This window comes from Trachypithecus francoisi, unplaced genomic scaffold (assembly GCF_009764315.1).
Source record: "Trachypithecus francoisi isolate TF-2019V2 unplaced genomic scaffold, Tfra_2.0 Lachesis_group6, whole genome shotgun sequence".
Taxonomy (NCBI): domain Eukaryota; kingdom Metazoa; phylum Chordata; class Mammalia; order Primates; family Cercopithecidae; genus Trachypithecus; species Trachypithecus francoisi.
In genome coordinates this window covers 116,073,229-116,326,679 of record NW_022681471.1, presented here as the reverse complement: position 1 = coordinate 116,326,679, position 253,451 = coordinate 116,073,229, and the positions used below count along the sequence as shown (strand labels likewise).

The window sequence follows — 253,451 nt, the reverse complement described above, 5'->3', positions numbered from 1 at the left end:
GTGGTGCGCTGCTGTTGCTGGTGTGCCATGATCACATAAGGTTGTGAGCATTCAGCGCTGAAGGCCAAGGTGCCTTGTGCTCAGAGAATAAGATCCGCTGGGGGCAGAGGGACCTGGCCCGGGGTACATTGCGGGGAACAGACAAGGGATTTGTCGCCTCCTGGGAAGCGGGAAATGGTGTAGGGTGGGTGACTGGGAGAGGATGGCCAAAAGCTTCAGGCCTGGCGTCCTGCAGAACCTGACACCTAGCAGATGGGAAGATGCAGCTCAGCTACCTCCTCCAGAGTCAGTTGAGAGGCCACGTGGGCCAGGAGGCTCAACCTCAGTTGGGCTGTGCTTGGGGAATCATCAGGACTCAATGAAGAAAACTGATGTAAATTAGGGGGCTCGCCTGGGTGCCACGCGAACCTCTCCCCGTTTCTCCACCTTGCACGCATGCTTTTGGGTGCTGACACACGTTCCTCCAGGAGGAGTGGTGGAAAGGAGGAATCCTTTGGCCTCCAACCCTGGAAGAAAGCGTACAGTTTTAAAGGGCAAGGCTTGGCTTTGAATTGCAGCTCTGCCACTGTTTCTTTCCTTTCTCTTTCTTTTCTTTTTCTTTCTTTCTTTCCTTCTTCCCTCCCTCCTCCCTTCCTTCCTTCCTCCCTTGCTCCCTTCCTTCCTTCCTTCCTTCTTTTTTTAGACGTCTTGCTCTGTCGCCAGGCTGGAGTGCAGTGATGCAGACTCTGCTCACTGCAACCTCCACCTCCCCAAGTTCAAGAGATTCTCCTGCCTCAGCCTCCTGAGTAGCTGGGACTACAGGCACGTGCCATCATGCCCAGCTAATTTTTGTGTTTTTAGTAGAGATGGGATTTTACCATGTTGGCCAGGCTGGTCTCGAACTCCTGACCTTAAGTGATCCACCTGCTTCGGCCTCCCAAAGTGTTGGGATTACAGGCATGAGCTACTGCACCAGGCCCCATCTCTGCCACTTCCATATAGGCGCTGGAATCCAGACCAGATTCTGAACATCGCTAAGCCTCAGTTTCCCTGTCCACAGAAGGGGTGATAATGCCTTCTCTCAGAGGTGGCGTGAGGAATAAATGGCATGTGAGGGATGAGCCTGCCTAGGATATGGGGAATGGATGTTCTGCTTGTTTTCTTTGCCCTAAAAGTCACTGTATTTCAACCTGAATTTCCAAAGAACATTGTCAGACACCTAAAGAGAACATCACTTGAATGAAGTTGGGTTTTGATATTTGAAGTTTAACTCTTTTGCCACTCACATACAGTTGTTTACTTTCTTTTTTTTTTTTCTCTCCAGACGGGGTCTTGCCATGTTGTCCAGGCTGGTCTCAAACTCCTGGGTTCACACCATCCTCTTGCCTCAGCCTCCTGAGCAGCTGGGACTACGGGTGCATGCCACCACACCCAGCTAATTCTTACATTTTTGGTAGAGATGGGATCTCACTATGTTGCTCAAGCTGGTCTTGAACTCCCGGGCTCATGTGATCGTCCTGCCTCAGCTTCCCAAAGTGCTGGGATTACAGGTATGAGCCACGGTGCCAGGTCAATTGCTTACATTTTTTTTTTTTGAGACAGAGTCTTGCTTTGTTGCCCAGGCTGGAGTGCAGTGGCCGGATCTCAGCTCACTGCAGCTCCCCTCCCGGGTTTATGCCATTCTCCTGCCTCAGCCTCCCGTAGCTGGGACTACAGGCGCCCGCCACCTCGCCCGGCTAGTTTTTTGTTTTTTAGTAGAGACAAGGTTTCACCGTGTTCACCAGGATGGTCTCGATCTCCTGACCTTGTGATCCGCCCGTCTCGGCCTCCCAAAGTGCTGGGATTACAGGCTTGAGCCACCGCGCTGGGCCCAATTGCTTACATTTTAATGGCCAAAGGGAAGAAGTTGTTCTCTAACTTCTGAAAGTGTTTGGAAAAACTGCTGAGAGATTTGGGATTCTGAACAGACACTGAGGAGCCAGGGTTTGGGGGTGACATAGCTGCCACCACTTTCTGATGGAGAGAGGGTCCTTTGAGTGGAATGAGTGGTGGAGGTCATAGAGCCCAGCCCCACTAGGAGCATGGGAGGTCCCTGAGGAGGGAGAGGCAGGCAGGGTCCCACTTGGAAGTACCGCAATGGCTGTGTCTTCCTTGGTCCTTCCAGGGCATTGCTGCTTGTGATTCTTTGCTTTCCCAGGGTCCGTGTGGGAGGAAACAGCTCACAGGTCATCAGTGAGACATCGGAGAGAGCCGCTAGGTATTGTGGCAGATGGGCCAGTGCCTCCACACGTGCTGATGGGCACTCCCCGTCATGCAGACTGAGCCACTTTGGCAAGCTCTGGACCTTGGTGCCTTTGACATCCCGACCCAGAGCCTATTCAGGATCCTAGTGTCTCCTTGGATTTGGAACAGGTGGCCTGGCATTCCCAGCAATGAACACCCAGCTTTTTTCATTCCTTTGGCTTGTACAGTACAGACCCCTCAGCAGCTGCGCTCCATGCACGCGGCACTGTGCGGACAGCGCTTGAGTGGTGATGGCTGTCGCACTGCGCTCCCTCCCCAGCTGTTCCTCAGCTCATAGCTGAAGTCTGCACCGACTGACCAACATCTCCCCAGTTCCCCTGGTAACTACCTTCTACTCCCTATAACTGTGAGCTGGCTTCAGATTCCACATATAAGGGGATCACATGATATTTGTCTGTGTCTGGCTTATTCACGTTAGCATAATGTCTTCCAGGTGCCAGGTGCACCCATGTGGTGGCAGGACTTCCTCCTCTTTCTTTTCTTTTTTTTTTTTAGACAGAGTCTCGCTCTGTCACCCAGGCTGGAGTGCAGTGGTGCGATTTTGGCTCACTACAACCTCCGTCTCCGGGGTTCAAGGGCTTCTCCTGCCCCAGTCTTCTGAGTAGCTGTGACTACAGATGCCCGCCACCACACCCAGCTAATTTTTTGTATTTTTAGTAGAGACCAGGGTTTCACCATGTTGGCCAGGCTGGTCTTGAACTCCTGACCTCAGGTGATCTACCTGCCTTGGCCTCCCAAAGTACTGGGATTACAGGTGTGAGCCACTTTTTTAAAGACACAGGACATCCAAGTCCAAGGAGACACTTGGATCCTGGGGAGGCTCTGGGTCAGGAAGCCAAAGTTCACCAAGGTCCAGGGCCCTGATAGGGTGGGGCGTCTTGGAGACCAGGAGTGCCCGTTAGTTCTCATTGGAGGCACTGTCCCATCTGTCGCCTGGGCTGGAGTGCAGTGACTCATCCCAGCTCACTGCAGCTTCCACCTCCTGGGCTCAAGTGATCCTCCCTCCTCAGCCTCTTGAGTAGTTGGGACCACAGGTGTGTGCTACCACATCTGGGCCCGCTCTGCCTCTGCTGAGTGCTCTCCCGCAATGGCCATGCGGCCCTTTCTCTCAGCCCTTTCCAGTCTTTGCTCAGATCTTTTCTTGTCAAGCCCTAGCCTCAGCAGCCCATTTAATACTGCTGCCTGATTCCCCCTCTCCAATCTTTCTGTGAGGCCTGAGCCAGCCTCACCGTGGAATCGGCTGCATAACGTCCTGATGTGTTAAGGTCATTGCTTATCATCTGTCTCTGCCCGAACTTAGGCTCTGAGATGGGAGGAATCACTGTTTTGCTCATGGATTCTCCCATGTGTCTAAATCAGTGCCTGGCATGTAGCAGGTGCTCATTAAATATGTGTCCAGTGGACTGACTGAGGAAACTGGGGCCCAAAATGGTTACATGACCTGGCCAAGGCCACCCAGCACACTGGGGAAGGAGCAGGGATGGAAGCCTAGACTCTACTACCAGGATCGGAGCTCTTAACCACCGAATGCTACTGCTTACCCAGTGACACCTGTGGCCTTGGGTGACCTCTACCCCTCTTGTCTAGTCTCTAGGTTGGGCCAGCACCCTGTGTGCCCTTCAGTTTCCACCCAGACTGGTGTCTGGGCTCTTGGGGGTTCCTGCTCCCACCTCTAGATCCCTCCCAGGAAGTGGACTAGACTGTGTAGTCCCCACCAACTGTCCCCTCACTGCCTGTCACCCCCTCACTCTCGACCCTGTCAGAGGAGCAAGAGGCAGCCAACTCCTCGTGACCTCAGCCTGGCCTAGGGGGTGGCTGGTAGCTATTAAGAGTGGGCCTTGACTTTGAGAGACTCTGAATGACATTTCACCAGCTCTCTGTGGCTGTGCCCCCAGTCCTCTGGCCTTCAGGTGAATCCTGCCACCTGTGAATTCCTCTTCTGTCAGTTTTGTCTCCGGGAGGGTCGAGGCATAATCCTGAGGTACTGCGGGGTCCGGTGAGAACGAAATGCTGACCCTGGCAGCCTCTAAGCCTCATGCCCACAGCAGCAGCGGCGCCCCCACTCCGTGTGTCTTCCCCATGCAGGAGAGGCATCAACCGCGGGGATGTCCTCGGGGGAAGCCAAGGAACAGACCCGCAGAAATAGCTCAGCAGGGGCCCCAGGACAAAGGTGTCCACTCTGTAGTTCTTCTAGATTTGGGGGGAGAAGTGATAATGATCATTGCAAACTCATATGCCTCTGTGCCTGTTTTTTCTTCCGATCAACCTCTTATTTATTGACTTATTTTTGAGTCAGTGTCTCACTCTGGCACCCAAGCTGGAATGCAGTGATGCAAATCGCAGCTCATTGCAGCCTCAACCTCCCAGGCTCAAGCTATCCTCCCACCTCAGTCTCCAGTAGCTGGGACTACAGGTGTGCACTACCACACCTGGCTAATTTTTATTTGTTAACTTTTTTGTAGAGACGGGGTCTCATTATGTTGCCCAGGCTGGTCTCAAACTCCTGAGCTCAGGTGATCCACCTGCTTCAGCCTCCCAAAGTGCTGGGGTTACAGGTGTGAGCCACTTCGCCCAGCCCTGCATCTTTCTTTTAAGGCTTAGTAAATAACTGAAATTTAATACTCCAAGTGTGTGTGAAGAATTCAAATATGTATTCTCTTTTTTTTTTTTTTTTTTTTGAGACGGAGTCTCCCTCTGTCGCCCAGGCTGGAGTGCAGTGGCTGGATCTCAGTTCACTGCAAGCTCCGCCTCCCGGGTTTACGCCATTCTCCTGCCTCAGCCTCCCGAGTAGCTGTGACTACAAGCGCCCGCCACCTCGCCCAGCTAGTTTTTTATATTTTTTAGTAGAGACGGGGTTTCACCGGGTTAGCCAGGATGGTCTCGATCTCCTGACCTTGTGATCCGCCCGTCTCGGCCTCCCAAAGCTCAAGCTGGGATTACAGGCTTGAGCCACCACGCCCGGCCAAATATGTATTCTCAAATTGTCGAGCAGACCTGTCCTCATGTCTATTAGCTCAAGGTTGTTATCTGTATCACTGAGATCTTCTATGTCCTTGATATTTTGGTCAGCTTAACCTACCGGTAGCAAAAAAAAAAAAAAAAAAAAAAAAAAAAAAAAAAAAAAAATATGTCTTGAAGCCTCCCACCACGACGATGAAGTCATCTTGTCCTCCTTGTACTTCTGTTAATGTTTCCTGCATTTATTTTGAAGTTGTTTATTGGATACAGAAATGTTTAAAATGGGAATGTCTTCTTGGCAAATTTCATCTTTTATCGTCATGTTGTGCTGTTTTTCATCCTTAATACCACTTTTGGTCCTGAAGTCTATTTTACCCAACAGTGACACAGGGGGACCAGCCCTCTTTCTGATAGCATTTGCCTGAAATGTCTCTTTTTGTCCTTTTCTTTGCAACCTCCTGTATCCATATGCCTACAAAGAGCATATATCTTAATATATGAACCATGTAAACCCGATCTGTCAACATTTGTCATTTAACAGGGGTCTGGTCTCTTGACATTATTGTCACCATCAATCTAGGTAGCTGGTTTTGAATGTGTTCATGTGTACGGTGGCTTCTCCTACCTGGTCCTACCCATTGCAGAGCATATGATATACATTGCTTTGCATTACAGACTTAGTTTAGTTTGTCACATATTGTCTGGGTGACAAACACACACGCATGCCGTCCTGGCTTCAGGATGGAAATTCTGTGTTTCTATGTTTCTTGTCTTTTTTTGAGACAGAGTCTTGCTTTGTCGCTCAGGTTGGAGTACAGTGGTGCGATCTTGGCTCACTGCAACCTTCTCCTCTCAGGTTTGAGTGATTCTCTTGCCTCAGCCTCCCAAGTAGCTGGGATTACGGGTGCCCTCCACCACACCCAGCTAATTTTTGTACTTTTAGTAGAGATGAGTTTCACCATGTTGGCCAGGCTGGTCTCAAACTCCTGACTTGAGGTGATCCACCCGCCTTGGCCTCCCAAAGTGCCGGGATTACGGGCGTGAGCCACTGTGCCTGGCCTCTCGTCTTGTTTTTGAATTGATCTCTTTCTCACCCCTTATATTCAAAAAGAATATTTGCATTTTTTTTTTTTTTTTTTTTTTTTTTGAGACGGAGTCTTGCTCTGTCGCCGGGGCTGGAGTGCAGTGGCTGGATCTCAGCTCACTGCAAGCTCCGCCTCCCGGGTTCACGCCATTCTCCTGCCTCAGCCTCCCGAGTAGCTGGGACTACAGGCGCCCGCCACCTCGCCCGGCTAGTTTTTTTTTGTATTTTTTAGTAGAGACGGGTTTCACAGTGTTCGCCAGGATGGTCTCGATCTCCTGACCTCGTGATCCGCCCGTCTCGGCCTCCCAAAGTGCTGGGATTACAGGCTTGAGCCACCGCGCCCGGCCATATTTGCATATTTCACATCCCAGAGTGTCTACTCCCTCACCTCAAATTCTATCATGGTGATTTTATCTAGACTTTTCATTCTGGTAATTATTAATATATTTGCAGCCGGGGGTGGTGGCTCATGTCTGTAATATATATATATATAATAAATATATATTATATTTGCTTTTTTGCTTTGGTTTTGATTACTCTTTGAAGACAATCAAAAATCTTACCAGGGGCCGGACTCGGTGGCTTAAGCCTGTAATTGTAGCAGTTTGGGAGGCCGAGGCGGGAGGATCGCATAAGCCCCATCCTTCAGAGTGCAACCTCCGGCTTCTTTGTGGGGATATTTTTGCTGGACCTCAGACCTGCCTGTGCTGCCAAGTCCCCCAGCCTGCCTTCTCCCAGCCCAGGAAGCATAGAAAGACCATGACCATGGCCCAGGAGGCTGAGTGCTCCTGGCAGACTCAAGGTTGCCCAGCAGTCATCTTAGCTAATAGGGCCCCGAGTTTGTGCAGGTATTTGACAAGTGAGGTCTCTAAGGTGCCCCCACCAACCTTGCAAGGCCCATGATGGTTCCAGACTTAGAAATCCATTCTGTTAATACTCGTTGCACTTGCCAGTGATTAGTGTTAAACAGGCATATGACTCAGTCCTGGGCATTTAGAATTAAGGAAAAGTCTGCCACAGGGCTTCTACGAAAGACTTCCCTACCTGGAATGGGTGATGGGGAAAGATGGGGGGAGAGGGAGCGAGGAGGAGAGAGACTGGAGTGAGAGAGAGAGAGAAGCCAAAAGCTAAAGAAGAAAGCCCTGACCCTCCCTTCTTGGTTAGGATGTTGTCCTTTAAGGATGTGATGCTTGGAGCTGTGGCAGCCATTTTGTAACTACTAGAAAAGAAAGCACCACTCTGAAGTTGATGGAGAAGGAAGACAGGAAGAGCATGGGGCCTTTGTGGCATTATCGAGCCACTGAACCAACCCTGCAGCCTCCCAGGGCAGTCATGGTCTTACATGTGGTGAGAAATGTCTCTGAGCCACTGACAGCCTGGGTAGTTCTCATGGAGGCACTGTCCCATCTGTCGCCTGGGCTGGAGTGCAGTGGCTTCATCCCAGCTCACTGCAGCCTCCACCTCCTGGGCTCAAGTGATCCTCCCTCCTCAGCCTCTTGAGTAGTTGGGACCACAGGTGTGTGCCACCACATCTGGGCCCGCTCTGCCTCTGCTATGAGTGCTCTCCCTACTATTTTACATTTTTTGAGATGGAGTCTTGCTGTGTTGCCCAGGCTGCAGTGCAGTGGCATGATCATGGCTCACTGCAGCCTCCACCTCTGGGCTCAAGTGATCCTCCCAGCTCAGCCTCCTGAGTAACTGGGATTGCAGGTGTCTGCCACCACACCCAGCTAGGATTTTTTTTGTTTTTGTTTTTTTCCATTTTTTGTTGAGATAGGGTCTCCTTATGCTGCCAAGACTAGTCTGGAACTCCCGGGCTTAGGTGATCCTCTCACCTCATCTTGGCCTCCCAAAGTGCTGGGATTACAGTAATGAGCCACCGCACCCAGCCATTCCTGCCTTTTAGAGTCCTGGGAGGAGACAGGTATCAGAACGCAGATCCCAGGCAGTGCAGCCTGCACGTAGGCAGAAAAGACGACAGTTGGGAGTTAAGGACCCTTTCCCCATCACACTGGCCAGCTCAGCTGAGACTTCCACAAGTCTGAACTTCACCGAAAACTGCTTGTGACTTGTGAAATGCAAACATTCCAGGGAGGACTGCGAGTGACCCGCACCCTGTGGCTTCTTTCCTGGAACACTTCAGCACCTGAGTGTCTCCCAGGTAGCGGGAGGCTGGCTGTTGAGAGGACAGCATGGGAGAGAAGGGATTTGGAGGCTGTTCTCAGAGGAATTCATTGAATATTTGCTCTGTTCCGGCAGCTTTATCCCCATTGTCTTTTTTTTTAAACACATTTATTTAGCACTATGTGCCAAGTGGTATCCAAGCACTTTAAAAATATTTCACACTCAATCTTGTGACAGCCATGCGAGGTACAGGTGCTCTCACTAAGCCCAAGTACAGAGGTGGTGGCCCTGGATGTGGCCTGGGCAGACCAGTGCCAGCCCCAGCGCCATGCTCTGAACCACCCAGCATGCCAGGCAGCTCTTGCAGTCTCAGGCTGCTGTGTGGCAGTGACACCTCCAGCGAAGTGGCACCACCTATTGAGAGCTCCCTGGCCCCAAGCCCTCCCTGGCTGCCCGCCCTGGTGGGTCCCGAGTGGGTCAGACAAAAGGGAAGCCCTGCTCCTCAGCCTCCCCCAGGGGGCATCCCCCATCCCAGGCTCTCCCTTCTTCTAAGGGCAGACAGGCTCCTCCCAAGTGAGGCAGGAGGTTCCGCATCCCTTTGCAACCCCAGGCCCTTGGATGAAGAGAGGGCTTTTATGCTCTTCGCTTCTCTTCCTCAAAGTGCCACCTCCTGCCTCTGTCAGCTCTGCTCTGTCCTGGTCCATATACCAGAGCCCTGCTCGGGGCAGCGCTGATATCAACACCCTTGACCTTGAATTGGGCTCCTCCCAGGTGTGCCAGGCTGCAGTCCTCACAGACCTCTCTCTTGCTCTGTTTAAAATGGACGTATCCCCCTAGCTCGTTCTTAATGGTCCTCTAGAATCTTCTACCATGAGCATCGTCATCCCCATTTGACCAATGAGGAAATGAGGCTCAGAGAGTGACTTGCTATCCATGGCCACGCAGCTCAAATGTCACCTGTCTGAGCCAAAGCTCACCTTCAGACACACCCTGGGCCCTCCAGGGTGATCTGGAGACTGCAGACCCGGGGCAGTGCCACTGTGGGGTGGGGGAGTGGCAGCAGCCTCTGTCTGCTGAGCCTCTGCCAGTGTCAGGGGTGTACAAACGTGATCATGACCTCATTACATACACGGTATTGTTGCTTTTACGTCCATTAGCTTGTTAATCTCTAGAACCACCACATGAAGATGGTTTCTGTAATCACCATCCCATTTCACAGAGGAAGAAACAGGCAGCAAGAGATTGTGTCTAATCAAACGGTGTCCAGCTCTAAGCAGCAGCATGGGGGTCAAAATTCTGGCCCATCTGACCCCTGAGCTCCTGGTGGTGACGGGCCAAGGAGGTGGCCAAAGCAAGGTGTGAGACCTTAAACCCAATGCTGCCTGTGTCACAATTTTGCCAAAGGCTACCATCTGGGAACAGTCCCTAGGGTGGCTATACCCACATTACAGCAGAGGCCAGTTAAAGGCTTTGTGGACTCCAAAGCATGAGCCACATTTCTCCTGACCTTGAAATGGACTCTGAGAGAGGCAGGGCGGGACCTGGTGTCCCCGCTTCCTAGCTGGGGCAGCGGACTCGGAGGGGCTGAGACTTGGCCACTGTCCGCAGTGCTACATCCCCAGCCTTGCTGCGCTGCCCAGTTGCATGCATGACTTCTATCACCCTGGTTGAATTTAGCTTCCTAACCCCTGTATGCTAAGCTGAGAATTCCCTTCCCCTTCAGTATTTCTCTTCATATCTACTATCCAAACCTTGAATAAACTGAACAAATGAGTCTCTCTTCTGAGGTAAATTGGTTAGAGACTAAGGCAAGGTTCTATGCCTAGATCTAGGTAAACACGGAGGCCCAAGATGGGCTTCTTCCTGATCTGCCACTGATGTGTGAATTTCTGAAACTCACAGGCCCTCTTGAGTCTCAGTCCTCTCATCTGTAAAATCCAGGTGCTAACAGCAGTCCTAACTAAGCAGGCACAGATGATGATCACGTGCTCTTCAGCCCCTGTGGAATGTGCCCCTCAGTTGGAGCCACAGCTCAAGTCTTCACCCTCCTCTAGTTTCCAAGACCCCTCAGGTTTACAGGCAGAAGACCCCCAGACCACAAAGCTGCTGATTCCAGGGATTCCTTGGAGCCAATCCTCTTGACCTCAACTATCCCGTCCTATATTCCTTCTCCCCACCGGCTGGGGTGCGTATTCCCTGGCCAGCCTCCTGGAATGTTCTGCTGGTCCCCACCTCCCAGCAGGGCGCCCCTCCCTCCCGCTAGTGGATGACTCACTACATTTCTTTCTTGCTTTTTTTCCGATTGTGCTTTTTTTAAGTTTAAAAAAGAAATGTGTCAAAGTCAGCACAGCACATCTATTTAAAGTGCAGAGGAAGCAGCCTCTGAACAACTTGCAGTGTGGAACCTTTAGAACCTTTCCAGGCCTCACCCAAAGTCTGTCACGGTTGCTTTCTAAATCCCAATATGAAGGACAGTGGACGCTTGGGGACATTAGGGGACAGGTCAGGTGAGAGCAGGAGAAGGCAGGGCGGAGGAGGGTGCCCTGGGGATGGAGTCCCAGCCATTGCTTCCTTTGCCCGCCCCATCCCCCGAGGGAGGTGGCGACAGCAGATACAGGTATGTGGCTTTGTATGTGCGTGTTGCCTTGAACGTGGTGTAGGGACCTTGTAGGGTTTTAGGCCTGAGACGGCGGAGGGAGCTGAGGAAGGGAACAGGCATCGCTTCTCTCTCCCTCTTCTGTCATTTCATCACCCCCATTTTCCAGTTACTAGATTATCTCCCCTAAATAGCAGCAAAGCAGGGGCTGCTCCTGAAGGCTGTCAGCTCCTCAAAATAGGTGGAAGGAAGTCACATGGCCTCGGCACTGGCTCCCTTCCTGGCTCTGCCTCTCACACATCCTTCGTCAGACCTATGGTGAAATCAACCGGTTCTCCCCTCTGCCTCTGCCGTGGCTCCACTGCCCCCTAACCTTTAAAGCAGATCTCTCTGGGCAGGGTTGGCAATGCTTGTGTCATTCTTCCCAGTGACTTGGGACAAAAGCCAAAGTCTGGACTCCTTGGTGGCTCCACTCCCGCCCCCTGCAGACGTATTGGGTGCAGTCCTGCCTCCTGCCATCGCATTGGTGGCTCCTGCTGCCCAGCGCTGTCTCCCCCAGGTAAAGTGAGGCTCAGGCCCTCACTTCCTTCAGATCACTGATCACATCCTGCCCGCTGAGATCTTCTCCAGCCATGCCAGGGGACAGGCCCTCCATGCTCCCAGGCCTCCCCATTCCTTCCTCTGCTTCGTTCTGCCCCCGATATGCTGCGAAAATCATCGTTCCTTGTTCATTTTCTGGGTTGGGGAGGAGGGGTCAGTTTCACTCCCTCGGCTGAACTGCAGGAGACTGGAAGATGGCCTTGGCCTCACCCAGCTATGCTGTCCCCACCCAGCCGGCTGCTTTGACATTTGAAGGACTAGTCCGATCCTGCTGGGCCTGATTGTTGAGTAGATCCTGCGCCGTGGCCCTGCACTTTCTGGAGGACTGAGTGTTTTACTCAGCCTTCACCTATGAGGAGCCCGTCAGACCCAGGTGAGGGTTGGGAGCGTCAAATCCCCACCCCTGGCCCCAACCCATCTGGAGCCTCCAGCCTCTTCCTCCAGCACAGCTGAGCAAATAGGACTGGGGCTGGTGGAGGGGTGGTGCCTGGCATTTAGGGACTGAGGACAGTGACTCTGCTAAGGTTCCTCCACCCCCAGCCAAGCCCAGGAAGCCCTCTGCATCCCCTCCACCGAGTGCCGGCAGTTCCTAGGCTGCCTGGCCTGTGCCTGCCTCTCCCCGCATTTTCTGCCGCTCCACACCCCCCAGTCCCAGTTCTGGTCATTCCCCGGAGCCTCTGCTGACCCCATGCTGGCAGTGAGCTCCCCTACCCGGGTTCCACCTTGACCCCTCTTACACTGCAGACTTGCTTATTTTTGATTCTTTGCCCTACTGGAGGTGGAGCCCTTTGGGCCTCAGCCAGCCAAGCCCAGATCCAGCCACGTGGACGTGTGCTGACAGCACCCAGTGGATGCACAGTCTCCACCAGGCTGGGACAAAGGTACACATCCTGCGGGGGTAGGGCATAGTCACCACCCTAGCACTAGGGAGCTCTCTGCTTTAGGGGATGGAAATCCCGGAATCCTTTCTGGTGAGATTCACGTGGGAGTGCAAGGGGCCACTCAGAACAGCTGCTTCATCTTCTGGCGTGAAGAGCCACGGTGTGTGCAGTGCTCTCAAAACCTTCTCCCAGCCTGCTGGGCCACTTTCGTTCCAGATCTCTTGTGGCTCATGAGGGAAAGGGGGGCAGGGAGCTGTTGCCTGCCTCTCCAGAAGGAGGGGAGGGAGGGGAGAGGCAGAGAGGGCCGCCTCGCCTAGATGGCAGTGCCTCCCTTGAGCCCGGGAGAGAGACTTCAGTACTTACAGGAACTCAGGGAAAGCGCCCTGGTGACAGCTGGAGGAAATTATTCACACTGTCAGGAGAGAGGCTTATACCACGAATGGTTCCAATTCATTATTTTTAAATCCCCCAGCTGGCTAAAGAGTTAGAAGAAAAGATGTGACAATCATTTGAGTCTTGTCCCAGATGGGCTGCCATGAAAATCTAATGGGACTGGGCTGGTGGTCACAAAAACTGCAGGGCATACTGGCAATTCTGCAGGGCTTCGCTGGGTGGCGGTCGCTGGGTGGCGGAAGGTGGTCTGGTGGGTCATACTGGGCAGCAGCAGTGATCCAGCCCCTATGGCTCAGTAGCATTTCTACCCAAAGAGAGAACATGTTATTAATTGTCCTACCTCCAGCCCAGAGGTGAGTGCCAGGATGGCTTCCATGCACCTGGGATGAGGAGGGGTCCCCTACACACCCCTCTTCACTCCTGACACACAGCCTTCCTCAGGGACAAACGTGTCTGTTGCATCAGCTCTCCAGGGCAGGCCCTGGCGAGGGCACAGGTCCTTTTCTGGGCAGAGGAAAGAAAAGCAAGCATTCTGGCTGGAGTGGACACTGAGTTTTGAATGTTTGGTATCTAAACCTCCTTCCTGTGTTCAGGGGATCCCCATTTTATCAAGTGGGGACTTCTACTTTGGAAGGCAGAATTCTCAGATGTGGTTTTCTTTGAGACAGGGTCTTGTTCTGTCACCCAGGCTGGAGTGCAGTGGTGTGATCACAGCTCACTGCAGCCTCGACTTCCAAGGCTTAAGTGATCCTCCCACCTCAGCCTCCCAAGTAGCTGGGAAAACGGTGTACACCACTGTGCCTTGCTGATTTTATTTTTTGTAGGGAGGGTCTCACATTGTTGCCCAAGCTGGTCTCTAGCTCCTGGGTTCGAGATCCTGCCTAGGCCTCCCAAAGCGCCAGGATTACAGGTACAAGCCACTACGCCTGGCTGGACGCTGTTTTTTCTAACCTCTCCCTCAGCAAAGGCGGCATGCTTGCCTGAGACCTTGAAGTGGCAGCTAGTGGCTGTTTAAAATCCCTTTTGGTGACAAATATAAGCCTCTACATTTAGTTTCCAAAAGAGCGGAGGCAGTGGCCCCAGTGACAGTGCCCAGCATTGGGGGTGTCTGTGGTATAAGCCCCAGGGTATGAACCTGGGAGTACTGGAGAGTGACATGGGATCTTGGTCCTGGCTGGGGAGCCGCTTAGCCTGGTGACCATGTGACCTATCCAGTATTGTTTAATAAACTTCCCACTTCACCCAGCCAGAGATGGTTTCTGTTATTTGCAAATGAGCTTCGAGACAATGGCAGCTGGTAGCACAGAGATTAGAGCCAGTAACTGGGATTTCTCTTCGGCAAGTCCGTCCTGGGTTTGTATCTGGGAAGGTCTTTCACAAAAGGAGACGTGGAAGGCGCAACCATCCCCTCGTGCTCAATTCAGATGCAGCTTGCCCTTTGCAGAGCCTGGCCCCTTGGCCACACCAGCTGCAGGGGAAAGGGGTGGTGGCCACCTGCAAGGGTTGGGCCAATGCTGCACAGGATTTGGGCTCAAGATGCCAACACCCTGTTAGGCCAGCGCAGGGAACACTCACCGCGGGACCCAGGGGCTTCCTCAGGGGCCCTCAAGCACGAAAGAGATACTTTTCCATCCCCCAACCAGGCTGTATGCCTGCCTGGCCCCAGTGGGCATGACAGAAATGCTAGGATTCGTGCTGGATTCATGCAATTTTCAGAACAGTTTAAGGACTGCACGAAGGCAGAGGGACGAATCACACGACTTCAGAGTTCACTGGTTCCAACTATTCCAGCCCTCCTGAGAAGGCATGTTTTGCCAGAAGTGCACATATGTTCCTCTAGAGAAAACCAGGGTAGTTTTTTGATGGAATTTTCCCCTCTCCCAGGCATTGTCAGATGCGCCCAGCACTCAACTGCAGAGCAGCCTCTCCAGTCTCATTTCTCGAAGAACTCTCTTGGTAACTCAAGGCCGTGGCTTTCCTAAGTGGCTTTTTGAGGGAGACGGCAGGGACTGGGCTTTAAGAGGGCCACAGCGCAGCTTTCTTTTCCCCTCACAGGCAGAGCCATCGGTGGCCACGTCGGGGAGAACAGAAGGCATTCTGGGAACATGGTGCTCACATCCTGCAAAGTACAGGCCCGCGGAGATGGCAGGGACTTCAAAAGTTTGTCACCTTGAAAGATAATGGCACAAAGGGTGATGGGGGGTGGAGTGGCTGGGAGGCTTCTGTACCCTTTGACAACAAGGAAGCAGAAAAGACAAAAGCTATTTGCCAGTCTGGTGCAGGAATCAATAGACTCAAGAGATGGTTCTGCTGCAGTTTCCATCAGGGGTGGGCAAGCCTCCTGTCTTCTTGTCCAGAAGTAAGTGGCATTAACCAGCCGCCAAATTGCATTTCCTGCCTCCCCATCTGGGGTCTTTTCCTTTTCTTTTTTCACATAGGGAGCATTTCCATCTTCTCTGTCCAGGCAGCTGAGCCCTGACAACCTCTCCTCCCCTTCACCTGGCCTGAAAGGCAGGGTCTCCCCTTCCTCCTCATCCTCCCCACCCCACTCCGGACAGGGTTGCCATAGGGCGTATCTTGTTCCCTCTAAGCATGAGGCCCTTGGCCAGAGGAGTGGGAGTTCACATCACGCCTCCATGCTTAGTCCTGGCCTTCTGCATTTTTTGTGGATGGGTAAACTGAGGTACACAGTGGTCAACTCATGCCCAGGATCGCAGAGGTGCTGGCAGGGTGGCAGGAATGCTGAATTCACCTCTGATGAGAGCCAGGGACAGTAGTGGATGGGGCGCCTGCTGCTTTTCAACTGAAGTTGTTAAAAGGAATGCTTATTTCTGGCCCCACCGGCTTGCCCTCCAAGACAGAACATGCTAATCCTGAGCCCCAGCAAAGGTTCAAATTGACTTCTTGGCTCTGAGGGGCAAGGTAGAAGTTCCTGGCCCGCCCCAGGTTTGAGGCTCCAGGGGCTGCCAGGCTCCTCTTGCCTGGCCTAGAAACAGTCCCCTCCCGCCACCCCCACGCAGGTGCTGTCAGGACAGGCCCTCTGCCCTCAAACATCTCCACTCCTCGGGGAGGGGGCCCTCAGCTGCCTGCTGAAGGGGCCAGCCCTCAGAAGCCTGTTCTCCTTTGAAGCTGACAGCTTGATGCCTGTGGAAATGCGGTCCTATTTCAGGATTTCATTTTAAAGAGGTTTCAAAGGAGTGGCTGGAAGGCTTGGTGGAATCGCTTATTATGGCTCCTCTCCCGGCCCGCGGCTCGGTGGCTGAGCACGTCATCATTATTGGCAGGCAGGTGACTGTTCTAAATTAGCACCTGGCTCATTCTGGAGGGTTCTAACTCTTCCTGAGCTGCTTCCAAGAACAACTTTCATGATTTACACCTTCTTACCTTTCCCACATTATCTGTTTGAAATGGTCCACGGGGCAGGTGAATTACGTGTCACCTCCACGACTTGTTTCTGTCGGGCATGTCTTAAAGACACACACATGCAAAGGCTAGGAAAAGGCGACCCCCAGACCTTGGAGGCTGCAGCCTGTGGAGCCTCAGGGGCAAAGGGAGCAAACCGGCTTGCGAGGGAAGAGCTGCTCTGGTCAGCGGCTGTTGTGGGCTGGGGAGGGAACAGGGTGGCCCAAGGGGTCAGGAGCCTGGCACCATGTCTGCTCATGTGCCGCCCTGTCTCTGGGATCTGCCCCCCAAATGCAAGAAATGCATAAGCCCACTGTAGCAGATATGGAGAGACTCCGGGGGATTTTCCTTTACCTAACTATTCTGCACCTCTGCAGGGAGAGCATTATGGTTTGGAAGACATGGAAACAAGGGCACGGGAATTGTCTTACCTTGGGGGACATGTGGACAGAGCCTGCACACAAAGATTGGAGTGCTGAGAGTCTTCTACACTGCAAAGGGTTTGGTTCAGCCCGAAGAAGACTGCCAGGAAGCTGAGGCCACCTGCCCCTCCTCTGCTTCAGGAATAAACATCAGTACTGCATCTTGGCTCTGAGGGGCACTGGGTATCATGATGCCCACTCAAAGCAGCCAGGGCATCGTGATCTCTGCATCTCCATACGGATGTACGAGGAAATGATCCCATAGCCTCATCTCCGTTTCAGAGGCAAAGTCCACCACAATCTAGCCCATTGCTCTCAACAGACAGAGAGCACCTCCTGGCTACTAGGTGAGCATTTGTCTTTCAGGGTTTATTATTTACAGAAACTGTTTTCCCCTTGGTTTGTTTCCTTCCCCCAAGGTAAGATAATGCCCAGAGAAACTCCATTGCTAAGACATTGGCGAAAGATTTGCCAGACCCTGACACCTGACTCGACCTTGCTCCTCTCCAATCGATGCCCCTGACTGCACCCACCTGAGAGACAGAGGACCAAAGTGCCTCTACCAAGAGGGTGCAGGTTCCTCGCCTGGCTCTATTTTTCAGAGGGAGGCATTGTTCCTGCGGAGACATGCCTGTTCATTTCCATGGCACTGCTGACTCGTGCTCACCCTTTGACACTTCGCCCAGAGCACAGGAGGAAAGTATCCACTGCCAGGCGTTCACCCCACACAAGCGGGGACCACAGGCCTAGCCCTAAAACAACTGCTTGCCTGGCTATAAGAGGAGCCCTGCCGCTTTTTTTTCCCCCCTAGATTCCAGAAGATGCAGGATTTTTCCTAAGGTAGGAGAAAACCCTAGTTCATGGACAGCCAGGATAAAAACCCTAGAAGCCCATGAGCCAAGGTGAACGAAGCAGAATTTTCTAAACCTTGGGGATAGAGAATTATGTTACATGAAGGCAGCCGTGCCAATAAAATGATGGAAGACTATGAAAGCAAGTGAGGCACAAGGAAACCCCAATTCCAGAGAGAGACACAAGCGTTCTATTTGGTGAACAGTTTGGTGCACAGACAGACTGCATCCTGTGAAGAGGTGGCCCTTGTCAAGGCTACTGCCGCCGGGAGGATCTTTGTATCTTTAGGATGTGTCACTAGCTCATCGAAACTATTTCTGTAACTCTCTGCAAGAGCCAATTTAAGCTGGCGCCTCGGTTCCCTCTGCACTCAAAAGAGACCAATTTCCAATTCCTCCTCAGAGTCCGTGAGACCAGATGCTACGACAAATGTTCCAGAGAAATGAACCTAGAAAATGATCCCGGGGCGATCCTTGGTGGGGCGCACAGGAATCCTCAGCTCTATCTCTGTGGCTTCAACAGACATCAGTTTCAGGGTGAGTGCTGCCATCGCCCCCGAGCATGTTTCTGATGGGACATGCTTTCCTGATAGCACAGGGGATCTTGGGAGACAAGCTTCCCAATAAGGCTAGGGGGCCCGTGACAGGTTTAGAGCGTGATCATGTTTCCAGGTGAGAGCCTATTGCATCTGGCAGCCCGAATTGGGCAACATTCCTGCAAATGAGAAGCCACTGCTCTTGTTAGGTAGGTCATTGTCCCGTAAGCCCCACTTGGAGCGCTGTCGTAAAAGAAGTGGCAGATTCCCGTGGCTTGGTCTTTCTCCAGGGTGTCTATGGCTCCAATCGACACCTGCAGTAGGAAAGGGCAGAGGGGACAATGAGCGGAGTCCCTGCTCCCCATCACGCTTCTGCGTGTTGGCGGCGGGTCAACATGGGCAGGGTGAGAGTTGCTCTAGAGGCCTGGGCCTCCTGAGGGCACGAAGCCAGCGCTGCCGGGGGAATGCTCTACTCTCTGGACACTGCACTCTGTCATCACGCACCCTAGTCTGCGGCTCCTGACTATGATGACGACCACTCTGTTGAACTTGACTTTGCGTAAAGGATAAAGGGGTTCACCCAGGGTCACATGTGTGCAAGTGGTGTTTGGACGAAAACTTGCACTGAGACAGGCCTATCCATCCCCAAAGGTCTTGAGATTTCCCAAGTGGCCACTGTACCATTTTCTAAGCAAGTGGTTGACATTTTTTCCCCATCTGTGATGACATTTTCTTGGTTCGAGTGTATTCTTTCCTATTGGACACAGAATCTCCAGCCTCAACAGAGATAAATGCCAGCCAACCCGGCTCCCCAGCACCCCCACCTGGTCCTGCAAGAACAGCTGACTGGCCATCTGCACAATCTGGTCCACGTGGATGATGCCCCCAATGCTGGTCATCTCCGTGTCTGAGAGCAGCGTCAGCACCATGATGGCTTCCACCAGCAGCTGCCGATACTCAGGCTGTGGCACGCGTTCAGCACCGATTCAACGTGGACAGCAAACTTGATCTCATGGGGGGTCATCTACCAAAGGGACAGGCAGGCAACCACCAGTGAGAGGACAGATGCAGCCCTCTCACCAAGTAACCAAGGGTGACCGTAGCAGTGCCCGGGCTTGGGGCTCAGCGCCACTGCTGCCCCTTTTCTGGCCACTCTCTGGATCCTGCCGGCAGTGGCCCTCAGCGCAGGAGGCTGGAGTGTGCCTCCAGGAGCCAGTCAGCCTGTCCTGGCCTGATTTATCTACCCTTCCCCCACCATCGACTACAGCTTCCAGGGAGCAGGGACCATTTCTGGTTTCTCTTTCCTCTTCATTATTCCTTCCAGCATAAAGCATGGTGCTTTGGGTGGGGTAAGAAAGACTAAAAAAATCCACGTTAAAAAGAATGACAAATCACCTAGGGACGATGACTGTTTTTAGTTGGGCCGAGAAGGCTGCCTGTGGTGCAGGCCAGGGTGGCATGGAGATAGATAGGCTCCTTTCAACAGGGTTCTAAGGGGTGTCTGGCAAATGAAAAGAGCTTGCTAGCCCAGAAATGCTGAGTCTCAGGTGAAGAAAAAGGCTGATGCCTATAAATGCAGGAAAGACATTTTGCCAAATGTAAGGGTGAAGTGGTTAGACAGCTCAGAGCTACAACTGGCCTGTCAGTTAGAATGAGCCCGAAAGGAGCAAAAAGGGGTCAGAGTCCATGCAATGAAGCCCTTACTGTGAACCCACAGAGGGGCCCGCGTCTGCGTTTTTCTCATCGTACCTCTCGGGTCGTCGAGGATGGGAGGACGTAACCATCGATGGAGAGACCGTGGCACTGGAGGCAGAACACAGCGTTTCAGTCAGATTCCAGAATGGGATAAGCACATGCATGTGCACACACAGCCCCCTCGGCCCTGGAAACCCATATGAGGGCTGGGACACGCCAGACTGTCAGAGTTATTTTTAGAGAGTGTGTTCTCGCTGCCCACAGGCTGTGTTTTCGATGGAACAATTCTAGGGAACCCAGCAGGCATCTTTCAGCTCTCCCCCGAACAAGGCCCTAGGGGGCTGCCGAGTCCTCCCGGGAGGCTCCACATTGTAGTTGGCAACCGGGCCCTGGCGGCTGCAAGTCCCCTTTGGTGCCATAATAAAGGGGGATTTTCATGGCTCCTGCTGGGGAAGGGATGCTTCTGTGCCTTTGCAGGCGTCTATTTTTGAGATTTCTATAATAAGCACCAATCACAAAAGCCTCCAGCACATGCACATGCACACCCATGTATATAAATACCCAGTGCCAGCTCAACACAAAATGCTTTTTCATAATAGAAGTGTCTTGGTATTGGGCCAGTAAGTCCAAGCGGAAGCATGTGATGCCCCAGGAAGAGCGGGGAAATTTTCTAGGAACAGCTTGTTCTAGTCTAACTGGCCACCTTCTAAATCCCAGTGCCCCGGTCAGCAGCGTCCCTGGTGCACTGAGGGCAGAACAGCAATGGACACTCGCACCCGCTTGAGAGAGGCGGGAAATGAAATAAGCACCATGAGCCCCTGCAGGCTCCTGCCTGGGTCCCGGGAGTCCAGCTGCTCAGAGTCCTCTGCGGTGCCGTGAGGAATACCTTGGGCCCCAGGAAGCACAGGGGCTTGTTACAGAAAGAACCTGGAGCAAGCAGTGCCATGGCTTTGGGAAGGGGGCTGTTGTATGCTGTCCCTGGGATCATGTTTTCTCCTCTCCCACTGTGAAATGAACTAAAACACAGTTCTGGGGGGAAAACGTCCTGGTTTGCACAGCTTTTCAGCGAGGCATACTGTCCCTCCATTCAAGGGAAAAGACGGGGAGGGCCTGGTGCAGCCCAGGGAGCTGCACAAACTCTGGGACCGATGCAGAAAGGAGACAATGTGTGGGTACAAAAAATGCTGCCCCCTCGAAAACAGGTGTTCAGGGAGGTGCTCCTACGCTCAGGTACAGGCACCACAGTTCCCAAGGACAACCGCTGGGGAGATGTGAGTGGCCCCAGGCAGATGGGAAGCGCCACAGCCGGCTGGCTGAGGGGAGCAGGGGCCCCAGGGTGTGAGAGATTGTGCCTTCAGGGCACACAGGACCTGGGGCCACACTGGAAGCTCTCCACCTCTGTACACTTTGGGACTGAACCTAGCAGGTACCCTGGGAGGGTGGGGCTCAGTCACATGGCTGAACAGCAGGGACACTACTGCCTGGACGTGCAGGAGGCTGGAGGGCTGGCCTACTCCAGGCCCCTCCTGAACTGTCATTCCAGGCCTGTGGGGGCTGCTCTGTGTTACGGGGTTTTCATCTGAAGCCTCCCAGCCTTTCCCTATTCTTCTGTGTTCCTAAAATACGTCCAGGTTGGTCCCACACAACCACAACCTAGACTGCCACCTTGTCTTACTTGCTGTGCTTCTCAACCAGGGTGAGCTGCCTCCCACGGGACATTTGATAATGCCTGGAGACACTTTTAGTTGTCCCATGGGGGTGGGGGAGACGCCAGGGACGCTGTAGACATCCTACCATGCACAGGCCCCTAGTATAGAATGCCTCGGCCCCAGGTGCCAACAGCACTGAGATAGAGAAGCCATCCTCAGGGCTGTGTGTGTGCTTGCCTGGAGGTGCCACTAGGCCTTGCCAGGGCGGTACGGGAGCCGTTCACTTCCCCAGGAGCTCACCTTCTGGAGGATCTTCCACACCTTCTGGTAGAATCCCACGGGGACCCTGTTGATGGCCCCGTCCAGCCTTCTCCTGCGCAGCCACTGGCCCTGCCGCTCCCCCCAGCCGATGTGATGTCCTCCCGAGTCTGAGGATGACGTGCCAGTGGGCGAGGATGGGGTGCTGGACCTCTGCAAGACAGACAGCTTGGGGCCTCAGAAGCCACACAGCAGGTGCCCCTGGGAGAGTGCGCCATCATGAAGGGTGGCCCTGCAACCTAGGGACAAATGCCAGACCACCACTCGCCAGAGAGGAACACGGTTCCTCCAGTCCACCTTGCTTGTTTCCTGATGGGAGATAACTCGCACGCTTTGGGTCCATCACTCCATTCCATGTTGCACTCTGCCCAGCCCCCCAAAGAGGCAGTCCTGCCCCCAAAGCTAGAACCCGTAGGGAGGAGGCTGAGCAGGGAAGGCACGGGCTCGGGGGTCAGACTGCCAGAGCGCTAATCCCCACTCAATGCCAGCAATGCCAAGGACACACCCGAGGCCGTCTGGGCCTCAGTCTCATCGGCACAGTGGGGACACAGTCGGGCGTCCTTTAGAGAGCTGCCTGGAAGCCTTCGCCACTTGGAGACACAGAAGCCCCTGAGGCATATCTGGCGCGTGCTAAGTGTCCATAAGGGGCAGCTGTCACCCGCATGTGGCGCCTGTGCCACTGCAGTGGGAGAGCTTTGAGCATGACAACGGGCCCTCGGAGCAGGCACCCGTGGCCCAGGGAGACAAACTCCATAGTGCCTACTTCATTGCTGCAGTGCCACAGAGAAGTGACAGTCACCTTTCCACAGGACAGGAACCACAGAGAAGGTAACACATGACACGAGGGAAGACAAACAGTGAAGCCCACAATTAATGGTGGGGACCTCGCAGATCAGGGTCCATCCACTCATCCTTTGCAGTCCCACTTCCTGCTTTCCCTGTTCTTGGCACTGGGCTTTATCTTAATTTGGGGCAATGGCTGCCTCTGAACTGGAGCTGACTTTGCTGAAGTGAGGGAAGAGGGCGCCATCTCCTTCTCACCTCAACATTGGCTGGACTGATTCAGGCTCCAGAGGGGAGCACTGTCTGAGAGGCTCCCCGCGGCCGGGGGAGCGGGCTCTGGGTGGGGGTCCATCCCCTCCCTGCAGCAAAGCTCCCAGCCTTCTGTCTTGCCCTGCGGGGCTTCTAGCTGCGAGACCTCCTGGTCGAGAAGGGATAACCTTCACGCTCACACATCTCTCTGCCTGGGACTATCTGGCACTTTGATTTCTCGATGCGCACAGTCAGATGTAAAGGGTTAAAGTGAAATCCTGAAGTGTGCTAGCAGGGCAGGAGGCGGAGCTCTCCTTTCTACAGCACTTGGATTTCAACAGATCTTATTTTGAAAAGGCAGTTCGGCTGGGTTATTCCACTGGGCTCATTACTGCCACTTAAGGCAACAATTAGACACAAATAAAAGTAATTACAGCTGCACTCCTCAATGACTCAGCTGATCTGGGCCCTCCAGTTGCAGGAGGAAGACTCAGCCTCTGCTCTGCGGTGAGCACAATCCGAGCCCTACACGGGATCTGGGGCATGGCAGGTGCAGAGTGCTAGTCGGCACGTGCGGGCAAGGGTTCACCATCCTGGCTCCATAAAGAGGCATGGAACTAATGACCCGAAGTTTCCAGAAGCTCTGGGAATTAGTGAGAAGGACACTCCTCACCCACACTGTGCCGAGGAGCACAGGCAGAGAACAAAGCTCAGTGCAAGCACTTTGGGGCCACCTTTCTACCCTCCTCAGAATTCCAGTTGGAGGAGCCTGTGAGCATCCTGCTGAAAACACTTCAGCCCTGCTCGAATCCTCAGAAGTTAGGCATGAGGTGGGAGCACAAGGAAGGACGCCAGGAGGAGCAGGGACGGACACAATGGTCCCGAGGCACTGTTACCGCAGACTTGGAGGAATGCACACTGCTGGACGTGGCCTGGCCCACAGAAAAGAACTACAAAACAAAAAGAATCCACTCAGTTGACAGCAATGACAGCAAGAGACACAGCAGAGAGGAGGGTCATGGAGCAGCATCCGAAACACCCACAGAAAGCAGCAGCAGAGAATACGGGCGCAGAGAAGGTCCAACAGCAACATACATAGGCAAGCTCAGGTGCAGGGGCACCTGCAAGTGCCACTCTGGGCTTCGACTCCACATGAAACTTGCTAACTGCTCTTTTTAAAAACATGAACAGTTGCCATTGAACGTAAATATTAAATGTTCCCGTCGTATGTGGAGGGTGCATCATCAAGTTAGGACACAATTTATTTTCCAAACTCATAGCCATGAAATGCTCATATTTTAAGAATTGTGAAAATCTACAGATGAACCAAATACCTACGCTGACACTAACATGCTGCACCTAACAGACATTCAGTAGATATTCATTAAATGAACGAATATGATCAGGCTGATACCTTTGGCCAAATAAGTATTTCCTCGTCTAAAAATCTAGAATGTACCCTTAATTTGCAAAGGTACAGTGTGCTATCTACACGGTATTCTTGCAAAAGAGACTAGAAATTGAAAATACCGTAACACCTATTACACATTTTTTGAACAAAGACTATGTTCCTTGACATAAGTGGTCAAACACAAGTTTGTACTAGCTAGGTGACTCTAAGCCCAGCAAACAACACAGGTGATCACTTCGTCTCCGTAACACGCAAGAACAGCATGAAATGGAGGCAGAAGGAACCACTCAGATTCGCCCACGGTCAGGCCATCGGGATGTGGGGACAGAGGGACGGTGCCACCGAGTGGCTGGCAAGGGAACATGTTTGGAAAGCCGGTTCCTTACTTGGAAACAGCATAAATTAGGAGAGAGAAAGCATGTTTTACCTCTGGACAACATGTGGAATCGGCCTTTACATGTCATTAAGACGTCTCCTCTAGGATCTTGTGGTAATACACATCAAAATATTAGAAATGCGACTCCAGTTGTCCAGAGGGGGGAGGAGAACATATGTCACCAGGGTGATATAAAAGAAGAGCATCCTTACATGTTTTTCCTTTCAGGGTTAAGTACCCCCAGGCGATCTGAGGAGAAGAATAGCAGCATTCTTTCTACTGATATAACCAATGACTGCATTTCCCCCTATTTAGTTCCCTCTTTTTGAATAGAAACTCCCACTGAGGCAGAGCCTGGATGATCTCTTTCACAAAGTACCCTACAAAGCCCAAGAATTTGAGAAACAGATTATTTGTAAAGGCATGGGGCAAGGTCGTCTCTCTGGCCCTGAGTCCTGCTCTCTGCCTCTGCCCCAGCCCATTTGCCGGGTAGAGCCGCCCTCCACACATCCACAAGCTGCGGAGTCACAGCCTTGCTTTCCACATTCAAGCCAGAAAGAACAGGAAGTAAAGGACGAACAAGGCAAAGGGGTGTCACCTGTTCATCAGCACTAAACCGCCTAGTCATCTGAAAGCAAAAATACATCAGGAAATCAAAACCAGCTTTGAGTCAAGAACACGTGCTTCTTCTATCGCCCTCTCTTAATCCAGGGCCGTGTTGATCGAACCGTAGGCGGTGACCCATGAGTGCATCATGGACTCGATTTAGTGGGTCACGACCAGCATTTAAAATAGAGTAGAAAATTCGAGTGCATTTCTCATGGTCCGAGGAAAACTCTTTCCCAGCATGGATCCCGGTAAGGCCTAGCACAGCACCTGGCACGTTAAGACGGCGATGTTGAGCTGCGGCCCTGTGCGGTCAGTTCAAAAGTATTTTTTTTTTTTTTTTTACCAGGAATTAAAGGTCAACTAAGAAAAGAGACCCCTGTGGCTGGTGGAGAATCCAAGTATCATGGGCATTCTGGTCTATTTCCGGAGCCCTCTTGCTAGTTCATTTGAAGGACATAGATGATTTGGTGACTTTTTGCATGACTCTACTTTTTCAATGGCTGTGGCCCACTCCAAAGAGTGGTTCTCAGGAACAGAGGCAACATGGACAAGGGTATTTTCTGGAACATTCATGAGAACATCACGTAAGGATGAGTGGGTGAGGGTGCGCATGAGCGGCTCTGGGATATCTATCTGGGGACAGGGGTGTGTTCAGATCCCAGGCAGAAGGGACCTCCCACTCTAGACAGTGGCCTACAGCCTCATGCCCTAGGTTTCTGTCGCTTTCTGGGGTGAGCCCAGGTAGGGAGACCACCACTCGCCCCTCGCTGCCACCAAGGTGTTCTTACCTGTTTCATTTCACTCCTCAGTCTGTTAATGCCACTCCTCTCAGTTTTGGTGACTCCAGTATGGCCCACCTCGTGGATGGAGATGGCAGGGCTGGATGTGGAGGAGTGGATAGGGCGCACTGGGTGGGAAACACACACATGTGGTTCTTAGGAACTCTACAGCATCCACCCCGAGGGAGGATCTGCCCCTGTCTTCCCTACTTGACAATGAAGGCCTTCTGTGCTTGGCCAGCGCTGTGTCTGCAGCACCGAGAGCAGCACAGGTGCAGTATTCAGCTCTTAAAGGAGTAAACGGAAATGTGCAGAGTACTTAAGCACCATTACAACACAGTGGCCAGGAAGCACCTTACACGGTGAAATATATATATTTTTTTCGAGACGGAGTCTCACTCTGTCACCCAGGCTGGAGTGCAGTGGCGCAATCTCAGCTCACTGCAACCTCCGCCTCCTGGGTTCAAGCAATTCTCCTACCTCAGCCTCCTGAGTAGCTGGGATTACAGGTGCCTGCCATCACACCCAGCTAATTTCTGTATTTAGTAGAGACGGGGTGTCACCATATTGGCCAGGCTGGTCTGAAACTCCTGACCTTGTTGTGATCCGCCCACATTGGCCTCCCAAACTGCTGGGAATAAAGGTGTGAGCCGCCGCACCCGGTCATGTTTTTTTATTTTTTTTGAGACAGAGTCTTGCTCTGTTCCCGAGGCTGGAGTGCGCCATCTTGGCTCCCTGCAACCTCTGCCTCCTGGGCTCAAGAGATCCTTCCGCTTCAGCCTCCCAAGTAGCTAGGACCACAGGCGTGTGCCACCACACCTGGCTAATTTTTGTATGTTTTGTGAAGACAGGGTTTTGCCATGTTGCCTAGGCTGGTCTTGAGCTCCTGGGCTCAAGTGATCTGCCTGCCTCAGCCTCCCAAAGTGCTGGGATTACAGGCATGAACCACCATGCCCAGCCTTGCTTTTGGATAAGTAAAAAATTATTCTAAAAAAAATACCCGGCTGGGTATGGTGGCTCACACCTGTAATTCCAGCATTTAGGGAGGGCGAGCCGGGCAGATCACCTGAGGTTGGGAGTTCCAGACCAGCCTGACCAACATGGAGAAACCCCATCTCCACTAAAAATACAAAATTAGCTGGGTGTGGTGGCACATGCCTCTAATCCCAGCTACTTGGGAGGTTGAGGCAGGAGAATCCCTTGAACCCGGGAGACGGAGGTTGCGGTTAGCTGAGATCATGCCATTGCATCCCAGCCTGGGCAACAAGAGCCAAACTCCATCTCAAAACAAAACAAAACAAAACAAAAAAAAACAGCTAGGTGTGGTGGCTCACGCCTGTAATCCCAGCATTTTGGGAAGCCGAGGCGGGCGGATCACAAGGTCAGGAGACCGAGACCATCCTAGCTAACACGGTGAAACCCCGTCTCTACTAAAAATACAAAAAAATTAGCCAGGCATGGTGGTGCGTGCCTGTAGTCCCAGCTACTCGGAGTCTGAGGCAGGAGAATGGCGTGAACCCAGGAGGCGGAGCTTGCAGTGAGCCGAGATGGTGCCACTGCACTCCAGCCTGGGTGACAAAGCAAGACTCCGTCTCAAAAAACAAAAACAAAAACAAAACAAAACAAAAAACCAAAAACATATCCAAGGCCAGGCACGGTGGCTCACACCTGTAATCCCAGCACTTTGGGAGGCCGAGGTGGGAAGACTGCTTGAGCCCAGGAGTTCGAGACCAGCCTGGGCAGCATGGTGAGACCTCATATCTATATTTAATTCGAAATAAATAAATAAATAAAAATTTTAAAAAACCCCAAAGCACACCTTCCTTGTAGGAAACTGAGACCACTGAACTACAGAAGCTAGAACTAACATCTCTTGATATTTTAGTCATGAGCCTTCCAGTTTTTTTCCCTATGACTGTGTATGGTGTTTTTTTTTTTTTTTTTTTTTTTTTTTTTTTTTTTTTTGAGACGGAGTCTTGCTCTGCCGCCCAGGCTGGAGTGCAGTGGCCGGGTCTCAGCTCACTGCAAGCTCCGCCTCCCGGGTTTACGCCATTCTCCTGCCTCAGCCTCCCGAGCAGCTGGGACTACAGGCGCCCGCCACGTCGCCCGGCTAGTTTTTTTTGTATTTTTTTTAGTAGAGACGGGGTTTCACCGTGTTAGCCAGGATGGTCTCGATCTCCTGACCTCGTGATCCGCCCGTCTCGGCCTCCCAAAGTGCTGGGATTACAGGCTTGAGCCACCGCGCCCGGCCGACTGTGTATGTTTTTAACAAAACAGAATCATCACATACATACGTATAGATATAGAAACATGAGATGGATACATACATTCTGTGGACATAAGTATGGTTCTGTGATCTGCCTTTTTGTAATTATATCGTGAATATCTCTCTCTGGCATTAAATATTCTATCATATCGTGTTTCATGACCGCATAGAGTTTGATCTGGTGAGTGTTGACTGGTCAGTGATATCCCCAATCCTATTTATATTAATATTTTTCTAAAGGGTTCGTCATGACTAATGTATAGGACCCACATGGACCTTGCTGGGCTCTGTCCCCAGTCCCGTGTGACTCTTGGAATGCCCCTGGGAAATGACAAAACTGCTGCGGGCCCCTGAAGGGCTGGCACCCCGGGCAGCTGTGGCCATGGGCTGGGTGATCCAGAGGGGCCTCCTGGTGCCAGGCTCTGGGCAGCAGGTGCAGGTGTGAATGCAGGAGAATTCAGTGCCGCAGCAGTGCCTGGAGGAGAGCCCATGCCCAGGCCTGAGGGCGAGGTGCCAAATGAAATGAAGGTGGCAGCTGGAGGAGGGCCTTGAGCTGGAGGGGGATGTGCTAGGAAAGTCAGGCTGCCAGGGGCTGGAGGTGGAGGCAACCAGAGGCCACCGATGCAATGCATCAGGCCACCACCTCTCACTCCCAACCTATGGCACCAGCCTTGGGACTCAAACCTGTTCCCAGCCCCACCTCCCACAAGCCTGGCCTCTGTGCTGTGGTCACAGCAATCATTCTAAAAGGCAAGTGTGATCGTATCACTGCCCACTCCAAAGCCTCCCAGGTCTAGCTGTCTTTAGGACAAAGGTCAAACAGCCCTCCCAGCATCACCTGAAACTCTACCAATTGGAGCCCCGCTTCCCCTCAACTCCCGGCCACCTGCACCGCACTGGGCATCTGCCTGTGCTGGCAAGCCAGGCCCAGCTCAAAGGTCACCTCCTCAGGCAGCATCCTCTGCAAGCCTCACCATCCCACCTGACCCCAATGGAGCCATGGGAATGGAGGGCACTGTCCAGGAGGAGTTGTGACAAATAAGGAACCTGGGGACAAGAACATTTAAAGGACAGCAGAGAGGCAGGAGCCCACAAGGGAGACTCAGTGATGAGCTGGAGAGGAAGGACAGACCCAGGAAAGTGGAAAACAGAAGGAGAAAGGGGAAAACAGAAGGAGAAAGTGGAAAACAGAGTGAGCGAGGCAGGACAAAGCAAAATAACTGAGCTCGAGCACGCTGTGAGGTCACAGAGGGGTCTCCTCCCCGCGCTGTGGAGGGTGATGTGAGGCCGGGTTGAGAATGTTTTTATCCAAACCAAAGGCCAGGAAGCTACAAGAGGGGCTGTCCGGGGTGGGTGTTCGCTGGAAACATTTATCTCAAACATCTCAGGATTTAATCAAAATTCTAAGCCTATTTGGGCTTCCTAAATTTACAAAAATTGAACAATTACAAACGACAGCTAACAAATGATGTTATATGTTAAAAAGACAGCATGTCTTCTGTTCTTGCTTGCAATCACACATATTTATGGCTTTCAGATGACACTACTCAGTTCCTAGTTTCATAATATCTATAGCTGTACATCTAATGACAAATTTTTAGTAATTATCTGTGTCAAGCCATGAATACTGTAATGATGAGCAGAACACATTAAATATTTATCTCATACATTACCATTTCAAGGACTCTGCCTTGGAAAGAACTGGAAATTACTTTTGCAAAAGCATTTTGAGTATCCCTCCTTCAGGAAAGGAGAAAAACCACCAAAACACATTTGATTGCACGATGCCGTCTTTGTTTGCGGCCGGCACATGCTCAGGAAACATACAAAGTACCCAATGTCCTTCTTATTAAATAAAAGGAATGATAGCCCACAGTGCATTTCTTTGGCTTGATGAAATAAATTCACCAACGTGCCTGCAAATCATTTAGCTTTTTTATGAGGAGGAGAAATGATAATTGCTTCAATTATAATTAGGGAACATTTGAGAACAAGAATCACGCCAGGACTTGGGTGATTATGTTTCCCAGCACTGCAAGCAGGGTTCCGGTTCAGATAAAAACAGAGTGAGCGAGGCAGGACAAAGCAAAATAAGTGAGCTCGAGCACGCTGTGAGGTCACAGAGGGGTCTCCTCCCTGCGCTGTGGAGGGTGACGTGAGGCCGGGTTGAGAATGTTTTTACCCAAAGGCCAGGATGCTCAGGTGGTGTGAAAGGACAGCCCTTTCATCCTGGCACTCGGGGTCGCCCACACTTCTAACACTTTTTTTTTTTTTTGAGACGGAGTCTTGCTCTGTCGCCCAGGCTGGAGTGCAGTGGCGCAATCTCAGCTCACTGCAACCTCCGCCTGACGGGTTGAAGTGATTCTCCTGCCTCAGCCTCCTGGGTACCTGGGCTTACAGGTGTGCGCCACCACACCTAATTTTTTTTGTATTTTTAGTAGAGATGGGGTTTCACCACGTTGGTCAGGCTGGTCTCGAACTCCTGACCTCATGATCTGCCCACCTCGGCCTCCCAAAATGCTGGGATTACAGGCGTGAGCCACCATGCCTGGCCAACACTTTTGCATAAGTGATGGTACCAGGCGCTTACGGCTACAGGAGGTGGTATACCACACCCACATGCTGTGCCAACCTGGGCAAGAAAAGCTCACCCAGCACACTGCGAGCGAGTCCCAAAGCCCCCAAAGCAGGAAGCTTGAGCCTAGGACTCTGTCCATCTTCTTCAGGTAGGAGCCTTCCCTTCCCACATTCGCTATGCCCCACAGTGCTGGTTCTAATGTCTGCTGCATGTAAAGGAGGCAGCTCCCTGAAGACACTAACAGGAGCATGGGACTTACCACTTCTTTCAACGCCAAACTCTTTCCCACTTAGAATATGGTGCAGGAGATTTTTCATATCAAAAGGGCTGAGGTTCATTAAACTTCAGAAGCCTCTTCTCCTAAAAACAAATATCTTGTAAGTGTCCCAGACACAGGGCTGGTGGCGGGTAAAGGTAGGGTCAGGTGGACCTGGGTGGGGAGGGAGGTGACAGCAGATGCCATGGCAGGTCCCCCTGTTCAGGAGAACCTCACTATTGCTTTGGGGCTGAAATGCACTGTTTCGTGGGGATTCTAAATGCTGCTGTTTAAATCACGAATCTGCTTAATTCTCAGACACATGATTTTTCACAATGTTTGATCCCCAACGTTGGATGTCTCATGATGGATTTTTATATCCAAATTGGTAGGGTTTCTCCCGTGAAGATGTTATAAAATAGGGGTGACATCTCATAGCAAGGGCATCCAGGAAGGAGCTTAGATGTCAGGTACGGGGTGGAAGATTCCACATCGCCTTTGAGGCTGTAATGGTAAACATCACCAGAGCCCCATTCTCCCTGACTTATGAACTTCAGCTCTGTGCCACATGGAAGGGAGTTCCATCTAAATGAGAGAAGCTGGTAAAGCCTGAGCTTGCCACAGGCTTGGATGCTGAGTTCGAGATAACCTAAGTAGGGCTTCCCCTGAGAGTGGAGGCCGTGGCCTGGTGGCTGGGGTGGGGTGCGGCGGGAGCTGCAGGTGCTGCGGGCATCTCACTGAGCAGTTCAGGCTCCGCGCCAGCTCCGTGGCCATCACCTGAATGATCAGTCCAATGCGGAGTCTCAGCATTTCCACAAGAGGCTGGGCTGCGCCCTGACATACATGGCCAGGTAAACCACAATCTCCTGAAGCAGACACACACGGAGATAGGGTTTCAGAGACAGGGTGAGTGGCTGAGGGATCCCCTCCACTCTGAGGAAGGCTGTGGCCCGGCCCCTCCCACACCAGCCCCAGACCTGCGTGAGGACGGCGATGCTGATATCCTGCCCGCTGGCCTCATAGATGAGTTTTGTGAGCTCCTCCGGGGAAGGGGCCTAGGAAGGAGCATTGTGTCACAAACATGATGAGGTATCTTGAGACAGTGCCTCCTCACCCTCCACGGAACACCCTTATTTTCTGTGCTAGATGCATCCATGTGACAGAGTGTCTTTAAAAAGCCCCTCTTCCGAACATTGGGAAGTGCTGATGTTTTCCCCATGGCTCCCCGGCAAACCTGAGGTCCTCAAGGCTGACGACTTACGCAGAGATGATCTTCTCCCGGGGCTCGGGCGGCAGGCCTACGGTGAGCTGCTTCTGGTGTGACAGCAGGTCCGTGCAGGCCTTCGCAGTTAGGAGGAAGGGTGAGAGGCAGAGCGCAAAAGAGATTGGCAAAGACGATGGGGGGTGGGGAGGAGACACTGCCAATCAGATCGTACATTTACCTTAACTTTATGACCCATGTTGCCCTTGATTTGAAAAATTCATACCTAGACCCCAGACTAAGCAACTCAGGCAGGGCTGGGTGTCTGTGGTCTCTGTCTCCAATGTGTGCCCCCAGGCCTGGCTCTGCAGGGCCTGTCAGTGGGCATTTAATGCCCATCCACTGTAGCAAACACATTGGACTCCCTGCTATCGAATGAGACAGGAATAAGTCCGAAGATACTGATGTTAAGAGTTAATAACCACATTCAATTCCTAAATTACCCGTTTCCCCATTATTCACATCTAATAAATGCCATCATCTTACCATCACGACACTGAACTCGAGTGTCTTAGAAAGCAGCTCTGGGCCGGGCGCGGTGGCTCAAGCCTGTAATCCCAGCACTTTGGGAGGCCGAGACGGGCGGATCACGAGGTCAGGAGATCAAGACGACCATCCTGGCTAACACAGTGAAACCCCGTCTCTACTAAAAAATACAAAAAAACTAGCCAGGCGAGGTGGCGGGCGCCTGTAGTCCCAGCTACTCAGGAGGCTGAGGCAGGAGAATGGTGTGAACCCGGGAGACGGAGCTTGCAGTGAGCTGAGATCCGGCCACTGCACTCCAGCCTGGGCGACAGAGCGAGACTCCCTCTCAGAAAAAAAAAAAAAAAAAAAAAAAAGAAAGCGGCTCTGGATTTTGCCCGGCCTTGGGGTTATAAATATTAATGATCACTGTACTGTGGATGTGTGAAAAAAAAGAGCTCTAAGAGGCTGCTAGGCCACAGAGCACTTTTTTTTTTTTTTTTTTTTGAGAGGGAGTCTCACTCTGTCGCCCAAACTGGAGTGCAGTGGCCGGATCTCAGCTCACTGCAAGCTCCGCCTTTCGGGTTCACGCAGTCTCCTGCCTCAGCCTCCGAGTAGCTGGGACTACAGGCGTCCGCCACCTCGCCCGGCTAGTTTTTTGTATTTTTTTTTTTTTTTTTTGAGACGGACTCTCGCTCTGTCGCCAGGGCTGGAGTGCAGTGGCCGGATCTCAGCTCACTGCAAGCTCCGCCTCCCGGGTTTACGCCATTCTCCTGCTTCAGCCTCCCGAGTAGCTGGACTACAAGCACCCGCCACCTCACCCGGCTAGTTTTTTGTATTTTTTAGTAGAGACGGGGGTTTCACCGTGTTAGCCAGGATGGTCTCGATCTCCTGACCTCGTGATCCGCCCGTCTCGGCCTCCCAAAGTGCTGGGATTACAGGCTTGAGCCACCGCGCCCAGCCAGTTTTTTGTATTTTTTAGTAGAGACGGGGGTTTCACCGGGTTAGCCAGGATGGTCTCGATCTCCTGACCTTGTGATCAGCCCGTCTCAGCCTCCCAAAGTGCTGGGATTACAGGCTGAGCCACCGCGCCCGGCCGCTACACAGAGCACTTTCATTTGATTTCCTGGCGAGCCTTTTTCTGTAGCTAAGAAAGAACAAAACCAATCCACTTGCATTTTCTTCCCTCTGCTCGCCTTCCCGGAGCAGCGGGCAGGTAGGAGAGAAGGGCCCACTCCACTTGTGGGTTAAAGAATGGGACTCCTTCGCAAGTAAGAGGTACAACTGGGAGACTGGAAGTGGAAGAAGGGGAGACAAGCTAGTGAGCACACATGTGCAGCCGGCACAGTCACACTGACCTCAGCCAGGACCTCCACTTTCTTCCTGAGCAGGCCTGAGATGTAGCGAATCAGACCCCACTCCTGGTTCAAGCCGGCTTTCCCATAGAGCTCGCTGAGAAGGTTTTGAACGGTGACCCTGTGCTGTCCAGAGAGATTTGTGTCCCAGCTGGGACCCCTGCCAAGAGGTAGAAAAAGCCAGAAATATGGTCCAGAATGTTTAAAGACTGGGAAAGGAATAGATCACTGTGCATTTTGCAAAGCGCTTGGGCTCTCCCACTGCCTGTGAGTCTCACTTGAGAGGGTTACGTCCCACCAAAGGTCCCCTATATCCTTTGAAACAGAAGCCTAACATCAGGACGTGGTGGCCTCCTGGCCTCACATAACCTTCTCATCCTGGGGGACCAGCATCAGTATGCAGAGAAGGGGATGGAAGTCTCATTCCTGGTGATCCTGGGTAACTGGGGTGAATATAATCATGACCTGGGCTGGCTAGAAGGCCAAGAATACTAGGGAAAAAATTAAGGAGAACTGAGAAAGCTTAGCTAGTAAAGACCATAAACTTACTGCTACGACTTGAATGTCTGTTTTCCCCCTATTCCTATGTTGAAATCTTAACCCCCACAATGATGACATTAGGAGGTGGGGACTTTGGGAGGTCCTCAGGTCATGGGGCAGAGCCCTCCTGAAGGAGGTGAGTGCCCTTATAAAAACGACGCCAGAGAGCTCACTCCCCGCTTCCACCATGTGAGGATGCAATGAGAAGACGCCATCTATGAAAAAGCAGGCCTTCTCAGACATCAAATCGGCCTTGAGTTTGAATTTCCCAGCCTCCGGAACTGTGAGAAATACATTTCTGCTGTTCCTAAGCTAACCTGTTCATGGTATTTTGTTATAACTGCCTGAAAGGACTAAGACACTTACTTTATGACATAAAGAATGTACAGAATGTCTGCTTGGTCCTGTAGGTTCGAACAATCTTTTAGCTGCTCAACCAGCTTCTCACAGTCCACATCACCATGGTCATCTCTGGGCCACTGGAAGTCACTTTCAGGAACCTGGTCATACAAGAGCCCAAAAGCAGGGAGATGGGCTAGGCATGGAACTTTCGGAAGATCAAGAAGTGAAACACCATCCTGGTCTTGGAACTCTATTGCTGTGCTGTGCTCCAGTTTTCAATGACCTTTTTATTTATAGGCTTTTACTATTTTTGATCAGTGAATCACTGTGCTGGTCAACATTTGCAAAAGACTGGACTGAATAGGTTAAAATATATGTGAGTTTTATTTATGGAAGGTTCACAGACAAGCAGAACTAACCTCTGGTGTTAGGAATCATGACAGCAGTTATCTCTGGACCAGAAAAGGAGAAGAGATGGGAGGGGGCCACAGAAGGTAGTCACTGATCCAGGTATACTGGCTCGGTGATCATTCATTGAGCTGAAGGTGTGAAGGATGTGCTATCTCCAAATATGCCAGATTGGTATATTGTCTGTTTTGAGTTGAAAACATTGGAAACATTGTAGTTTCAGAAAGGGGTAGCTGACTTGTCTCTTTCTGCAGGCAGCAAGCCATAAAGACGCCTCTGGGAGGGGTACACTCCTAGGGCGCGAAAAGAGCCCATATCATCAGAGCCCAGGAACTGGAGGCAGCAATGGACCTGTAGAAATACACTTACCCAAGGAACCCTTATCTTCCACTAGTTTTACACGCCCCCTATATATCTCCTAGTAACTGCCTCTAGCCAGATTTTCCTTGTCCTGTCCTAGCTTCTCAAATGTATCACTCTTTGTTTAAAAAGTAGGAAAGCATCTTGCTTTGACCACTTCTTCAGACCTCACTCTCTTGTGAAGATCCCCATGTACCCAGAAAGCTAATCACCTTTGTATGCTTTTTCTTTTTAATCTGCCTGGTGTCAAGCGGCTTCTAGACGGAGCCGAAAAGCCCTCACAAGAGCTAAGGAGGGGTTGGAGGTGACCTCTCGCTCCTCTATTCCTGCTTTCTGCACCATGCTGCATATATGGTATAGTTATTTGGAAGCAAAACAAACACAAAATGGATGTTTTAAACAACCTAAAATTGAAATCAGGGTAAAATCTTCTCCAACAGGGACTGAGTCTATTTGTGTGGGGCAGAATCAGGGAAGAGTCCTGGATAAAATAACAAATTGTGGGAATTAATGGAACAGCCTGAGATTTTATTCTCCTGAGGACTCTTATTTTTAAAATTTTTTATGCCATCTTTTCCCTACAGTATCCTAAGGAATCTTTCACTGTTTTTTCTTACATTAAGAGCATTAGGAGCCAGACACAGTGGCTTGCGCCTGTAATCCCAGCACTTTGGGAGGCTAAGGTGAGAGGATCGCTTGAGCCCAGGCATTCCAGACCAGTCTGGGCAACATGGTAAAACCCTGTCTCTACAAAAAATACAAAAATTAGCCGGGCATGGTGGCGCATGCTGGTAGTCCCAACTATTTGGGAGGCTGAGGTGGGAGGATCGCCTGAGCCTGGAGGTTGAGGCTGCAGTGAGCTGTGATCACACCACTGCACTCCAGCCTGGGTGACAGAGCAAGACCCTGTCTAAGAAAAATTTAAAAAGGCCATTAGGAACAGAGTCCTGCTCCCTGTTCCACAAGTAGTCCCACCTTGGCCGGCTAAACAGTTAGGTGGGGCTAGGTAGCGAGCTATTTCCTCTAGTGGCTACATAGACTCTGATGAGTAGGTAGCAAGGTAGTAGCCTTTTTTTCTACAGGCAAAATATAAAGGTTTGTATCACATTCAGTGTACATATTGATACAAGTCAGACTCCAGACAATGAAGTGATTGGGTTCGCATCCAAGCCCAGAGCTTCTAAACCAAAAGGTCCCAGATATCGAGAAATATGCTGTTTCTTTTGAGTTTAGCCATTTGAAAGAGTTTGGGGACTAATCCTGCATTGTAGAACACCATACTTTTAAAAAAAGCTGTTCCATATACCTTACCTTTTCTACGAGTGGCTGAGGAGAATCAACAAGATTCAGTGATTTACGGTGGGCACTTAGAACTTTAGTCGGCAAAGTCATGGGAACAACTGGAAAACAAAAGAATAAAGACAGTTATTCTGAGGAGGAAAAACAAAAAAAATACCTTTTTTTTTTTGAGACAGAGTCTCACTCTGTCACCCAGGCTGGAGTGCATTGGTGTGATCTCGACTCACTGCAACCTCTGCCTCCCGGGTTCAAGCGATTCTCTTGTCTCAGCCTCCCGAGTAGCTGGGATTAGAGGCATGTGCCACCACGCCCAGCTAATTTTGTATTTTTAGTAGAGACGGGGTTTCGTCATGTTGGTCAGGCTGATCTCGAACTCCTGACCTCAGGTGATCTGCCTGCCTCAGCCTCCCAGAGTGCTGGGAATACAGGCATGAGCCACTAGGGCCGGCCTAATTTTTGTATTTTAGTAGAGATGGGGTTTCGCTATGTTGGTCAGGCTGGTCTTGAGCTCCTGACCTCAGGTGATCCACCCGTCTTGGTCTCCCAAAGAGTTGGGATGACAGGCGTGAGCCACCGTTCCCGGCCAATACTTCGAGAAGTATGGCGGCTGCTCCTTCTCTAACACAGACCAACAGAAGGAAAGATGACGTATTTAGTTTAGCTTCAGCAGGAATTTACCAGGTAGCTACCTCATGTGCTAAATCTGGGAATAAGAAGTGAGCAGGGCATAGATCTTGCTTTGAGAACTGGATTTCGCTTTTCCCTCCTGGAATTCAGGGAAAATGATATGACATCCCAGGACTGGAAAGAAGCTCAGAAGTGATTTCGCCTGACCTCTTTTTCTTTCAGATGAGGAAACTGAGAGACCCAGAGAGGGTAGACCATTTGTCCAAGGTCGCTTCCCATAATCAAGGTGTCTGGGCTTCCGGTCCAGTATGCATTTCATTCTGCCACTGCCGGGCAGTAGGGCTTGTTTTTCAACCACCTCTGGATATTATCATTATCGATATTTATTCATTAAGCCATCTCTGTCTTCCAGGCTATAGCATGTCATCTCAGGAGAACAGGAAGTTTTCAAGGTAAAGACAATGCATATTTAAAAGGCATTTATAGACCTCCAGGTTATACTTGTGAATTGAATACACATTGTAATTTTAATTCCTTCCAACCCCCACTAACATTACAGAAAATATATACAGTCATGCATTGTTTAATGACACGGATACATTCTGAGAAATGTGTTGTTAGGCAATTTCCTCACTGAATGAACAGCATAGAGTGTACTTACAGAAACCTAGATGGTACAGGCTACTATACACCTAGTTTGGATGATAGAGGCTATTGCTCCTAGACTATAAAACTGTACGCATGTTCCTGTACTGAATACTGGAGGTAACTGTAACACAATGGTATCTGTGTGTCTAAACAGAAAAGGTATGGTAGAAATAGGGTACAGGCCAGGCATGGTGGCTCATGCCTGTAATCCCAGCACTTTGGGAGGCTGAGGTGAGAGGATTTCTTGAGCTCAGGAGTTCAAGACTGGCCTGGGCAACATAGTGAGACCTCATCCCTACTAAAATTAAAACAAACAAACAAACAAAATACAATGGTAGGCCATGCGTGGTGGTTCATGCCTGTAATCCCAGCACTTTGGGAGGCTGAGGCAGGCAGATCACCTGAGGTTGGGAATTTAAGATCAGCCTGACCAACACGGTGAAACCCCATCTCTACTAAAAATACAAAATTAGCCGGGTGTAATAGCACATGCCTGTAATCCCAGCTACTGGGGAGGCTAAGGCAGGAGAATCACTTGAACCCAGGAGGCAGAGGTTATGGTGAGCTGAGATCGTGCCATTGCACTCCAGCCTGGGCAACAAGAACGAAACTCCGTCTCAAAAAACAAAACAAAACAAAAACAATGAGCTGGGTGTGGTGGTGCATGCCCATAGTCTCAGCTACTGGGGGGCTGAGGCAGAAGGATCGCTTGAGCTCAGGAGATTGAGGCTGCAGGAAGCCCTGATCATGGCACTACACTTCAGCCTGGGTGACAGAGCAAGAAATATGGTATATAAGATGAAAAATGGTTCACCTCTATAGGGCTCTTGCCATGAACGGAGTTTGCAGGACTGGAAGTTGCTCTGGGTGACTGGGTAAGTGAGTGGTGAGTGAATGTGAAGGCCTAGAACATGACTGGACACTGCTGTAGACTTCATAAATACTCTACACTCACACTGCACTCAATTCATCACACAGTGTTCTTTAATACTAAATAAACTTAGCTTACTGTAACTTTACTTTATAAACCTACATTTTTAAAAATTTGACTTTTGTAATAACAGCTTAAAACAGATTGTATAGTTGTACAAAAATCTTTTTTTTCTTTTCTTTTTTGAGACGGAGTCTCACCCTGTCGCCCAGGCTGGAGTGCAGTGGGGCAATCTTGGCTCACCGCAACCTCTGCCTCCCGGATTCAAGCAATTTTCCTGCCTCAGCCTCCTGAGTAGCTGGGATTATAGGCGCGCGCCTCCACGCCCAGCTAATTTTTGTATTTTTAGTAGAGACGGGGTTTCACCATGTTGGCCAGGTTGGTCTGGAACTCCTGACCTCCTGATCCACTCGCCTCGGCCTCCCAAAGTGCTGGGATTACAGGCATGAGCCACCGTGGCCAGCCCACAAAAATATTTTCTTTATGTCCTTATTCTATAAGCTTTGATCTATTGTTTAATTTTACTTCTTAAACTTTTTTTTAAAAAATGAAAACACAAACACATACATTAGGACTCTACAGGGCCAGGATCATCCATCTCACTGTCTTCCACCTCCACAGCTTGCCCCACTGGAAGGTCTTTAGGGGCAGTAACGTACATGGAACTGTCATCTCCTAAGATAACAATGCTTTCTCCTGTAATCCCTCCTGAAGAACCTGTGTGTGGCTGTTTCACAGCTAACTTTTTTTAACAAGTAAAAGGAGTACACTCTAAAATAATGATAAAAGTATAGTATAGTAAACACGCAAACCAGCAACATACTTACTTATTATCAAGTATTATGTACCATACATAATTGTGTGTGCTAGACTTTTATGCGACGGGCAGTGCAGGAGGTTTGTTGATACCGCCATCGCCACAAACATGGGAGCAGTGCATGGTGCTACAATGTCACTACAGCTACGACGTCACTAGGTGACAGAAAGGTTTCAGCTCCATTATAATTTTAGGGGACCACTGCCATATATATGGTCTGCCACTGACCAAAAGTTATGTGGTGCACGACTGTATATATTTTTTTAAAAAGACAAATCCTTGAGAATGAAGAAAAACAAGAAAGACGACCACAGGAACAGAATTTCACAAGTAGGAAAGCTGATGGATGAAAGATAAGTGATTTAGCTGATACGAGGCAACCAATTCCCAAGTCTGCAGTGGAGAAATCCGAGAGCTGGTCAGTTACACCCAAGGCTCATCAGAAGTCCTTGGGGCCTGCTGCGCCATGTGCTTCTGGAACTGGGGCCTAGGAGTGTCCAAAACAAGGAAGGTTGGGGAGAAGCTATTTGAGAAGCAGTGAGCTCCCTGGACACCTGCTTCAACTACACCCAGCTTGATGAGCACCTCACTCACACTCACTCTGACAGAAGACTGGAGGGTCTCTCAGAAGGGGGTAAAAGAGGAAGGGGCTCGAAGAGAGGGGGTTGCTGATTAGCACATCTGAAGGCCTGGATACATTCCTCAAGGGAATTATAAGTAACTACATAGCTCCAGGCAACCAGATCCTAATCCTTGAAATAGGAAATCCACTAAGAGACTGTAGAGTATCTCTGGGAAATCAAATAACCCTGAGTCAACAAGCCCCACCCATGGGCTTGGAGATTCTCATTCATGACCAGATAAGTGAGGAGGAGCAGGGCAATGGAAGAAGGACTCTCATGTGGAAGACAGAAACCTAAGCAAACTGGAAAAAGTGACCTGGGTGCATGGAAACCATTCAAAGAGTAAAAAGGGTCTATACAAACCAAAACAAAAAGCCCTGCCATTAATATTCTTAGAATAATAAGAAATTGCCAGGCATGGTGGCTCATGCCTGTAATCCCAGCATTTTGGGAGGCAAGATGGGCAGATCGTTTGAGGCCAGGAGTATGAGACCAGCCTGGGCAACATGGCAAAACCCTGTCTCCACAAAAATAAAAATAAAAATTACCTGGGTGTGGTGGCATGCACCTGTGGCCCCAGCTACTTGGAGGTTAAGGTAGGGGGATCACTTGGGCCTGGGAGGTGAAGGCTGCAGTAAGCCGTAATTGCACCACTCACTTCAGCCTGGGTGACAGAACAGGACCTTTTCCTTCTCTCTCTCAAAAAAAAGAAATTATACTGTATTTTTATTATTTTTTTGAGACAGGGTCTCGCTCTGTCACCCAGGCTGGAGTGCAGTGGCATGACCATGGCTCACTGCAGCCTCAACCTTCTGGACTCATGCAATCCTCCCACCTCAGCCTCCCAAGTACCTGGGATCACAGGCATGCACCACCACGCCTGGCTAATTTTATTTTTTTGTAGAGACAGTGTCTTGCTATGTTGCCCAGGCTGGTCTGGAACTCTTGGGTACAAGTGATCCGCCTGTCTCGGCTTCTCAACGTACTGGGATTACAGGTGTTAGCCACTGCGCCCGGCCAAGAAATTATATTGTAAACGTGAAACAAAAACAGATGCAATTTGGGGAAAAAAGATTTACAATGTGATAGCAAAAGTGGCTCAATTGAGGGGATGGAAGAAAAAGTTGAGACAATGGCTCTCAGGACAGACAGAAAAATGGAAAACAGAGGGAAAAAAATGATAAAGTCTTCTTCAGGAAATCAACTTTGGAATCACAGAAACACCAGAAAGAACAGAGAAAATGTAGGGAAGGAAATGAGTCAAGAAGCTTTTCAGGAAAGCTTTACAGGACTGAAAAACAAATTTCCAGATTAGAAAGGCCCATTGTGTATCCAACACAATGGATGAAAACACATGAGATAGAGATTAAGGTGCAGCACTGAGATGTCAGAAGCTGGGAGCAGAGAAGATCCTAAACACTTTCTTTTTTTTTTTTTGAGACGGAGTCTGGCTGTGTCGCCCAGGCTGGAGTGTAGTGGCGCGATCTCGGCTCACTGCAAGCTCCGCCTCCCGGGTTCATGCCATTCTCCCCTCCTCAGCCTCCGAGTAGCTGGGACTACAGGCGCCCGCCACCACGCCCGGCTAATTTTTTGTATTTTTAGTAGAGACGAGGTTTCACCGTGTTAGCGAGGATGGTCTCGATCTCCTGACCTCGTGATCCGCCCGCCTCGGCCTCCCAAAGTGCTGGGATTACAGGCTTGAGCCACCGCGCCCGGCCCTAAACACTTTCAAAGAGAAAAATGGCTCATATTTGAAGTATCAAAAATCAGAATGAGCCGGGCACGGTGGCTCACACCTGTAATCCCAGCACTCTGGGAGGCCCAAGAGGGTGGATCACCTGAGGTCAGGAGTTCAAGACCAGCCAGGCCAACACGGTGAAACCCTGTCTCTACTAAAAATACAAAAATTAGCCGGGCATGGTGGTGTGCGCCTATGATCCCAGCTACTTGGGAGGCTAAGGCAGGAGAATCGCTTCAACCCAGGAGGTGGAGGATGCAGTGAGTTGAGATCGTGCCACTGCACTCTGGCCTGGGCGACAGAGTGACACTCTTGTCTCGAACAAACAAACCAAAAATCAGAATGGGTTTAGATTTCTGATATGGTTTGAATGCCTCACTCCAATCTCATGTTGAAATGTAATCCCCAGTGTTGGAGGTGGGGCCTGGTGGGAGGTGTTTGGATCATGGGGGTGGGTCCCTCATGAATGCCTTGGGCCATCCCCTTGGTGATAAGAGAGCTCTCCTCTGAGTCACAAGGCATCTGAGATCTGTTGTTTAAAAGTGTGTGACCACTCTCCCCTGCCACTCTCTTTTGTTCCTACGGTCACCATGAGAAGCGTCTGCTCCCGTTTTTTCTTCCGTCATGATTGGAAGCTTCCTAAGGCCTCCCTAGAAGCCAAGTAGATGCCAGCATCATGCTTCCTGTACAGCCTGCAGAACCCTGAGCCAATCAGACCTCTTTTCTTTATAAATTACCCAGTCTCAGGTATTTCTTTATGGCAATGCAAGAATGGGCTTTTTTTTTTTTTTTTTTTGGAGACAGGGTCTTGTTCTGCTACCCAGGCTGGAGTGCAGTGGTGTGATCACAGCTCACTGCAGCCTCAACCTCCCTGAGCTCATGTGATCCTCCTGCCTCAGACTCCCAAGTAGCTGGGACTACAGGCATGTGCCACCATGTCTGACTATTTTTTCTAAAGACGGGGGTCTCACCATGTTGCTCAGGCTGGTCTCAAATTCCTGGACTTAAGCGATCTTCCTGCCTTAGTTTCCCAGAGTGCTCAGATTATAGGCATAAGCCACTGTGCCCGGCCGGGTTTAGATTTCTCAACAGCAACACCAACACACTGATAGCAAGAAGACAATAAGTCATACTTTCAAAAATCTGCCAAAAAAAAAAAGTCTTTTTTTTTTTTTTTTGAGACGGAGTCTTGCTCTGTCGCCCAGGCTGAAGTGCAGTGGCACAATCTCAGCTCACTGCAACCTTTGCCTCCCAGGCTCAACTGCTTCTTCTGCCTCAGCCTCCCGAGTAGCTGGGATTACAGGCACAGGCCACCACACCTGTCTCATTTCTGTATTTTTAGTAGAGACAGTGTTTCACCATATTGACCAGGCTAGTCTCAAACTCCTGGTCTCAAGTGATCTGCCCGCCTCGGCCTCCCAGAGTGCTGGATTACAGGTGTAAGCCATCACGCCCAGCCAAAAAATGTATTTTCAATCTAGAATTCTATACCCAGCCAAACTCTCAAATGGGTCTGAAACATTTGTAGACATTTTAATAATGGCAAGGTTTCAACAATTTTACCCACTGTGCACTGTGTCTCAGGAAACTACTGCACGTCCTCTATCAAAGTAAGGGTGAACCAAGAAAGAAGAGTTGGGATACAGAACACAGGAGCGCCATCTCAGGAGACAAGTAAAGGAAGCCTCCAGGGAAGATCCCAGGGTAAAAAGCACCTCAGACATTGAGGGCAACCAAGCCAGAAGGGGGCAGAGGGCAGTGCAGTTCAAAAACAAGCAAGCTGAGAGCTGTCACTACCATGCCCTCTTCCACTTCACTGTTTTTTTTTTTTTTTTTGAAACCTACTGAAACTATTCTAGAATGTGCTCCACCAAAACAGAAGAATACATTGAGAAAGGGGAACACAACAGATTCAGGAACCAGGGAATCCAACTAAGGAGACAAGGCAGGGAACAGGCCTAGAGCGCAGTCAGCCCAGATAGAAGGAGACTCGTGGACTCTAAGAAAGGCAGTGGAATAGAGAGATTCACTGATACGACTGAGCTTGTGGAAATTTGTATTGCGAGGCCACTGGGAGATGTAGAAAGAAAGCGAAGCAAATGAAAAGCCAGGGCAACTTTACCTTTCGAAAAAACAAAGAGTCAAAACGGGAATATAATCAGAGTATACTATAATGCTCAGTTGGAAATAATATTTGCGTACATACAATGATATAAAGAGTGAATACTGATTTAACTAAACTTTAACTCCGTGGTGGGTTAGGGGCAGTGAAGCAGAAGAGTGGTGATTTAAGACAGCCAGATCCTTACCCACATAATCAAAAGTCAACAGGTACCGAATCAAGTCAATGCATATGAAGACAGCAGTATGCACACATTATTTGAAAAATATGGAGATATGTATATACCAGAAGAAAGAACTAACAGAGTTGAAAGTGGTTACCTCTAAGTAGAAGGATGTGGGGGGCATTTTGTTGTCTTCTAGGATTCTTTGGCTTTTAAATTATGTCCCTGCATTACTTTGATAAAAGAAGGTATTTTAACAGGCAGAGAAGAGTTAATAACATACATGGAACTTCCAAACCCTTTGCTTTTGCCATCACAGAAAGGATGTCCCTCGTGGAGTGGATAGCACTGAAGACGTGGCGGTCTTCTGTGTTCTTACAAAGAGGAGGCAGATAGGACCTCAACGATGTGCTTTGCAGAAGGTGGTTGATATACTGGTCAAGTTCGTCTTGGCTTTCTGTAATTGGACAAGCAAGAAAAAGAGCCAATGAAACCAAGCTGCAGAAATATGGCTGCACAATAGTGACCACAGGTAGCAAGTAGCACTGAGTAGGCTTAGCAGATGACAACATTGAGATATCGATATTTGCACTCCCACTCACTCCCGAAGAGTAAGAAGAGATTTACAGAGATAATGTATGTGTGTAGAAGTTTACTGTTTGGAAAAACTTCATTCAAGGAAAAAAAAAATACCGGTCAAGATAGTGTTTACATCTCGTCCTCCCAGATGAACTGAATCATATGTAAGACAGCCTGAAGGACAGCAGCCGAAGTCTGGGCTTTTTGTTTTAATTTGTCATGAGTGAGCTAAGCCTTATGGAACTCCCAGTCCTAATTCCAACTACTATCTAAAAGTGAAAAACAGATCACCTCAAAACCTTATTCAGAATGAGAAATGTTATACCCACAGGGTTTCATCACTCATATCCAACCAAACCTAGATCATTTTACCACTCCTTTGAAAATTCAAGCAGTATGTTTCTGTCTTCAGAATGTATGTATTCTGTGCAAAGTCCCCATTCCTGGCCAGCCACAGTGGCTCCTGCCTATAATCCCAGCACTTTGGGAGGCCGAGGCAGGCTGATCAGTACAGCCCAGGAGTTCAAGACCAGCCAGGGCAACACAAGGAGACCCCATCTCTATAAAATATAAAACAATTAGCTGGGTATGGTGATGCTTCCCTGCAGGCCTATAGTCTTAGCCACTTGGGAGGCTGAGGTGGGAGGATTGCTTGAGCCCAGGAGATCGAGGCTGCAGTGAGCCATGATCATGCCACTGCACTCCAGCCTGGGCAACAGCGAGACCCTGTCTCAAAAACAAACAACAACAACAACAATTACAAAAAAAAAAGAGAGAGAGAAGAAAAAAAAACAAAAAAAGTCCCCATTCCTGAAACTCTCTGTCCTTCTAGGTTTAAAAATGCCCCACTCTCAAGGACATCATTTGCAGTTTTGGTTTTTAAACTGGCATTTTATTCATTTTAATATATGCAAGTTTCAGAAGGCTCTTTTTTGTTTCATTTTTCCTTGTTTTTAATTATCAATCATTGTCTGTATTTGAGTCTTGGGGCAATTTTATCACTAAAGTTTAAATAAATTCAGCGAACTACCCACAAAAGCATTTCAAGCCGTACCTTGATTACAGGTGTCTTCCAGATATCCTACCAAATCTGAATCACTATCAGGACTGAAAGTCCCTTCGCTGGCATCATCAAACAACTTCTCATCACAATCTGGATCCAGGAAAGTCAGATACGTGTAGAACGATGTGGTGAGAAATTCCGAAAGGTTCCCTAATTTTACTCTGCCAAGAAGACACCGGGTTAGGGACACAGGTAGTGTGTGGATAACCTTCTACTATGAATCACTGAGAGACTTTTGCACAACCATGTGGTGCTTCTGCCGGAATCAATACATATATTACTCTGCAGATTGCCCCATATAAGCGGTCAGCCAAGACATTCAAACAAAAATTCAATAGCAAGTATGAAGCGAACGCGCACAGCATATTAAAAGCCAAATGAATCACACTGACTTCTTACTCCCAACACAAATAAGAATCTATTTTACTGAACCAACCAACAGTTTGACAAAACATATCGAGCAAACTGCTTTTAAACAGAACCAACCCAATGTTTTTGTTTTGTTTTTCTCCCCCAAAACGACTGGCTCAGAAGCAGTGATTCTCTGGGCACACTCGTTCTATTATTTATGAGTCCCTACCATGAAACCCCGTCACACAGGGCCAGGGGTGCTATGATGGAAGAGGTCAGGTTCCCTCTAGAAGGAATTCGATGGGGAAGCCATCCCCAGACTGGAGTAGGAGTCCTGAGTGGCCCTATCACTTTAGGCTGGGCACAGTTCCAATGAAACCTGGAAGCTGGGTTTGACAGCCTGGGCTCTGAGGTTCTGCAGGTCCACCCCCACATGCTGGGAGCGATTTCAAGGTGCTTAACCATAATTTTTAAAAAATGAGTGACTTTGCTGTGGTAGCAGTGTCCCTGGGGTGAGAGGCTATGAGAAGAAAGGGCAACTTCAACTCCAAAAGTTTTAGCAACTGGCATTCTATCAGGGACCAAACAGAAGCCTCCCTGAGTCCTGGAAAAGCTACACTGGGCTACACGTGAGATTCTCTCTTTTTTTTTTTTTTTGAGATGGAGTCTCATTCTGTCACCCAGGCTGGAGTGCAGTGGTATGATCTCGGCTCACTGCAGCCTCCACCTACTGGGTTCAAGCGATTCTCCTGCCTCAGCCTCCCGAGTGGCTGGGACTACAGGCGTGCACCATCATGCCTGGCTAATTTTTGTATTTTTAGTAGAGACAGGGTTTTGCTATGTTGGCCAGGCTGGTCTCAAACTTCTGACCTCAGGTGATCTGCCTGCCTCAGCCTCCCAAAGTGCTGGGATTATAGTGTGAGCCCCCGTGCCTGGTCCACAGTGTTCTCTTGGGGCCCTTCTGGTATATCCTAGGGGGTAGAGGAAGATGAGAGAATAGACACTACAGAGAAGCCCTCTGCCTTGTAACAGCAGAGGGCACAAAAATGGAAGCAGTATTCCTGGAGGGCAAGCCCTGTATCACTCAAGATGCTTAAGCATAATGCCTGGGTGCGTCTGCCCTACTTGGGGCCTGTAAACCAGAAGGGGGCTCATTCCACAGGGGTGAGCGGACAGTGACCTACGCAGACTCATTCAGGTGTTCTGCTCTAAGGGCTCTAAGGAATTTGCCAAGTCCTGCAAATGAATCTTAAGGTGATAGCATATTCAAGTCAGTGCAAGGAGCGTTTATTGGGCACCTGCCGGATCCCAGGCACTGAGTATTTCTTTCCACACCTTTTAACAGAAACATACACAGAATTCCATACATGCGTTCCAAGAACAGACGTTTCAGAGGGACTTGATGGTTCACCTCCCTATGTCTGAGGCCTCCTGGTGCAAGTAAAGCTTAAAAGATACCAGCCGCGTGCTGTTTCAGAGATGAGCCAAGTTTCACGTGGGAGACTGGATTAGAGAAGTGTTACCTTCCTGCTTACTCTAAAACTGCATGCTTTTAGGTTCAACAATCAATATGAAAAACGGGACAAGGGCAGCAAAGGACTTTAAGAAAGGTCAGTGCTACTCTTATTTTTTTTTTTAAATCACAAATTACCTGGCTCCTCCAAAATATCCATCCTCTAGTTTTCTAATTGTGGAAAGCACAGCAGAATGAATGTCTGAGCCATCATTTGCTAAGGAAAAAAAGTGATGAATTAGTTTAGTCTGGGAAGACTTTTTTTTCCCCTGTTATGCACTGAAACATTTTCATCAACACCATCTAATTAAAATATTTCTGGCATAGACGATTCCCGAGATAAGAAACCAAACTGCTAAGAAGCCCCTTCAGTGCTTAGTTCTGGCCATGGGAGCCATTTTAAACATTTGTAAGAGCCCAAACCACCCCTGGGGCAGGAGGGAGCCTGCTGAAATCCCTGGAGTTACTAAGCATGGTGCGGCTGATGGGGAAGGTGAGCGTGGGTCTGCCCGTCATCCTCCAGCAGGTGCACAGGTAGGCCAGCTCGATCCTTAGCATCTCCACGATCATCTCATTGTCGAGGGCCAGGTAGAAGTGGTGCTGGTCGGTGAACTGAAAGTCAGAAGAGGCTGGGTAAACGGCCACCCTTTGTTCACCTGGAAACACCAGCTGACAACTCAGCTCAGCACTAATCCTGGGGTTTTATTACCAGGCAAGAGGTTCAGTACTGGTTTCAATCCACCCAGCCATGGGGCTGCCCTGCTCAGGATCAGACAAATCAGTCTGCTGCCTGCCTGTGAGCTGTCGCTGTAGTGTAGAAGGGAGAGGTGCACTGCTAGATTTATTTTCGGCTCCTCAGATGGGGATTTAAGCATCTCGCCCAACACCGCTGTCTCTGAAAGCAAATCAATAACTCCTTAATTCCTGCTCCTTCCAGGGCTATGGGTTTGAAAATGCTTTCCAAGTGGGGGCACTATGAGCAGGTGAGAGGTGGACGCTCTGTTTACCTGATTGATGGCTTTGGTTAATGTCAACTAAAGACACTGCTGCCTGATGTTGAGAACAAATCAAATTGTTCTCTTGGCCTCTGGACTAGTGCATGCCTAGCTCTGGACTGAAATTTGTCACTAAGGGAAATAGCTCGCAAGATTTCAGTGAAAAACATTTTTTATGTACTTCCACAGGACTAGTTTTCTTTGGAAACCAAAGCTCTGCAGATAAGTTCCATAATCAGTACACTCAGTAGCCCAGTAAGTGGGGGTGTGCCCAGAAAATCAGCCTGGCTGTGTGTTACAGAGAAGGTCTGACAGCTTGCACAAGGGTCAGAGATGATTGTGATTAGGGGCACAAGGGCAGTGAGTCAAGTGACATGTCAACAGCAAACTTCTAAAGCAGTCTGAATTTCACTAATATTCATGACCGGAAGTGATGGCACACCTGTCTCAATCAGCATTTACTGAGCACCTACTACGGGCAGACTTGTACTAGGCACTGGGTGTCATTTCATATGTCTCTATTTGAACCTACGCATGCAGAATTCTGTCATATGCACAGGAAAAAAGCTTACCAGACAGCAAAGAGAACTTAATAAAAAAAGATGCTCGTTGGCCTGCTCTCCTCACCTGGGGTGTAAAAGTAAAGATTTGGTTCCTAATCACATATAGTTTAGAGGTTCCAAGGACACCAATATGTCGATACGGTCGCCCACTCAAATTCATATTCTTATTTCGTCCTGTTTGAAAAGTAAAAGAGAAATCGGAGTTAGAGGAAATATGGTAACAAGTAATGCAGGCAACTCAGGATAAGACTGAGCTTATTTCTAGATTAGACAACCCACTTTGGGGCTTGGTTCTTCTACTGCCATCATCCTCCTTTAAAATGGCACGAAGCGCATATTAAAACAAATCCCACCCCTCTTTTTTTCATGAATGTATATGAACAGTACCCGGTTGGAACTGCATGGAATAAAACTACTAAAAGGACTATAGAACGTTTACTTTTGATTTATTTAGTACTGAGCCATAATAGTAAACAAAGTCAGATTCTAGAAAAAGCGTAGAGAACCTCCTCCCATTTTAATGTGTAAATAAGCATTTTCTGATACTAAAGGTAAATATGAGAAACATTATCAAGACACAAATGACTTTTCCAATTGTAAATTCTCCAAGGTGGCTCCTTACTTTACAACAGATCCGGTGAATGCTTGGCCACCTGCGATGGTGCCCACTGAACGGGTGTGAGAACGTGCTGGCTCGCCCGTTCCTCTTCACATCGAAGCGGTGGAACCGCCTGCTTTAGTATTTTGTCCAAGTCTTTAGAACTTATGTATATCACAGTCTCTCTCAGACCCCAAATCTAGAACCGAGATGCCCCCATGCCAAAAAGGCCCAGGTAATTTCCCCAAACCTACCAAGCTTGGCATATATGTGACTAAGAATCCGGCCCGGCTGAACTTGAATTGGATGAATATCCGTGATACTCTGGACGTTCACTCCGTGTTTCCTCAACAAGTCCTTAATGTGATTGTTTTCTGCCAAAACAGTAACTGTGAACAAGAACACAGAATGCGTGTTAGCTTATGACTCTTATCTCTTCACATGGACGCGTGTTCCTTACTGCCCTCTTCTGCCTGCTGGCATACACATTAGCATGCTCTTCCATGCAATGACTAGCTCTGGAAATGACAGTGTTCGTCCTGCTGCTCCTCCCCATTCTGTCCTTGCCACCCCTCAACAACCTTGATGCCTATTTATCAAGTACCCTCAATGTGCGAGATAGTCTGATAGGAGACTTCTAGAAATTGTCCTCAATAAGTCCCAAGCCAAAATGCCCCATCTCAAGTAATGTCTTGCCTCTCTCCGGGTCTGCATCTATTCTAAACCTGCCTGGTGTCCCTTTTTGTGCAGGGTCAGGAGTGGAAACAGCTCCACTTACGGGATGCCAGAAGCCTGTGCCCCTGCTCCCAAAGGACGGGGGAAAAGAAGAGTAAGATGGGTGCGCCTACTGGCAGGGGATGCTCTGACTGAGGGGACATCCTTCCCTCTAGAGAAAGTAAAATGGTCTGTGAGTGGGGATACTAGCGATAGTGGAGCAGCCTGGCCCATTCAGAACTCCCACACAGGGCCCCATGGTGGGGAAAAAGCACCCCAGGGCTGGCCTGGGCCCCATCTCTAGTGGGAGAGCCTGGGCACCTAGCTCTGCATCAGGCAGGGAGCTGACTGTGCCTGAGACCCGGCGGCCCATGGAGGAGGGAGGCTGTCACTAGGGACCACCCAGGATCGGCTAGGCTGCACCTGCTGTACTAGTACTGCTGGCCTTCCGAGAAGGGACAGTGCTGTGGCAAAGGGAAGGAGTATAGGGACGGGACTGGAAAAGGGGAGCACGGCCACAGGGAGAAAGGTTGGTGCCATGTCCAGCTGTGGCGGAGTCCTCTGGGAGCTGGAGAGGCTCAGGGCAGTGCAGGATTGACTACTGTTACGTACAATCACTGTACTCACAGGCTGGTGGGGCCGGAATGTACAATACATACACATGCGGTTGAGAGCTGAGTGTCACCTCTTTATATTTACATAGCACTTGATGCCTTTTCAAGTATTTTAATATCCATTATCTCATCTGACCTTCACAACAAGCCCCCAGGGAAGCCTTGCATGCTCAACTGGCCAGTTACAGCTGCACGGGGACTGAAACCTAAACTCCCAGGCCCTCCGGAAATGGGAACATCAGCCATGCAGGGCTGGCTGGGTGGCTTCCCTTAACACCTGTCTCTTCTAAAGCTTCCAATGACAGGCATGACTTGAATCCACATTTATCGAAACGCCAGCAGCCACTCTCTGTAGGAGTAACTCCTTTAGTGCGGTGGTTTTGGGGGAGACCTGGGAGCCTCATGATCTGTGCAGCTGGATGTGGCAAAGTTTATGAAAGTGCACTTCCCCTACTCTGTGCCTGCCCTTCTGGGAATTTCTACACTATTCTATTAAACAAATGCTGGTCAACACCCATTAAAGTGTCCCAGACTGCAGCTGGAAAAACGGTCTTAATAGATTCAAGGGAAGAATTAGCAGGACATGCTCTGGCTTAGAGCAGGGACAACGGAGTCCAGCTGGATCAGTCCACCTGGAAGTCAGGAATGGGTTCACACCTGCAGCTGTCAGCTGTGGGTCCTTAAGGGAGCAGGTTAACTTCTAAGCTTCGTGTGTAACGTGGAGATGATGATCATCACAAACTTTACCTAATCAGAATGCTGTGACAGGTGTATCTCATGGCTCTATTGACTGGGTGATATCAGCTCATCTCACCACAGCATGAGTTCCCAAAGCAAAATGAGCCAGTGGCCACACAGAAATGCTTGTCATTTGTTCAATCACTGTTTTCAACATATGGGTGCGTATGTGCCAATCAACATAGAAACTGCAAGAATGATATGGACCTTGTCATTAAGAAATGTACAGCCTCGAGGGCAATACGGCGTACACACAACGTGCTATGGCATTAGCTGGTGCGCTCTACGGGGCACAGAATGTTCCTGGACTGCCAGGTCCTCCCTAAGAGGGAAGGTAGGAAGAGAACTGCTCCACCCGGGCGCACACCACAGGCCAGGCACTACAGCAAGCACTTTCCCCACTGCAGCCTCAGTACATCTTAGGAAGCCCCAGTGAGGGAGCTCAAGTCCTGGCACAGAAGCGTGAAATCACTTGGCTAGGCAGACGGCGGCAGCAGCAGCCTGGGCTGGTTTCCTCCCTCTCCAGAAGGGCTGGCTGGAGAGGAGGGAGAGGAAAGGTGGACATAGGTGAAAGGCAGAAAGACGTCAGGGCTCCAAGGAAGGAATGAATGACCCTCAGTTGGATTCTGAGTTTTCACCAGACTTAGGCTCTATTTTTCAAAGAATAACGATGATGAAAAATGATAAGCAATGAACCACTTGTGCCCCAGGTGCAATCAAGGTTTATATTCAAGAAAACAATTGCTTTGTAGAAAGTCATTTTGTGGTTGGGAAGAATTCTGTTGCCTTTGGGAGCCACTGAGTTATAAAACGCATCTCACAGAACTGCTACATGCTAAAGCATAGGCACATACACACTTCAAAAAAATTAAATAAGAAACTAGGCAACCATCTGAATTAAAATAACATTGGTTTTACAAAGTTAAATATGAATAGTAAACACGCTCACAAACCTTGTACTACAACATCAGGTTTGACTGAAGTGGAAAATCTTCTATTTAAGGGATCGATTTCACCAGTGGCAAGGAATCCCTATGGAAAAGAGGAGCATTATTAACACCATGAAATATTGATTAACTAAGATTTCATCTTAACTGAAGTGTGAAAATGAAATATTTGGGGGCTCAACATAGTCAAGACTTTTTTCTTTATATTTTTTCGAGTCATTGCTTATTTTCTGTGAAACAGAGTAACGTCATTCGAATTGCCACTGATAAATATATTGCATTTTTGCACCTAGCTCTCTACGGCTCGTCGAATATGCCACATCTTGTATGAGCAAAAAGAATGACAACCAATACTTTTGAGCTCTCAGTAACATGCCAGGCGTTGTGTTGAGCCACTGTATGTGCACTGTCACATTTATGCCTCCTGACAGGTAAGTACTATTTTTGGGGCTCAGAAAACAACATCCCCAAAACGAAGACCTCAGCAGCAGCCTCAGTAGCAAAAGTTTTCCTCTGACCTTCTCCTGCCTCCCTCTCTCAGTCCATTCTTCTGGAGGCACCACAGAAACTAGAATCCTTCTTCCCCAAGGCAGGTATAGAAACCAGAATCCTTTTTCCCCAAAGCCAGCCACAAAGCCTAAAAATATTCTCTGTAAAAACTGGCCATAAAAAATTCCCTGACATACCTTGTTTGGCTGTAGGTCATAAGGGCCCCAGTCCAGGGAGGGTCCTGCCACAACCCCAGAAGTAAGGAGCTCTGCACAGAAAGGCCTCGCTGGGTTTCCCTACTTGGTCCATCAGCGTTCGATCAGGCCCTTTTTGTCTAATCACATTTCTACACAGCTGTCCATATTTTGTTGAAACTATGCATAAAAATGGAAAATTTCCCCTAGATCTTGGGGTCTTCATTCTGAAGGCTCCTGTGTATACATGTTGAGTACATCTGCATGCCCTTTTTTCTTATTAATCAATCTGCCTCATGTCAGTGATTTTTCATCAAACCTTTAGGGGAACACCTTGGCCCCCACACTACCCCACCACTGTACAGGTGGGGAAACCAAGGTAATGACCCAAGGGAAGTGGCTGAGTGGGGACTTGGTCCCCCCACCCCCACTCCCTTGCAAAGTATTCTCTTTGAATATGTACCTCCTTGCACTTCTACAAATGATCCGAGCCCTGAGAGAGAAGATCAAGGTGTTCTGGGAGTTCTGAGGAGGAACTGGACCTAGTGCTGGGCCCAGAGAAAGCCTTTACATCAGAGAGGAGAAAGCAGGGAGGGGAGTTACTCGTTTCCCATCTCACTGATACAGAAATCAGAGCTGCAAGGTATCGCAGAGATGATCAAGTCCAACCTTTTCATTTTACACATGAGGAAACCGAAGCCCAGAGAGATTAGAGACCTGCATAGAGTCAGAGAACTAGTGAGAGACAGGGCTGGCTTTCAAAGGAGATATATGCATTTTCCCTACTGATAAAGACAGGAGTGGAAGACACAGCCCCTACTCCAAGGACATAACCATGACACTGGCGAGTCTTGAGGTACCTGTAAAACAACTGCTCCAGCTCGGCAGGCAGAGTTCCTGAGGGCTGCTTCCACAGTGGTACCTTTCATCCTGGGCTTTGACACTCTAGGAACGCGGGGCATGCTGACCCACCGCCCCTTCTGCCTTTACTAGAGCCTGGCAGCCCCTCAGCCCTTCCCTGGGCTCCTTCCCCTTCCTGCCTCCTCGGGGTCCAGCCCAAGCACTCAGCTGGGCAGGACCCTCTCAGGAACAACATCCCATCTGACAAGGTCACTCACACTGAGGACTGGGAGATTCATTTGAGATGGCTCCAAAGTATTTGCATATTGAAACAAAAGCCTGGGGACAAGTCAATGCTGAACAAAAAGAAAGGAGTCAAGGGGCAGTTGTCTGCAGAAGCAAGGGTGCTGCGGGTTGTCCGGGGGAACACCTGACACAAAATTCACCAGAGAAAATCCGGCCCACCGCCTCCCTCTGTAGAAATCTGTGGTCCTTGTGCTTCCTGCGCCTAGGACTGGGGCAGGGGCAGCTAGGGGCCAATCTAGTCGTTTCCCAAATCTTTTATCTTCTAGGATCAGATGTGCTAACAATCCTGGCCGAAAAGCTTCCAGCTCCTCTGACCATCAACTGGAACAGACTCTAGCCACAGAGGAGGAACGCTGGCAGGGGATGAAGGGGAGTGCTGGGCCCTCATGGACCTGAGCTGGTTTAATGGAAATATGGACACACAAGGCCGGGAGTCAAGGCCAGGAGTCAAGCCCCAGAGCCAACACGGTCCAGTTGACCTTAAACGCATGAAGATGCAAAAGACATCCACACGCACCCCTGGCAGAGAGTCCCTATGCCCTTCGGGGTCCCTGCACCTCCAATCACATGGTTTCCAGTCTGTGGGCCACTAAGCCCCCTACCTCTGCCAACAGCGAGCTGAGGATGTACAAGGATTGGCCCCACAGATGAGGGACCTTCCCCATAGGAACTCGTTCTACCGTGTGAGGATTCTTGTACTCTTCATCTACCTGGAAAGAGAGACAAATCCAAAGTCAGAAAGTCAGAGGATAAAATGGTCACGATACCTGACCCTGGGAAGTGCGCTGAGGATTTACGAAATGGTACTCATCCTCCAGGCAAATTCTGTGCAGGCGCCTGGAGGCTGGGGAGCAAGCCCCTTCCTCAGGGCTGCAAGGCTATAAAGCAGCGGAGGTGGAAGTCAAATTGCGGCCTGGTTCTGGACAAGCGCTCTTCCTATAGGCACACACAAGGCCACCAGCACTGGATGCTTGGCCTGCCTGCTTTGTGCACGGCTCTGGCCATGAGAGCTCTCATGGCTCATGCTTACATTTGGCTGCCTGATGGGTGAAATGATGGAAAACATCAGCCTCCAGCTGTGGTGGTGCATTGCTGGAGCCATCCCTAGGGGTTTATAAACTGTGCGCCTAATGCAAGAGAATTACCAGAAGGTGGCACTATTTACTGAGGAAAAACACTTGGACTACTAGCCTACAACCCTCCTTCAGGGCCTCAAAAAGCTGAACCCACTGGGGGGCTTCTGTCTCAGCAAAATAAACGTTGGTGTTCTTTCTGGAGGACAGAGCTGGCTGTGCATTGTAAGCTAGTCTGCAACTTTCTCTCTTCTAAACTCCATGCTGGACTTAGACATTTAAGTCATCACATCATTGGTTGGGGGTAATGTCAGTGACCACTTTTTTTCTTCCAGAAAACATAAGTTAACCAAAGGAAATAGGAAACATCCTTCTCCCAAGGGGAACATCACACCATGAGGGGACTCATCTTCTGCTTGCAGATTAATCAATGATGTTATTATTATTTTTTTTTTTTGAGAGGGAGTCTCGCTCTGTCGCCCAAACTGGAGTGCAGTGGCCGGATCTCGGCTCACTGCAAGCTCCACCTCCCGGGTTCACGCCATTCTCCTGCCTCAGCCTCCCGAGCAGCTGGGACTACAGGCGCCGCCACCTGCCCGGCTAGTTTTTTGTATTTTTTTTTTTTTGTAGAGACGGGGTTTCACCGTGTTAGCCAGGATGGTCTCGATCTCCTGACCTCGTGATCCACCGTCTCGGCCTCCCAAAGTGCTGGGATTACAGGCGTGAGCCACCGCGCCTGGCCAATCAATGATGTTATTAACATATTCAGTTAAATTTTAAATTTTTTCAATAGGGTAAACATTAAGAAAAACTTAAGTGCATGAACTGAATTAAATGTCATTAGGGATCAAATAATCCAATAGGATAATAGTGTGGAAGAGATTCTCCAAAATGTCATAATCTTTGGGTGGTAGAATTAGAGATAACATTGTCTTCTTTCTACAGAATCCTAGATGTTTTGTAGTGTACAGAATTACTTGTATGATAATCAGGTAGTATGCTAAAACTATCTGAAATGTAAGTCGTGTTAAGAAAGACTGAAAGGTCGGGCATGGTGGTGCATGCCTGTAATCCCAGCACTTTGGGAGGCTGAGGTGGGCAGATCACCTGAGGCCAGGAGTTCGAGACCAGCCTACCCAACATGGCGAAACCCCATCTCCACTAAAAATACAAAAATTAGTCAGGCATAGTGGCGAATGCCTGTAATCCCAGCTACTCAGGAGGCTGAAGCAGGAGAATCACTTGAACCTGGGAGGCAGAGGTTGCAGTGAGCCGAGATTGCGCCAGTGCACCCCAGCCTGGGCAACAGAGTAAGACTGTCTCAAAAAAAAAAAAAAAAAAAAAAAAGACTGCAGATATCTAGAATGAGAAATATTCAATAGAGAGCAGACAAGGTGTCCAGTCTACAAGACAGCCTGGTTTTGCACTCCTCCCACCCACGAGACACCTCCTGCCCTTCATGGAGGTGTCCCTCTCTGCCTCTCTGCACACTGGTCCTTCCGAACTGCCCACAGGTCCTCAAAGGTGCCATGCTTTTGCTGCCGCCTCTGCTGTGGCTGCCCTCCATCTCGTGGACCAGCTTTTCCGGCCCCCGCTAACCTGCAAGCTCACAGGGACAGAGCTGGCGCTGTAGCCACCCTTGTGCCCTAGTAGGTAGCCTGGTGCCTGGCATGGAGCGGCTGCTCAATCCATGTTTGCGGGGACACTTTCATTGGTCTCCAGTTGTCCACGGAGGGCCTTGTGGTGCCCTGCACAAGCACATGCGGCTGAAGAAATGAGTGGGGCTCACATCTAGCTGCATGCCACCCTGGCCCAGGGCTGCAGCTACCCTGAGGCCCTTTATCTAATTTGCACACAGGTGCCACATGGGCCTGTGGTGGCCCTGCGTCCAGAAATCCTTCCCCGTGGTCTCTACATGTTATTGATGTGACTGATGAACCTTCCCAGCTGACATCTGGAAGGAGCCAATACAAAATGCAATCAGTGTCAAAGAGTGTACAAAATTGGTGCCTAGCACACCAGCGTAAACATGCTGAGGACATTGTAATGACGAGCAGAAACCCAAAGGTCAGTGTGGAGTTTAGAAGAGAGAAAGTCGCAGAGTAATTTTTTCAATGTGTAGTCAGCACTGCTCATCAGCAAGAAAGAAAAGGGTAGCTCTTAATACCTGGCATTTACCAGAGTAAGTAACACGTCTATCTTGTATAACTGGACAGCTCTTCTCTACCACAGAATAAGTAAAATCACCCTGAAGGCATTTATTTTCCCTTGCTCTGCTTCCAGGTTCCAAACGACTTCTCATTACCAATTCTGTTTTCCCGAATACCTCAGTACTGGGAAAGGAGCGACCTGAAGCGGGATATGAACATGTAGCTGCTGGAAGGTACCAGTCCCCACTGCCAGCCCCACCCCAACCCACACAATGCAGTATGTGTACTAAAAGGAATGTATTTATTTGCAGGGGATCTAGGCTGAGGACGCTTAGAGGGAACACAGCCCTAGTAGGTTCCGTAGACTGATCTGCAGAGTGAGGGAAAACTAGTTCCTCTCCAAAGTCTGGCCCTTAACCCTGGAACAAAATCAGTCCTGAGAGTTTGGATGACGTGGTTCATGTTGGGATGAGGGGCCATCAACTTTCCGGAGCTCAGGGCTAAGGGTCCAGGCTGGTGGGGCTTGGTGAGCCCACCTGGAGCAAGCAGCCACCTCAAGCAACCCAGTGAACCAGATGGGCTGATATAAATGCAAAAAACGGAATGTTTCTGGCAACGACACATTCTACTTCTCATGGAAACTCCTTCCTTTGATTTTCTACTTGGTTTAACTGGTTCAGTGATCTAACACATAATAGTTCCTTTTAGATGGAAATACGGCCCAAAGTGATACACGGTGGTACCTTTTTTGCCATAAGGATCAAGTATCAGATTCCTTTAAAATTTATTTTCTATGGAAAAATAAAGAAGCCCACTATACTATTGCCTTCAGAAGCCTGGTGAGAGCATCCATTGTGTAGATACTTTCATTACACAGAAATGGACCACCTATTAGGAGGCAGTGTGGGGTGGCGGCAAGGCCCTGAACCTGGGGTCTTCTTGGCCCCAGGGTGGAGCCCAGTGCTGTGTGAGCTCTGACAGGTTCCACAGCCTCTCCGAGCTGAGGCAGACACTTTAAAAGTCCATGCCAGTCCTGTGGCCATGTTTGTGGGGGCCTGATTCAACCACAGAACACCTAAACCCAAGTCGCTGTATGCCAGGCCTCTGCTGGCTTGCAACTTCCTCCAGGCCCTGGCGATTTTGGGGAAGACACAGCCCTCTGAAGGGCTTTTCATCCCACAAACACAATAATCAAGCCCTGAGGCACCAAAAGCATTCAAGGGACAGCCTGGAACCAAGAATTCTTCTCTTCTAACCATGAGATACTGACAGACAAATCTTCCTGCCAAGATAATAGGTTTATCACGACCCAATTTAGGAAACTTGATAGAATAAAACTATGTTTGGGCATTTTCTTGGAACTAGACTGTTTTTCTCTCCCTGATGTAGAATGGCTTCTAACTGATTCTCAAACTCTAGCTTGCAAACTGCTTGAACCAAAGGAAGAGATTCTCAATACCCTTGCACATTGGGCTTCGTCTGTGGAAGTGTGTAAGAACACAGTGTACAACAGGGGTTTACGCTCTTTAGAGAGCCTGTGTCAGGGCTGAGGGAGGGACAGGTATCATTTGAAGGTCTTCAACTGCTGTCTCCCCGTGATACCCGTGATCAAGCATGTTCCACATATTTTTCCAAAGCCATGATTCCTTGGGATAGACAGGACACTATCTAAGGCTTTTTTTGTTGTTGTTGGTGTTGAGATGGAGTCTTGTTCTGTAGCCCAGGCTGGAGTGCAGTAGTGTGATCTCGGCTCACTGCAACCTCCACCTCTCGGGTTCAAGTGATTCTCCTGCCTCAGCCTCCTGAGTAGCTGGGACCACAGGCATGTGCCAACCATGCCTGGCTTTTTTTTTCTTTTAGTAGGGATGGGGTTTCGCCATGTCAGCCAGGCTGGTCTCAAACTCCTGACCACAAGTAATCCACCCACCTCAGCCTCCCAAAGTGCTGGGATTACAGGCGTGAGCCACCGTGCCCAGCCTACCTAAGGCTTCTGAAACCATGTTTGGAGAAAAAGTATTCATTAGATTGAAAAAGGGGATAAAGAATACCAACAGGCCAAGCAGTGAGTCACTTATTTCTAGATAAGCAGTGCAAAGGGCCCCCTGCCACTGGGTTACCTTGTTAGGCGGGACAGCGTAGAGTTCTGGCACCAGGCGGATCCCATTCTTGCCTCTAATCAGTATTCCCTCCAGGGCCTCTCGGTACTCTTGGACCTGGAAAACAGCCCCATCATCCATGACAGGAAGGAGGTCTGGTCATGAATGCTGTAACAGCAGTGCAACATGGAAAAAAAGCTCTCATGGCAACAGATTAGAGTTCAGACACAGGGCAAAGAAATGCACAAACACCCTCAGCTCCAGGAGTGCAGGAGGCCCACTTACAGTGTTAGGAGGAGCTAAACACGATCGGCTGTTCCTCTCAGGAGTGTGTCTAAGCTCAGCCCTGCCTGTCACGCTTCCAGAAAGAGAGACAGAGCACCCATCATGCAGTAGCCGTTTCTTCCCCCAAATTCCTCTAGTAGTCATATTTACACCGTGTATCAGATGTCTTTCGTGTTCTGTCTTTAATCCATCATGTAATTATTTCATTCTTAACCCCTCATATATTTAAATTTTGTCTCAGCAACTGGATTATAAACTTCTTGTTGGGGAAGCTGTATCTTAAGCAGTGTATCCCATTTCCACCTCTTGGTAAGTTTTCTACTTAAGAGGCATTCATGACTATTCAGCCATAAGAAAAGAATAACATTCTGTCATTTGCAGTAACATGGATGGAATTGGAGGTCATTGTGTTAAGTGAAATAAGCCAGGCACAGAAAGATGCTGCATGTTCTCACTCATGTGCGGGCGCTAAAAAAGTTGACCCCATATTAAAAATGTCATTGGGCAACAAGTGTGAGAGACAGCAAAGGTGTAGTAGGGCAGTAGATTTCATAAGGCTTAATCAACAAGATGCTGAACACAGTCATTTTCCTCTCCTGAGTTTTCTTCCCCCCATCGTTAAGCCTATTCACAATTGAAATTCTAAGTAAATTCTTTTGAGATCTTTCAATTCTGGGATAAAATGACAGAAAACCTAAGATAATCACTGAAGCCTAAGAGAAAGCATCAACAGTGGGGAAATATTAACATTTCCAGCTGACTCTTGGTTCTGAAGCCCCCAGCATTCCTGAGCAGGAGAGCTTTCAAGAGCTAAAATGGATCTCTGATTGCGCATCCATCCCCACCCCCACCAAACGTGATCAGAACCAGTTGAAAAAATGGCAAAGCATCTGTGATGTCAGTCATCCATGTAAGCTTCACAAGGCCAGATAAGTTCTGTTCAACGAAGTATGCTCAGGGCTCAGCACAGAGCATGGTACCAAGTAGAAGCTAAAGAGATAGGTCTTGAACAAATGAGCGCTGCATCAGCAAATGTTTACCGAGTCCCTGTGCCTATGTACTGTCATTTGCAGTAACACGGATGGAATTGGAGGTCATTGTGTTAGGTGAAATAAGCCAGGCACAGAAAGGTGCTGCATGTTCGCACTCATGTGTGGGCGCTAAAAAAGTTGACCCCATATTAAAAATGTCATTGGGCAACAAGTATGTTGTCCTATGTACTAAGTCCCTATGTACTAGGCACAGGGACTCGGTACTAGGCACAGGGACTATACCCGTGAACTGGAGAGAGATGGCCTCTACCAGGGTCCTTTGACAGGTAAGTGGGAGATACAACATAGTGTGACCCATGCTGTTATAGTTGTGGGGCGCAGGGGCACCTGCCCCAGCTTTTAGGGTCAGAGAAAGCTTTCTGAAACAAGACACACTTACATTGAACCAAGGGAAGGGGGGGCAATTGGGGAAGAAAAGAACGTCCTAGGCCTTTGAAAAGAGAGGAGGGCACATGGCCTGTTTGAAGGACTGAAAGGGCTTCAGTGTGCTTGGATCACAGAACTCAAGAAAGAAGCACTAAGAAATGAGGCTAAAGGGGTGAAAGCAGGGATCAGATCATATGGAACCCCACAAAACACATGAAGTGGTTTTCAAGCAAGCTTTCAAGCAAGGAAGTAGCATAACCTAATTTGCCTTTTAATAAGATCACTCTGGCATGGGTGAGAAGAATGGAAACAGCAGGGAGCCAGGCCGGAGGTTGAGATTCGAGTTAGGAGGCTGTTACATGAAGTAAGATGTTATCCAAGAGCACCCCAAACTAGGGTTAAAGACAGCAAACCACTGGCTGATCTGGAAAGAACAACAGCAACAGCAAAACCTGTCTGTGATGGACTGTTCTTGCTAGACCCCGGTGAACCATGCCTCCTAGTACTCATGCCCTTGTCTAGTCCCCTCCCGCTTGAATATGGGATGACCCTTTAACCAACAGAATGTGACGAAAGTGACATTTTGTCAGTTCCAGGCCTAACACTTAAGAAAGCTTGGCAGCTTCTGCTTTTGTGTTCTGGGGGGGAAAACCACCAACATGTAAAACTAATGGCCCAGAGGCTACAATATTGTGAGAAGCCCAAGCTAGCCATGTGGAGGAGAACCAAGGCCCCAGCCAACAGCACAGCTGAGCTCCCAGCGTCAGCTGCTAGCCAGCATCAATTGTCCATGTGAGTGAGGCCATCTTGGAAATAGATTCTCCACTTCCATGGAACCATCCCAGCTGACAGCAGGTAAAGCAGAGACAACCTGTCCCTGCTGGATTCTGCCCAAACTGCAGAATCATGAGCAAATAAATAAAATAGCTGTTGCTTTAATTCACTCAGTTTTGGGAAAGTTTGCTGAGTGGGAACAGATAACCGAAACAGTGACCTAAATTCTTGCATAACCCTATGTTCTAATAATAATCAGTATACCAGTGGAATGAAAATAATTTACAACATAACATCCAGCATTTTCTCACCTGAACAGCATCACCACTGAAGACTCCATCTATTATAAAATATGTCCAAAACACAGGCCACTCACATTCAATGTTTTCAAAGAGCTTGAGTTCAGCAGGATCATAATGCAGTCGATTAGGGTCCTAGAATCAAATAAGTCAAACTTTTAAAAGGTGATGTCAGAGTACATACATAATACCATTGTGCCTCACTGGGTTTCCCATGCTTGTCTGATTTTTACAGCTTTGAGGTTGGCATGAGTAGGATTTTACTATAATGAGATGCTGTTTTTGGCAGTTTGCCATGGTAACATTTCAGAAAGCAAGTCAGAAACATACACAAGACTCCTTGGTAGTTTATTATACTAAAGCTTCCTATATCTCTAACAAAGAAATAGCAATATGTCTACCACCAAGTTTGGCAGATGATCTGATTTATATCATTATATTAGTCACTGTGGCAAAGAAACCCAAGGAGGAGGCCACAGTTGGTCTTTAAGAAAAATGTGTGAGCCACAGAACCAGTTGTCCTTGTCTACAAGCTGGTTTTATTTATTTTTAAAATTTTAAAGAAATTTTTATTTTTTTGAGACAGGGTCTCACTCTGTCACCCAGGCTGTAGTACAATGGTGTAATCTCTGCTCACTGCAGCCTTGACCTCCTGGGCTCAAGTGATCCTACCACCTCAGCCTCCTGAGGTGCTGGGACCACAGGTACATGCCATCATGCCTATCTCACTAATTTTGTTTATTTTATTTTTTTATAGAGACAAGGTCTCACTCTGTTGCCCAGAATGGTCTCGAACTCCTGGGCTCAAGCAATCCTCCCTCCTCAGCCTCCCAAGTGTTGGGATTACAGGCCACTGTACCTGGCCTATAAGCTGGTTTTAAACGACCAGCTCACCGTCCCTACTGAAGATACTATTCTATTGCCTGGCTCCAGGCTTGCTGACTCCAAAATTAATACTTCCCTTTCCAATATTCCAACATATAATCAATAGAGGGAGAACACAGTGGCAATTTAGAGATGAAACAGTTGAGGAAGGATCAGAAACAATATTTAAATACAACCTCTCTTGGCGTTTTATAACCATCTCGAAGGAAGCGACAGCATCCATAACGCCCCTAATAAGAGAAAGTGCATTCGATGAGCTCAGAGGAATTTTTTTGTCATTTTAATTCAAGTCAGCCCTGTACCCTCTTTCCCATGAATCTTTTAGTAGTGAATTTTATACTAACTGTTCTTTGCTGTCAGTACAGTTATTAATATATTTAAGTAATAAGCAAAATCAATTCAGGTTTGATCGGTACTTGGAAGGGAACGCCAAAACATTTCACTGGAGTATCAGGGCTGCAAGAGTAATTACCACGAGTCCAGTGAACAACCATGCCTTCATTATGATTTACTGTATTACACAGAGACCTAAAAGGACCCTATTTAGAAAAGCCACCAAGGCAGATACTCGGATTGGTTTGCTCCTACCTGCAAGATTGGAAAGCTAAAAGGACATTCCCCAGGCTCCTGGAAGTTAGGCTTTGGCTGCAGAGGAGGCTCTAAGGTCAGATGCACCTCCACAAAGGTTAGCAGAAATGGAGGGGGGTGGCTTCCTATGCTTAGGACTGTCGCTGCTGGTTTTGGGCTGCAGGCTCCAGGGTTCTGCCCCAGCTTTCTGGATGCTAAGAAAGGAGGGCAGGTGCAGCAATCTCTTAATCTGACCCCCCTAATCCATAAATTGCAGCTTTAGGTGTCCATTCTCCAGTTCTATAAGTATGTGGAAGCTGCTACAGCAGATGTGGCTCTCGCAAGGGTAGTGGAAGCAACTATGTCCCTAGCCCTAGCGACCAGCACTGCACTGTCCTGGGAGTCATCTCAGGAGGCTCAGCCTAGAACCCGCTCTTCTTGTAAACACTTCATTCCCTGCATTCATCCCCTTCCTACTTCAACTACGTAAAGGGGTTCCCTTTTTCCCACTGAACCCTGACTGAGACAGCTGCTTTCTTTTGGGAATATGATTGGAGACATAGGGACTCCAAGGGACAAAAGCATTTTTCATGGAACCTAAATAGGACAATCAACCTGCAGATTTCAGCTTAGGGAAACTTACATTCTTTGATAATTTTACCGATAGTTTCAACTGGCTGGAGTATTTAATATTCTCAGTTTAGTGTATCATGGTTACTGCATTTTACCTCAAAACAGGGATTTTTTTTAACCTGAAGGTAACTTTGGGATTGGCAAGTCCACTGAAATTGTGTGTAAAGTTGAGGATATTGGGACATAGGCATTTTTTTCTGGCAGTGACTCTATACACTGTCTGTGACCTCTAAAGGGTTAAGCAGCTCTGCCTTAGAAGTATGGTACCGGTACAAACTGGGGTTCAACGGTGCCTGCTTGAGTGCCAGTTCTGCTACTCAAGGAGAGAACCAAGCCACTAAATCACTTGGAGACTTTGTTTTCTTGCCTGTAGATTCAGCTTTGAACACTTTATGCATCTGCTTAGCTAAATCAAGCAATTAACCTCATGGGGAACTGAGGCATGGGTGAGCTGCTCCATGCACATCACACAGGACAGAAGGGCACCAGCATGGCTAATGCTTACCTGGAGCTTAGAAATAATTTCATTTTTGGTCACATTTACGAGGTTTACATCTTCCACTGCAAAGGCCGGGAAGGAAATAATGGAAAGAAGTCCAGCATCAATTTCTTTAGATGTCGATGCTCTTGGCAGCATGGAGAACAGAATAGACTGAATGAAAAACAAAGAGGTGGTTTAACCCGGAGATGCACTAATAGGCGCAGTATCTAGGGACCATGAGCTCAGCCCCAAGGGAACATTCAAATACGGTTGCCAATTTTGAGTAAAGCTTTGTCCTACCAACATGGCCTCTGCTGGCCAACCCTGTATACCCAGCCAATGATTCCTATTCCTCAGGCGAGAAGTCAGGGCTTGGGGAGAGCATGGTACCTTCTGGAGCCCGTGCTGCCAACTGCTTGTCTCCCTTCCTTCCGTGCCCTGTTGACTTTGCCAGACCTTTAGGACACGTAGGGGAGGAACTATAGAGCCACCTGTGTCAGTAGGCTAAGGTGTCTTGGCTATGAAGACAGAGACCAGAAAAGAACGCATACACGGGGCCAGCTTGGAGAAATGTCTGGCTTCTGTGAAATGTGACCAGTTGGACTGGGTGACCCAGAAACCACTTAAAGGAGGAGTCAAATCCAGAAGATCTCATGAACACTCAGACAAAATGGTAAACCACAGAAGTAGTTTAGTCCTAGAATCTTTCTAGGGTTACTTAGAGGCACTATAATATGGCCTCAATTATAAGTAAGTGGCTGGATTAGGTGCCAGAAACTTGGAAAGTTGAAATTATCAGGAAAAATTTGGGAAAGGAAGGAGTTAACACTGAGATCTAACATGTACAGACATGGGGCTAGACCCCTGCAAACGTAAGCTCATTTAATCTTTCACATGAAGAAGTATCGGGGGAACCCCACCCCCGATATTTATCGTGGGTTCTTTTCTATTTCCTAGGCGTCTCGGCTGGTTTGAGAAATAAAGGGAAAGAGTACAAGAGAGAGAAATTTTAAAGCTGGGTGTCCGGGTGAGATATCACACGTCGGCAGGTTCCGTGATGCTCCCCAGCCGTAAACCCAGCAAGTTTTTATTAGTGATTTTCAAAAGGGGAGGGAGTGCACAAATAGGGTGTGGGTGAGAGATCACATACTTCACAAGGTAATAAAATATCACAAAGCAAGTGGAGGCAGGGCGAGATCACAGGACCACCGGATGGGGCGAAATTAAAATTGCTAATGAAGTTTCGGGTAGGCGTTGTCATTGATAACATCTTATCAGGAAACAGGGTTTGAGAGCAGACAACCTAGCTGACCACAATTTATTAGGTGGGAATTTCCTCATCCTAATAAGCCTGGGAGCGCTACAGGAGACCGGGGCTTATTTCATCCCTTCAGCTTCCACCATAAAAGACGGGCACCTCCAAGGGGGCTGTTCACAGACCTACCCTCAGGGCGCATTCTCTTTCTCAGCGATGTTCCTTGCTGAAGAAAAGAATTCAGCGAGATTTCTCCTATTTGCATTTGAAAGAAGAGAAATTTGGCTCTGTTCAAGGCCAGTTCAAGGTTACCTCCCTTGTTCCCTGAACATCGCTGTTATCCTGTTCTTTTTTCAAGATGCCCAGATTCCATATTGTTCAAACACACATGCTCTACAAACAATTTGTGCAGTTAACGCAATCATCACAGGGTCCTGAGGCGACACGTATCCCCTCCTCAGCTTACAAAGAAGATGACGGGATTAAGAGATTAAAGTAAAGACAGGCATAGGAAATCACAAGGTATTGACTGGGAAAGTGATAGGTGTCCATGAAATCTTCACAATTTATGTTTAGAGACTGCAGTAAAGACAGGCGTAAGAAATTATACAAGTATTAATTTTGGGAACTAGTAAATGTCCATGAAATCTTCACAATGTATGTTCTTCTGCCGCGGCTTCAGCCGGTCCCTCCGTTCGGGGTCCCTGACTTCCCGCAAGAAAGAAGGACTTAGGGTACCATGTCCAATTCACACCCGAGGACCCTGAGACTTCGAGCAGCTAGTAAGTGACAGAACTAGGAATCTAACTCAGGCCCAGCTGGCTGCAAAGCTCATACATTTCCACTGGATTACACATCTATTAAGATGCACACCACGTCCAGGCACAGTGGCTCATGCCTGCGACCCCAGAGCTTTGGGAGGCTGAGGTGGAAAGATCACTTGAGGCCAGGAGTTAGAGAACAGCCTGTCCTTACAAAAAAATAAAAAAAAAAAAAATTAGCTGGATGTGGGTGACACATGCCTGTAGTCCTAGCTACTTGGGAAGCTAAGGCAGGAGGACTGCTTGAGCCCAGTAGTTTGAGGTTACAGGGAGCTATGACTGCACCACTGCACTCCAGCCTAGGCGATAGAGCAACACCTCCTCTTAAAAACAAAAACAAAAAAAGATAGATTATACCCCAAGAAATACCAGGACTACCTAAAGGGGAAAAATTGAGTGAGCTGGAAGATAGGGTCAAGATGGGTGGAACCCTTCAGCTTCAGAATAAAGCTTTATTTTCTATAGCCAACTGAGCCCAGGGCCCTGTTCTGTAACTCACTCTTCCCTAGGGTTTCTCTGCCTGGAAACACAAACTTCTACCAAAAGCTCTCCATTCACAAGTCTTTATGTATCTGACCCTCTTTAGCCCCAGCAGCATACTTGGCACACAGTGGGCCCTAACTAAGTAAGAGTGTGCTGACGGCCTAGCAATTGATGACTTGCACTCTGCTCAATAGAATCCCCCAATCTGTATTAGATCACTCCTTTCTTTGACCTGTATTTCAGAGGTTGTACTAATTTCCCATCTCATTTCTTCTCCACTTCCTATTCCACCCATCCCCACCCCCCGCCCCCAAGTGAACTAGTGCGTGCTCATCATTCAATTTGGGGGCACTGTGAAATAAACCTGAAAGAAAACCACCTATGTGCTCAAAACACATAAAACAAACTTTGCCTCTTGCAAAACAAGGCTGCTTGGATTGCCAATTCCATCTCTACAGCATCATGGTGTCTTACACTTTTCTGGTTTACAAAGTGCTTAGACAGACTAAGTTGACTGATTCTTACAACTACCTTGTGAGGCCAGAGGAGAGGGTCCCAGGATGCCCATTTTATGGGTGAGAAAACTGAAGCTCAAAGGAGCAAAGTATCACCAAGCCAGCAAGGTGGGGAATCTGCACTGCATCCCAGGCCTTCCATGCCCGGACTATCCTTCCCTGCTCTCTGAAATGCAAGAGGCTATTACCTGGCAGTGCTCAACCTCATCCGGCAGAACATGAATCACTGACTTGCGTCCTCCATGGGCTCCAAAAAGGTCCAGTTCATCAATTGCCTCAAGAGCTGCCTACAAACACAGGTATGAGTTACTTTTTCTTTCTAATAAACATACACTCCAATATCTGGTGCTCCTTTTTCATTAAGCAATCTAGTATATGTTTTCCCAAAGGTAACGAAACACATTTTAAAAATCCAGCTAGACTCCTGTAGTCATGTTCTAGTCTTTTTTTTTTTTTTTTTTTTTTTTTTTAGAGACAGGGTCTTCCTATTTTGCCAGGGCTGGTCTTAAAGTCCTGGACTCAGGTGATCCTCCCATCTCGGCCTCCCAAAGTGCTGGGATCACAGGCGTGAGCCACTGTGCCTGGCCCTATTCTTATTTTCAGTGGATCAGAGCTCTCCTGTGCATTGCTGCTCATTATGGAAACAAGAAGGAGAAAACAGAAAAACATTTTCCAAAGTGAAGATAGTGTTCTACCAAAAAATGAATTAACAAGTTCATAACGTTGTGTGTGTGTGTGTGCTAAATTCATGGTCGTCTTTTCTCTCACATGTTTTAACAGTTAACTTCAAACATCTGGCACTTCAGAAAGTTAATTCTTTTAGTAATAAGTACATTTTCTGTTTACTTCAACAGAGCATAATTTTTATTGCTTTAAAAATTATAGCCCTGGAGGCTCTACTCTGTCCAAAAAATACACTTCATTCTGGAGGAGGGAGGGAGGCACACTATATGTCTATGGCAAGAGAAGCAAACTGGTGACCCACAGATTGAATCTGCCCCATAGGTGTATTTTGTTTGGCTTGAAGAGTATTTTAAATGAGTTTGAATTGGAGTACCTTCAGGGAAAGTTTCCTAGTGTCCCCAATACCTCCCCTGACCCCCATCTTGCTGTCTGGCTAGTTTCACTTCGTATTGTTATTTGACTGACCTTGCAGACTTTTGAACTTGTAAGTCCGACCTACAAAGTGGTGATATTCTCCAGTCCTCTCTGAGACCCAGAAAAGAAGACCGGACATCACACATGCAGCTTCTTAAACAACAGCAAGAGCTTAGACCCGTGGGTGATGGCAGCAGCTAACCAGGAAGGAGCACTCTTACTTTCTGCCACGGCAGATTTCAGCATCGGAAACCTACCTTCTTTACCTAGAATTTCAGGTGGCTGGGGTACCTGTGCCACTTGAATTTCAAATACTTGCTGTTGACTTTTGAAAAATATGCTAATCAGATTAAATCCAAATTCCTGATGAAGGGAACCAAATCAAAGCAGTAAAAACGTGCAGAAGGAAGAACAAACAGGACGACCGTCACCTTGGCCATTCCTACGGAGCTTGCATTCAATTCTGGGATGCCCTGATTAGTCTTATCTCCACGCTCCCACATTCCATAATCCTAGGGGAGAAAAAGGTGGGAATCAGAGGGGAGAAAGAGGTATATGAGAAGTGCTATGGGAAAAATGCTTCATGTTCCTTTTCAAACATTAAGTGGATCTTCTCAGAGGCTTTGTAGACTCATACTGTGTTCTTCCTCGATTTCAGTTCATGAGACCTCTGTGCAGAATTTTAGAAGAAAATACTCAAGTGGGACAAAAGTGCATGCCACAACACTCTCAAATTTCTTATTTCTAGAAGGTATTCATTTGTAAGAAACTCTGGATGTATGGAGAACAAAATATTTTATCTTCTTAAGATCAAATAAAATGCTGCCTCTCTATTTAGTCGATGCCTTTGAACTTATGTTGTAAGATGGAATACAGAAACTTTAGCACATGGGTCATAACTAGTCGAAGCCAGCAAAAGCATTTAAATTAATTTAGTACCTATTTTTAGCATTACCTCTTGGGGAAAAAATGCTCAGCAAGTAACTGGAGCCAAAGTCACAACTGAGACACAGAACACTGAACCTACGTGGTATTTACAAACCAATTACTAGGGATTGACTCAGAATGCTGGCACCCAGAGGACTTGATACATGTGTACCTAACGTATAATTCATATTTTCATTAAAAAATCCACATATAGGATGCTATTTAATTTTTTTATTTTTATTTTTTGAGACGGAGTCTCGGTCTGTCGCCCAGGCTGGAGTGCAGTGGCCGGATCTCAGCTCACGGCAAGCTCCGCCTCCCGGGTTTACGTCATTCTCCTGCCTCAGCCTCCCGAGTAGCTGGGACTACAGGCGCCCACCACCTCGCCCGGCTAGTTTTTTGTATTTTTTTAGTAGAGACGGGGTTTCACCGTGTTAGCCAGGATGGTCTTGATCTCCTGACCTCGTGATCCGCCCGTCTCGGCCTCCCAAAGTGCTGGGATTACAGGCTTGAGCCACCACGCCCGGCCATGGGATGCTATTTTAAACAATGCTGTGTGTACTACTGAAAGCTGACCACCCAACATACACAGGACTGATGCCAACATTTCAGTCTTTATTTTTTTATCTCCAAAAAATAATATTTTCTTTTTCTTCTTTTTTTTTTGAGACAGAGTCTGGTTCTGTTGCTCAGGCTGGAGTACAGTGGCGCGATCTCAGCTCGCTGCAACCTCCACCTCCCAGGTTCAAGCAATTCTCCTGCCTCAGCCTCCCGAGTAGCTGGGATTACAGGCGCACACCACCACACCTGGCTACTTTTTGTATTTTTAGTAGAGACGGAGTTTTGCCATACTGGTCAGGCTGGTCTCAAACTCCTGACCTCAGGTGATCCACTTGTCCCGGCCTCCCAAAGTGCTGGGATTACAGGCGTGAGCCACCACGCCTGGCCAGAACATTTTCAAAATGTGGGGATTGAGACTCAGGCATCCTAGAGCAACTTCCCCGCCGAGCGTGCCTGGTGACTGAGCCTGGGCTTCTTTCCTTGAGCACTCCTCTCATCTGCGCCTTCCTGTGGCCCAACCCACCTTTCCTCCAACCCTGGCACTGGGTGATTCATCCTCAAAAACTGCTCTGATTGCTGCTTTCCCTTGCTTCAGGGTCTAAAATGACAAATGGTGTATTTCCTAGTGGATCACATTCACCTCTCTCTGGATGGCCACATGCCCCATGATCTGGCCTCCTTAGACACACCCACAAGCTGAGAGTGGAACATAAGATCCACTTATGTTCTACTCTTTTCCAGTGTCAGCTTTCCCCCTAAGTCTACTCCTTTACTCTGTACCCTTTTCCTCAAGCACCCCCTAGCCCACCCAGCCGCACTCAGAGCCTGTTCCTGCCTCTGGGACTGCACAAGCTATTCCTGCACCCAAACTCCCTATCTCCTCCCTTCTGCTGATCTCGACTGTGCTCAGCTTCCAAGGTCCAACTCAATGCCCACCCTTTCCACAAAAACTTCTCAAGTTTCTTCAGACTAAGGTTTGTCAACTTCAGCACTACTCCATTTCGAGCCAGGTAATCTGAGCCGTGGGGGGCGGGCCTGTGCATTGTAGGATGTCTAGCAGCAGTCCTAGTCTTGGCTCACTAGATGCCAGGAACACCTACTGACCAGGTGCGACAACCAAAAACGTCTCCAGACGTCGCCAAATGTCTCCTGGGAGGGCAAGATTGCCTCTCGTTGGGAATCACTGCTTTAGACCTGAGGTCAGCGAACTCCATCCAGTCTTTGGACCAAATCGAGTTTCCCACCTATTTTTGCAAAGTCTATCTGGGACACAGCCATGCTCATTTGTTCACATGTCGTCTATGGCTGCTTTCATGCTACAAAGGCAGAGCCAAGTAGCTGTGACAGAGACCCCAGGGCCTGTAGAGCCAAACATATTTACTCTCTGGCCCTTCACAGAAAACCTTTGCTGACCTTCCTTTAGACCATAGTGACTTTTTAAAAGCCAACCTTTACCTTTTCCCTCCTTCCCTGATAGCTTTACACACTGGGGTTGTTGTGTAAAGGTGCCTCAGGCTTTGCCTTCCAAACCAGACAGAAGCTCGGAGGAAAGGGGGTTTATATACATTTATACTCAGCAAATCTGGCCCAGGTTGGGGCTCTGCCTGGCTTGAGCCCCTCTACCTGTGGCCCGGTTTGGGGTGATGCTCATGGCACCCCAGCTCCCACCAAGGTGCTAATGCTGCTACCTCTTTATCCCCAACTCAAGCCAGCACATATGCATCCTGCAGGACATTTTAGGATCTTATTTCAAACAAGCATAATGGGAACTACCATTTAATCCAGCAATTCCACTCCTGGGTAGCTACCCAGAGGAAAAGAAGTCATTATATGAAAAAGACACTTGTACATGCATGTTTATAACAGCAAAAACATGGAACCAACCAAAGGCCCGTCAGTCAACGAGTATTTAAAGAAGCTGTGGTATATATATGATGGAATACTACTCAGCCATAAAAAGGAATAAACTAATGGCATTCGCAGCGACCTGGATGAGACTGGAGACTATTATTCTAAGTGAATTAACTCAGGAACGGAAAACCAAATATCATATGTTCTTACTCCTAAGTGTGAGCTAAGCTATGAGGATGCAAAGGCATAAGAATGACACAATGGACTTTGGGGACTCAGAGGGAAAGGGTGGGAAGGGGGAGAGGAATGAAAGACTACAAATAGGGTGCACTGTATACTGCCCAGGTGATGGGTGCACCAAAATCTCACAAATCATCACTAAAGGACTTCAATGTAACCAAACACCACTTGTTCTCTAATAATCTATGGAAATAAAAAAAAATAAAATAAAATAAAACAAGCATAATGGGCTGGGAGTGGTAGCTCACGCCTATAATCCCAGTACTTTGGGAGGCCGAGGCAGGAGGATCACCTGAGATCAGGCGTTCGAGACCAGCCCGGCCAACATGGTGAAACCCCATTTCTACTAAAAATACAAAAATTAGCTGGGCGTGGTGGCAGGCACCTGTAATCCCAGCTAATCAGGAAGCTGAGACAGGAGAATCACTTGAACCTGGGAGGCGGAGGTTGCAGTGAGCTTAGATCATGCCACTGCACACCAGACAGGGTGACGGAACGAGACTCCAAATAAATAAATAAAATAAAATAATAAAACAAGCATAATGGATTCAGACAGAGCACAGAGTGCATTCCAAAAACATGAAACCCCCAACTCTATCCCAGGACAAAAATACGCACCTTGTGTGTGGAGATGACACAATCTCATAGCTCCAGTCTCACTAACTTTTTGGTGAGCCCCAAAAGCTTGGCCCTCAAAACACTGTATGATTTTTATTCTTTTTGATGACTGGCACATCGGAAAAGACTGCCAGGGTTGATACTTACAGCGACTTTATATGCAGCTTCTATGTAAAAGACAAGATTCTGTATGAAGGCCACCTCATCGAGGGTGAAAATGATACGTAAGCCTAGCAAAGAAAAACAATGAGGTTATGAAGCCATGTTGCAGAGAGCTGCCAGTCACAAATTACAAATATCACACTAGGAAATAAACCCTTTTACTCTCATTTTCATTTTTCTTCCAAAGGCATCAAAAACGAAGTCTGAAGTAAGGCATAACAGCGAGTGTCTAATCTCAGAAAAGAGGGAAGGAAGGAGGGAAGGAAGGAAAATAAGGAGAAGGAATGGCTCCATTTTCCTGTGTGTGCCTATGAGTAGAAAGGGTTGAGAGAGATTTGGACCTCTGGTACAGGTTGGATTGGTGCTGAGAAGGTTCCAACAAAGCAAGGATTTTAGTCCAGAAGAACCACAGATACTGTCCCTATCTTTGAGTGAGCCAAAGAGAAGGGTGAATACTTTTCCCAGTGGAGACAGGGAGTCCCCAACTCCAGGAGCTGGCCTTCCACCCTGCGGAAAATACAGTTATAACAAATACAGGTATTTTTAAAGTATGAATTCTGGAAGTTGCTATGGATATGATAGGAAATGGACTCTTACATCAATGACAGAAGCTTAACTAGTAAGCCAGATTAGAAGTTGAATCTGAACAAAGTTTAACTAGAAACTGAAAACAATTTGGCAATATATATGAGTTGCCTTTGAGTGATATCTAATTCTCAGAAGGAAGTAAATGAAGATGGGGTCAAAGTTGGTATTGCAACATTAGTTATAGAAGCAAAATAAAAGAAGGAAGGAATAGTTTAATTATGGTATATCCATTGATAAACTCACTAAAATAATGTTTATGAAGAGCTTGTTATATCATGGGAGAAATGCTTGTTATAACGCTATGTAATAAAAAGACTATGTTTATGTGTACAATGTGACCTTAAACATGTAAAAAAAAATGCACAGGAAAAGGAAAAAAAGACTTGGAGGAGACACAGCCAAATGAAAGTTGGCAATGGAATTTTTTTCTTTGTATTCTGTTATATTTTCCAAAATATCTACAGTGAGCTCATATTAACTTTCATAGCCAAAACGTTAACTTTATAAATGTGTGATTTATTCACACAGCCAAAACAATACTGCTGACTGATTTCTGGGATTTTGAGGGTTTCACACTTGTGGTCTGCAATGAATGGGAGGCCTCAGACACATCAGTTGACTGGACTGGTAGGTCATACGAACTCCGAGACACAGCTGCTAAGTGCCCTAACGTGGGGGAACAGTTGTGGCACATGCCATTGTGGGAGACAGACCTCCTGGTGTAAGACCCTAGTGGGAGAGAGAGAGGCCTGGTGTTCAGGCTGTCACAGAGGCCAGCGGCTCCGGCTTCAACGGGAACAAGGCACACCGCCAGCAAACTGTAAGCCTGCTCAGCCTGCTGAGTAGCGGGCTGCTCAACCTGCTCTGGGCACGCTGCTGAGTGGTGGAAATGGTGTTGTTCAAATATAATTTGGAAAAGTGAGGGTGTGTCTAGAAGAGGGTGACCAGGGTAGTGAGTGGGAGAGCTGAAAGGACAGGGCTGCTGATCCTGGAGGAGAAAAGTCTAAGAGCAGGGGTGAGATGGCCTGCAGATAGCTAAGTGTCAAAGTTAGACCGGACCTAGGGGCTCCAGGAACTAGGAGAGTGATGGTAAGGGGGCTGTGTGCTCAACAGAGGGAAACTAAGAGAGCCAGCTCAACAGCCTTCGCCCTGCTGCTGCCCAGGTGGAGGGTGACTGTCCTCTCTGCAGGTTAGACAGGGTCTCTGCACTCACTGCCCTATCACAGAAACAAATGCATGGAATACGGAGAAGCATGCTTGTCTTTTGTGTAAACTGCTAATTTATAATACTGACTGCTATGGTTTGAATGTGTCCCCTCCAAAATTGAGGTGTGGCCAATGTGACGGTATTAAGAGGTGGGGCTGTAAGAGGCGATTAGGCCCCATGGACTCCTCCCATCCTGCATGGGATGAAGGCTCTTAAGAAACACACTTCGTGCAGCCTCCGGCTCTCCTGCCCTCCGGCCTCCCCCATGAGAGGGCACAGCGGTCCTCCTCTTTGGAGACTGGAGCCCTTACCGGACAACTGAGCCTGGCAGTGCCTTGGTCATGCACTTCCCAGCCTCCAGAACTGTGAGAAAATGCATTTTGGTTCGGTATAAATGGCCTTGTCTGAGGAATTTTATTAAAGCAGTGAAGCAGCACATGGCCTGACACACTGGCCGCTGCCTGCCCTCCTCCCACCCCTTTTCTGGATTGTCACTCCTTATACAATGGGCTCCAGTGACCCCGGCTCACCTGAGGCAGTCATCTGGGCCAGGAACAGGAGGAAGAGAGAGGTGGCATCCACCTGGAGGTGGCCCCACTGGTCATCGTCCACCACCGTGCCGCAGGTGGCGGTGTTGTACTTGGCGTGCAGGCTGTCCTTGGTGCTCTGAGTGTGTTTGAACTTCTCCACTTTGGCCACCTGAGGGAGAAGGCAAGCACGCTCTGCATAGTTATAGGGGTCCATGGCTGGCAGAGATCACCGCCATGGCCAGCCACCTGGATCTAGAGCTCTTATCTGCTACTTCTGGGAGCCAGATGGACGGAAGGCAGGTGCTAGGTGGCACTGCACAGAGGGACTGTGCTGGGGATTCTTCTCGCCCACTAGCCTGAAATGTCCCAGCCTGGGGTGAATCTCATCTGCAGGAGTGACAGGTCATGCCAAAGGGTGTCCTTGTCTACATATCTCCAGCTGTGACACATGGCAGATACTCAAGGAGAGACGGACGGAGGGAAGAAGGGAGAGAAGGAGGGGAGGAAAGGAACCTGTTTAAATTTCAATTTCTTATTTCTTAATGTTGAAAGGAAAAGAGCAACTACGTCTTTGCTTGTGCTGACTGAGGGTGGGGACTGCTTCGTCTTCATCTTTGAATTTGTGCAGATCCTTAGTATAATGTTCTGTATGCGGTACATGCTCAATGAATTGTTTTATTTACCCCTCACTGAAAATACCACTAAACAATAACATCAAGTTTTAAAAACTCAAGCATTTCATCTCAATGAAAATATACCCTTTTATAAACATGATGGAGTAAACAATAATATATGGCTTTCTAGAAGCGGCTTTTAAAAAAAATGTTTTCTTCCCCCCCCCAAAAAAGCATGTTTCTCCTTTTATCCATGTAACTCTTTAAAAGAGATTCTCAGAAACTGTCCTTTGAGACTGTGGTTCAATAGTAAAGTTACTGAAAATAATTTTAAAAAGAGAAGGTAGCTGGGCATGGTAGCTCCTCACGCCTGCAATCCTAACACTTTCAGAGGCCAAGGTGGGAGGATCACTCGCGTCCAGGTGTTCAAGACCAGCCTGGGCAACATAATGAGATGCTGTATCTAAAAAAAAAAAAAAAAAAAATTAGCTAGGTGTGGTAGTACACACCCGAGGTGGGAGAACCACTTGAGCCCAGGAATTTGAGGTTGCAGTGAGCCATGATTGCACCACTGCACTTAGCCTGGGTGACAGTGTAAGACTCTGTCTCAAAAAAAAAAAAAAAAAAATGAAGAGAGAGAGAGAGAGAGAGAAAGTAAGCAAAATATTTTCAATTTATCTTCCTCTTGAGAAGTACAAAACATCTTAAGCATGTTAACTGTCACAATTACAATGACATGGAATGCCCACTTGGAAAACACATGTGTTGGTTCTGCCTACCTGTCTCATCATGCACTGGAGAAGACCTCGCATCAGCTTCACCACGTTCTGTGGAGATAAAGCAGAATCAGCAACACGGCCCAGGGTCCTTGCTGCGGGAAAATCACCTCCTGATCACTGTGGCTGGCAAGCCAGTGCTGCCCAGCAACTGCCCTGGAAAGGCCAGTCCCGAGCCTATGTGAGTGTTCTGATGGTTCATGTCCTCTCTGCTCCATCATAAAGAAAGAAAAATCTCGACAAAGTGACTTATCTCAAATAAAGGGGTTGGATCAGATGATATCCGCCAGCTCTGAAATTCAGTGACTCCTCGCTGACATCTTAGCAACACAATTCCTGTAAGTGTAGTACTCTGGAGCTTTATGTCATATTTCTTGGTAATTTATTTTTGTTCCACTAAGTCCACCATGCCTGCCCAAAAGTAATGTTCGCCAACATGGCCATTTGTGAAACCATCACTGAATTATTGAGTAAAGCTCTAACAAAATGCAAGTGACAGCCAAGGTTTCTGAATAATATGATTTATTGTAACCAATTACTACTCCTATTATCCTCATTATAAATAACAACAATAATGCTACATTAATACGTGAGACACCATGTCTCAGATGATCCACTGACCGTGAGGCCATTGAAGAATGTCTGAATCAAAGATAAATCCCAAGGGCTCTCATGCTAAGAGAATGATTTTTATATTTCAATGCTCTCTACTTCAATGCTACACTCAAAACACTTGGAAAATACTTCCTGTGTTCAAGGACAGGTTATTTTGCTACAAACTCAGTAATGGCAAATCTTGGTAGGTATCTTGGTTCTGGATTTGGGAAAACAATAAAAGGACTTCATTGTCCTGTATGGTGAATAACAGAGGCCCCCAAACTGGATAACACCAATTTGGTTCAAAATTAAAGGGTGACCATAAACTAATAAGATTGCTTTCCTGGAATGGCTCAAATTAGAAAGGTATTTTTAAGGGAAGTTTTCAAAAATATTTTAAGCAGTAGCAATAATGTTTGGATAAATATCCTTCCAGAGTGACTACTCTGAAGAGTACATGCTTTGGAATGTGAAGCTGTGGTGAGGTGACTTTTTTTTTTTTTTTTATACTTTAAGTTCTAGGGTACATGTGCATAACGTGCAGGTTTGTTACATATGTATACTTGTGCCATGTTGGTGTGCCGCACCCGTCAACTCATCAGCACCCATCAACTCGTCATTTACATCAGGTATAACTCCCAATGCCATCCCTCCCCCCTCCCCCCTCCCCGTGATAGGCCCCGGTGTGTGATGTTCCCCTTCCCGAGTCCAAGTGATCTCATTGTTCAGTTCCCACCTATGAGTGAGAACATGCGGTGTTTGGTTTTCTGTTCTTGTGATAGTTTGCTAAGAATGATGGTTTCCAGCTGTATCCATGTCCCTACAAAGGACACAAACTCATCCTTTTTTATGGCTGCATAGTATTCCATGGTGTATATGTGCCACATTTTCTTAATCCAGTCTGTCACTGATGGACATTTGGGTTGATTCCAAGTCTTTGCTATTGTGAATAGTGCCGCAATAAACATACGTGTGCATGTGTCTTTATAGCAGCATGATTTGTAATCCTTTGGGTATATACCCAGTAATGGGATGGCTGGGTCATATGGTACTTCTAGTTCTAGATCCTTGAAGAATCGCCATGCTGTTTTCCATAATGGTTGAACTAGTTTACAATCCCACCAACAGTGTAAAAGTGTTCCTATTTCTCCACATCAGTGAGGTGACTTTTAAAAAACATATCAGTTTATGATGATGTCTTGTGTATAAATATGTACAAAATGGATAAAGTACGTGTGAAAGAAATGTAACTAATTATACAAATTTACACTTTGGGGTTAGAAATGTGGATGCGGCCACGTGCGGTGGCTCATGCCTGCAATTCCAGCACTTTGGGAGGCTAAGGCGGGTGGATCACTTGACGCCAGGAGTTCGAAACCAGCCTGGCCAACATGGTAAAACCCTTTCTCTACTAAAAATACATAATAAGCTGAGCGTGGTGGCAGTCACCTGTAATCCCAGCTATTCGAGAGGCTGAGGCAGGAGAATCACTTGAAACTGGAGGTGGAAGTTGCTGTGAGCTGAGATCGCACCACTGCACTCAGCCTGGGTGACAGAGTGAGACTCCATCTCAAAAAAAAGAAAAAAAAAGAAATGTGGTTGCTTTCATTTTCTATTTGGTATGATTTTGGATGTTGTCATTGCCTTATGGGGGAATCTCCAATCTCAAACAGAAAGACCAATGTGAGACTGAGACCATTTAAGTGCTTCCCCAAAATATTCTATAGCAGAAATAGGGGAGAGGCCTGCACCGAAACAGTTCTGCACGCACAGCTACTTCTCTGTGGGTTTCTCAGCTCAAGGAGAAGGTGGCTGAGTAGCCAAGATACAGCCATCAGTCACTATTACCTGCTCCAGCTCGTAGGCCTTGGCCTTGTCCTCATCGCGGTCTGCATTCTTGCGGTAGGCCATGCCCAGGCCCCACACGGCCAGGATACTGTAGATGTTATCCCGCACCCAGGCATCCTTCTGCTCATGGCTGGCTGACAGTAGCCCGGTGACGGGATTCTATTAGAGAAGAGACACAAAATGGCTCAGTGCCACCCTTCATGCAGTCCTTGGGTAACAGATGCTTGCCCTAATAGGGCAGATGAGGACCGGGACCTGGAGCAGGGAGACCAAAGTTCCAGTCCTTGCTCTGCCACTAACAGTGTGATCTTGGGTGACACATCACATCTCTTCTCAGCACCTTAGTTTCCTCACTTGTATAATGAGGATATGCGACTAGAAAATCTCTCAGGAACATTCTAGCTCTTATGTTCTTTTGCTTTCAGACGAGACTACACTGTTGTAAGTGGTAAAACAGAAGAAACAGCAAACCGGAAAAGACTGCAAGGCTTTCACAAAGCTGCATATTGCAGACTTCAGGTCTTCTTCAGCCTTCATGTGTCCATACCAATAGGTAAAGCACTGAACCTGTAAGCAAGAAACCTGGAAGGCAGGGCCCCAAGCCACTTTCTAGCTCTGTGTGACCAGGGAAGCCACTTTCAATCTCTGGGTAATTCAGATACTTCATGTGCCTAAACAGAAAGTGTCAAGCAAGAGGACATCTAGGAGTCCTACTTAGCTATGATATCATGGGTATTTAAAAGGGCAACTGAGTCACTAAAAAGCCAGACTTTGCCACAAAATATTATACACAAATGTCCATAGCAGCATTATTCATAAAAGCCAAAAAGTGGAAATAAGCCAAATACTCATCAACTGATAAATGGATAAACGAAATGTGGTCTACACAAACAATGAAACATTATTTGGTGGAAAAAGAAGTATCGATGTATGCTACAACAGGATGGACCTTGAAGACATCACCCTAAGTGAAAGAAGCCAGATGCCAAAGGCTACATATTGTGTGATTCCATTTGTATGAAAAGTCTAGAAAAGACAAAGCTATAGAGACATAAAGTACATTAGTGGTTGACTGGGCTGGGAGTAGAGGTAGAATCTGGAAGTCAGTGGCTGCTAGTTTTTTTTTTTTTTTTTTGGTGATGAAAATGCTCAAAATTGATTGTGGTGATGAATGCACAAATCTGTGAATATACTAAAAACCATCCAGTTGTACAGCTTAAATAGGTGAATTGTATGGTACGTAAATAAAGCTATTAATTTTTTAAAAGCCAGTCCTAATAAACTCTGCCTAGAAATCAGATTAGAGTCACATAATGATAAAGCCTCTGTTGACATTTCCTGAAAATTTGTACATATCTAATAAAATGTATCGTAACAATCAGAATCTTGTAAACTTAAAAAATTACATTACTCGGCTGGGCGCGGTGGCTCAAGCCTGTAATCCCAGCACTTTGGGAGGCCGAAACGGCCGGATCACGAGGTCAGGAGATCGAGACCATCCTGGCGAACACGGTGAAACCCCGTCTCTACTAAAAAATACAAAAACCTAGCCGGACGAGGTGGCGGGCGCCTGTAGTCCCAGCTACTCGGGAGGCTGAGGCAGGAGAATGGCGTAGACCCAGGAGGCGGAGCTTGCAGTGAGCTGAGATCCGCCACTGCACTCCAGCCTGGGCGACAGAGCGAGACTCCGTCTCAAAAAAAAAAAAAAAAATTACATTACTCAAAAGGGTAGCATATTATATACGAGATGCTTCATGAAAAAACTCCACTGGGTACTTTCATAGTGATACTGCCAATATTAGGTAAAAAACACTGGCATGGTTTCACACGTTCCCACCTAAAGAATTAAATATTTGACTTTCTCCTCTAACAAATCTACGCCCTCTATCAAAAACTCTAAAACATCTAAAACTCAACTGATATTACCCACAGGAGCAATAGCATTCAATGTATTGACATGGTTCTACGGCCAACAACTATGAATCACTGATGTTACAGTCAACCAGAATTGACATCTAGGAATGACTGGAAGTACAAATCTTATTCCAATAGTGGACTACTGGCATTGTTTTAGAAAATCACTATTCACCAATAATGTACAACATAAGCATTTTGGCTGGGTGTGGTGGCTCACACCTGTAATTCCAGCACTTTGGGAGGCTGAGGCCTGTGGATTACTTGAGGACAAGAGTTCTAGACCAGCCTGGCCAACATGGTGAAACTTTGTCTCTACTAAAAATACAAAAATTAGCTGGGTGTGGTGGTGCGCGCCTGTAGTCCCAGCTACTCAGGAGGCTGAGACAGGAGAATCACTTGAACCCAGGATGCAGAGGCTGCAGTGAGTCGAGATTGTGCCACTGCACTCCAGCCTGGGTGACAAAAGTGAGACTCCGTCTCGAAAACAACAACGTAAGCATCTTTATCTGTTCTGAGGCCTGTTGGGTAAGCCGGAGACAGGGAAACTTCAGGAGACCCAGAGTAAGAACTCAACCCATTCCTCATGTGCCCACCAACCATGAGTCTACTGAAACAAACAACCTTGTGGTAACACAGCAGTGATCGCTTACACATAGTGCCAAGTGTGGTTAAATTACGAAATAACCCTGTCCTGTTAACTGAAAGTCATCTCTCTTACTCTTTAGACACCGCTTAACTGTTGGAGTAGATTAGTTCATCCTCACCCAAAGCTATATTGTCTGTCCCCCTCATTCAACTACAGAGAAGCAGTCTGAGTGTTTCAGGGGATCCCCATATTCAGAACCATACACATACACGCCAGGTAAAATTAGGGTGTTACTGCACTTAGCAATAGGAATATTTACTTTTTGACTTGCTTCTCTTGTTAAGTCTGTAAAAACCAATGCATTGTGTTGGAAGAAGACGGGGGTGGTTCCATTTTGACGTGATTCATAACACCTGAAATGACCACAGATTGGCAGATACTCTGCCACGTATGCTCTGCTGTCCCTTCTTTGAGATGGAGTCTCACTCTTGTCACCCAGGCTGGAGTACAATGGCGCAATCTCGGCTCAGTGCAACCTCTGCCTCCCGGGTTCAAGTGATTTTCCTGCCCCAGCCTCCCAAGTAGCTGGGATTACAGGTGCCTGCCACCATGCCTGGCTAATTTTTTGTATTTTTAGTAGAGACGGAGTTTCACCATGTCAGTCAGGCTGGTCTCGAGCTCCTGATCTCAGGTGATTTTCCTACCTCGGCCTCCCAAAGTGCTGGGATTACAGGTGTGAGCCACCACGCCTGGTCAGGGCCACTGTTTTTAACGAGCGGGATGGTGGGATATGATACACACTGCTGCACCCTGCATCTCTCTTTCAACAGGACCTATGAGGTCCCTCCAAGTCACCTGGCATAGTTCAAACTCATGAGTTTTAGAGGCTGCATCATATTCCATAGAAAATCCCTGTAATAACGGGTATTCACTTGTTTTCTGGGATTTTTTTTTTTTTTAATTTGGCAATACAAGGACTGTAAAAAATATCCTTATATATTCAACAGTGCTTTTATTTCCATGGAATAGAATCCTAAAAATGGGTCTGCTGGGTTGGCATGTTATATGCATATACACTTTAAATTTTCATAACTATTCCCCACCTCTGCCATAAGTTATCAATAGTTTTAATTTTTTGTCAGTCTGATGGGTGTAAAGTGGTATCTCATCACCATTTTTATTTTTAAAATTTTTATATCCCTGACTACCAGTGAATTTAACCATCCAGTCATTCTTGTCTGGGAGAGAGGGCCACTGGATTTGCTCTTCTGTGAGCTGATTTTTAGTTTCGTGTGTGTGTGTTTGATGGAGTCTCACTCTGTCACCCAGGCTGGAGTGCAGTGGTGCGATCTCGGCTGACACCTCCGTCTCGGGGATTCAAGCAATTCTCCTGCCTCAGACACCCGAGTAGCTGGCATTAAAGGCACCCGCCACCACACCCATCTAATTTTTGTACTTTTAGTAGAGACAGGGTTTTCTCATGTTGGTCAGGCTGATCTTGAACTCCTGACCTCAAGTGATCCACGTGCTTTGGCCTCCCAAAGTGCTGGGATTATAGGCGTGAGCCACCGCACCTGGCCTAGGTTCTTTTTAACCAGGTATCATTTCACCACTGCTACCTACAAAGAAAGACAACCTTCCATGTATTGTGTTTAAGAGCAGAGGCTAGAATCAAACTGCCCGTGTTCAAAGCTCTCCTACCATCCAGCTGTGATCTTGAGCAAATGACTTCGGTGTCCATCTGTCAAATGGGGATTACAACAATGTGTACACCTCATAGGGATTTGTGAAGATTAAATTAATTAATTCATATCAAGCTTTTTGGGCTCTGTCTGGCACACATAACTACTCAATAACGGCAATGTTTAATATTATTGACCTGTTTGAACAGCTTTCATTAACATTATTTCTTCTTCATATAATTACAATAATTTCAGGAAGTCAGATGATGTAGCTAGGGGAGGAATCTGCAAGTGAGGTCGATGTAACCATCATTTTTATCAGAAAAAAAGCACCACAGTTGGGGGTGCCCTCTTTTATCATTACTATAAACATTACTGGTGAAGATATTTTATCACATTGACATTTTTGAAACAAAAAACCTGGTCACTCTGTCCTCTCCACACCCGGGTCTTGCCTTTCCCCTTCAAGTTTAGCCCTGAATTTTGCTCATTCATATAAATTTTCTCTGTTTACTTTGCTAAACTCTGTGTACCTTGACTGAAAAAAATCATGACTGATATCAGCGGCAAATTCTGTAATAGTATCCACTCTCCCACCTATATCAGGTGACTGGATGTAGAGTCATGAAGGATGGGAAATGGGGCAGATCTCTAGAAATGGTAACTCAGAGGGTAGCTAAGAATCATAAGCAGTAGGTATCACAAGCCGGTCTTAGTGGAGATAGCCCGAACCTGCACTGACAGTTAGCATCCCTGCCGCAGGAGAACCTGCCAATGATATCCTTAAACTCTATGAGAAGGGGCCAGAGACAGAGGAGCCTAATATAAACTGACTTTCATCAAAAGCAAGGGGCCAAGAGCTGAACAGCTTGTCCTTTATCTCCAGCCATTTGTTCACCTCTCTTACCTTCTCCAAGTCTTCTGGGTTTCTAATCTAGGAAAAGTGCCCTTGTTGGCTGCTGCTGACGAAAAATAAAGGGCAGGCCCCTATGACCTAGAATGGATTGGGGCCCGGAGCTTGGCCCCTATGGTCTGGTAACAACATTAACATCTCAGTGGCTTATTACAACAAATGTTTACTTTTTGTCCATGCCTCGTGTCCATCCCTGGCCGGCTGTGGTTCTGCTCTGTGTTATCTTCCCTCTAGGAACCAGGCTACTCGAGCAACTTGTATCTAAAACACTGCCTGTATGAGGCCATTCTCACATTGCTATAAGGAAATAGCTGACACTGGGTAATTTATAAGAAAAGAGGTTTAACTGGCTCATGGTTCTGTGGGTTGTATAGGAAGCGTGGCGGCATCTGCTTCTGGGGAGGTCTCAGGGAGCTTTCATTCACAGTGGAAGGCAAAATGGGAGCAGGCAAAAACAGGAGCAGGCACTTCACATGGCAAGAGCAGAAGCAAGAGGGAGATGGGGGAGGCGCCACATACTTTTAAACTACCAGATCTCGGGAGAACTCACTCACAACTGCAATGACGGCACCAAGGGGTGCTAAACCGTTTCTCACAAATACTAAACCATTCATAAGAAATCCACCTGCATGGCTGGGCGCCGTGGCTCAAGCCTGTAATCCCAGCACTTTGGGAGGCCGAGACGGGCGGATCACGAGGTCAGGAGATCGAGACCATCCTGGCTAACACGGTGAAACCCCGTCTCTACTAAAAATACAAAAACTAGCGGGCGAGGTGGCGGGTGCCTGTAGTCCCAGCTACTCGGAGGCTGAGGCAGGAGAATGGCGTGAACCCGGGAGGCGGAGCTTGCAGTGAGCTGAGATCCAGCCACTGCACTCCAGTCTGGGCGACAGAGCGAGACTCCGCCTCAAAAAAAAAAAAAAAAAAAAAAAAGAAATCCACCTGCATGATCCAATCACCTCCCACCAGGCTCCACCTCCAAAACCAGGGTTGCATTTCAATACGAGATTGGGCGGGGACAAACATCCAAACTATATCACTGCCCATCCCGTGCACAGAAGAAAGACACAGCGGTCAGTTCATCATGAAGATAAAACAATCCTGGATGTGTATGAACCTAACAAGAGGTAAAGGAATAAACACATAGATGGACAGAACAGAACAGAGTCTAGAAATAGATCCACATGAATAGGACAAACTGATTTTTAACAAAGATCTAAAGACAATCCAAGGAAGAACAGTCTTTTTAACAGTGTTGGGACAAGTGGACATACATATGCAAAAAAAAAGAACCTCAATCTCAGTTCCACAGCTGTAGACCAGCTTGCAGAATACTACCATCTCAACCATATTGAGTCTTCTGATCCACGAACATGGGATGTCTTTCTGGCACAATCTGAAGCATGGTTTTCATACTACAAGAAGATTCCTAAAGGCAAAGCCTATCTTTTTTGTTTACCACTCTAGCGCAAGGTCCTGGCCTAGTTAGGTACCTAACAAATAAATAAATGAATGTATAATAAATCACTGTATTTTTACTGATTTATAGTCTGAAATATCTTTTCAAAGGTACTTAAAAGTATAGACATTCTCTGTCTATATATATTTGTATTATACATAGCTAATACAAGTAATTTACCACTTAAAAATGCCCATTTTGTTTGGGCGCGGTGGCTCACGCCTGTAATCCCAGCACTTTGGGAGGCTGAGGCGGGCGGATCATGAGGTCAGGAGTTCGCGACCAGCCTGACCAACATGGTGAAACCCTGCCTCTACTAAAAATGCAAAAATTAGCTGGGCATGGTGGCACGCGCCTGTAATCCCAGCTACTCAGGAGGCTGAGGCAGGAGAATCGCTTGAACCTGGGAGGAGGAGGTTGCAGTGAGCTGAGATGGTGTCACTGCACTCCAGTCCGGGCAACAGTGCAAGACTCCATCTCAAAAAAAAAAAAAAAAAAAAAAAAAAAACGCTCATTTTATTATTATGCATGTTCTTCTGTTCAGCCTTTCTTTAGGAAACTCAAAAGAAATAAATCAGACATGTACAACATGAACCTTGAAAATGACTCAAGCAGAAGGTAAAGCCTCATTTTTGCTTTAAAAGTAGAAAAGTGGACAAAACAGGGGAGCTGCTTCAAGTACAGGAAATGGCTCATTGCTCAACTCAGAGCTGAGATGGGTGAAATAGAGAACAGTAATGCCACAGGATGGAGGTGAAGTTTAAGGAGGCAGAAGTTAGGGTAGTAAATTTCAGTGGGGATCAGGGTGCAGTGGTGGAAACTGACCAGAGAATACAGGATACATGACTCCCTACGGTGGTGTGTGTATAATTTAAAAATACAGATTCAACATTATACTTTTGTACTGTAAAATGAAAAACAAAAAACTAAAGTCTTCACACAAACTTGAGAAACAACACTTAAACAATCTTCTTGACTGGTGGCAATACAAAGATGGTGATTCTCCAAGCAAGCAGGGGATGGGTTAGATTTTAACAACAGAAGAAAGCAGAGATGTTGAAATAATAACATACACTGTTCCTTTGTGGGTGCGTGCATGGGCACGGAGGGGCAGGTAAGGACTGCAAAATGGATGCTGAGCCAATACCGGAACAGCAGAATGCCAAGGACTTGGACAACAGATTGAAACAAACTAAACAGCATTCAATAAGGATTTGTTCATTGGGCTCACTTGTTTCATAAATTTTGCTGAACTAATTTTATTAGCCATCACTTCCACATTTGAGTTGACTCAGCTCCCTTTACACACACACCCCCACCTCTGGGATCCCAATAAATCTTTAAGCAGAGCTCCTTCTCCCTTTGCCAAATCACCCTCCACCCCAGCAGCCACTGTGACCCAGCCACAGCTTGCCCAACACAAGACAATTTTCTTAGGTACAAGAAAATTCATGAAGCCAGTCTACTAAACCCATCTTATACGACAGTCAAACAAACAAAGAAAATTCAACTGGATGATACTGACCGCAAATTTTAACAGCAACTTACCAACAGTGTGTGAGTACCACGTACCAAAAAGTCAATGCTGTGTTAACAGAAGTATTGTTTTTGGAACCAGGGAAATAAGAACCTCACCAAACGCCAGCCTGGCAGAATACACCTGGTGTACTTTGTTACCACCAAACACCATGTTTCAAAAGAGACATTCACTACCTAGAGCATAGCCAGAGGAGGGTGATTAGGGCAATGAAAAAGCTAAAAGCCACATCTCATGGGAAGGAGGAAGAATACAGCTGTTAAGGGGAGGCTTGAAAGAGCTGAAAGGTTGTCCTCTCCAAGAGGGATTTAATTTTTCCCTTTACTGAACTCTTCCGATTTCAACTCAGGGTGTCCCCTTGGGCCCTTCGCTTCATCCCTGTCCTGATGGAAATGCTGTTGCTTCTGCCTGTCTAGCACCTGTCTCCTCCCTTTCTAGTAATGGCCTATAATTTCCCCTGCTCTGCGCAGTGTGGCTCTGGTGGGGCTGACTTTGGTCCTGGCCCAGCTGCAGGGAAGGATATGTGGCCCAGGCCTGGCCAATCTGAGCAAGGTTGAGGGACGGGCAGACAACCCAAGCTGGACCACCTGAGAGCCACTCTAAGTCAATCAGGACCTTCACTGGAGCCACTACAGGAAAAGCTTGCTTTCTGTGGAGGCTACGGCTCTAGAAGACTATCACCTGCAGCCCCCGGGGATACCTCTGTCACTACCTGGGACGAGCCTGCCAGAGAATAAAGCCCACTCAGAGTCAAACAGGGCACTGAAAAGAGACATACTGTATTTGATGACTTGAGCTCCTGGATCCAGCCATGCCTGAATCTAGACCAATCCCCTGGACTTTTCAGTTATTTGCGCAATAAATTCTCTCTTGTGCTTAAGGCTGTTTGAGGTGAATTTCTGTCATTTACAACTGAAAGAATCCTGACAAATACAACCATGAATGCTTACATGGCCAGGATGAACTAGACACCACAAAACATGTGTTTGGTGCTATTAAAGACATGGAAGATTGAGGCAATAACAAGGCAAAAGACATATGCCTGATGGTAGCAGCAAACTACTTACATCTAACAGTTTGCAATTCAATTTCTAGCTGGACGGTACAGAGATGAATGTTGTCATCTACGCACCAGAAATAACACAAAGTACCAATTCCCTTTTTCCCCTGCTTGATCTCCCAGGCCTTTGGTTCCCTTTCCTTCACTACATGGGACAGAGGTCAGAGGCCTCAGGCCAACCCTAACCTTGGTCTTTTTTCCTTTGGATTAAGAATCGCTAAGTGCATATCCTCACCTTGCTCAGTTTCGAGGGAGGAAAGTGTAGTTCAATTATTCAAATAAAATACGCAGAAGAGACCAGGATAAATGTTTCAAAGACATGATTTCTTACCACCACTCTCCATTGGTAAAGCAAAAAATAGAAAGTGAAAAATCCTGTTACAATAACGCCAACAACTGGTTAAATTAACTTGTTGTACCAGAATTCTGTTCTAGCCACTGTCGTTTGAAATATTAAAGAGGAGTAGGGAAGGGCAATACTTTACACCTGAGATGTGTTCTAAAGGAGTAATTGGCCGGGTACAGTGGCTCAAGCCTGTAATCCCAGCACTTTGGGAGGCCGAGACAGGCGGATCACGAGGTCAGGAGATCGAGACCATCCTGGCTAACACGGTGAAACCCCGTCTCTACTAAAAACTACACAAAACTAGCCGGGCGAGGTGGCGGTGCCTGTAGTCCCAGCTACTCGGGAGGCCGAGGCAGGAGAATGGCGTGAACCCGGGAGGCGGAGCTTGCCGTGAGCTGAGATCCGGCCACAGCACTCCAGCCTGGGTGACAGAGCGAGACTCCGTCTCAAAAAAAAAAAAAAAAAAAAAAAAAAAAAAAAAAAAGGAGGATTATAATAGCATTTATTTCAAAATGATTGCATCTACAATTGAGACTACTGATTGTATAAGTAACAGTTTCTTTTTAAGTTAGTTTAAGAGATAGATTTTGTACAATTTGGTAGGTAAACCTCAGGTGGTTCGGAGAATAATCTTGAAACCATAAGCTCTAATATGCCTCACGCTTTACTTAAAGGGATCACAGATGTGTAATTCTCACTTTCATATGATGTATTTTTGTCTAAATTGCTGCTTATTCGATTTTCCCCTCTGGGTTTACAAACAAAGCACAAGCTGCAAGCTGTCCTGGTCCGAGGTATTTGCACCATCCGATATGAATGATGGCCTATAGGGAAATAAACTGGGTTGGAAGCCAAGCATTGCAAGCATCCACTTGGTTGCAGCTTCGTTCCAGATCCCATGCTCATCTTAACACTTTCGAAACTCACACAAACCACTCTGGGCTCCTTAGCTACAATCAAATGTGTAAATTACTTTACCACTCTCCTAGGAGACTTTAATTCTTTGCCTCTCTCACCAATTCGTGTAGTGAGGAGGGAGGATTACTGAGATGAAAGTCCTGAGCCTGCTGTTGTGGAAACTTACAGAACATATTCAGCTCAGAGAGGGCTGTCAGTTCCCTCCTGCCAATACCTGAAATGTTAGGTACTGGTGGATTACTGGGTGCTGCGCTAGTCAACTTTCAGCTGAACAGGGGTATTGCAGATGTCACTATTTGATATTTTCAATTATAAGACTGACTTTTATTCCGAAAGTTTCAGGTTGGGGTTTGGGTTTGGAGCATGAAGACACCACGTGTCACTCCACAGTTGGGCTCTTAACCTGGTGCCTCCAGAGGATCTGCTACGAGTCCACGGATCGGCTTTGTGGGGTGTGTGTGTGGGGGTACGCATTGTGGACGGGACATGGAAGCTACGAGACTCCTGAAATTGTTGTGTGAGCGTTTTTTTCTCAGGAGAGCATTGGATATTCAGCCTCTACTAAATTCCCAAATGGATCTGTAACCCATTTGATTAAGAACCACCTCTCTAGATGTATTTTATGAAAATAAATTATGTTCTCCCTATCCATTGTGAGAGAGGTGTGATATTTATTTCACTAGTTAACAGTGATCTTCAAATATGTGACAAGGAACAATATGGCAGAACTAAGTTTAGTGGAATATTTAAATAAACAGTCTTTTAAAGTTTCACTATTTTAACACATAAAGTAAGGAGACGGCAACTTTGATATTCACAGCAATCTGGCGTATCTAAGCTATTTATCTCCACTCATCTGGCCTGGTCGAAGACACAGTGCTTACACCTCACGAGAAGAAATGACCTGGAAAAAGGTCCCCGCAACTCTCTTGGTGGTGGCTCTTTTCTTTGGTTTTTTTTGAGATGGAGTCTCGCTCTGTCACCCAGGCTAAAGTGCAGTGGCGCGATCTTGGTTCACTGCAACCTCCACCTCCCGGATTCAAGCAATTCGCCTGCCTCAGCCTCCAGAGTAGCTGGGATTACAGGTGTGCACCACCACACTCGGCTGATTTTTTTTTGTATTTTTAGTAGAGACGGGGTTTTACCATGTTGGCCAGGCTGGTCTTGAACTCCTGACCTCAAGTGATCTGCTCGCCTTGGCTTCCCAAAGTGCTGAGATTACAGGCGTGAGCCACCATGCCTGGCTGGTTGGGGTTCTTTAACTGTAAAAGGCGACTAAGTGATCTGACTAGATCTTTCGGATCTCTGCAAAGCTTGAAAGAATTCCAAATCTCTCCCTTGTGTGAGTTATTGCAGTCCTTGATTTGTAAATGGAGGATTCGAGCACTTTTTTTCTATGAATTACTCAAATGTTTCCATCTGACACTAAATTATTTAAACGCTGTCCAGAAAAGAGCAAAAGCCTTCCTCCTGGCTTTCCCCAAAAAGAGCTAAAGTAGGAGGTGCAGAAGGCAGGGCCCTGGGTTATCCCAGGAAGGGGAAAATGCGATCCATGGAGTGATTCCTTTAACACAAAGACCAGACAACCAAGTGTCAGCCAGTCCCTGTCTAACTAGGCACTAAGAATGTCACCTCTGCCCCAATTGAACCCAGTGCTGCCCCAAATGCTGGAGCTGGTCCCTGGAGAAGGGCACTTCGGCTTCAGTGGGGAGAAGTACAGGGAAGGGACTGAGTGGATGCAAGAAAAAGACGGGAGGGGAAGCTACTGCAGGAGGAGGGACAGCGAGGCTGGTGGCTCAGACAAGGATGGTGGTGGTGACCGAGGAACAGAGGCAGCAGGATGGGCTCGAAAAATGTTTAGGGTATAAAATCAACAGGGTTTGGTAGTGGATTGGATATAGGTGGGAGAGGGAAAAAAGGCGGCCAGAAAGACTCCTAGGCTGCCGACTGGGTGGTGGTGCCAGACTTGTTGGCAAAGATCTTGGGTTTGCTGGAAGGAATGAGAAACTGGGGGTGGTTTTCTCTCATTTTCTCCTGGGGTCACTCTTGACAGAGAGGCAAAGTTTTCAAGTCAGTGGAGCCTGTTACTAAGCACTGAGCAGGACCCCACTGGTGGCGAGTGAGGGGAGACTGGCAGCTGTCGGCCTGGCTGCAGCCGGCTAGCAGAGGCTGGCCGGTCACAGGAGGGACTCTGCATTTTGTTCTAGGAGTTATGAATGCTATGGGAAGGCTGCAAGAGGAAAGCAGTGTAGTCTGGTGTCTGATGGAAGATCATGTACTACTTTGGAGAGAAAAGGCTGAAAGTGGAAGCAGGGAATGAATTAGGAGACTAGAGGGGTGGGTCCAGTCAAGAGATGATGGTGGCTTGGACAAGGGTGGTGACAATGAATACAGACAGAAGTGGGTGGAGCTGAGGTGTTTCGGTGGTCTCTATCCATTAGAAAATTCTCCCCATTCTAGGTGGGGAATTTCCTCCCATTCTAGGAAGAATCAAAGCTGACTCCTACGCTATGTTTAATATAGCCTCATTAAAAAAAATAAAGCCTCAAACACATAGGGAAGCAAAGAGAAAGCAATATAGCCCATATCCATATAACCATCACCCAGATTCAACAAATGAAAGCATTCTGCTGTAACTGTGCCACTTTCCTTTATAAAAAAAGAAAGAAAAAGTTAAAGATCAAATTGAAGCCTTACTTGTGGTCTTCCCTAATGGTTCACAAACTTCCCATTTTAAGTGTAAAGGGGTCATGAGACCCCTTTACACTTAAAAATTACTGGAGACCCCCTAAGAGCTTTTGTTTATATGCATTCTAGCTACTCATATTTACCATACTGGAAATTAAAACTGAAAACATTTAAAGTATTACTAATTTGTTAACAACCTATTGCATGTCAATATAAGTAAAATTTTTGTATCATTTCAAAACAAAACATTAAAAATTTTTTTCAGGCTGGGTGCAGTGGCTCACACCTGTAATCCCAGCACTTTGGAAGGCTGAGGTAGAAGGCTCACTTGAGGCCAGGAGTTTGAGAACAGCCTTGGCAAAATAGCGAGACCTTGTCTCTACAAAAAATTAAATTTTTTTTTTCAAAACAAAAAAGTAACAAGAAGAATGGCAGTGATTAACATTTAAAAAAATGTCTTTAATGTCTGGCTTAATAGAAGATAGCTATATTCTCATATGTGCTTCTGTATTCACTTTGTGGCAATGTTATTTCAGTTGAAGTATATGAAGAAAATCCAGCTTCACACAGCTACGCAGAGAGAAATATTTTAAGTCTTTTTGGATAATTAAGAATATTATCTGATACAACCAAAACTCAACAAGTGGACGGTTTCTTAAACGCCAGTTGAAATGTGAAATCTGAAATCATAACAACGAGCTTTATGTACTCTGACATTTTAAAATCCATTGGTCTATCTTGCGCTTTGAATGAATCATTTGCTCAGGTGTGATTTTATAACATCAAGCATTGGTCATCTGGAAAACATCAGTTCAGTGAGTTATGCAGTTAGCCCAAATGTTGACATATTTCATTATCCACATTTGTTAATATCACCACCAATCTCATCAGAAAAGTTTTTTAAGTATCAGGAAGCTTTAAGTCAAGTATCAGGAGCTTTAAGTCAAGCTCACAGTGACTCACAAGCTCATTCAAGTTTTCCCAAAATGCCGGGCAGTGGCTCACACCTGTAATCCCAGCACTTTGGGAGGCCGAGGTGGGTGGATCACCTGAGGTCAGGAGTTTGAGACCAGTCTGACCAACACAGTGAAACCCTGTCTCTACTAAAAATACAAAAAATTAGCGGGGCGTGGTGGTGCATGCCTGTAATCCCAGCTACTTGGGAGGCTGAGGCAGGAGAATCGCTTGAACCCGGGGGGGCGGAGGCTGCAGTGAGCCTAGATTGTGCCATTGCACTCCAGCCTGGGCAACAAGAGCAAAACTCCGTATTAAAAAAATAAAAAAATAAAACATAAAAAAATAAAAAAAAAGTTTCCCCAAAATCTCATTTCAATTCAAAGTTTAAATTTCATCATTGGCAACAAATATTGCCAGTTGTTTTCCTTGCAGCAATAGGCTCACTTTGCCCATTTTTGGGAAAATGTCTGCCAAATGCCCAAGTCTGAATAACCATAATTTGTCAACCTTTCAAGTAAAAATGGTGTCCAAGAAAAAACCAAACTGCTAGTTCAGCTCACAACTCAGACAACTGTGCAAGTGATTTTCCTAGAAGCAGCCATCGTACTTCGGTATGCAGCAGAAGTGCTTTATATGTACTTTTCACGTCAACACACAGAATATTTAAAGATCAGATAAAGTTTAAACTTGAAAAAAATTTTAATGCTCCAAAAAGGACATTCTTAAGTGCAATTGTTTTTTTTTTTTCTTCTTTTTATTGTTCTTTTTTTTTATTTTTATTATTATTATACTTTAAGTTCTAGGGTACATGTGCATAATGTGCAGGTTTGTTACACATGTATACTTGTGCCATGTTGGTGTGCTGCACCCATCAACTCGTCAGCACCCATTTTATTGTTTTTTGTAGTATGCGACTCCTAGTCTAGTTTGGAGTCCCTGCCTTGATTTGTACTAAAGCACCAGCTTTCTATTATCACCGCAAATGTCAACACAGTGAAAAAAGGCAAATCACATCTTAGGAACGGGATGAAAATAGTTTTGACCTCACAGAGATCCTGAAAGGGTGTCATGGACCCTCAGGGATCTGGGGATCACGCTCTGTGAACTGTCACAGTAGTGCAAAGCTGGAGTGTATTTTTCTTGTCCATGTTTTAAAAATTTTTATAAGAAAAGTATGTGCCCATAAGCAAGATATAACCATATTTCAGGTGTTTTAAAAGTTCTACATACCTAGTAATATTCTATATTTATTGTTCTATAACTTGCTTTTTTTCCTCGTCTTTAAATTTTTTCATAGACAAAAATTAGGCTGGGTACGGTGGCTCATGCCTCTAACCCCAGCACTTTGGGAAAGTGAGGTGGGAGGATCGCTTGAGCCCAAGAGTTCGAGACCAGACTGGGCAATACACTGAGACCTCGTTTCCACAAAAAATAAAAAATTAGCCAGGTGTGGAGGCATGTGCCTATAGTCCCAGCTACTGGGGAGGCTGAGGTGGGAGGATCACTTGAGCCTGGGAGGTTGAGGCTACAAACAGCCATGATAGTGCCACTGCACTACAGCCTGGGTGACAGAGTGATACCCTATCTCATAAAAAATGTATATATTTATCATATACAACATGTTTTGAAATGTGTGCATTGTGGCATGGCTAAATTGAACTAATTAACATATGTACTGCCCTACATACTTATTTTTGTGACGAGAACACTTAAAATCTACTCTCTTAGCAATTTTCAAGAATGCAATATATTGTTATTAACTATAGTTAACTATAGTCACCATTCAACTTTAAATATTTGAGGGTTATCCAATTTAATACATGTAAATCTGGGTTATTCATTTTAATGGCTATATAGTATTCCATTGTGTGGCTAGAATTCTTATTTGTCCATTTCCAAACCGATGAACAGTCAGATTGTTTCTAATTTTCCTCTTTTATAAACAATGCTTCAACAAATGTCCTTGTACATGTCTCCTTGGGCAGTGGGTAAGAGCACATCATTAGTGTCCATATTAGATATGGGCCTCCTGGGTCATAGAACATGCATTGCTTCAGTTTCACCATCTCAAATTGCTTTCCAAGGTGACTGTACCAATTAATAGTCTGTAGTTTACATCTTGCAGCATAGACCACTACCTAATCACCAATCTGATTTCTTCTTCTTCCTAGGCACTTAGTTATACTGTTTCCCATTATCCTTTGCAGTTCCACCTGGCCCTGTGCTTGAGTTTTAGCCAAAGGAATGTGAATGAAAGTAAAGTACACAACTTCCATGCCTTGCCCATAAAGCCTTCCCACAAATAATGTTTTGTACTTTCCTGGTACACCAGCAGGATGTCTACATCCAGGGTAAACCTTGGAAGTTGCACATTGAAGACGGTAAGGCCACTGGTAGCCCAGGTATCTGGGTGAAGTCCCCAATGACCTGGACCCACAATGGGCTGTTATATGTGTACAAAATAAACTTCTGTGTTTAGCTAATGAAATTTGGGTTTTGTTTGTCACAGCAGTTAGCCTACCTTAACTAATACATCTTCTCGTGATACATGACACTTACCTCTGTTTCATAACCTTACCAACACTTAGAATTATGCTTTAAAATTGTTGCCATCTGTCAGTCTGAATTTGTTTGAATTTGCTTTACTTTTTCAGATTGCTAGTGAAGTTGAGCCATCATTTAGCCCATTTATTAGCTTTCTCCTCTGCACATTATTTTACATTGTAGAATACAATACTACTATAGAAATATATAAAACTACTATAAATGATGAAGGGAATCAACTTAAAGGGATACAGTGAAGTAAGTCACCTGGATTTAAAATATTTTTTGGTTATTCTGGTACTATGTTGCAAATCCCTTCTCTTTGTAATGAAAAGAGATTTACAAACCCAGAAGCTACACAACGATGGTACCTGCTATCTCATCAAACAAGCGCTCAACTAAGATGGAAACTTGAATCCAATCAATTATTTAAATGGCTGACTCTCTAAGGACTCTCTTAGGATTAAGCTTTTGTATTAGTTATATATTGCTAAATAACAAGTAATTCAAAAACTTGGTAACTTAAAACCAATAAACTTCTATTATCTCTCACAGTTTCTGTGGGTCAGCAATTCAGAAGCAGCTTTAACTGGGTGGGTCTGGCTCAAAGCCTCTCATAAAGTTTCAGTCAAGATGTTGGCCAGGGCTGCAGTCATCTGAGAGCTTGACCAGGGCAGAAGATCTGCTTCCAAGACGTGATTCAAAAATCTTTCCCATTCTGTAGCTCATCTCTTAGCTTTGTTTAGATAAACTTCTTGTCATAAGAGGTTTTGCTTTTGCACATAGTTGAATTATCAATTTATTTTATGATTTATGATTTTTATTTTTATTTTCTTAGTTTAAGAAATCATTTCCTGTCTCAAGATCATAAAAGTGTTCTGTTTTAAGTTTTATAGCTTTGCTTTTCATATTTAGGTCTTTATTCTCTCTAGAATTTATTCTTGTGTATGGTCTAAGAGAAAGAATTTCTTTTTTTCCATATAGACGACCAATTGTCCTAACATTTTTTATCGAATAATCTATCCTTTCTGTTCCTGAGGTCTTTCTTCTTTTCCTCTGGTCTATTTGTCTGCTTCTGTGCCAATATCACACAATTTTAATGACCTTAGATTTATGTTTTGAAATCTGGTAAGGCATTCCTTCCCCTCTTCTATTTAAAATGTGTCTTGGCTATTCTTGGCCCCTTACTACAGCATGTGAATTTTAGGATCAATTTCCCTGAAAAAGTCTCTTTGGGTTTGGATTGGCAGACCACTGAATTTCTACATTAATTTGGGAAGAATATATCTTTCCAACACTGAATCTTCCCATTCAAGAACATGCTGTGTCTCGCCTCATATTTGTCTTCTTTTATGTCCCTCAATAGAGCTTTAAAACTTTCTCCAGGCATGTCTAGCCCTTGCATTAGATTTATTCAACAGTTTTTGTTGCTACTGTGAATGCTTTTCCAAGAAACGATAACATTTACGAATTGTTTGCGGCTGCCGTAAAGGGGTACCTTCATTACTGCATATGGATCTTGTATGTGGCAAACTTGCTTGAAAAATGGAAAACTCTAGTTCCACTCGCTTTGGGTTTTCTGTAGCACTTTTTTCTGCAAATAATAATCTCCATGATTCTTACTTCCTTTTCATGTCTGTTACATGGGGGCACAATTACAATGCTGAAGAGAGGGGGTGATAGTGGGGATCCTTAAAGTTCTTGACTTTAAATCTTTCCCCAATACATTACTTATGAGGTTTGTAGATTTATTTTCACATTACCCTTTATCAAGATAATAAAATTCGAGTGTATGCCTCATTGTCTAAGAGGTGCTTTTTCTGAGACGGAGTCTCACTCTGTCACCCAAGCTGGAGTGCAGTAGCATGATCTTGGCTCACTGCAACCTTCACCTCCCGGGTTCAAGCGATTCTCCAGCCTCAGTCTCCCAAGTAGCTAGGATTACAGGTAACCGACACCACATCCTAATTTTTGTATTTTTAGTAGAGACAAGGTTTCACCATGTTGGCCAGGCTGGTCTCAAACTCCCGACCTCAGGTGATCCACCCGCCTCGGCCTCCCAAAATGCTGGGATTACAGGTGTGAGCCACCGCGCCTGGCCTTAAGAGGTGCTTTTAAAATCATTAATGGATACTGAATTTTATCAAATGCTTTTCTATATCTATTGAGATGATCACACTGTTTTTCTTCTTTAATTTATTAATGTGGTAAAAATACATTAATAGATTTTATAGTAAATTTCCTTGTATTTGGTGGATAAACCACACCTGATCATGATGTTTTTTATATACATTGCTTGATTCATTTTCTTAGTATTTCACTTCATGTATTAAATATCAATATTCATAAGCGAATTTCCTCTGTAAGTTTTATGTTTTAGCATGCCTTGTTTGACTATGGTATCATGGGGTATTGGCCATCTGAAAGGAGTTGAGAGCTGTCTCTCTTTATCTTTTATCTGAAACAGTTTAAGATAGGGATTATCTGTTAATCCCTTGCCCCTCTGTCAACAACAATGGAGTCACTGTACTCACTGGGCAAAATGCCAGCTCTGGCTAAATCTGCCTCTGCCAACTCTGAGGGTGCACCCATGCAGCTGAATGTGGCTGGAGAAAAACACACAGCCACGCTGACTGAACTCCCTTTAAATTAATGACCCTTAATGCTGTCCAATGATTGTCTAGAAATCCCTTGTCCATTCATTCCCTTTTTCTCCTAAAGGACTGCTTCGTACCTTCTCTCTCAGACCTCCAATAACTCCTCCTCATCCTCACTCTCAGCTAGTGACCGTGCTTCACATTTTGCTGAGAAGGCAGAAGCAATCAAAAGGGAACATGGTGCCAATGTGCCCTGTTTCCCTCTTGTTTTGATGGACGAGCTATCTGTGCTCCTCTCTAAGGTCACCTGCAATATATATGCTACAATCTACCTGTTCTCATGCATGCCAGGACTTTGCTTCTTGCATTGTCGGTTTTCCCCTGTCTACTAGATCATTCCCACCAGATACATAATTTCTCACATTAAAAAAACCCTCCCAACCCCATATCTCCACCCAACCACTGCTCTTATTTACAGTAGAACTCTTCAGAAGAACTGTTTAAACTCAGAATCTTCAGTTTCTGTCCTTTCCTTCTCTCTTGAGTCCGATTTGCCCAATTTTTGTGTCTTACACTCCATATAGACTGTTGGACATGGTCACCAATAACTTCCACATCCCCAAATCTAATGGTCAACTCTTAGTCCTGATGCTACTTGACCTTGTCTCATTATTAGCCTTTTGCTCATCTGATTACTTCCTCCTCCTTGAATCACGTTCCCGACTTCTATCTTAGTCAGTTTGGGTGGTTTTAACAAAATACCATCGACTGGGTGGCCTAAACAACAGAAATATATTTCTTGCAATTACTGGAGGCTAGGAAATCTGAGACCAGGGTGCCAGCAGGGTCAAGTTCTAGTGAGGGCCCTCCTCCTGGCTTGCAGATGGCCACCTTCTTGCTGTGAGCTCACATGGTGGTGGTGAGGAGAATCATCTCTTTTGTGTCTCTTCTTAGAAGGGCATTAATCCCATTCATCAGGACCCTACCGTTACGACCTAATCATCTCCCAAAGGCCCCACCTCCTAATGCCATCACCTTGAGATTAGGGCTTCAACACAGGACTTTGGGGGGACACTGACCTTGGTTGCTTTTCCTGCTACTTCCGTGATGGCTTCTTCTCGTGCCCCTTGGCAGCACCTCCCCCTCATAATCTGGATCTCTTCATTTTCGGGGGTCTCCTCTTTGAACCTCATCTCTTTTCTGTCTGTACTTGTTCCTGTGATCTCGTCTCGTCTCAGGATCTTTTAACCTCCACACATATACCAATGACTCCCACATTTCTGTCTCCAGCCCAGACCTCTCCCCTAACTTCTAGACTCACATATTCAACTGCCTACTTATCATTTCTACTTGGATACTGATATGATTTGGCTCTGTGTCCCCACCCAAATCTCATCTTGAATTGTACTCCCACAATTCCCACATGTTGTGGGAGGGACCTGGTGGGAGGTAACTGAATCATGGGGGCAGGTCTTTCCCACGCTGTTCTCGTGATAGTAAGTCTCACGAGATCTGATGGTATAAAAAGTGGAGTTTTCCTGCACAAGTTCCTCTCTTTGCCTGCTGCCATCCACATAAGATGTGACTTGCTCCTCCTTGTCTTCCGCCATGATTGTGAGGCTTCCCCAGCCACGTGGAACTATAAGTCCAATTAAATCTTTTTTTTGTAAATTGCCCAGTCTCAGGCATGTCTTTATCAGTAGCGTGAAAACGGACTAATACAGATGCCTAACAGACACCTCGAACTTAACAAAGCTCTATCTTCCACCCCAAACTTGTTTCCCCACAATTTTCTCCATTGCAGTAAATGGTAACTCCATACTACCAGTTGTTTAAGCCTAAAATCTTGAAGTCATTCTTGATTTTTCTTTTTTCACAAATGCAATACTCATTCCACCATGAAATCCTGTTGTCTCTACCTTCGAAATTTACCCCAAATCTCACCATTCCACACTGTCTCCACTTGAACAACCCTTGTCTGAGTCATCATGCTCCAACTGCAGAAACTTCCTGACGGGTCATTCATTCTGCTTTGCCCCGTGGTCCCCTACAGTAAATATTCCACGCAGCCAATGGAGTGATTCTTTTCAAACATGATTCGGATGATATCATTCCCCTGCTCAAAACCCTCTCAGGACTTCCCTTCTCACTCAGAATAAAAGTCAAATTATTTATTTATTTATTTATTTTTGAGATTAAAGTCTCACTCTGTCGCCCAGGCTGGAGTGCGGTGGCACGATCTCAGCTCACTGCAACCTCTGCCTCCCGGGTTCAGGTGATTCTCGTGCCTCAGCGTCCCGAACAGCTAGGATTACAGTTGCCTGCCACCACACCCAGTCAATTTTTGAATTTTTAGTAGAGACAGAGTTTCACCATGTTGGCCAGGCTGGTCTCAAACTCCTGACCTCAGGTGATCCACCTGCCTCGGCCTCCCAAAGTGCTAGGATTACAGGCGTGAGCCACTGCGCCTGGCCCAAATTCTTTAACTTCCAAGATACATAAAGAAATCAATCTCTAAATGTTCCTTGGTCCTTCTCTGTAAAAGCATCTTGGACTAGGACTTTTTGGACTCATTCCATTTCTTTAAGGGTTACCGGTCTAATCAGGATTTAATTTTTTCTTAACACTGGTAACCTTTATCTAGAAAACAGCCCACTCTTAATATAGTAGTCCTTCCTTGTCTGGTTTTGCTTTCTATCATTTCAGTTACTAGTGGTCAACTGTGGTCTGAAAATACTACACACAATAAAATATTTTGAGAGCGAGCGAGGCCACATTCACATATTTTTATTACAGTATACTGTTATAATTGCTCAATTTTATTATATTTCTTAATCTCTTACTTACAAACTTTCTCACATGTATCTATGTACAGGGAAAAAACATAGTATATATAGGGTTGCTACTATCTGTGGTTTCAGGCACCCATGGGGTCTGCAATGTATCGCCTGTGAATAAGGGGGACTCCTGTATTGTTCATTTGTCCCTCCTCCCTCCCCCCATCCCTCTCACCACCCTGCCAGAAGTCTGCCTATTTACCAGTCTTTTCAAAAAATCAGCTTTTCACTTTGTCCATCTTTGCTGTCTGTTTTATAGCACATTAATTGCTGCTTGTGCCCTTATTATTTCCTTTCTTCTATTTTCTTGAATACACTCTGTTGTTCTTTTCACAACTGTGAGTTTATTAATTTTTAAATCTTCCTTCTTTTCCAATATACATGTAAGGATATAAATTTCACTTCAAACTCCACCTTAGCTGTAATCCCATACATTTTTATTTGGAATGTTTTTGCTGTCATTCAGTTCTAACTCTTTCGTAACTTCTGTTATAATTTCTTTTTTAATCCATGACATATTCAGAAGCAGGCTTGCTAAGTTTCCAAACATACATGGGAGGCATTAGCAATTGTTTGTTATTGCTCTCTAATTTTCTTGCATTTTGGCCAAAAAAAAATGTGGCATGCATAAAGTTGATCTTTCAGTATTTTTTGACATTTCCCTTATATTCTAATCTGTCACACTTTTTGAAAAATATATCTTGTGAGGCTGAAACAAATAAGTATTTCCTATTGGTTCAGTGTGGAATTCTATGTAAGTGTACTTAATCAAATTTGTTTCTTACAGTGCTCCAATTTTCTATGGCCTAATTATTTCTCTGTTTGATCTAACAGTATCTGAGAGAGGGGGTTTAAAAACTCTCACTATGATTATGGATTTGTCAACTTCTCCTACAGTTAGGTCAAGTTTTGCTTTACATACTTTGAAGCTATGTTGTTAGTATTCTGCAGATTTAAAATTGTTGTATTTTTCTTGGTGAATTAGCCCTCTGTCATCTAGCAATACCATTCTGTAGTCCTAACATAATTTTTAAAAATTTTCAAAGTCTACTTGGTCTGATATTCATAGATCAACGTATTTTGGTTAGTTTTGCTCAGTATATCTTGTCCCACTATATTACTTTCAACCTCTCAGTATCCTATGTTTTAGGTTTTGTCTCTTACAAACAACATACACCTTTTAAAGTTTTTAAAAATAATTTCTATTATCTGGGCCAGGTACAGAGGCTCACGCCTGTAATCCCAGCACTTTGGGAGGCCAAGACGGGCAGATCACCTGAGGTAAGGAGTTTGAGACCAGCCTGGCCAACATGGTGAAACCCGTCTCTACTAAAAATACAAAAAATTAGCCGGGCATGATGGTGCCTGTAATCCCAGCTACTCGGGAGGCTGAGGCAGGAGAAATTGCTTGAACTTGGGAGGCAGAGGTTGCAGTGAGCCAAGATCATGCCACTGCACTCCAGCCTGGGTGACAGAGCAAGATTCTGTCTCAAAATAATAACAATAATTTCTACTATCTGGCGGATTTCAGCATTTATACTTGTTGTGACGGGTGGAGATACTCACCACTATGCTAATGAGGAAGACTCTTGCTGTGATTACTAATACTGTGCAGTTGGATTTATTTGCATCTTATTTTGTACTTTATATTTACCACACTTTTTTCTTTACTTCCTACCCTCCCCAGCAGCCTTTTCCTCCCTTCAGCCAGATGATCAGATTTTCTTTATTCTGCTATTGTTTTTAAAATTATCTATTACAGAGGCCCGGCGTGGTGCCTTACGCCTATAATCTCAGCACTTTAGGAGGCCGAGGCGGGCAGATCATGAGGTCAGGAGATTGAGACCATCCTGGTTAACATGGTGAAAGTCCGTGTCTACTAAAAATACAAAAAATTAGCCAGGCGTGGCGGCACGCACCTATAGTCCCAGCTACTCGGGAGGCTGAGGCAGGAGAATCACTTGAACCTGAGAGGCAGAGGTTGTAGTGAGCCGAGATCGCACCACTGCACTCCAGCCTGGGTGACAGAGTGAGACTCCATCTCAAAAAAAAATTAAAATGGAAATAAAGTTTTATATGCCACATATAGTAATAGTAATGCTTAAACACAAACTCTTATCTTAAAAGCTATGATAATACCTTCATCATCCTTCTTAATGAGATAAGGCCCTTAGAATGCTTTCACTACTGGCCGGGAGCTCACGCCTGTAATCCCAGCACTTCGGGAGGCCAAGGCAGGTGGATCACTTGACGTCAGGAGTTCAAGACCAGCCTGGCATGGTGAAACCCCACCTCTACTTAAAATACAAAAACTAACCAGGTATGGTAGCACACACCTGTAATCCCAGCTACTCCGGAGGCTAAGGCAGGAGAATCGCTGGAACCCAGGAGGTGGGGGCTGCAGTGAACTGAGATCATGTCACTGCACTCCAGCCTGGGCAACAGAGCAACACTGTCTCAAAAAAACCCAAAAAAACAAAAAAACACTTTCACTCCAGTCTCTTCCTATTCTTCTGTCATATTATTATTTTCTAGTACTTAATTATATCTTTTTAAACTCTCTCCCAAATTCCTCTTTATTACTGTTACTATTTGTTCCATACTCCATGTTTTATTTATTCCATTTTTCTCATTTAAAATTCCATGGCCATTAAATAACAGTATTTACTGTCCCAGTCTCTTAGTTATTTGCTTTATTATACCAAATAATCTGTCGTTACAGTGAACACTGCCTTGACCATTGTTTTTCCTTCTGATCCATATTCTCTTATCACCACTTCATACTTAATACTTTTATTAAGGAGCCTTCAAACAGCTGTTAGTGAAAAAAATGCACAAAGTTCATATTTCTTACTTGAGCCAAAACAATCTAAAAATTTCTTTTTTTAAAGGCAACAAATGTTTAATGATACTTCCTAGAGTATATATTTACAAAAGCAAATCTGCAAAAGGACCTTTTTGTAACCACAACTCTTTCATTCTTTGCATTAAAGATCCAAATAATATTTAGCAGCAAGTATATCTGGCAAATGACTAATAGGAAAAGTTCTTCTCTTTCACAGATACAGGAAAAGGAATTCATTAAGATGTTACCTTAACTAATAATTTAATAATTAATATTAATATTTAATAATTTAATTAATAATTTCAGCCTTTACTGAAATTATGTGAACCAACTATTGCCTCTAACGGAAGAATGATTGTAGGGAAAAGAGAGATCAGACTGTTACTGTGTCTATGTAGAAAGGAAGACATAAGAAACTCCATTTTGATTTGTACCCTGAACAATTGTTTTGCCTTGAGATGCTATTAATCCATAACTTTAGCCCCAGCCTTGTGCTCACAAAAACATGTGTTGTATGGAATCAAGGTTTAAGGGATCTAGGGCTGTGCAGGATGTGCCTTGTTAACAAAATGTTTACAGGCCAGTATGCTTGGTAAAAGTCATCGCCATTCTCCAGTCTCAATAAACCAGGGGCACAATGCACTGTGGAAAGCCGCAGGGACCTCTGCCCTGGAAAGCCGGGTATTGTCCAAAGTTTCTCCTCACTGAGACAGCCTGAGATACGGCCTCATGGGACCATGGGACGGGAAAGACCTGACCATCCCCCAGCCCGACACCCGTGAAGGGTCTGTGCTGAGGAGGATTAGTAAAAGAGGAAGGCCTCTTGCAGTTGAGATAAGAGGAAGGCCACTGTCTCCTGCCTGCCCCTGGGAACTGAATGCCTCGGTATAAAACCCGATTGTACATTCGTTCTATTCTGAGATAGGAGAAAAACCGCCCTGTGGCGGGAGGTGAGATAATGCTGGCGGCAATGCTGCTCTGTTACTCTTTACTCCACTGAGATGTTTGGGTGGAGAAAAGCATAAATCTGGCCTACGTGCACATCCAGGCATAGTACCTTCACCTGAACTTATTTGTGACACAGATTCCTTTGCTCACATGTTTTCCTGCTGACCTTCTCCCCTTTGTGACCATGAGGCCTGGGCACAAACGTGTGGCCTCTATCAAAGTCATGACACCACCAAGAGCACCCATTATTTACTGCTGCCCAGTAGGTGCCAGACGAGGTAGTAGGCACTAATTTTTTCCTTAGAAACACTCAGTGGAAGCAAGTGTTATTATCCTCACTTTACAGATGGGGGCATCACCCTGTTCTCCTGCCGCATTCCCCTTGCTGAGATAGTGAAAATAGTAATTAATAAATACTGAGGGAACTCAGAGACCAGTGCCGGTGCAGGTCCTCCGTATGCTGAGTGCCGGTCTCCTGGGCCCATTGTTCTTTCTCTATACTTTGTCTCTGTGTCTTATTTCTTATTTTTTTTTTGTCTTTTTTTTTTTTTTCCTTTTTGTGGAGAACGGGGTCTCGCTGTATTACCCAGGCAGGTCTCGAACTCCTGGGCTCAAGCTATCCTCCCACCTCTGCCTCCCTGAGAGCTGGGATTACAGGCGTGAGCCACCGCGCCCGGCCTCTGTGTCTTATTTCTTTTCTCAGTCTCTCATCCCACCTGAGGAGAAATACCCGCAGGTGTGGCGGGGCAGGCCACACCTTCAAATGATGATTAGCTGATTAGCTTGACATAGTTAACGCAAAATGATTTCTAACAAATGAAACCAATGTAAATTGATCTCAATTTAAAAAGCAAATCAGAAACAGAGTTCAGAGTTGTTACCAGCTGACACTAAAAAAATGCCTCCTAAACATCTGCACATATCTACAGATGGTGGGGAGATACAGCATAAACTTTAGAAACCATTCGTGCAGCTCATTCATTTTCTTTAAAATTGTGGTAAAATATACATAACATAAGAGTGCTCGTTCGTTTTTCCAGAGTAGTTAGGGGACCTGCCTAAGATTACTCAGAGAAGGTGATGAGGCCTTGAATGGGTTAGGGCTCTACAACTGTGTACACTAGTTGTGGGGGTGAATGGGTGCAATTCTGCACTTGTGGATGCATGACATTTACCCGGCAGAACTGTGCTGGGAGTATCCTGGTTAGCCAGAAGAGCTTGACGACACAGGAAGGGAAAAAGAGGGCAAACAGGAGGGTTACTCACCAACTACCCCCAAAATAAATACAACTAAAGGCTCACACAACGTTTTTTTAATCATTAAAATGTTGGGGAGGAAAGTCCAATCTCACAGATTTGCTTTCATGAGAAGACAATTCTTTCGCTTCTGAGGGAAGGCAAGCCTGGACAGATAGTTGGGTTATTAGGATGGCTCAGGCCCTGCAGTAAGTCTTCTACCAACAAGGACTTAAGGGTACCTTTCATGCCTTTGGCCACTGCTTGATGCAAAGGAAGGAAACTGATGAGATCTCTGTACTTAGGCTCTCTTGGCATCAATGGGGAGACATATTTATGCTCAAGGAATGAGGAGCTGTAGCAGGACCTTCAGGAAAGGGCGCACCATGAGCCAGAGTACTCCTGCAAGGACCATGAGGCCTGGGCACAAACGTGTGGCCTCTATCAAAGTCATGACACCACCAAGAGCACCCATTATTTACTGATGCCCAGTAGGTGCCAGACAAGGTAGTAGGCACCAATTTTTTCCTTAGAAACACTCAGTAGAAGCAAGTGTTATTATCCTCACTTTAAAGATGGGGGCATGGACTCAGAAGGGATCAAGAAAGATCACACATGTCATTCAAGGCAGAGCAGAGGATTCAAACCCAAGTCTGACAAAAGAACCAAGCTTCATCAGCAATCCTTAAAGCCCCCTCCATCACAGTCATGACGGGAAAGGTTTTTCAACTTGGATTTTAAAACACTTTATAGATGTAATTAGAATATACTCCAAGGAGGAAGGGGAAAAATGACCTTCATTTGCCTGCCTACTACTTCTCCCACTCTCAACTTGAACATCATCTCTTCCAGGACTCCTCTCCGGCTCCCACAAACTGGGTGAGGGGTCCTTCCTCAAAGTTCCCAAAATAAAGACCATCATCCTTCATGTGCAATCTCAAGCTCTGAAAATTTAGTGTTTTCGTAAGTTTGCAGCAAGCTCTTTTGGTGGCAAAAGATGAGCCGAACTAATGTGAAACTCTTTTCAGCATTTACTGAAATTATGTGAATATCTATATTCTGATGTGGAAGTAATAACCTGTTTGATGAAGGGGTGCTGCCCAGATCTGGCTGCAGTTATTATGGCATACATAGTACGTTGTACGCATATTACCTTTCTAAAAGCCAAACATTTCTGATGGGCAAACCACAACTGGTCCAAAGGATTTCAGATAATGGACTCTGAGGCCAGGTGCAGTGGCTCATGCCTGTAATCCCAGCACTTTCGGGAGGCCGTGGTGAGAGGATGACTTGAGGTCAGGAGGTCGAGACCAGCCTGGCTAACGCAGTGAAACCCCGTCACTACTAAAAATGCAAAAATTAGCTGGGCGTGGTGGCGCACGCCTGTAGTCCCAGCTACTCGGGAGGCTGAGGCAGGAGAGTCGCTTGAACCCGAGAGGCAGAGGTTGCAGTGAGCCGAGATCGCACCACTGCACTCCAGCCTGGGTGACAGAGTGAGACCCTGTCTCAAAAACAAACAACAACAACAAAGAAAACAGATAAAGGACTTTGGACCTATACCCTATGCATAAATGTTACTGCACTACGATCATTTATTCTTTGTAACCCCAGCACTTTGTAGAGTGCCTTGCGTATAACAGATACACCACAAATATTTCCTGAGGAAACAAGGCTAAGAAATTAGCTAAGAAGGGAAAACGGTCAGTGCCTTGGAAATGACCATGGCTCCCAACTTGCAGGTCAGGACTCTAACCGCTGAATGCCACTGCCTTCGTTGACTTTGAAGGCCCTATAAATAGTTGCTGTTGATTGAGGGCAAGAAACATAGCTGCTGTCTTCACTAGGAATAAAAATAGTTCAGTGGTCTTACACTGATGGACCCACATATAATTTTGGCCCAGGAATACAAAGCACAGCAGGCAGAGTCACACCTCGGACCACATGGGCAGTGTCATAGGACCCTGTGAGTTTGGGAGCCTTTGGGTCTGACCTGCTACATGCAGTGACCTTTCTGGCCTCCACAATTTTCTCATCTGTAAAACAGCAACCAAAGTAGCCCCAAAGGGCCTTCCAGGTGGGTCTCCACCAAGGCAGCTCATGGGAGGGACAGTAGCTGTCTCCCCACACTGCAGAGTCCTGCGTCAACTTCAGGAGCTTCTTCACTCCTGTCTACTGTTCTCATTCAGTGTAGTCTGTCCAACCGCCCCCCCCAACCCCCACACCTATTTTCTCGTCCAAAAAAAGCAAAGTCAATGCAAAAACAGGCAGTTTGGACCCCGGGCACGGAGGAGGCTCATTCTCATCCTGAACAATGGCCAAAGAATTCTGTGAAAAGTAGCCGTAGCAACAGTTAGGTCCCCCGAATCTTAAGGAGCACGGCGTGGTAACGGGGTGGTAATCACTAGCTAGCAAGGACTAGATTCAAATAGCAAACTCTTAATTGCAAGGTCTCGGGTCACAAGAGGGCCAGAGGCCTGGGAAGGAGAATGAGTGACACAAGAGGGCAGTTTCACGCGTTCCCTGTGGGGCGGTCCCTCCTTACCTGGTAACACAGGATGGTTTGCTGCACCAGCCGCGCGTACCCGTCCAAGCGGACCCCGGAATTGCTCCTGCTCCGCATCTCCCAGACGCTCCCGGGCCGTAGTGCCCGATTTGCCGCGTGGGCGCGGGACGTCAGGGCTGAGGCCTCCAAGCGGGTCTGGTTCCCGGACACTCACAGCCTTAGACAGTTCTCAGGATGGGACCTGGCTGGAGGAGGTCGAGACTTTTCTAAACGCTAGCCCCTAAGTCCGGTCGGAAAGCAAGTCAACCAGAGCTTCGCGCGGTGGGGAGGCGCGGAGGCGGGGACGGGGGCTGGAGCGACGAAGGCCCCGCCTCGGCCAGGCCTGCTGGGCTCCCGACGCTCGAGGGAGCAGCGGGAAACCGGGTTTCGGGCGTGGGGCGAGGACGCCCCTGCCAAGCCCCTTTTACGTCCCGGCGGTCGCGAGGAGGTCCCTCGGGCGGGAAGAAGACGCCCGCCCACCCCAGCCGCCGGGTAGCCCGCCCAGGCCGCGCTCAGCCCCGCCCCTGGCTCCGCCCCCGCCGCGGAGCGGAACCCTCCAAGTAGTGGCCTGAGGGGGAAGGAAAAGGGGGCGGCCCGGGAGAGCGCTGCGAAATCAGCAACGGGCGGGAACCAGGTTGCCTCCCTGAGTCCCTTCTCTCCCCGGCCGGCTGCCAACCACAGCCTAGGCCAGAGAAACAAGCCCTTCCGTCGCGGCCACCTGGGCGCCTTGGACCCGCCCTCCGGACCCGCCCCCGCCCCCGCCCCCGCCCCCGCCACGGAGTGGAACCTTTGGAGCCCTGAGGGGCACAGGTAAGGAGGTGGCCCCGCCCCGCGCCCTGGAACGACCCCCACGGCCCCGCCCACATCCCCGGCCCCGCCTCCGCCGCAGAGCGGAACCCTCAGAGTCGCGGCCTCGGGGGGGGGACGAAAAAGGAGGCTGCCCGCGGGAGTCTGGGGGAACCCGGCTCCGGGCGGGGAACGAGTTGGCTTCCCTGCGTGGTAGTGAGGAGCCCCCCCGAGACGGGTGCCAATCCCACCCGAGGCCGGAGAAAGAGGGCCGCCCACCGCGGCCGCCTGGGCACCCCTCTGAGGGTCAAGATTGTAGTCCCGCCCCGGTCCCGTCTCCGCCGCCTAGCGGAACTGGAGTAGCGGGACCCAGCCCGGAAGAAAAAGGGGGAAGGCCCGGAGAGGTGCCCCAGCGACACCTCTGGCGCCTGTGACCCCTCCCCTAGCCACCTGGGCGCCGCTTCCCCGGGCAGGTTCGCAGTTCATCTCCCACAGGTCTACAGCTTGAAACTTGGCATTCGTTATAATGTTTCGTGGCTGCTGATAACCCACAGTTCACAATCTTCGACCTGGTATTCATTATCCACCAATATCTGGCCCACATAGGAATTCACTGGACAGCTAGACTACTGTAATCATTGTTTCCGCACGCTCTTTGCCAGTCTCCATGCATTTACTCTATGCTTGACCCCTTCGGCTCTTCCTCCTCCTCCTTGACTAACTGAAGCCTATCTTTCCCTTAACGGCCAGCTCAGCTCGTCTATTAGCCTTCCCCATTTTCTGAATTTCTATAGCCATTTGTTTAGTAAGAGCTTAGGACTTAGAGTCAATTCAATTTGAGTTCAAATGTCAGTTCTGCCATTTACAAGTGGTATGACCTTTTGCATCCCGTTTTACATGTTTGAACTTCAGTGTTCTCATCTGTAAAACGGGGATAATCATAGCACCTACCTCACAGGATGACTTAAGATCAGGAGGATGAATATAAAGCATTTAGCACAAGCCTGGCTAGTAGAAAAATACTTAATAAATCATAACTAATTTCGTTGTCACTTGGCCACAATGTATTGCCTCCTGTTGTTATTTATGTTTTCACGTGTGGATGAGGCATATTTTCCTAATTGGAATGTACGTTATTCATTGAAACAGTCTTTTGGTGTCTCCTACCATGCCTGGTACAGTGTTGAGCGTATAGTTGGAGCTCAATTAATGTTGCTCGCATGAGTAAATGAAATCAGTCCTGCTTAGCTGCATTCCCTTATGTTTGGTCCTTGACCAAGTTTATGTTACATATTCCAGAACATAAATCTATGGCTTTACTCTGTCACTCAACTAAAGCGCCAAACCCCTCATCAGCTCACGTATTACTTCATATAATACTTTGTTTTCTTAATATTGGCTCTTGAATTATGCAGCGATCCATGTGATGTGCCTCCATGAAGAATTTGCTGTGGTCTAGGAGTGAATAAAACTAGACATTGTTATCATCACTAAATGTTTTGGAGTCTGAATATGTACTCTTGCTAGAATTTTCATGTATTTATCTGCATCTAAAAGCTGGGATCATTGCTTCTTTTCATTGTGGCTTTTGTTTCCATTGGGTCCTTCTTTTTTTTTGAGACGGAGTCTCGCTCTGTCGCCCAGGCTGGAGTGCAGTGGCCGGATCTCAGCTCACTGCAAGCTCCGCCTCCCGGGTTTACGCCATTCTCCTGCCTCAGCCTCCCAAGTAGCTGGCACTACAGGCACCAGCCACCTCGCCCGGCTAGCTTTTTGTATTTTTTAGTAGAGACGGGGTTTCACCGTGTTAGCCAGGATGGTCTCGAACTCCTGACCTCGTGATCCGCCCGTCTTGGCCTCCCAAAGGGCTGGGATTACAGGCTTGAGCCACCGCGCCCGGCCCATTGGGTCCTTCTTTAGGAGTTGATTTTGCAGCCACACGGGAAGTAACTGATCTTTGCTCCTTATCTGGCATTTCCACCTAGTATAGAAATATTTCCAGTTTCTTGACTTCATTCTTTGCTAATTCTGCTATATACACATGCACCCCTTTTGGTGTATAGGCAGTCTACATGCTTAGGCTTTGGTCTATACGATTGCATAGCAACATCTAAGCTATGTTCTTCAATAAGCTCAAAATTCTGGGATAAAACCAAGAAGGAAGGCTACTCCGTTTTAGCTTTTAAATTTCGAAGCACATTTTAGTGATTCATTTTGGACCAGTAAGCTGTGCTATATAATAATCAGTTTCATATTTTAGTATCCTCATATCCCTGAGGTACAAAACCTCCATATCTTGGTCCCCATATCCATAAAGCCATTCTCTGGTTATCACTCAATAGACATTTGTCTGCAAGTCATTTCTCAAATATTTGTCAAGAATCAGATATAGTATAATGATAGGGAATGTTATTGTTTCTGAAGCTGATTCGTGATCTCCATAAAGATGAAAACCCAGAACTGGACCCTGGGGTAGCACCATGTATCATTTTTCTGACCCCAACCAGAGGATCTGCCATCATCCTGCCACAGAGGCTTCAGCCCAGTTAGTTTCTAGAGAGCCCCGTGTTAACATCCAAGGTGGAAACCAATAAATATTTCTCTTGTAGGGTTCAGGTCTTTGGCTCTAAAGAAAATCACTCCATCTTTGACCCAAAGGGTCAATTCTGAATGAGTTTGTTGAAAATGACCAATTCACCAAATTTAGTTATTTATATGATAATTTAGTTGACTGGAAATCATTTTTTCATTACATTTTAAAGAATGTTGAATTTGTCTCTGCTCCAGCTTCCTGTAGTTCGTTTGAGACTGACAGATAAAGAGAGGAAACACCAGGGAACGTAAGATTTCTTTACAGTGAGGAATATATTTAAAAGAATATATTCTAAAAGAACATATATTCCATTTTTGCCTGCTCTGACTTCTTGATGCTGTACCTGGAGATTAACATGAAAAGAAAAAAGTATATACTGGCCAGGCGCGGAGGCTCACACCTGTAACCCCAGCACTTTTGGAGGCTGAGGCTGGTGGATCACTTGAGGTCAGGAGTTCAAGACCAGCCTGGCCAATATGGTGAAACCCTATCTCTACAAAAAATACAAAAATTAGCCGGGCATGGTGGCAGGCGCCTGTAATTCCAGCTACTCGAGTGGCTGAGGCAGGAGAATTGCTTGAACCCAGGAAGTGGAGGGTGCAGTGAGCCAAGATTGTACCATTGCACTCCAGCCTAGGTGACAGAGCAAGACTCTGTCTCAAAAAAAAAAAAAAAAAGTATATACTGATAAGAATTCCTCAAATTGAAGATTATGTTCTTCTTATGCCTACCCAGTCTTTCCTTTTTCCTGTCCTTTGGACTCCAACTAGAACAGCAAGGAGCAGAGACAAAGACAAACTAAAGAGTCCTTAAAATGCTCTTATGGAGACAAAATGACACCAAACAAGTCCACTCTGTGAATTGGCTATGCAGTAAATTAGATCGTCCTCTAAATGGCCTTCGACAAACTGACTGACTCCTAGCTGACCTCGTTAGACACACTCAGTATCCCAAGTTAAGCTGTTTCACCGTTTTTTGTTTATTTTAAAGACACGAGGTCTTTCTATGTTGTCCAGGATAGACTCAAACTCCCTGGCTCAAGTGATCCTCCTGCCTCGGCCTCCCAAGTAGCTGGGACTACAGGTGCTTGCCTGTCTTGCTTCACCATTTTCTGTAAGAACGATCATGATGCTGCTCACTGAAGTCAGCAGACTTTGTGGGGTTAATGACTGCCGTGTGTTTTGAGGAAAAAACAAACAAAACAAAACAAAACAAAAAACCAAAACTACTCCAATATTTTGAGGAAATACTTCTTTAAATACTGGCCTCTGCCCTGACACTCCTTGCCTCCTAATATTGGCACCACCTCTGTTTCCTTACAATAGTGTCTCAGATCGTGGGATCAATCTTAAACACAAAGGAAGATGCTACTCAGAAACACTCTCTGTCCTGCCGTATGTCTGTCTAAAGTAAGAAAAATAGATGAGAGAATTCAGCCTAAGGACCACAGCAGAGACACAATAGGAAAAATAAGGGGGTGGGACCTAAAGGATACTGGACATTGTGCATCCTTTTATGTATCTTTTGGTTATATAATCTGTTTTGGGGGATTGATTTCTGAGAGCTCACCCCTCCCCCAATCTAGAAGATCTCACATCTTCCTTATGAATTTAGTACTCGGCATCTTTGTGGGAGCTGAGGACCTCGGAAGAAGAGATTGCTCAGAGACCCTGGCAAGGGTGAGGTCAGCTTCCCATATTTGGGGATCCCACATGCTAACCAGCAATGCAGAAATCCCAAATCCTGTTCTCACTTTTCAGTAGTCCTGTTTGACACTGAAGAAGCAGATACTTGGATGAGATCTGAATTGGGTCTTGTACATTGCCTACTGGCCAAAGTCAATGTGTTGAAGAGATAATCTTGAAAGAGTAATGGGAAAATGGAAAGGAGACCTCAGAAACTGATCTCATGAGACAGAGCAACCCTTGCTCTAATTTAACAGTCACAGGGTACCTGCTGTTTTCCAAAAGATGTTACTGTCATGTTTGTTTTCTTAAGAGATGGTGTCTCGCTCTGCCACCTAAGCTGGAGTGCAATGGCACAATCGTGGTTCACTGCAGGCCCATACTTCCAGGCTCAAGCAATCCTCCATCCTCAGTCTCCTGAGTAGCTAGGAGTACAGGCACACAACACTGTGCCTAACTAATTTTTAATTTTTTGTAGAGACAGGGGTCTCCCTGTGCTGCCCAGGCTGGTCTCAAACTCCTGTGCTCAAGCAATCCACCTGCCTCAGCCTCCCAAAGTGCTGGGATTACAGGCGTGAGCCACCATGCCCACCCAATTGTGTTTGTCTTAATCAGCATGTCCTACCACTTCCGTGCCAGGCCGCCAGGGAAAGAGACTGCAGATGTTTTTTCTTTGTGAAAATTACCAAACTTAAAGATCTTAACTGCAAATTTATTTCATTGATTTTAACATTTTTGATTTTAACATTTAAATACAAGACAAATAAATCAGAGAAGAAATATTGCAAAGACAAGTCAGCACTCACAGAAATGTGTATTATTACTATGGTTAGTCTGAGATCCAACATTCACTTGAAATATATGCAAAAGAACCTTAGTGAAAGACTTAACTAAAAGGGTTTTGAAATGTTCCTAATAAGGATGTACTTGAGGCATTGCTCAAGCAGATGTAGGTGGGAAGCAAGACAGACCCTGTATATAACTAGGAGCAATCAAGGCTCGATACATGTAGCAACAATAGCAGTGCAGGACAGTTCCCTGTTCCCAATAGCTGCTCCCCTTGTCACTATGCATTCTTCAAGACACATTTGAAAAACAATTACAGCTCTGGCTGGGTCAGAGTGTACCAGTCATAACAATCAACAATGTACCATGCAGTTGCCTTTTAAAGAACAGCAATATGATTTTGTTTTCCATATATATATATATATATACACCTTTTTAAGAGAAGGAATCCTAGTCTACTCTCCTGTTCTGAAAGGCTCTGGGGATTTGAGAAGCAGCAGTGTATGTACGTCATCTATGTTCACAATTTTCCTGACACATGGTCTGGATGACAGTTCATCCCTCTCTGTGGCCAAGGTATAAAGCTAAATATCTTGGTGCAGATTCTATAATCTGACCACTGGGGATGCGGTCAGGGGATGGGTATTCGTATTGGATGCTGTGTTTGGCTGTACAGGTCGTACACCCAAGAGGGTGAGTGGGGCTAAAACATGGTCTCCACTCTGTTTGCCAAACCATGAGCCCATAGGGCTATGTCTGCCCAGTGGGGGCATCTTTTTCTAACTTGCTCAAAGGCACTGTATGAGCTAACTGTGGCACTGTCTGCTTACATTTTCCCAGTCTGGCTGGGATCATTATTTCTTGATTTCACTGAGGTTTCTGTATTTCACATCCCATACCATCTCCAAAAGGAGCTTTAGAATTCGTGGAATGAGCAAGGATTTTCTGAATTATCACATGAGACAAAACAACCACGATTCTACAAAGGAATACATTTACACAGTAGAAAATAAATAGAAAAAAATGTAGAAGTAAGATTTTTGACACATGGGTCACTAGAATTTAGCTTATATACAACAAAGGCATGCACAACTAAACTCACCAACAGGCTGCAGTCAACAGTTGCTTTGTATGATGTTATCAGAGATAATTTAGCCTCTTTAAAAGGTGGCTGAAAGTTCACTACCTTTTTTTGTTTTCTTTATAGGAGTCATTCTTAATGTATTGCTTAAAACCAGCCTTCTTATAAAATGAAAGATAAGAAACCAAATCAGAAATGTCTAAAAACCATGGTGTAATGTCTTGGTTTCTTCTTGTAATAATAATCATTGCCCTTAATTAGCTTATGCTTCTCCAGATGTTGCCAAGAACAAAATGAGTTGATTTTCATACATCTCACATTGTGTAAAAGGTAAAATTGGACATTTCACACTGTCAAGCATCATGCTTTGATTTTACAAGAAATCACATTTGTTCAATAAAGTGTAAGCTTCCCCGCTTTGAAGTCCTTCTGAGAGCCATACGACCTTTCCCATTGCAGGAATCTTCCTTCTCATTAAACATGTGCTGTTTTCCAGTGAAATCGTGAAGGCACACATCTCCATTCTGAACACTAAAAGAAACCCCATTCCTCTCTGTAGAGGCATTTCCTGTGTAAGGAAACACAAAGTTGGTGGCATGAAGTATCCACAGAAAGCATTAAAAAGCAAACAAACTTAGGCATCTCTTTATTCTTAAAGCTGTATTTGTAAAATATGTTTTTAAAACATTTGTTATATATGTTCATATTTTATTTATTTTTCATTCCTTCCCTAAGGCCACTCAAAGTAAGCATACCAAATTGGAGATTGCTTCAGAAACCAGTTGTCTATGGCAGTTTTTTTTGTTTGGTTTTTAATGAAACAGTCAAAATCTGAAGCAAGGTAATATATTAATAAAAGGCCCACTTCCTAACTCTGGTTGGATATATTTTGACTTCAAGTAGCAGCGTATGTATAATATAAGCTAAGGTAATACTTTGGTCTCCCAAAAGGTTAATGTTAACAGAGATCCCCATATGTACCCTTAGGAAGTTCTTGGTTCCCTAGGTTCCTATAAAATGAAACTGTACCAGAGCAACCAGCTACAACAGTCATGGCAAGAAGAAATCATCTCTCTTGTAGACTAAACCAGCTCCTCTGACTAAATCAGGACAGGACCAATTCCCAAGAGGAAACTACCAATTACAACTTCAGAGTCCAGGCCAGGGAGCAGCTGGGCATTCAAGGGTAACTTGGTTTGGATGTGGGCCTTCCCCACCCCAAGCAGGCCCTGAGTTGTAGGGGAGCCCAGGTGCTGGCCTCCTCTAGTTACTTGGCACCATCCTTCTGATCATTAGACCATTGGGAGACTATTTAGAAAGCTGAATAATAAGCCCATCTGTTAGTTCATGACATGATTATGATAACAATGATCATAACAGTACTGGGACACTTTATTATTTCATTTAGAGCCCTGCACGGTGGGTACTACTATTATCCCCATTTTGCAGATGAGGAGTGAAGGTTTCAGAAATTAAGTGCTCTCCCCAAGGTTACACAGCTCAGAAGTAATGGCGCTGACATGTGATGTTGCTTCCAAACTGTGATCCTTGTGGTCCTGGGTACCAAATGAGATGGCTGCTGGTACCCCACCCTCTAAGGCAGCTCAGAACTGAACTATGTAATATTCATGCAAACTAGGTGATGAATATGGTTAACACAGCTCCATCTGTGACACAGATCAAATAGGGCATGTGACTGAGGCAGCTGTTTGGATTTAGGCATTTCAGCTTGAGGACATTTTGGTGCAAGAACAATTTGGCCTGGCATAATAAACAAATCATTAAACTTCTAGCTTGGTTTTTTTTTTGAGATGGAGTCTCATTTGGTGGCCCATGCTGGAGTGCAGTGGTGTGATCTCAGCTCATTGCAACCTCTGCCTCCTGGGTACAAACGATTCTCCTGCCTCAGCCTCCTGAGTAGCTGGGACTACTCAGGACTACCCACGTCTGGTTGCTTTTCATATTTTTTATTAGAGACAGAGTTTTTCCATGTTGGCCAGGCTGGTCTTGAACTCCTGACCTTAGGTGATCCTCCCACCTTGGCCTCCCAAAGTGCTGGGATTACAGGCATGAGCCACTGTGCCCAGCCCTAGCTTTCTTTTTTGAAATTGCCAATTCCATTCCTCATCTATCCCAGATGCTGGGGCGAGGACTGAGGAGTCAGGGATGTTTATCTGACATGCATATTATGTGATATTAAACACTGAGTCATTTTGGCAGCCTTAAAAAGTACCCCCACCCTCACCGTCAAGCATCAAAAGTAGCTGTGTCTAATCAGCTGTGTTAAAACAACTGGGGTAAAATGTGCTGTTTCCATCCAATCTGATTTCCCAAAGGATGGCAATATATTGATAGAGCCAGGCAGGTGAGGCTTCATCTCTGAACTCTTTCGAGAGTATGGAAAAATCTGGTTTATGGATTCAGAGCCCCAAACACAGTTGTGATTCTAAGGGTTCTTGATGACCCAGCTCGCTCCTTTGATGTCTCTCCTTTCAATTTGCTTTCTCACACTAACGTACTAACAGCTGTGCTCCCCACTGCCTCGCCTCTGTTTACCTACATTGAATCATTCCTGATAGAGCTATTTGGTGTAGAGCCCAGAGCTTGCTTTCTGGTATCGACAGTAAAGAGCTAAGGCTATACAGCAGTTATTTCTCATCTTTTACAACAGTGATTCTCAACTGGGGGCAATCTTGCTCCCTTCTTCCCCCTGCTCCCCTGGGACAGTTGGCAGTGTCTGGGGACATTTTGGGTTGTCATAACTGGGGGCAGGGTGCTACTGGCTCTAGTTGATAGGGTCCAGGGATCCTGCTAAATGTCCTGCAATTCCACAAAAAAGAATTATCCAGCCCCAAAATGTCAGTTGTGCTTGAAGTTGAGAAACCTTGATTTTGAGGCATTCTATGGTATTTTAAAAGCCTAAACAGGCCGGACATAGTGACTCCCATCTGTAATTCCAGCACTTTGGGAGGCTGAGGTGGGAGGATCACTTGAGCTCAGGAGTTTGATACCAACCTGGACAACACAGCAAGACGGCATCTTAAAAAAAAAAAAAAAAAAATTAGCCAGGTGGCATGCTCCTATAGTCCCAGCTACTCCGGTGGCTGAGATGGGAGGATCACTTGAGCCTGGGAGGTCGAGGCTGCAGTAAGCTGTGATCACACCACTGCACTCCAGCCTGGGCAATAGGAGACCTTGTCTTAAAAAAAAGAAAAAGAAAGAAAAAAAAGTCTAGACAAACCAGCAGGACCACCCATCTTCAGGAAATTGGAAAACTGTTTGGTAGATGTATGAACCTTCTCACAAATTTATTTGAATTAGTCATGAAAAGAACTAACATCCTAAAACAATGAATACAGGCAAATTCTCCATGGAAGGAGAAACTATACCAGCAGAGCTTATGTTTTTATAAGAATGCAAAAGATATATTAAGAAGCAAGAGAAGGTAAAAATAGACAAGGTAAGCTTTTATGAGTAATGAACAGCCTGGTCTTATGAAAGAAAGAAAATGTAACAGAAGTTTTAGCTAGAAATGTCAGAATTAATGAGTAAAGGAGGCACGGCAGCAATAATCTGTTCGGATATTGGTCACATATATGGTCACCAATACTGGTCACAAGTCATCTTCTAGTATTTGACATATTCATGGGAATTTGGGTGCTGTCACAAGATAGCCACATTGTGGGAAAGAATTAACAACATGAAAAGCAAAAAATAGGAAGGTGTAAAAGCGTCGGCTGGGCGCAGTGGCTCATGCCTGTAATCTCAGCACTTTGGGAGGCCGAGGTGGGCAAATCACTTGAGGTCAGGAGTTCGAGACTAGCCTGGCCAACATGGTGAAACCCTGTCTCTACTAAAAATACAAAAATGAGCTGGGCATGGTGGCGGTTGCCTGTAGGTCACCTGTAATTCCAGCTACTTGGGAGGCTGAGGCAGAATTGCTGGAACCCAGGAGATGGAGGTTGCAGTGAGCTGAGATTGCACCATTGCACTCCGGCCTGGGTGACAAGAGTGAGACTCCATCTCAAAAAAAAAAAAAGGGTTGAACATGTATATGATGATAGATGTAATAAAAATTGTTATCATCTTATCAGCTATTTTAGGTGCTGCTCTCACAGAAATAGCACAATACTGAAGTCTTTGGACAACAGTTAAATGAGGATTTAAAATGTTAAAATTTTTAGGTCATCATCAATTCCCACTATGAAAAACCAAATCTTAAAAAAAGATCGTTGTTCCAATATTTGCTCTATAATAAATCAATTTGGATTAATTTTCTCTTCTGTAAGGGAACCACATTTTGATCCACTAGTCATATATGTATTGATAGTTACTCGCTTTGCTTAGCCAAAATGCCAATAAAGGATAAAACTACTTTAAAAAATAAACACTAGCTTGAGAAATACTATATTGAGACATACATACCATTCCTGCTTGCGTGTACTGAGCAATCATTATTCACTAGCAGTGTGGTGGAGTTAGTGGAGTTACTGTTTGACTGTAAGGAATTTGAAGAGCTGGACACTCCTTGGTTTACAGTCTGCTTCTTTAAACCATTAGTAGCAGTTTTACTCCAGTCTACAGCAGAATAAGCATTACAGAAAAACAGGGCAGTATGTTGAAGCTCAAACGCAAGAGACAGATCACAGTGTAACAAGTCCTAAGCAACTGATTCCTCACTTCAGGATCTTATGGAGAAGTCACCTTCCACCAGTTGGTGTGATAACATGTATTTTCATTTGGATTATTTACATTTGTCCTTCAAATGACTGCGTGGTTAAAAGTAACCTATATTCTCCTAGAACTAAAGGCCAAGCTAATTTGATTATGTCTATAAATATCCACAGAATTAGGTAGTGATTCAGAGCTTCACACTGTCTTAACAAGAACACAAATAGTCTGTGTTGTAATGACTAATTGTTCTTCAATCCATGAAAATGACTGAATTATATGTACTGCCATTTTCTGAATAGACTCCCATGTCCCCCAGATACTGCAAAGGTGGTATTCATGCAAAAGGAATGTAACTTTCCAAACAGTACTTCATTTTTCTCATTTTCTTAAAAAAAAAAAAAATGAGCTATTTGCTCTACTACCCAACTGGGTATGTGTGAAAATCACTTCAAAATAAACAAATGTATGTTACAACCAAATGTATGCTAAAGCTTATACACAAAGTCTGGCTTACTAACAAATAAAGTAACTGACAACCAGGACCTGTGGAGAAAGGATTGAGTTGAGATTTTAAAAATTACCAAGGTAAATATTAAAAATTACTTTGGGAAATGAAAAGCATGATCTCAATAGAAAATCAATTCTAAAAATTTTACTGTTGTTCATCAAAGAGGCAGCCAGGCCATTAATTTTATTGCTCAAAAAATTCCCAGATATGAGTAATTATTTTTTAATTCACTAGATTTTTTTTTTTCTCCCTAATGTTCACAATCAATATTTTCTGTTGAGCAGATTCCAGATTTGCTGGAATTCACTGATTTCTAGATTGGATTTGCTTTGGATCTTAATTTATACAATCTTTTCCTTGAGATTTAAGAGGAAGAGAAAAAGTGAGGTAAATCTTTACCAGAATTTTCAGCCAGCCGTAACTTTCCACAACAAAGATATCGCCTCCATTGCTTCCTGACATTTTCTTTGGCCACACAGTAAAAGATGAATATGAAAAATCCTAAGGAGGGAAAAAAACCCACAATGAATTCCAAGCTAATAGCTGAATGTCATAAGCTCACTTTGCACAAAAGATATTAATAATTATTTTGGCAGCTGTGGGCAACATGAAATTGTGCAAATTGAATAAAAAGTCCGGAGTCCTAGGAAAGCTTGCTGTCAAAAGGCATCGGGGAATGCCTCTAGAAAATCTTTGTAAGATTAAGATTATTTATATGATAAAAGGAATCATAACTTTGCATTTCCCCAATTAAATTCACGGTCTCTTCCCACATCCTGTCCTCGGCCTTCTGTATCTTGGAATGACAAGCCATCTACCCAGGATCTCAGCTTGGACCTAGGCTCCTGCCTCTCCCTCCCTCCCTATTTAGAATCTGTTTTGAAGCTCTGTCAAATGCCATCTTCTCCACACATCTTTCCCTTCCCGCTCTCCTCCTCTCCAGCCCACTGCCATGTCCTTTGCTCGAATCTCTCTCTCCCCCTCAAACCCAGGAGTTCAGCGATGTACTCACCTTCCTGCCTGCCTCCTCCTGACCTGCTCCAGGTGCTGGCATGGAGAACAAGCTGAAGACCTGAAGGGGCCCTGGGGCTCCACCTGTCACCCACTCGGGTGCCCAGTCAAGGCAGGCCAGGGCTCCCCAGCCAGTCACATCGCTGCCACTCCCCAAGGCTTTTATCAATAAATATTTGCTGAGTGAATGGATGAATTCTGGGTTCTCTGCCTTTTACTTAAAAACCCCCAATCTATTCACTTTAAAACCTTCATTTGGCCGGGCACGGTGGCTCAAGCCTGTAATCCCAGCACTTTGGGAGGCCGAGACGGGCGGATCACGAGGTCAGGAGATCGAGACCATCCTGGCTAACACGGTGAAACCCCGTCTCTACTAAAAAATACAAAAACTAGCCGGGCGAGGTGGCTGGCGCCTGTAGTCCCAGCTACTCGGGAGGCTGAGGCAGGAGAATGGCGTAAAAACCCGGGAGGCGGAGCTTGCAGTGAGCTGAGATCCGGCCACTGCACTCCAGTCCGGGCGACAGAGCGAGACTCCGCCTCAAAAAAAAAAAAAAAAAAAAAACCTTCATTTAAAAATACCAGGGGCCAGGTGTGGTGGCTCACGCCTGTAATCTCAGCACTTTGGGAGGCTGAGGTGGGAGGATCATTTGAACCCAGGAGGCGGAGGTTGCAGTGAGCCGAGATCGCGCCACTGCACTCCAGCCTGGGTGACAGAGCGAGACTCCATCTCAAAAAACAAACAAACAAAACAGTTTTGCTTCTAGTAGGGTATATGTGCCCACGTCAAGACCATGTCTGAATATTACACAGCTTCATTCATTTGCCACCCTGGGAGTCGACCGTTGGTTGCATTAGGAGAGAAACAGCATGTATGAGAGACCACAATCAGAACCTATATATATATTCAACCACCCCAAAAGCCCTGTGCATTAGGGTTAGTTTCCTTGTATAGATGAAGCAATACATTCATTCCTTTTATCCATTCATATTCTAATGAGAAGATCATCTGGGGAAATGAAGAAAAAGGCAGATTCAATTTCCACATTAAACGTGAGGGTGGGTACCTTGCTTTCTTTCATGTCAATGATTAGTGTGATGTGGGCATATATATATATATATATTTTTTTTTTTTTTGAGAGAAGTCTTGCTCTTGTCCCCTAGGTTTGAGTGCAATGGCTTTATCTCAGCTCACTGTAACCTCAGCCTCCTGGGTTCAAACAATTCTCCTGCCTGTGCCTCCCAAGTAGCTGGGATTAAGGCGCCTGCCACCACGCCCGGCTAATTTTTGTATTTTTTAGTAGAGACGGGGTTTCACCATGTTGGCCAGGCTGGTCTCGAACTCCTGACCTCAGATGATCTGCCCGCCTCGGCCTCCCAAAGTGCTGGGATTACAGGCGTAAGCCACTGCACCCGGTCTATATTTTTTTCTTTTAAAGTATCTATTACTTTTAGTATGCCATGGTTGGCAAATAAAACTTTTAAGACCCTTAAAAGAATTTGTTCATGTTTTTGGTTTTGTATGCAATACCATGTGGTATAACACCTGGATATACCAGTTGAGGAGCTGCTATATTATAAGTAAAAATTAATAACCATATATAACCAAACAATCATCTCTGCTGGCTTCCTCCAAATTTAAATAAGAACCAACAACCAAATTCGGCATTTGAATTTAACCTCAGGTTGGGATTTCTCTGAAAACCAACAAGATGATCTGTTGCCTGACAGAACTAGAGAAGGACAATATGGGAGCAAAAGCAACAGGAAAGATGAACAAAAGCCAATGAGAAGGCAATTAAAAGGCATCCCCCAAAGAGGATTCAGAATAAAAGGAAACTAAGGGACAGTGAATTACTGTTATTGTAATGTAAACCTAATAGCCTGCTGGGCTTTTAATGTCAAAGCACTTCCATTAAAAATTAACAGTGGACACGTCTTTCATAATACTGCTCTAAAAGAATCAGTCATTTTCTTTTCTAAAGAGTACAAGTATCAGGGTTCCAAGATGAATTGGCTTCATTAACCAATGGGAAACCTGAAGCAGATGGCGACACACAGAGCCTGCTCTCTTTCCTGCTGAGTGTCCCAGGGCAGCAACTTCTTAGGATTAGCCTTCAAGTAAGACTGCTGCCACTTGGGTCTGTCTGTTGCCTTCCCATTTCTCATTGTCTCCAAATCGCTGACCTAGGAGGTAAGAGCGGTGGGCTCCCTGTACAGACACAGTCATGGAATGTGTGCTTACTGTCTGCATGTTCTACTTGAATACAACAGTTTTTTAAAAAAGAAACCAAGTGAAGGAAGAATAATTGACTTTTTCAAAAAGAATTCCTGGCAGGTTCCCCTCAATGTGGTCTCTCCAAGGAGATAACGATGAATAAGGAGAAAAAAACACCATTTCTTGAATTTAGTAAGCACCTTTCCTCCAAGAATCTCAAAGCACTCCCTCTCAATGATAAATATGTTTTTCAATGAAATATCTTAAGCCACTAAATAAGCTACTTTGCATATACAGGCATACCTCTTGGGGTTTCACAGATAGTGCATTTTTTTTTTTTTTTTACAAATTGAAGGTTGTGGCAGCCCTGCATCCAATCCAGTAAGTCTCTCAAGGCCATTTTTCCAACAGCATGTACTCATCTTGTGTCTCTGTATCAGCAGTTTTTAGCAATAAAATGTTTTTAAGTTAAAGGTATGTACATCTGTTTAGACATCATGCAATTGCACACTTAATAGACTACAGTCTAGTGTAAACATAACTTTTATATGCACTGGGAAACCAAACAATTTGTGTGACTCACTTTATTGCAATATTTGCTTTATTGTAGTGGTCTAGAACCAAACCCCCAACATCTCTGAGGCATGCCTGTACTCTTTTAGTAGCTACATTTTTGTATTCAACTGGGATCATTCAGTTTGTATTTGATGCTGTAAAGCTTACCTTGTAAAGTATTAAAGATGGCAAACAGATACATGAAGGTCACGTTAACTGGTCCCCAGGCAAAGAAGGCAAAACCCCAAGTTATTCCCAGTAAAAATGTAAGGCCAGCGATACTCCTGAGGTCTTGAATACTGGTTTTTCGCTGGGCTCCCAGTTGCTTCTTCTTTTTAATTCGACAGAGCTGAACCAGGACCACAATGAACATGCTGACGTTCAGCAAAAATATCACACAGAAATATCCCACCACCGTAATGTAGAATACTGCATTGTTGTTGATCCAGCAGCTGGAGTTGGTTGGGGGGAAAACATATTACAGTGATGAACTAGAGTTCAAAATGATACAATGAGTCTCTAACATTTTTTTTTTTTTTTTTTTTTTTTTTTTTTTTTGAGACGGAGTCTCGCTCTGTCGCCCAGGCTGGAGTGCAGTGGCCGGATCTCAGCTCACTGCAAGCTCCGCCTCCCGGGTTCACGCCATTCTCCTGCCTCAGCCTCCCGGGTAGCTGGGACTACAGGCGCCGCCACCTCGCCCGGCTAGTTTTTTGTATTTTTTAGTAGAGACGGGGTTTCACCGTGTTAGCCAGGATGGTCTCGATCTCCTGACCTCGTGATCCACCCGTCTCGGCCTCCCAAAGTGCTGGGATTACAGGCTTGAGCCACCGCGCCCGGCCGAGTCTCTAACATTTTACTGAAACATTTTCTACCAGTACAAGAGAAAAAAATGATAAAACTGCTATTCTCTACAATCATTTGTAGCTCTAGGGAAAAGAATCTTAAGAGTTTATTTGAGGACACTTGGTGATTTAAAGTACTTTAAAAATAGACCTTTTTTTAAACATTCAGGATTTTGCCCCTGTAAATCCTAGCAACTCTGTTCCATGAGTCTTTATTAATATAATTGGAATGTCATTTTATCAGAGGCTAATGAAAATATTTTCAAAATAGTTCCTCCTAATTCATTTTTCTTTTCAGAATAGCTCCTCCTAATTCATCGCTTGAAGAGTAGCATGGCATTTCCAGCTAGCTTCTCTCATTACACAGGACTGTGAAGGCTGTTGTGAATATTGCTGGGTTTTATTAGGATGACAGCAGGAGTCAATATGCTGATTAGATCCTCGTTTTCTAGGAGCATTCCGTTTTCCAGTTCACTTAGCATTCCCTTAGGGGGCTTTGTACTCACAAGTCATCCGGTGAGCCATTGGGGAATTTCCCATAGGATCCAAGCCATAGTTATCTGGGGATATAGTCAGGATGATGGTCACAACCACAGCTGGTACCCCTGGAAGATGGGAAACATTTGTCACACCTTTTTTTTTTTTTTTTTTTGAGACGGAGTCTCGCTCTGTCACTCAGGCTAGAGTGCAGTGGCGCGATCTCGGCTCACTGCAACCTCCGCCTTCTGGGTTCAAGCGATTCTCCGCCTCAGCCTCCCTAGTAGCTGGGATTACAGGCGCGTGCCACCATGCCTGGCTAATTTTTTTTTTTATTTTTCGTAGAGATGGGGTTTCACCATGTTAGCCAAGATGGTCTCGATCTCCCGACCTCGTGATCCGCCGTCTTGGCCTCCCAAAGTGCTGGGATTACAGGTGTGAGCCACCGCGCCCAGCTGGTCACACCTAGTTCTAATAACGAAAGTGGGTGACAAGACTAGAGATCACATCCTATTTACATCTTGTAGCAGAGACTGGCTAGCCGTTCACCAGGCTGGTTTCTTTTCCTCTTTGGCACATGACTGGATGCCCCCAGCCTCCCAGGCAGCTGGGTGTGTGTGGCCACATGGCTCACTTTGGGCCCATGGGATACGGGCACAAGTGATTTGCTCCACTTCCAGGCCTGTCCCATAGAAGCCTCCTGTGAGACCCTCTACTTTCTCTTTGCCTGCAAACTTAGGGCAACCTTGAGGCGGAGTCTTCATGAGCTTGGATCTCTGAATAACTGCAAGACCAGGGGCTCCTCTGCCCCTGCTAACTAGACTGTAGGTGAGTGAGAAATGATCTTCTACTGAGATTTCAACGTTAATCTGTTACAGCCACCAGTGTTGCCTTTAACTTTTTTTTTTTTTTTTTTTTCCTGCTCTGTCACCCAGGCTAGAGTGCAGTGGCACAATCTCAGCTCACTGCAACCTCCGCCTCCCGGGTTCAAGTGATTCTTGTGCCTCAGCCTCTCAAGTAGCTGGGATTATAGGCGTGCGCCACCACACCTGGCTAATTTTTGTATTTTTAGTAGAGACAGGGTTTCGCTATGTTGGCCAGGCTGGTCTCAAACTCCTGACCTCAGGTGATCTGCCCACCTTGGCCTCCCAAAGTGCTGGGATTACAGGCATGAGCCACTGCACCCAGCGTTGTGCCTTTAACTTATACATGTCTGGAATGTACATTTAAGAGTCAGCAACTCCTGGTAAATCTTTCATTATGAAACCAAAAGTCCTCAATTTGAGGACTTTGAGACCCAGTGAAGGATGGAGGGTTCTGTTCTGGCTGATCCAGGGGGTGGTGACTGCTACTATGCTGGCTCTCTCGAAAGCCCACGGACACTTCCCTTCAGAGAAGGTACCATGAGAGGGGTCCCCCAAGTTTAAAATGGCTTTTGGTGGGGAAAGAATCCTATTCACCACTGCACACCATCACCCGCCAGCCAACCAGCAGACGTCCCATCTCAAGGCCCTGGTAAAGAACAAACAATTCCTTGTCACAGACCAGTTGCAGTGCCTGGTAATATCAAATCTAATAGTTCATTTAATGCCTTTGCGCTTGAACCTTCTGGTGACCCTGACATATGATAATTTTCTAAGTGAGACAGTTTGTTAAAAATAAAATATTGGGGGTGGAGGACCTTGTACTTAACAAAGGAATCTGACTTTCAGCCTTCTCTAAAGAAGACAGAATCCTTGCCCAGTATCTGGAGCGGTGACTTATGTTTCTGGGACAAGCAGGGAAAGGGTGTTGTTCTGTTGTTCTTCACAAAGACATAATGCCATAAGATGCAAGGCAGAGTGGCAAGGGTGGTGGCGTGCTTGCAATCTTGATGTGTAGGAATATTTAGCCTGAAAATAGAGGGAGTCTGGTAGGGGGTGATGGCAGAAGGCCGCATATAGGGAGACAGAGCCAGGCTTGCTGTTTTCTAGCTTTGTGAATTGGGGGGAAATCACATCATCACTTGGAGCCAGTTTCTTCACCTACATTTGGAATGACTGTGTGGCTCACCTCACTGGCTTATTTTGCATGGGGTCACTTGTGTGCAAATACGTTGAAAAATAGGGGATTATACATACTGTTATATATTACTTATAGATTATCTAAAGGACTTTCTGGCAGAAGAGGTATCAACTTATTGTTTTCTGCCTGAGAGACCAAAACCAGACCACTGGTAAGTGCCACCAGGGAGCTGAATGAACTTAATGGAAAATCAGAACTGTAGAGCTTTATAAAATAGTTATTGGCTGCCTTGTAAGGTAATGAGATCCCCAGTAATAGAAGTATTCAAGCAGAAGTTAGATTATCTTTAGTTAAGGATAAGTCAGGTGGAGTTGAGGGTTGAAGAGGCTTCTACATTGGATGGGAAATTGAATGAAGAGATCTTCAAGATCTTTGGGGAGTCTAAGGCCTTGTGACCTACCACCAATAGGCTGCACAATCGGAAATGTCATGCCCATGTAGCAGTGAAGTTACAATGGGTTTTATACATACATTCTCTCACTCTGCCCTCCTGAGCATACTGGCATACATGTCTGATATCTGGGAGGTACAAAGTAGAATGAGGCTGGCTGGGAGCTCAGGGACTGAGATTTTGGGCTCTTTACCACCAAGCTAATGTTTTCAATATATTGAGCACTTTCTGGCACCTTCTGTGCCAGCCCCAAATTCTAGATACAAAGAGGATTCATGGTTCAGCCTTGAGGAATTTCATATTCATAACAAATCCAGAGGAAATATACAGGTGTCCTAGAAGGAGACTTAACAAAGTTGCTCTTCGGGCAGTGCACATGTAAGAGTATAAAGCTGTTTTAGAAATTTGCTGAATGTGATCTACTTCATCATTTCCTCCTGCTCAAAAATCAAAACACTGGAGAAAAAGCAGAGGAAGTCCAGGCAACATACAGGCAAGCTTATACATACCCCAACCGACAATGCAGAATTTAAGGATGTATTTTCGGATGTAAGTATTAAATACTTTGACAAGGGCCAGGTACATATGGAATGCTTCTAGGCCCATCCATGTGAATGAGACCAAGAGAAAATAATGAAGAAATACAGCCACTGAAATGCAGACGCCTTGCATCTTATACAGAGCAATCCACGAGTCCAGGAGGAAGACCAGGTTCAGCAGAAGCACAGCAGCACACAGCTGGATGAGGATTTTGGAAGGATAATCCCTCCGGATCTTTCTAAAAGGAAAGGATGAGAACAAGAATTAGCCTTCTACTCTGCCAACCCCCCATCTTTTTTTTTTGGTTTAAGATAAGCTCTGGCTCTGTCACCCGGGCTGGAGTGCAGTAACGTGATCTCAGGTCACTGCAACCTCCGCCTCCCGGGCTCAAGCGATCTTGCCACCTCAGCCTCCTGAGTGGCTGGTACTACAGGTACTCATTACCACACCCTGCTAATTTTTTGTATTTTTTTTGTAGAGACAGGGTTTCGCCATGTTGCCCAGACTGGTCTTAGACTCCTGGGCTTAAGCAATCTTGCTGCCTTGGCCTCCCAAAGTGTTGGAATTACAGAGGCATGAGTTACCACGCCTAGCAATAACCCTTATGTAAGCATATCTGTCAGGCTCTTTGAGTTTTAAGCAATTTATTTTTATTCTTTGGTAAATGTCTATATGCATAAATTTCCTCTCTTTGAGTGTGTGTTTATATGGGGGGGGCGGGGCTTAAAACCAACAACAACAAAGGAAAAATCTAAACAGAATCGTCTGTGATAACCATGAGGAGAATTTGTGTCTGTATTTCTGTGGGATCTTTTACATGCTGACTGTTGGCCCAGACTTTTAAATAGTTTAGAGTAGACTCTACTGAGCACTCGCCCTGTTTCTCCCAAACTACTTTCAGAAGCATTGGTGCTGCTTCTCATAGAGTCTGCTATATTCAGATCTTCAAAATTTAACCAAGATTCCCATATTATTGTATGTTATTAGGTAAAATGAGATCATGGAAAGAAGAGTTTATAGCTAAATGTAATAGCTTAAGAGAACCCAGCTAATTGATGACATGTTCATGTTTATGCATACAAAATTAGATCCGGTGAAATCGTTCTGAGTAATGGCTGGCCTTATGGTTATTTAGTCTCACCAATAATATTTCCAAAGACTCACTAGAAGATCTGTAGTCACAGCTAGACCCTAACTTTGGCACTGAAAATAAATTTTTTACATTTTCTGATCAGTGTCCAAAATCTAAATCCAAGAACCTACATATTGTTTCATTTCGTTAATGCAATAAAAATGCCTATGTCCTTCTTTTCCATTAGAATTTGTTGAAATTACCCCCAAAAAGCAACCAAAGGGACCTGTCTGGTAAGTCAAAAAGGAAAGGCTGTTTTTTAGAATGGCATTCTGGCTGCAGAGCTACACTCACTGAGTGTCTATTTTTTTCAGTAAAGCTTTTACACCCTTATTTCTCTCCATCCCCACATCAGTTAATGTATTTAATCAGTATAATTTAGAAATATAATTTATTAAACATAGTTCTTATGCTGTACATGGTGCTGTGGTCTATTTTGGATTGTAAGTCTCTGGGTTTTGGGGCCTGCATCCCTCATTCATTTCACACTTTATGTCTATCAGGTACTGGGCGTCATTCTGGGGTACAAAGATGATTCTGACACAACCCCTGCCTTCAGGGAGTCCACAGACTAGTGTGAGGACACAAGCGTATAAACCAAAAAGTCCCATAAAGTTGATACATAGGTGCTCCACTAGCTGGGTGTACAGGGTAAGGCAGGCCGAGGAAAGGGCTTAGTTAATAAATGTTGGCAATGGAGGTGAGTGCTGAGTCCTAAATCCAAATTTCCAGTTGTGGATACTCACTCAAAAGCTACGTAGGTTACAAGGGTCACTGACAGAAAAATTGATGAAAGCCCACAACCAATATATGTAATAAACGTCAGAGCCATCGTTTGAGCAGGCAGCACAGATGTCCTAGATAGGTCCTGGAAAATGAAATATTGCTTTTAGTAATCAAATATTTTAAAATAAATACAAGACTTATGATTGATCAAGTATTCTAGGGATCCATTCATAGTCTTCAACAAACCTATGAGGTAGGCACAATTATTACTATCAGGTAAAGATAAGGAAACAGACGCAGAGAGGTTAAGTAACTTGCTCGAGGACACACAGAAAGTGGAGAAGCCAGGATTCCAATTCAGGTCTGGCACACTCCAAAGCCCACGTACTTGATCACTGCATTATAGTGCAATGGAAAGGAACTGGACTAGGAGCCTAAAGACTGCGATTTAGCTCCTGCCTCTTACATTTCTTAGTTCTATGACTGTGGGCAATTATCTAACAAGTGAGTCTTTTTTTTTTTTTTTTTTTTGAGACGGAGTCTCGCTCTGTCGCCCAGGCTGGAGTGCAGTGGCCGGATCTCAGCTCACTGCAAGCTCCGCCTCCCGGGTTTATGCCATTTTCCTGCCTCAGCCTCCCGAGTAGCTGGGACTACAGGCGCCCACCACCTCGCCCGGCTAGTTTTTTGTATTTTTTTTAGTAGAGACGGGGTTTCACCGTGTTAGCCAGGATGGTCTCGATCTCCGGACCTCGTGATCCACCCGTCTTGGCCTCCCAAAGTGCTGGGATTACAGGCTTGAGCCACCGCGCCCGGCCACAAGTGAGTCTTAATTCTGATTTTAGCCGGGCGCGGTGGCTCAAGCCTGTAATCCCAGCACTTTGGGAGGCCGAGACGGGCGGATCACGAGGTCAGGAGATCGAGACCATCCTGACTAACACGGTGAAACCCCGTCTCTACTAAAAAATACAAAAAAACTAGCCGGGCGAGGTGGTGGGCGCCTGTAGTCCCAGCTACTCGGGAGGCTGAGGCAGGAGAATGGCGTGAACCCGGGAGGCGGAGCTTGCAGTGAGCTGAGATCCGGCCACTGCACTCCAGCCTGGGCGACAGAGCGAGACTCCGTCTCAAAAAAAAAAAAAAAAAAAAAAAAAAAAATTCTGATTTTAATAAAATGACAATAGCAACTCCCCATTCTACCTATCTTGCAGGACTGTTGGGATGATTACATAAGAGCATTTATATCAAAGTGTTTTGTAAAAATCTTAAAGTGCATTGCAAACTAAACCATTTTTATTACTCATCCTAATCTGAATTCCTTCGTTCTCTTAATTATTTAAAAGAGAAAAACTTAAATGTAAAAAGAGAATGTGAAAAAATACTTGTCTTTCATGTTCAAGTATTTTCCTTCAGGTGCATTTGCTTATTAGAAGAGAAATCTCTCTTTTTTTTTTTTTTTTTTTTTGAGATAGCATCTCTCTCTGTTGCCCAGGCTGGAGTACAATGAGGTGATTTTGGCTTACTGCAACCTCCACCTTCCAGGATCAAGTGATTATCCTGCCTCAGCCTCCTGAGTAGCTGGGACTACCGGTGCGCACCACCACGCCCGGATAATTTCATATTTTTAGTAGAGACGGAGTTTCACCATGTTGGCCAGGCTGGTCTCGAACTCCTGACCTCAAGTGATCCACCCACCTCAGCCTCCCAAAGTGCTGGGATTACAGGCGTGAGCCACCACGCCTGGCAAGGAGTAATCTCATTGGTATATAAATCAGCCACAATATCATATCTGCTGATCTGTCTAATCCATCAGATTAGACATTATAGTGTGATGCCCAGCTACCCCTCAGACCCAGAATTTAAGGCCATGTGGCACAGGCATATTACCAGTAGAATGCCGAAGCTTGTTAGATGGCTACAGGTACAGATGGTTTCATTCAATCTCCTGTCTTTGACGGAGCAGCCATCGTCTGACCAGCCTCCTCTGCCACCTGTTGGCATTGGGAAAAGTATCTGTCCCATCAGCAAGGCCACAGCACCAATGACTTCACACCCTCCCCAATTAACCCACTCAAGAGTTTGAAAAGGTTATGACTAGAACTTACCATTTCTGCCCAAGTCCCAAAATACACATCTCACTGTTAACTCATCCTGTGGTAGAAAGATAAATCACAAATAATTAATTTAGTGAACTAAAACAAACAAACAACAAACAAAAAACTGAAAAGTATTTGAAAAAAAAAAAAACAACTGTGGTTTTTTAAATTTCAGAATCTTAGGCTTAATTTTTGGAGAGTTCTTATTTTATATGGTCCCTAGAAGCAAGTGAGCCCTAAATAGACCAGCATTTCTTAAGCTCATCAATCGTGCATAGGAATCAATTTGGGGCCTTGTGAAAATGCACATTCTGACTCAGTGGGTCTGCGTTGGGGCCTGAGACTCTGCATTTCTAGCAAACTCTCAGGTGATGCTGATGCTGCGGGTCTGTGGACCACACTGTGAGTAGTGAGGTCGTAGATGATGCTTAGTGTGGACTGAGCTGAGAATGAGACCTGCAGCCACAGATCCACACACACTGATATCTGATATCTCACAGTTGTTAAGAGCTTGCTTTTGCACTGATTCTTCCTGGAAATTTAGTGGTCAATTTTTTTTTTTTTTTTAAACAGGGTCTCACTTTGTCACCCAAGCTGGAATGCAGTGGCCCAAACACAGGTCACTGCAGCCTTGAGCTCCCGGGCTTGTGATCCTCCCACCTCAGCCCTCCAAGTAGCTGGAACTACAGGCGCCTGCCACCACGCCCAGCTAATTTTTGTATCTTTGCAGAGATGGGGTTTTGCCATGTTGCCCAAGCTGGTCTCGAACTCCTGAGCTCAGACAATCTGCCCGCCTCAGCCTCTCAAAGTGCTGGGATGACAGTGTGAACCACCGCACCTGCCCTGGTCAATTATTAAGTGTGTTAAAACCCAATGGAGAGGTGTGATTCTAGTCCTACACACTACTCCAACAGAGCTGAAGCTTCTTTCTGCCTGATCTGCCTTTTGCCGGCCATGCCTTGCAAGCATAGTTTGTACAAGGTGTTCTTGGTCAATGACCAGATGGCACTGGCCTCTCCCCACCTGGCTCGGGTTGACGTGCTTTAATGTGACTGTCACGTTTCTTGTCAAGTTCCTGACGGTCAGGTTTGCAACACTCGATGATATGACGTAGCTGATCAGAGAGAGGTTCTCCAGGGAAGGATCCTGGCACATGAAGATGGCAAGGGTAAATGAGATATTGTCAGAGTTTTAGAGCTAGAAGGAACACTAAGGAATATTCTGTCCACATTGCTTATCTTACAATGTAGGTCAGAAATCGAGGAACAAGGAGGAAAGTGACTTTCCCAAGGGATCACAATGAGAGAAACAGAGCTCGTTCTACGATACAATGCTCTAACTACTGAGCTAAACTGCACAGATTGACACAACAGGATTTTGGGAATCTTTAAAGGGAACATAGCATTAAGCCATTTAAGCTGTGTTTCCCCAAGCAAGTCACTTAACCTCTCTCTGCGCCTCCATGGCTTCATCTGTAAAATGGGATAATAATAGTTCCTTCCTCTCAGGGTTGCTGAGAGGATTAGAGTTAACATTTGTAACTGCTTAGGATAGTGCTTGGCAATTAGTAAATATAAATACTATGTAACTGTCAGTTACTGTTATTTATCATCACCAGTATCATTAGGCTGTGTTTTAAAATGAACTGCAACATTTCGGCAATTCATTTGACTTACAGCAGCCTTAAGAATATTCGAGCACTAAAAGAAATGAAATGCCCTCGTCTCCAAATAAAACCCAAGCCAAAAGCAGTGAGCAGCAGTTTTACCTGAAACAAGGCAGGTGTTTCAAAGAAATTGAACTGAACCCTGGAAGCTAGCTCCATGTCATTAGCTGGTAAATTATTCATCAGTGATGAAGGAAGAGTAATTGTGCCAATACTGTTCTCAGGAGCTTGGGTTTCCAGAGAAACCTGAAAATCAAGTGGAAGATAAGAATAAATATCTGGAGCTAGTATAATGAGACGGAAAACACACCTATTAGGTTGGTGCAAAAGTAATTGCAGTATTTGCCTTTTTTTTTTTGTTAAAGGTAAAAACCACAATTACTTTTACACCAGCCTAATAGTTAAGACACAGGGTTCTGTGAGGACCTGACCTGCAGCATCTCTATGTAAAATAGCTTCTACTTCTATTCCTCTGGTTGCTACTAAATTAAAGAAAGGAAGTGCAGGCCGGGCACGGTGGCTCACGCCTGTAATCCCAACACTTTGGGAAGCCAAGTTGGGCAGATCACCTGAGGTCAGGAGTTTGAGACCAGCCTGGCCAACATGGCGAAACCCCATCTCTACTAAAAATATAAAAATTAGCAGGGTGTGGTGGCAGGCATCTGTCATCCTAGCTACTTGGGAGGCTGAGGGAGGGGAATATCTTGAACCCAGGAGGCGGAGGCTGCAGTGAGCCAAGATCGCACCACTGCACTCAACCCAGGGCGACAGAGCGAGACTCCATCTCAAAAAAAAGGGGGAAGAAAAAAAAAAAAAAAAAGGAAGTGTAATAAGGACAGGAGGCCCCAAGAAGGAAAGGAAACATTTTAAGGATGCATAGAAATAGCTGAAAAGTGCAAGATGACTGCAGATCCCAGGGAGACTGTAGCAGCAGACACACCAAGTTAGTGTTAAGTCCTCATAGAACCATGTTCACTGCACTTGTAAAGGGAAGACTGTGAAAATTAAAAAGGGAGACTTGGTTTCCTTGGGTGTTTGCAGTCCCCAGTCCCTCTAAATAGGTGGACAGAAAACACTAGAAACAGGAATGATATTCAGCACCACTATATACAGCAGTGTAGTTCTAACACTTGTTATAATATTGAAATGTGATGATAAGTAGCTGACACCCCTGCTACTCTTCCAACTGCCTAGAACCCTCTGCTGGATACTACCCATGCCAGCTTCCAAAATTCAGCTGCTAAAGGGTTAACGCAGGGTATAACAGGGACCTCTGACATCCTGCACCAGCCAAGACCAACGTCTTTTTTTTTTTTTTTTTTGCGATGGAATATTACCTGTTGCCCAGGCTGGAGTGCAGTGGTGCAATCTTAGCTCACTGCAACCTCCGCGTCCTGAGTTCAAGCCATTCTCCTGCCTCAGCCTCCTGAGTAGTTGGGATTACAAGTGCATGCCATCACGCCCGGCTAATTTTTGTATTTTTAGTAAAGACGGGGTTTCACCATGTTGTCCAGGCTGGTCTTGAACTCCTGACCTCCAGTGATCCACCTGCCTTGGCCTCCCAAAGTGCTGGAATTACAGGTGTGAGCCACTGCGCCCGGCTTGATTCTGTGGTGCCTCTCTGTTCTAGATGCCAAATATTTTGAATATCACCCCAGACTATAAGCAGTAATTGCCTCAATCATGAAATACAACGGGGACTACAATCACACATAAGAGAATGTTTTTTTCTGACATCAATTACAACGTACCTGAAGATTTGCAGGGTCTTGGGCCACAAAGGTAGTTGTGTTGAAACTACTGGCATTCACTCTGATCACGGCCAGAGCTAAAGAAGGGGAGGTTAGACTTATGGTCTTGTTTGAAAAGTTCAGCTGTAGGCCAATGTCATCCACTACTTTCAGCAATCTGTAAAGAAAGGTGGGCAGTTTGTTTGTTTGTTTGTTTGTTTAGAGACGGAGTCTCGCTCTGTTGCCAGGCTGGAGTACAGTGGCATGATCTCGGCTCACTGCAACCTCTGCCTCCTGGGTTCAAGCAATTCTCCTACCTTAGCCTCCCGAGTAGCTGGGACTACAGATGCACACCACCACGCCTAGCTAATTTTTTGTATTTTAGTAGAGACTGGGTTTCACTATGTTGGCCAGGATGGTCTTGATCTCCTGACCTCGTGATCCACCCGCCTCAGCCTCCCAAAGTGTTGGGTGCAGTGGCGCCATCTTGGCTCACTGCAACCTCCACCTCCTGGGTTCAAGCGATTCTCCTGCTTCAGCCTCCTGAGTAGCTGGGACTACAGACACGCATCATCACACCTGGCTAATTTTTGTATTTTTAATAGAGACGGGGTTTCACCATGTTAGCCAGACTGGTCTCAAACCCCTGACCTCAAGCGATCTGCCCGCCTCAGCCTCCCAAAGTGCTGGGATTACAGGCATGAGCCACAGTGTGCAGCCTCAAGGTTGGCAGTGTAGATTTGGCAGGCCTGCTCTGTCTCCTCATTCTAAGCAGAATATAGAGTAGCAACCTGAGAAACCATGATGTACCTGGTATTTGGGAGTAAAAGACTTGGTGATATTAATCATGTGAGCAGCATCTTTGTCTTTGGAGGGTCCCCTCTCACCACCACTTCAGTTTGCTAAGTCGTACCTTTGAGCCAGAGGGGCCAGCATGTCGGGCGGGGAATGAAGAAGTTTGCTGACTTGGTTTATCATTTCTCCTGCAAGGTTAGGCTCAAGGCTGCCGAAGGACAGAGCCTTCTCCATCTGCGACACTTGGTTCTCAAGATCAGAAATACTGCTGGTGTTGACGACGTCTGTATCAAAGAGCCAAATCGTGTTATGAACACACAATGGAAAACCCACTAATAAAGATAAATGTACATAGACCCTGTGACATGGCAAACTCACCCCTGGGTATTTGCCCCAGATAAATGAAAACATATGTCTTAGGAAGACTTGTTCATGAATGTTTACAGTGGCCTTTTTCATAATAGTTCCAAACTAGAAACAACCCAAATGCCCATCAACTGGAGAATGAATCAACAAACTGTGGTACCTCCAACCAGTGAAATATTATTCCATGATAAAAATGAATTAACTTTAAATACACGCAACGGCATGGGTGGATCTCCAATTTGCCAATGCATTATGTGAAGTGAAAGAAGCCAAACTCAAAAGGCCACATACTGAGTCTCTTCATATGATATTCTAGAAAAATCCAAAAAACTATAGGGAAAGAGATCAGTGGTGGCCAGGGCCTGGGGTGAGGGGCTAGGTTTTGACTTTGAAGGGGCACAAGGGAACTTTGGGAGTAGTGGGAAACTTATATATCTTGATTATGATGGTGGTTACGTGACTGTGGGTGTTTCCAGCTGCACAGAACTGCAAAAATTTGATTTAACCATAAAATTGGATACATTTTACTGTATGTAAATTATACTTCAATAAATCTAACTAAAAAATATAAAGCACATCAGTGTATTTAGTATATACTTATATAAGCACAAGTATGCTTGTATTTAATTTATATCATGTGTACAGGATTTTATGTGGATTGCTGGAAGCTCTTTTGTGAAAAAGAGAATATTATGGGACAGGCACGGTGACTCATGCCTGTAATCCCAGCACTTTGGGAGGCTGAGGCAGGTGGATCACCTGAGGTCAGGAGTTCGAGACCAGCCTGACCAACATGGGGGAATCCCGTCTCTACTAAAAATATTTTTTAAAGTAGCCGGGTGTGGTGGCATGTGCCTGTAGTCCCAGTTACTCGAGAGGCTGAGGCACGAGAATCGCTTGAACCCAGGAGGCAGAGGTTGCGGTGAGCCGAAATTGCGCCACTGCACTCCAGCCTGGGTGACAGAGTGAGACTCTCTCTCTCAAAAAAAAAGAATATTATGAAATCCACAGCTGGACTATCACCTGTAAGTCTGATTTTTAATAGTGTTTTTAATAGGGAAACAATGATACAAACCTGTCTTTAACAACAGACAACTCTTGGCCGGGCGCGGTGGCTCAAGCCTGTAATCCCAGCACTTTGGGAGGCCGAGATGGGCGGATCACGAGGTCAGGAGATCGAGACCATCCTGGCAAACACGGTGAAACCCCGTCTCTACTAAAAAATACAAAAAACGAGCCGGGCGAGGTGGCGGGCGCCTGTAGTCCCAGCTACTCGGGAGGCTGAGGCAGGAGAATGGCGAGAACCCGGGAGGCGGAGCTTGCCGTGAGCTGAGATCCGGCCACTGCACTCCAGCCTGGGCGACAGAGCGAGACTCCGTCTCAAAAAAAAAAAAAAAAAAAAAAAAAAAAAAAAACAACAGACAACTCTTAATTTCACCACTTAACATCCTATTATTTTGCCTATTCCGGTCAAATCTTTATGCATGTGTATTTACACTGTTATAAACATGGTGTGCAAACTATTTGTTGTTGGGCTATTTTCACCTCACATCAAGACTTGTAAATGCCCCCAAGTTTCTGTATATTTCTGTTTCTGTTCTAATGACTTACATGGTCGCATAATAGTCATTGTGTTAGAGTAGCATATCTTATTTAATCATTCCTGTCTTCTGGAACCATTAAGTTCATTCTAATTTTTAGCTCCTGGGTAACACCTCAATCTGTATCTTTTATGCATACGTCACTTTGCTTCTTGTCGCCCCAGGAATACACAGGCACCAGAGGCCACCTTGATAGTGTTTTGTGTAGCCTGTTAGGCTGAGTCTAAGGATCGTTGGGAATTAGCTTTGGGAAGGTGGGCATCTTAGGCCCAGGCTAATGAACTTCAATTTTACTTTATTCTTCATCAGTCATTTGGACCTTCCTTTGACTAGAGCCCCAATTATTTTCTAATTTGGCTGAAAATATTTATATTTATAAAAAATTATTGGCTGGGCACAGTGGTTCACACCTATAATCCCAACGCTTTTGGAGGTTGAGGTGGGAGGATCACTTGAGCCCAGGAGTTTAAAACCAGCCTAGGCAACATAGCAAGACCCCAATAAGGGAGGGAGGGAGGGAGGGAGGGAGGGAGGGAGGGAAGGAAGGAAGGAAGGAAGGAAGGAAGGAAGAAGGGAGGGAGGATATTGAAGAGAGAGCAGTGCAAATTTGAAGAAATATGAAGTCATTTAGCAGAAGCTCCTTATCTCCTGGTGATGCTAGCACCAGGGTGGAGGAGGTGGGTACCAAAATCAATCTAATGTCACCAAAAACTTGGCTTTGCCTCCCCCATCCTCCAAATTCTAGAGGAAGACCTGCCTCTTACTCACAGAGCTGAAACTCCAGCGTATCCAGATTTCTCTCAGCTTCTTTCCCTCTTGCCTTTATCTCTGTACCACTAAGCCCACTTTGGACCCGGGAGCCCTTGGCAGTTTCCACAGCGTTCTCACGTACACACACCTTCATTCTCAGCCTCATGCAGTTAGTGTGATGATTTTGATCCTCACATAGAATAGGCAGAGGCAAGAGGAGCTTGTTCCAGATCACACTGTCTGCGAGGGCCCGTGCGGACCCAAGCCTGGGTCTTCACAATGTTTCTCCCCTCCTACCACTACCTTGGCTCAGTCCCAGCTCAGTCACTCCGTGACTGACTGACTTTCAGACCTGCCAATTTTTTCTTTTGTCTTCTGTCTAAACTGAGCTGCAATGTTTAATAGATCAAAAGTTTACTCTTCAGGGTGTTGAAAACAGCGTCCCAACCACCTTTTGTAGGAGAAAGAAACCTAGAAAATCTCCAACTCTATCAAATGAGATCTGTGCTTGCCCCTTAGAGCGATTTCTCCATTATCTTGGTCAAAACAATGGAACTCAGCCACAGCCAAGAAGCAAAGTGACAACTGCATGAAAGATACCTGGGAGCTAAAAAGTAGAATAAACTTAATGGTTTCAGAAGAGAGGAATGATTAAATTAGATATGCCACCTCAACACAATGACTATTATGCAACCACATAAGTCATTAGAACATTAGAATGCCTAAAGGAAAGCTCTAGAAATCAAGCGAACATCATACAAAGAAAGGCTCAACATGGTCTTATCATAGATGTCTTGATTGGCAGATTGGCCGCTGTTCAAGTGGCATCTTACATTTACCTGTCTGGACAGGAGGTGCGCTGGTAGTGATGACATTCGCAGGGGCAGACACGGTGGGAGAGGAAAATGAGGCTTTCACAGGAGGTGGGGTGCCGGAAACATGGGTTTGGGGCATAGGGGAAGAGATCGTTTCAGACTGTGGGGGCATGTCAGTGGCAGGGCTGGAAGCTATGGGAGCTGAAGGCTGAGGTGAAAGGGGGTGAATCTCCCCTATTGGAGAGAGAACATTGTGGGTCACCGGTGAATAATCTGGGGGCTCAGCAAAAGAGGTAGCACTGGGGACCTGGGAAAGCACAGTGGCCCGAGGCACCACTGGGATGGATTGGCTGGAAGAAAATGGTGGGCCACGTGGATGGTCAGCAAGACAGACAATGGGATCCTGCAGGTCACTAAAGAAACAAATCAGAGAGATACATGTGAGACACGAATGAGCTACAGAGGGGCGAGTCTTTCCCCTCTGGCAATCATCTGACACCGTGAAGTTGACGTAGTTACATCAGGGACATGACACTTCCAGCCTCTGCCATTTCACACCCTCTGTGCACCTGCCACTAGCCCCCAGCGCCTGCCCACTTCTACCACCTACTTCCTGGGACAGGAATGAGCAAGGAGAGATGCTCTTCTGTGACTCCCCAGTTCACTGCTGCTCTGTGGCTCTATGTCTCATGGTCACTCAATTGAGGGGATCTTCTCTGTGCTCTCGGGGGAGGGGAACTGTGAAATGCCTCGTGACCCAACTGGTTTTCATATACTAGAAATCTATCTTAATCAACTTTACACTGCTATAGCCTGGCATAGTGGTAGCTGACCCATGGTAACTGACCAAGAAATGTTGGTTGAAGGCCGGGCGCGGTGGCTCAAGCCGGTAATCCCAGCACTTTGGGAGGCCGAGACGGGCGGATCATGAGGTCAGGAGATCGAGACCATCCTGGCTAACACGGTGAAACCCTGTCTCTACTAAAAATACAAAAAAAAAAAAAAAACTAGCCAGGCGAGGTGGTGGGCGCCTGTAGTCCCAGCTACTCGGGAGGCTGAGGCAGGAGAATGGCCTAAACCCGGGAGGCGGAGCTTGCAGTGAGCAGAGATCCAGCCACTGTACTCCAGCCTGGGCGCAGAACGAGACTCCGTCTCAAAAAAAAAAAAAAAGAAAAAGAAATGTTGGTTGAATGAAAACAATGAATCAAGCTGGGGCAAAAGGGGTGGTCCCCAGCTTCTACATCAGCTATGTCTTCAAGGTTCCTTTAGCTCAGTGGTCTCAACCTTGGCTGTGCATGAGAACTACCCAGAACATTGTTTTTTTTTTTTTGAGATGGAGTCTCACTCTTGTCACCCAGACTGGGGTGCAGTGGCATGATTTTGGCTCACTGCAACCTCTGCCTCCTGGGTTCAAGTGATTCTCTTGCCTCAGCCTCCCGAGTAGCTGGGACTACAGGCAACCGCCACCACGCCTGGCTACTTTTTGTATTTTTAGTAGAGATGGGGTTTCGCTGTGTTGGCCAAGCTGGTCTCGAACTCCTGACCTCCAGTGATCTGCCCACCTCGGCCTCCCAAAGTGCTGGGACTACAGGCATGAACCACTGTGCCTGGGCCAGAACACTTTTTAAAACATATATGTATATAGATTTCTGTGGCCTACTCCTCTGTGTTTGATTCAGCTGGTCTTGGGATGGGGCATGTGTATTTTCTAAACTCTCTGGCGATTTTCTTGGGCATCAAAGGTGGAGAAGTCGTCACCTACTCTCTGGCACAAGATCTGTCAGTCTTGAGACACCTAGGGAGGAACAACTAGAGGAGGAGCAACAAATTATTACCCAGGGAATATTTGCCCAGGGAAGCCTCTGATCGATCTAGTTTTAGATGGAGACTTAGAACACCAATGAGAATGTGTTCTTAGAGCTTCTCTAGGGTGAGAAGAGGAGGAATATTAGGTCAAGGGGCCTAAAGCAATTCACATCTATAAAAAGAAAAGCCTGCTTGGTCCAGTCTGGCTGGTCACTTGGCCATAGGCCTCCCTGCATCCCCTGACGTTTGGGGCAATGAGGATAAAGGGGTGTCAGTCAGAAACGTCATGAGTCAAAAAGCCTAGACTTGGCCGGGTGTGGTGGCTCATGCCTGTAATCCCAGCACTCTGGGAGGCCGAAGCGAGTGGATCACCTGAGGTCAGGAGTTCCAGAACAGCCTGGCTAACATGGCGAAACCCCGTCTCTACTAAAAATACAAAAATTAGCCAGGCGTGGTGGTGGGTGCCTATAATCCCAGCTACTCGGGAGGCTGAGGCAGGAGAACCGCTTGAACCCGGGTAGCGGAGGTTGCAGTGAGCCAAGATTGTACCACTGCACTCCAGCCTGGGTGAAAGAGTGAAACTCTGTCTCAGAAACAAACATACAAACAAACAAACAACCTTCACTTGGGCTCCAGCTCTCACTACTCCTGTGGACAATTTACCCAACATCTCTCAGACTCCATTCCCTAAGCTGTACACTGTAGCAACCCACCTGGCCAAGTTGGGGTAAAGGTGCTTTGCAAAGTGTACATTAAATTTTCTTCAGCTTCTCTGGGGACCTGCAGAAGGCAGACCCCCAACACAGGCTCCCATTCACTGGGCTCAACTGTGAAGAGGTTGCCTTCTACTCCTGTCACTTATGCTAGTCGGAGCCCTCCATCCACTGTGAGGCACATAGGGAAGTGGCAGAGCAGTGGTAGGCAATGCCAGCAGCACATCTGAAACCCTCAGAGCACCTTGGCACCAATGCCTGGGCTCCCACTCCAAACCAGCTGACCTGGAACCTCTGGCGGTGGGTGCAGGTGCCCATTTTGATGCACGTCATTTTAATGTGCTTCTTTACTGCATAAAGTGTACTAATCTTACATTTAGAGCTTGACGAATTTTATATATAATCACCACCTAGATCAAAACAGAGCATTTCCAGCACCCCAGAAGGCCACTTTGACACATCAGTATGTTTTAAAAATACCCCAGGTATTTCTAATGTACAGTTAAACTTAAGAACCAACATATTAGAAAGACCCTGAGTGGGCATCTAATTCTAGCCCAGTGGTTCCTGAACTTGGCTGCGCATTAGAATCACCCCACCCAGGAGTTTTCAAAAACCAGGAAGCCCAGGCTGCATCCTAGACCAATCTCTAAGGGTGGGAGGCAGGCATCTGTGTATTTTTAAAATTCATTCATTCATTCACTCATTCATTCAGAGACAGGGTCTTGCTTTATCACCCAGGCTGGAATGCAGTGACATGATCATGACTCACTGTAGCCTCTACTCCCCAGGCTCAAGTGATCCCTCCTGCCTCAGTCTCCCAAGTAGCTGGGACTACAGGTGTACATCACCCTGCCCAGCTAATTTTTAAAAACTGTTTGTAGAGACAGGGTCTCACTATGTTGCCCTGGCTGGTTGCGAACTCCTGGCCTCAAGCAATCTTCCCACCTCCGCCTCCCAAAGTGCTGAGATTACAGGCGTGAGCCACCATGCCCGGCTGCATTAATGTTTTTTAAAACGCTCCAGAGGATTTCAACATGCAGCCAGGATTGAGAACCACTGGCACTGCTCTACAGTCTGTATATAGACCCTCGGTGCTCAAAGTGGGGTCCATGAACCAGCAACACTGGCTTCACCTGGAGAGCTTGTCAGAAATGTGGAGTCTCAGGCCCAGGCCTTACTGGATTGGAATCTGCATTTTAACAAGATCCTGAGTGATGGATGTGCACGGTGATCTTTGAGAAGTGCTGATCCAGTCCATTTCCTAATTTTACAGAGCTCTAACTCACTTCTTCATTTGACCTGAGACTCTGAAAGTTAAAAAGCATCTGCTCTTGAACACGGATACATAGCTAGTTAATGACTGAGCCCTAGCTGGACATCAGTTTCACATCCTGACCCCTCTTCTATTCCTGTTTCTTCTTCTTAACCACTCTCTGAATGGGCAGCCACTAGGGGTCAGTGGGGCTGCGTCAAAAGAGGGATGCTCTTCTGATCAGATCCCAATGCTTCCAGAAACTCTATCCCCCAAATGGGGCTCAATGCTCTAGCTTAATGAGGCATGTGAAGCTGAATGGGGCATGTTACTCTTTACTTTTTATTGCAGAAAATGCTGCTACAAATCCTTAACTAAAGACTTTTACCTGTTCCTCAAGGCCCAATGTTTTAATATTAGTATATATCAGAAATCTGGCCCACAGACAGGCTACACTTAGCTTTCTCCTCCCATCTGAGAAGCTACACAGATTTTTTAAAAAGTCCTTTTTTTCCAAATACAATTTTTATCTGATTGTAGAAGAATATAGAAAATGCTGCAAAGTAAGAAATAAAAGAAAAAGTAAAAAAAAAAAAAAACAAAGCAAAACTCATAATGCCAGCAGGCAGGTCATTCATGGGGAATCACAGTGAACATTTTCATTCATGTCCTTCCTGTTTTTTTCTATGTATATTTCTACACACCTGTGGTCACATCATGTGTGACTTTCAGAGTCTTTTGCTATTTTGAAGCACCCATCTCCCAGTTTCCCTCCATTGGAGGAATGATTTTAAGGCATCAATTCTCAACTCTCGTTGCACATTAGAATCACCAGCAGGGCTTATATTTTTATTTATTTATTTATTTTTGAGACAGGGTGTAGGGACATGGATGCAACTGGAAACCATCATTCTTAGCAAACTATCACAAGAAGACAAAACCAAACACCGCATGTTCTCACTCATAGGTGGGAACTGAACAGTGAGATCACTTGGACTCGGGAAGGGGAACATCACACACTGGGGCCTATCATGGGGAGGGGGGAGGAGGGAGGGATTGCACTGGGGAGTTATACATGATATAAATGATGACTTGATGGGTGCTAACGAGTTGATGGGTGCAGCACACCAACATGGCATAAGTATACATATGTAACAAACCTGCACGTTATGCACATGTACCCTAGAACTTAAAGTATAATAAAAAATATTAAAAAAAAAAAAAAAAAAAGAGACAGGGTATTGCTCTGTTGCCCAGGCTGGAATGCCGAGGAATGAACATAGCTCACTGCAGCCTTGAGTTCCTGGGCTCAAGTGACTCTCCCACCTCAGACTACAGGCATGTGTTACGATGCCCAGCTTTTTTTTTTTTTTTTTTTTTCCAATTTTTAGTAGAAGCGAGATCTCGCCCAGGCTGATCTTGAAATCCTGAGTTCAAGCAGTTCTCCCACCTGGGCGTTCCAAAGTGCTGAGATTATAGGCGTGAGCTACTGCACTTGGTGCAGAGGGGCCTTAATGCCTAAGCTATATCCTAGACCAATTAAATCAGAATCTCTGAGCCTGGTGACTGGGAATCAGCATTTTTTAAACTTTTTATTGGAACTAATTTTAGGCTTACAGAAATACTATACTTTTTATTGGAACTAATTTTAGGCTTACAGAAATACTATAAAAACAATACAAACAGCTCTGTATACCTCCCATGTAGCTTGGTCGCCCACTATTAACATCTAACATCCAGAATTAGACCCAAATGCCTACCAAAATTTAGTATATGACAAAGGTGACATCTCGGATCACTGGGGAAAAGATGAACTTTTTCATATTTAAATACATAAAATTGTTTCAAAATTTGCATGACAGAAAACATGATAAAGTCAAAAGACAACTAAAATACTGGGAGAAAATATTTGCAACATATACCATAGATATGCATATAAAGAGCTAATATGCACAATATATAAAGTACTTTTTTTTTTTTTGAGACAGAGTCTCGCACTTTCGCCCAGGCTGGAGTGCAGTGATGCGACCTCGGCTCACTGCAAGCTATGCCTCCCGGGTTCACACCACTCTCCTGCCTCAGCCTCCTGAGTAGCTGGGACTACAGGCGCCCGCTGCCACGCCTGGCTAATTTTGTTTTTGTATTTTTAGTAGAGACGGGGTTTCACCACGTTAGCCAGGATGGTCTCGATCTCCTGACCTCATGATCCACCCGCCTTGGCCTCCCAAAGTGCTGGGATTACAGGCGTGAACCACTGTGCCTGGCTAAAGTACTCTTAAATAATGGATCAGATATCAATTAGAAAAAGTACAGAAAAGACATGTACATGTAATTCACAAAAAGATACAAAATGGCCCCCAAGTATATGAAAAAAAGTTCAGACTCTGCCTTAGTAAGAGAAATGTTGATTAAAGTAACATTGAGATACCATTTCTCACGGATCAGACTATCAAACATGTTTTTTTTTTTTTTTTTTTTTTTTTGAGACGGAGTCTTGCTCTGTCGCCCAGGCTGGAGTGCTGTGGCCAGATCTCAGCTCACTGCAAGCTCCACCTCCCGGTTCACACCATTCTCCTGTCTCAGCCTCCAGGGTAGCTGGGACTACAGGCGCCGCCACGTCGCCCAGCTAGTTTTTTGTAGTTTTTAGTAGAGACGGGGTTTCACCGTGTTAGCCAGGATGGTCTCGATCTCCTGACCTCGTGATCCGCCCGTCTCGGCCTCCCAAAGTGCTGGGATTACAGGCTTGAGCCACCGCGCCCGGCCTCAAACATGTTTTTTAAATGACAAAACATTTAGTTGGTGAGCCTTGGGAGTCAGTGTTTTTAATGCTCCTCAGGTGATTCTAATGTGCAGCTAAGATTTCAAACCACTGGTTTAAGGCAACTGTCCAAGTGGAAATTTACTTCATGCTGCAGAAAACTGCATTTTCCCTGAAATTGAAAGCCTTCTTTACTCCCCAAGTTCTAAAACTCCTTAGCTAGCATGGTGATTTTTTTTTTTTTTTTAAGGAGAAGGGTCAGTATGTTTGTTACATACCACTGAAGCTTTTCCAACTCTTCTGGGGAGGAAGGGCAGGGTGTCCTGACAGAACAGCAGCAGTGTTCTAGGGGAGACAAAGGGAAAAGGAACAAGAAAAATGCACGGTCAAGAACAAAGCAAGGTGGCAGCTCAGAACCATTAAGTATCATGGTTTCTACACTGCCTGCATTTAAAAGAGCAATTGTCTAAAACAGGTGATAAAATAGATTGGATGCCATTATATTGACAATGATATTCTGTATACATAGTAGTGCTCAAAAATATTTATTGATTTTTTTGGGGGTTATATGCATGTCATACTAATCACTCTTCAGTAACTCCAAGAGGAATTCACAAGTAAACACATCTTGGAGGACATGATGTTAAGTGAAATAAGCCAGGTACAGAAAGACAAACACCGCATGATCTCACTCAGATGTGGAATCTAAAAAGTCAGACTCATAGAAACAAAGAGTGAAATGCTGTTTACTGGGGGGTCAGAGGTGGAGGGATTGGGGAGATGTTGGACAAAGGACACAAAATTTCAGTTAGGCAGGAGGAATAAAAGAGATCTATTGTACAACATGATGACTACAGTTAATAAGAATGTGTTGTATGCTTGAAAAGAGAGTAGATCTTAAATGTTCTTACCACAAAAAATGATAGGTATGTGAGGTAATGCAAATGTTAAATAGTTGATATAGCCATTCCGCGATGTATAGCAAAACATCACATTGTACACCACAAATATGTACAGTTTTTGCTTGTCAATTAAAAAAGTGGACATATCCCAGTAGCAATTCATTGAACACTCCAAAAAGAATTCTCCTTCTCAGCAGGGTTTATCATACTATCAAATAAGACATATTAAAACTTTATTAGCGGGGAGGGAGAGCATTAGGACAAATGCCTAATGCATGTGGGGCTTAAAACCTAGATGACAGGTTGATGGGTGCAGCAAACCACCATGGCACATGTATACCTATGTAACAAACCTGCACGTTCTGCACATGTATCCCAAAACTTAAAGTAAAATAAAATAAAAAACTTTATTAGCAAGCAGGAAAAATAACCTTCTAGGGCTCTTTAAAAATTGCCCAATGGACAGGCATGGTGGCTCATGCCTGTAATCCCAGCACTTTGGGAGGTCAAGGCAGGAGGATCACTTGAGCCAAGGAGTTCAAGAACAACCTGGGCAACATAAGGAGACTTCATCTCTATTAAAAATGTTAAAATTGGCCGGGCGCGGTGGCTCAAGTCTGTAATCCCAGCACTTTGGGAGGCCGAGATGGGCGGATCACGAGGTCAGGAGATCAAGACCATCCTGGCTAACACGGTGAAACCCCATCTCTACTAAAAATACAAAAACTAGCCGAGCGAGGTGGCGGGCGCCTGTAGTCCCAGCTACTCCTGAGGCTGAGGCAGGAGAATGGCGTAAACCCGGGAGGCGGAGCTTGCAGTGAGCTGAGATCTGGCCACTGCACTCCAGTCCGGGCTACAGAGCGAGACTCCGCCTCAAAAAAAAAAAAAAAAATGTTAAAATTAGTTGGGTGTGGTGGTGCATGCCTGTAGTCCCAGCTACTCGGGAGGCTAAGGAAGGAGGATCACCTGAGCCAAGGAGTTCAAGAACAACCTGGGCAACATAAGGAGACTTCATCTCTATTAAAAATGTTAAAATTAATTGGGTGTGGTGGTGCATGCCTGTAGTCCCAGCTACTCGGGAGGCTAAGGTAGGAGGATCACCTGAATCTGGGAAGTGGAGGCTACAGTGAGCTATGATTGCGTCACTGAGCCTGGTGACAGACTGAGACCCTGCCTCAAAAAAAAAAAAAAAGAGAGAGAGACAGAAATTGCCCAAGGACAAAGGAGTCAAAACAGAAAGCTGTAACATATGTAAATTTATTAATTACATTTTCAATTAGAAAAATCACACATTAAAAGCCACATGAAGATTAATGCAGTAATAATAGCAATAATAGACAACTTACCCATCGGTCGAATCTTTACTCTTTCCAAAGCAGCTATTACAGCACATGCATTCATTGTATTATTCAGTTTTATTGTGAATGTACAATTTAATGTGCTGTAAAGAGAAATATACATAACCAGAATGTTACTGAATGGGAAACCTACCTACATGTTTGTAATTGCTTTTGCAAACTTAGAGTGAGGAAAGGGGATACTGATACTGTTAACTTGTGATGTCACCCCAATAAGCTTGTAAGTACCCATTTACCACAGTCTGAATTTTACCCAAAAAGACTTTATATTAAGAGACATTTATGGAGTTTCACATTCACAGATGTTGCAAACCAGAGACTCTGACCACACACAGGTGCTGGCTCATTTTGCCTGCCTACACAATGAATAGGCAGGGGTGAAACTTGGTTGCAGAGACAAGCAGGCACCTTGACACCTTTAATCTCACCCCCCAAACACTAGCTGGCCACTTGCCTGGTGTCTATAAACATCTGAGTTTCCATCATGGGAGGCCTTTCACATGACAGTCTAGATGAACATCAAGATCTTTTTTTCTTTTTTTGTTTTTTGTTTTTTTTTCAGACGGAGTCTCACTCTGTCGCCCAGGCTGGAGTGCAGTGGCCGGATCTCAGCTCACGGCAAGCTCCGCCTCCCGGGTTCACACCATTCTCCTGCCTCAGCCTCCCGAGCAGCTGGGACTACAGGCGCTCGCCACCTCACCCGGCTAGCTTTTTTTTTGTATTTTTAATACAGACGGGGTTTCACCGTGTTAGCCAGGATGGTCTTGATCTCCTGACCTCGTGATCCGCCCGTCTCGGCCTCCCAAAGTGCTGGGATTACAGGCGTGAGCCACCGCGCCCGGCCCTTCTTTTTTTGTTTTAGACAGAGTCGCGCCCTGTTGCCCAGGTTGGAGTGCAGTGGCGTGATCTCAGCTCACCGCAACCTCCCTGCCTTCCAGGTTCAAGTGATTCTCCTCCCTCAGCCTCCTGAGTAGCTGGGATTACAGCTGTGCATCACCACACCACACTAATTTTTGTGTTTTCATTAGAGATGGGATTTTGCCATGTTGGCCAGGCTAGTCTCAAACTCCTGACCTCAGGTGATCTGCCCACCTCGGTCTCCCAAAGTGCTGGGATTACAAGCGTGAACCACTGCACCCAGCCACATCAGGATCTTTCAAATCCAAAATCTTTCTGGGGCCAGGTGTGGTGGCTCACGCCTGTAATCCCAGCACTTTGGGAGGCCGAGGCGGGCGGATCACTTGAGTCCAGGATTTTGAGACCAGCCTGGCCAACATGCTGAAAACCTGTCTCTACTAAAAATACAAAAATTAGCCAGGTGTGGTGGCGGGTGCCTGTAATCCTAGCTACTCAGGAGGGTGGGGCAGGGAGAATCATTTGAACCTGGGAGGTGGAGGTTGCAGTGAGCCGATATTGTGCCACTGCACTCCAGTCAGGGCAACAGAGTGAGACTCTGTCTCAAAAAAAAAAAAAAAAAAAAAAAAAAAAAAATTTCTGGAAATTCTATCTAGATTATCAGATAGCTAAGAATTGAAGACATTCTCTGTTTCTTTCTACTTTAGCCTTGGTTTAGGTGAAAGAAAATTAATGTTGCAATAATGAAAAACAGGTCAGTGAAATGAATGAAATATGTACAGTGGATAGGGAATACAATTTCACAGAAGACTTGCCCTTATTTGTACCAATGAATAGTTTAATGAGTAGAAACTCTCATTTTCTAGGACTTTGACTGTCACAGAAGGCTCGGGGTTCAGATAGTGAGAGTATTGCCCTATAAGCCATCGGTTTACACAGCCAGGATAGCCAATGGACATGATTCAAAATGAAAATCTGTGCAACCCCAAATAATTGTTGGACAACCTCTGATTCACCCCTGCCATGCTGCATGTGCTTCTTAATTTGTTCTTTTCCCTTTCTTTTTAAAACTTTTTTTCAGACAAAGTCTCACTCTGTCACCCATGCTGGAATGCAATGGTACAATCTTGGCTCACTGCAACCTCTGCCTCCCAGGCTTACGTGATTTTTGTGTCTCAGCCTCCTGAGTAGCTGGGATTACAGGCGCCTGCCACCATGCCTGGCTAATTTTTGTATTTTTAGTAGAGATGCGGTTTCACCACGTTGGCCAGGTTGGTCTCGAACCCCTGACCTCAAGTAATCTGCCCACCTCGGCCTCCCAAAGTGCTGGGATTACAGGCGTGAGCCACCACACCCAGCCATGTTCTTTTCTCTTTCTTTCCAATCTTTTCCTTCCCCCTCTTTCCTTCTTTTCCCAAGCTCCATGTTACATTCCCTCTTTTTGGTCTGGCCTTCACCCTGCCTGGACCACTGGGAGCCATTTCTTGGTTATACTGGTGGCCCTCAGGGCTAAAGGACACTGATGACCCTTAGCCTTGTGGAACCGGAGGTAAATGGCCTGATACTACACACCTCTCTGTGCTTTGTAAAGAAATGAGAAGACAGATATGACAGAGTGATCAGTGTTTGGAAAAATAAAAATATTTAAATCCAAAATGTCATTAATATGTATTTATTTAGAGGACCCCCTTTGCACTTGCAATTTAACTAAGACTCCTTAATACTTTATTTCTCATAAATGGAGAAATGATATTTATGAAAGTATTAAAAATGACAGACCTTTGGGCCTCTGCTGTAGCACACATTATAAAATAAGTCTGAAACAAAACAAAAAACATGTATACACATATATGTTACTTTGGGCAGGTGGAAATATCAGAAAAGAAGACCCAAGGCTAATCACAGAATTTTAGAATCATGAGAGCCCTTAGGGATTGTCCATTTCACATTCCTATCAGATTCCCGGCACATCATCAACGCTCTTCAGGCCATACAATCTCCGTGAGGTCACTATTACACAAGGAAGCTCATTTTCCTGGAGTTTATATTTTAAGAAACTCTTGGTGTTACATGAAGGAAAATCTACCTCCTTGTAATGTCTACCCATTACTTCTAGTTCTGATTTTTGGAATAAAAAAACTGGTCCATTCATTCTCTTACACAACAAATTTGGAAGAATTTGAATACATATCTCCCAGGAATGCAGAACCCTATGCTTTCCCCCAAATCATAACAATAATTTTAAACAAGCTACAGGGTGCACTATGATTACCTCACTTAGGGTTTGCAGGGTTTTGTTGAGCTCTGAGCGTCTGTAACAAAATGAGAGAAATTGACATTAAGGAGATCATTAGTGATATTAAATTCAAAACATGTTAGATTTTAGCAATTAAATCAAGCACATGGTATACATTGCTTACGGTGTTCACTTTGAAGAAACAGAGAGTATAAGAGAGTCCTATGTGGCAAGAAAATAAATTATTTATATGACAAGGGAAACCAACCAGACGGGAGCAATGTCAGTTCTAGCCAAAAGTGAGATATAAATTATGATTGGACAATTTTGTTATTCATGAGGCTACTACAACCTCAGGCAGTTTCTTCTGGCAGAGGGTCAGAGGGAAAGCTGGCCCCAGGCAAAAATTTCTGAGAGGGGCAGGCCACTTACCCTGGGGACCCTGTGCCTCTGATTTCTTCCTCACCCTGTCTCCCACTGACCTGGTCTGCCCTCTCTGGCCCTCTCCAACGCTACCTTCCCCTCCTCACAACTCCCCCTTAGGAAATTCTCTCATTCCTCTCCTCCAATCGCACTCCAACCACGCTTTCATTTCTTCAAAGTGGCAGAGCTTCACATGAAGTTGGGATGAGAGGAATCTAGTTAAAGAATTCACTCGAAGGCGGTAGTTCTCAAACAGGGATGAATTCTTTAACTAGGTTCCCGAGTAGCTGGGATTACAGGCGCCCGCCACCATGCCCAGCTAATTTTTGTATTTTTAGTAGAGATGGGGTTTCACCATATTCGCCAGGCTGGTCTTGAACTCCTGACTTCAGGTGATCCACCTGCCTTGGCCTCCCAAAGTGCTGGGATTACAGGGGTGAGCCACCGCATCTGGCCAAGGGGCATCTGTTTGTACAATGCATTTCTCATTGTCTGTGCTTGTCCCTGTAAGCCTGGGTCTACTTAACAAAGACTTTTCTCTGACTTATGAATCACTGATGCTTCATGAAAGCATCAACAAATCATATATTTGGAGTCCCACCTTGGACTCCTCTTTCAACCATGCTGGATACCAAATCATATTAAAACTCAAATGCTAATTCAAATGAAGCTGTTATATAACTTCAGAGCATCAGCGATCCTCATGGGGATAACAGTTGATGTGATTATGGTTAATCTGCAAGGAAGTTAAGAATCAGTTGGCTCTATAACCTTTGGGCTGGTCTCTTTCCCATTCTCAGTTTTCAATAGCAAACATGACTCAAAAAGTATCCTTCCGTAGTTAATGTCTAAGTTTCAAATCCAAGGGCAGATTACTCACTTTAATTCACTTAGAGACAGGACTCCAGTTAAGGTGCCATTTGTTATATGCTGATTCTGTTAGAAGCACAAAATCATTAAGAATATAACAAACACTGTTTTTTCACTCTCTAACAATAAGTTGTTCTTCAGTTTTATCAGCCACTCAAATAACTATACCCCAAAGACTGAATCCTAAATGCAAGGAACATTGTCTATCTAATGATCAAGTTGCAGTTTTATAAAAAAGGGAGGGCAAAAAGTGGTTCTCAAAAGTTAATCCGTATTGGCTGAGCCTGTTTTTGTTTTATGTTTTCTTTAAAAAATATTCTAAGTCAGCAACTCTGATGTGCTGATTTCTGTCTTTCTTCATTTCAAGAGTTCCCCTCAAAGAACACCATTAACATTGTTGTCACGAAAGGTCCTGGATCTAAGTAACAGACCCCAATGTAGAAAGGAAAACTTGATAGCAGCCATCGCTGTATTTCTAGCAACCAGTTCATTGCCTGGCACATAGTAGGTACTCAGAAATAGTCATTGAATGAATGAAACACATTTGGCTGGGATCCTCTGAACCAATCTAGGGTTTGGGAAAGCTGATACCACTGCATCAGAATCCCCCATGGGGCGAAGAGAATCACATTCAGAATATTATTCTTAGATTCAATACATATATTTCTTGTTGCTAGGAGTTTCTATTTTTTTTTTTTTTTTTTTGAGACGGAGTCTCGCTCTGTCGCCCAGGCTGGAGTGCAGTGGCCGGATCTCAGCTCAATGCAAGCTCCGCCTCCCGGGTTTACGCCATTCTCCTGCCTCAGCCTCCCGAGTAGCTGGGACTACAGGCGCCCGCCACCTCGCCTGGCTAGTGGAGTTTCTAATATAATTTAAAATTTTAACTGGCAGTAGAATTGCATCATCTTAACATTCTTATTCAGCAGCAAGCCTATTGAAAACTAAAATATAGTTATTAACAAAATACCATGATTATTATGAATTCAAGCCCTCTCTACAAAGCTAGGGACTCAATTAACATATTTTATTTAAATTTGGTCATAACAATAAATATACCAAATATCATAAATAATCTGAACCTCAAACAAATGTTTAACTACACGTGAATTTGCCTTTTAAGATTGCAGTAAGAAAAATCTTTAAAACTTACCTGGGGAATGGTGCTTTCTCTATCATATTGAAACATGATCTCACCTCTAAAAAATGCTAAAAATAAAATTTCGAAAAGATATTTGAGACTTGTATCTTTATAGCTTGAGGATTAATACCATATACAAAAAGATTATCAAATTATAAGGTTTCATCAAATTGTTTTTATTCACAGTTACTCTGTCAGTAAGTTACTCAACTATTATCAATGTAATTTTCAGAAAATATGAACTGTAAATTTTATGTGGGAATTCATAAAGAGAAAACTTGCCCCCTTGTTAAGAAATTTTATTCCTGGGGCCTTTGACTCTATCTGGAAACAAATAAAATAGAGAGTCCTAAACAGAAAGACATGGTGTGTACTTCATAATCTATATGCAGGGGTGTCCAATCTTTTGGCTTCCCTGGGCCACACTGAAAGAAAAATTGTCTTGGGCCACATATAAAATACACTAATGACAACTGATGAGCTAAAAAAAACCCAAAAAGGCCATGCATAAATCTCATAATGTTTTATGAAAGTTTACGAGTTTGTGTTGGGCCACATTCAAAGCTGTCCTGGGCCCCATGTGGCCCATGGGCCGCGGTTGAACAAGCTTGATCTATAGGAACCCCAAACTGGCCTTGTGAGCAACGGGGCAAGGATATCACATAAACTAGAGCCAGAGCTCAGCCAGTGTTTTTGGTGATTGAGCAGGTAGTCAATATTTGAGGGTTTGCAGGCCATATGGTCTATGTTATAACTACCCAACTCTGCCATTGTAGCATGAAAGCAGCCATAGACAATACGTAAATGAACAGGCATGGGCTGTGTTCCAATAAAACTTTATTTACAAAAACAGGCCATATTTGGACTATGGCTGATAGTTTGCCAACCCCTGAGCTAGAAGGCTCCTCTTCTCATCATCTTTTATTGTACTCCAAAGTACAACAACTGATTCCTTGGCCAAGAAAGCACTAGACCAGTGTTTGACATGATCTATTTCAGCAACTCTTCTACTGAGAACCTCAGTTTCCACATATCGATACTGAAATTTCAATTCATACAGTATGTAATTATTAAAAGATATTTGATATCTGCATAGAATTACTTATCCATTTTTTAAAATCTTAGCTTTGAAATGATTATTTAAATTGTGTGTTTGTGTACGTGTGATCCAACACCCAAAACATCTCTGCCTCACATTCTTATTGAATGAATGTTGAGTTTCATAAATGTGCTGGGAGCACAGTGGTAGCAGAGCAACCAGGAAGCCACCACCTTCTGACTATCAGCCTGACTCTTGGTCAGCTCCCATTTTCTTCCTCAGCCTCCATTTTCCTTAATGAACCCAGATTGGAACCTGCAAGAAGTGAAGGTTTCTAGTTTCTGGCAGGGTACCGTGGGGTTCTGGTGCCAAAAACCCTGATGAGGTTGTTTTCACCGACACTAAAACCAATGGTCAATTCAGTCCCTTAATTGGGGAAAACATTACTCCAACCAGCTTTCTGGCATCTGCTATTCAAGACGACCAGTTGTTTTTTTTTTTTTTTTTTTTTTTTTTTTGAGACGGAGTCTCACTCTGTCGCCCAGGCTGGAGTGCAGTGGCCGGATCTCAGTTCACTGCAAGCTCCGCCTCCTGGGTTCACGCCATTCTCCTGCCTCAGCCTCCCGAGCAGCTGGGACTACAGGCGCTCGCCACCTCGCCCGGCTAGTTTTTTGTATTTTTTAGTAGAGATGGGGTTTCACCATATTAGCCAGGATGATCTCGATCTCCTGACCTTGTGATCCGCCCATCTCGGCCTCCCAAAGTGCTGGGATTACAGGCTTGAGCCCTGCGCCCGGCCTTTTTTTTTTTTTTTAAACCACATGTTCAATTTTCAAACAGTTATCAAACATCATGTAGACACAACACTGAACTAGACATTAGTCACCAGCCCAAAACATAAATGAAGCACAAAAATAATGACATTATGGGGAATTCGGTAAACGGAAGACTCAGAGAGTAGGGAGAGAAGGAGGAGGAAAAGAGAGAGGGTTATACAACATATGAAAATGAAATGTATCCAACACTTTGTTTTCTTTAATCAAAACCAGCTAATATTTTCCTCCTATATTCTACCTAGAATGTAGTATCAGCAGAAAAATGAGCAAATCTTGTATTCACACAATAGAAAGTGTTTGTGAAACATTTTTTCAATAGGATGTTTTCTTTTTTTTTTTTTTTTTTTGAGACGGAGTCTCGCTCTGTCGCCCAGGCTGGAGTGCAGTGCCGGATCTCAGCTCACTGCAAGCTCCGCCTCCCGGGTTTAAGCCATTCTCCTGCCTCAGCCTCCCGAGTAGCTGGGACTACAGGCGCCCGCCACCTTGCCCGGCCATATTTTTGTACTTTTTAGTAGAGACGGGGTTTCACCGTGTTAGCCAGGAGGGTCTCGATCTCCTGACCTCGTGATCCGCCCGTCTCGGCCTCCCAAAGTGCTGGGATTACAGGCTTGAGCCACCGGCCCGGCCAAGGATGTTTTCTTGTTTTCTAATTTATCCAACCTTATTTTACTTGAAGTTGTTACCTATGTTTTTCACACAAATTATTAAACTGTTAAAAGGAATGGAATAAAGAAAACATTCCTATATGATTGCTTATTACTATAATCACAATAAGACTTTCATATCATAGAATACCTAGTTAACTTCCTCTTCTCACTTCTCATGATCTCTGGCCAATTCTGACCTGCCACACCATATTTTTCTGTTTTTCATATTTGTTTTCATTGGTTTTAACAAGAAAGGGAGCCCAGGGAGCCAAACCAAGGTGAGAAAAGTTGTTCTTTTATTCCGTCTGGCCCATGGCAGAAGGGAAAATATTCCCATTTCAAAAATAGCATGTTCTCAAGAGATTTCCATCTCAATTTTTAAAAATAGCAAATGGTCTTAGTTAGAGATGGTAAAATACACTATGGACACTGCTGGAATTAGCATCCACTTAAACTAGGTGTACATGAGTTTTCAACATTCAACAGGCTGATCTGTTTATTCTTAGCAAGACGTTATCCTGTTTCTAAGCTCTAATACTTAAGGCCCTATGGAAAAGCTTGACAGATTTCTATATAAGAAGTGACTTTCAATAATTATTAATGTCTTTATTAATTATGTTCATGATTAATTCTAAGGGTATTGGTTATGGATTTAAAACTATAATGAAAATATTTATTATAGAGCTTTATGTCTCATATTAAGGAAGTTAATCCATCTTCTCACTAGGCAACGGGAAGATAATTTCAGCCAGATATAAAATTTTTTTTGTTTTTATTAGGGACTCCTAGTAGCCAGGTGGCATGAAAAGAAGCAGATCCAAGAGGCACATACCACATACTCAAAAGAAAAGAAATCAAACCATTTATCTCTATGGAGGAAATTTATCTGGTAATGTATAATGTACACAAGAACTAACCTGAGTCATTGCAAATAGATGACAAATTGCAGATATTTCTCTGGAGTTTGACGCCTGCAAAGAAAACACAACCCAGCCGGTTAAGCATGTCAATGCCTGTGTTTATGTGCTGCAATATCAAGAGAATTCATAAATGTAGGCATCAAATGTGGACCAGCAATATTATAAGCTGGATTTAATTGGCTGGATGAATTCCACAAAGACTAAAGAAATGAGTTTTCATTTGTTGGTTGGTCAGCTATGGAACTTAATTCTTTACTAATCTTTAGTATGTCAATATCTGACCCTCAACGCCTCCCTAAAATTTTTGTCTCCTTCCCAATTAATCCCTCTCCTGTTGAGTATAAACAGAGCACCATGAACACAAACCAGTAGAGACTTTAAATGGAATGGCCCTTAATCATAGATCCTCCTTCTTTTCCTAGGTAGGAGAGTCTATGAACACTCTAATGTTAATCCTAGCTCTTTATGCAAATGTATGTATGAAATAACATTAATGTCATAATATTGTTTCATGGGCAAATCTACAAAATTCAAAACATATTTGCTGAGCATTAACCATATTCTACAGGCTTTGGCAGTTTCCAGATATAGATCCTGCCCTCAAGGAGCTTACAATCTAGTGGATGACACTAGCCAGTAAATAAAAGCATTTTTTAATTTACGTATTAGTGAGGGCAAAATGGAGTGCTGACCAAGACAACAGACCACACGGGCATACAAAGGAGACAGAGATGACTGGGAGATAAAATGAGCATCAGAACCAAAACTTTATATGTATTAACCTGAGAAACACTTTCTCCTTTGGTGAGAGGAGAAGTATATCTCTTCTTCAATTTGAAAAGAACTCAAGGTTTACTTCTCTAAAAGGCCTTCCTTTATTAATTGCATCCTTTTGGCAAAGCATCAGAAATCCATAGTACATGGGAGGAGCAAATGCTGATAATGTATTAACCAACTGCCAAGGGAAAAACTTGTTATATTAAGAAATATTTTTGGGCCGGGCGCGGTGGCTCAAGCCTATAATCCCAGCACTTTGGGAGGCCGAGACGGGCGGATCACAAGGTCAGGAGATCGAGACCATCCTGGCTAACACGGTGAAACCCCGTCTCTACTAAAAAATACAAAAAACTAGCCGGACAAGGTGGCAGGCGCCTGTAGTCCCAGCTACTCGGGAGGCTGAGGCAGGAGAATGGCGTGAACCCAGGAGGCGGAGCTTGCCGTGAGCTGAGATCCGGCCACTGCACTCCAGCCTGGGCGACAGAGCAAGACTCCGTCTCAAAAAAAAAAAAAAAGAAATATTTTTGTCTCCTTGTTAGGTCTTGTTTGGTCAGAATTATGTGTGCAATGCCAATTGCTAGTTTATTTCCATTGCACATTAGGAATCCTTAGTTCATTTCTATGAGAAAACTAGTTTGGGTACAAATTAAAATTATAATTTGAGTTAGTGCATGTGATATGGTTTCTACTAGTGTGATTTATTGATATATAGGCATCATGCTTTAGTGAAGACGCCTATAGCTACCAGTTTTGATTTTGTGAGCAAATTAAATTTAGGTACCCCAAATTACCATATCTGTAGATTTTTATATTGTTCCAAAGCAGTGGTACCCACACCAAAAGAGAAGATTTCATTTCTTCTTCTGTCTATAAGCAAATCTACTTGCTTATAGATAGAACTCACTATAACATATCTGCTATGCAATATAGAATTTATAGATTCTATAATGGGTGGTTATGCTTTAAATGTCCTTTAACCATTGCTGTATTACTTACTAAACTTTTCATTCGATCATCTCATCTTTTTCTAAATTTTAGCTGCACCTCCATTTCCAGTGATGTGTGTCTTCTTGCTGTTCATTCATACTGATAATTTGTTTTTCCTATTGCTAGGGTTCTCATCTGTAATCTCCTTTATGTACATGGCCACAGGTCATTCCTTAAATCATGAGTAAGAAAACTTTCTAAAGGGTCAGATAGTAAATATTAAGCTTTGTGGGTCCTATGGTCTCTATTGCAACTACTCATGTTTTATGCAGCAGAAAAATAGCTATAGAGAATATGTAAGCAAAGGGGCATAGTAGTGTTCCAATAAAACTTTATTCACAAAAACAGGCAGTGAGCCCGATTTGACCCATTGGTGATAGTTTGCCAACCCCTACTTGAAATCAAGCCTTTGTCAAGCATGTCTTGTGTGTGTAGTCTCGTATCAGAAACTTAAAAAGTACACATTTTCTTGGATTTAAAAAGAATTTGGCCAGGTGCAGTGACTCAGGCCTGTAATCTTAGCACTCTGGGAGGCCGAGGCAGGCAGATCACTTGAACCCAGGAGTTTGAGACCAGCCCGGGCAATGTGGTGAAATCCTGTTTCTACAAAAAATACAAAAATTAGCAGGGCTTGATGGCACAAGCCTGCAGTCCCAGCTACTCAGGAGGCAGAGGATCGCCTGAGCCAAGGAGGTTGAGGCTGCAGTGAGCTATGATTGCGCCACTGCACTGTAGCCTGGGCCACTGAGTGAGACCTTGTCTCAGGCAAAACAAAATTTGAGGTTCGTTCCTCTAACTTCTTCATTAATTGCATCCCCCTCTACTCCTATGCCTCTTAACCATGTCAGTAATACTTGTATAATCATTGCCTTTATCTGCATGCATGTTCATGTTAGTTATCTATTTGTTTGCCTTGTCTCTACCCATAGACTAGAAGATTCTTGAGGCTGGACTCTGTGTCTGATCATTATTATATAGCCCCAAACACCTAGAACAATTTCAGGTACCCAGTGCATACACATCTATTCATTAAGATCAGATTTTATCTTGAAAAGATTGGAAAAAAGAGAAAGAAATTATAAACACCAGCCATTTGTTTAATTTTACTTTAGTATAAAAAAAGAAAGTCTTGATATTGATAATAAGTCATACCTGATGCATTGAAGGTTTTTACTATAGTGATTTTAGTTTTTTCTGCAAAGAAAAAACTTAAATATTAGAGAAGAATTGTTGCTTGTTTTTTAAAAACAATTTGCCATGAGCATCATTTTAGTGAAGTGCTAAAAAAAAAAGTCACACTGTTGACACCTTTAAGACACTATCAGTCACCTCAGCAACAGAATGAACAGGAACCACATCCATGGATCCTGTAGCATTGGCACAGGGTGAGTCTGGGAGTTGGAGTTCCATGTTTACGCAGTTAGATCACACCCATTACATACCCCACTGCTTGTGTAATTCTACTTTAGTTTCCATGCACTGCTGCTAGACAAATGATATGGACTTACACTTCAGAGATGTAGAATTAAGCCACTATTGGGACCTTCAGTTGATAGGTTGTAGAGAGCGGGAGATTCAGAATAAAAATTAATGTGAAACAGTACACATGGGATGTAAAGTATTGCTATTATACAATCAAGTGTCTTGCTTTAGGAGTTAACATAATACTATCCCCATTGTATTGATGGAGAATGCTATTCTCAGAGAGGTCAAGATCATCCACCTATATACAGTCACATAACATGCCCACAGCAGAACCAAGACTGTTCAAAGTGAGTGACTCACAGGCAAATATTAACATGCCCTGAAGGAGCAAACTTTAGAAATGTCTTCCAAACACATTTTGGGGATAGAGCTCATGGTTCATTCCCCAGATAATGGAGAACTGGGTACAGAAATCTTTGCTATAAAAATGGCCAATGGAAAGAGGCTGTGTTCAGGGCATAGATTTGCATCGAAGCTCTGTCACCTAGGGTGAACGGGCAAATTCTGAAGAAAAGGCCAAGCTCAGAGATTGGAGACACACTAAGAATGATGATGTTATCCTGGCAGAAACTCATCAGTAACAAAGACACACAAATGAGGTTTCTGAAACTGTCAGGTTTCAATGTGTGGCCCATGAGCAATGGTGGGTGGTAATTATGAAGGCTGATAGCATTTCACATCATCATTAAGAATCTTTTAAATATATTATTTTGTTTGCCCTGATAGTTTCCTTTTCAGAGCAAACAAAATACAACTGTGAAATGAACTTCTGGTTTTGTAACTAAAGTGCTCTGGGGTAAAAATGTTTTACCCCAATCATGAATCATAAAACATAAAAATGTTTTATGATTAAAAACATAAAACATAAAACATAAACATGTTTTAACAATCATGAATGAAACATAAAACCTAAGAGTTGAGAGAAAGATTTAATAATATATGATACAGTCTCAGCAAAGGTTCAGTGACACAGACATTATCATCCACTGCAGACAGGAATGTCGCTGGGCACAACCTTTCTAGAAGGTAACTGAGCAGTAGTATCAAGGGTCTTACAATATTCTTACTGCTGACCCTTAGAATGCAATCCTTGCATATTGTAATCCCTGGAATGTATCCTACAGAAATAAGAAATGAATGCAAAGATGTTGGCACCAGAATTTTCATTGCAATAACTTCTATTAAAAGGATAGAAACAACTTTAAAGTTCAACATATGGTACAAAATGGAATATTATCAGTCATAATAGTAAGGGACACTGGAAGATACTTCTAATGTAATATTAAGTCAAAAGGGCAAGATACAAAAATCTATGTAAATTATGACTATTTTGCAAAGGATATAAGAGTATATGTATATAAATATATGTATAAATGATACTGAATGGAAATAGACCAAATTGTTAACAGTCATAGTCTTAGGAAAGTAACATTAAAGATGATTTGTATTTTCTTCTTTGTATTTCTCTACATTCTCCATTTTTATGAGCTAATATGTATCACTATTATAATCACAAAAATAATACATGCTATTTTAAATGGAGTGCTATGGCCATCGTTTGGAGGTTTGGGAGTGTGGTGACAGAATTATAGTTCAATGTCAAAGTAAAAGGGGTCATAAATCAGTGGTTGAAGGCACAGGAAAGAGGGCAAGGAGACAAAAGAAAACTCTTTAGTAACCCGGTAGACCGCACAAACAAGAAACTCAAGAGGCTGTAGAAGAAGCTATTACATTTAGAATCACTTGATATTACCTGTTTTGTTTAAAGGGGGTAAGCTTAAAGTAACATCTGAAATAAAATTATAAAAATTAGCATAACTACTGGCATGGTTTATAAACATGTGTGTCTTCCAAGGTTCCTTACACATTTCCCTTTTCCCCAAATCTGGGAGAAGTTAGTTTTGCAAAAGCCAACTGACACTACTAAATGTTTTTGCTACCCATCATCTCATTACTCCATTCTTCAACCCCTGGAGACAATTCCTGAGCAAATGTTAATTGATTCAAATGCAAGTTATATGTCTAAACACTTAGCAACACTCCCGTAACCATTATTTGAATAAACTCATCTATGTTGTTTACTATTTTGTCCCTTTTTTTCTATTATAATGAAAGCCTAAGGGATATTATATTTCCAACATTAATACTGATTTTAACATATAGACCTGTGGATGCATAATACATTTTTACCAGTGGTACACTCTTATAAAGCAATTTAAAATAATTCTAGCTTAAATTTGGAGTAAATGATCATTATATTCGACTAACTTTTAAGAAAATCTCATTTGGATCCTGTTTGATTTAAAATCCAATTTAAAATCTATTCTATTGGCATTTCTTTAAATCCAAATCATTCTAGAATTTATCATTCTGGATGAAATTTTAGGAAAAAACCAAAAGGCATTTATTACATCATCATACTTAAAACACTGTAGAGACACACACACACACACACACACACACACACACAATGGGATCCAAAAACTGCATCGAAGCTAAATTGAAGATATTATTTTCACTGTGAGAAGTAACTGCACATAAAAATGATAACATCTGTCCCTTCCCATTGGGCCAAATATGAATTTAAACCAGTTTCGATCAGTATGAGCTGCATCTATGATTGTTTAGTTCCTTAACCACCAACCACATGGTGAGATTTGATTTTAACCAAGGGCTTGTGAAAAGTGTTGGGGTTTCATCACAGTAAGATGGAAGGAAGGCTGTCTACCCATTCTGTTCACTTATTGGAGGGAACAGAATGTACTGCTCTGCCCCCACCCCTTGAATACAGCCCACTTCTTTGCCCTTTTCTCTAGCATGATGGGGAAGCCATTTTTTTTCCATTTCATACTATTTAAAAATTGATCAAATCATCTGTAAAAAGGCTGTCTTTGAACATGCTGTGCCACCAAATCCATGCTGAATCATATTGAATTACGGGATGTGCTTTTCACATTTAAACAATCTGTCATGTAAAACTTGTTGGCATTGTGTTGGACAGCAAAGGAATGGAGAATTCAAAATGTGATCGATATTTCTTTTCTTTTTAAGCTAACAATTAAGAGTGGTGGATGGCTCTCTTCCCTCCATGACTGTAAGAATGTTATCATTTAACCAGAAAGTTTAGGTCACTCTCCAGGGTTGACAAGTTTTGTTTTGGGTTTTTATTTTGGGTTATTTGAAACTAGTCAATGTATTCAGAAATAATTTAGAAATGGAAACCTTCAACACCATTCATTACACTTATATTCATATTAAGGGTTATCAATTTTCACTTGCTTCAGAAAAATTCTTACCATTGAGGCTTGTTGTTTCAACCTCTTTTTGTCCCGAGGAGAAAAACAATACAAAGATATAATTAAAACAAAACTTTAACAAATTGGACTAAATCTAGGTTTAAATTTTTTCAAAATCTTGCCTGGAGTACCACTGGAGGAGGGGGCAAAACTGACAACAGATAATTTAGCTGCAGGAGAAAAAAAAAATTAAATAAATACCTTGAAACAATTATTTGTCAAATTTTAAAGAATTAAAACTTTTGAGATATAATTATGAAAAGAAGTAGAAAACACACTAGCAGACCAAGATGTAGTTAAATCTGCATGTCCCATAAGCGCTCAGTGAGTATAAAATTTAATCAGAGAATTGTAGAAAAAGAACCCAAGATGAGTGAACCTGAGACCCATGACCACAAAGCTTGCTAACTACTTATGGAATATTATAGAAATAAGATTAGGAACCAGACCAAAATACAAGAAATACTACTTTAAAATTTTTTCAGCCAGAGCATTCTAGAAAACATTCTAAATATCTTGAATTACAATCGTGAAATATATTGGCATGCTGGTGCCATTCTGTTATAATGATGCCTAGCAAATCTTCCCACAGTAAATTTAGGATTAAAAAAATTGCTACCACTTAATACTGTACTACCTAACCAGATTTCCTGGCAAGTTATTTTAAAATATGGCTGCTATTAAGGCAATTAATCAAGTGATAAATTTCCTGTGGAATGACTCCACTTAAGCTAAGAAGTCAATCTAGTACATACATTTTACATATTTAAATATTTAAAAGATCCAATGGCTTGACCTCTACCTAAACATGGGAAAAGCAAACACAAACATTTTATAACTAAAATAAGTTTTGCAGGAGGGAGCCTGATTTTCAGCTGGTATGGACAAAATTTGGGTGCGTCAAGGCACTTTGGCTGGCCTGTTTTAGACTGCTCATGTGTTGGCTGAAACACACACGAACGGTCTGTCTACATTATTGTTTCCATATTTTGTCATTTACTATATTTATTTATTTCTTAAATTACCAAGGATATTTCTTGAGAAGTAAGACAGTTCCTGAGCAGTAAGATTCAAAGCGTAGGCCGGGCGCGGTGGCTCAAGCCTGTAATCCCAGCACTTTGGGAGGCCGAGATGGGCGGATCACGAGGTCAGGAGATCAAGACCATCCTGGCTAACACGGTGAAACCCCGTCTCTACTAAAAATACAAAAACTAGCCGGGCGACGTGGCGGGCGCCTGTAGTCCCAGCTACTCGGGAGGCTGAGGCAGGAGAATGGCGTAAACCCGGGAGGCGGAGCTTGCAGTAAGCTGAGATCTGGCCACTGCACTCCAGTTCGGGCGACAGAGCGAGACTCCGCCTCAAAAAAAAAAAAAAAAAATGATTCAAAGCGTAGATACAGAATCCTTTTTGCTCTTGGGACAGAACAAAATAATTGGCCACAACTAGTTTTTAAGGAATGACTATTAATTCTTGCGGATGCTGATAAATGGCAACACTGTGCAAAGAAGAGACCACTGAGCATGGCTGCCCATTCATCCCTTGATGCTACACTGGCTCTTACCTTCCCGTTTGCACTGCTCTCCCACAGGACACCCAGAACCCAGGCCATGACTAGACCCAGTGTGTCCCCCCAGAGCCCCATTCCCTATTCTATGCAAACAAGGTTTTGCAGATATCACCATGATTCAGTTTGCTGAGGACTATTCTGTTGGAAGAAAAATATAGTGGTTCATTGTGCCCTAGAAGCTTAACAACTAGGGGCAAATTGGCGAGATCAAAACAGCTTGGACTTTGGAGGCCTGCAGTCCTGGGTTTGAATCTTTGCCCCATTACTCAAAAACTTGTAAAAATAATAGTTACTCCTTACCAAGGGTTTACACTGTGCCTGGCACATGTGTTATCTCATTCCATCTTCACAACTACCCCACGAGCAGGTACTATTATTCTCCCCAATTTACAGGAGAGGAAACTGAGGCATGGAAAGGTTAAGGGAAGTAGCCCAAAACCACACAGCTAGCAATGAAGGCAGGAAGGTGGTGGCCAAATTACAACTCCAGTCGTCTGGCTCCAGAGAATGTGTGAACATGAGCATGTTTTATCCTCCCCAAGCCCCAATTTTCTCATCTATAACACGAATATTTCCTATGCTGCAAGATTGAGAGGAGAACAAGGAGATGTCTGAAGACTTCCAGATACATAGTAGTGCATGAGAAGTACAGCTATTGTGATTAATTGGATTTAAATAATGAATCAATAACAGTAGAAGCTCATTTGCACACAACTATAGAAAGAATATGAGTTGACTCACTCCCCATCATAAAAGATTGTTCTGGAATAGATGGTGTACCCAAAAGAGTACAGAAGTAGGAGTCAGGGAAGCCATGTGCTGCCTCTGTGTGACATGGAGCAAGGAGCTATGTGATCTTAGAGAAGTTCCTCAGCCACTCCAGGCTTCCTTATCTCATCAACTAAGGGACAGGGCTGGGTCTCTTTATCCCTAAGGTCCCATTCCAGCTAGCAGTCTCGAGTTCGGGTTCTGTTCCAGGCTCCTGCCAATCTGGGTTCTAATGTATTTGCCTTCCCATTCTAGTGAGTGCTAAGCCCTTAGAATCCTAGTGAAAAATATCCTTTTGGTGGAGGTACTGAGGGTGTATATTTAAGTGAACATCTCATCTCCTCCCTTAAATGTAAAAACATCTGGCATGTTTATGTTCCTGATACTCTTCAAGAGACTTGTGAACTAGAATACTAAAAATAACTGATGAACTTAAGTAATCACTGTAATGAAAACTAGCAATTTAGTCCCCTGTGATTTGTTGCCTGGCTTTGTCCAGCAATATGGATGGATCAATATGGCTGTCCTCTGGTCTACGCTGGCTTTTGATTTTTCAGGTGTAGGCTTAATGACCTAATTAAGCTTCTTGGAGGAAAACAATTTTGTTGTACCTGACTACATGCCATGTTTCATAGAGAACTTATAGAATAATATTTTCCTGAAATGCCCCATTTTCCTGAAATTCCCCAGAGTTCTAAAAAAAAAAAAAAACTTACCAGGTGGTGGTGACAAACTGGAATTATCAGTATCTTCTGTTGAGGAAAAGAGGTGATTCAGAATTAGTTTCATGAGGACTAAAATCAAAACAATTATATTAAGGATTTTTTGTCAAATACGTAGGTTTTACCTACTCATGTCACTAAAAAAAAGTATATGAATGTTTATCAGCCTCACTACTGTAACAATTTTACTATCCCTGTGTACTCCATCCCATCATGTTATAAACCTCAAATGTGCACAATAAAATTTATTTTTAAAAATAAGATAAAATTAGTTTAATTTATGCACACATTTGTAGGAGATTAACATCTTTAATGGAAGTGAATGTAAGCTGAATTACAAATAGCTACCAAAAGAGGGCAGTATGTTAATTTACTATTATTTTCAACAGCCTAATCAATCCTTTTTAATCTCTACAGAGACCTATCTTTGGTGAGGCAATCTTTCCAATTTTGAACTGTTGGTGGTGCTTCATATATTTTGTCATATAATGGTTTAGCTCATTTCAAACTGAAAATGACTAAGAACGTCAGCTGTTGGATAATATTCATAAAAATGTATAAAAGTAAACGTGTATGTTTGCATAAATTAAACTTCCGTTAACTGTGCTGCTTTTGAGCACAGACGTTGTATCTATTAAGCCATTTCTTTCTTATGAGTTAAGCTAGATCAGACGTCTCTGGGTTTACAAACTACAAGAGCTGCTGAGTTATTTATTTGGGGAAAGTGCTCGGATCCCTTAAAAGAAAAGTAATTCTATATTTCTGTCTCTGAAAATAATACATACTTATTGGAGAAACTTTAGAAATACAGATAAGCAAGAAGAAGAAAATAAAAAACCATCTATAATTTTGCCACTCAGAGAAAAATGACATTAACATGTTGGTATATATTACTCTTTCTATGTGTGTATATATTTACATATATACAGATATATGCATATATGTTTATATGTGTATATATATTTACATATATACAGATATATGCATATGTTTATATGTGTATATATATTTACATATATACAGATACATGCATATGTTTATATGTGTATATATGTATGTATATGTATAAGGATTGTATCACACAAATATATTTATAACTTGATTTTTCTTATGACAATATATCCTGAATGTCATTCTATATCATCAAACAGTTTTCCACAACACCATCTATGATGGCTGAATAGCACTTCAATTGTTGTATGTACCATTCATCTATATAACACATTTCCTCTTAATGGGCATTTTGGTGTGTACGATTTTTCATGATTACAAACAATGCTGCAATAAATCCTTTGGGTTAAATTTTTACATACATATGTGGCTATTTCTTTCAGAAATTCCATAAAGGTTGTTTGCAAAATGCCCTAGAGAAAACTTTACACTACCCTTTGGGAGTGATACATCCCCAAACACTGACCCACATGGGGTGTTATCTTATACATTAAAAAAATTAATTACAAAGGGATAATTATTTTCACAATGATATCTTTTTTTTTTTTTTTTTTTTTTTTTTTTTTTTTTTTGAGACGGAGTCTTGCTCTGCCACCCAGGCTGGAGCGCAGTGGCCGGATCTCAGCTCACTGCAAGCTCCGCCTCCCGGGTTTATGCCATTCTCCTGCCTCAGCCTCCCGAGTAGCTGGGACTACAGGCGCCCGCCTCGTCGCCCGGCTAGTTTTTTGTATTTTTAAGTAGAGACAGGGTTTCACCGTATTAGCCAGGATGGTCTCGATCTCCTGACCTCGTGATTCGCCCGTCTCGGCTCCCAAAGTGCTGGGATTACAGGCTTGAGCCACCGCACCCGGCCTTCACAATGATATCTTGAGATATAATTAATAGGAAAGAATAAGTATGTTTGCAAACTAACAATGCACAGTGAAACATACCTGGTAGCCTCCAGGAGCCTATTTTCTTGAAATGATGGTAGGGTACTGATTGTTTTCTGGGATAATTAAAATCATAGTTCTGCTTGAGAGCAAGACTGAATAAGTGCCCAAGTTCCCCAATTACCCTGCAGCCAACAAGGCAAAAGCAGGCAAGTGGCTAGGTGCTTTGGTGCCCTAATTTAATTGGAGTTACTTCTTCCTTAGTCTCTGTTCTTCTATATCTCTCATGTTACTTTAATATTCCACTAATCAGAGTCTGTTGAGTTAGCTTTTAAAGGGTTAATTTTGTTTTTGAGACAGGGTCTCACTTTGTTACCCAGGCTGGAGTGCAGTGGTGCAATTGTGGCTCACTGCAGCCTCGGACCTCCCAGGCTCAAGTGATCCTCCCACCTCAGCCTCTTGAGTAGCTGGGGACCATAGGTATGCACCACCACACCTGGCTAATTATTTTATTTTATTTTTTATAGAGACGGGGGTCTCACTATGTTGCCAGGGCTGGTCTTGAACTCCTGAGGCTCAAGCACCCACCTCGGCCTCCCAAAGTGCTGGGAATACAGGTGTGAGCCACCATGCCCAGCCTGAAAGGGTTAATTTAAAAAATATATTTTGGAGCACTTAAGGGGTCATCAGTCATTCACATCTTAGTATGAGTTCATTTGAATTGGGTGAATTCATCTGATCATCTAGCAAAGAGCTACCACACTGGGCAATGTGGGAAAGCCCTGGGTAAAATCAATATTCAATATGGACTACCCTCAGAATGACACCTGTCAGTGTGGGCAGGTAAAGTGACGAAGGGTAGGCACCTGGCAAAGGCAGGCAGCAGGATGAAGGCACCTGGGAAGAGTTAGGTACCAGAGAAGAGGGATGGAGAGTGATGTCGAGGGACAACAGAGGCTAACATTGCTTCACTGACAATTTTGCCCAGTGGATGACCATAGTTCCAACCTTCTCCACTGCCAAATCTGTTGACCAGAGCTGTGTACACACAGGGGGCTGATTTGCATTTCACCTCTTTCTTACTTATTAGAAAAAAATGGGCAACTCAAGGGTAAGAGAAGAGCCAGAGCAGAGAAGGAAGTTTTTCTGGAAACTCACAAAACTGGTCCACCATCCCTGAGTTTGATAGGCATGGGCTTATAATCAAGAGCTGAAACTTGATCAAAATGTAGACGAGGCTGGGCACAGTGGCTCACATCTATAATCCCAGCACTTTAGGAGGCCGAGGCTGGAGGATTGCTTGAGGCCAGGAGTTCGAGACCAGCCTAACCAACATGGAGAAACCCCATCTCTACTAAAAACACAGAAATTAGCCAGGCATGGTGGCGCACATCTGTGATCCCAGCTACTTGGGAGGCTGAGACATGAGAATTGCTTGAACCCAGGAGGCAGAGGTTGCAGTGAGCTGAGATCACACCATTGCACTCCAGCCTGGGCAACAGAGCCAGACTCTGTTTCAAAAAAAAAAAGAAGATGAGGGTTTGGACCATCTCTTTCATCAAGAAACGTACAGGGCTCTCAGTAACTCCCAACAGGAAAGACGGCGCTCTACTTTGATGAAGGGAGAGAATCTAGTAAATAAAGCTAGATATTTTTAAATGATTCTTCTCTGCTTTTTTCTTTTGGCATTTCTTTTTCCTTTAGGAACCCAGCTACTCAGTGACTAACATGTATTCACTTTTTCTGTCTCTCATTATGATGCTCCACCTCACTCCTGGTCCAACCTAGAGGTATTCCCCCCAGGACTTACACTTCCCTGAGGATCAGCTTATGTTTCTCTTGGGCCCTTTCCTAACTCACTTCCCATTTGTTACAACTTAAAGAGGTGGTCGTCATATCCAGTGAGTCATATATTTGAGCTCCATGCCACTCTTAGGAGACAAAACATTTCCATTGTAAAAAGATTCATAAACAAAGAAAGGAAAAACATTTAAAATTTTCAGATTTTCCTTTGGAACCTACAAAGAGCCAATTTTCAAGCATTATTCATTTATGGAAGTCTCAATTTAAGTCAATAAATAAAATTATGGTGCTGTGTCTATAAAATTTACTCAGTATGACTCCCTAGTGATTTTTTTTTTAAACAAAGTCCATATATTCCAATTAGGATGGGCAGGAGTTTGGCTTAGAATGGAAGCCAAATGGAGCCAGACGAACTGGAAACTTAAGAAACTGGACCCATCGATGGAGTCTCTTTCCCTGCATCCCCTCCCAGGCACTTTTTTTTTCAGTTATTGCCACTACCTTCCAAACTCTAATCCCACATGGCCAAGTGTGGTTTGAGCACTGCCATGTGAATGTCTTGCTGTCATTGCTTCTCCAACTCGGTATATCCAAGAACTCATCCCTCATCACCCCACATCATTTCCACATTTGATCAGTTCCTGAACTCAATAGTATTGCCAGTAACACCAGCCAAACATTGAAGTTGAAAACTTCAGTACCAGTTTGCTGTTGCTGCTGTACCATTAACTTAGTGGCTTCAAACACAAAACTGTCATCTTAGAGTTCTGCAGGTCAGACGTCCAGTAGGAGTCTCACCAGATGAAAATCAGTGCTGCCAATGATGCTAGGCTACATTCTTTTCTGGAAACTCCAGGGGAGAATCCATTTCCTGCTTATTCAGGATAAGCAGAATTCAGATCCTTGTGGTTGTAGGACCAAGGTCCTCATTTTCTTGCTAGCAATAAATTGAGGGCCATCCTTCAATTCCCAGAGTCTAGAAGCCCTCCACACTTCTTGGCTCATGCCCCATTCCTCCATCTTCAAAGTCAGCCATGATGGGACAGGGCCAGGTCTTTCTCAGGTGGCATCACTCTGACTCCTCTTCACTTTTAAGAGCTATTAGGCCCACCCAAGTAGTCCACGATAATCTCATGGTCTTTCATTTTAATCACACCTGCAAATTTCCTTTTGCTATGTAAGGTAACGTATTTACAGGTTCCAGGGATTTTAAGATGTGGACATCTTTGGGGAGCCATTAGTCTTTCCACCATACTCAGAAACCCAGTTTCCTAAATTATGGAGAATGAGTTGCAAGGAACCACCCTTCAAGAGAGAAAATCCTACAGGGGTCAAGTGAAGAGCCCAGAAACAAAGAGTTACTTTTAACAGTAGAGTCGAGTCTACAAACCAAGATGCTAACTCTCTGGCCATTGCTCCTGACTCCTCCCCATCCCCAACTCCCACCTCCATATCCAGTCATTGCATCCCAGGCAGTCTTCTCATTGTAGCACAGGGCTGTTGCAAGGATTCTCTAAGAGAGAATGTACATGGCATAACAGGAATAGCAAAAACTGATCCACGCTTCCTGTGATCCAGGCTTACCACATGAAGGACTTCAAACACACTTTATTATTTAATCAGTCAACAACTTTGCAAATGTGATGAACACTGAGGATCCTGAGATGGATCAATTATCCTGGATTACCTGGGTGGGCCCAATCTAGTCCATGAGTTCTTAAAAGTGGAAGAGGAAGGCAGAAGAGTGGGTCAGAGTTATGCCACGAGAAGGACTCCTCGACCCTGAAGAGGTAGGTGATATCATTAACATCATTCCTTGTTAGTGCTTGAGAAACTGAGGCTGGGTGAGGTTTAGAAACTTGCTCAAGGCCCCACAGATCATTGCTTGTAGACCTGAGATTTGAACGAAGACAGTTTGACTTCTGAGCCTAACCTCTGAGGCTCTACTCTATCCCAGTTCCAATGATAAACTCTGTAGACCATACACGAATACAGAAATGTGGGGTATTATTATTATTATTATTTTGAGACAGAGTCTCGCTCTGTCACCCAGGCCAGAGTGCAGTGGCTTGATCTCGGCTCACTGCAAGCTCCTCCTCCTGGGTTCAAGAGATTCTCCTGCCTCAGTCTCCCGAGTAGCTGGGATTACAGGCACCTGCCACCACACCTGGCTAATTTTTATATTTTTAGTAGAGATGGGGTTTCACCGTGTTGGCCAGGCTGGTCTCGAACTCCTGACCTTAAGTGATCTGCCTGCCTTGGCCTCTCAAAGTGCTGCGATTACAGGTGTGAGCCACTGTGCCTGGCCATAGGGTATTATTATTAATCTTCCTTAATCTCGCTCTCGTCTGTCCTTTCTCCCCATGCTCACTGCCCTCTTCCATAACCAGACCATCATTGCCTCATACCCGGATGAAAAATTAGAACCCTAGAACCTTCTAATTGGAAGGAATCCTAACATTCTTTGTACCCCATTTCTTCCCCCATACAGTAATCCATCCACCAATTGTACACCCACAGTCTCAATTCAGCCTCCAAACAAGTTTTATCTTGTCTACATAGTGGGAATTATGCTGGAGTTTTTGTTATTATTATCCTTTTAGTGACAGGGTCTTGCTCTGTTGCCCAGGCTGGAGTGCAGTGGCACAATCATAGCTCACTGCACCCTACCACTCATGGCTCAAGGGATCCTCCCACATCAGCCTCCTGAGTAGCTGGGACTATAGGCACATACCACTACACCTGGCTATTTAAAAAACATTTTTTCAGAAATGGGGGAATCAAACTCCTGGGCTCAAGTGATCCTCCTACCTTAGCCTCCTGAGTAGCTGGAACTACAGAGGTGTGGCACCATGCCCAGCTCCAAGTTACTGAAAATTTGAATTACTCACCAACATTTAAAAATCAGGAAATTTCAAATAAATTCCAATTTTCACCTTGCTTTACAAAATTGTAAGTTTTGGGAGATGACCCCTTTATGTCGGCTCCCTGGCCCTCTAAAGCATGCCCTGGTTACAAAAGCTGATGGAGCTGGCTCTCTCCTCTTTATATCTTCAAGTATTCATTGACTACACCCTTCATTCACTTGGCATTTGGACAGATGTCATATAACTTTTCCACTGCGTGCCTTGTTTACCCAACTAGATGCTAAGCTGCTTGATGCTTTATTTATTACCTTCCAGGAATCTAGTCCAGTGTCTTGTTTGTGGTTGATGTCCTAAAATATTTTTGCAATGACTAATGAAATCCTTAAGAAATCTCCGTCAGTCAGAGATCAGTCGGGAACCCATGACAGGTAGTTCAAGAGCAGGAATATAACACAGGGAAATGGTGCAAAGATGAAGAACTGGAGCAATCCAAAGGTGAGTAACAGCAGGAAGATGCTGGAAAAGCAAAGGAGGGAGGTAATATTACCAGATACCGATGAACAGAACCATGGGGCAGGAGTTCAGGCCAAGGGATGTTGGAGGGGGTCTGTCCAGTGAGACTGGAATCACGGAAGAGGCACAGTCCCCATTAGAGATGCCAGCCAAACCGAGAGAGGGGGAGAAATACCCTGACTTCCCCTTTCCTCTTGCACTCCAATCTCCTGTCACTGCCACCCACTGGCCGAACCTAGCTGGAAGCCAGTTGGCAAGGAGACATGAAAGATATTGCAAGGGGTCAGGTCCCTGTGATACAGAGTAAGGGAAGGTTGGGGATTGGATCTGAAAGTAACAAGGCAAAATGACTAATGCAGAGTCAACAGAGGAAAGACTCAAGAATACTTCTAGGATGACTATGACTCAGATTCCAAAGTTTGGAGGAGTAGTTATAGCTGCGGATCACAGCAGATAGATGCCTTAAACAGGTCTTACAAATGTATGCTAAAATGTCCACCCAAATACATATCAAAAACAACATTAAAAAGTCAGCCATTGTGAGCCCCCATTGCCTACAGCGGTGACCTAAACAACATACCCGTTACTGACTTTTCCTCTTTTCTTAACGCCTTCCCCCTTCTCTCTTTTCCTAATGCCTGCTCCTTCACTCCTGATTCCTGGGATAACCTCCCAAATAAACTACCTGCACCACAGTTATTAAGCAAGGTCATGTCTGGGTGTTTCTGAAGTGTTCATTTTTCTCCCTGCTGTTTGACACTGTGGTAGAGATTAAGACTTCAAATGTGAGATGGTTGTCGTACAGCTATGATTGTGGTAATACTGTGAGTATTTACTTCTACCACATTCTTCCCCAAGTTGGATGGGAAAGACAAAGGCTTAATCTTTTGGGAGTGGATCTAAAAAGATTACGACTAGCTCTCCTTGCATGAATATTTTCAACCCGACTGAAACTTGTAATCTGGTGGCAGTCCTCTGGATTGAATTACTGTTCCATAGAGAGATAATTAAAAACAAGCCACCACGCCTAGGCACTCTTATATGGGAATCCCAAACAGAACAATATTTTTGTTGTTATTACACTGGCTCTTCAGGGCTTGGGATAACAGACACTCTTCCAGGAACTGCATTTTCAGAGTTTACTACATAACCCCCAAAACTGAATGAAAACATTTCTAATTTGGCATATCCAAAACATGTTTACTTGCGCTGGGACACTGCTCAATAAGTACTCTTACATAATGCATTTATTAAACGATTAATAATGACATCATTAAAGAAAACTTCAGCTCTTAGCTGATGGAACTTCCCAAAGAGCAAGCAATCAGCAGTTCTAGGTGGACTTTGGCCAGAACGGGAAGAAGGTGAAATGTGTTCTTGAACCCCCAGCCCTCAATTCTTGCTTTTCTCCTGCCTTCGCACAGTATCACCCACCCATCCCCATGGCTCTTGATCCCTCCAGAACTCATCCTGGTTCTCTCGGGGCTTTATGAACTGTCCCTTCCCCAAGGGTCCATGAGATGCATTTTGGAGCATCCATAAATGCCCCAAAATAAAATGCAAATGTGTGTTCGTATGCATTTTTTCCTGAGAAGAGCAGACTCCCAAAAGGGAGTCTATTTTTAATTAACAAGCACTTATACACCGTTACTATATGACTGGGCACTGCATAAATATTAGCTCATTTAGCCCTCATAACAACCCTATAAGGTACATTATCCCCATTTTACAGACAGGGAAATGGAGGAAAAGAGCAGTCAAGTAACTTGCCCAAGATTACATGTAAAAGGGCAGAACTAGGATGTGAGGCAGGCTCTCCAGCTTCACTATACCGGGCCGCTTCTCATCTTGGGCTGTGGGCTGAAAAGAAGGAAGGCCACTGACCTACTGGGTGTCCATCGTGCTCCACCAGGAGGGATGTGCACTTTAGAAAGAATGAGAGCCTTGAAATTAACTTTCTGACCAGTAGAGGATACTGGGGGATCATTCCCCCTTCCCAGTGCCTCTGAAACTAGACACATGGCTAGCAATCTAGGCTGCTGGTCCTGGCCTGTGCTGATATGCTGATAATGGAGCGTCTTGGCTGTGCTTTTCTTTTAGAATGCTAGCCATGATTTCCATTCACTTCCAAAGTGATTGGTATAACTTCCCAAGGCTGGTAGCTTCTAGAGCTCTTTCAGTGTGATGACATGTAAATGCTGCTTAGCGCTTCGAGGGTGGGGAAAGCGGAAGGCAGACTCGCCTTTATTGGACACTGATGACACTGGCCTTATACCTGTGCTCCTCACTCAATGAAATCTCCCCAACATTCCCATGAAACAGACAGCTCTCTACCCCAACCTTATCTTTTCCTGCCCTCCCTTCACTCAGCCACCCTGGCCTCCCTGCCGTTTCCCCAACACACCAAGCATATTTCCACCTCAGGGCCTTTGCCTTTGCTGTTTCACCTGCCTGGAACACTTTTCCCCAACAGGGTCCGTTGGTTTGCTACAGAGTCTTCTACACATTTTACTCAAATGTCACCTTCTCTGAGAGGCTGTTCCAGACCAGTCTATTTCAAACTGCAACACTTTCTGCCTCTGCCTGATCCTTTTCATCTCTTATGTGTAGGCTCGTTGCCATCTAGCGAGTTAATATGTTTATGTATGTGTGGACATCCACAGCCCTGGAGTGGCTGTCTCCTTAATATTTTCTTCCCTGGACTCCTGACTTGCCTTATCCTAGTCCTGGCCTTGTGTCATATATAAGCCTTTTTTTTTTTCCCACCAAGAACCAACTTTCCACCCCAATGGGGATGATAGCACCCCCACAGAGAATGCATGCCCTAGGCAAGCTTCTCCAACCCTCAGTCCACAGGCCACATGTGGCCCAACACAAATTCATAAACTTTCTTAAAACATTATGAGAATGTTTTTGTGATTTTTTTTTTTAGCTCATCAGCTATCGTGTTAGTGTATTTTCTGTGTGGCCCAAGACAATTCTTCTTCTAATGTGGCCCGGGGAAGCCAAAAGATTGGGCACCCCTGCTGTAGGGTTATCTCTGCTTTCTCCAGAAGAGATACAGTGTGAAGAAAGAAACCCTCTCCCACCTGACCCCACTAGTGTCTCGAGTGATTCTGCTGCTAGCCAGCTGACACGTTCCTTCTCACCAAAGCATCTGTCATGTATGGGTTAGCAAGAGTCCCTTGTGGGAGTCTTAAGTGCAGAAGCGCCTGGAAAGGTGGCAGGGGTGCGTGCACTAGTGGTTTGGGTGTGGCGAGCAATTTTCCAATTTCCCTTAGTTCACACCACTCTTTGCCAGTTCACCATTGAGCAGTGATCACTTGGCATCTTAGTTTCAGTTCTCTGGGTCGCAGGACCTAAGATCAAGACTGGAGTGCAAGTACATTCTTTGGGAGGTGATCCCAGGAGGCAGGGAGAAAGAGACAGGGAAGGATGGAAGCCAGGTTTGGGGTGTTTGTTGTGGATAGTGGGAGCTCAAGTCCAAAGGGACCTCTGAGAAGCTTAGAGAATGCCTTCTAGAATTGTCTCCAGGAAGAGCTGGAGGCTGGGGCATTTATCCAAGGCTCCCTCCCCAACAGTTGACATTTGCTTCTCGGCCATTACTTCCCCTGCACTCCTGGGCTCTTCCTGTGACAGCTGAGCAGGCTGCCAGGGCTCAGGGGAAACCCCAGAGGCAGACAGGAGAAGTCTGCGAGCACAGAACTGTCCACCTCTTCTGTGGCTGGTCTCATAGTTGGCTCAAAAGGATGTGACAGGGGCACGAAAAGCAATGGCTACACTTGGGTTCCTTTGATTGACTTCCTGTACACACTTAGATGGACACAATGGCAGAGTTCACTGATTCTAACCCTGGCTGCACATTAATATCACCCCCAGGGAAATTACTGATATAGTCAGTCGTGGTAGCTAGCACCTCAAATCCCAGCTACTCAGGAGGCTTAGGTAGGAGGATCACTTGAGGCCAGGAGTTTGAGACCAGCCTGGGCAACGCAGCAAGAACCCATCTCTAAAAAAATTTTTTTTTAATTAAATGACTGATGTACAGATCCCACCCCTGATCATTTCAACCTTGGCATCTGCATTTTTGACAGCTCCTCTAACAATTCTGATGTGAAAAGAGGATGGATGGAGAAGCACTGATTTAGCCATGGATGACATGTCGGAGTTGGAATGGACAGTGCTTGGACCTCACAGTCTCAGAGAACTGGGGAAGAGTAAAGCTGAAGAGGGTACCATCTGGTTACAAATGACAACTCCAGGGCCCCAGGTGAGTGCTTTGTGTAAGAGGAGACTGCTGCGTGGTGATAGGATTAAAACTCATGTCCCCCGCCTCCTGGTTCCACGTCGCACATGGTGCCCATGACACTCTTTAAACCTCAGAAACCACTTCCCTATGGGTTCCAAGTCTAAAGCCTTAAACTAGAAGCTGAAAACCCCTGGTGGCAGATTGCATTTTCCATGAATGGCCACAGCAATATTTTTTATCTCACAAGTTCTTCCAGAACTTTGCCACTCTTCTGTCAAGAGGTGGAACCTATATCCCCTTCTCTTGATCCTGGATGGGCTTTGAGTAAGAGAACATGGTGCAAGTAACACTATGGGCTTCAGAGGATAGGTGACAAAAGGCAACAGAGCTTCTGCCTGCTCGCTCTCACTCTCTCTCTTTCTCCCTCTCTCTTATCCTTAGAACCCAGGCCATGTAGAGAGGCCACATGGGAACTGAGGTTCCTAGTCGTTAGCTTCCACTGAGCTCCCAGCCAACAGCCAGCAATAACTTGCCAGACATGTGCACGGGCCATCTTGGAAGCAGAGGATCCAGCCCTCAGCCAAGATGCCCCAGTTGACTCCACGTGGACCAGGAATGAGCCCTCCTGCTGAGCTCTGCCCAAGTTATAGAGATCTGTGAGCAAACTAAATGACAGCTGCATTAAGCTACCAAGCTTGGGGTGGTTTGTAACACAGAAATGGATAACTGGAATACCACCCATGTCTTTCTTTCCAAACTTAGTTAACTGAGTCTGAGCTAAAGAGAATTCACAATATGTATCTTATACTGAATACCTACTATATTTGGGACATGATCACTAATAATCCTCACAATAGCCCTACAATAGGAAACAATCATCCTCATTTCACAGATAGAAAGTTTAATGGTAAGCCTGATAACTCAGATTTGTTTGACTTCAGAGCCCATACTTCTTTCACTAAGCTACACCATCTCCATTCACTCTATGCTGGCCACCTGAGAGGCTGTCTGTGAGTCTATCTCCTTATTAACCCATCATTCCTTCTACTTCCATGATAATCAGCAAGGCTGAATGACAGCTCTCAGTTCTATGGGGTCTTTCCAGGAGAAGGGCCAAAAAGGAGTGGCTGAGCACAAGGTCATCAGCACAAAAGATGGTGGCCAAGCTAGAGTCCTGCATGGCACATGAGCCCGATGATCAAGTAATGAAAGCTATGCTAAGAAATGTGGGCTTTATCTTGTGGAGAAGGAGAAGCAGTAGAGGCTTTTTAAGGTACATTTCAGAACAATTATTATTTTTATATTTATTATATATTATATATATAAACCACAAAGATATGCTACATATATACATATGTTTTTATGTCTATATATATACACATATATACTTTTTTATGAATATATATACATATGTATATACAACACATAAAATTTACCATCTTAACTTTTTTTGAGATGGAGTCTCACTCTGTTGCCCTGACTGGAGTGCAGTGGCACGATCTCGGCTCACTGCAACCTTCACCTCCCAGGTTCAAACAATTCTCAGCCTCCCTAGTAGCTGGGATTACAGGCACCCACCACCACACTCGGCTAATTTTTGTATTTTTAGTAGGGACAGGGTTTCACCATACTGGCCAGGCTAGTTTCAAACTCCTGACCTCAGGTGATCCGCCTGCCTCGGCCTCCCAAAGTGCTGGGATTACAGGCATGAGCCACTGTACCCGGCCTCATCTTAACCATTTTTAAGTGTACAGTTTGGTTGCATTAAGTATGTCCACATTTTTATGCAACCATCTCCACTTTCTCTCTTTAGAACTTCTGCATCTTCCCAAACCAAAACCCCATACCTGTTAAACAATAACTCCCCATTCTCTCCTCCCCCTTGCCCCTGTTCCTGATACAGAACAATATTTTTTATATAACTATGAAATAAATGAAGGAAATCTAAAGTGGGAAGGCCAGAGAGTAAGCTACAGGGGTAGATTGGGAAAGACACGATGAGGACTTGAACCCATGCTTGGGAAGCTGGCATGAAAAGAGAGGTTCAACAGATCCTTCTAAGGTAAAAGTGAGATGATTTGGGCGGCGGGGCGGGGGGTCACTGGGATGTGGGAGTGAGGAATAAACAGGAATCGGCCTGCCAGCAGTTAATCTATCGAACTCCCACAGTCCACATGACCCTGTCCAGCACCCCTGAAGAAAGGAAATGTGGCAGGTATGTTAAGAGCCTAGACTCCAAAGACCAGGACAGCCTAGGTCCAAATCCTGGCTCTGCCATTTGCTAACTATGTAACTTTGACCACTTACTTAATCCATCTGCACTTCAGTTTCCCAGGTGAAAAACAGGCATGAAGATATAATTATAATAGGACATACTTCATAGGTACTACTGTTAAAGTGTTGAGAAGAATATACAGTAAATACTGCTCACGTCAGTAGTTAATGTATTATGACTGTATTAGTCTGTTTTCATGCTCTGATAAAGACATACCCAAGACTGGGTTAATTTATAAAGGAAAGAGGTTTAATTGACTCACATTTCCACATGACTGGGGAGGCCTCACAATCATGGTGGAAGAGGAAGGAAGAGCAAAGGGACGCCTTACATGGCAGCGGGCAAAAGAGAGAGCCAAGTGAAACGGGGAAATCCCTTATAAAAACATCAGATCTCATGAAACTTATTTGCTACCACAACAACAGTATGGGGGAAACCGCTCCCGTGATTCAATTATCTCCCACCAGGTCCCTCCCACAACATGTAGGAACTATGGGAGCTGCAATTCAAGATGACATTTGGGTGGGAATACAGCCAAACCATATCAAGGATGCATTCTCTATTCTTCATTTTCCCAGTGACTTATCTAAAAATGATTTCTCCCTTCTATGTGCAAGACTTCCACTCCAGTTTCTTTTCTCCTTATATTATTTGCTTTCAGTTTCTAAAATGTCCTTGGAATCACTTTGAGAACATGGGAGGAGAGGGGCAGAGGGCTTCAGGAGATCTGATGACCATAACTTACGTTTTATAAGTTCTTGTACAAAGTCAAGAGCAGGTGAAATTTCAGGAAGAATGTAGAAGACACAATTAATCACGATGTTATTGGGTTGCCCTTAAGTGGGATGCATGGTCTCCCAAGGGGGTCATAGGCTGGCTTCTAAAAAGTAACTAATTTTGTTTCTGATTATAATCATAATGTGGTTTTATGTGGGAAGAATTCTAAGCCACAGAAAAATATAAGGAAAAACTTTAAAAGTACTCCTAATCTTACCACTCAAAGATAACGTTAGCTGGCTGCAAGGATCTTCAGAATTCTCTAGGCCAGTTGCAGAACTGAAACAACGAAATAGAGCCTTGGGAGATGTTAGCTTCATGTTTTATTTAGAAGTATTAACAGATAAAAAATTGAGCTCATCAGCATGCTAGTATGTGTAGTGGCTCCATAATGCATCACCTTCGCTAGACCAACTACGTTTCCCAAAATTCCCTTTCCTGCATGTTTCTAATTAATGCAGGGCAGAAGAGAGTTTCCTGTGGGAGATCTGGGCAGATGTGGGCAGCAGCCATTTTGTAGCTCAGATAGGTTGGCAATGATCAGTTGCCTTATCTTATTAGGACCAGGGAGCTGCCAGGCCTGTAACTGCTCCACCTTCTCCTGGGTTTTCCTTCAGCTTCTTTGGCTCCTGGGCCATGTGTGTACTTTATGATGAAGGGCCTAGCTTCTGCAGGACATCCATACTGCCAAGGTCAAAAGCAACAAGAAGTGACATGGGTCTCAGTCTGTTCTCATGGGCTACAATGCATGCTTCTGGTTTCCAGGTTGTTCTTGCTCTCCCTTATCTTACATTTATCCTTCCTTCCCAACTGCCTGTCCCATAGATGTCGAGTCCCAGCATCAGATGTGAAGATGAGAGCTTTATAGAGACTGCTTAACCAGCTCCCACAGTTGTATTAGGACAAATCCCTGTAGCAAATCCCTTTGTGTGTATGTGTGTATGTGTGTGTGTGTGTGTGTGTGTGTGTGTGCGCGCGCGCACGCACCTTAGTGGTTCTCCTTCTGTGATTGAATCCTGACTTACACAGTTTGAGATAGAAACCTTCTGAAGCAATGAAATGGTCTGTAACTGTGCTGTCCAACATGGTAGCCATTAGCTACATGTGGCTATTTAAATTTAAATTAATTGGCCGGGCGAGGTGGCTCAAGCCTGTAATCCCAGCACTTTGGGAGGCCGAGACGCGCGGATCACGAGGTCAGGAAATCGAGACGTTCCTGGCTAACACGGTGAAACCCCGTCTCTACTAAAAATACAAAAAAACTAGCCCGGTGAGGTGGCGGGCGCCTGTAGTCCCAGCTACTCCGGAGGCTGAGGCAGGAGAATGGCGTAAACCCGGGAGGTGGAGCTTGCAGTGAGCTGAGATCCCGCCACTGCACTCCAGCCTGGGCGACAGAGCAAGACTCCGTCTCAAAAAAAATAAAAAATAAAAAATAAATAAATAAATAAATAAATAAATTTAAATTAATTAAAGTTAAACATAATTAGAATTTAGTACCCCAGTCAAGTTTCAAGTGCTCAATACTGTGGTCACATGTGGCTGATGGCCACTGTTTTGGGCAGCACAGATATAGAGCACTTCCACTATTGTAAAAAGAAGTTCCATTAGCACTGGTCTATAGTGATAATTACTAGTATTTACTGAGTTCTCACCATGTGTCAGATGCATTACAGGCATTTATTTTACATGCATTAACTCGGGGGTCCTCAACCTGCAGGCCAGGGATTGATACTAGTCCATGGCCTGTTAGGAACCGGGCCACATATCAGGAGGTGAGTGACAGGCGAACATTACCACCTGAGCTCTGCTTCCTGGCAGATCAGCATCAGATTCTCATAGGAGTGTGAACCCTACTGTGAACTGCACATGTGAGAGATCTAGGTTGTGCACTCCTTATAAGAATCTAGTGTCTGATGATCTGAGGTAAAACAGTTTCATCCTGAAACCATCCCTCCTTCTCCCGTGCCAACCCCCAGTTGGTGGAAAAATTGTCTTCCACCAAACCAGTCCTTGGTGCCAAAAAGGTTGGGGACTGCTGCGTTAGCTCATTTAATCTGCCTATACCTATGGAACAGGAAATGCTACTTTACATGTAAGGAAACTGAAACACAATGATTAAATGTCTTGTTAACATTTGACTGCAGAGTCTATGGTCTTAACCTATGCCACACTGTGAAGGTCTAGGTGGCCTGGCTTGGCACAAAGGGAGTGGGTGACTCTGGTGGCGCCTCCTGCCCTCAAATGACTCTCTGAGGTTTGGACATTAGGCATCTCAGTAGCAACCATAATGAATTCCTCTAGTTTTCTTAGATTATATGAACTTGAGTTCTTACATGATTGCAGCAAAGAAGGGATGCCTACCCCACCCCATTCCACCTTCCAGTGGCAGAATGAGATGCACCAACAATTCTGGCAAGAAGGGTCCCAGTCAGATGTATGAGTTAAGGCAATCTAAGCTGCTACAACAAACATGCCCTGAAATCTCAGGAGCTTTAAAAAATGGAAGTTTATTTTCCAGGTGTAGTTTAATCAGCAGCCTAGAGTGAAGGGGTGGGAGGCCAGGGAAGAGGAATGTCATTCAGGGACCCACATTGACAGAGGTACTGCTATCTTCAGTATGAAGATTCCAAGTTTGCTCTGGAGAGTACCATCTGGCAGGCAAACAGGGAAAGAGAGAAGTGATAGGAATCAGGTGGGAGATTTTTTTTTTTTTTGAGACAGTGTCTCACTCTGTCACCCAGGCTGGAGTGCAGTGGCACGATCTCAGTTCACTGCAACCTCCACCTCCCAGGTTCAAGTGATTCTCCTGCCTCAGTCTCCTGAGTAGCCAGGATTACGGGGTTGTACCACCACACCTGGCTAATTTTTGTATTTTTAGTAGAGACAGGGTTTTACCATGTTGGCCAGGCCATGTTGGTCTCGAACCCCTGACCTCAGGTGATCCACTCTCCTTGGCCTCCCCAAGTGCTGAGATTACAGGTGTGAGCCACAGCGCCTGGCAAGGTGGGAGATTTTTAATGGCCAGGCCTGGAGGTGGCACACATCACTTATACCCACGTCCATTGGCCAGCACTCAGTTATACCGCCACTTCTAACTACACGAGAGGTTGGGAAATGTAGCCTAGTTGTGTGCTGAGGAAGAAAAAGTAAAAGCTTTGGTGCCAGCCAGTGTCTGCCACGTCAGATTTAATTTGCACACTGTAAAGTAATTAATACCCATTAAACTAAGGGTAGGACAAGATTAATGCTAAAATCACTCTCCCCAGCCACCATTTTCTCTCTTGTTCTTTGTCATGATATTGACAAGGTCAAAAGTCAGGCAGTCAGTATGAACCCGAGGAGGAGAAGTCCTTGCCACTTTGAGGCTGAATATAAACACCCCTTCTTTGTGACTCACCCTATCAGCTTTGCTCCTAGCGAATGTTCATATCGTGGTTCTTCCGGAACCCTTGAGAGTGGGACTCCCATGTGAGGAACTAGTTCTGTAAACAATTACGTGCTAGTAAAAAACCATTAAGAAGGTTGGAATTAGGCATAGTCCTGCTGCATAGAAATTCTACTTAGTTGGAAAAATTGTATGTTTAAGTTGTCTCTGTTTTGAAGCCATGTTAACCCTTAACCTTCAGAAAATCCTTAGCCAGCCTTTATACATTGGTAGCTCCTGTTCTAATAATGTCTTCTCCTCATATTTTCTTTGGCTTGTCATGAGCTTTGAAAGTCTGATCTGAGATCCCTCACTTTTAATAATCTGTAACTCTGACTTGGTAATCTCCTACATATGAATAAAATGCCTGTGTTCATTTATTTCTAATGAATAAATGAACATGTCTGCTGAGTCAAGCCTTAAATGTGATTAAGGGACTGGGCTCTCCAGGGAGACTGACTTGGGTTCAGATCCTGGCTCTGCCTTGAGTAAGTTTCTAACATTTCTCTGCTTGTATTTCCTTATCTGTAAAATGGGAGTGATTACTTTGAATGAAATTATATTACATTTATCAAGCATTTTATCATAGTTTCCACAATAAGGTGTAATTATTATTAATTCAGACTATATGATTCTGTGTCCTTGGATAAAGTTTACCATTATATAATAAACTACTTTTTTCACTTAATGCAAGCAATGTGCTATCAGTAATTGTAGAGGGCATTTTAAAAAATCATGAAGATGGTTTCTTCCAGGATTTGCATGCATGAGATATCCATTCTGACTACAAAACATTCTTATCTATTCACGAACACTAGGTTAGCAAGAATGTCTGTTAGAACACTGTGTTCATCTAATTCAAGTTGCCATAGTTTAGGATCATCATAGGAAGGCACCTCCTAGAAAGACCATGGGGTTCCATCCCTTCGTATTACACATCAGGAAACTGAAGTTCATAGAAATCCACTTCAGAGGTAAAGGAGACTTGAAGATGACCTGTGCAATACTGTTCATTTTGCAAAGGTAGTCATTTAGATCGTACTTTCATCATTTCAAAAATTGCTTATTTATCCACAATAGGCTGCACACACAAAAAATTAGAGTGAGGCTGAGGCTGGGTGCGATGACTCATGCCTGTAATCCCGGCGCTTTGGGAGGCTGAGGCAGGTGGATCACTTGAGCCCAGGAGTTTGAGACCAGCCTGGGCAACATGAAGAGACTTCATCGCTACTAAAAATGTTAAAATGAGCTGGGTGTGGTGGTACCTGCCTATAGTCCAAGCTACTTGGGAGGCTGAGGTGGGAGGTGCACTTGAGCCCAGCTGTTAGAGACTGCAGTGAGCTACGATTGCACCACTGCATTCCAGCCTGCTCGACAGAGCGAGACCCTGTCTCTAAAAAATAAAAATAAAATAAAAATAGAGTATAAGGCTTGCACCGTTTGGGATTATATTAATACTGGTTTTCTACTGCTGATCGCAAACACTGGATACTGTCATATATGTTTTTACTCGACACCAAAAATGAGAACAATCTTACTTAAGTAAATTGTGTAAAAGCATCTTTTAGGGCTTGGAGTTACTGGAAGAAAAGAATTACAAAATAGGTCATGGGTGGGGAAAATACCAGATACCAAAATACTCCAACCCCTTCAGTCTACAAGTGAGGAAACACAAGCTCAGAAATGTGAAGTCATTTGCCAAAGTTTATTCTTTTAATCCCATTTTTGAAGGCCTACTGTGTGCCAGGCATGGGGGTTACAGCAGGGAATAAAACAAAGTCCCTGGCCTCAAAGACAGCTTATATTCTACTCATATTATGCAGCTCACTTCAAAGTTTTAAAACTCTACTTTGAAAATATCCTGTAACTGAAAACTTCTCACTAATTCAAACTCATCTCCTTCTGCCTGTGTACACCAAAACCCAGAATTGTTAGACTTCACTATGAATCCAAATCTGTGTAATATTAAATCATATTTCAAGTTAGGAGCAAGGCAAATATGTCTACATAATTGAAAGATAACAGAGCTATGCGTTCAATTCCTGTTCATTCAATTAATCAGATAATTATAAGCAATTCTAATTTATACACTACAGCAAAATTACTGCCATTTTATATCTTTATCTCTTCTTTAAATTAAAAAACTCTATGCTGTACTAAATACTATAGAGTAACTTTTACCTTACGCTCTGTTCATTTCTAAAAGAAAAGTAACAAAAGGGTATAGGTCACGCCTAACACAGATGTTAAAGACTAACACAACTGCCACAAACATCATTGCAAAAGTATCTCTAACTTACCTTGATTTTTTTTTTTTTATAGCCCTGTGATCTTATAAATGTGAGGCCTCTTGGCAAGATCAATGTGTTTCGTATTTCTTGAACTAAGGATATACCCACTATTAAGGTGCATTTAAGGTGCATTTCAACAGCGTGTTCTCTTGGAATATCAACTTAATCCCTAATAGGTTAAATCAGCAGAACTGTTGCTTTATGCCTTAGATCACTCTTTATATATATATATATTTTTTGAGACGGAGTCTTACTCTGTCACCCAGGCTGGAGTGCAGTGGCGCCATCCTGGCTCACAAAAGCTCTGCCTCCCGGGTTCATGCCATTCTCCTGCCTCAGCCTCCCGAGTAGCTGGGACTATAGGCGCCCACCACCATGCCCAGCTAATTTTTTTGTATTTTTAGGAGACATGGGGTTTCACCATGTTAGCCAGGATGGTCTCGATCTCCTGACCTCATGATCCGCCCACCTCGGCCTCCCAAAGTGCTGGGATTACAGGCGTGAGCCACCACACCGGGCCAATCACTTTTATCTTTATACAGTGCTTTGGGGATATAAATTCATCCCAGGATGAACAAATCATGCAAAGTTGTGTAAAAACCATTTTCAAGTCAGGCACAGTGGTGTGCATCTGTAATCCCAGCTACTCGGGAGGTCAAGATGGGAGGGTGGCTTGAGCCCAGGAGTTCGAGGTTGCAGTGAGCCATGATTGTTGTGCCTATGAATAGGCACTGCATTCCAGCCTGGGCAACACAGTGAGACCCAGGCTCTAAAACAACAACAGCAACAACAAGAAAACCATTTTTAATGCTTCAGGACTAAATATTGGGGAAGTGGTTAAGAACACGAGTTCTAGAATCTCACCACCTCCACTTTCCAGCTGTGTGAATTTGGAAATTACCCAAACTGTCCAAGCCAAAAATAAGCACTTTCTGGATCTTGGTACTGTTTCTTTCTGGATAACCTAGAAAGTCACTCCATTGCTTTGAGCTTCAGTTTTCCCTTCAGCAAAGTGAGGATAACACAAACTTTTCTGCTAACCTCAAGGGGACACAGTGAGATGATGTATGCCAAGGTGCTTTGTCAACCGCAAAGACCTACAGGAATGTCCAGTTGTCTTGCTACTGCTGTTGTTCATCTTTAGTACTAGTACTATGTATGAAGTAGTACTAAAGAATCTGTCTTTAGTACCAGTACTATGTAGTAGTACTAAGGAATCTGTATTTAGTGCCAATACTATGTAGTAGTACTAAAGAATCTGTTTTAATATACATGGTACTGGTACTAAAGACACTATGAAGAAGGCCAGGCACGGTGGCTCATGCCTGTAATCCCAGCACTTTGGGAGGCTGAGGTAGGTGGACCACCTGAGGTCAAGAGTTCGAGACCAGTCTGGCCAACATGGCAAAACCCCGTCTCTACTAAAAATTAAAAATTAGCCAGGCATGGTGGCACGAGCCTGTAATCCCAGCTACTTGGGAGGCTGAGGTGGGAGAATTGCTTGAAGCCGGGAGGCAGAGGTTGCAGTGAGCCGAGATCATGCCACTGCACTCCAACCTGGGCAACAGAGTGAGACTCTGTCTCAGAAAAATAAGTAAGTAAGTAAGTAAGTAAGTAAGATACTATGAAGAGACACTGGGATTCTTCAATGAAGAGCAAGGCAAGGACAGCAATAACAACTTGGTGATTTGCCAGTCAGCAAGAGCCACGTCTGGAGCTTTTATCCATTTTGAAATCAAGAGATTACTGACTTCGTTATAACTTTAAAAGCCTTTGAAATTGCCTCACGTAATAATGTAGTTCGAAAAAATATGACTTGTAAATTGTTTCCAATTTCACATTAGGAACTTTGAACAGGAGAACAGCCTTAAAATGGGATTGCAGAGGTGAGTGGTTCTCGGTTCTGCTAGAATCGCTTGAGGTACTTTGAAGAACCCCAATATCCAGGCTGTACCCCCACACCAATAATGTCAGAATCTCTGGGGGTAGGAAGCAGGTATTCTTTTCTTTTTTCTTTTTTGAGATGGAGTCTTGCTCTGTCGCCCAGGCTGGAGTGCAGTGGCACAATCTCAGCTCACTGCAACCTCTGCTCCCAGGTTCAAGCAATTCTCCTGCCTCAGGTTCCTGAATAGCTAGGATTACAGGTGCCCACCACCACACCCAGCAAATTTTTATATTTTTAGTAGAGATGGGGTTTCACCATATTGGCCAGGCTGGTCTCAAACTCCTGACCTCACATGATCCACCCGCATCAGCCTCCCAAAGTGCTGGGTTTACAGGCGTGAGCCACCACACCCGGCCGAGGCAGGTGTTCTTAAATTCCCCCAGGTGATTCCAATGTGCAGCCAAATGTGAGAACCTGGCATAAATAATCAGCAGCTCAGATATCACCCAAGGATTTCCAGAATGACATTATGTTCGAGGATCCCTGGTATTCCAGGACAATGAATGAAGAATCTGGAGATGGTTCCTACTGGCTGATTGAACTCACAGAATGTCAGACTGTGAAGGAATCTTAATGGGGAATCAGTTGAGCCCCTTCCTTATATGGAGGACGGGAAACACATTCTTTAAGGGTAATCCTAGCCAAGGTACAGCCACCTCACTGAAGTCTATGCAGAAGTTTGGAGTAGTTTATGCTGTATCAGAACTCACTGGGCTTGGATGAGCCTAGTATTGCTGATGTAAGCTGGGGGGGGGGACCACTTTTTGGAATATCTCTAGGCTTTAAACTAGGATCACAAATCAAAACCAATTAGACAACCACAGTTTACTGAGTACTTACTATGTGCTAGACAATATGGAGGCTACACAGAGAGAAAAGATGTCACCATTACCCTCAAGGACCTGAATGATGTCTCTACATAGCTGAAAAGATAAAACCTGGAGGAAGATCAGAGTTCAGGATATGATGATGATCTCCCACAATTCCTAGTGGAGTGCCCTGACACATCATTCTGTGTTCGATATATATTCATTTTAGAGCAAGTTTAAAGTGTATAGATATAATTTAGATGTAGAAACAATAGCACCAAAAACACACCAAAAATTCCTGAGCTGCCTTTGATATCTAGGGTGGCTCCCTTTTGTTTCAGAGCTCCACTCCAGAAATATAGGAAAGAGATCCTTAAGTCTGACGATTTAAAGGTAGACATTTAAAGAGACAAAGGTAACTTTGTCTCGTTTGCTCTAAAATGGTCTCTAGTGAACCCAATGACTTGTGAATAAATGCACAATCTTTGTCCGCCCTCCTCTTCCTTCTGGTAGTCAAGATGGCGCCTGGGCTGAGAATGGTGTGCTAGTGCCTTTCTGGCAGTAGGGAGAAGGGGCCTGGGTCTGTGAGCTCACCCAGTGCTGAGTCCTGAGTTCTCAATGGCCTCTCCAGAGAGCTGCCTCATCCTGTAGGACTCCTGGGTATCCAACTGGTGTCCACTGCTGAAGGCTGTGTCCAGTGGGCCCATGGTCTAGTCTTCAGAATCCCATCCAGGCCTGGGGGTCCTTCTCCTGCTGATACAGCTCCCTTGAGTTCTCACCACTGAGTGTCTGTCTCATCTTCCATCTGACCCCTGGCCTAGGCTGTCCACGCCATAGTCTTTGCAGCTCTATCCCCACCCCTGGATCTCATCACAGCTACCCACTAGGAACATGAGGGTATTTTAGAGTCCCTACTCTGCCATATGAGAGCTGAGAGAGACTTGGAGGGGACATCATCTCCAAGGGGAAACAGTTTTGCCATTTCATCTCTGCAACTGCCCTGTGTGAGGAGTCTAAGTCGAGTTCTAAGTGGAGAGTGGGACACAATGCCCTCTGCTTTCAGTTTCCCCTGCCACCTATCTATGATAGACTCTCCATCGCTCCCCATCACCACTTCCACCTGCTAGGGAAAGAGTCAGGGTCCAACAGACATGGCCTCATGCCTGGGTGCGGGGAGTAAGATTTGGCAGGGGTCAGAGGCGGTTGTGAGATTGGCTGAGCATCAGATCAGTGCCATGGTAAGCATTTATAACCTCACTTGTACAGACAGGGGATTGAGAGAGAATGAGGAGACCAGGACAGGGTCTGGTATTAGAGGACAAAATGAAACAGGACAGGTCTCCTGCCTCTCAGGAGCATGCAGCCCACCTCCTGCAGCTCTATCGACCTCCTCGCAAGGAAGACCAAGGACTCAGAAGGACATAGCACAAGAGGATAGGAGGAAATCAGACAGCCAGGCCTCGGAGAGGGGAATTATAGAGGGACTCATCACTGGAAATGCCTATAGCACAGAAAGATCTAGACCCAGCCCAGAGAGAAAGTTGGGGATTGTAGCTCATGAGATCACTAAACTGGCTCAAATGTGTAATTGTTTCCAAATGAGGAAGACAACTCTGCAAGAATGAAATTATAACCATCTTCCACTATTGTGTCATCTGCCCCTCTGGAAAATAGAATAGCTGTACCTAAAAGAAGACCTCCTTCAAAGACTTAAAAAAAAAAAAAAAAAAGGCATTGGTACCGCCCAGGAGAGCTAGAGGCTGAAGGTGAGTATAGTTACCTGCCAAAACTCATTCCGGTTTCTGGTAGACCAAGAATGAGCCCCTCAAATGTCACCCAATCACACAACTGAAAGTGTTAAGGTCCACGGGCTCTCTCTGTTGGCTAGTGGCCTAACAAGAGAGTGTCATCCCACCTCTCCCTGCCGTCAAGAGCTACTGAGTCACCTCTCAGGCTTCCAGGGTGAAGCTACTGTGTTTACGTCCAGATCTCCCAGAGCCCCGGGCGGGGAAAGCTGCCGCTCTCTAACAGCTCACCCCAGGCTCCCTCTCCACTCCCCGAGCCCTGCACCTCAGTGACATGCTCATTCAGTCCTCAGACACTTCCTGAGGGTGCCCTGGGCAACCTGGTATCATGTGAGTAGTACAGGCTACAGAATCTGATGGGGGATCTTCCTAGCTATATGACCTCTAGGCAAACGCCTTCATTTGTTTGACAGTTTCTTCATCTGTAAACCAAGATGAAAACTACCCACTGGAAAGAGGTTTTGTAAGGATTAAATGAGATAATGTGCGTAAAGCACTCGGAAGAGTGGCCCTGAGCAGGCTCTCAGTGCCCATCAGCTTCCTTCCCGTGAGTTCGCCACCCACCTGGTCAACCCTTTGTTCGGCACTGACTGCACACTGCAGGGACTCACGGTAAAAAGGAAGCCCGTAATGAGTGTCACACAAAGTGGTATCCCCAGGTATGGATGGATAAAGAGAAGCAAAAACTGGGGAGAGGGGTTTAATTCTTCTGAGGTCAGGGCAGGTTTTCTAGAGGTAGTAAGATTTGGCCTCAACTTTGGAAGGGGAGTTTCCCAATGGGGAGGGTCTCCAGAAGCAGAGTGGGGGAATATGCGAGTGAGACAGACAAGGGGGTAAATGTGGAAATGGGCACATTCATGAGCAGATGAGTATTATGGGGTACAATGCAACTGGGGAACTCTGGGAGATGACACAGAACACACCTGAGTGTGGTCCCACCAAGGGACAAGGAAGCTGGCATATTTAAATTCCAACTCCCATTACTCATTTGGGGTGTTATCTCCCCGGCACTTCTGGTTTGTCCTGCGCATGGGCCAAGCACACTCCCATGGGCATAGATGATTCTCAGGGAGACATGAAAGCCGTCAGCATCCACAGGAACTGTCTGCAGGTGACCTCTGGGTGGGCCAAGGGGATACGGGCAGGGCACCAACAGCATCTGCTATAGGTGGCTTAGCATCAAACGAATCCACAGATCTGGCCACAGGCCATATGCGAGCACCCTATAGCACTGACTCACACTTTAAGACTTAGTTATAGTTTGTATTGTTCTCATGCGTCATAGTCATGGCCCTCCAACTGCAGTGTAAACTCCCTGGAGTCAGAGACAATGTTCTCAGCAGCCAGTACTGCTGGGCACAGAGCAGGCAATCATTATTGCACAATTGATAACCCAATGGAGAAGTGGCAGGTCAGTCCCCTTGGCCTTCAAAAACCAGGCCCAAGCCATCCTGAACTAAAAGAACCCCTGCCCCAGTCCAAAGCTATTGGGGGAGGTGGTGCCTATGAGCCACCTGGGTGATCCAGAACAACACCACACCGATTCTCACAATTATGGATTCCATCTTTATTTTTAATCTACACATTCACAACTACCAAGCAACTGAGCCTAGCATAGCAGAGAGGTTAAGAATGTGAAAAGGCACCATAGTAGAGAGGTCCAACGTACAAGCTTCGGAGCCAGATGGCCTGAATTTGAATTGTAACTCTGCAACCTCTTAATTATTTGACCTAAGGCAAGTTGCTTACCTCCTCTGTGCCTCAATTTCCTCACCGGTAAAATGAGCTCATAATAATGCCTTTTTCAAGGGGTTATAGAGTGGGCTTTAAATGAGTTAGCCATTTGTAAGGGCTTAGAACAGTGGCCGGCACGTGGTGAGTGCTATCAAGGTGATTGTTCAGTAACATGAGCAGGGCATGGTGGCTCACGTCTGTAATCCCAGAACTTTGGGAAGCAAGGTGGGAGCATCGCTTGAGCCCAGGAATTTGAGACCACTCTGGGCAATATAGTGATACCCCATCTCTACAAAAATTTAAAAAATTAGTTGGGCGTGGTGGTGTTGCCTGTAGTCCCAGCTTCTCCGGAGACTGAGGTGGAAGGATCACTTGAGCCCGGGAGGTTGAGACTGCAGTGAGCTGAGATCACGCACTCAAGTCTGGGCGACAACAAGATCCTGTCTCCAAAAAAAAAGAAAGAAAGAAAAAGAAAAAAAAAAACCAAAATAAATAAAGAACATGAATAAACACTCTTACTGGGCGTTCTGAGAGACAGGTGATGCCAGTGCTACTTGTCTGCCACTCTTTGGGAACCACTGCTTTAAGAAATCAATTCATCAGAGATCTGGAGCAAGAAATGCAGTCAGCTGCCTTTAGTGATCACTCAGCTTTTCCCTACTGAGGTTTGTTTCAGAGCCATGTACTTTCCTATTTACCTGCCCCTGTTGCTGGCATTTTAAAACCTAATTTTTCAAAAAGACATATTTCTAACAAACAGCTTTCATTTGGATGAGTTTTTTCCCTTGTGTTCCATTTTCCTGCCTCATCTACCCCTGTGGTGGAAAAAGCACCGAAACGTGAGACTGAAGATCTAGCATCTAGTCTGGGCTCCGCCACTTCCTAACCAATAACCTCCCTGGGGACATTTACTCATCAGTAAAGTGGGGACTCTTGAGTTTCGCCCTGCCAAGCCCAGAGTAATGTTTCAGTGCCCTAAGGAGATGATGCGTGTGAGAATAGTTTAGATTTTATTTTATTTTTTGTTTGAGAGTCTCGCTCTGTCACCCAGGCTATAGTACAGTGGCATGATCTCAGCTCACTGTAGCCTTAACCTCCTGGGCTCAAGCAATCCTCCCACCTCTGCCTCCTGAGTAGCTAGGACCATAGTCACACCACCGCCCAGCTAATTTTTTTTTTTTTTTTGTAGAGACAGGGTCTCCCCATGTTGCCCAGGCTGGGCTCAAGCGATCCACCCACCTTGGCCTCCCGAAGTGCTAGGATATATATATATATATCAGGAAGGGATTTCTCTCCCCATTTCTGTCTTCCACCAGTTGTGTAGGCAGTGGTTCTCAAAGTGTAGTCCCTAGACTATATCATCAGCATCACCTGGGAGCTTGTTAGAGCTGTCATTTCCTCAGTCCCACTCCAGACCCACTGAAGCACAAATTCTAGGGATGGGGCCCAGTGAACGGTACCTCCATAAGCCCTCCAGGGGATTCTGATGCATGCTCAAGTTTGGTAACTTGGTTTTGTGGTTACAAGCACAAAATCTAGAGGCTGACTACTGGGTTCAAATTCCAGCTCTGCCGCTTCTTAAGGGCTAACAGCCTTGGGCAAGTTACTTACCTCTCTGAGCCTCAGCTTCCTGATCTGGAAAATGGCAATACAACTAGGATCTCCCTTCCTAGACTGGATTGAGAAGATTAAGGGAGTGGATGTGTACTAAGCATGTAGGAACCTGGTGTGTTGTAAGCCTTCGGAATACATTTAGTCCTTATCATTTCTTTTCTTTTCTTTCTTTATTTTTTTTGAGACAGAGTCTCACTCCGTCACCCAGGCTGGAGTGCAATGGCATGATCTCGCTCACTGCAACCTCCGCTCCCGGGTTCAAGCAATTCTCCTGCCTCAGCCTCCCAAATAGCTGGGATTACAGGCACGCACCACCACACCTGGCTAATTTTTTTGCATTTTTAGTAGAGACAGGGCTTTGTAATGTTGGCGAGGCTGGTCTCGAACTCCTGACCTCAGGTGATCCACCCGCTTCGGCCTCCCAAAGTGCTGGGATTACAGGCATGAGCCACTGCACCCGGCCATCATTTCTTTTCTTAAAGAATGGCGGCTTCTTGACAACATGCCCCCGTACCTACTTTTTAAAGGATTGCCAATTGTGTTATAGCTTTTGGGAAGTTTTCCATTAGTCTGTGTATTTGTATGTGTGTTTTATTTGTTTGTATGTTTTGTTGTTTGCTGCTAGTAGATTTTTATCCTATGCAATAAAGATTCCTTGGTCCTGCCACCCACTTCTGAATAAGAAGGGTATTTCTTTGTGTGTCCTTGATGTCTTAAGTATCAAACATTTCCTAGTCTCATTCCTAATGAGGATTCTTTTTTTTTTTTTTTTGAGACAGGGTTGCACTCTGCCACCCAAGCTGGACTGCAGTGGTACGGTCACTGTTTACTGCAACCTCTGCCTCCTGGGCTCAAGTGATCCTCCCATCTCAGCCTCCCAAGTAGCTGGGAATACAGCCACCCACCACCACGCCCGGCTAATTTTTTATGTTATTTCATTTTTGTAGAGACAGGGTCTCACTATGTCGCTCAGGCGTGTCTTGGATTCCTGGGTTCAAGTGATCCTCCCTCCTCAGCCTCCCAAAGTGCTGGGATTACAGGTGTGAACCTCCTAATGAGGGTTCTTTACATTTGCCTTTGGCAGTTGCGCCCACAGAAATTGCAGGCCCAGCATTGCTGGTCTTTCAACTACCTTTCTTAGATACCTTTTTTTCTTGTTTCATGAACTTCTAAAGATCCCTCTTTCTGAAAATACCAGGCTGCTTCATTTGTCTGATTCTCTACTGCCTTTAAATTTCCATATGGTTGTACCTTCAAGTAGATACATTTAAGAACAAGTAAACACCAGAAATAAACCCTCATCTATATGGTCAATTTGAGGCAGGAAAATAGGGTCTGGAGGCAGGGAACATAAAACCGATTCACACTTCAGCTATGACAGGAAATATCCTCACCATAGGGTGTACGCTGAGTAAATGACTTTGTAACTTTACTTCATCCTCTTCATTTACGTAGGGCATACACCAAGTAACCAATGGAAACTCCCACAAATTCTGTAATAGGGACTTTGAGCCCCTGTGCTCGAGCCACTCCCACACTGTGGAGCGTACTTTCATTCTCAATAAATCTCTTCATTCCTTCCTTGCTTCGTTTGTGCGTTTTGTCCAATTATTTGTTCAAGATGCCAAGAACCTAACACTCTCCACCAGTAACGAAGTGATTTTTGACAAAGGTGCCAAGACCATTCAATGGCAAAAGGGCAGTCTTTTCAAGAAATGCGGCTGGAAAACGATATCCACATGCACGAGAGTGAAGTTGGACCCTTACCTTACACCATATACAAAAATGAACTCTAAATCGATCAAAGGACCTAAACATAAGAGCTAAAACTATAAAATTCTTGGAAGAAAACATAGGGGAAAGTCTTCATGATATTGGATTTGGCAATGATTTCTTTGATATAACACCAAAGCATAGACAACAAAAGTAAAAATAAATAGACCACATTAAAATTAAAAGAATTTATGCATGAAATGATACTATTAAGAGAGTAGAAGAAACACTCCACAGAATGGGAGAAAATATTTGCAAATTATATATCCAATAAGGGATTAATATCCAGAATACACAAAGAACTCCAAAACTCAACACCAACAAAAACAACCCAGTTCAAAACTGAGCAAAGGATTTGAATAGACACTTCTCCAAAGAAGATATACAAGTGGCCAATAAGCACATGAAAAGATGCTCAATATCACTAATCATTAAGGAACTGTAAATCAAAACCACAATAAGATACCACTTTACACCCATTGCCAAAACAACAGGAAAATACAAGCATCGTCAAGAATGGGAGACACTGGAATTCTTGTGCCTTGCTTGTAGGAATGTAAAATGATACAGCCACTGTGGAAAACAGTTTAGCAGTTTCTCAAGATGTTAAACACAGGGTTATATGATCCAGCAATTCCCTCCTAGGTATATGCCCCAAAGAAATGAAAGCAGGGACTCAAATAGTGATTTGTACACCCATGTTCATAGCAGCATTATTCACAACAGCCGAAAGGGGGAAACGGCCCAAATGCCCATCAATGGATGAATGAAGAGACAAAATGGGGTCAATGCGTACAGTGAAACAGTAGCCGTTAAAAAGAATGACATTCTGATACAAGCTGCAATGTGGGTCAACTTTGAAAACATCCTAAGTGAAATAAGCCAGGCACAAAAGGACAAATATTGTGTGATTCCACTTATCTAAGGTACTTGCAATAGGCAAATACACAGAAAGAAAAGGAACAGAGGTTACCGGGAAGGGGTACGGGGGAAGGAAATGGGGAGTTATTGTTTAATGGATATAGAGTTTCTATTTGGGATGATGAAAATGTTTTAGAAATGGATAGCGGTGACACTTACACAAAATTGTGAATGTACTTAATGCCAATGAACTGTATACTTAAAAATGGTTAAAATGATAAACATTTATTATTTTACCATAGTAAAAAAATCCTAAATAACAAAAAAATTACACACATACAAGCAGATAAACAGAAAAATAAATGAAAAACAGACACATTACCTTCCAGGGATGTTACCAGAACGACATGAAGACAAATGATGACAAGGAATATCTTGAATGTCAGTAAAACTTCTTCAGTTCTGCCAACACGGCCACACTGCCTGCCAGAGAAAACCATCCTGGAATAAAGTAAGGAGAAAACAGATCATCACAGCTGCCATAATCACAACACAGCAATACCTCAAAGGTCATTCCTCAACCAAGGCAACCTGTGATCCTGTGCACTTCAAATTGCTATGGTTCCAGAGAATCAGAAACGCCAGTTGGGCACTGGTGACAACAAGCAAAACCCATGTTAATGATGGGAGGGTTGCCCAGTAGGATGTTATACTTAGAAGCAAGGTAGCCTATGTGGATTTATGGAAAACATCAACACATGCAAAATAACAAGAGAAGAAATTAAAAATGCAAAATGTTACAATACATCATTATTACCACTACACAGAATCTTTTCAATAATCTATCATTCTCTCCATTATTTTTCTTTAAAAAAAAAACTTTTTTAAAGAGATAGAGTCTCGCTATGTTGCCCAGGCTGGAGCGCAATGGCTGTTCACAGGTGTGATCATGGTATATACTGAGGCTTCAAGCAATCCTCCGCCTCAGGCAGCGCCACTGTGCCAGCTCCTATTCATGCTTTTTTTTTTTTTTTTTAAGGCGGAGTTTCCCTCTTGTATGTTTTATACTGCAAAAGGATAAGTGATATGGACAGGAGGCAGGGAAATATTGGGTAGAAGAGGGTGGTCCTGGACAAAGGCCACACTCTCAAGCCTGGACCCGTAGCCCAAAGTGAGAACATGCGTTCCTGTTTCCCTGCCCAAATGTTGCCTTTTCCAAAACCACCCTGGCCTGCCCTGCCCCAATCCGGTATCCATAAAAACTCCAGGCCCCACTGGCAGAGTGGCAGAGAAGGAGAGAAGAGAAGTAGCCGGATGTTGGAGAGGAGCAGCTTGACTTCAGAGAGATAGCTTGACAGTGGGACTTCGGAGAAGAGTTCAGCCACAGATGGCCAAACTCCAGGGGAAGTTTCCCACTCCATTCCCTTTCCAGCTACCCATCCCACTGAGAGCCACTTTTGTCAGCAATAAAATCCTCAGCATTCGCCACCCTCCAATCTGTTCTTACAACTTCATTTCTCCTGCATGCCAGACAAATACCTGGGTGCGGGTGCAAGAGGCTGTCACACTGACCCTCCACTGAGCTGTTTAACACTTACACTGTCCACAGATGGCAATGCTAAAAGAATGTGCTGTAACACATGCCCTCTGGGGCTCTGGAGGTCGTGGGCAACCCGTCGATGTTGCCGTGGGCCCACACAGAGTCCTGCTCCTGCTGGTTGTCCAGAAGCACTCAACCTGGCCTCTGTGCCCACTCACCTGCGTGCTCCCCCTCCCGCGAGGGGGTGAGAGCTATGGGCTAAGTGAGCCAATCCTTCATGAGTCCCACAAAGGAGTCAAGGGAACTATCCAGTTTCATCAGTACATTGCGTTTCCTTTTTGTTGCACATTATTTTATCATCATTGCTTGCATTTTAGTAGTTTATATCAGAATTGAATTTAAAAGCCTCATTTGCCATTCATTCATTTATTCATTCAACAAATATTTATTGAGGGCCAATATGTACCAGATGAGATGTGAGGGCTGAATAGGAGTGAATTAGATGAAATGCACGTGCTGGAGGTAGGGCAGGGGCTAGGGGTGTTCAGCACACAGAGAGAATTGCAAATGCTAAGACTGTCTGATCCTCTCATGTCTGGGAGTTGGCCAACATTACCCCATGACGGGTGGTCAGCACTAGGAGCGGAGGCTGGCGTGGGGTGCTGAGAAAGGAACCACTCATGGGCACAGGCACAAGCAAGGGGGTGGTGAGAGCCAACTGGGCAGGCTTCCTCTACACAGCCAGGGGGAAGTGGCTGGACAAACCAGGCTGTGTGTCCTCAGCTAGCAGAGCTCTCAGCCAAGGGCACTCATGAATCCAGCCACCACTTGCAGCCTCTGCAAGTCCTAGAGTGAGTGTGAATACACAGTGGTGAAGACTAAAGAGCGTGAGTTCAAAGGTCTCAGCTCGGTCACATAATATCTGAGTGACTGTGGACAAGTTATTTCCAATGGTCATGTTTCCCCATCTAGCAAACTGAGATAACAGCACCCACCTGATAGTGCTGTTGCGGTGAGTAAACAAGAAATCTTTGCACAGTGGCTGGCACTGTGAATGTACTGTAAATGTTAGCTGTACTCGCCATTCATTCATTCATTCATTCATTCAACAGATATCTATTTTGCACCTAGTATGTGCAGGATCAGGCAGTGCTGGGTAAGGGGTGGAGGGCATGGAAAGAAGGGGGATATATAAGCCGGAATTTCTGTCTCAAGGTAAAGCTGGCAATCTTTAAGAATTCTGTAATTGAATACTCATAACCAGCACTAGGAGAGTGATTCTTTCCTTGACCTGACATGATGATGTTTTAGACCAGGAGGTGAATCTTTCTCCTTCAAAAGAGAGCTTGCATATCTTAAATTAATAAATTGTATTATGTATTAATGCTATAATATGTTGATCAGTTATAAAAAGCCTCTAATTTCTCCCTCCTCTTTTAACCTCTCTGGGCATAATGGCATGTTATTGATCTTCCCAAAGGAGTCACTCAAATGAGGATGTTAACACAGCTGTGCAAAGATGTATCAATGTCTCTCTGGAGGAAAGACCTAAGTGTCTGCTACAGCTATACAAAACAATCGCAATGCAGCTCAGAAATATGTTTGCCAAGGAAACCAGAGAGAAAAGAGTACTTATTGTACATAATTCCATTCATGAGAAACCGAAGCAGAAAAAACTAATCGATGCGGTGAGAAGTCAGGAGAAGGCTTGTCCTTGGAAGGTAGGGAGTTATAACAATATTGGATGTGGGCACAAGGGAGGCTTCTGGGGTACCGGGAATATTATGTGTGCCAGTTACATGGGTGTGTTCAGTTCACAAAATTCACTGAGTTGTACACTTATATGTATGCCATAAGTTTCAATAAAAAGTTTAAAAATTGGCCGGGCGCGGTGGCTCAAGCCTGTAATCCCAGCACTTTGGGAGGCCGAGACGGACGGATCACGAGGTCAAGAGATCGAGACCATCCTGGCTAACATGGTGAAACCCCGTCTCTACTAAAAAATACAAAAAAAACTAGCCGGGCGAGGTGGCGGGCGCCTGTAGTCCCAGCTACTCAGGAGACTGAGGCAGGAGAATGGCGTAAACCCGGGAGGCGGAGCTTGCAGTGAGCTGAGATCCGGCCACTGCACTCCAGCCTGGGCGACAGAGCGAGACTACGTCTCAAAAAAAAAAAAAAAAGTTTAAAAATTAACCTATTTTTTAAGTTTTTGAACTCTGTCCCCCCTCCAAAAGCACTGCTTTAAAAAAAAAAACGGAGGCATTATTGAGTGAACTACAGTGCCAGAGAAAATGCTCTCCTCTACAAATGCCTTAGGCTTGACTCTACCTGAAACTGGTGGAGCTGACTTAGATTTAATTCACAAGTATTTAAGTGTAGCCTGGGGAGACAGTATCAGAGTGGTTTATTTCTGGAAAGGAACTCAGAAATCACCTATCGTCGAACCCTCATTCTACAGATGAAAGAGGCCCATCGTGGCAAGCTTGTCCAACCTGCGGCCCACGGGTCACATGTGGTCCAGGATGCTTTTGAATGTGGCCCAGCACAAATTCTTAAACTTTCTTAAAACATTATGATATTTCTTTTGCAATTTTTTTTTTTTTTTAGCTCATCAGCTATCAATAGCGATAGTGTATTTTATGTGTAGCCCACAACAATTCTTCTTCCAATGTGGCCCAGAGAAGCCAAAAGATTGGACACCCCTGCAAGTCTAGGGGATGGGTCAAGGTCATTCAGCTATTTGGTAGAACCCTTATCCTTTCTACCAGAACACAATGCCAGCCTCCTGAGACTTTGTCCCCTTGTAAGTAAAATGTTTTGAGTCCATCAGGTGAAAGACATCAAGTTCAAAATGTTATTATACAATTTTTTTTTTTGAGACGGAGTCTCGCTCTGTCACCCAGGCTGGAGTGCAGTGGCCGGATCTCAGCTCACTGCAAGCTCCGCCTCCCGGGTTTACGCCATTCTCCTGCCTCAGCCTCCCGAGTAGCTGGGACTACAGGCGCCACCACCTCGCCCGGCTAGTTCTTTGTATTTTTAATAGAGACGGGGTTTCACCGCGTTAGCCAGGATGGTCTCGATCTCCTGACCTCGTGATCCGCCCGTCTCGGCCTCCCAAAGTGCTGGGATTACAGGCTTGAGCCACCGCGCCCGGCCTTATACAATTTTAAAATGTCTACAAACTCATTCTTGAGCTTTGCTAACTCTTAGGGCTGGACCTAAGTGGTGTACAAGACATGATCAAAGGTAAATTTGTGTACTCAGTGACTCAGTGTACATCCACAGTGAGTGACTACTATGTGCTGTAACTGAGACCTCTGATCAAAATAAATTATGCCTTTTCACTAACGACAGGATCTACTCAACTTCCAAATGCAGGTAGGAAAGGCCAGAATGAAAGATGATCCCAGCAATCATCCTGAAAAAAAATATAGATCAAGAACTTAATGCAGACTGGCACCACTCAAAAGACTGCTTTCAGTTGTCATATCTGGAATACGTTTTCTCAAGGCTGAACATATGTTTTTGGAGAAGTTTTATGATATTTGAAATAACGTAGCTTCTACTGCCTTCTGCATAAACTGAGAATGTCCTATTAGGTCATAAAGTCTCTAGGATCACTAATCAAAGGGAAATCTGTGAAGTTTGAAACCTTTAGTCATTGCACATCAAAGCCATTTTTCTCTGTTTCAGCTGAAACATTGATATAGTTTGGATACGTGTCCCCATCCAAATCTCAAGTTGAATGTTGGAGGTGTGAGCTGGTGGGAGATGTTGGATCATGGAGGATCCTTCATGAATAGCTTGGGCCATCCCCTTGGTGATAAGTGAGCCCCAGAAGCAAATGTCACTATGCTTCTTGTACAGCGTGCAGAACCAGGAGCCAATTAAACCCCTTTTCTTATAAATGACCCAGTCTCAGGGATTTCTTTATAGCAATGTAAGAATAGCCTAACACAAACATCTATTCATCTTCTGGTGCAATCGGGGTTAGCTCAATGCTATCCAAGTCATCAACAAAGAGGATTTGAATAACTACTGGTTCTTAGCAAATTTTTAAGGTGCTAAGGATGGCTAGGAAGATAGCAACAATTACAAAGAAAACTATTTGGTAGCATTTAAACAGTGAAACATAGACCTTGACACTAAAGATGACCCCCAGTTCATCTTTATCCAGGGCCCCCTTTTAAGTTGTGAACTCTGATGTAAATGGCAACCTCTCTCTAGAGTTGTACATGCATGAACTACATGACTATATGCCATGGTGCTTCCACTCTAAAAGTCATTCTAGAGCTCTTCAATTTCATTAAATAGCATCAGTATCATATTTTAAATATATATCATCAGTGCAACCTGTTATGACAATAAATGATAAATCTGTCTTTAGATGTAGGATAATTAAAGAATAATATCAGAAAGGGAGAAATAGCTTGATACCACCATAGGGCAGGTCTGGGTGAGGGTTATTCTCTGTTATCTCTGGTTAACTGGCATACTTTGATTATACCATAGCTACTATGATAGAGGCAATGATCAATATTTTTGACCTGAGTTACAAGAGGTACGATAATTGTTCCCTAAGTCTTCTAGAAAACTCTATGCTTTTGGGACATTTATACGGAGTCATATATGTTGGCTTACAAGACCACCACAAGGGGAAATGTAAAAAAAGGACTACAGGGGTTCTCAGTGTGGATAAAGCAAGAACAAAAAGTGAAAAAGCAATTGATTTAGATTGTTCAATTTTCAAAGAAGTCAGAGAAAGAATCAGGAGACTGGTAAGAAAAGCATAATTAAATTTCTATTTGAACACTGCTCAATGACTTTGATACAGGAAATATCTCAGGGGAAAAAAAATGTCTTCAGAGTTCCGGAAATAGGTTAGGTTAGTTAGATCAAACCTTGGGCTGAAGACAATTAAAAATTATGAATAAAATGCTAAAAGCATTTTCTTTTATTATTATTATTATTATTTATTTTTTGAGACAGGGTCTCATTCTGTCACCTAGGCTGGAGTGCAGTGGCATGATCATGGCTCACTACAGCCTCGACCCCGTGGGCTCAACTGATCCTCTTGCCTCAGCCTCCTGAGTAGCTGAGACTACAGGCATGTACCACCACACCTGGCTAATTTTTTTGTTTTTTGTAGAGACGAAGTTTTACCATGTTGCCTAGGCTGGTATTGAACTCCTGGTCTCAAACTCCTGGGCCTCAGCCTCCCAAAGTGCTGGGATTACAGGAGTGAGCCAACATACCCGGCACATTTTCTTTCTTCTTCTTTTTTTTTTTTTTGTTTGTTTGTTTGAGGTGGAGTCTCGCTCTGTCTCCCAGGCTGGAGAGCAATGGCATGATCTTGGCTCACTGCAACCTCCACCTCCTGGGTTCAAGCGATTCTCCTGTCTCAGCCTCCTGAGTAGCTGGGACTACAGGCGCCTGCCACCACACCTGGCTAATTTTTTCTATTTTTAGTAGAGATGGGGGTTTCACCATGTTTGCCAGGCTAGACTTGAACTCCTGAACTCAGTTGATCCACCCGGCTCAGCCTCCCAAAGTGCTGGGATTACAGGTGTGAGCCACTGTGCCCAGCCGTGCATTTTCTTAAACATATCAAAGAGCTGGCAAGATAGAAAGGAATTGCCAGGCCAAAGGTGAAACTCAAGCAGGAACCTGGTAAGTAATGTAAGCAATGAAGCTCACTTATACCTGTGGGTATGGGCCTAATGAGGTAAACCTGAGTTTCAAATATGACATATGAAAGAAAAGTTCAGGGACATGGAGAAAAGAAATATAATGTCTAACATACATTTAAACAAAATTCGAAGAGGAGAGAATCAGTGTTTGGAATGATAATGACTAAGTGCCTCCTTAGTCATGGGTGAAAAACACCAATCCTCAGATTTAAGAAGCCCAAAGAATCTCAATCACAATAAATAAAAAGATCTACACCTAGATACATCATAGTGAAAATGAGAGAAAACAAAAACAGGAACATCTGAAAAATTGTCAGAAAAACAAGACAGATAACCTTCAAAAGAGCAGCTGTTAGGCTGGGGGTGCGGTGGCTCATGCCTGTAATCCCAGCACTTTGGGAGGCCGAGGCGGGTGGATCACTTGAGGCCAGGAGTTCAAGGTCAGCCTGCCAACGAGGTGGAATCCCGTCTCTACTAAAAATACATAAATTAGCCAGGTGTGGTGGCATCCACCTGTAATCCCAGCTACTCGGGAGGCTGAGGCAGGAGAATCGCTTGAACCCGGGAGGCAGAGGTTACAGTGAGCTGAGATCACACCACTGCACTCCAGCCTGGGCGTCAGAGCAAGACTGCACCTCAAAAAAAAAAAAAAAAAAGAGAGAGAGAAAGGCTGTTAAGAAGCCGCTGTTAGACTGACAGGTATCTTCTCAGAAGCAACAATGGAAGCCTGAACCAGTGGAAGTCTGTCCGCAGCGTGCCGGAAAGAAACTGCCGACTCAGAATTCTGCTCTCAGGGAAAATATCTTTGAAGAATGAGGGCAAGATGAAGATATTTCCAGACAAACAGAAACTGTGATGTTGTTCCCTGCCTGCAAATCATTATTGAAATCAATCCTAAAACATGTATTCAGGCAAAAGACATAAGATCTGAGATGCAAGGAGGAATGAGGAACAAAGGAAGTGGTGGGTTTGTGGCCAGGCCCATGGCTAACATTTCTAAGATATAGTTCAAGAGTTTAAAAGAAGGCTTTGCCTTATTCTTCCCCTAAGGCTTCATTCCAAGCTGTAAGAAGCTTTGTGCACACGCACGTGATCACCACAGCCTGCATACCCCTAAGCCCCTCTCCTTCACGCATGTACCCCTGGTCATCCCTTGGATCTGGGAGTAAGTACAACTGCAGTATGGCTTGCAATGGGGAAGGGGAGTGCCCAGGTCCTGGAAATTGGCACAGAATGTTTGGATTGGGAATTCCAGGGTCCTGGATTCCCAGAGTATGATCTAGAAGCAAGGGTGAGGGAAAGAGGGAGGCAGGCTCCGGGTAGGCATGACTTCTTGATGCCACAGACTTCTTGCCATTTGGAGAGGGGTGGAGCTAGAGAGGGGCCAGAGAGGAGACTCTAAATCACAAGTCACAGGCCAGAGGCCCCAGTTGCCCAGAACTAGGGGTAGTACTCTCTATTGGCAAATCCAAATGAACTTTTACGATATAAAACAGTGCCAGTCATGGTGGCTCACGCCTGTAATCCCAGCACTTTGAGAGGCTGAGATGGGCAGATCACTTGAGCTCAGGAGTTCAAGACCAGCCTGGCCAACATGGTGAAACCCCATCTCTACTAAAAATACCAAAATTAGCCAGATGTGGTGGCGGGCACCTGTGATCCTAGCATCTTGGGAGGCTGAGGTAGGAGAATTGCTTGAACCTGGGAGGCGGAGGTTGCAGTGGGCCAAGATCGTGCCACTGCACTCCAGCCTGGGTGATAGAGGGAGACTCTGTCTTGAAACAAAACAAAACTACTATATAAAACAATAACATCTTGTAGGGATTAGTGAAACATGATAAAAACATACAGCAACTATCTCATATATACAAACATAGGAAATAATATATGTATTATATGTAATATAACTAAGGAGATGATAAAATGAAATTCAAAAATTAAAGTCTTCCAAGGTCCTTGAATTATACTAGAGGAAGTTAAAGGTATTGATTTTCTTTGCACATTGAAAAGTTGAGTAGACATGTTGTAATTTCTACAACAGGTTGTAATTTCTTTAGTAACTAAAGAACAGAAAAGGGACATATAACTTCCTAACTAGTGCAGGAGGAAAACAGTTTTTAACATATTCAGTCAGTCTGGAAAAAAGGCAAGAAAGAGGAGAAACAGCAACAAAGAATGGTTAGGAAAAATAGAAAATGATAAAGATTTAAAAACAAATGCAGGCTGGTGCAGTGGCTCACGCCTGTAATCCCAGCACTTTGGGAGGCCAAGGCGGGTGGATCACCTGAGGTCAGGAGTTTGAGACCAGCCTGACCAACATGATGAAACCCCATCTCTACTAAAAAAAAAAAAAATACAAAAAATTAGCCAGGCATGGTGTCAGGTGCCTGTAATCCCAGCTACTTGGGAGGCTGAGGCAGGAGAATTGCTTGAACCCAGGAGGCAGAGGTTGCAGTGAGCCGAGATTGCACCACTGCACTCCAGCCCTGGGCAACAAGAGTGAAACGCCGTCTCAGAAAAAAAGAAAAAAAAAATGCAGATAAAATGATTCATGTAATATAAACGGACTCAATGATTCCATTAAAAGACAAAGATTATCAGACTGAAAAAAAATACAAACTCCAATTATATGCTATTCACAAGGACACAAATAGAACCTAATGATTCAGAAAGTTTGAAAGTAAAGAGATGGAAAAGATATGCTATGCCCAAGCTAATCAAAAGAAAACTAATGTGTTTATACTAATATCAGACAAATTATACTTTAAAGCAAAATACTTTACCTAGAAATAAAACCGTTCATTCATAAAAGGTTCAATTCTGAATTGAAGACTGAAGAAATGTACATGTGAATGCAACTACTGTAGCCTCAAAATACACCAAACAGCATTGACGGAATATAAGGAGAAATAGAACAAATTCACAATCATTATGAGAGATCTCTATCAGCAACTGGTAAAAATTAAACAAGAAAGTCATTAAGGATATAGAATATTTGAATGACACATTTAACCAACAACACGAGGACCGTATCTAGAAGCCCCCATTCAACAACTGCAGCGTACATAATCTTTTCAAGTGCACATGGAATGTCTGTGAAACCATCCAGACCATCAAAAAAGTCTCAAAAGCGTCTTAAAGAATTGGAAAACAGGAAAGCAGCATGTTCTTTGACCACAACACAATTAAGTTGTAATAACAAAAAGTTAGATTTGTTATTTAACAAATAACCCATGGGTCAAATAAGTCACAATGTTTATTAGAAAATATTCGCCAGGCATGGTGCCTCACACCTGTAATCCCAGCACTTGGGGAGGCTGAGGCAGAAGGATCACCTGAGCCCAGGAGTTCGAGCCTGGGCAACAAAGTGGGACCCACCCCCCATCTCTACAAATAAATCAAAAAATTAGCCGGGCATGGTGGTATGCACCTGTGGTCCCAGCTGCATGGGAGTCTGAGGCAAGAGGATAGCCTGAGACAAGGAGGTAGAGGCTGTAGTGAACCATGAACACGCCAGTGCACTGCAGGCTGGGCAACAGAGCAAGACCTTGTCTCAGAAAGAAAAAAGAAGAATAAAGAAAATATTTGACTTGATCAATAATAAAAACGCTATATATAAAACACATAGGATGCAGCTAAAGATAGAGTGAAAATTATATTTTAAACATACAAATTAGAAAAAGAGAAAGGCTTAAAAGTAATGAATTAAGATCCTTAAGAAGTGTGAAAAAGTACAGCAAAACAAACCCAAAGAAGAAGGAAGGTAATGAAAAGAAAAAAAAGAAGCATATAATAAAGACAGAAAAAAGACATAAAGATTAACAAAGCCAACATTGCTCTTTGAAAAGACAATTCTGGCAAAATCAAGAGACGGAGGGGAGGGAGAAAGGGGAGAAAAAGAGAGAGGCAGGGAGTGAGGAAGTAGCTAACAGGAGGTATGGAAAAAGCAACACACCTGTAAATGCTATAAACATAATAAATATAAAAGGCTCTTAGGGACAACTTTCTTCAATAATTTTGAAACTCTAGATAGAAAGGGACACATTTCTAGAAAAAAATACCAATTACCAAGAAGGAATCAAGTAGAAATGATAAACATGAATAGTAGGTATAACCATTAAAAGTCTCAAAACGTCCCACAAAGGAAACTCCAGGCCCAGATGGCTTCACTGATGATTCTATCAAATATTTAAGGAATAAGAGTTCCAATCGCACAGAAACTAAAGAAAAAGAGCACATCTGAACTCACTGTTACAAGGCTATCATAACCCCAATGCCAAAACCAGACAAGGAGAGTCCTTAGATTTCTACCCATTATATAAATCAAATGAGACTGTTTGCAGATTTCTCCAAGATGCTCACAGAAATGTCTAGCAGCAATTTCAAATCTTGTAAATTGAGGTAGTTTGAATAAATATTGGACAAAAGGAACTGTTCTGAACTTCAGCAACAACATTTTTTGAAGATAAGGTCACCAAGAACTAAAACCAGTATTACTGTAGTAAGAGAAACAACATCCCATATGCCAAAAACAACCATGTCCTAAAGATGACAGGAACTAGGTTAACTGGTAAGTGCTGAATAGGAACTCTAAAACAGCAGTCTTGTATGTTGTTTGTCAGAGCACAAAGTCAAGCCAATGCTGAGCCATACAGCCTCATCGCAGTGTGAAACGTTCACATCTCTAGAATCAAATGGAAGGAAATGATTTATTTGGTCTTTACAGTGCAAAAATGATTTTCTTAATAAGCGGTAAGTGCTTTCTGATGCAGAAAAAGGAAGCTTTATGCAATAAAACAAGTGAATCAATATCAGACGTGCAAGATTAGAACTAAATTGTGCACTTAATGTAAACATACACTCACCAAACCTGGTGAGGGGTGTTCTGCTTTTTTGTTTGGTTTGGTTTTTGTTTTGTTTTTTTTTTGAGACGGAGTTTCACTCTTGTCACCCAGGCTGGAATACAATGGCGTGATCTCGGCTCACCGCAACCTCCACCTCCCTGGTTCAAGTGATTCTTCTGCCTCAGCCTCCTGAATAGCTGGGATTACAGGTGCCTGCCACCACGCCTGGCTAATTTTTGTATTTTTAGAAGAGACAGGGTTTTACCCTGTTGGCCAGGCTGGTCTCGAACTCCTGACCTCAGGTGATCCACCCACCTTGGCCTCCCAAAGTGCTGGGATTATAGACGTGAGCCACCGCGCCCGGCTGAGGGGTGTTCTGTTTTTTGGCTCCCTTGCTCATCTCCAAATTTCTCCACTCTCTATACCTCTGATCTACCATACTCTTGATTAGCCATGTGTGAATATCCAAGGCAAGGTGAAAGCCTACTTCATCTCTCCCCTCACTCTTCAGGGTCTTCCCCAATGCTTGCAGTGTGTTTAACACACACAAATGAGCAGAATAGCATAGGATTCGGGAACATGCATGGTAGAGCCTTCACATCTAAACTCTACCACTTACAGTGTAAACTTGGGCTGTTCCTTAACCTCTCTGGAGTTTAAAATTCTTCATCTGAAGACATGGAAGTAATGCTAGGACCTATTTCACAGGGTTCTGTGGGGATTAAATGAGGTAATATAATGAAAGTCTTAGTTTAGTCAAGAAGTGTTAGCTACGATTACAAGCATAATTAGAAGACAAGCTTCTGTTTTGTTGTTGTTGTTGTTTGGTTGTTGTTTGCTTGCTTTTTTTGTGACAGGGTTTTGCTCTGTCACCCAGGCTGGAGTGCAGTGGTGCAATCTCGGCTCACTGCAACCTCCACCTGCCAGGCTCAAGAGATCTTCCTGCTCAGGCTCCCACGTAGCTGGGACTACAGGCACACGCCACCACCCCCCGCTAAAGAAGATAAGTTTATAATACACTCCAGTCCTAAATGTAAACAGATTTTGGAATTATTTCCAAAATAATTGACGTTCATTCAACTAGTTGACGAATATTTATTGAAGTTCTGTTACAAGCAAGATTCTATGCCAGGGACTCGAGATACTGCAAAAAACAAGGCAGATACCTTTCCTGCCCCCGAGAGCTTAATAGCCACTACTCAGATTCATTGGTCATTGGCATGGCCAAATAAATAGTGATTTTTTTAAAACAACAAACAAAAGATACTTTCTGTTCAATGGCTCATCAGACTCAACTTGGCCTAAAAACAAAAACAAGGAAGCAGAACACAATAGCCTCTCCTATATAGGCTTGGTCTCCACCTCACCCCCACACCCACAGCAGGCACTTGACAAATATTTTTTCATTGATTTGGTCCACAATCTACTACTGCAAAATAATTCTATCAATATGTAGAGGAGAGAAATAAGAGACTCTTCTTAAAAGCTCCTGGGGCATTGATCTGCACTGCAGGGCTGGGGCAGGGATAGGGCAAAAGCACATGGTTAGTGGTCATCTAGGAAACCATGCCGGAGAGGAAGCGAGGGACTCAGGAAACCAACCCCGCCTTACCCACCAGGGCCCACCCCCCACCAGGATTCTGTGCCCTTCCTTAGTTTTGTCATCACACCATGCCAATTCCTGTTTCAGGTCCCAGCTGGGCCATTTACCAGCTGTGTGACCCCGCTCAGGTGTTGTAACCTTATTTATAGCAATAACTTACTAGCATCTATTATAATAACGATGTGTTATTTATCATGTAAGTTATAATAGGATCATTCTAATTTGTATTCATTATGATATTTATATTGTTTACAAAATTTTGATAATTTATGTCAATGAATTCCCAGAAATAACCACTATTTATGAGTCTCAAAAGAAATAGGCTGGGTACAGTGGCTCACGCCTGTAATCCCAGCACTTTGGGAGGCTGAAGCAGGAGGATGGATTGAGGCCAGGAGTTTGAGACCTGTCTGGCAGCATAGGGAGATCCTGTCTCTATAAAAAATAAAAAATTAGCCAGGCATGGTTGCATGCACCTGTGGTCCCAGCTACTCAGGAGGCTGAGGTGGGAGGATCACTTGAGCCTGGGAGGTCAAGACTGCAGTGAGCTGTGACTGCACCACCGCGCTCCAACCTGGGTGACAGAGGGAGACCCTGTCTCAAAAAAAAAAAAAAAAAAGAGAGAGAGAAATAGGAAGCGTGAAAGTAGTGGCTTCAGAATTTCTATCTAGAAGAGGGTCATGGGCAGAAATCTGGTTGGAAGGATCCTTTGACAGTTGCATTTGCACAGCACTTAGGTCAGAGAGAGAACAAACACTTCCTTGGTCGATTTCAAAACATGACAAAAGCTGTTAGAGCCAAGGGACACATGTCCAGGGAGCAGGAAAGGGGAAAGCAGTGAAACAGAATCCCAAATAATTCCACGTAAATGATCATTATCTTTCCCCAGCTTTGATCGCACCATGTAACTTCAAAATCGGTACCCGTTTCTGAACGCCCATTCAAAAGCAATTGGGTTACCAAGAAGAAACAGGTCACCAATAGAATCCCCAAGGAAAAGAAAGTGTCTGAAGGAAAGAGAGCTCCAAGTGGGAGTGAGGAGTTAAAAACAAAACAAAACAAACAAAAAAGAATAAAGTTGATATAGGGATGGGAATTTGCAATGAAGGAGGGAAAATAGGAAAGAAAAAAAAAAAAAACCCAAGCCAACATGTTCCTCATTTCTACTACATTATCTCGTAGAAATAACATCACTCACCTGACTGCGAGTTCAGAAAAAAAGGTGGAGAACCTCTGTGCACACCTGAAAATGAAAAATAATAATAATAAAAAAAGCAAAATTAGGCCAGTGGAAAGTAGACTTTCTTGACTGCATAATACTTCAATACTGCAGTGAGCTCATCAGTCGAGGCCCCGTGGGTTCCTTACTGCACGTCACAGCTTGAACTTGGCAGTGGAGTTACAGAAAAAATGGATGTAAACCCTGCTTTTGAGGAATTTATATAAAAACTGGAAGCGCAAGCCCAAAGCCAGTTTGGGGACTGATCTTGTTAATGTTTTTTGTTTTGTTTTGTTTTGTTTTGAGACGGAGTCTCGCTCTATCACCCAGGCTGGAGTGCAGCGGCATGATCTCGGCTCACTGTAACCTCCGCCTCCCAGGTTCAAGCGATTCTCCTGCCTCAGCCTCCTGAGTAGCTGGCATTACAGGCACACGCTACCACACCTGGCTAATTTTTTTTTTTTTTTTTCATTTTTAGTAGAGACTAGGTTTCACCATGTTGGCCAGGCTGGTCTTGAACTTCTGACCTCAGGTGATTCGCCCACCTCAGCCTCCCAAAGTGCTGGGATTACAGGTGTGAGCCACCACGCCCAGCCTTGTTAATGTTTTTGTGGCATGAATTACTGTTCAGCTGAAGTCTTCATTAACAGTATCACAGGGCACTGGACAACGAAGTGATTGGACCAGACCTGGGGTGGGGTGGTCTCTTCTAGAGACCCTGCTTGGGTAGATATTTCTTTGTGTGTTTGTGACTTCACTTCCCTAGAACCTAAACTCCTTGATATCAAGGATTGGGGCATTTAGGTCTCTTGTGCCAGAGGCAGAATTCTTTCTCCACTAAAGGGCTAACTCTTGGTTAATTACTAAGTTTGGCTCAGAGTTGAAAGGGGAACATGGGGATATTTGCAATGACATGAGGGAAAATGCAGATGCATGCTGGGGAAAGAATGGGGTATCTACCCAAGACAGAGAGCACTGCTGACAACCTGACTTGTATCTTTTAGAATATTCCAACATGCCTCACTTCTGAACCAAAACATTGGTCCAGCTATTAGCTTGAAGATAACAGTCGCTTCATGTAATGGTGTCTTCTCATGAGAAATAGGACATAATGACTTTCAAATGAAGATCTGTGATAAGAAACGATCTCTAAGGTCATTTTGGAACCAATTGACCTACTGCTGGCATCTCTCAACAGACTATTATAATAGCAGTTCAGTGCCCAGCAATCCCATTACTGGGTATATACCCAAAGGAATATAAATCATTCTGTTATAAAGACACATGCACACATATGTTTACTGCAGCACTATTCACGATAGCAAAGACATGGGATCTACCTAAATGCCCATCAATGATAGACTGGATAAAGAAAATGTGGTGCATATACACCATGGAATACTATGCAACCATAAAAAGGAATGAGATCATGTCCTTTGCAGGGACATGGATGGAGCTGGAAGCCATCATCCTCAGCAAACTAATGCAGGAACAGAAAACCAAACACCACATAGTCTCACTTATAAGCGGAAGCTGAGCAATGTGAACACACAGACACATGGAGGGGAACAACACACACCAGGGCCTGTCGGGGAGGGGGTGGGTAGAGAATCAAGAAGAATAGCTAATGCATGCTGGGCTTAATACCTAGGTGATGGGTTGATAAGTACAGCAAATCACCATGGCACACATTCACCTGTGTAACAAACCTGCACATCCTGCACACGTACCCCAGAACTTAAAAGACAAAAATGAAGGCCAACCATGTTGTCCTGTCCTATGATGAACAATTGCAAACACATGTCCCAATGCTGAATGTGGACTAAATGTAGGATTAACAACTGAAAAACATTTCAATAATCAAAGAAAGAAAGAAATTGATTGTGACTTGAGTATCGAAAGAAGTTCATTTAACATTTGTGAAAATGAGAATTTTCTACATAGGGATTTCTGATAATATTTTGATGAAATTTCCCAACCCAAGCACACTACCTCTTCCAAAACCTTATTGACAACCATAATAAAGCACACTTAATGGTTCTTGGGAATCCAGTTTATTAATGAACAACAGGAGGCTCTGTCTGCTCCTTTGGAATACTTACAGGTAGAAAAGTAGGGCAAGCAACATGACATTTGTTTTCCCAGTGGATGAAAAAATTGAAAAGCCTAGTAATATCCAAAACTGGAGAGCATGTGAGGAAATAAACACCTGCATACACCATTGGTGGAAACATAAACTCTGAGAGAGTAATTTAGCTATGTTTTAAAATTTTAATGTGCATGCTTTTTGATACAGAAATTCAAATTCCAGAGACTGTCCCCACAGAAATACTGACACATAGATACAAAAATACATACACAAATACTGTCATTGCAGCTGTGTGTGTGGTGGGGGGAGCCTAAGTTTCCATTAGTAGATGAAGAGTTAAACAAAGGTACATCTGTGTTTTGGAATATTATGCAACATTTAAAAGTGAAGTTTATTTAGATGTATTAACATATAGAGATTGTCAGTGCAAATAAGGCAGGAGAAAAAAACAGGTTTCTGAATAATATATATGAGGACTTGTTAAGACACAATCAAAGTTATATGTGTATGCTTATTTTTTTTTATTGGAAATGGGGTCTTGCCCTGTCGCCCAGGCTGAAGTGCAGTGGCTCGATCACAGCTCACTGTAGCCTCCCACTCTTGAGTTCAAGTGATCCTCCCACCTCAGTCTCCCGGGTAGCTAAGACTACAGTCATGTGCAACCATGCTCGGCTAATTTGCTAGTTATTTTGTAGAGATGGGGTCTCACCATGTTGCCCAGGCTGGTCTCAAACTCCTGGACTCAAGCAATCCTCCCGCCTTGACCTCCCAAAGTGCTGAGATTACAGACGTGAGCCACTGCACGTGGCCTATCCTTATTAATACAGTGACAAGGGTGGATACATACAAAATAGCCTGGAAGGAAACCCACCAATAACCCAGGAGTGTGAGGAGGGAAAGGATGAAGGCAAATTGCTACTCCATAGAACACAAGCATGTCTTCACATAGTACTTACACAATTAAGTAGATTTCTTCTAGTGAAGAAAAGCAGAACAGAAGGAGGGCCGAACAGAGCTTCTCCATCAAGCTCAGGGGGTAGGGAATGGGAGGGAAAGCCATCACTTGCTCAGCTCAACGTCATCTCCCCTCCGCCTGCTCAACCTCATCTCCCCTCCGCCTGCTCAACCTCAGTTAGAAAGGCCCAACTGGGAACACAACGACTTCTGGTTTCAGGGCCAAGAAACCAGCTTCCCAGCCAGGGAACAGGAACCCACTTCAGCAAGTTGTGGAAAAGAAGGGCAAGAGCAACGATGCAAAAATGCCTGACGAATACCGAGGCCTCAAATTCATTAAAGAATGGCCCATCCTTCAGTCCACAGACCCCTGCTTGCTCCTGTGGCCACCACACACCCATCAGCCTTTATCTCCTAGAGAAGCGTAACAGGAATGAGGATCTGATGAGCACTAGCACTTCAGTGACAAAACATAGTGACTGCCAATGTTTGGGGTTCTTACATCACTGAAGGGAAAGGGCAAGTCACAAAAGGAACCGTATCAACTTATGTAAGACATGGCACGGAACGGAGAAATTTTGCAGAGAAGAACAGCAAACTCACCACTTGCTAGGATTCATGAAACCTCCCACAGTTGCAGACTGCCCCAAACCATGACATCAGGGAGGCTGGGAAGCCACCCAACTTCCTCTATTTATCAAACTGGCTAAAACCCAGGGTAATACCAGCGTGACCCAAAAAATAAATTTTAAAAAAGGCAGGCAGACTTTACAAGTGGTTTGGGTGGGAAGGAAACGACCTCCGGGTGTACTTAAAAGCCCTGCTCCAGTTTAGGGCCGCTCTCAGGGAGGTTGTGTCCAAGAGTCAAAACTCCCATCCTGGGCGCCTGGCCACGGCACCCACACATCCTAGGGATAATCTGCAACCCACTGGGGAAAGAGCACAGGTAACAGCAGCCCTAGGCAGTTGTCCCACTGCCCTCCAAGGAAAGACCAACCAAAAAAACCAAAACCAACCAAAACAGAACTGTGACATGCAGCATCCTGGAGGGTTCAGCACTTCATTAGGAACCTAATGATTCATTAGTGACCCAGACCGACAGGCACAGACTGGCTCAAAGTTCCTGGCGATGACACTGACACCGACACCATGGAATAAATGACCAGAGGACAAAGAGGCCTTGATACATTGGGATGGGGCCAGAAAGAAGGAAAGAGGACTTTCTTCACACTAGTAGGAAAAACAAATTGCACAAATGGAGATGATGGGGAAGGCAAAGTTATATACAGGAGAAGGTTGGGGATATGCACATTCTTGGTTTTAGAATGGTAGCTATTGCCATCGAGGAACAAACAAGAGTGGTTCTAAAACCTTGTAGTGGCCCCGGTACTGATCAGACCCTGCCTAATAGGACCCTGACCTGCACAGACTGGTTTGTTCAGTTCTGGATGCCACCACTCAAGAGGAGTTAAACTGTAAGATGGCTCTGGAAAACTAATGATCATCATTCAACAAACATTTAACTGGGTGCCTACTATGTGCCAAAAAACAAGGCCACTCTGTACGGTTGTGCAGGTTGTGCCCTGCACAAAGGCTCATAGCCAAGGGGACTGGCGAGCCTGAATCCAGAATGCCAGGCTTTGGCATCAGCTGCGGGCAGTTATGGGAGCACTGAGGAAGGACACCTAACCCAGTGTGGGGAAATGGATCCAGGAAAATCTCATCTAGGAAGTAATCATCAGGCTGCAGCCTAAAGGGCACAACTCCCTTTATATGAAGACATGGGCGAGAGTATTCCAAAGAGAGGAAATGGCTGAAACCAAGGCACAGCCAAAGAGTTTAAAGTGGAAGGACAGTGTCCTGTGTCCATCCTTGTTAAATTGTAGAAGTGACTAACAGAGCTTTCGGAATTGCTTTGTGAAACATCTCAAAAGATTACTCCTGGTCATCAGTCTGGAGGGGCTGCATGCTGAGGTGGAAAGAAGCAGCCAGGAGAAGTCATCAGTGGACCTCTTGCAGCCATTGCTACCACGCTTTATTTTCCTGCAGCATGAGAAGCTTTCTTTTCTCTCTTCCCTTCCCTCCAGTCTTCTCTCCCTCTTTTCTCTTCTACTCTCCTTCACCCTACAGTGTCCCCCTTTTCCTTCCCTTCCCTTACCTAGCTTGAGGCTTGCCACGTATATTCTGTGGGCTAGAATGTTGCTGGTCACCTCTGCCCAGAGCTGGAGAAGAGAGTATCAAAGACCACATGGTGAGAGCCTCACCTTCAAATGACTCTCAGACCTCCAGTCCCAATGGCCTGGGTGAGGCAACCACCAACTCTCTACCCAAGATGACAGAACTAAGGCATTCCAAAATGGGACATAACCTTCCTTAGGGTATAAACAATTCTCACTTTCATATTTGCATAGGCAAGAATTTACCAATTTTTTTACAAAAACTTTAGTTTACTATTTCACAAAAAGAACACTTATATACTTGATTTTTTAAATGCAAGTCTGACATTAAGCTATATTCATACAAAGTTCACCAGAGTGAGCTTTCTTCCATTAATATGAAAACATTTCACAGGAAAATTGAATTTCGATCATCACAACTTAAATCAATCTCAATTGAGATGACTGATATTTTCTAATTAACTCTGAACTTCTCTTTCTACTGGGTAGCAAAAAGCACTGACCATTTCCCTCTATTTAAACTGTGTTTTGATATTTTCTTTTCTTTTTTGTTTTTTGTTTGTTTGTTTGTTTTTTCCTTGAGACTGGGTCTCCTCTGTTGCTCAGGCTTAAGTGCAGTGGCGCAATTACTGCAGTCTCAATATCCCAGGCTCGAGTAATGCCATCGCCTCAGCCTCCTGAGTAGCTGGGACTACAGACACATGCCACTACACCCAGCTACTTGATGGGTTTCACTATGTTGCCCAGGCTGGTCTCCAACTCCTGGGCTCAAGCAATCCTTCTGCCTCTGCCTCCCAAAGTCCTGGGATTACAGGTGTGAGCCACCACACCTGGCCTGATATTGTATTTTCAATGATGAGAGAAAATATGACCAAAAGCCACACAGATAAGGAAAGAACAATTGTTCAGGTAGGATGGGTCTCACCAAGTAGTAAGAAAACAACACACATAAATGTTTCCTTTGTTTAGTAAGCCTTTGTTGTATATTGGACACTTGGGCTATAAATTAAGGCTGGTGCATTAAATTTTTTCTATTTCCATATATATCTGCCACATGAGATGTACTAAATCTTAACTCCAGGAAATAAAAGATGAGGAAACCCTTGCCCATAAAGTTATTATTCTCACTGGAAATGATTAAGAAGTTACCTTATTATCTAGCCCTATTTGACAGAAAAACTGTGGAAGATAGGAATTTAGTGATTTATAATAACATTTTAAAAATTCAATTTGAGGGCCTCAAACTCCACCTCAAAATTGCTGTATCTCTGCCAACTTTGCCAGCAAGAGAAGTTTCTAGCCCCTCCCTTTTGTGGCTGATTGCAAAGCTGCTCATAAACTCTTCCTAGGGTGGAGGGTGGAAGGAGGGAGAGGATCAGAAAAAACAACTAGTGGGTACTAGGTTTAATACCTGGGTGATGAAATAATATGCACAACAAATCCCCATGACACAAGTTTACCCATATAACAAACCTGCATACGTATACTTGAACTTAAAATAAAAGTTAAATAAAAATAAAATAAAAACCAAACTCTTCCTATTCTAGTTTGCCTATCCATTTTGCCTATCCAAAATCACATTGCAAAATCCATGCAATGTGATTTTGCAGCTCCTCCTATCAAAAGGTGGAGTCTGTTGCTCCACCCCTTGAATGTAGCAAATGTGATACAACCAGAAGCGTGAAAAGTGCTCGAGCATGGAATTTGCTCTCTCTTGCTGCTCTTTAAGGGTCAAGCCACCATGTAAGAGTGGAAACCAGCCTGAGCTAGCTGGCCAGATGATGAAAGACACATGCCTGGTCACGCATTGCTCCATACAAGTGCTGGCCAACCCCAGGCAAAGGGTCATCTGGTAGACTGGCAGCTGACAGCAGATGCATGAGTGAGCCCAACTGAGACCAGAAGAAGAACCATCTTGCTGAGCCCTGCCAAAATTGTGGACTCAAAAATTGTGAACTAATTAAAATGGTTGTTGCTTTAAGTGGCTAAGTTTTGGGCTGTTTTGTTACGTGGAAAAAACTAACTTATACACCTTCTTTCTTATTTTCCTTCCTCCTCATTCTTTCCCTTCCTCTTTATCTACCCTTTCTTCCTTTCATTATTTCTCCCCACTCATCTTCCTTTCTTCTTTTCCTTCAGTAAGTACTACAAATACCCATTTAAGGGAAGGACCCATTATGTATAAGATGCTGGCCTGGGCTGATTCAATTCTAATTCTAATTCTAATTCAAAGCCAGGCTCATTTTACGCTCCCTCTATACACTTCCTCTGGAGCCCACATAAGCAGATTCTGCAGACCTTGCATGGTCCATGGGCCCTACTCATAAAGACATGAACCAAGATGTTTCCGCAGACACTAGGCAGAGTTTGCAGCCAGTTTCTGAGCATTTGCTGGTGATAATCTCCCTGAAAGAAATGTTTGTCACTGTGACCTGTTGAGTGTGTTCTAGCCCTCCCTTCTACCTGTTGCTCCTAGCCACCGGAGAGGAGAAGAAAATGGGCCTTCGAGCCAGACACCCAAGGGTTAAGGGCATGGTTTAAGGCCCCCCTCCCTCATGTGGCTGCCCAGGCTAAGAAAGAAGACAATATATTTATAACTACAGGAAACAATGTACTGTGAGTGGTAAAATGCTTAGATTTCCATTTGTTTACTATACAAATAAGAGAAAATCAATACGTTCATCTTGCTAATGACATCAAGCCACTCAGTACAACTCAGAAGCTGGAAGGTCATTTCTTGAAATGCTTGTCTTTCTTCTTCCACATTCCTAATTTATTCTTTATTCTCACTCTAACTTATTTTTTTCCCCTGAATGATTTTTTTTTTTGGACTTTTTAAAAGTTGACTTTTCCTTAGTGTCCCAGAACCTATCTGTTTGTGGTTATAATGTTAATGTTTAGAAAGGTCAAATTAGATGTTGAGGTTGGGCAAGTGTTCATTTTCTAATGAGGAAACAAAGATGTGATACAAAAATTCACACCAAGAAGTGCGATATTGCGATTACAGCAAGTGCCACGAAGCAACACATCAGTAGCTCTGGGTGAAGACAGTGGGATCTGACCTAAGGGATTGGGGAAGGCTTCCCTGTGGAAGTGATGCTGAAACTGGAAGGGTAAGTGAGAGGAACTTGCCCACCAAAGAGGCAGGGAAAGACCGTATCAAGTAGAGGAAGTAGTATGTGCAAAGGCACTGTGGCAAGAGGTAATGTCATTCACGTAAGGAACTGAAGAAAGGTAGGAGTGGACAGGACATGCCGAGGCAAGGAAGGGCAGTGAAAGATGAGGCTGGAGAGACAGAAAAGGCCCAGCTCCCAAGGGGGCTTGGTGGCCAAGGTAAGGATTTGTACATCTGTTTCAAGAGCCATGGAAAGTCACTGAAGGATTTTAAACAGTGGGCAGTGTGTTCAGATTCACATTTTGACAAGATTGTTCTACCAATTTTTGCATGGAAAATGAATAGGAGGGGGTCTCAGTGGAAGTGGGGGTCCAGTTTGGAATTTCAGCTCTCCATTCTCAAACATTGTTCTGAAGGTCTGAGCAATTCAGTAAAACAAAAATCCAAAGTAAGAATTAGAATCAATTCGAGGTGAGAAACAAGGCTAGATGAAGATGGTGGTGGTGGTGATGAACGATGGACATACTGAGCAGCATTCAGGAGGAAGAATTGACATGCCTTGGGTCTGGGTTGGATATAAAGAGTGAAAAAGTGGCAGGCACTGCCTAGAGTTCTGCTAAGGCAAGTGAGGATCAAAGGCAGTGAAGCAGCTGCGTGTGAACTGGAATCCAGGTCACCTGACAACTTGTCCACCCCTGGGGTCTGGTGTGCCTTCTCACCACAGCCACTGGCCCTCTGCCAGCCCAATCCACAGCCTTCGATCCCAGCTCCTGCAGCATCCCAGCATCCCACTGCTGCTAGGTTACAAGTGTATGGGATGCTTTCTCGAAATACTTTTGGCCTTCATAGTCACATGTAATTTCTACAGCGTTAACACCTTCCAGCTTTTTCCCTCACATCAGTTCCCCTGCAACAACTTGAAAATAAGTCAGGTATCAATGACAACAAATTAGCAGAGTAGATGGTCAATGCCTAATTTGATGGGGGCAGAGAATAAAACTGGGGGAGGGGGTGAAATTAACCAGACAGAGCAGCTTTAGAAAGATGAGCTTGGAGTCAGGTGTCTGGAGAGAATGAGAACGGTCAAAGGCAGGAGGGGGAGAGGAAATCCAAAGGGGCAGGTGCAAGGACAGTAACTTCCCAAGCTGCAGGGGATGGCCATAGCCTGGCCCATCAAGAGAGGGAAAGCAGTCTGCAGCTCCAAGTGGGGTGTGCACAGTACCTTTTTACCTGCTCTTACTCTCCAGCCTCACCCTCCTCACCAGCATCTTAAAATTTGGTCCTGGCCGGCGCGGTGGCTCAAGCCTGTAATCCCAGCACTTTGGGAGGCCGAGATGGGCGGATCACGAGGTCAGGAGATCGAGATCATCCTGGCTAACATGGTGAAACCCCGTCGCTATTAAAAAATACAAAAAACTAGCCAGGCGAGGTGGCAGGCGCCTGTAGTCCCAGCTACTCAGGAGGCTGAGGCAGGAGAATGGCGTAAACCCAGGAGGCAGAGCTTGCAGGGGGCTGAGATCTGCCCACTGCACTCCAGCCTGGGCGACAGAGCGAGACTCCATCTCAAAAAAAAAAAAAAAAAAATTCGGTCCTTGCCCCTGTCAGGAGCAACTGCACAAACCCATCCTGAACCAGGACCTAGTCCAGGAGTTGTCTGGCGAGATGGAGGAGGACCTTCACATTGTGCCTTAGAGCCTTCAGTTGCACTTGTTCCGTGAAGGCTATGAGGCAATTAACAATCAAGACCGGCCGGGCGCGGTGGCTCAAGCCTGTAATCCCAGCACTTTGGGAGGCCGAGATGGGCGGATCACGAGGTCAGGAGATCGAGACCATTCTGGCTAACACGGTGAAACCCCGTCTCTACTAAAAAATACAAAAAAATAAAACTAGCCAGGCGAGGTGGCAGGCTCCTGTAGTCCCAGCCACTCGGGAGGCTGAGGCAGGAGAATGGCATAAACCTGGGAGGCGGAGCTTGCAGTGAGCTGAGATCCGGCCACTGTACTCCAGCCTGGGCAACAGAGCGAGACTCCGTCTCAAAAAAAAAAAAAAAAAACCACCAAGACCACAGATGACAAAATGGCACTTTGTATTCCCTCCTTACCCCCTGCAAAGAAATCAAGTTCAAGGAGAATATAAATTAGAGAAGGAGATCAGGACCAAGGAGGGAAACTGGGAAGTTGGGAAGTAGGTAAGTAGGTCACAAGGCCTTCACCTTTATATTATCAAACTACAAACATGGTTCTTTGGTGCCCAAATAGAAAAGGGGATCATGTTTTATTCTGAAATCTTATCCATGAACAAGAGAAAACATGACAATCCTTAGAGAAGGCCAAGCTTTTCCTCTCAGCTAGTCCTCAACTGACCTGCTCAGGGCTTGGCCACACTCAGCACCTCCACTTCCTCTTCCCAGCGTCTCCTGAACTGATTTCAATCGGGCTTTTGTGTTATTCTTATCAAGGTCATAACTTCCACCTTGGTACAGTTCTCAGATCTCAGCTTACTCCTCTCAGCAGTCTTGAATGGTAGATCCCACAGTCTGCAGGAAGTTGTGGCCCTTGACTGAGCCCCTCTTCTAAATGGAGGCCAGTCTGTGTGCACAAGGAGAGGATAAAGGGGGAACGTTCTGAGAAGGCAAAAAACTCACGTGTTCACTCCTATGCGTGGATGAACAGTGGGAGAAAACGTGCTCATGGTCATAAGAACACTGCTTTGAGGACACAAATATGGGAGTGACTGATTATATGTTTTGTGTGTTTGGGGAGATGGCAGGCAGGGAAACATGTTCTATCTCAGAGAGTCTGAAGATGACGGTGACTAGAGCCTATTAAGACTTCACTAGAGTAGGACTCCTCCTCCACCCCAAAAGTTGTTTTTAATTTTGACTAGTATCTAAAAGATCGCCTCTCAAGGCTTCTTTTTGTTTTTGTTTGGTTGGTTTTTGGTAAGGCCTTGCACCCAATAAAACATGCAAATTTCAATGACTGTGGTCATTAAAGGGCACGTGTGACTTAATTTATCAAGTCAGACTATTCACAATAGCAAAGATATGGAATCAACCTAAGTGTCTATCAATGGTGGACATAAATGTGGTATGTAGGTACACACACACACACACACACACACACACAGACACCCCATGGAATACTACCCAGCCATGAAAAAGAATGAAATCATGTCCTTTGCAGCAACATGGATAAAACTGGAGGCCATTATCTTAACTCAGAAACGGAAAGCCAAATATTGCATGTTCTTACTTATAATTGGGAGCTAAATAATGTGACATGGACATAGAGTATAGATAGATAGACATAGAGTATGAATAGATGGATATAGAGTATGCATAGATGGACATAGAGTATGGATAGATGGACATACAGTATGGATAGAAAGTAGGGAGGGTGAGAGGGAGGTGAGGGGTGAGAAATTACCTAATGGCTATAATGTACACTATCCGGGTGATGGTTACACTCAAAGCCTAGACTTCACCACTACACAATTCCTCCATGTAACAAAGCTGCAATTGTACCTCCTAAATCTATTTTTTTTTTTTTAATGATCAGGTCAGTTTGGGTGGTGAACAGGGTACGGCAGGCTTCAGTGACCGGGCAGAGCCCAGTGGGGTCAGGCATGGATGACACAGGCACATTGGGATGGGAAGACCTGCTATTAGCTGGGAGAGGGTGGAGGAGGTGGGAAGAGGATGGTTCCCAAGGAAGGGCTTTGCCTCCAAGGAAGGGCTCTGCCTACCTTGACGGGTTTGCTGGGCTGCGCCTCAGAAACTGGAAGTCAGTGCCATTCCCATCAGTGCTCCTATAGAGAGGAAAGTCTTGCAGTGGCTGTTCGACTTTCTTTCCTCGCTCATCAAAACACTTTCCCTCCGAGCATCAATGCTACCTGCTCCTTCTGCTTACCACGCATTCCAATGACTCTGCCCAGTTCCACCGGAAGTGGAGTTATTTTGGAAGGCTGGATGGTGTGCGGTAGGGTGGAGGGAGCCAGAACGGGAAGCCTCGGATGGTGGCAACTCCTCTGTCACCGGGGAACTTGGCTGCAGCCCCAAGCCCTGGCCTCCCACCAGAGCGGGGCCGTACACTTTCTCCTTCTTTTTTTAGTACTATCCTCTCTGACCCGCCCAGGGCTGGGATGTTGCAGTGTGTTTTTCCAGGAGACCCGGCAAACAGCAACTTGACAGGTTCAATGGTTCCCATTGACAGACTGAATGGACTCCTCTGAAGACTACGAAACTGGACACAAAAACAGCCCATAAAAATCCTGCCTCCGGCAGGCGTCTGGACGCTGCCTTTTCCCAAATGACCCTCCAGCAGCACGGATGCCGCATGGGTGGCTGAGCAGCATTTTTTGAGTGATTCTTCCAAAACTGGGGTGTTCCAAGTGGTGTGGGAGTATTATTTTAACCTTGCAGTAAGAGACTAACTCACCAGATAATTTGAGAAAACGGGAGACTACATGAGTCATGTTATTCCCAAAGCTAACCACTTGCCACCGGACCCCAAAGCCTCCATGAACCATGAGGTGCCCCGGGTCTGCCTGTTATGAGGTCTGGAACTCACTTTAATATACTGCGGGGAAGGCAGTGTGATGTTTGTGTGTGCCGGTTAGTTTAAGCTTGAACTTGATGAGTGCTCTGCAAACTTTATAGCACAAAGGCCCCTCTCTCAAGGCAGCTCCTACACATCCTTCTGCCATAGCCACCTTGACCTACAATCCCACTTCGCTGATCAGCATACCAAATGCTAAAAGCATTTTCTTAGTGAAACTGGTAACTTGTTAATTAGAATGATAAATAGAATGCTAAGGAAAAAGTAAACATCAATTCTCTCATCCGAAATAAAATAATCACATAATCTAGTCTCAGGGACAGCTGAAAATTTTTATAGTAAAAACAGTGCCAAGGAGCCAGGTGCAGTGGCTCACGCCTGTTATCCCAGCACTTTGGGAGGCCAAGGTGGGAGGATTACTCGAGTCCAGGAGTCGGAGTCCAGCCTGGGCAACATGTGAGACTCTCCCCCATCTCAATAAAAAATACAGAAATTAGCTGGGTGTGGTGGCATGTGCCAGTAGCCCCAGCTACTTGGGAGGCTGAGATGGGAGGATTGCTTGAGTCCAGGAGGCTGAGGCTGTAGTGAGTCAAGATTGTGCCACTGCACTCCAGCCTGGGCAACATGTGAGACCCTCCCCCATCTCAATAAAAAATACAGAAATTAGCTGGGTGTGGTGGCATGTGGCAGTAGCCCCAGCTACTTGGAGGCTGAGATGGGAGGATTGCTTGAGTCCAGGAGGCTGAGGCTGCAGTGAGCCAAGATTGTGCCATTGCACTCCAGCCTGGGCAACAGAGGGAGACCCTGTCCCAAAAACTTAAATTAAAAAAAATTTTAAAGTGCAGGGTACATATGAATGAAATATTTTAATCATCTCCCAGGTTCTCATTGGAAAGGGTCGGTTAAAAGGAAATGGGCCAGGCCAGGTGAGGTGGCTCACGCCTGTAATCCCAACACTTTGGGAGGTCGAGTCGGGTGGATCACCTGAGGTCAGGAGTTTGAGACCAGCCTGGCCAACATGGTGAAACCCTGTCTCTACCAAAAATAAAAAAAATCAGCCAGGTGTGGTAGCATGTGCCTGTAATCCCAGGTACTTAAGAGGCTGAGGCAGGGAGAATTGCTTGAACCCAGGAGGCGGAGGCTGCAGTGAGCCAAGATTGCGCCCTGCACCCCAGCCTGGGTGACAGAGCAAGACTCTAACCAAAAAAAAAAAAAAATCTGTATTGTAGTTAGCAATAGGTTGAAAAACTAAGTTTGATAGAAAAATGATTCTGCCTGGATAAAAATATAATGTGTTCATGCAAGTAAAAACAAGTGTACAATATCTCAAAAGATCTGCTTTTAAAATTCCCTTGCCAGAAATATTACAAGCTGCTTTTGGTTATCTTATAGTACTAATGCCACATTATTAACAAAATTGTCAAAGCCTTTTCACTATTACAGAAAAAAGGGAGGTGTGGGGAGGTAGTGAGGTATTTTCAGGGAGTCATGATGAGAACAGCCAGTGTTTAATTTTAGCCTATCACAGTCGTGGGATAAAGTAGTTGCTGATATCTACTGCCTCCATACCTGGGATTCTTTACCCATCAAATGGGGATAATCTTATTGAGTCCCAAAATTCTTATGAGTAATGAGTCAGTCAGTACAGGAAAAGTGCTTAGCAGACTTTGGCTTAGAGCACATGCTCAAAAATATTTGCTGTGTTAGTGCCATCATTAACTGCTTCTGGGCACCAGGCACTCTGCAAATTGCTCCACATACATCGCCATGGCTGAGATTTCATGTGCTTTTCTAGAAGAGGAGAGGTCTGGCATGGGCCTGCTGCCCTTCCTGCATGCTTTCCTCCTTGGCCATGCCACCCCATCCAGCCCCTCTCTGCCTCCCCTCCTTATGCTCTTCTTTCCGCTCCCACCTGATCACAGCTGTCCCCAGGAATAGAGCTAATATCACACCTGATCTCTTTGTGTGAAGGTCGTATTGAGCTTCCTCTCTCAAAATGCATCTCTTCTTTGGCCAGGCATGTGGCTCATGCCTGTAATCTCAGCACTTTGGGAGGCCAAGGCAGGCGGATCACTTGAGGTCAGGAGTTCGAGACCAGCCTGGCCAACATGGCAAAACCCCGTCTCTACTAAAAATACAAAAATTAGCCAGGTGTGGTAGTGGGTGCCTGTAATCCCAGCTACTGGGGAGGCTAAGGCAGGAGAATCGCTTGAATCCGGGAGGTGGAGGTTGAAGTGAGCCGTGATAGCACCACTGCACTCTAGCCTGAGCAACAGGGTAAGACTCTGTCTCAAAAAAAACAAAGGCATCTGTTGTTTAAACCAACTCGTAGGACTGAATTAATGACTTGTCCTTGGTTACAGGAATCCAGGGCCTGGGAGAGAAAATGTGAATGCTATTTGAGGGACCAAGACCACATTTTGGAGGTTCATTCTTTCGCAGCTGAGGACCTTATACATGGGTCATCTCCTCCCCACCCCGGCCCCGGTGGCAGGACACCCTCACTGCATCAAGGGTGAGCGTACTCTGCTGTGCTCAGGCACCTTCCCATTCAACAAATATTTATTAAGTAAATACCATGTGCTAGGCACTACCGGAGGTGCTAGGAGTGCAGTGGTGAACAAGACACATACAACCGTGCCCTTTTGGGTCGTACGTGCCAGTGCGGCATTCAAACAAATAAAAACGCAAATGGATGAATCTATGAAACATTGACAGTTTTAAAGAGAGCTATAAAGCAAACATATAAGAGGATGAATTATATTTTTAGAGGAGACAATGACACAAAAAGCAACTGGCTCAATATTAGAAAGAAAGTTAGCAGTTCAAAGGAACGTCACACACGATAATTTCTATTAAGATGCTCATTTTGGCAGGCGCCAGGCCAATGCTTTGCCACCGTGCTGGAAAGCTAACTGCAAGTAGGGGGACATGCCTTTTCACTCAATTTCTCCTCTATGTTTTTTTTTTCCTTTATGTCTAGAGATGGGACTACACTAGACCAGTGTGTTTATATTTCCTCTCAGGCCAGCTTCAGATGAAAATGTATAGGAAAGGCCGGGCGCGGTGGCTCAAGCCTGTAATCCCAGCACTTTGGGAGGCCGAGACGGGCGGATCACGAGGTCAGGAGATCGAGACCATCCTGGCTAACATGGTGAAACCCCGTCTCTACTAAAAACACAAAAAACTAGCCGGGCGAGGTGGCGGGCGCCTGTAGTCCCAGCTACTCGGGAGACTGAGGCAGGAGAATGGCGTAAACCCGGGAGGCGGAGCTTGCAGTGAGCTGAGATCCGGCCACTGCACTCCAGTCCGGGCGACAGAGCGAGACTCCGCCTCAAAAAAAAAAAAAAAAAAAAAAAGAAAATGTATAGGAAAAAGCTCCTCTTAAAGGAATCAAAATAATACTTAGAGAACATAGTAAATGTCATTTGCTTGTAAGCTGTTTGGCTAAAGTTATATGGTTAGACTAGAAAATGCACCCCCTCTAGAGCTGGGGAAAAATTGCTTTATTCTTGATACAAAGCAAAACACCAACTGGAGGGGGGACCATGGGTGGGCTGAATTTTTTTTTTTTAATTTATTTATTTTTATTATACTTCAAGTTCTAGGGTACATGTGCATAACGTGCAGGTTTGTTACATATGTATACTTGTGCCATGTTGGTGTGCTGCACCCATCAACTCGTCAGCACCCATCAATTCATCATTATATCATGTATCATGAATTTGTTTTTTATTGGGTTTTTCTGTAATTTCCAAAAATGTAATGATAAAGATACATATTTTTAAAACAGAAAAATAAATATTCTCGCAGGCATAGCAGATTTTGTAGGATTTTTTAAAAATCCAAGTAACAGCAAAACAGAACCACACCACTAGTAGCTCAGTAAAACCTGTATGTTAGTAATAACTATAAAGCAAATACATAAAGCAGAGAAGTAGATATGAAGTGTGTTGGGGTGGAGGAGGTAGCAATTTTAGAGAGGTGTCCTGTGACACCATCATGAGAAGATGACATCTGAGCAAAGCTGCTAAGGGAGGTCAGGGAGTGAGCCAGAAGGCACTGCCACACAGAAGATGAATCCTCAATTACCTATAAACCAGATAAGCAAAATTGCTCCAGACAGGAATCAGTTCAGATTTAATGGGACCAAGTAATGGGTCAGAAGAAAATTGAGGCCAGGTACGGTAGCTCATGCCTGTAATCCCAGCACTTTGGGAGGCCAAGGCAGGTGGATCACTTGAGGTCAGGAGTTCGAGACCAGCCTGGCTAACATGGTGAAACCCCGTCTCTACTAAAATACAAAAATTATCCAGGCATGGTGGCAGGCGCCTGTAATCCCAGCTACTCTGGAGGGTGAGGCAGGAGAATCGCTTGAACCCAGGAGGTAGAGGTTGCAGTGAGCCGAGATCACGCCACTGCACTCCAGCCTGAGCGATACAGCGAGACTCCATCCAAAAAAAAAAAAAAAAAGAAAAGAAATTAAGTGATGGGCTGGCATGGCATTGACAAGAAACAACAGCCAGTGCTTCCTACTGCATGGACTGAACTTCCTACGGTATGGATTGAACAGTAAATGCTTCCTACGGCATGGATTGAACTGCTTTATTTGTATTAACTTACTTTATTTGTATTAACGCAATCTCTGCAACGACCCTAGTTAGGTTATGCATATAACTTAATGTCCAAACGGGGGTATGCGAGAGTAAAATGGGGACACTATTGATTAATGTGGAAAAAACAGGTATAAATCAGAGCTGCCTTGGGAAAACCAGGATACAGCACCACCTGACCTAGAAGGCATACAACTATGACTGCTTTATAGACAAGGAAACTGAGGCAGGGCACAGAGAGGTTAAATAACTTGCCTGATGTCACAAAGGTAAGTCGCAGAGCAAGCATTTGAACTTGGGCTGCTGAGCTTCTGAGTCCACATTCGTGACACCTACACACGATTGCCTTTCTGTGTTTCATGCGCTAAGAAGCTTGTCACACTCAAAACCTGGGTTGTCTTTGTCACTGGAAAGTAGAAAACGCACCAGCTTTTAGAGTTGAACACCAGCACTAGGCCAGGCACAGTGGCTGACGCCTGTAATCCCAGCATTTTGGGAGCCTAAGCTGGAAGGATCCCTTGAACCCAGGGATTTGAGACCAGCCTGGGCAGCATAGAGAAACCCCATCTCTACAAAAAATTCAAAAATTAGCTGGGCATGGTTGTGCATGCCTGTGGTTTCAGCTACTTGGGAGGCTGAGGTGGGAGGATCACTTGAGCCCAGGAGGTTGAGGCTGCAGTGAGCCATGATCATGCCACTGCACTCCAGCCTAGACAAAAGGGCGAGATCCTGTCTCAAAAAACACCAAAAAAAAAAAAAAAAAACAAAACCACGACCACTTTACAAGGTCAGCAACCCTGGACAACCATAATAACCTCTTAAAGCCTCAGTTGAGTCACCTGTAAAACAAAGCTACTGAGACCTACCTCATAAGAAACACTACTTCAACACTCAGATGAGATTGTGTTCCTGACAACGCTGTAGAAGCTGAAAAGCACAACATGGGTAGAATCCTCAAAAGTTATCATATGTAAAAATCTGCATTTCCTCTGCAAAGGGTCAAATAGTAAATATTTTCCGTAAAAGGCCAAATATGAACTATTTGAGGCTTTGCAGCCAAAATGGTCTCTATTGCAATGACTGAACTCTGCTGTTGCAATGCAAAAGCAGCCACGGAAAACATGTAAGTGAATGAGCGTGACACTGTTGCAATAAACCTTCGTTTACAGAAACAGATGGAGGGCCTTGGGCCATGGTTTGCCAACCCCTGGCCTAGAAAAATGCTATATAAAATTGCAACCCCTCAAGGCTTCCTGTGCCTCTTTCCCAAGATTCATTTTCCTCCACAGACACCACCTAACACCATCTAACCGACTGTGTATTTTACTGAAATACTGTCTGCTTTCCTTACTGGAAGATAAGCTTTGCTGAAGGCAGAAGTTTTGTCTGCTTGGTTTACTGTTGAGTCCTCAGTGCCTAGAAAAGTGCCTGGCACATACTATGGACATTATAAATATATGTGAAAAGAATGCATGGCTGAATGGAGAGGTTTTGAAGGAGTTGGACATACTATTGGGAAAGGAAGGCAAATCTATGCCAAGCAAAAAAGGAAACAGATAATGACATCTGAAAACAGGGGAAGAAAAGCAACGGCAAATGAAAGCAAACTCAGCTTTACAATTCCTCAGCTTTGCGATTCCTCACGGGCAAAGGGTAAAAGGATTATTTGCAAAACCAATTTTGTGGGTTGTGAACATATGGAAGAACTAAAGCCTTGTAAAACAATTTCCAAAGTTAGCTGGTTAAAATCTAAAGGAATTATTGGCTGGATTAAGATTTAGTTAGGAGAATAGCTTGAGGTGTGTTTCAGATCAACTAATCATGACAGTATGTATGTGTGTGTGTGTGTGTGTGTAAGTCCTGCTCTTCCCCCACCCTGGCAACTGTGAGTTCAGTTGTTCTCTGGGAGTGGTTTGTGGATAAAGCAAAGGAAGAAAAATGAGCTAGAGCTACATGTAGCCAAGAGGATAAATCTCACAAAAATAGTATTGAATGAGATGAAAGTTGCAAAATATGAAAGTAAAAAACATACCAATCTTATAAAGCTTAAAAGCATGCAAGTAGCATTCTCTTTTGCTTAAGGACATATTCTTATGTAGGAAAATATAAAGAAATGTATGAGAAGGATAGCCAGGCACGGTGGCTCACACCTGTAATCCCAGCACTTTGGGAGGCCGAGGTGGGCTAATCACTTGAGTCTAGGAGTTCGAGACCAGCCTGGGCAACATGGTGAAACCCGTTCTCCACAAAAAATACAAAAATTAGCCGACCCTACAGATGTACACCTTTAGTCTCAGCTACTCGGGAGGCTGAGATGGGAGGATCATTTGAGCCTAGGAGGTTGAGGCTGCAGTGAGCTGGGATGGAGCTACTGCACTCCAGCCTGGGCCATAGAGTGAGACGCAATCTCAAAAAGAAAAAAAAAAAAAAAGAAATGTATGAGAAAGCTAAACCCAGTTTCAGGATAGTGCATACCTTTATGCACTTTTGAAAACTGATGCAGCGGCAGAGTTAAGGACCTCCAGCTGATACCCCTTTAATGGCACAGGTTCAAAGGGGATGGAATTCCACATGCAGCACATACTGAGCCAGCAGTGACCCACCCTCAACAGGTCCCCAAGAGCAAAGGCCATATAGGAGTCAGAGTCACGTGCCTGATTTCCTGACCCAGTGCTCTGATTGCCTGAGCTAATTATCCACAAGCAGCCGATCCCAGCAATGATAAGCCACAAGAAGTGGCTCGCTTTACTTCAGGTACTATTTAGATGTTAGTAGGGGAGGAAGATGAAGTATTGCGGTGAAAATATTGCCGGGTGTGGTGGCTCACGCCTATAATCCCAGCACTTTGGGAGGCCGAGGCAGGCAGATCACTTGAGCCCAGGAGTTCAAGACCAAAGTGCTGGGATTACAGGCGTGAGCCACCACGCCCGGCCTAGACTCCCTCTTGAAAAGGTAATGTCTTTCACACCACTCATAGATGCAAGAAAGCAAGATGAAGGACTCATTTCTCTTATTTTAAGGGCTATTTTGCAGGAACTGTTATGAACATAACTCTGAGGACTAGAACAGGCCTTGGCAAAGTTAACAAGCCCACCTCACTTGAAGAAAATCAGCTTCTTCTTCAGTACTCTTTGTGTCTTCCAGGTGGGGGCCATTCTCAACTTGTAGGTGCCCAATGACCTCATACTTTTTCACTGGCTCTCGGAAAAGCCTCACATGGAGGCCCATCAACAGGTTCTGTGCCAATTTACATTACAACACTTTAAACCAAAGAAATGATCTCTAATTGTGGAATTTCAGATTTCAGCCAGATCACCAGATGAGATGCTGGTGGGAGTGGGGGGATGGGGGTGGAGCTGTGCACAGTTATTGCTATGGACTTGTGTGTCCCTCCTGCCAAATTCATATTTTGAAGCCCTAACCCCAGGGTAACTGTCTCTCTCTCTCTCCCTCTCCCTCTCCACTTCCCCCACCTCTCTCTGCCAACTGAGGACACAGTGAGAAGGCAGCTGCCTATAAACCCAGAAGAGGGAACTCACCAGAAGCTGACCATGCCAGCATCTTGATCTTGAACTTCCCAGCCTCCAGAACTATGAGAAATACATTTCTGTTGTTTAGGCCACTCAATATATGGTATTTTGTTCTGGCAGCCCAAGTTGACTAAGAAAGTTACAGGGTAGTGTCAGAGGCATTTGAGCCAGAGCAACTCCATCTTGAATACAGGCTGGGTCAAATAAGGCTGAGACCTGTTGGGCTGCATTCACAGGAGGTTAGGTATTCTTAGTCACAGGATGAGATAGGAGGTCGGCGCAAGATACGGGTCACAAAGACCCTGCTGATAAAACAGGATGCAGTAAAGAGGCCGGCCAAAACACACCAAAAACCAAGATGACGACAAAAATGACCTCTGGTCATCCTCACTGCTCATTATACACTAATTATAATGCATTAGCATGCTAAAAACACTCCCACCAGCGCCATGACAGTTTACAAATGCCATGGCAACATCAGGAAGTTACCCTATACAGTCTAAAAAGGGGAGGAACCCTCAGTTCCGGGAATTCCCTGCCCCATCCCAGAAACTCATGAATAACCCACCCCTTGTTTAGCATATAATCAAGAAATAACTGTAAGCATTATCAGTCAAGCAGCCCATGCCAATGCTCTGCCTATGGAGCAAACATTCTTTATTCCTTTACTTTCTTAGTAAACTTGATTTCACTTTACTCTATGGACTTGCTCCTAATTCTTTCTTGTGTGAGGTCCAAGAACCCTCTTTTGGGGTCTGGGTCAGGACCTCTTTCCAGTAACAGTAGCAGTCACCTAGCCATCCCCCCTTAATATTTTAATAGATGTTTAATATTAAAGCTAGCCCTGTTGATACAGTGTGTACTCTTAAAATACCAAATCCAAAGGACCAAGTGTCTAATTAGGACCCCCAAGATACCCAAACAGAGAAATAGGAGTCTGGCCTGGGGGCAGCACAGCCTGGCAGAGGTATGGAAAACTGTGAGATATCCAGGCCAGTGTGCCAAGTGAGGCCACTCTCCCAAACATCTCTGCCTGGTGTGGGTTCTAAAGATGAGACGAACCATAGAATGGGGAATTTCAAATACAAGTTCTTAAGGGGAAAAGGCTGGGTCCTATCACAAGTCTGAACATATAAAAGGACTAAACCCCAACTGGGGCCCAGGCAGCCCTAAAATCCCCTAAAATGCACTAAGAGGCATAGATTGTTCCAAGGTTCAGATCCACTTCAGTCTGGGGAGAAGGCAGGAGGAGGAGAAAGCTGAGGACATGGCTAAGAGGGGCAGTGACCACCCACGCAAAGCTTCAGAAACGGGTGTAGGCAGGCCCTTGAAACTGAGTGTCAGGGGCTCTGTTCTGTAAAGGTCTGAGAAGGACTCCTCATCCCAAGAGGCTATGCAGAGAGCCCACCACAGAGAAACTCAGTGAGGGAGGCCTGTGGAAGGGAGTTGGCTGCAGCCAGGATGTGGTTTGTAGGAGCCCCGGGGATGTGATCAAGCTTCTGAGGCAGAACTCAGAGATACACCCTCTGGGTACGGGTCAAAAAGACCTAAACTAGCCTGACTGGGGCATCCAGAAAATCAACTCTGTTGACCAGATCCCAAAAAGGCCCAGGAACACAGAAGCATTCTCTCCATTGTCGGGCTTATTTCCAGCCATCTGACTGTTTGGTGTCATGCAGACAAAATATCTAGATACTGGTGAGATGCCCCTTAGAAGAAATCCCACGGGCTTCCCATATATCTATATATATAAAACATATATATATATATATAATATATATATATATATATATATAAAATAGGATTTTATTAAAATTAACAAAAGGAATTCCTGATTGTTGACCAGTTTTGCCTTAGTTGGGTTCCTTCAGAAGGTAACTCCACTGCGCGTGGTGGCTCACACCTGTAATCCCAACATTTTGGGAGACCAAGGCAGGTGGATCACTTGAGTGAGGCCAGGAGTTGAAGACCAGCCTGGCCAACACGGTGAAATCCCATCTCTACTAAAAATACAAAAATTAGTGGGGGTGATGGCGGGCGCCTGTACTCCCAGCTACTTGGGAGGCTGAGGGAGGAGAGTCGCTTGAACCCGGGAAGCAGAGGTTGCAGTGAGCCAAGATCGTGCCACTGCACTCCAGTCTAGGTGACAGAGTGAGACTCTGTCTCAGAAAAAAAAAAAGTAACTCCAAGGCTGGGTGTGGTGGCTCACACCTGTAATCCCAGCGCATTGGGAGGCCAAGTCAGGCAGATTGCTTGAGGCCAGGAGTTCGAGACCAGCCTGGCCAACATAGTGAAATCCCGTCTCTACTAAAAATACACAAATTATGTGTTTTGTATTTCTTCTTCCTTCTTCTTTCTTCTTCTTATTCTTCTTCTTCTTCGAGATGGGGTCTTCCTATATTGCCCAGGCTGGTCTTGAACTCCTGGGCTCAAGTGATCCTTCTGCCTCAGCCTGAGTGTTATTCTCTTTGACTCATCCATGAAAGTGGATCCAATGTGTCTACATGTATTTTTTAAATTAAACTTTTATTGAAGTACAAATTATACACAAGGCCATCAGCAGTAGAAAGGATAACCATGGTAGTCATGCAATGGAATATTATTCGGCAGTGACAACGATCCAACTATAATTAGTTGCTATTTAGGCCATGCTAAACAGTCCTTTTCAGGGACATGGATGAAGCTGGAAACCATCATTCTCAGCAAACTAACACAAGAACAGAAAACCAAACACCACATGTTCTCACTCATAAGTGGGAGTTGAACAATGAGAACACATGGACACAGGGAGGGGAACATCACACACTGGGGTCTGTCGGGAGATGGGGGTTAGGGGGAGGGACAGCACTAGGAGAAATACCTAATGTAGGTGATGGGTTGATGGGTGCAGCAAACCACTATGGCACATGTATACCTATGTAACAAACCTGCACGTTCTGCACATACACCCCAGAACTTAAAGTACAATAAAAATATTTTTTTAGATACAAAAATTAGCTGAAATACCCTGTCTCTACTAAAAATACAAAAATTAGCATGGTGGCATGCACCTGTAATTCCAGCTATTGGGTTGGGAGAATCACTTGAACCCAGGAGGCAGAGGCTGCAGTGAGCCAAGGTTGCAGCACTGCACTCCAGTCTAAGCGACAGAGCGAGACTCAGTCTCAAAAAAAAAAAAAAAGAAGGTAACTCTTTGGCACATATTCAAGATCAAGTAGTTTATTTAGGATGTGACCCCAGGGAACAGATACAATGGACATGTGAGTTGGGGCAGGAAGGCAGCCAATAGATGGCGTTATCAAGCCAGTCACCACTGGGAGCAATGGGAGTTAAGTCCTTCTGGGGAATTTTGGAAGCCAGTGTAGAACACCGGTCTGAATTATCCCACTTGAGGGCAAAAGAGCTGGGGTAGAGATCCACTGACTTGCAACAGGCATTGGTTGAGGGCTGCTCCTGGGTGGCGTGGGAGCTATTAATTCCCTGGCACTTCCAGCCTGCAGCATGGGTGTGTAAAGACGGCCCCCACAGAGAAATGTGCAGAGAAATGTGCAGCTCGTGGCTGGAAGGCAGCTGCTGTGTACTACAATGGTGGGGTCAGGGATGTTGAAACAGACACCTAGTTGCTCTGGAATGAATGAGGAAGCGTGCGATAGTGAAGCCAGGAGAAAAGAAGGTGGCTTCATGCCTGCCCCACCCCACTCCTTTCTCCATGTCAGTATCTGGGATCGTGTGTGTTTGTGTGTGTGTGTGTTTTGGTTTGGCGTGTGTTTGAGGAGGTTAGTGGTTTCTCTTCAGGTGTTATGGGATATTTGAGGAGAGTCCAGGTGAGGGAAGTCTGAAGGAAGTCGCTATTCGAGGTTAAAAAAAACAGCACTGTGGCCAGGTGCAGTGGCTCACGCCTGTAATCCCAGCACTTTGGGAGGCCGAGGTGGGCAGATCACTTGAGGCCAGGAGTTCAAGACCAGCCTGGGCAACACGGTGAAACCCCGTCTCTACTAAAAATACAAAAATTAGCCAGGCGTGGTGGCAGGCACCTGTAATCCCAGCTACTCAGGAGGCTGAGGCACGAGAATCGCTTGAACCAGGGAGATGGAGGTTGCAGTGAGCCAAGATTGTGCCACTGCACTCCAGCCTGGGTGACAGAGTGAGACTCCGTCTCAAAAAGAAAAAAAAAAAAAAAGGAAGAGCCCTGGGCTTTGTCTGCCGCTTTAATGCAGGCTACACACAACCTGGTTCTGCCGGCAGTGCTGAGAGGACAAGCCAGAGAGGCACTTGGGAGAGCTGTTTATCATCCATCAGTGGGCAACTGGCAAATGCTCCACAGAATCCCCAGGAACATGGAGGCAGCTGCGTTCCAAAGCTTCGCTACTGAAAGTGCAGCTCTCCCTCCTCCCCCGCCCCGCCCAACAGCACCGTCACCTCACCTAGGAGCTGCAATGCAGAAATCTATGGCCAGTCCCAAAGCTGCTGAATCCGCAAATGCTTTTTAACAAGATCCCCAGGCAATCATTTTGCATGCTGGTATTTGAAAGGCACTGCTGTGCGTGACACTATCTGCTAATTGTTCTCTCTGCCTAAAAATTTGTCTCCCACCAAAATCAAATGGAATGTATTTGCTTCATTTCAGATAATATTTGCTCTATCCAGTTGGTCAAATGATCAGATTAGCTGAGTGGAGACAGAGAAAAACACTACTGTCAATCGATATACCACAAAATAAAACATAATTTAGTTTTTAAACCTCCTTCTATCTTCCTTTCTTTGTCCTTTTTACCTCTCCTTGGCAAGACTAGGAATCAGTGCTGAAGAAGCCTGTACCATTCTTAAGCTATTCGGGTGGTAAACCTTTGCCTCTGTATCTGCAAAACACATTCAGCAGTTCCAGGAGTGTTTTTTTTTTCATTTCAAAAGAAATACAGCTGGGACTGGGGATGGTGGGGACAGTCAGGAAAAGAAAAAGCAAGCTAAAATTCTTCAGATATTTTTAAATGATGACATGATATAGGTAGTTGGTAAAGGAATAAATGAGCATAGAAACCAATTATTAGAAAAAAAAAATTAAAGTATAGGCTGGGCGCGGTGGCTCACGCCCGTAATCCTAGCACTTCGAGAGGCCAAGGCGGGCGGATCACAAGGTCAGGAGATTGAGACCATCCTGGCTAACACAGTGAAACCCAGTCTCTACTAAAAATACAAAAAATTAGCCAGGCGTGGTGGCATGCACCTGTAGTCCCAGATACTCGGGAGGCTGAGGCAGGAGAGTCGCTTCAGGAGGTGGAGGTTGCAGTGAGCCAAGATTGCGCCACTGCACTCCAGCCCGGACGACAGAGTGAGACTCCGTCTCAAAAAAGGAAGGAAGCAAGGGAGGGACGGAGGGAGGGAGGGAAAAAAATTAAAGTGTAAAAACAACTAATGCTAGAACTTAATAAAAAAGTTACAGAAAGCCAGGCGCGGTGGCTCATGCCTGTAATCCCAGGAGTTTGGGAAGCCGAGGCGGGCGGGTTGCTTGAGGAGTTCGAGAAAAAAAAAAAAGTTACAGAAAGAAAGTCTCATCATTGTCTATGGATACAGATGTGTGAGTTATGTCCAAAGGTGGCTACTAGTTCTAATTGCATTCAGAGGAGAAAATAATTTGACAGCAACCATAAAAACTATTAATAATATATTTAAAGCATTCTTTTAGGTATTTACCTGGCAGTAATGTACATATATGTTCACTACAAGATAGGCAAGAGAGTTACCCACAGCACCACTCATAAAAACCAAAAACTGCTGGAAACCAAACAAAGGCCATCAGCAGTGGAAAGGATAAACCATGGTAATCATGCAATGGAATATTATTCGGCGGTGACAATCATCCACTATAACCACATGCAAAGATATGGAGGAAATTCACAAACAATACAGAGCAGAAGTCAGGTAGCCTGTCTGGTACCAGATATAGGAAATTTAAGAACAGGCACAACTAATATGTAGCATTTGAGGGAGAACAGTAGTCATCCTTGGGGGGCAGTGAGTGAAAGGAGGCAAGAGGAGGGCTTCTAAAGGCTGCTTGTGTTGGATTCTTGATCTGGGGGCTGGTGACAGGGGTATGCGTAGTTTGTGAAAATTCATTGAGCTGTACATTTATAATTATATAATTTGTACTTCAATAAAAGTTTAATTTAAAAAATGTATGTAGACACATTGGATCCACTTTCATGGATGAGTCAAAGAGAATAACACTTAGGCTGAGGCAGAAGGATCACTTGAGCCCAGGAGTTCAAGACCGGCCTGGGCAATAGGGAGACCCCATCTCAAAAAAAAAGAAGAAGAGGAAAGAAGTAGGAAGAGAAGAACCCTCTAAATACGTCCATGAAATACTACTTGACACGCTTGCCTGCTTTCATAAGGATGGTTGCTAGAAACGATGAATCGTGATGAACAGGTGATCAATACGGCAAGCGTGAGTAATGGCACCCAGCTCTTGACTCATGTATGAACTATGAATACAATAAGCATCTGGCCCAGTTTAAAAAAAAAAATCCTACTGGGTCAAGGGTGATGATTTCTCCAAATACCCCAAAAATATGTGGTACATTTCTGTCAAAAAGCGAATCATCTGCTGACAAAATCATTACTCGTGTTCCTTTCTACTGATTTTTTTCCTGGAAGCTTTAAAATCCACTACAAGAGCTTTCCCAAAAATCACAACTGATCTTCAAATAATACCTCAAAGGGAAACCACTTCAGTATGCATCTTCCCAATCTTCCTCGCGCTCTCCCTATATATTCAAATCACGAATTTTAGACCAGTACAAAGTACTAAACATTTTTTGGTGCCCTTTTCTCAGATTTCAATAGCACACACAGCTTATCACCTGTGTTATACCGGAGCTAATGGTGAAATGGGCACAGGAAATGATACTATTAACAAAGGCAGAGAAGAATGCCACTTCCTTTGCTATCCCCTTCTTCCCACCTAAAAATCCACATGATCCTCCCAAATGAAGTGTTTCAAAAATTTACACATCAGAATCCCAAGATAAAACATGTCATTTTGTGGAATCTGAGAACCAGCCTTGTCGTTAGGAGGGCCAGAAAGTCCCACACTGAAAAATGTGACACTAATGATCCTGGAATTCTATCACTTTTTTTTCTCGGTAAAATGTAATTCCCCTTTTTCTAGAAACCCTAATAATCAGGATCCTAATACAGAATACAAATCTCTTTATCAGATGATTGTCTTCACTGGAAACTTCTAGACTAGCCCCAGACACAAGAATGTACTCCTGGGGAAAGAGAACAAGAGGACATTTACTGAGTGTCTTCCATGTGCTGAGAATCATACATGAAGGATTAAATGTATCATTTATTCATCAAATACTTATTAAACACCAAAATTGAATACTACATACCAAATACTATTCTAGGCACTGGGGGCAAAGATGTGGACCCTGCTCACATTCTAGTGTGAGGAGGGTGGAAGTAGGAGAAGAGAACAATAAATGTACAAATCAACAAGGAAATTAACAGACAATAAATACAGCATTGAGAATTAAAGTAAGGTGAGATGATACAGAAGGTAACCTGGTGGCTATTTTGGATCAGGTCATCAAAGAGGAGATATTTAAACTGAGATCTGAATGATGAGGAACCAGCAATAAGATGATGAAGGAGGGACCAGGCACAGTGGCTCACGCCTGTAATCCCAGCACTTTGGGAGGCCAAGGCGGCTGGATCACTTGAGGCCAGGAGTTTGAGACCAGCCTGGCCAACATGGCAAAACCCTGTCGTCTCTACTAAAAATACAAAAATTAGCCAGGTGTGGTTGCATACACCTGTAATTCCAGCTACTCAGGAGGCTGAGGCACAAGAATTACTTGAACCCGGGAGGCGGGGGTTGCAGTGAGCCAAGATTGCGCCACCGCACCCCAACCTGGGTGATAGGGCGAGACTCTATCTCACAAAACAAAACAAAACAAACAAACAAACAAACAAAAACACAGAAGATGAAGGAGAGGACAGAAAGAACATTCCAGAAAGAACATTCCAGGCAGAACAGTTATACAAAAAACTAAAAGGAGGTTAATGTGCTGGAAGAATCAATAAAGAAGCACAGTCAGCAAGAGAGATAGAACAGGGGCAGGGACCAGAACATGGCAGACTTCCATAGTCCAGTAGGGAATGACACAATCCAACTAATGCTTGTAAGAAGATACTCTAGCTGCCATGTGGATATCGGATTCTAGGAGGCCACTGCAATCATCCAAAAAAGAGACGGGGAAGGACTGAAGTATAGTGGAATAGTAGGAATAGAGAGAAGTGGGAAGACTTGGGATACCGTTTAGAAGCCAAATTGACAAGATTTGTTGATGGGTTGGATGTGGGGCATGAAACTTGTAGGTGTGGAGCTTGAACAATGGAGTGAATGGTGATGTCATGGACTGAGATGGATTTCACTGGGAGAGAATCACGTTTTATATGAGGGTGACAGGAAATCGGGATTTTGCTTTGGAAAATATTGAGTTTGAGATGCCTCTTAGAGATTCATGCAAATTATTAAGTCTTGAGTGTAAGAAAGGTCACAACTGGAGGAACTGGCATCTAGATGGAATGGAAAGCTATAGGAATGAATGGTGGCTCATCCCAGGAGAGTAGGTAAAAAGAGAAGAAGAGTTCCCAGTGCCTTGGAGGGACATCAACCTTCGTAGGTAGAAGAGAGGACGAGGAGACTTAGAATGAGCTACCAGCAAGATAAGAAAACCAAGAGAGCGTAGGATACTGGAGGCCATAAGAAGAAAGTGGTCAAAGAAGGAGGGAATGACTGTCAAATTCTGCGCCATGTAAAACATGGTAAGTAAAGAAGTGATGGTTGTATTTGCCAATGTGGATTCACTGAGGACTGACAATGTGGAGAGATAAAATATGAGCATCCTTTTAAGAAGATCCTCTGAGAAGGGGTGACTAATAATGGGGGTAGGGAATGAATGGAGGGGAATATGGACCTGATAAAGATATTAGACATTAGGGCAGGATTGTAAGCTGATGGGAATGATCAACAATGGGGAGAGAGGAGTTTAATAGGCAGAGAAGAGAGAAGGAAACAATACATAATTAAGTCCTTTACAATTTGTGCACCAAAATAATTAAGTATAGTAATGAATTGTAGATCTATTTTGAAAATATGAATTCATTATTTCATACCAAAAATAAATAGATGAATCAATCAATAAATAGGGGAGAAGGGCGGGCTCTGGACCAAATGTGGAGGGAATACTGGAGTCGGAAATTATTATTTTCAACCATATTAAAGACTAGCTCATATAAAAATCATCACTGGATGCTAAATCTAAAGGGAATTATTATTATTTTCAGACAGGTCTTGCTCTGTCACCCAGGCTGGAGTGCAGTGGTCCAATAACGGTTCATCACAACCTCGATCTCCTGGGTTCAAGTGATCCTAATACCTCAGCCTCCCAAGTAGCTGGGACCACTGGCACATACCACCATGGCTGGCTAATTTTTAAATTTTCTTTGTAGAGACGGGGTCTTACTACGTTGCCCAGGTTGGTCTGGAACTCCTGGGCTCAACTGATCCTCCGCGTAAGCCTCCAAAGTACTGGGACTACAGACGTGAGCCACCACACCTGGCCCTGGAGGGAAATTTTGAGCAGGATATTTGTGTCTTTTTACAGACTGCGGATTTGAAAAGAAAAACCAATAACTACACAGTGGAGAAATTAGACAATGCCTTGACCAACTGACCAAAATTAACATCACCAATGAGGAAGAGATGGACATTGTGAGCCTCCAAAATAAGATACCCTGAGAAGGACAATGTCATCCATGCAGTGTTCAGGCTAAAAATGCATAACCTGAGTCCAGTCACAAGATACATCAGACAAGCCAGACATGATTAATGTTCTATTAAAAAAAAAAAAAAAAAGGCCGAGTGCAGTAGCTCACGCCTGTAATCCCCACACTCAGCACTTTGGAAGGCCAAGGCAGGTGGATCGCAAGGTCAAGAGATTGAGACCATCCTGGCCAACATGGTGAAACCCCGTCTCTACTAAAAATACAAAAATTAGCTGGGCGTGGTGGCTCGTACCTGTAATCCCAGCTACTCGGGAGGCTGAGGCAGGAGAATCGATTGAACCCAGGAGGTGGAGGTTGCAGTGAGCCGAGATCGCGCCACTGTACTCCAGCCTGGCGACAGAGCGAGACCCTGTCTCAAAAAAAAAAAAACAAAAAAGGAGAGGGCATAGTCTATATTCAACCCAAATATCAATGTTACAAAGGACAGAGAAAGGCAATAGAAGTGTTCCAGACTAAAAGAGACTAAGAGACACGACAACTAGATGCAATAACCCTAAGCCTGCTGGCGCAGTGGCTCACGCCTGTAATCTCAACACTTTGAGAGCCTGAGGTGGGCAGATCACCTGAGGTCAGGAGTTTGAGACTAGCCTGGCCAACGTGGCAAAACCCCATGTCTACTAAAAATAAAAAAATTAGCTGGGAGTGGTGCATGCCTGTAGTCCCAGCTACTCGGGAGGCTGAGGCAGGAGAATCACTTGAACCTAGGAGGCAGAGGTTGCAGTGAGCCAAGATGGTGCCACTGCACTCCAGCCTATCTCAATCAATCAATCAATCAATGCAACAACCCTAAAGTGGATCCTGTACTAGAAGGACAAAAATGCTGTAAAGGATGTTATCAGGTCTATTGTCAAAATTGGAATACAAATGGCAGATTAGATAACAGTATCTTATCAATACATTTACTGAGGTTGATAACAGTGCTGTGATTATTTGAGAGAATATTCCTATACTTAGGAAATTTCTACTGAAGGATTTAGGAGTTAAAGGTCTGGGTGCATGAAATTTATCCTCAAATGGTTCAGGAAAATCCTGGGTGCATGAGCAAGAGTGTAAATGATAAAGCAAAGAGGATAAAATGCTAACAACGGAGGAATCTGGATTAAGGGCACAGGAGTATTCTTTGTACTTTTTTAAAAAAATGTTCAACTTATTTGTAAAGTTTAAAATTATTTCTAAATAAAAAGTTAAGGCCAGGTGCGGTGGCTCACGCCTGTAATCCCAGCACTTTGGGAGACTGAGGCAGGCGGATCACCGGAGGCCAGGAGTTCGAGACCAGCCTGGCCAGCATGGCGAAATCCCATCTCTACTGAAAATACAAAGAAAAATAGCCAGGCATGGTGGGGGGCACCTGTGGTCCCAGCTACTCAGGAGGCTGAGGCAAGAGAATCACTTGAACCTGGGAGGCAGAGGTTACAGTGAGCCGAGATTGCACCACTGCACTCCAGCCTGGGCGACAGGGCAAGAATCTGTCTCAAAAAAAAAAAAAATTAAGAAAAAAAAATGTCCCTGAGAAGACAAAGAGGATGAGAGACCCAGAGCCCAGAACCCAGAAAAGAAGCCAGTTTTTGATCCATTAGATCCATTAGGGATATTTCAGTCACAGTTTCACAGTGGCAGTGGGGAACACTTTATTTGTGCAAATATGGTCCTGTTGGGGGTCTGGGTAGTGGGATATGAGGAGGCTCCTGTTGAATGAGCCAGAATCAGCAACTGATCTAGGAGGGGCAGAGGAAATAAAAGGTGTCAAATAGCTGTTCTGGAAAATGGAAAAGAAAACCCACTAGGCAAGCATGGTAGGACTGCAGGCCATGTTGAAGGTCCATTTGAGGTTTATTAAGGTCAGGAACCAGACTTGGACATCGGTATTGATTTATCAAGCTCCCCCAGTGATTCCAATGGGCAGCGGGCTTTCAGAACCACTGTGTCACGGGAGGGTTTCTCAACCTTGGCACTATTAACGCTTGGGCTGGATCATTGTTTGTTGGGGTGAGGGGGCTGTGCTGTGCACTTTAGGATGTTTAGCAGCATCCCTGACCTCTCCCCTCTAGATGCCAGTAGCACCTCCAAACCCTGCCAGTCATGACAACTAAAAATGTCTCTTGATGTTGTCAAATGTCCCCTGGTAGGCAAAATCACCTCCAGTTTAGAACCACTGTGCTAAGCCATAAACATGCCAGGCTTACAAAGGTCAGGAATTGTGCACACTCCTTGCTCTAGCTATAGGAGCTTGTGATTAAGAACACAGGCTCTGAAATCAGATGGTCTGTATTCAAACCCTGGACCCACTGCTTACCTTCTGTATGACCTTAGACAAGCAACTTAACTTCTCTGTACGTCAGTTTCCTCATCTGTAAAATGATGAGAATTGTACCTGCTTCAAGAGGTTGGGAGGATTAGAGTTAATATACGTAAAGCAATAAGAGTAGTAACTGCTCAGTAAATATTAGCTATCGTTATTATTATGAGAGGGTCAGAAATATAGTGGATACCAGGTGAGTGTGTATTGGTTAATGAACTGCTTACATTAAAATACTCCACGCTTAACCTAAAGAAATTTCCACACTAACATGGAACAGAAAGGCAGGGCACATTACACCTCTCTTAGGACAAGTGTCAGATTTTATCTAGATTCTAGGCTCATTCATTCGGTCATTCGACACGTGGATAAAGCATCTACTATGTCCTGCTGTTCTAAGTCCTGACAACACAATGATGAGCGAAATACACAAAGTCCCTGCCTTCCTGGAATTTATATTCCAGCAGGGAAAAGAAGACGCAGCATCAGTAAACAAATAGGTAAATAACATAATTGCAGGTAACAGTGATATAAAGAAAACAAAAGTGGGATAAGGGAATGGACCCTTCCTGTGGTAAGTGGTGAGTGCAGTTTTAGAATGAGGGTTAGAGAAGACCCAAATGAAACAAAGAAACAAGTCGTGTGAATATCTGGTGAAATGGCGTTCTGGGCAGGTAGCACCGCAAATGCTTGGCTTGGGTGAGGAACACAAGCACAGAGCACACTGTGTTTGGAGAAGTTGAGAATAGGGGGTAAAGGACGTACCAGTGAGGCCCTAGGGATTGATTGTAAGTATGGTAGGAGGCAGCGCGGTGGCTCCCACCCATAATCCCAGCACTTTGGGAGGCCGAGGCAGGAGGATCACTTGAGGTTAGGAGTTCAAGACCAGACTGGCCAACATGGTGAAACCCCATCCCTACTAAAAATACAAAAATTAGCTGGGTGTGGTTGCATGAGCCCAGGAGTTTGTGGCTGCAGTGAGCTATGATCACACCACTGCCCTCCAGCCTGAGCTACAGACTGAGACCCCCATCTCCTTTAAGAAAAAAAAAAGTGCACGCTGGATGCAGAGGCTCATGCCTGTAGTCTCAGCACTTTGAGGGGCGGAGGCAGGAAGACTGCTTGAATCCAGGAGTTCAAGACCAGCCTGGGCAACACAGGGAGACCCTATCACTACAAAAAACTTTTTAAACATTAGCCAGGCATGGTGGCGCAAGCCTGTAGTGCCTCCAGCTGCTCAGGAGGTTGAGGTGGGAGGATCATGTAAGCGTGGAAGGTTGAGGCTGCAGTGAGCCATGATTATGACACTGCACTCCAGTCTGGGCAAAAGAACGAGATCCTGTCTCAAGAGAAAAAAAAGTCCAGGCACGGTGGCTCACGACTGTAATCCCAGCACTTTAGGCCGAGGTGGGTGGATCACCTGAGGTCAAGAGTTCGAGACCAGCCTGATCAATGTGGTGAAACCCTGACTCTACTAAAAATATAAAAATTAGCCAGGCGTGGAGGTGTATAACTGTAGTCCTAGCTACTAGGGAGGCTGAGGCAGGAGAATTTCTTGAACCCGGGAGACAGAGGTTACAGTGAGCCGGGATCGCGCCACTGCACTCCAGCTTGAGCAACAGAGCGAGACTCCATCTCAAAAAAAAAAAAAAAAAAAAATGTGTGGGAAGAGGTCATTAGAGGGGAGTTTGAGCCACGGACTTACAAGACTGCATTTATTGTTATTCTGTGGGGTCAAAAGTAGACACTGAAAGACTGGTTTAGAGGCTACACAGTAATTCAAGAGAGAAATGGGTAGTTACAATGATCTCAGAGCATAATAAATGAACTCACTTTGCATCATAGCAGGATCTGATATAAAATGAATCTGTTCTGGACACAATCCAGCAGTTTGGGGGCTTAGAAACTAAATGAACAGCTTTACAAAACAATGTTTTTCAAACTGTGGGTCAAAAAATCAAATGAAAGGGTGGTCAAATCAATTTGGAAAATCATGATCATCAGTTTAAAATGAAATAGAACAGATGAAAGATAATTGAAAATATCAATACACTGCACACAGGAAAAAGACAAAGACTTTGTGAGAGTTTGTTTCCATTATATACAAGTTTGTACTGAGTTGAAATATAAAATGTGGCCAGGCGTGGTGGCTCATGCCTGTAATCCCAGCACTTTGAAAGGCCGAGGCGGGTGGATCACGAGGTCAGGAGTTCAAGACCAACCTGGCCAAGATGGCGAAACCTTGTCTCTACTAAAAATAAAAAAATAAAAAAATAAAAAATTAGTCAGGTGTGGTTGCGGGCGCCTGCAATCTCAGCCACTCGGGAGGCTGAGGCAGAGAATTGCTTGAACCTGGGAGGCAGAGGCTGCAGTGAGCTGAGATGGCACCACTGCACTCCAGCCTGGGCAACAGAGTGAGACTCTGTCTCAAAAAAAAAAAAAAAGAAAGAAAGAAAAGAAATATAAAATGTACTTATTGTGAATGGTGGGCAAAAAAACTTTGAACAACACTAGAAAAAGCTACCTTATTTATACATGAGTAGGTTATAAACTATCTCTTGATTCTCTTTCTTCCTCAGTACACCCAGCATTCCCCCAAATAAGAACATTATTAAAAAAAAAAAAAAAAAAAAAAACTCCAAAGGTAGGTTCTTCTTCGTCTAAATAAAATGAATTGCCAGGCGTGGTGGCTCATGCCTGTAATCTCAGCACTTTGGGAGGCCAAGGCGGGTGGATCACTTGAGGTTAGGAGTTCGAGACCAGCCTGGCCAATATGGCAAAACCCCGTCTCTATTAAAAATACAAAAATTATCCAGGTGTGGTGGTGCGCAGCTGTAGTCCCAGGTACACAGGAGGCTGAGGCAGTAGAATCACCTGAACCCAGGAAACGGAGGTTGCAGTGAGCTGAGATTACTACCACTGTTTTCCAGCCTAGGTGACAGAGCGAGACTCATCTAAATAAAATAAAATAAAATGAATTGACTTAATGCTACACTAACTTCTCCTCCAGTGAGATCAAAATATGAACTTCCAAAGTCAAGAAGCGAACTAACTGATCCTAAACCTCTTAGGCTTTCGATGGAAAAAAAAAAAAAAAAGAATTCCAAGCAGAACAAGAAATTTTAAAATTAAACTTTTAGACTTTTAGCAAGCTAACAATGGAAAAGAAACCTCCTGAGGATAATTAAGGTAGCTACCGGAACCCTATGGCAAGCACAAGAGTTAAAGGTAAAATAGTAGTAACTACTACTCAACATTATCCTACAGGGAAGCCTAGTCACTAAAGCAAGAAAATAAAATGAGGTAATAATATTGGAGTGAAAATTCCCTATACTATTGCCATTTGCAGACAATTTGACTGTTTACTTTGAAAATCCAAGAAAATCAACTGAAAAACTATTAGAACTAAGAAAAGTTCAGTAAAACAGCCTGAATATAAGATAAATGTACAAAAAACAATTAAATAGCCTTACTATTCACTACTATAGAAAATGAAGTGGGGAAAAAAGGATACAATTTCTTTCTTTCTTTTTCTTTTTTGAGACAGAGTTTCACTCTTGTTGCCCAGGCTGGAGTACAGTGGTCCAATCATAGCTCACTGCAGCCTCAAACTCCTCTGCTCAAGAGATCATTCTGCCTCAGCCTCCTGGGTAGCTAGGACTACACGTGCATGCTACCATGCCCAGGTAATTTTTAAATTTTTTTGTAGGGACGGGGATGTAGCTATGTTGCCGAGGCTGTTCTTGAACTCGTGGCCCCAAGTGATCCTCCCGCCTTAGCCTCCTGAGTAGCTGGGAATATAGGCATGAGCCACTGTGCCCGGCTACCAGTTTTTGATAAAGCTAACATACAACACAGCAATCTTCTACGTGTTTACCTGAGTGAAATAAAAGTTTATATTCATCCAAAAAGCCATATGTGAATATTTATATTGGCTTTATTCATAATCATCAACAGTTGGTGAGTGGATAAACAAACTTTGGGACACTGCTCAGCAACAATAAGGAATGACGCATTGATCCATGCAACACAGATAAACCTCAAATGCATTATGCTAGCTGAAAGAAGGCAGGCTCAGAAGCCTACAGAGTACATAAGTTTTTTTACAGGACATTCTGGAAAGAACAAAATTATGGGGATACCAAACAAATCAGTGGTTGCCAGGGGCTGAGAGTTGGGGGAGGCTGACTACAAAGAGTCGACAGGGAACTCCTCGGAGTGGTAGAATTCTTCTACATCCTGATATGATGCTGGTTATATGACTATATACATTTGTCAAAACTTCTAGAACTGTACACTGAAAAGAGTGAATTTTACTATAATAAGTTACACTTCAATTTGAAAAACATGGAGTGGACTGAAGAACTCATTAATTCGATTTGTAAAATGGGACAGTGTTTACCACAATGTATTTGATTGTGGGAATTTATTTTACGATAGCTTTCCCCAAACGTTAGCCCATTTCTTAAGTTCCACCACCCACTACCTCACACCATGATCCCAAAATAAGTTCCATGCAGATTAAATACCTACACAGTTTTGAAACCATAAACATTTTAAAAGAACTTTTTTCTTCCTATCTTGTGGTCAGGGAAACCCTTCTCAGTGAAGCATAAAAGCTAGCTCCCAGGTTTTGACTAAAGTCAGAATCCCTCTTTTCTCTCTTTTGAACTGTGAACATTACAGAAACACCTCCCTCTCCCTCCTTTTGTTAATTTAATAGCGCTCTTCCCAGTTTGTATTGTGTATTTGAAAGTGACTTGGAACTCTCAGGCAGAAAACTGGAAAAATGTGTTTTTCAGTTTCATCTGAGCCGTCAAAGCACCAAGAACATATGTCGTGATGTCCTCCTCTGAGTTCCCACAATGTTCACATCAGCCATGGAAAATCAGCTTCTTTGCTGGCTCTTCCTTGCACCTGAGCAAACTCACTTTGCCATTTCTGGAAGGCTGTTCATGGTACCAAAAACACAGCAGCTTTCCTTTCCCTGCCAAACCCGCCAATGAAATGCCACTTCTCTGACTTTTTCTCCCTCTGCTAAACAAAATCACATCCATAGTTAGAGTACAATCTTTTTCTTTTCTGTATTTCCAACATTTCTTTTTTTCTAGAAAAGTACACACACCTGGAATCGGTGGTTTTTTGGCAAGATTTCTTCACAGACAAAATACTGATGCTGGCCCTGCCATTCTTCAGTGTTTTTCAGTAGCTAAATCTGCTCTATCCCCCTTTTAATGAAAGTCACCTTGCAGGGATGTGGGAGTGATAAAAACAGAAGGGAATCCGATCCAGGCTGGCATCACG

At 45.0% G+C, this 253,451-nt stretch overlaps 2 protein-coding genes across 2 annotated transcripts; both read right to left on the bottom strand.

Moving 5' to 3' along the window:
- Window positions 1-17,547: 17,547 nt before the first annotated feature.
- On the bottom strand, window positions 17,548-110,463 carry PHKA2 (phosphorylase kinase regulatory subunit alpha 2). Its single transcript, XM_033202000.1, is given in 38 exon segments — window positions 17,548-18,306; window positions 18,309-18,444; window positions 18,955-19,103; window positions 19,106-19,154; window positions 19,880-19,933; window positions 21,775-21,945; window positions 23,721-23,774; window positions 25,210-25,239; window positions 26,009-26,127; window positions 31,103-31,185; window positions 31,399-31,402; window positions 31,623-31,638; window positions 31,838-31,917; window positions 31,920-31,965; window positions 32,077-32,154; window positions 32,357-32,440; window positions 34,181-34,337; window positions 35,084-35,217; window positions 37,139-37,227; window positions 45,079-45,252; window positions 46,429-46,598; window positions 48,440-48,518; window positions 48,769-48,913; window positions 49,924-50,033; window positions 50,712-50,846; window positions 53,477-53,555; window positions 55,902-56,009; window positions 60,640-60,735; window positions 63,407-63,529; window positions 64,456-64,509; window positions 65,985-66,131; window positions 69,223-69,321; window positions 70,564-70,644; window positions 74,477-74,559; window positions 76,817-76,985; window positions 78,210-78,257; window positions 80,652-80,810; window positions 110,264-110,463. Coding segments are annotated over 38 exon segments (3,702 nt in total). The 5' UTR covers window positions 110,342-110,463; the 3' UTR covers window positions 17,548-18,274.
- Window positions 110,464-117,574: 7,111 nt separating this feature from the next.
- Window positions 117,575-214,977, bottom strand: ADGRG2 (adhesion G protein-coupled receptor G2). The gene is given in 29 exon segments (XM_033202001.1): window positions 117,575-117,759; window positions 121,617-121,769; window positions 122,773-122,874; window positions 126,323-126,606; window positions 127,503-127,545; window positions 127,548-127,601; window positions 130,438-130,706; window positions 132,347-132,468; window positions 134,208-134,311; window positions 134,426-134,471; window positions 135,440-135,562; window positions 136,185-136,328; window positions 137,834-137,990; window positions 138,726-138,891; window positions 142,164-142,552; window positions 148,950-149,016; window positions 150,920-151,014; window positions 153,566-153,603; window positions 154,059-154,098; window positions 155,326-155,381; window positions 156,466-156,521; window positions 159,893-159,946; window positions 162,812-162,853; window positions 164,898-164,933; window positions 166,441-166,464; window positions 166,572-166,610; window positions 169,492-169,527; window positions 200,443-200,561; window positions 214,936-214,977. Coding segments are annotated over 28 exon segments (3,042 nt in total). The 5' UTR covers window position 200,561; window positions 214,936-214,977.
- Between the last annotated feature and the right edge of the window lie 38,474 nt (window positions 214,978-253,451).